This window comes from Notolepis coatsorum, assembly GCF_963971535.1.
Source record: "Notolepis coatsorum genome assembly, chromosome: 11".
NCBI classification, from domain to species: Eukaryota; Metazoa; Chordata; class Actinopteri; order Aulopiformes; family Paralepididae; genus Notolepis; species Notolepis coatsorum.
In genome coordinates, this window is record NC_140175.1 from 82885461 (window position 1) to 83173818 (window position 288358).

At 43.6% G+C, this 288358-nt stretch overlaps 3 protein-coding genes across 5 annotated transcripts; 2 read left to right on the forward strand and 1 right to left on the reverse strand.

Moving 5' to 3' along the window:
- Window positions 1-4902: 4902 nt before the first annotated feature.
- Window positions 4903-76603, forward strand: scai (suppressor of cancer cell invasion; the record flags this gene model as incomplete). Its single annotated transcript, XM_084324434.1, has 16 exons — window positions 4903-5013; window positions 21317-21412; window positions 36163-36249; window positions 36573-36671; window positions 42515-42611; window positions 45026-45124; window positions 46036-46188; window positions 58150-58251; window positions 63922-64026; window positions 66879-66957; window positions 67345-67444; window positions 70692-70773; window positions 70917-70989; window positions 74992-75165; window positions 75712-75812; window positions 76457-76603. The coding sequence occupies exons 1-16, from the start codon at window positions 4907-4909 to the stop codon at window positions 76601-76603; spliced, it is 1701 nt and encodes a 566-aa protein (XP_084180560.1). The 5' UTR covers window positions 4903-4906.
- Window positions 76604-88279: 11676 nt separating this feature from the next.
- lmnl3 (lamin L3) lies at window positions 88280-135330 on the reverse strand (the record flags this gene model as incomplete). Of its 3 annotated transcripts, none has more annotated exons than XM_084324761.1 (12): window positions 88280-88515; window positions 95853-95926; window positions 97514-97624; window positions 104996-105112; window positions 106548-106655; window positions 110604-110835; window positions 111457-111677; window positions 113185-113310; window positions 114992-115162; window positions 116439-116564; window positions 119127-119283; window positions 134930-135330. In XM_084324761.1, 11 exons carry the CDS (start codon window positions 135328-135330, stop codon window positions 95888-95890), a joined length of 1809 nt encoding a protein of 602 aa, XP_084180887.1. In that variant the 3' UTR covers window positions 88280-88515; window positions 95853-95887. The 3 variants fall into 3 exon arrangements, with proteins under 3 accessions (XP_084180887.1, XP_084180889.1, XP_084180888.1); XM_084324762.1 differs by having other exon boundaries at window positions 88413-88515; window positions 95857-95926; XM_084324763.1 differs by lacking the exon at window positions 95853-95926.
- Window positions 135331-172974: 37644 nt separating this feature from the next.
- odf2a (outer dense fiber of sperm tails 2a) lies at window positions 172975-253254 on the forward strand. Its single transcript, XM_084324267.1, has 21 exons — window positions 172975-173106; window positions 176588-176716; window positions 178704-178802; window positions 179504-179674; window positions 187558-187724; window positions 194880-195024; window positions 199575-199774; window positions 206994-207135; window positions 210207-210332; window positions 216533-216607; window positions 217856-217927; window positions 220469-220585; window positions 222671-222856; window positions 223183-223292; window positions 228820-228955; window positions 232146-232256; window positions 232898-233161; window positions 235927-236027; window positions 237497-237659; window positions 242132-242257; window positions 251014-253254. The coding sequence occupies exons 1-21, from the start codon at window positions 173104-173106 to the stop codon at window positions 251206-251208; spliced, it is 2838 nt and encodes a 945-aa protein (XP_084180393.1). The 5' UTR covers window positions 172975-173103; the 3' UTR covers window positions 251209-253254.
- Window positions 253255-288358: the final 35104 nt, after the last annotated feature.

Sequence of the window (288358 nt, forward strand, 5' to 3'; positions counted from 1 at the left end):
GAAAATTAAAGGGGAATGTGTTTGTTGTGGATAATTATTCTGCTCTGTGTGACAATAAATACATTAATGATGATATATTATGTAATTTAAAACCAAAACTAAGGCCTCCTTGTTGAATAAAAAAATTTTTTTTTTGACTGCCGATTTTTATTATTATTTTTTCCCGATCCCCGATACTCTGAAAAGCACGTGATCGACGCCGATTCCGATCACGTGATCGGATCGGGACATCCCTATTAGCAACCATTAGCTTCGCCCGTAGGCCGCGACACACTGTGTACTGTGCGATAGGATCTTGGTCACCGAAGTGCCAGTGTACTCAACCAAGATGGCGGCCTCGCCGCACCACCACTAGTCCGGGTGGTAAGATGGCGTCGAACGCTCTCGTCCCAGGAGCTAGCAAGCTGGGTTAGGCAGGGGGGCAGTAGCGGGCTGGAGGCGCGTGCTGGGTGATGGCGACCTCTGCTGGACGGGACGAACTCCCGTGCTAGGCTGCCGACTGCCGGTGCTGAGAAGATGTTGACTGCCGGCGCTGACAGGCTGCTGGGTTGACGCGCTTTATAATCTGGTGGCTACCTTAACTGAAGCTACTCTGTGGGTCCTAGACAGCCCTCCTGCTAGCCGAAACATGCAACAACGCACGGCGCCTCTAACCACCAGTTCTCTTCAGGCAACGCTTGCCGGGCACCTCGCTGGAGGGGATAACGTTAACATAAGCCACTTGGATATACCGCTTTCTTCTAGGATAACTCGCTGTATCACTAGGGTTATTCCGTGGGGATATTCAACACGCTACTACGCTTATATTTCTACTATAACCCGTAATATACTCAAGTTCAATATGTTCACCCGCGTGTTCCACTACGGGGCTCTTCCAACGACACGACCATTCAGGTTCACGTCCAACGTCGAAGAGGCTGGTTCTCTCCACTTCCGTTTCAGTTGACTTGCTTCTCCTCCATGCCTCTCTCGTGCGCTCCGCCTGCCACCGCCGCCCCCTGCTGGCACGCCAACTAGCCCCACAGGAAGAACTGGGTGAATTGAATATGATTCAGTTTAGTGTTTATAATCCATATTCCAGCCGGTGAGAGAAGGAGAAACTCGCGTCATTGTTCAGGAGAATATCAATGGAAACTGATTAACATGTCTTTGTGCACAAAGGGGAGATAAAAGCCAAGTCAGCACTTCTGAATAATAGTCGAATATTCAGGGTGCTACACTTAGCTAGCTAGATAGCTTCTATCCCCAGGCCATCAGGATGCTCAACGAACAATAACACTATGTAACAACCATCAAATGCACTCACAGCACACACATCCACACGCACACACTCACGTTATACATACAACTCACTGCAGCACCCACTTTAACCACTTTAGTACACCTAAGCACACGTTATATTTATCTGTAAAGAATTTGCACTACAACCCTCATACCTAATACCTCATTACACCTTACTGTAAATTATATTGTACCTAAATTGTACCTCAACCCACTTCTGCTTTGCACTGTACATAGTATATTGTATGGTAACTCAGTTACTTCTACTCTACACAGAGCATTGTATACTGAACATTTTTGTCTACGTACTTGACTTCTATTTTATACTTTTATACTGCTATACTTATTTTATTATCTATTTTTGCCTAGCACAGTCTCTGGAGCGAAACAGAAAGAAGCATTTTGTATAAAAGTATTCTGTACTTCTATTATGACAACTAATAAAAATAAAGAAACTTGAAAACTTTATTTTGGAGGAAAAAAATTCATAAACAATGACCCGGAAGTAAAGAGCCAGTTGGCGAGTGACACTGACAGCAGCAGCGCTGTCTGTCAAAGGACAACAACGACACGGCGTGAATGAATGAATGAATGAAAACTTTATTTAACAGATTGCAGAATGGGTACAATACAGTACGGCTCAATACATACAATTGTTAAGGGGATGCAGACCTGAGAAAGACGTTTGTCTTGTTTCCATCAGGGTCCCCCATTTTCAATTCATATAGACATATATGACATACATGACATACAGATAGTCAGTACTGCTACATCTATACATTTATGACATACCAGATTTGCAAATACAGTACTGTTTGTGATACCGAAGGAGTCAAGAAAAGGGAGTATATACATTTGACGTAGAAACTGTACATTGGAGGTTGGGTGGGGGGGGGGTTGGGTACATTGGGATATTGACAACCATACTGGGTAATTTACATTGGAGGTGGTTGGGGGGGGGGGGGGGGGGGGGGGGGGCATACTGTATAAACAAGTAACACTGTACATTGAGGGGGGGGGGGAGGAGACACTGTACAAACAAACACAATTGTACATTGAACTATTGACAAAACCATACTAGGTAAATGACTGTACATTGGAGGGGGTTGGAATGATTGGGTTAGGATATTTACAGGGGCCAGTGTTGAATTGCAGTCTCCCGTAGGTGTCCCTTGAGAGAGGTTTTGAAAGTGGGTAGTGATCCACATTCCTTTACAGCTTTGGGTAGGGCGTTCCACATTGATGTGGCATAATTGCGAAACGTGTTTAGTCCCTTATTTGAGCCGAATCTGGGTTTGACATGATTTGTGGAGCTCCCTCTGGTGTTGTGATCGTGGTATTCACTGACCTTTGGGAAGTATTTTGACATGTACATGGGTACCTTGGTCGTGTAGTGTATCTTGTAGACCAGGCCCATTGCAAGTTGTTGTACTCTGTCGTCTACTCTAAGCCATCCTAGGTTGTCGAAGTGGGCAGGGGTGAGGTGGGTTCTAGGAGTAAGGTCAAGCAGTAGTCTGACCAGTTTGTTTTGAGATGTTTGTAATTTTGTTTTTAGCGCCTTTGAGGTGCTTTGGTACCATGAGGTGCAAGCATAGTCGTAGTACCCCTGAATGAGTGCTCCTGCCAGAGTCTTCAGGGTGTTCTTGTTTACCAGAGAGGAGATCCGGTACAAGAATCGAGTTCGTTGGTTGACTTTTTTTATTACATTGGATGCCATTTTGTCACAGGAGAGATTAGCCTCTAGGATGGACCCCAGGTAGGTAATTTCATCTTTCCTTGTGACAATATTGTCACCCACTGTAACTGAGAAGCCGTCGGTCTTGCTGAGTTTGTTATTTGAACCGAAGAGAATGGACTCTGTTTTGCCCATGTGTAATGATAGTTTGTTATCAGCGAGCCATATGCAGATTCTGCCTAGTTCCGAGCTGAGGGTTTTTTCAACCTGTAACTTGTTCTTGTCAGAGACCAGCAGGGCTGAGTCGTCCGCAAACAGGAACAAGTTGCAGTCACAAGCTGACGACATGTCATTTGCATAAATTAGGAACAGTAGCGGTCCTAGTATGCTTCCTTGTGGAACACCACAGCTCACTGTGAGGGGGGGGGATAGGGTACCGTTTACCTCCACCATCTGTTCCCTCCCCTCAAGGTAGGATTGCATCCAGCTCACTGATAGACTATCAAAACCAATTGCTTTTAGCTTGTCAATCAGAATGGAGTGATTGACCGTGTCAAAGGCCTTTTGTAGGTCCAGCATGACCATGGATGAGAGAGGTGTCACATCCAGACCAGAGCAGCCCTGTGTGTGTGGAACTGTTCCTTTGAAATGCCAAGAAAGCTGCACAATATCGACAGAGCTAGCAGTAGCTATAGTAGCGTTTGCTAAATTTTCTAAGAAGGATCTATTTTTTTGGTGTTGTTGTTGCTAGCTAGCTCACGTAAGGTAAGATAACGAGGTAAGGTGAATGACCGATCCCGGTGTTAGCTTAATAACGTTATCCAGGGGGTTATCCTCCAATTGACACAAATGCACGTTATTTTTCCAAACGTTATAGATAATTATATTGACTGTTTTGCGCGGACGTTAGCTAGTAGTGTTAGTTTTGTGTTGGGCCACTGACACACTATAGTAATGAATTCATGCTCTGAAAGAAAGCTTATTTCTGTTGCTGCACATTCACAATAGGTACTACTACTATTATGTAGCTCACGAAACGTGCATAGCAACGCATAGACTTGATGGATTAATGATGTAAGGTTTAACAACCCAATGTGACGTGCAGTGCGAAGGCAATAATGCTAGTCGTTAACCTATGTGACGTTAATAACGTGAGCTAAAGCTAGATTATGTTATTCCAAATCATGTTATTAAGATAATCATCGCTAGCTCGCTCTGTCGCCACTGACAGCAGCATCCTTCCATCCGTCCTTTCCATCCTGCCTCTCTCCTTCCTCCCCAAAGGCAGGCAGCTATCTTGCAAACTAATTCCTTGAGACAAACAAAGAACCCACCCAAGAGGAAAAACAAGAACATTTAGCGTGCAGTGATGGACTGAGTGTAAAACGGTCTTAATGATATGACCTAGCTGTGTGCTGAATGGCCTGGTTGCACGTCCATATTTGCCAATTGGAAGGAGTGTGAAATTAAATCTGGGGCAGCCCGGGTCAACCTAAAAAAGGTGACCATGTGATGATGCTGCTGCTGCTGCTGCTGCTGCTGCTCCTCCTCCTCCTCCTCCTCCTCCTCCTCCTCCTCCTCCTAACTAGGCCACCTGTAAGGCCACACATACATTATACTATCCAGGTTTTCAATAGAGTAATCATGGTGAGGAATGGGATGCGTTTAAAATGGTTAGCACCATAGATATATCTATGGTTAGCACGACTCTGCTTGCACTGCAAGTGAAGGATCAGAGTACTAGCAGATGGACTGATAGTTCAATTCACAAGATGGGTATGGAAATCAAAGGTTATTCGATTATTATCATTATTAGATTATTACGCTTTGATCATTTGAGGTTTTGTTGTTAACATGAAATACCCTTTGTGCTCATGTGCATTGTGTTTTTACAGTCCAGCCATTTGTCCATGATTGTGTGTGTAGATCAGGTGTGAGAAGTGAAGTGTCATGACAGGCGCTGGGACAGAGGAGGACATTCCATTAGGTGAAAGGAAGACTGTCACCGATTTCTGCTACCTGCTGGACAAATCCAAACAACTCTTCAATGGTCTAAGGTCAGTTTTACTAGCTCTTAGTACTCTAGCTATGTGGACATCACTCCGTGCTACAGTGGACTGTATACACAGTCATGATTTGGTTACCTTAAAATCGGTTGTGACACTGCAACCTGCAGGCACATAATCCATTCCAATGTGTCCCCAAAACCTCACCACAGACAGTCCAAAGCCTCTTTTCCCCTAAAATAGTCAAGATTTTAGTCCTTCATGAATTGTGTGTTGAATGAATGAATGAATGAAAACTTTATTTAACAGATTGCAGAATGGGTACATACAGTACGGCTCAATACATACAATTGTTAAGGGGATGCAGACCTGAGAAAGACGTTTGTCTTGTTTCCATCAGGGTCCCCCATTTTCAATTCATATAGACATTTATGACATACACAACATACATCACCAGCGCTCCACTTTCCTGGAAGATGCTTTGGAATGTCCGTGGTGAGTTTGTCTACAAGCTGTCCCATTGCGAATCTGCGAGATACGTGAACACAAGATCCTGGAGGAGCTACAGGATGCTGACTGCAGTTCACTGAATGGCCACTGGTGTTTGATTGATTGGACATTTTAATAAGGGGAGACACTGCAGGTGAATAGGGTAAAAAAATTAACTAATAGACATCACAATGAAACTTCCCCAGTTGATTACTTATATTAAGACGAGACTTTTTTGTATTACAAGTTTTCTGAAATTGTATGTTTAAATATGCAAATGAGGCATGATCTACTTAAATATGCACTAATTTGCATATAATTCCAGGACAGAAATCTGAACATTGGATAAAGCCATTTTCAAAATTATAGTTTCATTTTGTTGACATATTAGAGCCAAAGGTTATTACAGAGGGGATTTTGGATATCTCTTTTTATCACTCCATAAATCAGAAAATACTCCATTCAGTCAATTTTTATGGTAAAATTCCATATTTCGCCATGTTTTTAGGAATAAAATGTGATATAAATCAGGGTATGAATGCGATATCAACAAACCCTTCTGTAAATACCTTCAGAACATAGATATGAATAGAACTGGAAGGTTTGGTGTATGTGTGTGCTACTGAAGTGGAGATTTCTGGCTCAGAGTATGAGGAAAAACTCTTAAAACTAATTTTTGGGAAAACGCCTTCAAAGTTCTGTATTGTAAAATGCCATACTTTTTTTTTTTTAAACAGATATTTACAAACACAATACCTAATCAAACCATTAGTAATAGACAACCTAAACACATGTCTGATAACTGAATAATAATAATAATGATGTTATTGAACTGAACAGAACTACACACAGGCTACAAACAGTGTAGTACAGTGTAGTACCCCCTAATAGGCAAAAAATATTTGAATAGATATCACTATGAAACTTTCCCAATTTGTTATGTACATATAAACTAAGAAAAAATATATTGCAAGTTTTCTGAAATGTATGTTTATATATGCAAATGAGGCACTTCCCCATTAAATATGTGCACATTTATGGATGCAATAAGGCAAAATGATGTAAAATAAACAACTAAATGTGTGTTATTGACGTTTTATTGTCACTAGTTTCATAGAAGACATGTTTAGGAAGCAAAATATAACAAAATCTCAAAATCAACAAAAAAAGTATATTTGACTATTCACCTGCAGTGTCTCGCCATAACATATTGCAGAATGGGTACAATACAGTACGGCTCAATACACACAATTGTTAAGGGGATGCAGACCAGAGAAATACTTTTGTCTTGTTTACATCAGGGTCCCCCATTTCATGAATGAGAAGGCATTCCTGATCATTCCTCACAGCACCTATGAAATGTATTCTCTCAAAATATTACTTAACTTCGAGTAACATTTTACCCCTTCTCCAGTAAGCTAGCATTACAATGGTTGGGATTTTACGGATTCCTCAATGTCTCTAGTTTCATACGACATAGCTATTTTTGTGTTAAAATTGAGCCCGCTGTGTGGTGTTTAAAGGAATGCTACACCCAAAATCAATTACTCACCCCATGTTGCCTGGAATTCCTGACACAAATCTTTTTTACTTGAATGGTGAAGAGAGATTCCAGAAAATCTAGCCATCCAGGGCTAACATGTTACACTGGTGGGGTGGCACATAATTTGATTGCACCAAAAATGTGTCCCCGTCTATCATGAATGAGATCTCTCTTTTTCAGTGTCCCAAATAACCAAGATTAATTGACGTATCTTTCCTCTATGTTGGGTTAACTTCTTTTGGAGCAATATCCGTGACTTAAATTTGGCAAACAGCATTTCCTCCTTTGGAATGTTGTATGTCGTATTGAACTTAATAATTATCTCTGCCTCCTCTTGTGATCCGTTAGCCACCTCTTTCGCACATGCACTGGACTCCTGGCCTTAACCCTTTCACTGCCGCACTACCAAACGGTTAACCCTTTCACTGCGACAATACACAGAAAGTTAACCCTTTCACTGCCACACAACAGTTGTGTGATAGTAAAGGGTTAACCTTATGTCGCATGGCAGTGAAAGGGTTAACCGTACATTAGGGCTGCTCGATTATGACATCTTTTATAATAATAATTAATAATAATCACGATTATTTTGATTGATATTGAAACAACAGTTATTTAACACTTTCCGTGCCGGAGCTCCGGTGCCCCAGAACCCCGTTGCGTGCCAGCGTCCACTTCAATGATAGAGCTCTCATATTTGCGAACGCATAAACTACATCTTAAATTATTAGGTGAAAAGATGCGACGGCTGCCTCCTCGTGTACCGGAGGCTTATAGCTTATCCGCAACAGTAAGTTACTTCCGGGGTAGGCCTGATTGGCCCCGACAGGCACGTGACGCGCAACTTTCTCTGCCGCGCGGCACGCTCCGCGGAGCCGAGCGGCAGAGCTTGCGGAATTACGTAACCGTCCAAATACGCCATGACTTTCATTCGGCGCTTTAGCTCACCTGGCAGAGCAGCGGTCCTGCGATCCTGCGGTCCGTTGTTGGTGAGTTCGAATCCCCTCAAATCTTTTTTTTTTTAACGTGATTTTTTTTTTAACGTGTATTCTTTCGCCGGTTAAGGTTAGGCATGGTTAAGGTTAAGGTTAAGGTTAGGCATTGTTTCGGAGTTGGTTAAGGTTAGAACGGTTAAGTTTAGGCGCTGTTAAGGAGCTGGTTAAGGTTAGAGTTTGTCTTAGAGAATGGCAATATTCTTTCTATGGTTAAGGTTAGGCATGGTTAAGGTTAAGGTTAGGCATTGTTTCGGAGTTGGTTAAGGTTAGAACGGTTAAGTTTAGGCGCTGTTAAGGAGCTGGTTAAGGTTAGAGTTTGTGTTAGAGAATGGCAATAGACAGCCTATTTCCGCGCGACAGCTCTCAGCAGCCTCGTTGCGCGTCCTGAGTTTGCCGCGTCACGTGCCTGTCGGGGCCAATCAGGCCTACCCCGGAAGTCACTTACTGTTGCGGAACAGTTACACGCGTACCGGAGGGGATACGTGATGCAAGGCTTCGTCCACATTGCAGCCGACCAGTGGGAGGCATGGTCTAACAACGTTCCAGACAGGGGAGGGTAGAATTGGATAATACGAAATTGGGATGGGAGAAAAATAGAAAATGGGGAGAAAAAGTAGATAAAAAAAAAAAAAAAATTCCTATCACCTCCACCCTGTGTGTGTGTGTGTGTGTGTGTGTGAGGTTGCGCCGACCAAAGTACGGAGAACCGATTTTTCAGACCCTGCTGCTCTTTGTGCATAAGTACACATAATAGCGTTTATTTGAAAACGATTCATAAATCAAGTAGGGCTGACTTTCGATTTTTTTTTGGAATTCGAAGCTTCGGGGCAGAGATTCGATTTTAATTCGAAACTTCGAGAAAAAAAATTATTATTATAAATTTAAACATTTTTTTTTTGTTGTGGGACTTGTACAGCACTTTGTTCAACTTTGTCAGTGCTGTAAAGTTTAAACCTTTTTAAATCTTAGACAAACTAAATACTTTGCTTCCATGAAATATTGTAAGCCGTCATTTGAGGCTTTATAAAAGCAGCACAATGAACACAAATTTGTCAGTGCCGAGTCCGACCTCATCTTAAATAACAAACAGCATTGCTTTTTGTAATTAACAAAGAGAGGCAGAGTTGATTTTACAAAAAAAAAAAAAAAAAAATCATATATATATTGTTTTTACATAATCGAATATTTTTTTCATATTCGAAGCCCATGCCCATCGAACGAAGCTTCGAAGTATTTAAGACAGCCCTAAAATCAAGTGACAAATGGCACGACTGGAAGCAACTCATTGACGACCACACATGGATACAGCGTTGGCCCAGAAGGGCATCAGCAGAGGGTGCTGTTGGCCCTGAAAGAGTTAATAATTATATTTTTTGTTTTTGTTTGTTGTTAACGAAGATCAATGATACGCGTAATTTCAATGTAAGATGATGCAAGCTTGTAGCCTTAGCCCTAACCTTTTCGGCCAACTTTATGTAAATTAATTGTGTATGTTATTTTTTGCATAAACTATATCTTAAATTATGGCTATGTATCTAATACGCCCGTCGCTTATCAATGACTTGTTTGCAGTCAACATTGTCGAAACGGATTGTTTTTTAATCAGTTAATTTCCGTTTTATACCATTTTGAAAAACGCTAGTTTTTTAAAACTTTCAGGAAAAAAAATATTCTGTAGGAATCGTGCTTTACTGGAATACACAAAACATGTTGTCATTTTTCGGCCTATTTATGAATCGTTTTCAAATAAACGCTAGATTATCGATGGTATATGTGTACTTATGCATGCTATAGAAGCGGGCTGAAAAATCGATTTATCTTATTTCCTGATCAGCACCAGTGTTGTGATGCTCATATCAACACTGGTTGCACGCACGCTAATGACGCCACGTGCACGCGCGCTCCCGCGCATGCGCATAAATGTTCCCTCGCATAAGGACAGACTAAAAACAGTGCCTAATTGCCTCTACGAATGGAACACCTGACGACCGGCGCTATTGATATGCAAAGTAGCCAGGTGGGTACTGCGAGTTGGCGCATCAGTCGAGTGCAGCGCATTCCCTGTGTGCACGCGCGTGCACATCCGTGCGTGTGCGTGCACGCGCTTCTGCTCACAAAACTTTGGTTGCACGGAGTGCAACCTGGTCCCATGAGCAACGCATCACTGATCAGCACACACACACTCACAGCCACACACACACACATATGGGACACGCTGATATATAGGTGAAAAGAGCTCTGATTATCCCAAGACTGGTAAAATAGATTCCTTACCTCAGATCAGATGTTCTCCAAAAATATTATTCCAATTCCTGATCGCCATTCCAAATATCGATCGCGTTTATTGATCCAATGCTGGGTGGTCGAAAGACATATTCCACGCTGTTCTGATGGTGGGCAATGACTGGGATCGGCTCGGATTACATGCCTGACAAGTAAAATGTGGAATCCGGACTCTTTTTTTTCCCATCTATTTCATTCAGTCCAATCCAATGGGGTGCAATACCATCCGGAGAGACGATAGGGTCGGTATTTTCCATGTTCGAGCTCAGACAGATCCCCACTGGTAACGTGAGGCTAGATTGATGAAAAATTAATGGAAATCGATTAAAAAAAATAACGATTAAAAATGAGATTTCTCGTCGGTTGGCACTCAAAGTGTTAATAGGGGTGTCTGAGGGATGAACTGCAGTGCTTTGTGAACTCTAGGATTATTGTCCGTTTTGGTACCTCTAATATAAAAGGCGAATATCAGCTGTTTGTATTTGTTACTTGAGTTTCTCGCATAGCTAGACCTCTCTCAACATCCATGCTAATTGGTGCTTGTGCAGCACAGGAGATATTAAAACTTTAGTATAACGTTAACACGTGCAACATGTCGAAAACAGTGCATGGAGGGTTGAAATAAATGCTTTGTCATTCATATTGGTGGTGCTTCCTTGCTGCATAAAATACTCTTGCTGCAGGTATTACGTTTTGCTGTATTCCATCTTTTGAAACTCAACCAAACGTTCAAGCATTTGCTGTTCCCCATATTCCATGAAAAGTAAACATTTAAACAAGAGTCTCTGCTCAGCTGAGGCAAACACATTTTAGGGAATTTTCACATTAGCCCTTTCACTGCCACACGACAGAAGGTTAACCGGTCGCCGTCGGTTGTGTGATAGTAAAGGGTTAACCTTCTGTCGTGTGGCAGTGAAAGGGTTAACCGGCTGTTGTGTGGCAGTGAAAGGGTTAACCTTCGGTGTATTGTCGCAGTGAAAGGCTTAGGAACGGTTGCCTCTGTTCCGTTCCAGAGAATGATAGTCCCCCCTCCCCACTGGCCAGCTTTCACACTACCAATCTTGTTTGGTTCCCGAGGACACTTGAGGGAGCAACACTCCGATACAGCAGGTGGCGGTATGCAGCTAGTTGGTTTGCGATCCGCCAATGAACACGAGTACACTTGCGTCATCTAGTATGCGACAAGTCGTTAGAGAAATAGTCAAAGCCTGTACAATGGAGTCGTCCTTCGGCCCTGTGCCTACTCATAAATCTCTTGAGTTTTTGTGGGTTTTTGTGGGTATTGTTCAGTTGTGCTTGTATGTTTTCGTCTGCCCAATTTTCAATCAAGCATTTAATTTCTTCAGAAGAGCCTTTCACGGTCATTGTCGCTGATGTTTTGAACTGGACGGATGGACAGTCGAATAGTTATGACGTTGTTACAGCAAGCCTCTTCTGTGTTTTGGTACGGAACGCAGCGTTCACACTACACGACTTTTGGGGCAATCGTGCTCGGAAACGGCCCCGGGTCCCTAGTGTGAAAGCACGCTCAGGGCGTTTTCACATTAGGAACTGTTGCCTCCGTTCCCTTTCCGAGAACGATAGTCCCCCCCTCCCCACTCCCCTGCTGGCCAGCTTTCACACTACCAATTAGGGGGGGGGGGAAAATCGATACGTAGTAGTATCGCGATACTTTGCGTAGCGATAGATACTGTATCGATACAGGGACGCCAAGTATCGATATTTAATTATTAATTAAATTTTTTTTTTTTTCTTTTTTTTTTTTTTAAACAAACATATAAACAAACATGACAACACACGATAAGATATACAAGCATTAATTACAGTGCATATCCAATGAAATGACCATTTAGTCAAATGTCTTATACAGGATATACCCCTAATACCTGTTATCTAAAAACCTACACACATATGCTCTAGCTCGTACCCCCCCCCCCCCTCCCGGACCCCCCATTGGATAATCCAACCATTATAACTTGTTCCTAACCAGACACTACCATTATATGCTAGCTTTTATTCTCTCCACCACTTCTAACCACATAGTCATTTTGGATTCATTGAGACCCAAAATTCTTGCTGTAGATATTTCTTGATAAATCACATCGAGATATGTAAGAGTCCAGGGCCCTCATTCATCAACGTGGCGTAGGAAATGTTCTATTTCCACATGTAAGCACATAATTTAGAATCAGTGCACGCACAGAAATATTGGGATTCATCAACCGTGCGTACACAGGTCCTATGCTCCTCCGTGTTGATGAATACCTCTTTGTTCTACCGTCAATGCTCGTGCATGATTATCCATATATGGTCATGAAAGTGATGAAACACCCCCCATGGGATGTGAAATAATGGACTGACCCGAGCGGAACTCTGAGAAACTTCACGGAGATTGTTCACTGCTGTCGAACCAAGAAGACACAACGCGTGTTATGGGATAAATAAAAGGCGGACTTGTAAACGGTGATGTCAGATATCAACGGCTCCCTAAGACCATTGCTGCAATTCTGCCTGGACAGCTCAAAATACTAATAAAGACCGTTCGTTGACCACTGTTTGGCGTTGGTTGTGTGTCATTATAACCGTGCTGTAATATGAATGCCTTTATTAGTTGTGTTCGATTGGCTATATGATTTTTAGAGGCATCTATTTTGTTGTCGGTATTACCGACAACAAAATAGATGCCTCTAAAAATCATATACTATTAGGTAGCCTATATGGATTACATATAATAGCAGCCATAGCCTACATTATGCAACAGTAACTTGCGCATACCAGTGTATGCGACGGACCAGTGTATACCTTATATCATATCATATTCATATAATAGTTTACTCTATCAGCATACCAGCATGTAATATGTTCTTTGTTAGAACTATTTTGCACATAGATTGCAGAAATACGGGAACGTTTTGATTTACATTAAAAGGCTTTGACATTGTAAAACTAAATACGTGGAATTCTGTAAGCATAATACAAGTCATATCACCCACACGATATGCTCTGTGTCCAGAGCATGTATGCTTTTCATTCATTTAAGACACATTATTGCAAGGGTTTTGTAATACACATACACCCTGGTGTCATTGCAATGCGTTTTTTTATTCTTTCTTATACAGTAAAAAGGGGGAAGAACACTATCGTGGCTGTTCATATGACTTGTATTCTGCTTACAGCTTCGAAATTCCACTTGTTTCGTTTAACGTAAAGCCTTTTAAATATAATCAAAACAAAGCAAAATAATAACGAGTTGAGCTACGCGGAGCGCAGTCAGTAAGTACACCCCGTATATTCCGATAACTATATAAACCATGCTGCATTCATTCTGAGAGAAAGATCTATTATTCCAAATGCTATTTATAGGGTTTTGACCATAATTACACTACTGTTGCTATTTTACAATGAACTATAATGAATGACGGTTCATACAGAACATGCCAGTGTTGAAACTAATGCACAGAAGCTCATTTCCTTGTTGTAATAATATATTCTACCACTGGGCGTCAGCTAAGTGTGCTCCGAGCTGTGCGTACACATAAGCACGAAGTCAAGTTCAAGTTGAAATTGATGAATCCCACTCTTTGCTTAGAAATGGTCGTACGCACAGGTTAAGCACATATCTGTGCGTAAGACACGTTGATGAATGAGGGCCCAGACCTTCCGGCACATTTTTTCCGGTTGAAACCATCGTGATGCTATCAGCTTTTTAGCCACTGTGATACCGGATAAAACCAATCTCTTTAGCTGTGGAGGTACTGCATGTTCAAAGACATCATTCAGCAGTAATACAGAGGGGTGTACAGGTATATCCAGATCCAAGAGATTTGATAATTGCTGGGTCACTTCTTTCCAAAATATCTTAACTGGTGGGCAGTCCCAGTACATGTGCATAAATGTCCCATCGTCCCCATTTGTACATAGGGAGCATTTGGAGTCTTGTTTAAGACTCATTTTGTTCAGTCTTATAGGAGTTAAGTATGTCCTGTGAATGTAGTTAAGATTGATTTGTTGATGGTCCGGGTTCCTTGATGCAAGTCGTACATTTACCCAGGCCTCTTGCCAGTCAAAGTCTGTCTCCAGGTCTGGTATATCCCTCCTCCAGACATTGTATTGTATTTGGAAGTTGCATTGTTCATTTCAATACCTGTAATAGTACAGTAGTCCACACACACACATGTGCATTCAGTTAAGTTGGAATATGACTGTAATACAAACAGTTCAGTTTGTCAGGTACATGCAACACAGTGTTTACATCTGTCTGCTTGAGAAAATACCATGTTCTGCAATAAAAATGATTGAAGTGAGATGAACAGACTGAACTTTATTTTATTAGATAAAACATGTTGACAAAGTTTTACTTTGCAGTTGAAAAAAGGTAATAAATTAAATTTGATCAAAATAAATATATAAATAAATTCGCAATACTCAATATATTTAGTATCGCGATACTATCGTATCGTGACGCAAGTATCGCGATAGTATCGTATCGTGAGGTCTCTGGCGATTCCCACCCCTACTACCAATCTCGTTTAGTTCCCGAGCACACTTGAGGGAGCAACACCCCGATGTTGGTAAAGCTGGCACTGCCACAGAAGCGCTATAGCTGGCGCTTCAACCCTTCTTTGCTCTCGGAGAAAGCATTTCGGGATCAAATGAGAGAGAATAGAAATACTTTATTCATCCCGAGAGAAATTTGGCACTACAAATCGCTCACAGTAACCAGTAAACATTTAGGTAGACAAACAATGAGATCTCGACTCATTGAGTTTATGGAAACGAATGATACCGGTGATGTCTCTGATGCTACATTGTGGGAGACTGTTAAGGTGGTATTGAGAGTGCACATTATATCTTATGAAGCCTCTGAAAAGAGGGAAAGACGTAAGAGCTTGGCTGAAATTGAAATACAGCTTCCCTCGTTGGAGCAGGTTTACAGACTTTCACAATCCCAAACGGACCTAAATAATAGAAGTATGAATACAACTCTATTCTGGGCAAGCAGGTTAGCAGCACCCTCCTCCTTAAACTTAGTTGCAAATGAAACGCTCGCACTGTCGAGCCCTTCATCATATGATGACGACTGAATAGTTGTACCTTTCTTCTCGACAAAAGGCTGCCTTTCTGTCATATTCTACAAGTTACCAAAGACGTTTAAAAATAACTGGAGAAACGTGCCACAGCTCCCTCCTCCTTCTCGACACAAACTGAATCTAATGTTTGGGCTTGGGGGGGGGGAGGGGCGGAGCGCACAGCTGTGAAGGAAGGGTGCACTAGATTTACAGTTCAACACAGAACAAAATTAGAGCAAGGTGTGTTGCTCTCATTTGACAGAATAATAGTGTAAATAATTGTCTGTCGATTATTTTTTTTCCATGATCGTGGGAAGCCAAAATTGAAATTGAAAAATAAATGAGTCGAGCAGCCCTACCGCACACTAATTGCAAACATTCAAATTATTCTGTGCAGAGTTTACCCTCCCAGCACCCAAGTCCTAAGTCAGCATAATAACCAACTGCGCCCATGTCCGAACACAAGCAGATCATTGTTCGCAGTATTCACACAGCAAGCAAGTGGCCATATTGATTAATATACTGTAGACCAGGGGTGGCCAACCAGTCAGAGATTAAGAGCCACAAAAAATACTGTGGTACCACAAAGAGCCACACCATATACCAGCGTTTCTCAACCCTTTTTTTCAGTCATGGCACCCTTCATGTGTTTATAGGTCTCACCCTCTGAAATTGCTAATGTCTTTTTTATTTGGGCCTCACAGGGTTAAAAGTACCCATGTGAGACTCAAGGTTGCAAAATTACAAAATCACTTTTAGCCATTTAAAAAAAAAAGTGTAAATGTTTATTTAAAAAATGTTATGCACATGTATAGTCAATTGGTCCTGTTGTTCAGCCTCACAATGCTATTTGATAGTAAATGTGTTTATATGTCTGACCCTCTGGCCTCTGAAGTTGCTACTGTCTTTTTAATTTGGGCCTCACAGGGTTAACCTCTTATGCCCGAGATATACAGTAAAAGTGTATATTTTCAGCATTACGTTTGTTTACCAATGATTGTAACTGTTATTAGTGAAATATAAGATTATAGAAATCTCAGGGCATTGAGTCGGAAACCGGCGCATAGTGACAGGAGGAAGTGGAGCAGCCAAAAGTGAGTATAGTCTTTTGAAGGAAGAGACTCAGGGCTTTTGAATTTCGAAAAACTACCCTACCCAGCTCACGCCAGCCCCATCAATAATCTGACTTCTGGATATACTTTATTTCTCTTATTTTTTGGGATTATCTTCCATAAACCTGAACGTTATTGCCATAAAACAGAACGCAGTTCGTTTCTCTACCTTTCTGTGAACGTCTAGCAAAAAACAGTGTTGCAATATGATGAAAAATTGTGGAGAAATTTACATTACCGTAATTCCTCTAATAGTAACCCCGGCTTGTATTTGTTTCAACTGTAGCTGATACCAGGCTTGTATTAGGAGGAGGCATGTATAAGAGAGAGGCCTATATTTCTAATTTTCAAACGGATCATAATGAATAAATCAACATTTTGTGTCAGTTTGAACCCAGTAAAATGTACTGGGTTCATTTATTGAAACCAAGTACTGTATGAAATACGGTAGTAAACAGTGCAATTACAGGTGGTCAAAAAAAGTAAAATAAAGTAAAATAGTGCAATCACAATACTGGTATAATAATAATAATAATAATAATAATAATAATTGTTACAAAGGATCAGATTAAACCGAATATATATATTTATTGATTGATATATATTGCATAGTATTTGTATATCGTTTTGATATCCCTTGTATATTCCTTGTACATATACACGGAATATCCCTTTAGCCTAGTACAGACCATAATATTTCATTCTCCTATTGGACAGCGGTCCACAGGCGCCAGGGCCATGCCTCCAGAGTCAGGTTCAAAGCCACCGTCAAGACATGTCTGTACATGCCCGGCCTTGCCCAGGAATACGAGACAGAAATGAGGTTGGCACTAGATTGTTCGCCGTGCATATAAATATGGCGCAGGTGAATACAGAAGCACTTAGGAACTAAAGTTGAAGCCTCACCCACGATACTCCGTGCGGTGAAGTATGGCCTGTTTGGCCCCAAAGAGAGCATTGAGACCGCGTGCAAATTAATAACTGAAGTGTCAGAGTTTGGCGCTATACCGTCGAGTGCGACATATTTCTATTAAGTCAGTAATAGTCTATTTGTGTATAGTGTATCGTGCGGCTAAAGTTCTACAGTGACCAGCATCACCAACGCTTCCTCGTACCAGCTAGAGTGCTTATCCAGGCTGGGCTGCTTTCATGGCGCTTTCACCCGAGGAGACCTAGACGAGGACCGTGTGGACATGTACACTGGATTAATCTACCCGACGACTGCATAGCCATTTACGGCTGGATTATATTTGTTTTGGTCCTGTGATTTATGGAGCGGAGAATCGCCGACGCCTACACGTGTGTGGGATTTACCCTGTGAGGAGCCACGTCGAGTCTGCGCCTCAGAGAGCCTGAGGCAGGCTAGCTTTCTTCACTGTGGAGCTACAGTCTACGGAGAACGGCTGTATTCGTCTGTGGATCAAGATACTATTGCACCGTCTCCTGTACTTGGAGTCTCCTTAGTCATCGTTGACCAGACTCTCTACTACCGACAGATCCTCTACCCCTGCTGGCTTACATCCGGGGGGACCCTTCAGTATCTCCCGCTATATATCACCAGTGCACCATAGATATAATTCCCTAAGATTCAGGTCGTATAATTACCTCCTGCGTAACCAGAGAATGGACATTCATTATTGATTTGCCTACGCACATTCCTTTGCCTTACAAGTGCATCCAAAGTATAATAGAGAAGTATATTATGTACCTTTTGCTGCAATAAATACTTAATTATAACTTTGTGTGGAACCGATTTATTGTGGGAAGTGTTCATCATATTTATATATCATGTACTGTATGGCCAGTAATTAAAGTACATAAAGCGGTAGTGGTTTAATGATACCATACTTATCAATACAGTCAGGGAATTGTACCCCTCAGTTACAATAATAATAATAATAATAATAATAATAATAATAACTTCGTTTTATACAATTCTGAGGTAGGCTTACTCTCTCTGTAAACATTAACACCATACCATTATATGGTATTTACTGCACAGCCAGGCCAGCATATACATGAAACCCGGCTTGTATTAGGAGGCCGGCTTATAATTGCTTAGCTCAACAGCGCACCCGGTCATTAATAGAGACCCGGTTTTTAATTGAATACCGGTTACTATTAGAGGAATTACGTAAAAAAGATGGCAGAATTTAGTACTGTATCTACAAAACCTTCTGTTTAATCATCTTCCCTTTATTCATTTGCTTAGATTTTTCAGGTCTGGTAAATTTTAGCATGCTGTTATTCACAGTCAAAGATAATATATATATTTTTTAATGTAATTGATATTCTCCTTTGGTTCATTACAATTTACTCAAGCCTAGTAACAGACACACTATTTCTGACACTGGGAATACATTCCCTGAGATCCATAGATGTCCCTAGATTCAGATACCAAGAACATGCAAATGGACCATTTAAAAAATATATCTGTAAATGTTTATTCTACGTCCTTATGGAATGAGTGACAAAAAAAAACTTTATATATATTTTTTTTTTATGGATGGAAGAGCCACACATTGACAGGCAAGGAGCCACATGCGGCTTGCGAGCCGCGGTTTGGCCACCCCTGCTGTAGACTAACCATGTTCCTTACTCAACGATGTAGCGTACAGCAGTGGTGGTTCTAGACCCTTTTTAGGGGGGCTGAAGCCTCCCTAAATCTAATATTAGCCCCCCTAAGATTAAAAAAAATATATATATATATTTTGTAATTACATTTTTAAATGTTTTATTGTTTTTATTATTATTATTACAGACATGGATTGCCGGTAGTAGCCTGTTGACCTCATTGGTTAACTATAAAAAATATATATATAATGTCAAAGACGTTGGTAACGTCATGTCAAGTCCCAGTCCAACATTCAACACAAGATGTGGAAGCAGATGTAGCTAGCTACCTACTGTAACTAGTTTAGTAATAGTGAATTTGCCAGTGCTGATGGGCAACAAGACAAGTATGTTGAAACGTTAGCTAGCACTATATAAAATCACTGACTATTCTGACAGAGAACGTTGTCAAATTGGTCATTAGTTCCATGGTGTTGGTGTAATAATAGTGTCAAAGAACATTAGCTTATGTTAGCTAGTAGCTGATGCTATTCGCTAGTTAGCTATCAAGCTAATGTCAGTTCAGCTAATGTTAGCTAGCTAGCCCAGCTAATCTGCTTGCTACAAAGGCTTATTGCTGCCACGCAAAATGAAAAAATATGTTGTGGCCTCAAAATAATATTTTGTTCCCTCATGATTTGAACAAACCTTCACTCACTGGAAATGTCTTTTTCCCATAGATATAGGAAAATGTCAGTCTCTCTCTCTCTCTCTCGAACGCAGTGAGCGCTCCGTAATATGATCATGATCATTATGATCGACTGGAATAAAAAAAAATTATAATACCGGTAATAGGTTTACTACTTACATACTGTAGTTGTCTCCTTAATACTGTAGTTGTTCATTAATGTTACCTAAATGTCATAAGTGAATTGTATAGGAACAACTCACCAAAATGTACTATTGCTCTAGTGGCTGAGCCCCCCTAAAGGTCTGATGCTAGAACCGCCCCTGGCGTACAGATACAGTAGCCTTTTCCCGCTGATAGTTAAATTAAAATGTATGGGTTTGTGGATACAATTTATATCTGTGTTGTCTGCATTCTCTTCAATTTCATTCCCAAGACACACAAGGTGTTTGATTTGAGTGAGTTTGTGAGGAGTGCCTATAAAAGGTCAGTGTGGAGGCGCGCGCTGAAAGTGAGACTACAGCAAAATCATACATTTATATTAAATGGGTGCTTCTTCTCAGTGTTTTAGCCTGTATTAAATTATTAAGTGGTCATAATTTGTTAAATAGGTCAGAACTCTCCCTCCCTCCCTCCCTCCCTCCCTCCCTCCCTCCCTCCCTCCCTCCCTCCATCTGAGATTATGAAAGAGGCTCAGCTTTATATAAGGCAGGGATGAGTTTTCATCTGATTTCAAATAAACAAACTCTTTATTTCAGAATATTTAGATTTAATTATAGACTTAAAAAAGGCGTGGTGACAAGCGGAGAACGGAGCAATTTAACAACCACAGCACTGGGCTGTTTCTCCCTTCCTTCCCTCTCCTTTACTACAGGTGTCCCTAAAACAAAAACAACGGATGTTGAAACACGTCAGCATCATTACAATAGGCTGAAAATGTCAACTGCCGGAAACACACACCAACTGTCTTCCGTGCAACCTTCCCTCACAGCTGATCTGAGAAAAAAAAAATACAATCCTTGTTCTCTACTTTAGTTAGCCTAGTAGCCATAGTACGACCAATATTCTGAGAGGGGCAGCCCTGATGAGCAATGGATTAGAATTTAGACTGATCAGCAAATTTTTTGACAGAACCGGTTGAGGTTTGCCCACAATCCATGATGAGCGGGTGTGTGCACAAAAACTTTTCATTAAAATTGTATATTGATGAGTTTGCACCTGAGTATGAGCGTGCATGTGGGAATGAGCGTGCACATGTATGAGAGCCTTTGTTCCATGGATTGATGTGTGCAAGTGACAAAGGGAGAACCGTATAGTGTGTGTTTGTGCAAACATGTCTAGATTCATAAGTCAATAAATGCCTCTTTCTCCAAATCATGGTTCAGTGACGGTCATTATACAAAATCCACTTTTGTTATGTTGAGGTAACAAGATAATTATCCCATGACCCAGAGGAAACCAATTGGTTATGTCGAGATCACGGGATAATTAACCCTTGATCATGACAAAGCCACTTTTGTTACGTCGAGATCACAGCGCCTGGGGACCAACTCTAGTTGTAATGCCAGTACCTTGGTCAAGGGCCACGGCAGGACGTTTTTGACCTTTTCCTTCTTCTGCAGAGACCTTCCTCAGTATGGACACAAGCAGTGGCAGTCCTACTTTGGACGGACCTTCGATGTCTACACCAAGTTGTGGAAATTTCAGCAGCAACACAGGTGAGCTGATTCCTGAACCAGTGTTCACTCCAGTAATAGTCACACCTCTACACACTACATTAGAGACACACTGGAGAGACGTCTGGCTGAACCTATTATCATTCCCAGGGTTCGCACAAGGTCCTTGAAGTGCTTAAAGTGCTTGATTTTTTTACAAAAAAAATCGAGGCCTGGAATTCCCTGAAAACGGATTTTTTTTAACAAGGTGCTTAAAAAGTAATTGGAATTGACCAATAAGGGCTTTGTATATAAACAAATACCAATGATTATTGCGCCTCTCTGCAAGAGAAGATCAACCAACCTTATCTTACAGGAGACAATGGTGAGTGTCATACCTGATGGATTTGGGTGTTTTTCATTGATCAGGACAGTTTACGTATATCATAGGGCAATAACACCTTTTAATTAAGTGGGGTTTAGCCTCTGACTAAATCGGTATTTAGACAGACATTTTCACTCCATTCTCTATAGAAGCTCTGTGCCTGTGACTAGAGTCAAAACAACATTCCTTAGTAGATAAACTACGTTCTGAGCAAGGCCGAACGTACATAGGGACAGCCGTTGCTAGGGGACGAGATAGCCGTTGCTAGGGGACGAGATAGCCGTTGCTAGGAGAGCGAGACAGAGTTAGATTCAAGAGAAACATCAGAGAGAGAGAGCGCGAGAGTAGGAGAGAGCCGTTGCCTAGGTAATGAAAGCGACATAAGGAATCTATTAAGTAGACGGTGGTAGAAAGCTGAGCCAGTTCAGTTTTTGATAGTGAGACTGACAAGCAGAGAGCTCCAGCCTCTTCTGAGGCTAGAGAGGGGGGGGGGGCTAGAACGGACCACGAGGAGATATGCCGCTAGCAGGAAGCTACGAGAGATAGCCCTTAGACAGAGATAGATGGCTAGCGTGCTAACAGACGGGCCGCAGAATCACAGAGCGGGTATCGAGAGAGATAGAATCTATAAAATGTCTTATACCTCTAAAGACTTTCTATTCGTTCATGCTGTACGAGAACCTTGGTTTATGCAAATAAACATCCTCCTTTCTGATAATGAGACGACAACTCCAGTACATTTTTGTCCAGATGCATTAACGGGGAGAGTCAGTACTTCAGCCAGTAAGGGCGTGGGAGGATAGAATTCCACACAACGATTGCCTCATCTATAATAAATAAACACAACGCAGAGACTTCGCGGAACGGCAGATGGGGCCTGATAACAATCAACGAGAAGGTTGTAAACACTGATTTCTATCATACCTGTCACCAGTAATGAATCTGAGGGCAGAATCTTAGGGCAGAGTCAGATGGACGGTGTCAAGTGGTTTAACTCATTCACAGCCAATCACGTAATATTACGTGTTTGCTCGCTAACCATTGGGCGCCAAACACGTACTATTATGTTTTTAGATCCTTTGATCTTTTTCCTCTGATCCCCGTTCTAAATCATCATCCGGGTCATTCTAGCTGTCCCTGGGTCGTTTGTATAAATTGGAATTGCAATGCCGATCGAATATCACCAGGTGGCAGTATCGTCTGTGTCTGAACTGGAATTGCATTGGCGTGGATACACGGCTACTTTTTTTTTTTTTGGTAGGGGCTCCTCCTCCTGCTTGAACAGAGATGCACATTGATCGCCTCGAAATTCCGTTGCCTAAGCGTATTTTATCATCGAAATGTGTATAGACATATACACTGATAATCGTGATGGCGATGCGATCACTTGGAATTATTCTTTTTGGAATACCTTCTGGCTAAGCTAAGGTATGTCTATTTTACCGAACCTGAAATGTGTTTTTCTAACGATCACAGTTCTGTGTTTCACCGGACGTAAAACATGCTTGGCAAACACGATCACAGTTTTGAGTTAAAATGACCCCCCCCCCCCCCCCCCCCCCCCCCCCCCCCCTTGATGATTTTGTGAATGTACATGTTATATACCTTTGATTTGGGGGTTCAGGGAATCAACCAGAACGATTTGGGCTTATTGCAAATTTTTTTTCTCTTATCTCGCGATCTATGAAAAAAGACTGGATTATCTTAAATGCGCGATGTTTAGTGTGTAATAAACTACAAACTACAGTGTGTAGAAACAAAATTTCTTTTCCATGTTGCACTACAAGTAGCGTATGTCAAATGAGCCACACCATTGTCTCCACAGCTATAATACAGAACACACACAGCCCTGCAAACATAGTGAAACACCGCGGAAACGACTATTTTAAGCTGGCCATCTAGCGGTAGAGATGAGCGGTAAGCGTGGCCGTGAAAGAGTTAAGAGTGGAAGCATGTCTATAAATTACATCACCATAGTCCAACACCATAGTCCAAAACCGATAAGAAAACTGCTCCAACAATCAAACCTTAAGAGGTTAATACAATACACTAGGGGTGTCACGGTGCGGCACGTGCAGCCATACGAAGAATACCTCTCATACCACTAGGTGAAACTAGGGTTGAACATTTTCCAAATCTATGCTCAATATCTATACTTTACTTTACACTGGCTTACATTGATCTTTAACGTTGAATATTAAGCTTGTATTGCCAAATTTAGATGATGAATAAAACGTTGAAGCTTGTAAAGGCACGATGACAGGCGGACAGAACAAATTAACAACGCGCACTGACACTCTGCACTGGGCTGTTTCTGTTCTGTTCTGTTCTCCCCTCCTCCCCTCCCGTTTACTACAGGTGTCCCTAAAACAAAACCATGAATGAATTATATGTTTGTAACACAGCAGGGTCATTACAATTTTACAGTTTTCTTAAGTTTTCTTGTTCACCCAATAATGTTAACCAATGGAAAGACACACGCCAACTTTCTCCTGCGGACTTTCTCTCACAGCTGATCGGAAAAAAAATAAGCACTAGATACATTTCCGATCTGATCATCTGAGCTCCTCTCCAGTTGAGCTGCTACAGTGTTTAAGTCGAAAATATTTATAAATCCTCTGCCATTGTTGTGTAACATGTCATCTGTTCTCTAGTCTTCAGTCTCAGCTTCACGTGAAGTTAAATCCTCTCTACAAGTGAAACTGAAACTTAACAAGCATATTGTTGTTAAGGGGGCAGTAGGCAATACATTTACTCAGTGGATGCCTGAACACAGAATGACACCAGTATCACTGACTACCACGGCAAGCCTATATAAAATTATTCTATTTAATAATAATAATTATAAATATTATTTTCCTGTTGTACCGAACCGTGACCCCAATACCGAGGTACGTACCGAACCGTGGCTTCTGTGTATCATTACACCCCTACAATACACAATAGTGTCGTCAGCATAAAGATGGGCTCAACAACCATTCAAAGAAGAGACAATATAATTTATATGAATAGTGAAGAAGACGGGACCCAAAATGTAACCTTGTGGCACACCTTTTGTTATTTACAAATCTTCAGACTGGGCATTTCCCGACTTCACACACTCTCTAACAAATAGTCCTGAAACCAAATCACATGCCTTTTTATCCAAACCATACTAGATCATCTTTCTATCCAAACCAACACTAGATCAACTTTGTAAGAGTAAGGGATGATAAACTGTATCGAATGCTTTAGATGGATCTACAAAAAGGGCAGCGTTTCTTCCTGTCTAATGCAGATATTCTATCATTTGTAACTAATGTAATAGCTGAAATGGTGCTGTGATTAGCTCTAAAGTCAGATTGGTGCAGACTAACTACTGAGTGACTTGAAAGAAAAGGTTTAAGTTAATTGTTTATCAGCGACTCCAGCACTTTTGCTAAGCAGGTTCATTTGGAGATTTGGCGGTAATTAACAAAAAAACAATCCGAGGTATCCTCCAATTGAACTCCTGTTATATTACATATGGCAATCACTTCTCGCTCTGCCATATTGAGATATCATCTCCATGCACATATTGTGCATGTGAAAAAGTTGACACATGCACATCACTTGCATGTGACCACGCCTGCTCCCGTGTTTCCCTACAAAACACAGGAAGTGGTCACGCTCACGCCCTTCCTTATCTTTTTCCATGCGTGAGCTTGTTCATATGCACTTTCAACCAGTGGAACGTTATTATGAAGCGAAGGGAGAAATTGAAGAATGTTGGACTTTCGCCGGAGTTTCTCCAGCCCCCGGATCCTCTTCGGCGCGTCCAGACGGAACGGCGGCCCTATACTGAACTTTCCTCGATTCCTGGACCGATGGACTTCGCACGGCGTGCGGCGGTCGAGCCACACCGCGCACGGGTAGGGCCGTCATCTGCAATTCATAGTACTAGCGTTTTTTTTGTCAGGCCCAGGAGGTTGCGTGTGTTCCCCCAGCCCCGCCCTCGCCAGGCCGGGTATTACGTTAGTACCTCCCCCGTCCGGACTTCCAATCCTAGCAGCGGTAGTGAGTCAGGCACGCGTAATTTGGGTGGTAGTAATATCACTACAGGGCTACGGTGTGTAGGAGCTCACCCTAGACAGCGTGAGGACCACACACCATGCATGTCCAGCCGCAGAGCAGGCCATCCCCAGCAAGTTAATTTCTGTGCAAAAACGGGACAATGCTCAGCGGGGGAACTACCTCATTCACCACGAGTGTTGACTGTCGTTTCCCCGTGTCAGACCACCCCTTTCTGTCGGGGTCCTCCCTTGGGTGCAATTGCCTCGGTGGTAGAGTCAGGGTGCGAAATCCCGACTCCGCAAGATACCTTGCTCGTGCGGTTGGCGAAACCAGCGTTTGCAATGCACAGCGGGAGGGACCGGGCCACCTATCTACGATTCTTAGTGGGCGGCGAGGGCGCTTTGGAATTTTTACCACGTATGGCTACAGAAGGTGCCATATGTCGGTGTGGATGGAGAGAACGCTGAGAGCGGGGCTTGTGTTAGTTTGCACACCCCCGCCCTCCGTTTTTGGGTTTGATACAGACTCTATTGTCAGAGTCCGCGGCAGAGACCGGTCTGGCCGACGAGATCCGTTCTCTGTTGGCGAAGCAGGCCATCGGCGTGGTCCCATGGGAGGACGCAATGAGTGGCGTTTACTCCCGATATTTTCTGGTGCCCAAGAAATCGGGGCGTGTCAGACCCATACTGGACCTGTCCGCGTTCAATCGGTTGATTGTGGCGATGGTTCAGAATGTTGACCGTCAAACACCTGTTATGCGCTGTCAGAGTGGGAGACTGGTTCACCTCCATAGACATGAAGGATGCGTATTTTCACATCCCGATCTTCCCTCCTCACAGGAAATACCTACGCTTCCTGTGTCAGGGAATAGCGTAGGAGTACCAGAGGCTGCCGTTAGGCTACTCTCTGGCTCCTCGCACCTTCACCAAGTGTGTGGAGACCGCGCTGGGACCTCTGCGTCGTCGGGGGATACGAATTTTATTCGACCTAGACTACATTCTGGTCCTCAGCCGGTCAGAGGAGATCGCCAGGTCTCATATCAGGCAGGTGGTGGAACACCTCACCAGCCGGGGTTTTGCTGTGGACTGGGAGAAGAGTACTCCTCTTCCCAGTCAACAGGTGGAGTACTTGGGCTTAATTCTAAGCTCAAGGTCTATGAGGGCAACCCTCTCAGAGTGGCGGCGAGACGATATTCTCGGCGCGCTCGGGAGGTTCCGTCCTGGCAGGATGGTTACGGCGCTGTCCGTGATGCTCCTGCTCAATGAACAATAACAGACCATCAAATACACCCACAACACACACATCCACACGCACACACTCACTTTAAATAAACACACTGTAGCACCCAACACACACTTTATATTTATTGGCATCAATCCCATGCACCTCATTGCACCTCACCACCACAAGGTGGCACCACAAGCTAAGCTATACCTCACCATTCTACACTGTACTGTATAGTAGCTGACTGTATAGACTGTACAGAAGTATAGACTGTACATATACTGTATATATGTATATTGAGATTTTTTGTTTGGTTTACACTTGTTTACGTACTTGACTTTCTATTTTATACTTATATTATACTATTTTACACTATCTTGTTATTTTATCTAGCACACTCTCAGGAGCAAAACAGAAAGAAGCATTTCATGCAAAAGTATTCTGTATTTCTGTATGACAACTAATAAAGAAACTTGAACTTGAAACTTGAACTTGATGGCATCTGCTCAAACTGTGGTCCCTCTTGGCCTCCTCTTCATGAGGAGGATACAGAGGTGGTTTTTCAGTATGAAAATAGACCCTGTGAGAGGCAAGTGGAAGCGACTGAAGGACCCCACGTCAGTACTGGGGGACCTTGACCACTGGGGGGGGCCTGGGACCCTCACCAGCGGGGTCTCCATGGGCAGCAGGCTATCGCACGTCACGGTCTTCACCGACGCCTCCCTCACGGGATGGGGGCGGACGTGTCGGACAGACTCAGTAGGGGGCAGCTGGCCTGCACTACATATCAATGTGTTGGAATTGAAAGCAGTGCTTCTAGTCGTCAAACAGCTCGGCCATCATGTGGTGCGCGAGCATGTTCTTATCAGGACGGACAGCACGGCGTCGGCGTCGTATATCAACAGACAGGGAGGAGTACGCTCCCCCCGTCTACACCGGGCGGCGGTCGAACTCTGGCTATGCGCGTCTCTCAATCTGCGCAGCCTGAGGGCTCTCCACATCCCCGGCAGGGAGAATGTGGGTGCAGACGTGATGTCACAGGGCGGTCTCAGACGAGTACGGACTACGTCCAGACATAGTCAGACAAGTCTGGAACCGATTCGGGGAGGCCGCGGTGGACCTGTTGGCAAGCAGTCAGTCCTACCAGTGCCCTCTGTGGTTCTCGGTCAGTCGGAATGACAACCCCTCTCTGGGAGTGGATGCCTTCTCGATGTACCCGTGGCCGCCCGGGATTCTGTATGCGTTCCCCCCCATACACCTGATAGCTCAGCTGTTGGAGCGGGTACGTCAGGAGCACAGGACTTTGATCCTGGTCGCGCTGGACCGGGGCACAGCTGTGTGGTTCCCGGCCCTGATTCAGCTCTTGGTGGCCCCGCCTTGGCCTGTTCCGTGGTCACCGCGGGTCACCGCGAGCCCTCTCTCAGGCTCTGCGGCACACTGTTTCTGCCTCCTGTTCTGGGGCAGCCTCTAATGGCTTGGCTGCTGAAAGGGTGAATCTGGAGGGGATGCGTCTTAACTCTACTGTGGTTAACACCATCCAGAATGCGCGAGCTCCATCCACTACCGTAGATTACAGTTTTACAGTTTTCTTAAGTTTTCTTGTTCACCCAATAATGTTAACCAATGGAAAGACACACGCCAACTTTCTCCTGCGGACTTTCTCTCACAGCTGATCGGAAAAAAAATAAGCACTAGATACATTTCCGATCTGATCATCTGAGCTCCTCTCCAGTTGAGCTGCTACAGTGTTTAAGTCGAAAATATTTATAAATCCTCTGCCATTGTTGTGTAACATGTCATCTGTTCTCTAGTCTTCAGTCTCAGCTTCACGTGAAGTTAAATCCTCTCTACAAGTGAAACTGAAACTTAACAAGCATATTGTTGTTAAGGGGGCAGTAGGCAATACATTTACTCAGTGGATGCCTGAACACAGAATGACACCAGTATCACTGACTACCACGGCAAGCCTATATAAAATTATTCTATTTAATAATAATAATTATAAATATTATTTTCCTGTTGTACCGAACCGTGACCCCAATACCGAGGTACGTACCGAACCGTGGCTTCTGTGTATCATTACACCCCTACAATACACAATAGTGTCGTCAGCATAAAGATGGGCTCAACAACCATTCAAAGAAGAGACAATATAATTTATATGAATAGTGAAGAAGACGGGACCCAAAATGTAACCTTGTGGCACACCTTTTGTTATTTACAAATCTTCAGACTGGGCATTTCCCGACTTCACACACTCTCTAACAAATAGTCCTGAAACCAAATCACATGCCTTTTTATCCAAACCATACTAGATCATCTTTCTATCCAAACCAACACTAGATCAACTTTGTAAGAGTAAGGGATGATAAACTGTATCGAATGCTTTAGATGGATCTACAAAAAGGGCAGCGTTTCTTCCTGTCTAATGCAGATATTCTATCATTTGTAACTAATGTAATAGCTGAAATGGTGCTGTGATTAGCTCTAAAGTCAGATTGGTGCAGACTAACTACTGAGTGACTTGAAAGAAAAGGTTTAAGTTAATTGTTTATCAGCGACTCCAGCACTTTTGCTAAGCAGGTTCATTTGGAGATTTGGCGGTAATTAACAAAAAAACAATCCGAGGTATCCTCCAATTGAACTCCTGTTATATTACATATGGCAATCACTTCTCGCTCTGCCATATTGAGATATCATCTCCATGCACATATTGTGCATGTGAAAAAGTTGACACATGCACATCACTTGCATGTGACCACGCCTGCTCCCGTGTTTCCCTACAAAACACAGGAAGTGGTCACGCTCACGCCCTTCCTTATCTTTTTCCATGCGTGAGCTTGTTCATATGCACTTTCAACCAGTGGAACGTTATTATGAAGCGAAGGGAGAAATTGAAGAATGTTGGACTTTCGCCGGAGTTTCTCCAGCCCCCGGATCCTCTTCGGCGCGTCCAGACGGAACGGCGGCCCTATACTGAACTTTCCTCGATTCCTGGACCGATGGACTTCGCACGGCGTGCGGCGGTCGAGCCACACCGCGCACGGGTAGGGCCGTCATCTGCAATTCATAGTACTAGCGTTTTTTTTGTCAGGCCCAGGAGGTTGCGTGTGTTCCCCCAGCCCCGCCCTCGCCAGGCCGGGTATTACGTTAGTACCTCCCCCGTCCGGACTTCCAATCCTAGCAGCGGTAGTGAGTCAGGCACGCGTAATTTGGGTGGTAGTAATATCACTACAGGGCTACGGTGTGTAGGAGCTCACCCTAGACAGCGTGAGGACCACACACCATGCATGTCCAGCCGCAGAGCAGGCCATCCCCAGCAAGTTAATTTCTGTGCAAAAACGGGACAATGCTCAGCGGGGGAACTACCTCATTCACCACGAGTGTTGACTGTCGTTTCCCCGTGTCAGACCACCCCTTTCTGTCGGGGTCCTCCCTTGGGTGCAATTGCCTCGGTGGTAGAGTCAGGGTGCGAAATCCCGACTCCGCAAGATACCTTGCTCGTGCGGTTGGCGAAACCAGCGTTTGCAATGCACAGCGGGAGCGACCGGGCCACCTATCTACGATTCTTAGTGGGCGGCGAGGGCGCTTTGGAATTTTTACCACGTATGGCTACAGAAGGTGCCATATGTCGGTGTGGATGGAGAGAACGCTGAGAGCGGGGCTTGTGTTAGTTTGCACACCCCCGCCCTCCGTTTTTGGGTTTGATACAGACTCTATTGTCAGAGTCCGCGGCAGAGACCGGTCTGGCCGACGAGATCCGTTCTCTGTTGGCGAAGCAGGCCATCGGCGTGGTCCCATGGGAGGACGCAATGAGTGGCGTTTACTCCCGATATTTTCTGGTGCCCAAGAAATCGGGGCGTGTCAGACCCATACTGGACCTGTCCGCGTTCAATCGGTTGATTGTGGCGATGGTTCAGAATGTTGACCGTCAAACACCTGTTATGCGCTGTCAGAGTGGGAGACTGGTTCACCTCCATAGACATGAAGGATGCGTATTTTCACATCCCGATCTTCCCTCCTCACAGGAAATACCTACGCTTCCTGTGTCAGGGAATAGCGTAGGAGTACCAGAGGCTGCCGTTAGGCTACTCTCTGGCTCCTCGCACCTTCACCAAGTGTGTGGAGACCGCGCTGGGACCTCTGCGTCGTCGGGGGATACGAATTTTATTCGACCTAGACTACATTCTGGTCCTCAGCCGGTCAGAGGAGATCGCCAGGTCTCATATCAGGCAGGTGGTGGAACACCTCACCAGCCGGGGTTTTGCTGTGGACTGGGAGAAGAGTACTCCTCTTCCCAGTCAACAGGTGGAGTACTTGGGCTTAATTCTAAGCTCAAGGTCTATGAGGGCAACCCTCTCAGAGTGGCGGCGAGACGATATTCTCGGCGCGCTCGGGAGGTTCCGTCCTGGCAGGATGGTTACGGCGCTGTCCGTGATGCTCCTGCTCAATGAACAATAACAGACCATCAAATACACCCACAACACACACATCCACACGCACACACTCACTTTAAATAAACACACTGTAGCACCCAACACACACTTTATATTTATTGGCATCAATCCCATGCACCTCATTGCACCTCACCACCACAAGGTGGCACCACAAGCTAAGCTATACCTCACCATTCTACACTGTACTGTATAGTAGCTGACTGTATAGACTGTACAGAAGTATAGACTGTACATATACTGTATATATGTATATTGAGATTTTTTGTTTGGTTTACACTTGTTTACGTACTTGACTTTCTATTTTATACTTATATTATACTATTTTACACTATCTTGTTATTTTATCTAGCACACTCTCAGGAGCAAAACAGAAAGAAGCATTTCATGCAAAAGTATTCTGTATTTCTGTATGACAACTAATAAAGAAACTTGAACTTGAAACTTGAACTTGATGGCATCTGCTCAAACTGTGGTCCCTCTTGGCCTCCTCTTCATGAGGAGGATACAGAGGTGGTTTTTCAGTATGAAAATAGACCCTGTGAGAGGCAAGTGGAAGCGACTGAAGGACCCCACGTCAGTACTGGGGGACCTTGACCACTGGGGGGGGCCTGGGACCCTCACCAGCGGGGTCTCCATGGGCAGCAGGCTATCGCACGTCACGGTCTTCACCGACGCCTCCCTCACGGGATGGGGGCGGACGTGTCGGACAGACTCAGTAGGGGGCAGCTGGCCTGCACTACATATCAATGTGTTGGAATTGAAAGCAGTGCTTCTAGTCGTCAAACAGCTCGGCCATCATGTGGTGCGCGAGCATGTTCTGATCAGGACGGACAGCACGGCGTCGGCGTCGTATATCAACAGACAGGGAGGAGTACGCTCCCCCCGTCTACACCGGGCGGCGGTCGAACTCTGGCTATGCGCGTCTCTCAATCTGCGCAGCCTGAGGGCTCTCCACATCCCCGGCAGGGAGAATGTGGGTGCAGACGTGATGTCACAGGGCGGTCTCAGACGAGTACGGACTACGTCCAGACATAGTCAGACAAGTCTGGAACCGATTCGGGGAGGCCGCGGTGGACCTGTTGGCAAGCAGTCAGTCCTACCAGTGCCCTCTGTGGTTCTCGGTCAGTCGGAATGACAACCCCTCTCTGGGAGTGGATGCCTTCTCGATGTACCCGTGGCCGCCCGGGATTCTGTATGCGTTCCCCCCCATACACCTGATAGCTCAGCTGTTGGAGCGGGTACGTCAGGAGCACAGGACTTTGATCCTGGTCGCGCTGGACCGGGGCACAGCTGTGTGGTTCCCGGCCCTGATTCAGCTCTTGGTGGCCCCGCCTTGGCCTGTTCCGTGGTCACCGCGGGTCACCGCGAGCCCTCTCTCAGGCTCTGCGGCACACTGTTTCTGCCTCCTGTTCTGGGGCAGCCTCTAATGGCTTGGCTGCTGAAAGGGTGAATCTGGAGGGGATGCGTCTTAACTCTACTGTGGTTAACACCATCCAGAATGCGCGAGCTCCATCCACTACCGTAGATTACGTTTCGAGAGTGGTGTGAGGTTGGGGGCCTGGACCCGGTGTCGTGCCCCCTGAACTCTGTTCTGTCCTTCCTCCAGTCTATCCTGGATAGGCTGTCGGCCTCGACAGTGAAGGTATATGCCACAGCTATATCGTCTTGTCATGTGGGCTTTAAGGGCAGAACGCTGTTCAGCCACCCTCTCGTGAGACGTTTCCTGCTTGGTGCACGGCGTCTCAAGCCTGTGGAACATGGTCTGTCTCCGAGCTGGGACCTCCAACTGGTCCTGGAAAGGCTGTTGGGGGCCCCGTTCGAGCCTCTTGAGCAGGCGCCATTCGATCGACTGTCTTTAAAGACCGCGTTCCTTCTGGCCATCACCTCCGCTAAACGCGTGGGTGAGCTGTGTGCTCTCTCGCTGCGGTCCGAGTGCCTGTCTATTCAGGCTGATAACAGTGCGACTCTGAAGCCTAATCCGGCTTTTGTGCCAAAGAATATCCGGAGCTCTTATCGCTCCAGGGATATTGTGCTCCAGGCGTTTCACCCCCCTCCTCACGCTAGTGAGTTGGAGGCGAGCCTTCACCTGTTGTGTCCTGTCCGTGCGCTGATGGTTTACCTTAGCCGCAGGCAGGATATCAGGGCTACCGATCAACTGTTTGTTTGTTACGGTGGCTCCCACGCGGGTGAGGCGCTGTCCAAGCAACGCCTGTCACATTGGTTATGCGAGGGCATTGCCCTCTGCTACACTTTGGCCGGACAGGTTCCCCCCGCAGGCGTCAGGGCACACTCCACTCGTGGAGTGGCGGCCTCCGCTGCCCTGCTTGGGGGGGCCTCGGTGGAGGACATCTGCGCTGCGGCCTCCTGGTCCTACCCGGGTCCTTTTGTTAGGTTTTACCTCATGGACATGACTGGGGGCTCTGTCTCCCAGGCAGTCCTGAGGGCCGGGACCTCTCCTGCACCCCGCCATCAGGTGGGCTAGCGGGTGGGTGTGGACCGCGAAGTGCTCTTTCACACGCGGTCCCGCTTGCACTGTGCGTTCTAGGGTGACTGGTCCCTTTTTCGCACATTGGTTGTAGTTGACTGCCTCCCCCCCTCGTTAGGACGGGCGGGTGGACGGGACTCCCCTCTAGGGCTGCAACGATTAGTCGACATAATCGACGATGTCGATTATAAAAAATCGTCGACGAGAAATTGTTGCGTCGATTAGTCACTAAAAAAAAAAAAAAAAAAAAACTTTATTTATTTAATTTTTTAATTTTTAATTTTAATTTTTTTGTGCACTACCTATCTTTGTGAGAGTGGCTTCTCAGGGTTCCAGACAACATCATAACATGATGATCCCATAGCACATTTTGGACATTGAAAACATTGTTCCCCTGCAGGAGATGATGATCAGACTAGACACACAATACATTACACACGCACTCCTCTCACTCACACACAGCGATCAGAGTAAGATACACACATACACACTCCTCTCACTCACACACAGCGATCAGAGTAAGACACACACACATACACACTCCTCTCACTCACACACAGCGATCAGAGTAAGACACACACACATTCACACTCCTCTCTCTCACACACAGCGATCAGAGTAAGACACACACACATTCACACTCCTCTCACTCACACACAGCGATCAGAGTAAGACACACACACATACACAAATTACACAGTACACACCTCTCACTCACACAGCGATCAGAGTAAGACACACACACAAATTACACAGTACACACACTCCTCTCACTCACACAGCGATCAGAGTAAGACACACACACATACACACACACACGGACTCCTCTCACACACAGCAAACAAAAGTTATTTAAAGTACACTTCCACTTTAATTTGTATTATTTAATTTATTTATCTTGTTATGAGTGATTGCTGTATTGTTCTTCAAATACATTTTCATTTAAAGTGGCTTAAAGATCCAAATTCAAATGTTTCATGAGTCATTATTTTAATTTGCTATGGGATCATAATAATGGATTGGATTTATATAGCGCTCTTCTCTGACTGACTGTTGCTCTGACTCAGAGCGCTTCACAGAGTCCATTATTCGTTCATACACAGTCATACCGGTGGTGGTAAGCTACAATTGCAGCCAGAGCTGCCCTGAGGCAGACTCACGGAAGCGTGGCGAATAATCAACGCCTACGGCCCCTCCGACCACCACCAACATTCATTCACATGCATACACATTCATCATGTTATGATGTTGTTGTTTGGTCCTGACAAGAGTCTCAAAGTCTGGGGTGATGGTAGACAAGCAACTCTGAGGTCATGCTCAATGTCCAATCTGTTCCTCTGCTCTGTCTTCAGCTGGACCAGAGCTGAGAAGCCACTTTCACAAAGATAGGTAATTAAAAAAAAAAAAAATCATTTTTTTTTGTTTTTTTGTTGTTTACATTGGTTTTCGATTAGTCGACTAATCGAAAAAATAATCGGCAGATTAGTCGACTACCAAATTAGTCATTAGTTGCAGCCCTACTCCCCTCCTCCCTGGTCAGGGGCTTATGGGCCCTCAGGGGGTGCATTTGACGTGGCCATGCGTCCGCTCTGCCCTTTTGATCTCAATATGGCAGAGCGAGACACGGTTGCCAGATGTAATATAACGAAGGTTATCCTATAACCCTAGTTATATGAATACTGGCAGAGCGTCTCGCTCTTCAGCGCCCTGGGGACCATTGGATGTTTTTTACGCATGAAATTAAGACTTGGAAGGGCGTGAGCGTGACCACTCCCTGTGTTTTGTAGGGAAACACGGGAGCAGGCGTGGTCACGTGCAAGCGACATGCATGTGTCAACTTTTTCACATGCACAATATGTGCATGGAGATGATATCTCAATATGAGTATTCATATAACTAGGGTTATATGATAACCTTCGGTATCAATGCTTCAAGCACATCATTAGGAGAGAAGGGATAAAAGGTGAACTGAGAAGCAAGGTTTATGGCACACGCAATTATCATCCTTAACAAGTGGTGCAAAATGCTTGTTAAAGCTAGGCAAATTTCATTATTATCATAAATCATCAAAATGAATGTGTGGGCAGTGAATTAGTGGTTTTGTTTGAGTTTACTGCCTTCCAAAATGGAAAAGGCAAATAACAGGCATTTAATAGGCTATGATGGAAATACAAATTTTGTTTAGACCATGTCTGGATTTCACTGTCCTTCTTTGTTGTTTTGTGGACAGACAGGTCCTGGACAATCGATATGGCTTGAAGAGATGGCAGATTGGAGAAGTTGCCTCCAAAATTGGACAGCTTTACTACCACTACTAGTAAGAGAGCTGTCAACCTGACATTATTCATCTACTACCTCATTTTAAGTGCTGTGGATGTCTAGAAACATAGAGATAAATTATGTTTTATCTTAATGTCTATAAAAGGTTGAAAGGTTGTTATATCAGTTTGATCTTAGTCACCGATACAATTTGAGAGAGAGAGAGACTCCACAGCCTCATAGTTGAATAATCAGATCATTAAAGTGGTACTTTCTTTATTATTGCGTGTCGGGAAACTGAACGTGTCTGTAGGAGAGGACAGCCCTGCTACAGAGATGCTAATCCTCCTCTTCCTTCTGGTTTGTGATTTTGTTTGGCAGCCTTCGTACCTCAGAAACAAGTTACCTGAATGAGGCCTTTTCCTTCTACTCAGCCATCCGCCAGCGATCCTACTACTTCCAGGTCAACAAAGAGGATAGGTACGTAGAGGATAGTACGTTCCCAAAATATGGTCGGTAATGATTTTCTTTTCTTGGGACCACGGCCGTTTTCATAGATTCAAAAGATTAAGCATTTAAATACACCATGAAAAATATGATCATGAATTGAGATGGATCAATTAATTTGTCTGTGAAAACCCCCTCTATACCCCCTCCATACTTTGTGGTGCAACACCTTCAAAATGTAGTGTCCAGGGACCAAGCTGACCACAGTCTCACAAAATAAGTCAGCATGGTTGTTTTCGAAGGTATCTACATTTACATTTACATTTAGTCATTTAGCTGACGCTTTTATCCAAAGCGACTTACAAGTTCTGTACGACAAGCCATCAGGAAGAGCACAACTCTATCAGCTGAGTAACAATGTTCATCAAAGTGTTGAGTGCTACAGTGTAGGTTAGTTTATTAGGACAAGTGCATGACAGTATGGTTAGTTAGGGTTAGATTTTTTTTTTTTTTTTTTTTTTTTTTAATTCAGATAATGGTTGAAGAAGTGAGTCTTTAGTCGACGGCGAAAGATTGGACGTGTTTCGGCTGTCCTAACTGGGGTGGGTAGTTCATTCCACCATTGTGGGGCAAGGACTGAGAATAGGCGACTTCTCTTTGATGACCCTCCCGGAGCTTGGATAGGAGTAGGTCTGAGGCGGCCAGAAGATGCAGAGCGTAGGGGTCTTGAGGGTGTGTAGTTAGAGACCATTGACCGGAGGTAGGCGGGAGCAGTTCCCTTTGCCGCACGGTATGCTAGGTCAAGGGCCTTGAAGCGGATTCGTGCAGCAATGGGGAGCCAGTGCAGGTCCCTAAGAAGTGGGGTGACATGGGCCGACTTCGGTAGGTTTGAGATCAGGCGGGCCGCTGCGTTCTGAATGAGTTGAAGAGGCTTAGTGGCAGTGGCCGGGAGGCCGGCGAGCAGTGCGTTGCAGTAGTCGAGGCGGGAGATGACTGTTGATTGGACGAGGAGTTGGGTGGCTTCTTTTGTCAGGAAGGGGCGTATCCTTCTGACGTTGCTCAGGAGGAATCGGCAGGTTCTGGTTGTCGCTGCGATGTGAGCAGAGAAGTTCAACTGGTCATCGAGGACAACACCAAGGTTCTTGGCGGTCGGGGATGCGGTCACAGCTGCATTCTCGACTGTGATGGAAAGGTCGGTCAGGGGGGAGGATTTGGCCGGCAGGTGGAGCAATTCTGTTTTGCTTAGGTTCAGTTTGAGGTGGTTGGTCGTCATCCAGGCGGAGATGTCGGACAGACAGGCCGAGATCCGCTCAGAGACGTGGATATCTGAGGGAGGGAAGGAGAGGAAGAGTTGAGTATCGTCGGCATAACAGTGGTAGGAGAAGCCATGAGACGTGATAATGTTACCCAGTGATTTAGTGTAGAGGGAGAAGAGAAGGGGTCCTAAAACCGAGCCCTGGGGGACACCCGTCCGCAGGGGGCGGGTGGCCGACAGGGTCCCTCTCCATGACACTTGGTAGGAGCGGTCATTGAGGTATGATGACAACCATGTCAGCGCAGAGCCAGCCACTCCCATTCCTGCGAGGGCCGCGAGGAGGATCTGGTGGTTGACTGTGTCGAAGGCTGCAGATAGATCTAGGAGAATCAGGACAGAGGAGAGGCCTTTCGCTTTTGCTAAGTGAAGTGCCTCTGTGACCGCAATGAGGGCTGTCTCTGTGGAGTGACCAGTCCTGAAGCCTGACTGATTAGGGTCTAGGAGGTCATTCTGTAAGAGATAAGCAGTAAGTTGGTTGGATACAGCACGTTCAAGTGTTTTAGAAAGGAAGGAGAGAAGAGAGACAGGACGGTAGTTGCCTATGACGGTAGGGTTCAGGGATGTTTTTTTTATGAGGGGCGTGACTCTGGCTTGTTTTAGGGAGGTGGGGACCACCCCCGAGTTGAGTGAGGAGTTGATGGTTGCAGTTAGGAATGGGAGGATGTCTGGTGCTATGGACTGGAGGAGTGGGGAAGGTAGCCGGTCCAGCTGGCATGTAGTCGGACGGTTCGACGTTACCAGTGTCAGGGTCTCGGCTTCTGTAATGGGAGAGAAAGATGACAGAGTGAAGGATGAGGTTCTCGATTCAGCATTTGGAATGGGTGGGGGTTGGGAGAAGGAGCTGCGGATGTTCTCCACTTTTTCCTCAAAGAAGATCGCAAAGTCTTCGGCAGAGAAAGATGAGGGAGGGGGGGGGTGGGGGGGGAGTGAGGAGGGAGGACATGGTAGCATGCAGTTTGCGAAGATTCTTGGCAGAGGCCTCGATCCTATGGTGAAAGAAAGAAGCTTTGGCATTAGTAATGGTTTTGGAGAATGTTAACAAGAGGTTGTGATATGTGTCGATGTCAGCAGTGAGGCGTGACTTTCTATACTTCCTTTCAGCTGCTCTCAGGACCTGTCTTTGTTCTCTCACTGGATCTGTCAGCCATGGACTGGGTGGGGAACGGCGGGCAGGTTTCTCAACGAGGGGACAGAGCTTGTCGAAGGAGGTTGCAAGGGCTGAGAGGAGGGTGGAGGTTGCCATCTCTGTGGAGAGAGCAGAGAAGGTGTCACTCAAAGGTAGAGTGGATAGTATGTCAGAGGAGAGGGTGGAGGGGGATAGGGAGGGCAGGTTGCGTCTGAGTGAGACGGTTTGAGTTGGGGTGAAGACCTTTCGGTTAAGCATGAGAGTTAGTGAGAAGGATATGAAGGAATGGTCAGATACATGTAGGGGAGTTACCGTGGTGTTAATGATGCTGGAGTTACGGGAAAATATGAGATCCAAGGAGTTGCCTGCTTTGTGGGTGGGAGGCATGGCAGTGGGAGTCAGGTCAAATGATTGTAGGAGGGAGACTACTATGACTGACTGAGATGAGTCAGGCAGGTTGAAGTCGCCCAATAGAAGGAGAGGGGTACCATCTTCCGGTAAGGAGCTTAGAAGCATGTCCAGCTCATCTGTGAAGTGATCGAGCGGACCTGGAGGGCGGTAGAGTGTAACAATGGTGAGATTGAAAGGATTAGAGACAGATACTGCATGATATTCAAAAGAGGAGAGTGACAGTGCTGGGAGGGGTGTTACGTTTGTAGTCCATGAAGGAGATGTCATGAGGCCAGTGCCTCCACCCCGCCTGGAAGGTCGAGGTGTGTGAGTGAAGTTATAGTTTGTAGATAATGCTGCAGGTGTTGATGAGTTATTGGGGGTTATCCAGGTCTCAGTTAGAGCCAGGAGCTGCAGATTTTGACTATGGGCGTAGGCAGTAATGAAGTCAGCTTTCTTGACTGCTGATTGACAATTCCATAGGCCTCCCTGTACTGTGACAGGTGTATTAGTGGCTGTAGGAGGGTAGGATAGATTAGCCGGGTTGCTAGCAAACTGCCGTGGGTGGGTTGAGTCTGTTCTGGGGGAGCAGATTGTGGATATGAGACACATTGTGGTGTCAAGAGTGGCAGGGAGGAAGTAGAGAAATAGCAGAGTGGGAGGGAAAGGGAGATTTTTCAGAGTGGAGTGTAAGATAGGATTATGATGTACTTAGCACTGGGTGGAAAACTCCTCTTTGTCCCTCTTCGTTTCTCGACGCTTCGCTGACGCTAAGCCAGCAGGCCTTTAAATCCCTATCACTAATTAGTGCTTTCTAACACCTGGCCCTTAATGGGTCACTTAAGGAAACAAAATGGCCGCTTTAAACACGCCCCTTAATCAAGTCAGCTGGTCAAGTCAGCAATCAAATCTATTGTCTATCCAATATAAAACAAAATTTATGGTGGAATATGGATGTTCTTTTTGATGCATCATTTAGTCAAAGGAAGATCCAGTAGCAAGCACCAATGTCGGAGACAACATTAAAGAAATGTTCTTCCAGATTTCATGAAAAGTTATGCTGCATCCTGCACCTTTTTAAAATGTCCATGCGACCACACGAGCTAAAGGACCATACCAGTGTCATTCTGACTTCTCCATTACCTTGAGTTTACTCCATCTTCCCTGTCTTGAGTATTGTGTACATACAGGTGTATAAACATGTTTTGGTAGATCTCAGTCTACCTTTCACACTGCCATTGATGTTGAAAAGGGGTGTAAATATACTCTCACTGAAGTTACTGTATTACTTAAAGGGGAACTATTTTACTATTTCTTTCACTATTTGGGCACTTTTACACAATTCCTGTGAGTCTATGGAACACCTCTGTAATATATATATATTTTTTTATTCATTGTTTTGTATTTCTAATCAAGTCCTCAAAAACAGCATTTTTCTACCTCAAGATTTCGAGCTGTTTTGAGCCTGGTCTCCTAAACCACTGCGCCGGGCCTGCTGAGCGTCGTGTTCGCCTGAACATTAACATGCAGCAGTGACTATATGACATCACATATAGGCACATTTTCAAACGACTCAGTTCAGTGAGGGTGAATATTGTGAGAGGAGAATTGGAAGAATGCACCAATATGAGAATTTTGAGACATAGATCATATTAATATAAGTTCACATAGCTAGGAAACAATGCTAAACACTCAAAAAGGCCATTTATAAGATAGTTCCCCTTTAACTACAAGCCATTCAAATTTATTGTCAGTCGTTTTCAGAAAGGTGAGTGTTTTCCATCCCTTTTCAACATCAATAGCAGTGTGAATGGTGTTTAACACTTTGATCGTTTTCTGCAGCTTTCTCCAGAACTTGATTTATAGCCCTAAATGCATTATATTGATGATCAAATACAGTTTGGTAGGAATCTGTGCGAGATAAAAAAATTCAACTGCACGTACTTCTAGAAGTTACTACGTATGATCTGATGTTGACCGGATGGGCGGGGGGTCGTTTATAATTCCGTGGGCAACGTTATATCATTAATCTAGTGTGGGTGATATGATCATTAGAGCAGTTAGTATAGAAGACATTAAAAAATAACGCTGAAACTCACCGTAGCTTCCTCTCGCCGTTGGGAGATGAGCGTGGAACAGAATTTTTTCTATTATGGGATGTAGAAATACCCGATCCATTTCCAGGTTGTATAATAGTATATACGTCCAAATCATGTTGTTTATCAAGTTATTGGCAACGGATCGATATCCATTGTGTCGAGCTCGAGTCCCGGGACCTATAGCGAGTGATCGGACCAAATTGAAATGAGCACTAGCTTCCACTTCCCTGTTTCTTCCCTGGGCGATCCGCCGATCGGCCACCAGATGGCGCTCTTGAACCGTTAGAGAGTTGACAGGGGCTCACCAGTACATATAATGTCTCCGGGGGAGAAATATGATTTCGATCACAGATTTTTTAAATGTTGATATCAAAGACGCTGTCCATTGGCAGAATAAGCATGGCGGGGAATGACGTGTTCCAGCATCTTCGGCGATTAAAGTGTTAATAAGGTATTCTACTGCTGTTAAACATCAATAGAAGTGTGAATGGTGTTTAATAAGGTATTCTACTGCTTTTAAACATCAATAGAAGTGTGAATGGTGTTTAATAAGGTATTCTACTGCTTTTAAACATCAATAGCAGTGTGAATTGTGTTTAATAAGGTATTTCACTGCGTTTCAATATCAATAGCAGTGTGAATGGTGTTTAATAAGGTAAAACATGCACCATATACAGTACACCTATGAACATAAAATTTGTTAAAGGAAAACTCCAACATTTTGGGAAATTAGCTTATTTAACATCTTCCCTGGAGTTAGACAAGAAGATACATACCTTTTTTGTCTCTGTGCATGCATTAGGCTTAGGGAACAGCCGCTCCGTTAGCGTAGCTTAGCTTCATCACTGGAAGTGATCACATGTTCCTTTTAGGACGTTTGAATTATAACATGGATTTGCTTTATTTCATAAGTTCATATGTTCATTGTCCTCTTCCTTTCCGTTAGGCCAGAATTGGTGGTGAAGAAGCTGCGGTATTATGCTCGCTACATAGTCGTCTGTTTACTGCTGAACAAGATGGACCTAGTCAAAGTTTTGGTTAAGGTATGGAACTCAACTAGAGCTTCACATACTCATACTCATTTGATGACTTTGTGGGGCCATCAAATGTTTGAGTTCTTAACACCCAAATGAGTTGTGTGACGTGTTATCCAAATCGGAAACCAGTAGTATGCGAGATTAGCTGCGGACGGACAGATAGACAGACAGTAGAGCTGTCCCCGAAGCCTGTTTTTGGGCTTCGAACTTCGTCAGGGTTTTTCGAACGGATGTTCGAACCTTCGTTTTTAATTAGAAGAAGAAAAAAAGAAAAAGAAAATATATTTATAATTCTTTATATATATAAAAATTAATTAATATCCTCAAACTAAATCCTCAATTTGAATAAAGTGATTAATCTGATTAAATTAGTCTTAAATTAAATCTACTTTCTTTAATGAATATTTCTTTAATATATATTATTTTAATCAGTTTCGTCAACATAAATAATCCAATAAGGGCACGGTTGGTACGAAAGTGATGGTGATGTCTTGATGGAGCGCCGTGTGCCAAGCGGATGCAGATAGGCTACATCATTTATGATAAATGTTTTATTTAAATTTGTATGACTAGTCATAGTATAATACTATAATATTAGTGTAGCCTAATCTTTATCTGCAACTGTGAAGAAAAAACCCATTGGTTTAAACAGAATGAATAGACACATAAACAAATATATATATATAAAAAAAATTATGAAAAATGAAAAATTCAAATGTTGATTTAGAATTTGAACGCCAACGTAACGAACGAAGGTCTGAACGTTAGAACGTTTGGGCTCAGCCCTGACAGACAGACAGACGGACACGATTACATCATCTCACCCAGATCGTTTTGTATTATGTTACTAGTAAACTCCAACCCACACATCAGCCCAAAACAAAAATTATATCACTAGTTTGACTCTTTGGAAGAGAGTAGCCCATGTTCACATATTGATTTAATTGAAATATTGACTTTCCTATGCCATGGAAATTACATATTGGAATTCTTATTATGGGTGGTGTAATGACTGCTACTGGAAGTTTGTGATACACCCACATAGAGTTGGGTGATGTGCTCCATATCCAGATCGTCTGATCAGTCACCCTGTGAGGTTACCAATAAGCCAATGATATCGCCCATATTTTTTCTCCTTTGTCTCTCTCTCTCCATCTCCCAGTCTTTCATGTGGACTGGGTTGACACACGCAAGTCTAGGCTATTTGCACGAAAACTAAACATGCTTTCTCCTATGAATTGACTAATAAATCTATTCGTCAAATTTTTAATTTTTTTTTAATTATTATAGCACAACAAATATTTGTTTGCGTGATCTGACTGGATTGTCAACACTGCAGTGAGAGAGAGATAGTGTGGGAGAGAGACAAATCTAATCAAAAGGGTTAATAGTAGGGATGTTCGATATTGGCTTTTTTACCGATATACCGATATTGTCCAACTCTTAATTTCCGATACCGATATCAACCGATACCGATATCAACCGATACCGATATATGCAAGGTTCCCCACCCCCCAAAAACGGAATAATTTCAGGTAATTAACATTACATATCTCTTGTCGTGGAATGAACACAACATTATGTGTACTTTTGACAATACATTTTATCAGAATTTGTTCTTACTTGCTTGCCTGGGTAAATAAAGGTTAAATAAATGTAAAAAAATAAATTAAATAAAACGATTTGAAAACCGATACCGATCATTTCCGATATCACATTTGAATGCCAATATCGGCCGATAATAATAGGTCTATGCTTGTATGGTATTATAAATGCCTTAGTGTTTTATCTTATTGCAAATTACGAGTCAACATATTACTTTACTTATTTTATGTTCAGATTGTTAAACTATTGCAAATATGAATGCAATGTTGTCATTGGCATTTTCGCACTCATTTCTGGCAAAAGAACATCACTATAGATAAGATGACAGACATCCTTTTATTCATAATGGTGATATAACTCCTGGAGCGAGTTTGTGTCCATATGATTTGTTTGTTCAGTTTGGATGAACTCTTGCAGCTCCAGTTTCCTGTGCTCAGCATTCAAGCAGCGAGGAAGAGGAGAAACGCAGAGATACAGCTGTAGGCTACAGCGAGAGCAAAGCACCGGAGTGGCTAATGTGTGAACATCTGTAACGAGATCTACACAAAGCACAAATATTATTCCTTTGTGATGTAGTCTGTGCTGTCTTTTCTCCTGGCTCTGAGCGCCATAAAGACCTCTTATCAAATGTTTCAACCCCAGGCTTTCAACGGGCTGAGGTGCTTTGTGAAATACTGAATCTGAATTTCATTTCCAGGACCGACTTCAGATGCTAGTTTTGAGTTGAGTTTTGTAAATTCAGGCCCTGGTTGAGAATAGATGAGGCTTTGTTCTGTTGGATCTGTGTGTTTCATCTTTGTCTCCTCACCCCACAGGAGCTATCTGAGGAAATTGAGGAGTACACACAGAGATTCAACACAGAGGACCAACTAGAATGGAACTTAGTTTTACAGGAAGTGGCAGCTTTTGTTGAGGTAAGATTTCCGTTCTATTGCTTTACGTTTTCTTTGGCCATATATTTAATATTTCAGTCATCAACATCCCAGTGGTCCAAACACTTAAGGATTTATTAAAATTGATAAAGGCCCTGGCTGTCAACCAAAGGGTCTGCATTGTTGGATAACTTCAGTAACTTGTAGACCAGACAAATTTGAAATAAAAGTATAAAGTACTATCGGTCGACTGATATAATGAAATATATGTTTTAGCATCTGATCAAATAATAATTTAATAAAAAAAACGAGACAAAATTGCTGAATTTAAGTTCACTAATGTTAGCTATATTATCTAGCTAGCTTAGCTGGTTAATGACAGCTAGGTTTGTACTTGCTACCGTTAGCCTAAATAAACATGGAGTTAGCTTAAATTTAGCCAGACAAAATATTGCTATATTGCATTATTTTTCCGGGGTCCACTAGCATGAAGTCATTGGTATAAACATCTTTCTTGTGATCTCTAGTTTCATATGATACAATAATTTTAAGTCTAACATTACAATTGAGCCCACTAGAGCTCGTGGAAGAGGTCAGTGTGCCGATATTTGCCGGTACAGATTAGTTATAAAAAAGAATATCAGCCTGATATATATCTGTCGACCACTATAAAGTAGTAGAGCTTTTCATAACAATACTTGTATAGAGATCAGGGATATACATATAATATACTATACATCCAACCTGTCTCCATTCTTGAGTGAAATATGAAATACCTATTGTACTGGGAGCAGCAAATCGGAAGGTGGATTGGCCCAAAGGTTAACATTTTGCGCTACATTTGCACTCTGTTTAGATGCCAACTTCTTTCCGTTGTGCCGTACTTGTGCTGTACGATGACAACACATTTTAATCTAATTCAATGTCTGTCTTGTGTATTTGCGTGTGAGCAGGCGGACCCGGTGATGGTCGTGAGCGACACCAGTGGTGTGGTGGTCACCAGCAGTCGGCTGCAGGAGGGGGGGGTGCCCCCGCTGGAACAAGGCATGGTGGTTGGCCAGCTCACCCTGGCAGATGCACTAATCATCGGCAACTGTATCAACCAGGTTTAAACTCACTGATTCTAATTCCACCATCCATACGGCTGATCCAACACTTCGCCAGCCGAGCGTTGATCAGTCTTATGAGCTGGAGGGGAAAAAGCCTGCGCAACGTGCGGCTCTCCAGAACCAAGACTACCCCCAACCCCCCCCCCACCCCACCCACCCCCATACGGACGTCTTCTTCACCCTTTAGCCCAGTTCCATTCCCATTTGACCTCTGACCTGGGAGAGGGAGCATGGAGATTTTGGTCTAGGATTACAGTCCAGAGAGGGATTTGTAGAGCCGCCCCCCTCTTTGACAAGTAATCGGTGGGTTTAGTCTTAGTCGACTTTGTTTGTCGATTAGTCATTTTGTTATGCCCCCCCACACACTACACTGGAAGCTGTGGAGCATGAGAGCGTAAGGAGGATTATATGGATAGTACGCTAACGTTACTGCAAAAAAGTTTGTTGCGTTGGAATACAGCTAGCTTAGCGTCATCTATAAGATTAAAAACAGTGGTTCATGTTTGTGCATTTCCAAATTCTGCCAACAACATGTCGCCCACTTTGCGTAGCGCTCATAGACTATTGATATGAATAGTTCCATGAGCGGAGAAACCTGCTGCAGACAGAGTAGAGGTAATGTAATTATTACACATGGTAACTGACTGTTTTGACTGATGATACGCATTAAGCATCAGGTATATTGCTGTACATTGTTATGTCCGCGGAGCAAGACAAAATAAAATCTGTAGCGTGTGTGAGACTGTGCAATATCTCCTTATTGCTACTGCCATGCGCTTTAAGATGCATTTTAAAAATGGATTTCCCTAAACAATTACTCTAGCATTACTCAAGTAATTCATGCGAGTACTCTATCTGGGAAAACATTACTCGTGCCCATCCCTAATAAGCACTCGATTTCAAGAGGTCCTCCTGCATGATTTGTTGACTAATTTGACTAATCGATTAGTTGTCAAAGTCCTATGACGTACTTATTGATGGAATAATTTCTTTTAGTGGCTCTAATAATTTGTCATCCAGTTCACATTTTTGGTCGGTCATGGTGTACTAATAGACCTGTGATATGAAGTTAGCACTGCCCTTACAAAGCCACAGGCTCACAGTTGGCACAGGCTGAATGAAGCCAGCAGATAGTCAAATAGTAGCTCATTAGGTTTATGACAATTGATAATTGAAGTTTTGTTACCATCAAGGTAATTCTGATAGGTGCGTTGCATGACTCCATTTACTAACTGAGGCCAACACAGTACATTCTCCATGCTCCATTCTCTATAATTTTTGGCCAGTGCATCACTCTCCTCTCACAAGCTTATCTGCATGGTTTGCCTATGAATGGACTGCTAGACAGTAAGATAAATATTGCATCGAAGGGGGTATTCCACCGAAATTTACTTTTAGGTCGTAAGTTCTTCAAAATCGTCCCTAAAATGTGCAAAGACTTTCTGTCTCATTTGTATGTGTTTTGAGATATGAGAGCTCAGTGAGGAACATGACATCATGGCGCAACAGTAAGAAGCATTTTGTACAAAAGTATTCTGTACTTCTGTATGACAACTATTAAAGAAACTTGAAACTTGGAATTGCATTGACTGACCGGCTGTCTAGGGCTGGTCTGAATACCACTCCACAGGCTTCCAATACACCTTGGTGTTTCCTTAACTCATTGACCGCCACGCTGTTTTCTCATCTCTACTCAATGGCGCCAGCGTTATTGACTATTTTAGCGATGTTTGCGGACCCATCGTGTGTTCTGTATTATAGCTATGGAGACAATAGTACGGCTCATTTGACAGGCATTGTTTATAGTCTAACATTGACGAACCAGTTCATTTCTACATACCGTAATTCCTCTAATATTAACCCCGGCTTGTATTTGTTTCAACTGTAGCGGGTACCAGGCTTGTATTAGGAGGAGGCCTGTATAAGAGGGAGGCCTATATTTCAAATTTTCAAACGGATCATAATGAATAAATCAACATTTTGTGTCAGTTTGAACCCAGTAAAATGTACTGGGTTCATTTATTGAAACCAAGTACTGTATGAAATAGTAAACAGTGCAATTACAGGTGGTCACTGGTCATTTCAACGTTTTCAAAGTGAAATCAAGTAACTAGCTCAGTATGCAGCTCAGTATATTAGTAACCCGGCTTGTATTAGGAGGCCGGCTTATAATTGCTTAGCTCAAGAGCGCACCCGGCCATTAATAGAGACCCGGCTTGTATTTGAGACCCGGTTACTATTAGAGGAATTACGGTACTTTAGTTTGTGAGCTATTACATGCTAAACATCGCTACTTTCCATAATAATACAGTATTTTTTCCTAGATCGCGAGATATGACTCATTAAATGTATTATGCCCAAATCGTTCCGGTTGCTCGCCTGAAACTCCAAATACTTCCAAATCAAAGGTATATACAGTAGCATATACATGTCTTCACAAAATCATCAAGGGGGGGGTAACTCGAAACTGCGATTGTTACCAAAAGCATGTTTTAGGTCCGGTAAGATACAACACTGTGATCGGTACAGAAGCATGTTTTAGGTTAAAAAAATACCAGCAGGTTACCCTTACCTCAGTCAGAAGGTACTCTAAAATTAATAAATCCCAGTCGTCCCATGGTGATCGCCATTACTCGTGTATATTGGGCATGGCTACCATACGGGAAAGAATAGTTCTGAGGCACCAAATCTCCGGCCGATTGCTATGTCCTGATCCACAGTCTGAGGCGGAAGCAGCCGGAGGTAACTCGGTACTGGAAGACAACTGATATCTCCAGTTCAAAAGGTAGGCGATACTGCCATCTGGCGGGAGTCGATCGTCATTGCAATTCCAATGTAGGCAGCTGTGCCAGGGAGACCCAGGGAGCTCCGAGTGAGTGTTTAGAATGGGGATCAAAGGAAGACGTTTTTGGCTCTCAAGCGTTGGCGACGAAACACAAGTACCGGTATACTCGTTTTTGGCGCACAAAGAGTTAAGGCTCTACAGGCTTCCAATACACCTTGGTGTTTCCGAGAGGGTATGCAAATACTCACTCTCAAAACACCATTAAAAACAATAATGACGTTTCATAATTAACTTAAATTGTTAAGCATGTTCGTTATTGTAGTTGGAAATAATCTATGGTTATCTCTTCTCCTGAAGATTAGAGCATGTCTGTCATGAACAGGGACTGGAGATAAGTGCATTTTTATCTACAATTACTCCTGCTCCAGATTAAATTCTCAGGACCAATGTCGCTGTAGGGATGTAGGGAAGAATAGCTGCAGGCTGTATATTATGCTCTCATAGTGATTTTAATCACGTTTCCATCTGAAATGTCTTTGTCAGGTGCATACCAAACATGTGAGGGGGTGGTGTTATATATATGGGGCAGGTCCATCAATCAGAACAGCAATCATGAAATCATACAATTATATACATTCAGGAGATTGGACACCTTCCAATCAGGACTACCAATCAGGGCTCATAAACCATATAGTGTTCCTTTATAACACACATTCATAAAAGTACATATTTAGTTCATTATACAGAATGAGCACCATGTTCCATGTATATGTGTAGAGCATTAGTTGATGGGTAGGCAAATTACATGGTATATCACAATCGGGGCTTTCCCCAGTATGTGTGCAAGATGGCGCTGAGTTTCAAATAAGGGGTGGCAAATACATTTACAATAAAGAAAGCCATTTGCTGTAATTTCCTGCAACTTAAAAAACATAATTTCAAAAAAATAGCAAAGTTCCAAATAAGTTATTTATTTAAGCACAGTGTATAATGTTGCACACTAGTTTAACACACACGCACGCACGCACACACAACACACACACAGTGGAACAGAGGACGGAACAATCGCATATTAAACAATGTTGCATCTGTTTCTAAGCTAGCCCCAAGGTTTAACTGCAAGTAAAACAATAATAAATGTAAACACATGGTGGCGTTGCGCCCTTCTACCATTGTTTAGGGAACGCCCTGAGAATGCACAGTTCTCTCTCATGATCAGGAACGTTGGTTAGGTTTTCTTCTCTAAATAAACGTTCCCTGTCCATTAGGGTTGGGCACCATGACTATTCACATTTGAACCGATACCGGTTCCAAAGGTTCCCAATCCCAATGGTACCTTTTCCGGTACTTACCGGTAACTCTCTCTGTAATAACCCAAACATTGTATTTCAGTTGTAAAAAAATAAATATATGTCCAAACTTCTCAATTACAACATTGTTATTTATTTAGAACATTTAGTTATTTATTTTCGTAACACACCACACAAAATAAATTGCATGATCGTGTATTGTGTTTTTAAATGTTTAAATATCAACATTATCTGGCCATCCTCAGTAAATATGATCAAACTACAAAAAAGTACTAGGTATATATATTTGTGGAAAAGGCTCCCTCTTGTCTAGTAATATTACACTCTTATACTAAACATGTAAAGGTACCGAAATTTGGTACTGATTGATCCAGCGTGAATCGGTACTCTGTAGTACCGATGTAATTTGGTCGGTACCACAAAGTACAGGAGTTCGGTACCCAATGAATTGAATTTACGATTAATTGAAAATGGGGGACCCTGATGTAAACAAGGCGAAAGTCTTTCTCTTGTCTGCATACCCTTAACAATTGTGTGTATTGAGCCGTACTGTATTGTACCCATTCTGCAATCTGTTAATACAGTTTTCAATCAATCAATCAAACCAACCCTACTGTCCATGTCTTGTTTGGGTGAAGGGGGCTCGCCTATAGTTTGTGTTCTCAACAATCTTTTATTTTTTATTTATTTTTTAACCTTCTCTTTCTCCTATTTTTCTCTGATTTTCTCCCCGTCCCAATTAGTCGTTGTGCCAATTCCCCCCCTCCCTTACCTGGTTGTTGTACGCATGTTCTCCCACGAGTCGGTACAAGGGTGTCCTGATGTCGAACGCATGCTTCCTCCGAGACGTGCGCCGTCAAGCCAGTGACGCTTTTTTCATTTGGCAGCGAGGACTCTCATTGGTGAAGTGTAACGCGTGGGAGGGCACGCTATCTCCACCAAGTCCTGCCCCCACTTCCAAGCGCAGATACCTGACCTGTAGGCGTCGCTGTCCACAACGCCAGATTCCCACCGCCAGCTTTCCCACCCCCTAATACTGCCAATTGTATTAGTATGAACGGCCAGCCAAGCTGGTAGCAACGCCGAGAGCTGGGCTCGAACCCAGCGTCTCCTGCATTGGTGATGAGCGCAATCTCCGCTACGCCACCTGACCGCCCCGTGTTCTCAACAATCTTTAAAAAATAATTTAATGTATTATTTATCAGCTAAGTTCGTTGAGAACCAGTTCTTTACAATAACGACCTGGGTAATCAAATCCGACTCTTGACTCAATTGGTTCAGCTCCACGCATGCAGGAACGTATTTTGGCAGCATTTGGAAGATGGCAGCTGAACGACTACCATTGCACCCTAATGGATCAGAATAGTTATATATCATACTGGTCATCGCGTCTCGCTCCTGCCATTATGAGATAACTCTTATCTCCTAGCACCTACTGTGCTCATGAACAAACAATTTGCACCCATGCACCTGACCAGGCCACGCCCCAGCGTCCTCCTATAAGACGCCGGACATGGTCACACTCTACCTTCCTCTTTTTTTGTTTCCAACATGGACGCTGCAGTGCACTCCATGAACTAGTTGTTATGAAATGCAGAGAGAAATTACACAATGTTGGGTTTTCGCCGGAGATTCACCAGCCCCTGGAATCTGCTCGGCACATCCTAACCGCGCATCGGGCCTGTCCTAGGGTTTCCTCGTCTCGTGACAGTGGATCGAGGGACGTCGCACGGTGGCTAGCTGTCGGGCTAGGTCGCGCACAGTTAGGGCCTGCACTGCCAGGCATTAATGCTAGCATTTGTGATACTGCTCGTTGTCCCGTGAGATTGTGTATTGGTGTGAGGGGCAGGATATTTGGGAAAACATGGTCGTCATGACTCTGTTTTAGGTGTTTTCCCAGCTATCCTAGTGCGCGCGGCTAATGCTACAATGCTGGGTCTCCGTTCTTGTTCCCCGCCGAGGGCTGTCTTTACTAAAAGGTCTTCCCTCCTCTTAACCATTCATGCTGACGGTCAATCGGTGTCTAATGTTGGGAGTTTTGACGGGGGCTTGTTTACCTTTTTCATGGGCCTAGGGCTGGTGTGCTTTTTGTGAATCTATGAATTATGTGCAGGACTGGTGTTTTTCTCTGGTCTGCATCCCCTTAACATTTGTGTGTATGGGCTAGCCCATTCTGCAGTGTGTTAGTGGAGTTTTCGTTCATTTATTTATTTACCCCTTCATGGGTGCACACCACAGTGGAGGTTGCTGCATTCCTACTAGTGAGGCAGTGCTTCACTAGTAGTAGTCTTTTGTCTGCGGCCACCACTGGTGCTCCGTGCTTGTGAAGCAGGTGGCATCAGTCCTTTGCTTCTGACATGGTGGAACGGTGTCCCGCCCGGCCGACGCCATGAGGCGAGTCGGCCTGGCAGGTGGCTGGTGGGCTGTTAAAGCCTTACCGCCGTGGTATAGAATTAGCAGCGACTAGCAACATTGTTCGAATTGCTGTTTTTTCTGTCAAAAATCGTGGTGGGGCCTTAGGGCCAGCCGACGTCGAAACAGCGTGCAAGGTTTTGAGGTTATTAGCTTTGGGTGAGCTGTGTGCTCTCTCGGTGCGGCCTGAGTGCCTGTCTATTCGGCCGATAGCGGTGCGACTCTGAGGCCTAATCCAGTCTTTGTGCCAAAGAATATCCGGAGCTCTTTCGCTCCAGGGATATTGTGGTTCAGGCGTTCGTCCGCCTCCTCACGCTGGAGGCGGGCCTTCACCTGTCGTGTCCTGTCCGTGCACTGGGGGTTTACCTCAGGACTCGGGCTCTCAGGGCTTCCGTTGAACTGTTTGTTTGTGGTCCTTGCGCGGGTGAGACGCTGTCCAAGCAGCACCTGTCGCATTGGTTGTGTTTAAGTTTCAAGTTCAAGTTTCTTTAATAGTTGTCATACAGAAGTACAGAATACTTTTATACAAAATGCTTCTTTCTGTTACGCTCCAGAGACTGTGCTAGACAAAAGATAAGTATGAAATAAAATAAGTATAGCAAGTAAAAGTAAAAAATAGAAGTCACGTACGTAGACACAAGTGTTCAGTATGTACATATGTACAATGTTCAATGCAGGATAGCAGTAACTGAGTTACCATACAATATACTATGCAATATACTAATATACAATATACTATATAGTGCAGAGCAGAAATGGGATGAGGTACAATTTACAATTTACAGTAAGGTGTCCTGAGGTATGGGTTGTAGTGCACATTTTTTGCCAATAAATATAAAGTGTGTCTAGGTGTTCTAAAGTGTGTAGAGTGGGTGCTGCAGTGGGTTGATTGTTTAAAGTGAGTGTGTGTGCTGTGAGTGCATTTGATGGTTGTTGCATAGTGTTATTGTTCGTTGAGCAACCTGATGGCCTGGGGATAGAAGCTTCTTCTGAGTCTTTCTGTGCTTGCCATGAGACTCCGGTATCGCTTGCCTGACCGCAGCAGTTCAAAGAGGCAGTTGTTTGGGTGGCTGGAGTCCTTGATAATTCTCTTAGCCTTACCCCTGCACCGCTTGTTGTAAATGTTCTGGAGAGTGGGAAGCCCCCCTCCAATTGTGCGCTCGGCTGAACGGGCCACTCTCTGTAGTCTGCTACGGTCTTGTGCGGTGCTATTCCCAAACCAGGAGGTGATATTGCCAGTCAGGATGCTCTCTATTGTACATGAGTAGAAGTTCTTAACACTTTGGGTGCCGGGAGCCGTCTTTAGACGTCTTTGCTGGCCATGCTAAAGTTGCCGGGGGACGCTGTACGTCGTCTTTATATCAATATTTCAAAAATCTGCGATCGGATTCATAATGTCCCTCCGCTGGCCTGGGATCCACCAGCAGGACCCACTGAGCTCTCTGGCGGTTCAGGAGCGCCATCTGGTGGCCGATCGGCGCAAGCGCTTAACAGGAAGCGCACTAGAGGTTTTGCTAGACGTCCGTATTGCTTCCGGCCACTCGGTACATGTCCCGTGACTCTAGCTCGTCACTCTACATAGCGATCGATTGCCAATAACTCGATAAACAACATGATTTGGACGTATATACCATTATACAAGCTGGAGATGGACCGGGTAATAATATATCCCATAATGATAAAATTTCTACTCGACGATGATCGCCCAACGGCGCGCGGAGACTGGGGTGAGTTTCAGCGTGTAACGTTACCGTCTTCGATAATAACTGATATTATCAACATTTGACCCACATTAGATGATTGGTATAACGCTGCCCACGGAATTATAAACGCCCCCTCGCCCATCCGGTCAACATCAGATGACGTGTAGTAACTTCTAGAAGTACGTCTAGTTGGAATTTTTTATATCGCGCTGATTGCCATCAAACTGTATTTCATCATCAATATAATGCATTTGGGGCTATATATCACGTTCTGGAGAAAGCTGCAGAAAGAGATGAAAACATACTTATACATTAGACCATACTTTACTATGAATATGTGAATGAAAAAGTTTAACGTTGCTACACAATGAACAATACATATAGGACTTTGAATGGGCCCTAATAATGGCAATGTAGCAATAGAATTTAAAAAGTTATAGCCCTGCAAAGAAGGGGACTTTCTCCATAGACAAATAGCGCTGGCAATCTATGGTATATCATTAATTTAACCTTAGGCAACCAAAGTGTTAAGGATCTTCTGACTGACTTGGAACTTCCTTAGGCGCCTGAGGAAGTAGAGGCGTTGCCGTGCCTTCTTCACAACACTGTCGATGTGTGTGGTCCATGTCAAGTCCTCGGATATGTGGGCTCCGAGGTACTTAAAACTGTTCACTCTCTCAACCGGTGCTCCGTCGATGCTGAGGGGGCTGTAGTCCCTGACCCCCGACCTCCTGAAGTCCACAATCATCTCCTTTGTGCGGGGGCGTTGCCTTTTGCTGCACGTTGGCTGGACAGGTCCCCCCTCGGCCCTCGGGCTGCTGCCCTGTTAGGGGGGGCCTTGGTGAAGGACATCTGTGCTGCGGCCTCCTGGTCCTCCCCGGGTCCCTTCGTTAAGTTTTCCCTCGTGGTCATGACTGGGGGTTCTGTCTCCCAGGCGGTTCTGAGGTCTGGGACCTCTCCTGCGTCCCGCCTTTGGTGGGCTAGCAGGGGTGTGTAGGTGTGTGCCACGGGGTGATGTGTCACACGTGGTCTCGCCTGTGCTGTGCGTTTTTTAGGGGTCTCTGGTTCCCCCTTTTTCGCACTTTGGTGGAGTTGACTGCCTCCCCCCCTTCGTTAGGACGGGCGGGTGGACGGGACTCCCCTCCTCCCTGGTAGTGGGGCTTACGGGCCCTCAGGGGGTACACTTGTCGGGTCACGCGTCTGCTCTGCCCCATATCTCATAATGGCAGGAGCGAGACGCGATGACCAGTATGATATATAACGAAAGGTTATCCTATAACCTAGTTATATGAATACCGGCAGAGCATCTCGCTCTCAGCGCCCTGAGGTCCCTTGGTTGGGTTTTCAATGTTGGAAACTTTTTTTTAGAGTGTGACCATGTCCGGCGTCTTATAGGAGGACGCTGGGGCGTGGCCTGGTCAGGTGCATGGGTGCAAATTGTTTGTTCATGAGCACAGTAGGTGCTAGGAGATAAGAGTTATCTCATAATGGCAGGAGCGAGACGCTCTGCCAGTATTCATATAACTAGGTTATAGGATAACCTTTCGTTCAGGCTTGTGACCGTCCATAAAAGTTACTTTCAACCATTCCAGGTAATGAAATTCAGTGATGTCATGGGATTGCATTTTCCTTACCTTGAGGTTATAACTCAAAATTCATAAAATAACAGAACAAAATGTTAACATTTCTGAAAATCTCTACTTTTGTAGAATTAAAACCTACAAGTACATTTCTATGGAATATCCCTTTAAAACAAATTAGCCTTTGAGATTTAGGTGATCCATTTGTAACTAGCTCTGCTTCGTACCCGACTAGGATTCCTATAGCTGTAATGACTGGTTGCCTATATAATTGTTAGAAAGATGTTTATAAAATTGTTTTCATGATTACATTACTTAATTAAAGTAAGATTATATCAATCTGACAGTATGTACAATGCAGTGTGCCTACTGTAGGCCTACTCACAAGACAAGACAAGACAATACAATTAACAATTTGTCCAGTGAACTGAATTCCAGTTGGGTGCTCCAGTTGTCAAGAGTTATGCTATTTCTGAAATACTGTTGTATATAATTTATTGTCATACATGAATAATAAATAAAGACAATGGACCTCATGCAAGAACCATGCATATGCATAGATATGATCTTAAATTGTGCATACAAACAATTTAAGCAAAACTTTTTCCCTTTTACTGTTTCTCCCATCCCCCAATTCGTTAAGCCAATTCCCCTCTGGTTGCTGCGCTGCCTTACTGTTGGTCTGGGGAGGGTGTAGACTACCACAGCTAGGAGTTTCGCCGGGAGAGCGTACCGTGCACAGAGGTAAACGCTATCTCCCCCAGATCCCCTCCCTGCTGAACAGGTGCCTCGACCGACCAGTAGGAGTCGCTATTGCAACGGCTTTTTGGCATTCACCAATTTGTTCATTTGTACGACCAGAATTTAGAGCTGCAATAATTATTTTCTGACCATTAGAAGGCAGCAAGGGGAAATTAAACGAAACTCAAGAGTGCATTCGGCTGAATAGCGAGATGTAGCACATCCTACCTGGTCAGCAACACTGTTGTAAACCTTGGCCCAGAGACACTATACCAGAGGTATTCTAATATACTATTGTACTGTATATTAACACTCTTTAGACAGCCAGAGAGAAACTATACCAGAGGTAGTCTAATATACTATTGTATATTAACACTCTTTAGACAGCCAGAGAGAAACTATACCAGAGGTAGTATAATATACTATTGTATATTAACACTCTGTAGACAGCCCCAGAGACACTATACCAGAGGTAGTCTAATATACTATTGTATATTAACACTCTGTAGACAGCCCCAGAGACACTATACCAGAGGTAGTCTAATATACTATTGTATATTAACACTCTGTAGACAGCCCGAGAGACACTATACCAGAGGTAGTCTAATATACTATTGTATATTAACACTCTTTAGAGTTTAGACCGACTGACTAATAGACTAGGTTAGATATATTTGTGCAAGGATTTTTCTCTGTGTACATCCTTGCAATTCAACTTGCAACAATGAATGTACTTGAGGCTACGAGTTGACAGTACTACAGCTACCACACATATTCAAAAAAAGTTTTTGACTTTTGATTTGGGCTGTGATTAATCTTGAGCCGAACGGTTTTAATGTACCCCAGCTGGCCAATCAGAAAAGAGTATTCACCCAGGTATAAAAACAAGTAATGTTTAGTTAACAATTTAGTACATTTTTGTGGTTCAAAAACATCCACAGCAACTGTGGCAATTTATGTATCACCTACTCGCACAGATTAGCCAGATTAGCCAATGTTAATTTCCGATAGCAACCGATCAAACTGGTCCCATGCATTTATTCACATTTGAAATGTATTATATCACTTAATATAATATATTATATTAACTGATATATAACTCCTTTCAATGATCAGAGGGACATACTGGGAGTTGAGTTTGCTCAGAGAGGGTGCACTAAAATCGTAACAAATCAAATGAAACATTTAAAGCTGAAGAAATTACACTCCTGACATTTCCCCCCCCTGACTGAATTACATTTAAGAGAATGTTCATGCATGAGGCCCATTGTCAAAAAGTTGAATAAAACAATAATAATAAATAGTAATGCTAGCGTGAATTCTGGTGCTAATAAGTTCATTATCATTCATTGTGTCACAATAATAACATTGTAACACCCAACACCTAAAGGTTTCTTATTGTAATGGTCTTTTATTTCTTTGTGTAGGTGAAGTTCAGTGAGCTAACCATCGATATGTTTCGCATGCTCCAAGCATTGGAGCGGGAACCAGTCAACTTGGCCACGCAAACGTCTAAACCGGGAACACTGGTGAGGAGAATGCTCTCTAGACTGCTGTAACACTGTAGTTTAATTAGGCCTCTATGTTGCATGACACATTCATGAAAAACAATTAAACATAAAAATATAGATAACATTTTAATGTATATATTTAAAAAGTTAAATAATACATCCACAGAACCTTTAGAAAAGTGCAGAATAAAAGCGTTTCCCCCCAAAAGAATATTGATTAATGAATGTATATTTTTTTTAAAAAAATCATTTTTTTTATTAAATGTGTGGTTCCAAAATGGATGTTGTTGTTTACATGTTGCAGGCATGAATGTTATCTATACCACCTTTAACTCTTTCAGCGCTGCGGGCGTAGCCCATCTTTGTTCCTACTGCGCCACCACTCTAAGAGATGGGGATGAGTGGCGGTGTTTGCAGGGCTATATCTATATTCTATATTATAGCTATGGATACAATACTATGGCTCATTTGACATCAACTGTCCATCGTTCAATCTGTGAAAAAGAATAATTTTTTTCATGTATACGTAGGGCTGGGCGATATGACCAAAAACGTTATCGCGATAAAATAAAAAAATTATTTTCATATAATTCGATATCGATAATTATCGTCGATATAATGTCTGTCAAGTTTAATTAACTTCTTATGCTGCTGCGAATGTCTCAAGTCGAGTTGATGTCGTCATCAGTCCGCGCACGTTAGCAGTTAGCCGACAAGCGGAGTATCTCATGACAATAAATATGACACTAAAATACTCTCTTCCGCCACAATATATTGAAACGAACTGTATACCCCACACTACTATAAACGTGGCCTCAGAATTCAAAACACACACATACTCGGCACGTAAATATATAAAACAGTGCCGTGCAAGCTAGTTATCCTAGCCAGCCTGTTGTATCTAAGCGATGTATTCCATGACAATGTGCTAAATATGACACTGAGTCCAGATGTCCCGAATCATGCAATAGAACCGGCAGACCATTTCTTCGTTCTACGAAAAGACCGGACGGCATTAGAGTCACTAAAGAAGAAAGGAGGCGGCATCGCCTTCATGATAAACAAGGAGTGGTGCGATTTAGGCAACACAAAGGAAATGTCTAACCACTGTTCCCCAGACCTGGAGTTTATCACGATAAAATGTCGACCCTTCTTCCTCCCAAGAGAGTTAACGTCCATCATCCTCATCGGAGTGTACATTCCACCACACGCGAACACTGAGGTCGCACTTTCAAAACTTCACGACGAGGTAAACAAACTCCAGGCAGCTAACGTTGACGCGGCCATTTTGGTCTTGGGGGATTTCAACAGCGCGCGTCTTAAAAAGGTGCTGCCGAATTTCTATCAGCATGTGACCTGTCCCACCAGAGGCGAGAACATATTAGACCATGTATACTCGCAATTTAAGAATGGGTACAAGTCACAGGCTCTTAGTCCATTCGGTAAAAGCGATCACGTTGCAATTTTTCTTTTGCCTAAGTACAAACAGTGTCTCAAGCGAACGCCGGTGGTCTCGCGAGAGGTTAAACGTTGGACCGTGACGTCAGTAGAGTCACTCCAAGCAGTGCTGGGAAGCACAGAATGGAGTGTACTCCGTGATAACACAGCCAATATTAACGAATACACCGAAACGGTGATTGACTATGTCTGTACTCAGGTAGAAGTAATAATCCCCACCACCAAAATTAATATCTACCCAAACCAAAAGCCCTGGGTAGACAAATCCGTCCGTGAGGCTCTGAAAGTGCGCACATCAGCATACAACACCGGGCTGGTGACAGGCAACATGGAAGAACACAAGATGGCAAGATACAACGTCAGGAGAGCAGTAATAGAGGCAAAACGGCGTTACAGGGATAAAGTTGAACTTCAGTTTGAACAGGCTGACTCTAGAGGCATGTGGCAGGGCCTCAGAACAATGACAGACTACAAAGGAACCCCCCTCAAACTGAACAGTGACATCTCCTTAGCAAATGATCTCAACTCCTTCTATGCGAGGTTTGAGGCTGTGAATAACAACACCAGCCTACAAACCACGGCAATGGGGGGGGGGGGGTCTGCTGATGGAGACTCAGTGTTCAGGGTAACAGAGCATGAGGTGAGACGGATCTTTAAAAAAGTGGATATCAGGAAGGCAGCAGGACCGGACGGCATCCCCGGCCGCGTCCTAAAAGTCTGTGCCGACCAACTGGCCCCGGTATTCACTGACATCTTCAACCTGTCCTTGGAACAGGCCGTCATCCCCACCTGTCTGAAGAAGTCCACCATCATCCCTGTACCCAAAAAATCTACGCCCGCTTGCCTCAACGACTACCGCCCTGTAGCCCTCACCTCCATAGCCATGAAGTGCTTTGAGAAGCTAGTGAAGGGCTACATCTGTTCCTCCCTCCCCATCAACCTGGACCCTCTGCAATTTGCATATCGCCCCAACAGGTCCACGGAGGACGCCATAGCCCATGTGCTGCACACAGCAGCATCACATCTGGACAAGAGGAAGGGGAACTATGTGAGAATGCTGTTCATCGACTACAGCTCAGCATTCAATACCATAGTCCCCTCCAAACTCATAGCCAAGCTCAGGGACCTGGGCTTGAACTATGACCTGTGCCAGTGGGTCCTGGACTTCCTGACGGGCAGACCCCAGGTGGTAAGAGCCGGCAACTGCACCTCCTCATCCATCACGCTCAACATAGGGGCCCCCCAGGGCTGTGTTCTGAGCCCCCTCCTCTACTCCCTGTACACACATGACTGCGTAGCACAGCGGAACAACAACACCATCATCAAATTTGCTGATGACACAGTAGTGGTGGGCCTGATCTCTGCCAACGACGAAAGGGCCTACCTGGAAGAGGTAGAGAACCTGTCACAGTGGTGTCAGGAGAACTGCCTCTCCCTGAACGTCAGCAAAACAAAAGAGATGATTGTGGACTTCAGGAGGTCGGGGGTCAAGGACTACAGCCCCCTCAGCATCGACGGGGCACCAGTTGAGAGAGTGAACAGTTTCAAGTACCTCGGAGCCCACATATCCGAGGACTTGACATGGACCACACACATTGACAGTGTTGTGAAGAAGGCACGACAACGCCTCTACTTCCTCAGGCGCCTAAGGAAGTTCCAAGTCAGTCAGAAGATCCTTAGGAACTTCTACTCATGTACAATAGAGAGCATCCTGACCGGCAACATCACCTCCTGGTTTGGGAATAGCACTGCACAAGACCGTAGCAGACTACAAAGAGTGACACGTTCAGCCGAACGCACAATTAGAGGGGGGCTTCCCACCCTCCAGAACATTTACAACAAGCGGTGCAAGGGGAAGGCTAAGAGAATTATTAAGGACTCGAGCCACCCGAACAACTGCCTCTTTGAACTGCTGCCGTCAGGCAAGCGATACCGGAGTCTTATGGCGAGCACAGAAAGACTCAGAAGGAGCTTCTATCCCCAGGCCATCAGGCTGCTAAACGAACAATAATCGCTAAACGAACAATAATCACTATGCAACAACCATCAAATGCACACAGCACACACACCCACACGCACACACACACTCACTCAAACAAACAACACACTGCAGCACCCACTCTCCACACTTTAGATCACACAAACACACTTACACTTTATATTTATTGATAAAGGATTTGCACTACAACTCGTACACCTACTGTGAATTGTACCTAAACTGCACCTTGTCCATTTATGCCTTGCACTATATAGTATTGTATATTAGTACACTGCACAGTATTGTATATTGTATGGTAACTACGTCTACGAACATTGTACATATGTCTAAACTGAACACTGTGACCTCTTTTTTTTTCTTCTAATTTTTACTATGTTTTTATTTCATACTTATCTTGTCATGCACAGTCTCTGGAGCGCAACAGTAAGAAGCATTTTGTACAAAAGTATTCTGTACTTCTGTATGACAACTATTAAAGAAACTTGAAACTTGAAACTAAAATACTCTCTTCCGCCACAATATATTGAAACGACGTCCACTGTATACCCCCACTACTATAAACGTGGCCTCAGAATTCACGCCACACACATACTCGGCACGTAAATATATAAAACATCGCCGTGCAAGCTAATTAGCCTAGCAAGCCTTGTTGTTGAGTGAGTCCTACCTCCTTCCGGGTCTACTTCGCTCTCGGCCATCTCCTTCACTGATTGGTTGTTAGCTGTTGTGCGTAAGCACGTCATCACGTAACGTTGGTTGTTGTTAGTGAGTGTGCTGAGCCGAGGCTGAACGGAGCCAAGCTTGGAAAATCGATATATCGAAACTTTGCGACCACGTTTCATGTTTATTTCGAGGAAATAATTTATCGCGATAGTTATCGTTATCGTTTTATCGCCCAGCCCTATGTATACGTTCGCGTGTTATACCGTGGTGAATATAAGTGTAGTTTCAGAGTGATCCTGGCTAATTCCAGAAAACGCCGCTATGGAGCAATACGTGAATTTTACTAAAAGCGTTGGCTTTGCTCGCCTGGACACGCTACTATTTCCAAATCAAATGTATATAATAGGTATTATGTTTCATCATGAATGCATGAAAGGGGAGGGGGTTGTTTTTTGATGCTTTGATCGTCACCAACGGCATACGTTCTGGAGTATGTTACACATGGTCGTTGCGATCGATTTGAAATCATGGTTGGATCAAAGCAGGATTGATGTCATATAGTCCTTACCTTCACTAGGAGGTACCCCAAAAAGAATATTCCAATTGTCTGATCGCGATTTCCAGTATTGGTGTCCATCGTGTCGCCAACATAATCCACCACAACACATGCATCGGGGGCATTTGACGTGTTTCAATGTCATCGAGTGAACCGCTTGACCAAAGAAAACTGCGCCCAGAGTGAATTAAATGTAACACCGGGTGTGAAAAAAAAAGGTTTGGAAGGGTGGGCGATACTGCCACCTACCAGGATACGGCCGGTATTGCACTCTAGCGATCTCAGAGTTGGTAACCCTGAGGTCCGTGTAAGAGAAATCAATAAAGATATTGAATAAAAGAAATACAGATGAAAGCCCGACTATACTCTGGTCTGGCGCTGAACGGTTGGCGAGTTAACCCGTCTTTCCTCGGGTCTGGCGCTGATTGAGTTAACAACTTACCAACTTAAAAAGAACACACCAACATTATGGGAAATGTGTTTACTGTCTTCTCCAGAGTCTGACAAGAAGATTGATATCAATTTCCTCTTTGTGCTTTCAGTAGAAAGCTGTAGAAAGCTGTTGAAAATGTACTTGTAATTTTAAAGGTGCTATAGATAACATTCAGCCACTAGATGTCGCCACTAGATGTCGCATCTAGTGGCTCACCAGCATGTCATTAAATGATCCAATTGATCCAATTAGGTGCATTCCATGTGGGGTAGGAAGTAGGGGATACATGCACACAACATGTAAACAACAATATTTTGGACCAGCAAAATAAATAAATGTATTCATAATCTTTGGGGGGAAAAGCAATACTTTTATTCCACACCTTTCTAAAGTCTCTGTGGATCAATTATTAAAAATAATAATAAAAGATTACACTACATAAAATGTTTATCTATAAGAGCTACCGGTCATACGTTGTTGTTGTAATTTTGATAAGCATGGTTCAATTAACCTGTGTAGCCATAGTAAAAGGATGGAAGGGTTTTGAGAATGATCTTTTTAAAGTGTGTTTTGTTCCAGGAACCCATGAGTGAGAAGCCGGCAAAAAGAGAAAATCCACACAAGTATTTATTATACAAACCCACGTTCAGCCAGCTCTTCACCTTCCTGTCCGCCTCTTTTAAGGTCCGTATTCACCTGCAGTATAGCCATACTCTTACATTGATTGATTGATTTTTATTTATTCATTTAAACAAGAACATACGTTTAAAGCAAGCTTCTCATACACATTCTTAAGAAAGGTCATCAAGGATAAACACAATAAGGTGAATAGTATATTATTACAATACAGCACCTATAACTTCAACAACAATCGAAACGACAACACACCAGGCTCAGGATTAATAGTGTAACATTAAAAACCGTGTATCCAGTGTCAATACCTAAAACAAATCATCACCAACAACACCTCAACAACAACAGCAACAACATGACCAGTAGAAAACATAAAATATAAAAAATGACAATCTATAAGGCCTGGCACTAAGGGGTGGGCGGTATAACGGGTGTACCGGTAGAAATCTGTGCCAAGGGATTATTCTCAAAGAAGAATAATTAGTTTGATAGAAAGGTGCTTCCGAGCGCATGTAAAGTAGGCAACATGGTTTAAAACTTGTGAAATGTGGACGCTTTCTATTACCATTCTCCGAGTAGTGTTGGTGACAACTGTAAGCCCCAAGCTAGTTTGTGCTGTATGGTGAAATGAGTTTGGTCAATAATAAGTCCCATCATTGTGGGCATATAGTGTTTACTTGGCTCCAATGTCATGTCAGAAGATGCACCAATAATATCGGTGTGCTGCACATGGTGTTTGTAACTGAGGGGTACAATTCCCTGACTGTATTGATAAGTATGGTATCATTAAACCACTACCGCTTTATGTACTTTAATTACTGGCCATACAGTACATGATATATAAATATGATGAACACTTCCCACAATGAATCGGTTCCACACAAAGGTGTAATCAAGTATTTATTGCAGCAAAAGGTACATAATATACTTCTCTGTATTTTACTTTGGATGCGCTTATAAGGCAAAGGAATGTGCGTAGGCAAATCAATAATGAATGTCCATTCTCTGGTTACGCAGGAGGTAATTATACAACCTGAATCTTAGGGAATTATATCTATGGTACACTAGTAATATATAGCGGGAGATACTGGAAGGGTCCCCCCGGTTGTAAGCCAGCAGGGGTAGAGGATCTGTCGGTAGTAGAGAGTCTGGTCAACGATGACTAAGGAGACTCCAAGTACAGGAGACGGTGCAATAGCCTCTTGATCCACAGACGAATACAGCTGTTCTCCGTAGACTGTAGCTCCACAGTGAAGAAAGCTAGCCGGCCTCAGGCTCTCTGAGGCGCAGACTCGACTGGTCTCCTCACAGGGTAAATCCCACACGTGTAGGCGTCGGCGATTCTCCGCTCCATAAATCACAGGACCAAAACAAATATAATCCAGCCGCAAAGGGCTATGTAGTCGTCGGGTAGATTAATCCAGTGTACATGTCCACACGGTTCTCGTCTAGGTCTCCTCGGGTGAAAGCGCCATGAAAGCAGCCCAGCCTGGATAAGCACTCTAGCTGGTACGAGGAAGCGTTGGTGATGCTGGTCACTGTAGAACTTTAGCCGCACGATACACTATACACAAATAGACTATTACTGACTTAATAGAAATATGTCGCACTCGACGGTATAGCGCCAAACTCTGACAATTCAGTTATTAATTCGCACGCGGTCTCAATGCTCTATTTTGGGGCCAAACAGGCCATACTTCACCGCACGGAGTATCGTGGGTGAGGCTTCAACTTATTGGGTAACTCTACTTCTGTATTCACCTGCGCCATATTTATATGCACGGCGAACAATCTAGTGCCAACCTCATTTCTGTCTCGTATCCCTGGGCAAGGCCGGGCATGTACAGACATGTCTTGACGGTGGCTTTGAACCTGACTCTGGAGGCACGGCCCCGGCGCCTGTGGACCGCTGTCCAATAGGAGAATGAAATACCATGGTCTGCACTAGGCTAAAGGGATATTCCGTGTATATGTACAAGGAATATACAAGGGATATCAAACGATATACAAATACTATGCAATATATATCAATCAATAAATATATATATTCGGTTTAATCTGATCCTTTGTAACAGTGTTTGTTTTGGAAGCAAGTGTGTCTGCGTCATCATTTTCACAATCTCCATCTCCACCTGGACTCTTATGGACCATCCTGTGTTCAGTTTTTTTTTAAACTTTGACCAGTCAGCTGGTTCTTTTAGCGTTTATCGCTTTTTTCTGGTCAAGCATGACCGACAGAAACAGGTTGAATGGGGTATAGATCGGGGGAAAGACACTCTGAGAAAATACGGCGAGTCCGGGAGTCGAACTCGTGTACCCCAGATCCGTGACGCGCACGGTTGTCCCCGACGCCGAAATAGCGTCCGAGGTACGCGGTGAGCTACTGGAGCTCCCCCTCCTGTGTTCAGTTTTACAAGTGTTGCTACTAATGACAAGTAAATTACAATCATCATGCATGCATGCTGTATTTTTATAGTTAACTCAGCAGCGTTAACTCATGGATGATCGCTGTGTAGTCGATGTTGTAGGATGTCGTAGTTGGATGCCGTGAGAGAGATAATTAGAATGTGAAATGGGCAGACCACTTGGAACCATGTTAAGTAAAAGAGAAACGCAACCGTGATATACCGTCCAAAATTCGAAATATAACGTGATCGATTTTAAGCTATACCGCTCACCCCTACCCGGCACACAAACTTTTAAAAGTCACTTCTAATAATAAAAAAATTTAATCTGACAGGACTTAAATCTATTTGCATTTCTTATTATTTTCAACTCTCCGGCCAAATTGTTCCATAGAACAGCCACAGAATATAGGAATGTCATTTTCCCATACAACAACCTAATGGGTACATAGTTATGTTATGGCTTCATCAACGTATTTCCGTGGCTCTGATTTCCAGGAATTGCCAGCAAATAGTGTTCTGCTTGTCTACCTGTCGGCCACTGGAGTCTTTCCCAACGGCCGCTTGGAATTTGAAGGTACTGTACAAAGAGACGTGATGTGGAAAGACAACTCGAACTGTGACATTCAGGACATTCCGCCAGAAGTCGCTCAGAGCTTTGAATGAATTTAATTGGGAAAATCCTTTCAAACAAGATGCCATTATTTGTTGTGTAAATACAGTGGACGTACCTTTTTGGGATTTTTATTATTATGCTTTTACGTTTTGGCTCAATGCTCTTTTTCACTTTGGATGTGAAAAGATACAATGTCTTTGAGTTTTTGTTAATGTGCATTGACATCTAGAAGTCTCTTTATATTTATACGTACGCTCACGTTGTTTTCAAAAATAAGTTTGGAACCATGTGAATGCCGTAACTTCCGAGCTGAACTGACGTGCTGGTTTCTCTGGATGTTTCTTCTAGGTCCATATGATTGTGGAGGAGTTCTCACGAACACAAATCGAGATGTGGTCAACGGAGAGTCTGTGCAGAAAAGGAGTCAGGCTCAGAAAGAGATGCACTGGTGAGCATCTAGAATCTAGGCCTTTGTGGCTCATTCGTGACACGCTTAAGTTTTCATCAGCAAGGTTTATATATCTCCAGATACTGTGTGGTCCACACTGACACCTAAAGGTATCCAGTGGAGGTTTTGACCACTAGTTGATCAAATTGCCGCTATATTATGTACATGGTTCCCACTTGTCTTGGAAAACTGGGAAATTCGGAGACTACATTTCCAGTCATTGAAACATTGGCGGAGGGGTCTCATGCCCATGGGGTGGGCCACCGGGTACGGTGCGCTCATGTTCTGACCATCTTGGTGGCGCCCTCTGTGATGTTTTAGATCGACACGCGTACCTACCCCCCTCTTAGGACTGGGGATGGTGGCGTGATTAGGACACGGGACTGGTTCTGGTCGCGCCGGACCAGGTCAGTTAACCCGTTGTCCGCCGGGGCGCAGATCTGCTGTTCTGGTACCCTGAAGGACTTTGTGCTTTTTCCGGGGGGAAAATGCCGGGTTGGCCCGGGCATCACAGGGTTTGATGTTATGGAGGTGTGTTCGTGGTTACGTCACTACGAGTTATCCTTTGCAGTTGCTTGGTCCATATTCTGTTGTACCTTGCGCTGTGCTAAGGAGCCTGGTCCTTCTCCATAATTATTCGCCCCTCCCTTCCCCTGCTTGGCGGGGCTGGGAGGGGGCTGTCGAGGTGGTTCTATTGTACCCCTCTGGCATCCCTGTGTACGTCCTGGTCCGGATTCGTTCTCGTCGACCTGTTGGCCTGGGTTAACCCCTTCTTGAAAACTGAAACGCTTGTACTGCCTGTATAGCCGGTGTATACGCGCAGTTGTGTTTCAGAGTTTTTTCTTGGGGGGGTTAAGGGAACAACCGCCTCCTGTTAAACTAAACATAGGGGGGTGGTGTTGGTAGCGGAGTCGACTCTCGGGTTTAGGCCGGGCTTGACCCCGTCTGCCTGCGAGTGTGCCCCCGCACTTTTCATGACGTCTGCCAATCGTGTCAACCTTCTCTGCCTCTGCCTCTCTAGGGGGTCGGCCAGTCGGGTTTTGTGGAGGCTGCGACATGGTGCACAGCATACCGAACGCCCCTTCCGCCGGGGTGCTGTTCACAGTAGACCCCTTGGCGCCGGTCTAGTCCGCAGTGCTCCGGGCACAGGTCGAGTTACGCTCTTGACCTGTTGCCAGGATTGAGGGATCAACCTCTTTCGGGGTTGTCTCCCCGGTGCGCCGAATGGCCCCACAGTGTTGTGGGGGTGTAGCCTCTGTAGAGTGCTTCAGGGCGGCGTGCTGTAAGGGGAAGGGCCTGCTCTTGGATTGGGCCCTGTCCGATAAGCTGGCGATGTGGGGGGTGGTGTCACTAGTGACCGTCTGGTGGGGTCTCGATGCTACGGCATCGTTGGGGGTGGTCCTGACCCTCAGGCTGTTCCTGGGGCTGGGTCCTCCGCGCTCCGCTGCTATGGCCTTGCCACGGGGTTGGGTTCTTGACCTTTGACCCTGTGATGTTAGGGGCTGTAACGGTTATTTTTTCTTCCCGTTCGTTCCCTAGTGGCATGTGGGATGCGCGCCTGAGTAGTCGCGGGTCCTTCTGTGTGAAGGTAAGTCCCACGGTCTGCTCACCTTGTGCGTTGAGTTGCTAAACCCTCTTCGCACAGTCTGATCCGATTCCCTCCCGTCCCCCTCTAGGGGGGTCCGGGGGCTCGGGTCCTCCTCGGTTCTGATGTTTGTGGGGGGCCTCAGCGGGTACATTTGTCGAGCTTCCGCTCTGCTCAGCTCCTGTGTTCCAATAGAGCAGAGCGTAAGCTATACGATAATATAACATACGGTTATCCTATAACCATAGTTATGAGTATAGCGAGCGCTCTGCTCTGACTCACTGAGGACCCCGTGGTCTTCGCCTTCGGTGGTGAAAGACTTGGGAAGGAGCTATTAGTATGGCCACGTCCCCGCTTATGTAGGGTGTGGCCAGGCGGATGGGTGTGTACATGTGAAGAAATGTATTCAGTATTAGATTGATAAGGGATAGGGTTCCAATAGAGCAGAGCGCTCGCTATACTCATATAACTATGGTTATAGGATAACCGTATGTTCATGCAGGCTGTTGTCCCGTGAACAAGGCCTTCTAAATATACATTTCTCTCTCTGATAAGGCAGGGGATTTTGGATTTTGAAGCTGCAGTTAAAATGGCTAAATGGCCAAAACTAGTTTACCATTGCAAATTAGGTCACCAGCGTCAGTGCATTCTATGCAACAACCGGACATTTAGGGTTAGCAATTTGGCATTATTAATGAATAAATATTAAATAATTAATATAATTGAAACATTAACAAAACATAAAATCCTTTGGTGAAACGCATTTCCCCATTGATTAACCCCACATGCAGCATCAAGGTCAAAATCACTGGTAAATGGGAAAGGAAAATACTGTTCATTTTCACCATAGGCAGTTAAAAACCGGGGCTCATCAACATGACTAGAATGCGTGAGAGGTCTATACTATAGAACAACAATATCTACTCTGTTTAGCTGTTTACAAGAACACTATTGGATACCTTTTAAAGGGGAACTATTTTACTATTTCTTTCACTATTTGGGCACTTTTACACAATTCCTGTGAGTCTATGGAACACCTCTGTAATATATATATATTTTTTTTATTCATTGTTTTGTATTTCTAATCAAGTCCTCAAAAACAGCATTTTTCTACCTCAAGATCTCGAGCTGTTTTGAGCCTGGGCTCCTAAACCACTGCGCAGCAGCGTCGTCGCCTGAACATTATCATGCAGCAGTGTCTTTCTGACATCACATATCGCGCACATTTTCAAATGACTCCGTTCAGTGAGGGTGAATATTGTGAGAGGAGAATTGGAAGAATGCGCCAATATGAGAATTTTGAGACATAGATCATATTAATATAAGTTCACATAGCTAGGAAACAATGCTAAACACTCAAAAAGGCCATTTATAAGATAGTTCCCCTTTAAGTAATTCTTTGATTACATAATCAGATTACAAAATTAAAGTAGGCTACTTGTCATCCCAGGTATGTAAAAAAAAGTTTAAAAAATTATAAAATGTAAAAAAAAGTTTTTTTAATCTAATTATGGTTACTTGTTGAGGTGTTACGTTTTCTGATTTAATTTCAGATTTCTTATGAAGTATTAATGTGAAAATGTTTTTATTAAATTAAGTTGTATTATTAAATGCATGACACCATATCGGTTCAGCCTACTGATGGTTTGTTCTGCTCTTCAGCCTTCATCCTGGGGACCTGTTCCCCTTCACCAGGAAGCCTCTTTTTGTTATTGTGGACTCTTCAAACAGCGCTGCCTATAAGGTACATAAAGGGAGTCATTTATTTACAATTTATTATATATACAGTGTGTATATATATATATATTTCTTGTATCTGTTTTATGTTATATGTATGTATACTCACAATGTGTCGTTCCTTTCTCTGTCCATTGTTTTTCCTGAAAGAATTTCACCAATCTGTTTGGCCAGCCCCTGGTGTGTCTACTATCCCCCACAGTGTACCCCAAGAGCGTTCAAGGTTAAATGTTTTACTTCATCTAATCTCTCTCTCTCTTTCTCTCTCTCTCTCTCTCTCTCTCTCTCTCTCTCTCTCTCTCTCTCTCTCTCTCTCTCTCTCTCTCACTCTCACTCTCACTCTCACTCTCACTCTCACTCTCACTCTCACTCTCACTCTCACTCTCACTCTCACTCTCACTCTCACTCTCTCTCTCTCTCTCTCACTCTCTCTCTCTCTCTCTCTCTCACTCTATAATGAAGCCCAAGCTATCAGCACATTTCCCTTGTTTAATATCATGGTTTATTTTTTAATTAATTCAATGCCTTGATGCAAAAATTATTATTCTGAAATTGCTACTCATTACCAAGGGGAATATATATATTTTTGTATTCATCAATCTGTAATTATATTCAAGAATTAAATTGGTTCACAAATCTACAAAGATCCTGTTAGGAGAGTCCTGTAAAGTGTGTCTAGTCCAGGTGCTCTGACTGAGTAAAGTGTGTCTAGTAGAGATGCTCTGATTGAGTAATGTGTGTCTAGTAGAGATGCTCTGGTTGAGTAAAGTGTGTCTAGTAGAGATGCTCTGGTTGAGTAAAGTCTGTCTAGTAGAGATGCTCTGGTTGAGTAAAGTGTGTCTAGTAGGGATGCTCTGATTGAGTAAAGTGTGTCTAGTAGAGATGCTCTGGTTGAGTAAAGTGTGTCTAGTAGAGATGCTCTGATTGAGTAAAGTGTGTCTAGTAGAGATGCTCTGATTGAGTAAAGTGTGTCTAGTAGAGATGCTCTGGTTGAGTAAAGTGTGTCTAGTAGGGATGCTCTGATTGAGTGTCTAGTAGAGATGCTCTGATTGATGAAAGTGTGTCTAGTAGAGATGCTCTGATTGAGTGTGTAGTAGGGATGCTCTGATTGATGAAAGTGTGTCTAGTAGGGATGCTCTGATTGAGTGTGTCTAGTAGGGATGCACTGATTGGGTGTGTCTAGTAGGGATGCTCTGATTGATGAAAGTGTGTCTAGTAGGGATGCACTGATTGGGTGTGTCTAGTAGGGATGCACTGATTGGGTGTGTCTAGTAGGGATGCTCTGATTGAGCGTGTCTAGTAGGGATGCTCTGATTGAGTGTGTCTAGTAGGGATGCTCTGATTGATGAAAGTGTGTCTAGTAGGGATGCTCTGATTGATGAAAGTGTGTCTAGTAGGGATGCTCTGATTGATGAAAGTGTGTCTAGTAGGGATGCTCTGATTGATGAAAGTGTGTCTAGTAGGGATGCTCTGATTGATCGCCACCAGAGCAACACATATAGAAAGTATGACAATATGGAGTGTTGATGCATACAAACGAGACAACTTGCACTCATCAATTCAAGAACATTTTTTATAGATTTGAATAGAGATTTTTCAATGGCCGATGCCAATACCAATATTTTGAAAGCAGGGCTTATAATGATTTTCTTTTGCTTTTGATCAAATACAGCTATTTAATAATAACAAATGTGACATTCAATTGCTCAGCTTAAGTTAATTAATGTTAGCGATATTAACCATAGCGTAGATTTAAAAAGGTTTAAACTTTACAGCACTGACAAAGTTGAACAAAGTGCTGTACAAGTCCCACAACATAAAAAAAATTAAAATTATAGTTGATTCCATTTTTATTGCTCAATTCCGCGATTCCGTGATCGCGGATTCCATATGGCTCTACGCTAGATCATCACTATTATCCTTTGTCATGCACGCATGCAATGTGATTTAGACCGGCGCGCATTGGTGGATGACCGATGGATTCTTTCCCTGGTGAAGAAAACCCCTTCACAACACTTGGCCAGATCAAGAACACTCTCCAGGAGGTTGGCATATCTGTGTCAAGGTCAAGGTCAACGATCATGAGAAGACTTCACCAGAGTGAATACGGAGGGTTCACCACAAGATGTAAACCATTGGAGAGCCGCATAAACAGGAAGACCATATTAGAGTGTCTGCATTTAGCTATGATGCCCCTAGCTCATGGAATGAACTCCAACAGTCCTTAAAGCTTGATATTATCCCCTCTGTTGCAGAGTTTAAAACCTTGATCTCCAACCTTTGTTAATCAAGTTGTATATGTTTTAATTGATTGTTATCCTTACTTGTCTTATTGTTATGATTTTATATTCTGTGATTTTATATGCCTTTTTTTGCTTAACTCCGCATGTACACTCGATGTGACTGTAAATGAGGGAAACCTCAGTTGCCTTTCGAGTTTAAATAAAGGTTTATGAAATTAAATTAAATGAAATTATGTGACTACTGACAAAAGCAGCAGGATGAATTCTATATTGTTTCGGGCAATATTATCTGCTCATATTCAGCCAAATGCTTCAGAACTCATTGGACGGCACTTCACAGTACAGACAATGACCCGAAGCATACTGCGAAAGCAACCAACTTTTTTAAGGCAAAGAAGTGGATTGTTATGCAATGGCCAAGTCAAGCACCTGACCTGAATCCAATTGAGCATGCATTTCACTTGCTGAAGACAAAACTGAAGGGAAAATACCCCAAGAACAAGCAGGAACTGAAGACAGTTGCAGTAGAGGCCTGGCAGAGCATCACCAGGGACGAAACTCTGTCTGGTGATTTCTATGGGGTCCAGACTTCAGGCTGTTATCGACTGCAAAGGATTTGCAGCCATGTATTGAAAGTGACCATTTTATAGGGTGGTCAGGTGGCGTAGCGGAGATTGCGTTCGTCACCAACCCCGGAGACGCTGGATTCGCCTGTTCGAGTCCAGCTCACAGCTCCGGCGTTGTCACCAGCTTGGCTGGCCGTTCACACTAATACAATTGGCAGTATTAGAGGGTGGGAGAAGCTGGCGGGGTGGGTCCGGGTCGTTGTAAACAGCGACTCCTACAGTTCGGTCGGGGCGCCTGCTAAGCGCGTATAGGATCTAAGGGCGGTAGTGTGATCCTTCCACACGTTACACGCTCTCAGTGAGAGTCCGCGCTGCCAGGTGAAAAGAAGCGGTTGATTGGCTAGACGTGTGTCGGAGGAAGCACGTGATAGCCTCCACTCTCCCAGACCAACTGTGGGGGGTAAGTGCGCAGCGACCAGGAAGGGGATTGGGAATTGGCATAACGACTAACATTGGGATGGGAGAAAATCGGAGGAAAAAGGAGGGGGAAAAAGATCAAAAGAAAAAAAGTGACAATTTTATTTATGGATTGTTAGTTTGTCCAGTTACTTTTGGTCCCTTAAAAACATGGGACCTTCACATGTAGAAACTGTTATAATTCCTACACTGTTCATCTGATTTGGATGTGAATACCCTCAAATTAAAGCTGAAAGTCTGCACTTAAAGCACATGTTGATTGTTTCATTTCAAGTCCATTGTGTACAGAGCCAAAATTGTGCAAATTGTGTCAATGTCCAAATATTTATGGACCTGACTGTATATTTATATTTGCTGTAAATCAAATCAAATCTAATGTATTTGTAAGGCCCGACAACACACGTTAATGTCCCCATGGGCCGTACACGTCTTCTTTAAACAAGTCAAGAAGAAACATCACAATAATTCAAGAACAAAACAAGGACATCATAAGGTCCAACACTTTTTAAAATAAATGCAAAATAAATAAATGCAACACTCTCAGACATACCCCATGCGAAGGTATACTGTATATGTATCCACATCTGTCTGAACATACCTGTATATATCAGTATCTATCCCTTACCTTACCTACTCTTACTAGTTATACACTGGCAGTGTGGCTGCTACCATAGTATTCTTATATCTGTATCACTGTACATACTAATACTAGAACAGTCTGCACACATCTGATTAGCATCATTACTCAGTAGTACTTTTTTAATATACACTCCAGTTTAATCACTTGTACATTGTATATTGTTATTGCACTTTACCGTTACCTTGCACTCTGGTTAGATGCAGACTTATTTTCATTGTATTGTACTTGTGCTGCTGTACAATGAATACATTTGAATCTAATCTAATGTGATGCTTGTGGTTTTTCCGTTTTCTTTTCAGATCAATCTCAGCGCGGCAGTCTGTTCACACTCTTCCTCTATTGCCCGCTCCATGCTTTTTTCTCAGTGTGTGGCTTGAACAGTGTGCGACAAGGACTGTGGGACAGAGCGCAGGAGTTCCTTCAGAAAGTGAACCACGACATTGGCCAGATGATAACGCGGTCACGGACCATAGGTAGCACACAGCCGACCCGCAGCACCTTGTCTGGCTTGATCCCTTGTTACTTGATGCAATTACACGCCAACATTATGGGAAATCCTCTTTACCATCCTCTCCGAAGTCAGACAAGTAGATAAATACCAATTTCCTCTCTGTGTGCGTTCAGTAGAAAGCTATCCGGCTGTGACCTAGCCTAGCTTAGCACAAATTAATGGAAGCGGATACGGACCAGCTAGCCTAGCTGTTAGCCAAAAAACACCCCTCCTGGAGTTTTAAGCTAGGCTAGTGTTCCATATCCGCTTCTATTCATTCGTGCTAAGCTAGGCTAGCTTGCAGCCAGATAGCTTTCTACTGAACGCACAGAGAGGAAATTGGTATCCATCTTCTAGTCTGACTCTGGAGAAAGACGGTAAGCGATAATGTCGGCGTGTTCCTTTTAACTTTAAATAACTTACCGGTATGTTTGAACCCTGAAGCAGCGATCAGTATTGCTCATTGACTTGTGTTGTTTTATAGGATGTGTAGTAGAAGCGATGGACTGAATACTGCTTGTCTTCACAGACCAAGCCTTTCTTCAATTCTTTGGTGATGAGTTCCTTCGTCTGCTGCTGATTCGCTTCGTCTTTTGCTCTGCTGCGTTGAGACTGCATAAGCTGTTCCGGGTGAGTTACCAGCCTTGGAACTATATTCCACAACTCAGGTTTCCTTTGCCATCGACGTGCACAACAAATACTGTATTAAGCAGATCGGACCCAGTATTATGCTAGATTAACTGCAGACGGATGCAACAGAACAAACGCATGCACATCCAAACCAGGCTGCCACCTGGTGGGAGATAATCAACATGTCGAGGCATGTTCTCATCTATTAGAACAAAAACATTAAACACTGATATATATGTGGCAGTTTTAGCACAAATATTTATTGGTGAAAGTCTTTATCGATATCTGTCTAGCCCTAGTTCTCTCCACCAGGTGGAAGCGTGGAGGAGATAATGTAGTCGGTGTGTCTGTTTGTCTGCAGCAATTCTAGCAAACTACAGAGCCGTTTTGGATGAGACATCGCACACAGGTTGACAGCAGGCCAAGGACCTGGATTCTTAAATATTTTTCAAATTGATTAACGAAAAGTATTTTATTTGAATTAACTTCCATCATTGTCCATTGAAAATACAGTAGATTCAGTATGAAGTTACACCTTTTGAACACGAGGGCGATACTACACAGTTGTACTGTACTTGTGCTGTATGATGACAATACATTTGAATTGAATCTGAATCTTGTTGTACTCGTGTGGTGTTTTGCAGGAGTCCAGGAGCTTCCCGGAGTCTTACCCTGAGCTCCCTGTACAAGACACGGTGGAGAGCAGCCTCCTACAGAAGCAGATCTTGGAGCTGGCCACCATGCTGGACGTGCAGAGCCTTTTCTGGAGTGACTCACTGGAGACTTACTGAACCCCCACCTCCATCACCACCCCCACCTCCCGCAGATGTACATGTAGAGCCAGATAAACACACACACATGCCAGAGCCCCAACCATTTTTACAGGTAATGAAATGACTAAATCAGCACAGTTTCATGTCCTGTATTTTAATTAGCACTTGTAGATGCAAACATAGTGCCACACAGAACATGTTCATATAGATCAAAACCAAGAGAGCTTAGATATGGCATAGCCTAAATCTTCCATTTGACACGGTCTCAAACTACCCGGAGTCATACCATGTTCACAAAGGAAGTGACAGGCTCTGAGAACACAGTCAAGACTATGAAAACACGACGTTGAAACATTTTACACCTCAGATAATCGGGAAGTTTAAACGAGACGGAAATGATGTGGCAGCCTTTCGTTGTCTTTCTTGAATACTTTTATCTGGATGCGAGGGGTGTTTTCTAGTAGCGTAGAACCGTCGCTGGGGGATTTGAGTTAATGTTTGTGTACAGATTGCTTTGATGAATGACCATTTAGCTCTACTCTGTGCAGGAGTGGCATAATGTCCCTCGCAAACACAGATTTTCTGCAGTGAAAGCAAAAGGAGATTGAAGCATGCAAGTATTATGTTTGTCAGTGTTTAATCACCATCACATGGTACGGCATCCGGATAATGGTTACTGCAGTTGTCATGCAGTGTTTCCCATGCATAGATCTATTTGTGGCAGCCTCCTACCACCACAAACAACCTAACTAACCCCAACCCTTCCAGCCTCCTACCACCACAAACAACCTAACTAACCCTCCCAGCCTCCTACCACCACAAACAACCTAACGAACCCTCCCAGCCTCCTACCACCACAAACAACCTAACTAACCCTCCCAGCCTCCTACCACCACAAACAACCTAACTAACCCTCCCAGCCTCCTACCACCACAAACAACCTAACTAACCCTCCCAGCCTCCTACCACCACAAACAACCTAAGAAACCTAACCCTCTCCTCACAGGCTCTTACCACCACAAATAATAAGATAAGTTATTCCATTGCGTACTTTGGATGCAATAAGGCAAACGTTGTTCTCTTAATCAGTATTCACAAATCACCTTTTTAAGGACATAAGGGACAACTTAACTTTTTAAGGGGAAGGTTTTTTTGGGGGTCAACCTGCTTCACGGCAACTCAAAGAAACGGACAGGGATGAAATGGTGCGTACTTGAGTCTATCACTTCAGAAGGAGATGGAACTCAGCTCGTACAAACTCAAAAGGTTTCTTCTGCCTTTTTCAATTCTGTCTGGTTGGGTCACACATTGTCACATGTTGGTGTTTACCTTATTGGTGCCTGCTGGGTCATTGCAAAAAACAACCTACACTGTACATACTGTACCACATTGTGGCTTTTGTTCATTTGGATTATATTGAATTTCAATGAAACAGTAGAACTTTTGCACACCTGAGTCCCAAGGTGACGGGTGTGTAGAAGACTTGAGGGTCGATAATCAAGAGTCAAAGAGCTCCCACACGGTGTCTTGTTCACTTGCAATTCTTAAATTTTGTATTAGGAACAACCTTTTAGTACAAAGACCTTCATCAGGTTACAATCAGTTTATAACCTGATGATGGTCCTTCTACCTAAACGGCATTTCTAGTGTTTGACCACTAGTTGATGAAATCGGCGCTATAGAGCACAGTATGAAAAATGGATCCCCGAAAATGGTGCATTGCATGTTTTTCCAGCATGTGCATGAGGACGCGCGAGCATTCCACCAGCACAGGGATGACGTAGAACACAAGAAAAGTGCACAGGAGGCGTGTAAGCGTGCCTTTGTGCTTCAATTTGATTGGTCTCTATTAGGGCTGACCCTGACTAGTCGAATAGTCGACTAATCGATCTAAAGGAGCCATAGTCGACTGCCAACCTCTTAGTCGAATGCAAAAAATATATATATAATTATAATAATACTTTATTACATTTTTTTTATAATTCTTTCCAAAAGCAAAGAGGCCTAGAAGCGTGGCTAATGCTAATGGCGCGCATACCAGCGAGGCTAACTGCCTAAGAAAACGGGCACAGAGGCACTGAAAGAGGATTTCACCAGTCTAATGAACACACTAGACAAATATCAAGATGCATCAGTGGACCAATTGCATGCTTTCGCAGAGGATAGGAAGCCTTCAGTCTACTCTTTCAGACATTAAGCACCCCCACAGCCCAAATGGAATGATAGAAAATATATATATATATTTATAATAATTTAAAAAAAAAATTACCAGTCGACTATCGGCACATTTTGGCCAATCAAAGTCGACTATACAAATCCTTAGTCAGGAACAGGCCTAGTCTCTACGATCTCCCTCAAGATCGAAACAAGCCTGTCGATCAAAGGAGGTCAGACTCATTACGACTTTGCCGAAACCGAAGGTAAAACTTAACACAGATGGGATGTAAACTTGCAAGAGCAAAGAAAACTGAAACTGGACTTTGCAAAGATTAAATGAGGTAGGACATGTATTCAGCTTGTAGACTATAGAGCAATAGAAAACGTATTTGGGTGGAAATGTGAATACAAACAAAATTAAGCTATTTACAAGAAAAATCAGTAACTTGGATACTTTAAGTACAAGTGAACGTGTGGGAGCTGTTTCTTTGATTATATTTCAAATTATATGAATTTAAATTGAATTGATGTTATCTGAGACCTGCTACGACACCATCAGCGATGTTGTGGCACGGTTGGGGAAAACATCCTTTGGAAAGGAGGCCATCAGCATGTTTTTGGAACGTAAGATATATCTGAGAGTGGCCTTGATGGGATCCATTCAGTTAACTGTGATAAAGAACAACACATCACATCAAGTAATTTATCGGCCTACTAAGTAGCAGATTAATATATCAGATTAGGAGTTACTTTTGTCTTTGCAAGGCTGAACTGAAGTATAACCAGAGTGTCTAAAGAGAAGTGGGTTCATTCTGCCGCCATCTTGATTATAGGGTCATCCGTATCTACAAATTTGTTACACATATTGTTTTTCTTTGATATTTTAAGTCACTGGTAAATTACTGGCAACACAGAAAAGGACAATTTCTTAATAGAAAATGTTTTTTTCACTTTAGACCAGCTTCTACTCATGGGTCATCCTGTGGTTGTCAGTCTTTAGTTACCATGGCAACCACTCACTGTGCGATTCCCTTTTGGTAGAGATTGTGATTAATTTATTTAATTAAAAATACATAATTATTTAAGATGTTTTGACATCTTTAAAACTCACATTTGACCTCAAAATGCAGTCAATTATCTGTATAACTCAGTATAAAATCAGATCTCATTTCATTATTTTGGAATAGTTTATTTTGTAGCAAGTAGTGTCATTTGTTGTCACCATCTGTAGTGTTGTGGATTTCTCCACAAACCTACTGCAGTGCTCCATCTCCTTATAATATTACATAGACTTAAGCCTTGCAAGCATATTCCTTTGGCAATTTGACTGGACAGTTTTACTGGAGGTGTATCGTTTTATTGTACAGCCAACCCGAATTGAGGGCTCTATTTTTGTTAATCTATACGCAAGTGCATGTGTGAGTTCAGTGCGCTGGCGCACACATATTTGTGGTAATTTGGTGACCAGAGATGCAAGCAAATCCCTGGCGCCACACACTTGCAAAAAGGGTTGAAGTAGGAGATCATACATTACTAGACTGTGTGGTTGGGGCTGGCTTGAATTATGGCCAATGAAATCAGCTCTTCTCATCCCCCTTTTCAAACGGTACACCAAGTTCAGCATATTGACTATTTAAAACAGTGCACCAAGGTGCAGTATATTGACTGTTTTAAACTGCGTACCAAGGTGCAGCATATTGACAATTTAAAACGGTGCACCAAGGTGCAGCTTATTGCGTTTAAAACAATGAACCAATGTGCAGCATGTTGACAGTTTAAAACAGTGCACCAAGGTGCAGCATATTGAGTTTAAAACAGTGCACCAAGGTGCAGCATATTGAGTTTAAAACAGTGCACCAAGGTGCAGCATATTGAGTTTAAAACAGGGCACCAAGGTGCAGCATATTGAGTTTAAAACAGGGCACCAAGGTGCAGCATATTGAGTTTAAAACAGTGCACCAAGGTGCAGCATTGAGTTTAAAACAGGGCACCAAGGTGCAGCATATTGCGTTTAAAACGGCACCAAGGTGCAGCATATTGAGTTTAGAACAGTGCACCAAGGTGCAGCATATTGAGTTTAGAACAGTGCACCAAGGTGCAGCATATTGCGTTTAAAACAGGGCACCAAGGTGCAGCATATTGCGTTTAAAACAGGGCACCAAGGTGCAGCATATTGCGTTTAAAACAGCACCAAGGTGCAGCATGTTGACAGTTTAGAACAGTGCACCAAGGTGCAGCATATTGACAGTTTAGAACAGGGCACCAAGGTGCAGCATGTTGACAGTTTAAAACAGTGCCCAAGGTGCAGCATATTGACAGTTTAGAACAGTGCACCAAGGTGCAGCATATTGACAGTTTAGAACAGTGCACCAAGGTGCAGCATATTGACAGTTTAGAACAGTGCACCAAGGTGCAGCATATTGACAGTTTAGAACAGTGCACCAAGGTGCGTTATTTCTAAACCTAGACGCATTTCTGGCAAGACGCTCTCTGATTGGCCGACGCCTGTTTCTACACTGGTTAAGTTTAGGCACTCTTTCGAAGTTGGTTAAGGTTAGAGTTTGTCTTAGAGCGTGACGGCAAGTTCTTTCGACGGTTAAGCTTAGGCACTCTTTCGAAGTTGGTTAAGGTTCGAGTTGGTCTTAGAGCATGGCGATAGAACGCCAGGTAGTTTGCAGGCTGTTTGACGTGGAAATGGGCAAAGACACAGCTCGTCACGCGATTGGGCAAACGCGTCAGTGGCCAATCAGAGAGCGTCTGCCAGAAATGCGGCTAGGTTTAGAAATAACGCCACCAAGGTGCAGCATATTGACAGTTTCGTAATGGCTGAGAAAAGGTCACACAGGGGCTCCGTCAGAACTTCAATCAAGGACAAACTCTGGACATTCAGCTGCAATATATACTCTGCCACTCGCCCATATCATCATTATAGGCCAGTTCTACCCATTCATAATCATTCCAATATCAATAAATGGAAGGGGGGGGGGAAGTCATACCGCACTTAATATGGCCTGTACACTTATCAAAATTCATAATTTTTATTCATTAACATATTTAAGACAAATCCAATTAATATCTGCATAGATTGTAACCCAAGAAAAGTTGAGAAGCATTCCAATATGAGGGGAGGCAGCATACACTTCGATAGGTTGGCCTTAAACATGTCAACTGTCACTCGCACCCCACATCTGGAAGCACACGCGTTTTCGCAATATTATTTAAAGGACCAGTGTGTAGGATTTACTGCCATTTAGCAGTGAGGTTGCAGATTGCATCCCCTCTGACGTTTGTATTATTATCTCATCAGTCATTCGTTGGTTAGTGAATTCTGTCTGTTGTTTTGACCATTTGCTTTTGTAACGTTGTCTTCTCAGCTAGAAACAAATTAAGGGCTCATTCTAAGCTAACGAAAACACAACGATTAGTTTCAGGTGATTATTCACTAATGAGAACACAATTATTAATATATTATATTTCTACCAATAGATTCCCCTAAATCCTACACACTGATCCTTTAAATTTGCAACTGACAAATCAGCCTGCAACAAAATAGAGCCCTGAGAATTCACTCCAAGACTACAGGAAAGAAAATGTTTTAGTTTTAGTCTGAATTGCCATCTCGCACATAAAAAGTTTACATTTGATGACCATCCTGAATGAATGAAATTCTGGACTAGTTTGATTCCAGTCCAACTTTAATGACGACCTTGGTGTGATCTTGTAACCGTTCCAGACGTATACTACCTTCGCTCTCTTAGCATTTCTTATGTCATAATCCCCTCCTTTTAAATTACTTTATCTTTGGCATGCTGTTGCCTTTTCAGTTTCTTTGCATGTCTGTCAGAACTGTCAACCCGTGGTATTTTACTAAGTTCGTTCCAGCTTTGATCCACTTTGGAGACGAGCATTGTAATTGGGCTTGTGATGATGCTGATGATGAGACCAGTTGGCGGTGCAAAACCGCCCGCAACCAACCAGTTTAAATTATGCAGCGATGACGCAATTAGTTTGATAGATTTTTGAATTCAAAAGACAAGTAAGAAGAATCAGTATTTTTTAGTGTTTCTATTTATGTATAATTAAACAAATGTTACTGTATGTGTACAGATTCTGTTAAAAAAAATGTTTTGGCAACAGGTGTGTTCGTTGTTTAGTATGTGTCTATACTGTGTGATGAAACAGGAAGTTGTGCTAACTGATCATGTAAATGAGCGAACTGATCGTGTTAATGAGCTATCTGATCATGTAAATGAGCTAACTGATCCTGTTAATGAGCTAACTGATCATGTTAATGAGCTAACTGATCGTGTTAATGAGCTAACTGATCATCGTAATGAGCTAACTGATCATGGTAATAGGGCCACTCCCTTGTTCTTTGGACTTTTCTTTTTCTTGCCATTGTTCCGACCATAACATTCCAACATTCCAAGGACTTGAAGAGAAGCAGAGGAGAACCACCACTGTTTTCTCCATTGTGCGTAAAAAAAAAAAAAAGAGTGGGCTAATTATGCATAGATTTGACTATTTCCATTGTTGTCATTGTAATATCCACTTCCATTTATTTTGTGTTGGTAACAATGTTGATTAAGATATAGTAGCCTTGCACTTTACTCTATGGAGTTATGATCTTAATATTATTATGATCTTTGTTTGTTGTGCTGTGGGTTAAAAAAAAAAAAAAAGATGCAAAAGTCAACCCATCTTACGGTTCTTGCCAACCCTCACACGAGATCTTTTTTTTTGTGATTCTGTTTTTATTTAATTTTTTTGCAAAGAGTTGTGGAGTCAGTGGTTCTATATACCTGACTCCTAGAGATGCCATGCTTTTTTTCTTAACTGTCTTTTCTTTACGACCTGTAGGCTTCCCTCTACTGCAAAGAAAGAAAAAAGTTTTGACAATTGTTCATTTTTATGCCTCAGCCATCCTTGAGATTTGTTGTCTGTGGTGCTCTTATGGTTGTCATTAGGGATGCTTCAGAAACCTGGTGTAAATGACATGCATACCCCTTGAACCAGAGCTCCGTAAACAGCTACATGTCGGCCTTCATGTAATAATTTTTTTGTGACATAGCAGTGGGATGTGTTTTTTTTTTCAGTGGAGATTGCACAGTAACATTTCTCTTGGTATTTGACATTTTATACTGAAAAACATGCCCCAGGTTAGCCATGAGAATGTGTTGAGTTAACTTCTATATAAGTTGGCTGCTGATCAGTACATGATCACCTGGTCGGTGTGGATGTTGAGCCAGTTCTGGTGGCTGATCATTCATACCTAGTTCTACTAGTCTAGAGAGAGCAAACCTTATGCAAGATGGACACTGTGATCACCCACAATATCCAAACAAAACATTCCTATCCAAGTAGCCGTTGACTCGATAGTAATTATTATTGAGTGATATCTTTGCTGTTGTGTGCAATGCAATCTGGGTTGGTTCGCATGTTGCCTTTGGCTACATTGGCTTAGGAAACCCTGCTGATTTGCAATAAAAAAAAAAAATCTGCTTTTGTATGGAAAAACAAACATCGCTGACATGGCGGCTATATTCTGTAGCCATTTGGAAACACGTGAAGGATTTAATGTTTTCTTTTTGTCCAGCCTTGTGTTGATATTTATTTAAAAGAATGTTCCCCAAGTGTCAGTGTCTGCCTTGCATATTGGTAAACCACCAAATCCATGTTATTTAATTATCTATGTAATTATTCACACAGAAAAGCACAAATGGCTGCCGCTGCATGTGACGGAGCCAGAGTCATAGAAACATCTTGGGATTATATCACTGAAACTGCCAATCGATCAAACCACTTTTCTTCCCTGCCCGGACATCTTTTGGGGGTCTGTTTGAATACATTTTTCATACTTGCACAAGTTACCCTGAAAGATTGGTCGTCCCCCCACGTGTTACTTGCTTGTTTGTGTGATTTTCATAGTGTCATACTGTCAGCTGTATTTTCAATATTTCAGTCAAAGATGTGCACTCGCTGATGGTGACCTGCTACCCTCTATACAGCAGCATGTTTGTTTAGAATAGAAAGTGCCAAAGACTGGTTGACTAACTTTTCCATCTCAACGACGATTGAGATCAATAATTGTATTTTTTTTTGTCCTGTGTATTGCCAGATAAAAGGAAATAAAGGCACCTATTTGGCATTATGACTGAACTACAGTGATGCATCTTCAGTGTTGGAATGGGGCGTGTTTATTTGCATTATGCATAGTATTGTAGGAGTCAGAGACTTATTTATTTAGATTTTTTTTACCTACAAGAAAGCTCGTCAAAACTGCTAAAACATGTAGTGGAGAATACCCAAGAAGGACTTATGGTGTCGTATGGATGGTGTTCAAGTCCGGCCTCTTGAGGTTTCAAAGAAAATAGAAATCCTCACCCTACCATCACTAGAAGTGAAAACAGAGGTGCAATTTCAGTGAGCATTTCCCATCCACATTTACAATGAAAGTCGATGGAAATTGGAAAGGAAAAGCTCACTGAAATTGCACCTCTATATTTTCACAACAGCAAGGTGATTTATTTATGTATTTTGTCCAATTAATATTTATAGAGGGGAAATAGTGGATCTAGAGCTGAATTTCCATTTCCAAGACCTCCGACAGTGTTTTAAGATTGAACTCCAGTAAGTGGACAGGTCAGGACACTACCAAAATGTGTGTGCTGGAGATGGAGATACCGGAGAAAGTCTGCATCCGTCACATGTGGATCTACATTTGGGAACATTTTAGAAAGTTTAGCTTTTGAAAAATGCAGAACGATAAACTGAATAAGGCTGTCGGGCACAAATTGAGGCCTCTTCCCAATGCTCTGCCATCAAAGCCACCCCTAAATCCCCCTTGCATGCCAATCATAATCTCTAGTGAAGAGATCATAGGAAAAAGATATCGCACCCCTTCTTGATGGCTCAAAGGAAAACAAAGATTCCATGAGTGACTCATCTGGCAAGTTAGGAAAGGAGGGGAGTATTTGCTTTAATAGAACTATGAATAATATAACTTCATTTTAAGTAGGATTTTGGTAGTCACATTTATTTAGCAGCTGTTCAAATGTTGGAAATATTGCATCTATAAAGGGCTTTCATATTTATTCTACCAGTCTTTTTCCATAATATATCAAAAGAATCATCTATAATAGAGGGGGAGAAGAGGTGGCTGAGATAAACAATTCTTCCTGATTTTAGACCATATTTTCAAAGACTTACAATAGGATTGTTCTTAACAATGCCACACTAGGGGCATTGGAGAAAACAAGAGCATTCAGAGATGATATCGCATGACATGAGACGTGTTCCATTTGGATCCAACTTGGATTGTCTGCTCTTATCGTTTGGGGAGAGAGTGAGAAAATTCTGCTGCGTTTGAGTTACATTGACTTTGAACTAGTGAGGGACCGCAAACAGAATGAAGAAACTCTGTTAAAGCTCAATTTAAATCAGAACAAGACAATTAAACTGTTAAGCCTATGTCCGATGACCCTGTCATGTTATTAGAGTCTCTATTAGTTGTCCTTCATTCATGATTCTAGGGACATTTTTAACAAGGGGATACCTAGATCTGGGAAATAACCAACCCATTGAGCTTACGATTCTAATGATTTTACGAACTTCAACGCTGTATATTCATCACCTGAATTTGGCGATAATAATTTCATATTCTGAATATCCAATGTCAAGTTAGACCGCGCTCTCAAGATTCGACACTGGGTGCTGAAATCCCATTAAGTATTATGTAAAAAAGAAGCAGTGAAGCTAGACCAGCACTCTCAGGTTCAAGAATTTAATGGCAGCCTGAAACAAACATGTTTCGGAATTACATATTCCTTCTTCAGTGTTATAGCTTGCAAGCTATAACACTGAAGAAGGAATATGTAATTCCGAAGTGTTATAGCTTGCAAGCTATAACACTGAAGAAGGAATATGTAATTCCGAAACATGTTTGTTTCAGGCTGCCATTAAATTCTTGAACCTGAGAGTGCTGGTCTAGCTTCACTGCTTCTTTTTTACATAATACTTAATGGGATTTCAGCACCCAGTGTCAGTGTTGCAAGCTATAACACTGAAGAAGGAATATGTAATTCCGAAGTGTTATAGCTTGCAAGCTATAACACTGAAGAAGGAATATGTAATTCCGAAACATGTTTGTTTCAGGCTGCCATTAAATTCTTGAACCCGAGAGTGCTGGTCTAGCTTCACTGCTTCTTTTTTTACATATTCTGAATATCCACAATAAGAATTTGAAGGAGAATAACAAGTGGAGAGAGAGAGAACGATATCTGACAGTGACCAGGCAGTGGGTGTGGCATGGGAAACATTTGACATGGACAAGGAAAGAATGACCGCTCATTCTCTCATTATAAAAATAGACTGGGCGGCTAGCTTTAAGAGCATCTAAACCATCCTCACCAGTAGAGCACCTGGGATCAATCAGGAGAGAAAGGATGGAAATCAAATGGTGAATTCATAGGATACACACATTTAACAATCATTTACAGGAGACCCTGTGTACTGGTTTTCAAATAGCTGGCCGGCAACAGCAAGGCGTTTGTTAAATGCATTTAAACACATCCATCATATTCAATATGTAGGCAGGGAATCGGTAGCTTTATTTTTGGTGGAGTTAACACTTTCCAAGATTTTGCTAGAGTTTGTGGTCAAGTCTAGGTAGTAGCTAAATTTATCTTTTCTCACAGCAGAAGTACATTTATTAGGGATTTGTCTGAATAATAGAATGTGCAGGGTCACCTGCGAGTCTGGCCCGAGACCAGGCAGCATTTCTATCGTTTAACAGAGTTGATGGGTCCTGTGAGAACCATGGTGCTCCATTCTGTCCTCGAGTCTAAGCCTCTTTAGGGGTGCATGTTTGTCAAAAGAAAAAGTACTGTAAATGATCCTATGAAAAATTCTAGCGCATCATATATGTGACGTACAATGGATGTTGCTATTCATTATGTCATTAGAATGTTTATAATTTCTCCTCAAGGTTGTATGAGATCTTGTTTTTGCTACCTTTGTTCTCCTTCTACATCCAGTGTGAATACTCCACTAGCTACAATTCTGTCAATAATATTAATAATAGGGCGGCCGGGTAGTGCAGCGGACTAAGCGTCTGTCTACCACCACAGAGACAGTGGGATAGAATCCAGCTGTGGTGCTTCTGGGGATTGGGAATTGGCATAACGACTAACATTGGGATGCGAGAAAAACGGAAAAAAGGAGGAAAAAGATTTAAAAAAATAATAATAATAGTCTGGAAATGTAAGGTACATTAGAGTGGATTTTGAGTCAAGCTCCCGTCTGTACAAGCCGACTGAAATCTCCTTTTTTTCTTTTGCACTGTGGAATATATTTAAATTGTTTTCAGTCAGCTTGTACAGACAGGAGCAAAAAAACTAGCCGACTACAATCAAGTTCAATCAATACTCAAACAATAAATATCATATATAATACAATATCATGACAGGGAAAAGGAACGTACATTTAATTTTTATTAAGTCAAGTAAACTGCAAGAAAAAAAGGTAATCTCACCCCAAAGTACAGAATAACACCCCTCCACCAATCACACCCCATCCCAGCCTTCATCCTCAACACACTCCAACTACCTGCCACCTAGAAAAGGTGCGTCCAAGTTAGCAGGCCTCGTTATAAAAAAACTGAACTTTCTCAAAATGCCAGAGAGCATCCAGGATGTCTCCAGGTATAAACGGAGCTCATGAGTTGAGGAAGGATGGGGTCACATCAGGGCGCAGCTGGCCTCCTTGGCTAGATCCTGGAGAAAAGAAACACATACAATACAAAAGCTCTTTAGTATAACACGTGCTGTCCTTCAGAAGCAAGGGGAGTGGCAAGCAAGCACTGGCCATACAGAAGGCTAGCCATGTTAGTCATTGTGAGGTTGCATGGGGATGGGGGGGCATTATTGATGTGTGACAAACAATAAATAGCAAGTAGTGGATGCCACCTGACCTCCAACACAGCTCCAGCGCTGGATGAAATATAGAAATAGTCACTGAATAGTCACTATACCCACTGAACCTTACAGAGGGAAGGGATATGTGGTGAATAATAACCAAAGCTTGGGCCATCTTGGCCATCCCTCAACCGAATGCAGTTTAGGAATACAGGAATGGTCCACTCACTGAACCACCCAGAGCCAGAGGGTCAGAGTATGCATTGTATGGGAAATTAATAGCAGTGTAATGAGAGGTAAAACCTGCCACGCTCGATCATAAAACCTTATTGCATTCTCTCTACATCATCAAAAACACCCATATTTGGCAGTGCCCTCCACTGGGTACAAATGTTGGCAGTGCTCTCCACTGGGTACAAATGTTGGCAGTGCCCTCCACTGGGTACAAATGTTGGCAGTGCTCTCCACTGGGTACAAATGTTGGCAGTGACCTCTACTGGGTACAAATGTTGGAAGTGCCTTCAATCGTTAAAGAGTCACACAGGCCGATTTACATTCTATTTTGAAGAGAAATGCTGCCATGTACTGCATCATTTAGTGATGCAAAGTATGCCGTCTGCATTTCTTCTTAGTCATACAGATGCACAGAACCTCATTTACCATTGTGTTTACTCGCATAAAAGCATTGGTCAGGGGAGGAAAAGGGCTATGGCAGCTAGTCTTATCAATGCAGATAAGTTCCATAAACCTCCCATGACATCAGGTGGGTCTTGTGAGGAGTTCACGGTGCATTCTAGTCACAGTACCCTCCAGTCTTGGTAACACCTAGCGTCTCAATAGTTGAGCATGCACCCCATATTCAAGCATTTCGAGCAGCTCAAATATGGCAACAAATAAAATGATGTAAGGCTTAAAAGACTAGGTTAGAACGGTAACGACTAGAAGGTATTCACATTACAGCCAGCTGCGTTGCATTGTGGGACTCCCCACCTGAGGTCACTGCAGGTTCATGGAACTCATTGCTTCAAGCGAGGGTACAGGCATGCAGCCCACACATGGGCATGACCTCACCAGTACCATTACATTCAAATTGACAGACAACATCTCAGAATGGCCATACACACTTGAATCTGTACATGTTTGTAAATGTTACCCCCCTGAAGAAACAAGTTTAAATCTAATTATTTATTTACATCTTTCTTCCCTTGTAATAAACTGTTTTAGGTGGCTATAGCAACACACCACACGCACCCTGCCTGCCTACCCCACACCCAAGTAAAGAACATGTATGAACTGGGCCGTACATTAAGCAGTGATCCTGGTTCCAAATAGCACAGCTAATTGATTAATCAAAGCTGACATTGCTTGTCCTTACCAATAGGCAATACCTCTGAACAGCATGGTAATCGGAATACTTTTTTCAAACAGGAAGGAGTATATAATTTCCCCTCACAACTGACAAATCCATACAAACACTAGGTAAACCCATTTTACATACTATGAGATTGGAGCCTACCCTCCTTTCATAAGACCACTGACGGATGATGGAGTCCACCTCGAAATTCCAGCAAAACTCTTTCCTGGTAAGAGGTCTTCAAAATATGGAATTAACATAATGGTAAATGGACTGCATATAGCATTTTTATCCAAAGCGCTTTACAACTTGTGCCTCACATTTTACCCATTCACTCACACACCGAGGTGCCAACCTTCTCATCAGGAGCAGTTAGGGCAGGGGTCAGCAACCTTTACTATCAAAAGAGCAATTTCCCCCCCCTCCCACAAAATAAAATTCCTCTGGAGCCGCAAAACCAATTTACCCTTAAAATGAAGATAACAGTGTATAACATTTTATATAGTTATCCCCAAGCATACCCCACATTTAGCATAAAACACCTGACAATTGCATACCCAAAGTAATTTGCGATTTATTATACTTTATACTTATAGCACACAGTTTGTTGCATTAATGGAATTATAAAGCAACAAAAAGAAAATGTTTGACTTTTTATTGCTGTTTTTACCTGTTATAACAAAGGAACACCTCAAACTCTTATGATAAGGAGAAACAACCCTGAACTATTCAGGTATATTTGAGTCCGTCCCTTATTTGTGGAACATTTATAAAATAAAAAGTAGTCTACTTTGAAAAAAGACTACCATGTGTAGACCTACTTTGAAATAAAAGACAGAAGAGGAGAAAAAAACACTGGCATCTGTAGACCTACTTTGAAATAAAACCCTGAACTATGCAGGTCTATTTGAGTCCTTCCCTTATTTGTGGAAAATCTATAAAATAAAAAGTAAATTTGGGCGGCTATGTGGCGAGTGGGCAAGGCGCTCGCAACGAATGCTGGAGACTAGGCTCGAACAGGATGCCTCCTGTTCGAGCCCCGCTCTCCACATTGCTTTCAGTTTAGCTGGTCGTCCACAGTAATACACATTGGGCGTATTACGGGGAGGGAAACTGAAGGGTGGGGATCGGGCGTTGTGGACAGCGACTCCTACAGGTCGCTTGGTGCGCCTGCGCAGTAGAATCAAGAAGCGACGGGGGCGGGGCCCCTCCAAAGCCCAGATCCCCGACGCTGAAAGATCGAGCCGCGCAGGTGAAAAGATGCAACGGCTGTTACCTCGAGTAACGGAGGGGACTCGTGCTATGTATGACTTAGTCCACATTGCAGCCGGCTTGTGGGAGGCAAGAAACAACATTCGAAGACAGGGGAGGGTTGAATTGGACGATATGAAAATTGGGATGGGAGAAAAATAGAAAATGGGAGAAAAAGTGGATAAAAAAAATAAAAAGTTAATTTTTTAGTTCGCAAATTTCTCACCACATATCAGGCATACAGGTAAGCCTGCATCATTAGTGGTGAAAGCAAATTAATCTGTCCACGCTGAATTAAACCCTCTATTTTCCTCAGACTTTCCTTTTTTTGGATTTATCCATGGTTAGCTTACTGGGGGGTCGGAAACTCAAGATTAGCCACTTGCAGACGGCAGGGAGAGGCGCAGGGTGTGACGTACTGTATATTTTAGTTGATGCAATATTTTAGTTGATGAAATATTTTTTCATTTCAGTGTCACAGTATGACCTCGATCTCCAAAATAAGAGATTAAAAAAAAAGGCTGCAGGTTGCCGACCCCTGAGTTAGGGGGTTCAGTCTCACTCAAGGACACTTCCGGGAGGAGCTGGAATCCAACCGGGAACCTTCTGATTACAGACGACCGCTCTACTGACTATCACTGACTACCACGGCAAGCCTATAGAAAATTATTCTATTTAATAATAATAATTATAATAATATTTAATAAAAAAATGTCCTGTTGTACCGAACCGTGACCCCAATACCGAGGTACATACTGAACCGTGGCTTCTGTGTACCGTTACACCCCTAATGAGGTGAAAATCCGCCTAAAATATATACCTAGGTAAATGGAATATTGATCCACTTCTACAAGGACCATTTGCATATTCTTGGTATCTAGGGACATCTATGGACCTCAGGGAATGTATTCACAGTGTCAGAAATATTGTGTCTATTACTAGGCTTGCTTAAATCGTGATGAAACAAGGAGAATATGAATTATGATTTTTCTTTGCATCTTTGACAGTGAATAACACCATGCTAATAATGACCAAACATAAAAAAACTGCCACTGATCTCGTTCAGTACCTTCTTGAGATGATGTGTACAAAATATCTAAGGAAATTAATAAAGGGAAGATGATTAAACAGAAGGTTCTGTAGATACAGTACTGAATTCTCCCATCCGGACCAATGCAATTTGAAATATTATTATAGAATATAGAATAGGGGGCTTATAAATTACCTTATTATAGCCAATTCGCACATTTATATATATATACATATATTATCTTTCAAATGCCCGAGTTCAATTTGGATTTAGTATCACCAGGCGTGCATAAGAACAGATAATGATATCTACTGTACTTTTTTATTTTTACCACAGTGCAACCATTTTGAAACTAATTTCAGATCTAATTGTTGCTACATGCTAACAATAGGGAGGAGAAACTAACTGCGTTTCAATATTTGTCAAAAACGTTACCTTTTGTGGCTTATTATCCAGAATAATAACAGTTATTGATATAATTCATACAGAACTCTGAACTTTGAACCCCCATAGAATCTTCCAGGAAGTGTAGTTCGGAAAAATTCCAACGCTGATCGACAGCTATGCATGTCCTCTACAAAATGGCCACAAAAGGACTACAATTCCCATGGTTCAAAATTTCCAAAATAGTCGCCCTCTCGGAATAGACTTGGCCAAATCGAAAAATGTAATCTACCTAATGACACTTTTAACCTATTGCTAAACTAACGTATTGATGATATACATTCTACATGCTGTTGTGACATGTTAGTGATGTTAATACTTGAATACGTTTGAAATTTAAATCGCTAATTTTATACAACAGTCAAAGAAATATTGATTAATGACCAGATGGCATTTCGGGACCGGTACCAGTCCCGTCGGGTGGAACAGGTTATTAAAAATATTTATAATAATATTTAATAAAAAAAAAATCCTGTTGTACCGAACCGTGACCCCAATACCGAGGTACATACTGAACCGTGGCTTCTGTGTACCGTTACACCCCTAATGAGGACACTACATAGCATCACTTCCTGTACACTGGATCCATTTCCCCAGACACTGATGTTTATAAGCTGCGATGGGGAGCAGCAAGATGGACGATAGGGAGCAGCAAGATAGACGATGGGGAGCAGCAAGATGGACGATGGGGAGCAAGATGGACGATGGGGAGCAAGATGGACGATGGGGAGCAGCAAGATGGACGATGGGGAGCAGCAAGATGGACGATGGGGAGCAGCAAGATCGACGTTTATTTAAATGAAAATATTCTAGAGCAGCGGTTCTCAAACTACGGTGCCGGTTGGTCACGATGAAATGGGCTCTGCACATAACCAGCTGCTATACCACACTGAAGTGAGGTGGCTATCTCGAGGCAGAGTATTAAATCGCCTTTTTTAACTCTGATAAAAAGCGCAGATTTTCCTTGCAGACAAAAACAACCCATTGGCAGAGAAATGTGCTGATAATGAGCTGGATTACTCCGTTAGTGCCACTCCAGGTTAATCAGCAGAGATTTTGGGGCAATTCCTCTTTCTTGTGACGAGCTACTGAAAGTCAAGTTCACTGGACAGGCCCTCGCAAAGTTCTGGATATCAGTCCGGAACAAGTACCCAGTGTTGTGTAATGCTGCGCTGAGAAAGCTTGTCCCCTTCTCATCAACATACCTCTGTGAGGCCGGATTTTGAGAGTAGAAGCGGATCTCCGCCAAAGCGCACGTGAACGCATTTTCTTTTCATGTTCTGGCAACATATTTTGGCTAAATATGCCTCGTTTTATAAATGTGTATACAGAAACAATTCCGTTGCTTTTGTTGATAATGAATTAATTTCATTGATAACATAGTGCTGTAATTACATTTTCCAATAAATATGCATGAACAACGTGTGCTTTTATTTTGATATTCCTTATTTCCACATTGAAATTACGCGATACATTAACACATTCGGGGCCATTGGAATTAGACGGGGCCCACTCTATACGGCCAGCATATCAAAACAAATATTGTGCGTGAGGCTGTTTGTAGAGCTAAATCTATACTTTATATTATTGCCATCTGTCCATTCTCATTGTCAATTGACACTATAAACCGCACCTTCAATATGCCTTAATTAAATAATTTTCTCATCAATACGTTCCCATTTTATAGCGTCTTGAATATGAACGTTATAGCAGAATGTTCTGGGGTATTTCCTGGAACGCGAGATATAGGGTGCTAAGCTAATAACGTTAAATCGAATGGCGTTGCGGCTATAGACAAGCTAGAGCTAAAACTCAAAATGCATATCGTCGGTATCATGGTCCACCATGAATGCATGAAAGGGGGGGGGGGCGGGGGACGTCGTTTCTGATTATTGATTACCAATAACGGCATTCGCCTCAGTAGCCACATTCTCTGATCGGCTGGTTGGGTACGATAACAAGGCCTGATCAGCATGTAATTTACGTGAAAAAGCTCTTACCTGTGGCCGGTTGGACTGCAAAAAGGATTTCCCAGTTATCGATCGCCATCTGGTAGATCCATATGTCCATTGGCTGATGCTATATTCCTTTACTGCACACTGAATTCAGTGTCCCAAAAACTATTCTAGGCGATCGGCTACACACATAGCTTTAGGCTAACAGAAAAGTACATTCAAGATAAAAAAAATAAAAAAAACACCGGTCTGTAACAGGGAACACTGCATTATCGAGACAGCGCCCCTACGAGGATCTTGCCGGTAATGCACTTTTCCGAATTCCAAGAGTAGGTTAAATCTGCAGTGCCGCTCGGTGACATTGAGTAAGATATTCAAATGGAATAAAAGCCAAAACAACCTAGCCACGTATATATACGTGGTTGGCCGTTAAGCGTTGGATCCGAAACATATATATACACGTGGTTGGCCCCGAATGTGTTAAGTGTGGGGTCGCCAAAAAGAAATCCTAAATAAAATGGGGTCGTGGTATAAAAAAGTTTGAGAACCCCTGTTCTAGAGTGTGTTTTAGATGCACTGGGAGCTATTAGGCAAGTACATTTTAGGCTGTGATCAGATTGGACGGCTTTTTCTTGTGCTCAAAGTGCACAAGGCGCAATGAGCAATACCACTGATTACCGTGGCTACTTCAGCTCAGTTACATTAGGTTATATACATTACTACCATTAGCATACCTAAGTAGGTGACATTGATGTTGCGGCACTCTGCGGCTAAAGTTTAAACCTTTTCAACAGAACGCCCGAAAAAGTGTTTCTTCAAAGACGTGAGGTGCTTCGTTTGGAGGAGACGCACGGCGCGACAAAAATCACAGAAAACTAAAAGGAAAAAAGCTGTCCAATGTGATCCCAGTCTAAATTCTAAATTCCTGTAGAGTAAATGGATGGAACCATCTTTGAGATTGAGAACAATTGTTGTTAGATACTAGAGTTGGGAGGAAAAGATTGAAACATTGTAGAATAAACCACAAAAACGGCATCAATCCAGTCTGAATCCTAGTTCTTTTCCAGAGCTACAGCTTTAAGGTTGTTAAAGCAGCAAGCAGAAGCAGAGCAGGGGGGGGGGGGGGGGGCTGCTGGAGGAGGGGCTACAGGCACGGCCTCACCTACACAACAGGTGTTTGGTCGTCTCTCTCTGAACTCAACACACACTGCAACATTTCTTTTTTCTTCTCTTTGGCTTCACAGCACACAGAGGCCATGAGGAGAGACGGGACAGAGGACATGAAGAGAGAGAGGGGACACAGAGGACATGAAGGGAGAGAGGGGACACAGAGGACATGAGAGAGGGGACACAGAGGACATGAAGGGAGAGGGGACACAGAGGACATGAGGAGAGAGGGGACAGAGTACATGAAGAGAGAGGGGACAAAGAGGACATGAAGGGAGAGAGGGGATACAGAGGACATGAAGGGAGAGAGGGGATACAGAGGACATGAAGGGAGAGGGGGGACACAGAGGACATGAAGAGAGAGAGGGGACACAGAGGACATGAAGAGAGGGGACACAGGACATGAAGAGAGAGGGGACAGAGGACATGAAGAGAGAGAGGGGACACAGAGGACATGAAGAGAGGGGACACAGGACATGAAGATAGAGGGGACAGAGGACATGAAGAGAGAGGGGACACAGGACATGAAGAGAGAGAGGGGACACAGAGGACATGAAGAGAGAGAGGGGACACAGAGGACATGAAGAGAGAGGGGACAGAGAGGACATGAAGAGAGCGGGGGGACACAGAGGACATGAAGAGAGAGGGGACACAGAGGACATGAAGAGAGGGGGGACACAGAGGACATGAAGAGAGAGGGGACACAGAGGACATGAAGAGAGGGGGGACACAGAGGACATGAAGAGAGAGAGGGGACACAGAGGACATGAAGAGAGAGGGGACACAGAGGACATGAAGAGAGAGGGGACAGAGGACATGAAGAGAGAGGGGGGACACAGATGACATGAGGAGAGAGAGGGGACACAGAGGACATGAGGAGAGAGAGGGGACACAGAGGACATGAGGAGAGGGGGGACACAGAGGACATGAAGAGAGGGGGGACACAGAGGACATGAAGAGAGAGGGGACACAGAGGACATGAAGAGAGAGGGGACAGAGGACATGAAGAGAGAGGGGGGACACAAGAGGACATGAGGAGAGAGAGGGGACACAGAGGACATGAAGAGAGAGGGGACAGAGGACATGAAGAGAGAGGGGACACAGGACATGAAGAGAGAGAGGGGACAGAGAGGACATGAAGAGAGGGGGGACACAGAGGACATGAAGAGAGAGGGGACACAGGACATGAAGAGAGAGGGGACACAGGACATGAAGAGAGAGGGGACACAGAGGACATGAAGAGAGAGGGGACACAGAGGACATGAAGAGAGAGGGGACACAGGACATGAAGAGAGAGGGGACACACAGGACATGAAGAGAGAGGGGGGACACAGAGGACATGAAGAGAGAGAGGGGACACAGAGGACATGAAGAGAGAGAGGGGACACAGAGGACATGAAGAGAGAGAGGGGACACAGAGGACATGAAGAGAGAGGGGACACAGAGGACATGAAGAGAGAGGGGACACAGAGGACATGAAGAGAGTGGGGGAAGAAAACTTGTCAATCGTGCGATAGTGGGATTGGTGTTTACGGTATAGTGGGATTGGTGTTTACCTTTACCTGATGAGGTGTGTATGTGTGTGTATGTGTGTGTGTGTGTGTATGTGTGTGTGTAGGTGTAGGTGTGTGTGTGTAGGTGTGCGTTTGTGTTTACCTGTCTGCCAAGGCTGGCGATGTCACCCGACACCACATAGTCCTCATCAAACTCATCAGATTCCTCCTGACCTCTGGCCAGGACACACACCACCCTGCGCTCTGCTGCCTCCTGAACATCACATCAACATCACAGCAATAAGGGCATCACACAGATTAGACATGACGACTTCAACTCCGCCAACGTCTTAATGATCTCTTCCACTCAACTCTTCTTAAGGCGAGACACCCCAGGTGAATAGGTAATTATACTTTTTTTGTTGATTTTGAGATAGTTATATTTTGCTTCCTAAACATGTCTTCTATGAAACTAGTGACAAAAAAAACATCAGTAACACACATTTAGTTGTTTATTTTACTTCATTTTGCCTTATTGCATCCATAAATGTTCACATATTTAACACTTTAACTGCCGGGAAACGCTTTACAGCGTCATTCCCGGCCATGCTCAAGTTGCCGAAGGACGCTTTACAGCGTCTTTAATATCAATATTTCAAAAATCTGTGATCGGATTCATATTTCCCCTCCGCTGGCCTGAGATCCACCAGGAGGACCCACTGAGCTCTCTGGCGGTTCAGGAGCGCCATCTGGTGGCCGATCGGCGCAATCGCCAAACAGGAAGTGCTGTGGAGGTTGTGCTGGTCGGCCATATTACTTCCGGGCACTCTGTTTGGCTGCCGGCACTCTGGCTCGTCACAATATATAGCGATCCATTGCCAATAACTCGATAAACAACATGATTTGGACGTATATAGTATTATACAAGCTGGAAATGGTTCATCAGGATAAACATCCCATAATCGAAAACGGTCTACACCACGCTGATCGTCCAACGGCGCGAGGAAGATCCGGTAAGATTCAGCGTTATTCTTGAACGTGTTCCATATAAACTGTTATGATGAACATATGACCCACACTAGATGAATGATATAACGCTGCCCACGGAATTATAAACGATCCCCCGCCCATCCGGTCATCATCAGATCATACGTAGATCATTCTAGCAGTACGTCCAATTGAAATTTTTTATATCGCCCCGATTGCCATCAAACTGTATTTCATCATCAATATAATGCATTTGGGGCTATAGATCACGTTTTGGAGAAAGCTGCAGAAAGAGATGAAAACATACTTATACATTAGACCATACTTTACTATGAATATGTGAATGAAAAAGTTTAACGTTGCTACACAATGAACAATACATATAGGACTTTGAATGGGCCCTAATAATGGCAATGTAGCAATAGAATTTAAAAAGTTATAGCCATGCAAAGAAGGGGTACTTATCCATAGACAAATAGAGCTGGCAACCCATGGTATATCATGAATTTAACCTCCGGCACCCATAGTGTTAATGGGGAAGTGCCTCATTTGCATATATAAACATACATTTCAGAAAACTTGCAATATATTTTTTCTTAGTTTATATGTACATAACAAACTGGGAAAGTTTCATAGTGATATCTATTCAAATATGTTTTGCCTATTAGGGGGTACTACACTGTATGTACTACACTGTTTGTAGCCTGTGTGTAGTTCTGTTCAGTTCAATAACATCATTATTATTATTATTATTATTCAGTTATCAGGCATGTGCTTAGGTTGTCTATTACTAATGGTTTGATTAGCTATTGTGTTTGTAAATATCTGTTTCAAAAAAAAAAGTATGGCAATTTACAATACAGAACTTTGAAGGCGTTTTCCAAAAAATTTGTTTTAAGAGTTTTTCCTCATACTCTGAGCCAGAAATCTTCACTTCAGTAGCACTCACATACACCAAACCTTTCAGTTCTATTCATATCTATGTTCTGAAGGTATTTACAGAAGGGTTTGTTGATATCGCATTCATACCCTGATTTATATCACATTTCATTCCTAAAAACATGGCGAAATATGGAATTTTACCATAAAAATGTACTGGAGTATTTTCTGATTTATGGAGTGATAAAAAGAGATATCCAAAATCCCCTCTGTAATAACCTTTGGCTCTAATATGTCAACAAAATGAAACTATAATTTTGAAAATGGCTTTATCCAATGTTCAGATTTCTGTCCTGGAATTATATGCAAACTAGTGCATATTTAAGTAGATAATGCCTCATTTGCATATTTAAACATACAATTTCAGAAAACTTGTAATACAAAACAGTCTTGTCTTAATATAAGTAATCAACTGGGGAAGTTTCATTGTGATATCTATTAGTTAATTATTTTACCCTATTCACCTGTAGTGTCTCCCCTTAAGAGGCATGACTTTGACTATACAGATTATTTGTACAGAAGGTTTCACCAGAGCGCCTTTTTCACATTCTTCCCCTGGAGAGGGAGAGCTTCTCTGTACTTCCCTGAAATCTGAGTTGTATATGTGATGTCACTAATAGGTAGAATCTATCATGTTCCAATATGTGGTCATTTGACAACTTTAGCTTCAACATAAAGAGAAAGCAGGTATTGTATGGAGTATGTATTGACCAAAGTTGGGTCCGTTAACACCCAACAAGTTATATATTCCTTGTTACTCATTACTCTCTGGGAGCAATAATTAGTTACATTACATCCCCCAAAATAGTTTGCTTTCTTACAGTAAAAATTTGGTACAACATAAGATACTTCACCTGTGCACCTCTGTGTAAATGATCAGGGTAGCAACACCTCTGTGTTAATGATCAGGGTAGCAACACCTCTGTTAATGATCAGGGTAGCAGCACCTCTTAACACTTTGAGCGCCACTCACGGCTTTATTCGGGTTTACGCCCCGACCGCTGAATGCCACGTCACAGCTATTCTCTGGTGTTTTTATTTTAATTTTTTATTAGCGATCTGAAATCATATTGCATCACGCGAGCCTACCGTTGGAGATCCAGGGACTGCCGGCGATCAGATGTGAAAAAAGCGCCCCCCCCCTATCATCTCCCAGATGGTAAATCACCCTTTTGGAATGGACTCAATGAAAGTGAATGGGAGAACGGATTTCTGACTCCACATTTTACTTCTCACTGATGCAGCCGGGGTTACCAGAGTTCATTCTGGAGCCTCTGAGCCGCGGGGAATCATGTGTTCTACTGTATACACGTTGGATCAATATACACTTATCGATTTTTTCGAATGGTGATCAGGAATTGGAATATACCATTTGGATACCATCTGATGTCAGGTAAGGAATCTATGTTATCAGTGTTAGGATAATCAGACTAGTTTTCACGGAGATATAAGCGTTTCCACTATATGTTATATAGCTGTTTTGACTGTAAAAGCCATGAGGAAATAATAGCAGCGATTATCAGCGCACGGCACGAGCGTGCATGCGCACACATACTATCGATCATCTAGCGTTTATTTGAAAACGATTCATAAATAGACCGACAAATGACAACGTTCTGGAATATTTCAGTAAAAGGCGATTATCATAGAATGGGTTGTTTCCCCCCGGAAAACGGGTGATTTTCAAAATGCTATCAAACGGAAATGAAGCGATAAAAATACAATCTGCCTTGCCAATGTTGACTGGAAAATGATTCTTTGATAAGCGATGGGCAGATTAGACACATAATTTAAAACATAGATTAGGCGATATTAACGTTAACATTGGGAGTGGACCGTGGCATCAAGGCAAGGGGGTAAAAAGGAAAACCCGGCGTGGCATACAAAGTGTTAATGATCAGCTCTGTGTTAATGATCAGGGTAGCAGCACCTCTGTTAACACTTTCAGTGCCACCAGGGGGCGCACGACTTAGTGCTTGAATGCCACCATCGGAGCCAATGTTAACGTTAATACCACCTAATCTATGTTTTAAATATCGCCTAATCTATGTTTTAAATTATGGCTATGTGTCTAATCTGCCCGTCGCTTATCAAAGAATCATTTTCCAGTCAGTGTTGTCAAGGCAGATTGTTTTTTTATCGCTTAATTTCCGTTTGAGAGCATTTTGAAAAGCACCCGTTTTCAGGTGAAAAACAGCCCATTCTGTGATAATCGCCTTTTACTGGGATATTCCAGAACGTTGATATTTGTCGGCCTATTTATGAATAGTTTTCAAAGCACGTTCGAGGCGCGCGCTAGCCGTTTTCATTTCCTCATGGATTTTACAGTGAAACCGATAGAGCACATATCAGAAAAAAGCTTATATCTCCTCGAAAACGAGTCTGATTATCCTAACACTAGGGTGCCCACCTGTCCCGATATTGGGATGTTTGTCCCGCTACAACAAAACAATGTCCCGCAATTCAAAGATTAAAAAATAAAAAATAAAAATAAATATTATTTTTTATCTTTCAAAGATTATTTTTTTTTTTTTTAAATGTTGTTAATTTAATGCCTCGTTCCAATATCCTCCTATATTTAAAATAAAAAAATCGGGCGACGTCACAAACCAATGCATTGCGGCGCAGCCGAGCAATAGTATCCAGCTGCAGGACCACAGCACCGACACACTCAGGACCGCGACACTTTGCGGACCCACACTCTCCAGACCCTCGCTCCCATTGGCTGATTTGGGTCACGTGACCGTCCCACCCAATGGCTGAATTGGAGTGGGACGATCACGTGACCCAAATCAGCCAATGGGAGCGAGGGTCTGGAGAGTGTGGGTCCGCAAAGTGTCGCGGTCCTGAGAGTGTCGGTGCTGTGGTCCTGCAGCTGGATGCATCTCCAGCCGAGGCTGCCGAGCAGCTCACTCGAGTCTCGCGAGTCGCGCTGCCTGTCACCTGTCCGAGCAAGGCCGGGGCAGCTGTATATGTGTGACGTCCGTCACTCGAGTAGTCAGAAGAAAGACCGCCAATATTACTGATACAAGTTGTTTAGCTAGCTAAGAAAAACAAGGAAATGGAGGCAAAAAAAAAGAGACTTTGCTCATATAACAGAGACTGGGACAAGAAGTATATGTGGCTGAGATCCGTTTCAGATGATCCCCAAACTGGAGGAGAGGGGGACGTCACGTATATATGGTTGTTCAGAGGAGCGCCTCTTCAGCAAGTCTGGCCCGACTATTATTGAGAACTGAATCAGAGGGTCGGTTTGTTATAATAACAGAATACACGGGGAGTATCGCCGGGACACTGTCCAGAGGGAAGGGGGCAATAGAATCCGGAGGCTAATATCCCCAAAACCGGAGGCGAGTTTAATAAGATTAATAACAAAATTAGCTATATATAGCCTACCGTCTGCGTCGAATATGATATAAAGGCATTTAAATAATAAATACATTTCTTTAATTTTAATTAGCAATATAAAACAAATTTAATACTTTTTTTTTCTTTTCTTCCAACCCCCCCCCACGTGTCCCGCATTGTCCCGCAAAAGCAGTGCTGCCATCCTGCAACTGAACCATTTTGACTTAGTCACCCTACCTAACACTGATAACATAGATTCCTTACCCGACATCAGATGGTATCCAAATGGTATATTCCAATTGCTGATCACCATTCGAAAAAATCGATAAGTGTATAGATCTAACGTGTATACAGTAGAACTCATGATCAGCGGGGCTCAGAGGATCCAGAATGAACTCTGGTAACCCCGGCTGCATCAGTGGACTGGAAAATGTGGACTGGAATATTTTTTTCCCCCATCCATTTTCATTGAGTCCATTCCATTTACCATTTACCATCTGGGAGACGATAGGGGGCGCTTTTTTCACATCTGATCGCCGGCGGCCCTTGGGTAGGCTAGGGTAGGCTCGCGTGATGCAATATGATTTCAGATCGCTATAAATAAAAAATCCGAGAAATCTCGTGAGTGGCTTTCAACGTAACTATCGTAAACCCGAGATTAGCCGTGAGTGGCAGTCAAAGTGTTAATGATCAGCTCTGTGTTAATGATCAGGGTAGCAACACCTCTGTTAATGATCAGGGTAGCAACACCTCTGTGTTAATGATCAGGGTAGCAACACCTCTGTGTTAATGATCAGGGTAGCAACACCTCTGTGTTAATGATCAGGGTAGCAACACCTGTGTTAATGATCAGGGTAGCAACACCTCTGTTAATGATCAGGGTAGCAGCACCTCTTAATGATCAGCTCTGTGTTAATGATCAGGGTAGCAGCACCTCTGTTAATGATCAGCTCTGTGTTAATGATCAGGGTAGCAACACCTCTGTGTTAATGATCAGGGTAGCAACACCTCTGTGTTAATGATCAGGGTAGCAACACCTCTTAATGATCAGCTCTGTGTTAATGATCAGGGTAGCAGCACCTCTGTTAATGATCAGCTCTGTGTTAATGATCAGGGTAGCAGAACCTCTGTTAATGATCAGCTCTGTGTTAATGATCAGGGTAGCAACACCTCTGTATTAATGATCAGGGTAGCAACCCGTACAGGATTATTCACAATTTCTTTTAAAACATGTTATTTTCTGGGGCGGCTACGTGGCGTAGTGGGCAAGGCACTCACCACGAATGACGGAGACGCTGGGCTTGCCTGTTCGAGCCCAGCGCTCCACATTGCTTTCAGTTTAGCTGGTCGTTCATACTAATACACATTGGCCGTATTAGGGGGTGGGAAACTGATGGGTGGGGATCGGGGGGCGTTGTGGACAGCGACTCCTACAGGTCGGTTGGTGCGCCTGCGCAGTAGAATCAGGAAGTGTCGGGGGCAGCGTGAGCCTCCCACGCGTTACTCCTCGCCACTGAGAGATCGAGCTGCGCAGGTGAAAAGATGCGACTGCTGTTACCTCAAGTACCGGAGGGGACTTGTGCTATGTATGACTTAAGGCGCTCCCATAGTCCAGCAGACTGTACACAGAGCGGACTCCGCGGATGTCCGCGCGGACGTCCGCGCAGACTTTGAGCTTTGATCTATGCGGACAGCAGACCCACAGGTGGGAAGCTCCTATTTTCTGACGCGCGGACATCCGCGCCGCTGACTTGGTGTCACACAAAACGCTGCTGGGCGTTTTGGTTGACATCGAACTGCATTTAATGTGACGCCGCACGAGCGATTGGTGGCGCGAGGAGAGAGATGAGCCCGTGAAGCTCTCTCTCTCTCTCTCTCTCGCTCTCTCTCTCTCTCGCTCTCTCGCTGATAATGTTCCCGAGTGATCTGCCAGTACAGCAGAACAGACAGAATTGTGGGAAATGTAGTAAAACTGGTGCGAGAAATGTAGGAAATAGACCGCGGACGTCCGCTGAGATCTGCTCGACTATGAAGGCTCAAAGAGCCGCGCGGACATCCGCGGAGTCTGCTCTGTGTACAGTCTGCTGGACTATGGGAGCACCTTTAGTCCACATTGCAGCCGGCTTGTGGGAGGCAAGAAACAGCGTTCGTGACAGGGGAGGGTTGAATTGGATGATACGAAATTGGGATGGGAGAAAAAAATATAGAAAATGGGAGAAAAAGTGGATCAAAAAGTGGATCAAAAAAAAAAAACATGTTATTTTCTCTAGTGCCATCATGCTGACAGACAAATAAAAACCGGAACAAAAAAAACAAAGAAAACCTGACTAAACAGATGATAAAATAAAGACTAGCAGTTAGTGTTGGTTACCTCCTCACTGGGGTTGAGCAGGGCCACCTTGACATCCCTGACCGAGCCCCAGCTCCTGTGGTTCTGCAGGACCAGGTCCCCCATATAGGGTTCTACCTCTGCGTCAGCAGCCCAGATCTGACACACACACACACTCTTCAGTTTACATAAAATACTTTTGAAGGAACTCTAAAATGCTTTGAATTGCATGCAAGAAATTAAAGTGTGAATTATATTTTACAGAACATACACTTACACCTTGCATATCTAAAAACAATTACGAGCATTTTTAAATGTGAATTACACTTGCATGTTTAATATCTAAAAACGACACTACACATGGAAGCCAATGAGTGTACCTTTCCAACGATACCCCACGTGGGGGGGGCGGGGGAGTGCGAATAAGGGATCTAGGTGAAAGTTGATGAGTGAAAACCATAAATGAATCACACTTCAGAATGAACGGCCGTGGATGAGGAAATGGATTTGAGAGCTTTTTTTGTGTCACTGGTTAGCACTAAAAGTGATTTTCCTTTTTTGCATTAGTAACTTCAGAATGTTATCTTTCAAAAGAGACTAGGCTCATGTATGTGCTATAAGTTCATGTATAAAGCTTAGCTTTGCAAAGAAAGTATGCAGTCCAAGTTCAAGTAAAAGAAATGGCCACTTTTCTGGCTGCCTGTTAATAGGGGTGGGACGATACATCGATCCAGATCGTCGATCTATTATCAATAATCAAATAGGATCGATGCAACGTAAAAACAACGGTTCATATTGCGATACTCTTATTTTGAAAATCCGGCAAGTCGTATCCGCCCAGTAGTGTGAAACGCTGTGTAGCTATGTACAGCAGAGCAGGGCGTCTATTTTGCGACCCGATATAAGTCTGTGCAGTTTTTTCCCGCAACGGGTCAAATGCATCTAACATGCTTTGCATCGTCGCCATTCCTTTATGCCCACGTCGCGCTAAAGACCCAAATTAATGTTACGTTAGCTGCTTACGCTAACTAAGCTAAGCAGCTAACCCTGAGAGAGAACAGGAGAGAGGAGGGGGACTGGGGAAGGGGGGGCATTCTGTGTGTGGGGACTGGGGACTGGGTTAGGGGCATTCTCTGTGTGTGTGCGTTTGAAAAGACCAGATGAAGTCAGGGGTATTATATTGATAGTATTTACTGAGGATGGACAGATAATGTTGATATTTAAACATAAAAAATACAATACATAAATGTTTCATGATCATCATGCAACAAAACAATTGTAGGAACAGTTTGGGAGAGGGAGGGGTTTTAGGTTGTGTGTTGAGAGTTCCAAACGTTTTTACTTAGTCTATTTGTATTAAAAACAATAGATTGTTTTTCATTTAAATGTTGCCTTTTTTGAGTTGATCTAAATGTGACTGTTAAATGGGCACATAATATCGTCTCATATCGATTGCAGGCACCTGAATCGAATCGTATCGTGGCAGACTGTGATATCGGCAAATATCGTATCGTTGTCCAAAGAATCGATATCGTATCGTGATGAAACTGGTGATTCCCACCCCTACCTGTTAAGAGGTTAATACTCTACTCACAGTGAGGTTCTTCTCCCCAGGCAGCACGTATGATGCAGGGATGTGGAAGGAGACGTCTGCTGAACCCGTCTCAGTCCTTCTCACCACCCAGCCCCCTAGAGGCTGCTCCTGGAACAACAAGAACATGCTTGGCATCAGACATAAAGAAGGCACCCAGGGTCAGACTGAGAAGCTGGATGACTCAGCCAGGTACCAATCCTAAACGTTCTGCATCAGCCAATACACAATACCGATCCTAAACTATCTGTATCAACCAATACAGAGTGCCGATCCTAAACATTTTGTATCAAGTAGGGATGTTCCATATTGGCTTTTTTACCGATATACCGATATTGTCCAACTCTTAATTTCCGATACCGATATATGCTGGGTTAATTGTTATTTCTTATTATAAATATATTTTTTTACCATTTAATTTTTTTTACCGATACCCGATCCAACTATTTTTGTGAATATCGGCCGATACCGATCGCTGGCCGATCGATCTGGGCATCCCTAGTCATTATCCATTGGAGAGCTCTTGCATGCTAATAGGGAGGTGTAGTCTGACGTCACTGGTTGTTCCACCCGTATAGGGATTTATCATTGGGAAAATGGATTATCGGCTATTGTAACAAAAGCTTTCAATTTTTCCACAAAATGAGTTCCCTTCTATCACTAACATTATTGTTTAAGCATTTTGGTTGAAATAAAATGTGGCGATCTTTTTTTATGATTAATTGCGAATATTTTCATGTTGAGCTATAGATTGTGGATGAATAAGCACAGAACGGTACACCATGCAAATGTTAATGCTTTATTCGTTTTAAACGAGACGATTTAGAAATGGGCAATGGGGAAATACATTGCGTTGGACAGAGGGTGGAACACGAAAAACGCAATGACATAACCACTACACCTCCCTATATGCGTCATTCAACACAAGAGCTCCAACATGCTTATATGCGTCATTATATGGCTGCGCGGTTTTGGGAAATAATGCAATTGCGATTTATATTATTATTATTATTTTTTAATCCTCTCTTTCTCAGATTTTTCTGTTTTCTCCCCGTCCCAATTTAGTCGTTGTGCCAATTCCCCCCTCCCCTACCTGGTTGTTGTGCGCATGTTCTCCTACTGGTCAGTACAAGGGAACCCTGAAGTCATCCGCACGCTTCCTCCGACACGTGCGGCGACAGCCAGTGACTATTTTTTTCACCTGGCAGCGAGGGCTCTCAATGGTGAAGCGTAACGCGTGGGAGGTCACGCTGCCTTCACCATTTCCTGCCTTTCGCTGAGCAGGCGCCCAGACCTGACCTGTAGGTAATCTGTCCACAACGCCAGATTACCACCCACGACTTCCCTTCCCCTAACTCAGCCAAACGAGTTAGTATGACGATCGGCCCAAGCCGCAAGCAATGCTGACTCCGGGAGTCGAGACTGCAGCCTCTTGCATTGGTGATGAGCGCAATCTCCGCTACGCCACCTGACCGCCCTTGGCATTCGAATTCTAAATCAACATTTGAATTTTTTATAAATTCTTATTATTTTTTTTTATTAATTCCGTTTAAACCAATGGGGTTTTTCTTCACAGTTGCAGATAAAGATTAGGCTACACTAATATTATAGTATTAAAATAAACTTATGAGTTATATTCATTAAAGAAAGTTGATTTAATTGATTTAGTCGGGCTGGGGCTTCTCCCTGGGCTGGGTCTGGGGCTGGAAAGTTGATACAAATTATTTTTTATTTATTTTTGTAAAGACTCATTTAATCAGATTAATCACTTTATTCAAATTGAGGATTTTGTTTGAGGATATAAAAAAAATATTTAAATAAAAAAAATAATTATTAAAAAAGAACGAATGTTCGAACGTTCGTTCGAAAAACCCTGACGAAGTTCGAATCCCAAAAACAGGCTTCGGGGACAGCCTTAAAACACAGAAAATGAGAATTCTTTTAGAATACTTCAGCATGTTTATTATCATCAACTATCCAGTTCATTTTTATAGTGCAACGTTTTGCTACTTAAACATTAATTGAACCAGTAGAGAGAGACAGACGCGTGTCCCCCCCGAGCCCCGCTCCCCCCCACCCTTTCCTTACTCAGCTCAGCTGTTTTCTCGGTCTTGAGCAGGGTTAGCTAGGAAGCTTTCTCAAGCTTCACACCTTGGGCATGGAATGGGCTACAGGACCATATCCACTTAGACACCCTGGTCTCTCTTGGTGAATTTAAATCTCTATTACATAACTTCCTACAAGAAGAATGCTGCTGCTTTCTGTAGTCGGGTCCCAACTGCAAAATTACTGTATTATACTGTCACACTTTTACTATATGTGTAGACTATTCTACTTTGTGTTTACATGCATGTGATGTATTGTATACATGCACTTTTATTATGTTCTTGTGTGATGTATCGCACATGTTATTGCTGTGTGATGTTATTGCTGTCATCTTGGCCAGGTCTCCCTTGCAAAGGAGATCTTGTATCTCAATGGGACTTCCTGGTTAAATAAATAAAAAATTAAATCACGATTTCTATTTAAAATCGATTAATCGTTCAGCCCTATGAGTCATTCACCATTAGTGCTCCATCATGCTTATACACAGGGCTTGACATTAACTTTTTGGCTCACTAGCCACTGTGGCTAGTGGTTTTCCAAAGTCACTAGCCACTCAGCATTTTCACCAGCCAAAAATCCCCACACTCGCCCAAAAAGTAATAAATATAGGTAATTGGACAATGTAACTGCAAGCATTTGTTTGGACATACGATTTTGGCATCTGCTTTGTCAACTGACTGGATCCCAGCAAAGCACACTTCCACCTTCCCTGCTCTTGCACATCTCACATACACCAGCTCCTCCTCCATCACAGCACTGTCTGTAGAGCCATCACTCATGACTGAGAGGAACTTTGTGCTGGCAATAGTTTGTTTAAGTTTATTCCTTTCAGCCTCAGCAATGTAGAACATGAATTCCTTGGCTCAGTTTATGTTTCGGTATGTATTGCCAACATGCAAGCCTTTCTGCTAATCTACCCTGAAGAAAAAAACAGTATGACTTAGCTATGTATTTTTCATATAACGTTAACACTGAGTGCGTTTGATGCACACTATACACCGATCATAACCCAACAATGGTAATAATGTGATTATTAAAATAGTCATGTGAAAATGGGCTCCAGACTAACATTTTTCACCACCGTGATGTATAGAGAGCGAGAGCGAGAGAGCGAGCGAGCGCGCGAGAGAGAGAGAGAACGAGCACGAGAGAGAGATCTGGGGCAGCCGTCCATGGTGCTGAATATTTGCAACGGGACTGTGTTAGTCTGGAGCCCGTATGCTTCTTAATGTTAAAAGAATGTGGCTAGCTAGCTAACAAACACCGTAATATTAGTTTAATAATACATGTTAGTTTGTCTAATACTTACTCGCACATCCACAAATAGACGGTGAATGGTCTGCCTTTCTTCCCGATTGCGTGAACGTTGCGGAACAGCAGCTTCAACTTGTCCAACTGAACCGATTTCATTGAGACCAGGGTTCTACTTTGTTCGTGGTCTCGGTCTCGGTCTCATTATCTTTTCTATTTTTTGTTTGTTGATGGTTTGGTTCACCCGGTCTTTTCACACCCACAATATGCCGCCACATTGTAACGTTTAAGTTAGCTAACTGTCTGTACTAACCAATTGAGCTATTAATGTTAACAGCGTTCGTTCAGCTGTCACACACACCACACGGAAGCAACACGACGCGCGCGATAGGGCGAAGTGGATGGGCCAATGAATGAGCACACTGTGCGCACCCAGTCCTCGTGGGAGTTGTAGTATTATATAGTATCACCTGGATTGACTTAATTATTGCAGATGCCTTTTGTAGACTACAATGTTTTTTTTTCCCATAGAAAAAAATGCCACCCGCCACGTTGGCGGGAAGAATGAAGAAGTTACACGCCAATGCCGAATTCTACCCGCATTGGGCGGGTGTTAATGTCAAGCCCTGCTTATACATGTCATTCTCCATTAGAGCTCTAACATGCTTCTATGCATCTCCATTAGATGTCATGTCTCTTTACCACTTCAGAGTTGTTCTTCAGAACGATGTAGTGTCCCTCCAGGTCCACTTCGGCCACAGTGACGGGACCATGAGCTGTGGCATGCTGGGACACCTTATAGGCCGGGGAGTTCCCAGAAGCCCCCTCGTGTTTTCTCTTCTTCCCCCTTGGCCTGTGAGCACTGTGTGCACGGGTCCGTGACACTGCTGCATGCTGGGAGGGGCTGGGTGTCGGTGCCGGTGACAGGTGCAGTCTGGGGGGGGGGGGGGGGGGGAAACATAACTGGTTCACAATGCACTTAACATGCATTTACAACTGGAAAAAAAACTGCCCGGAATCCATTAATTTCCCCAGACAAGTTGGTTGAATTACAACGGGTGCAATCGTTCCATCAGTGTGGGAAACGTGGCCTCATTTATAAAACTGTACAGACAGAATCCACACTAAATGTTCAGGAAACCTTTGTACACCTACAAATATTCAGATTCATAAAACCTACTGCCTAGGAATAATTTTAGCAGATTATTCATGGAGGCAGAAAACAGTCTTTGATTCACAAGTATGTGAGCGTTAAGAGAATGAGAGAAAAAGTGTTCATGTGTGTGAATGAATGAATGAAAACATTATTTAACAGATTGCAGAATGGGTACAATACAGTACGGCTCAATACACACAATTGTTAAGGGGATGCAGACCAGAGAAAGACGTTTGTCTTGTTTACATCAGGGTCCCCCATTTTCTATTCATAGCGAGTGTGAATATGGTATGCAAGCCTGCTCCTCCAACCTTTAGGCCACCACTGCACCCCTATACCTGGACTGTCTTATTTTCGTTGTGCTGTACAATGACAATACATTTAAATCTAAAGCGATACCTCTCCTCCTCTCCCTCCAGCATCTTCCTGTAGGCGTCGATCTCCATGTCCAGGGCCAGCTTGACATCCAGCAGGTTCTCGTAGTCCTCCAGCTGACCGAGCATCTTGCTGCGCATGCCGAGCATCTCCTGCTCCCTCTGGCTCAGCCTCAGCTGCCACGCCTCACGCTCCCTGTCCAGCATCCGCTCCAGGTCGCGCACGCGGCTCTCCAGTCCCCCGTTCTGACACGCGGGGAGAGCAGAGAGGAGGTGGACAGAGAGTAAAGGAAGAGGTGGTGGAGAGGAGGGAGAGGGAGGGAGGAATAGGTCAGTGTTTCCTCGCACACATTAGACTTTACTTGGGGTAGACCACCCAGGTACATCAGTCGCATTTATATCAGTTCACTTTTTAAAACTTTATGTATTCTTTACTTGCCTTGTGGATACTGATAGCTTGTTCCAATTAAATATGGCTCTATATTTGTATGTCTGCAATGTGCTCATTTTATGACTGTCTTTTTTTCTGTTGTGAAGCACTTTGAGAGCTGCAGTTTCTGTATGAAAGGTGCTATACAAATAAAGTTGTATTATTATTATTATTATTATTATTATAGCGCACTGTGGATTTTAAACTATTAGTCCTGGGCCGTAAGGCAAGAATGACTTATAACCCACAAGTCAACACGACTGGTATGATCCTTTAAGTTTCAGACTCGTCATTCCTGCAAAGACAGCAGCAGTCCCTGTCCTCTCTGTCCTCACCCCCGTCTCCCAACGCCCCTCACCCCAACACCAGCCCATTACTGATCGCCAGCACCAAGAAGTAACCTGCCAACCTGTGGGAAGCACGGAATACTTTCCTTTGATTCGCACATATAAAAACACAATACAAATACAATATAATGTTTATAAAGTGGATGTGCAGGTGAGGTAAGATATCAGTCTTATGTTAAAACCTCACAACTAAAAAATAAAAATAAAAACAACATTTTAAATCACAAGAAAAGGCCCCTTTAATAATAAAACAAAGGTGGAAAAGGTTAAAGGGGAACTATCTTATAAATGGCCTTTTTGAGTGTTTAGCATTGTTTCCTAGCTATGTGAACTTATATTAATATGATCTATGTCTCTAATTCTCATATTGGCGCATTCTTCCAATTCTCCTCTCACAATATTCACCCTCACTGAACTGAGTCGTCTGAAAATGTGCTGATTTGTGGAAAAACACACTTACAATAATCAAATAAAAAGCAGCATTTCACTTCATTACTGCTATTCACATTTTAAATGTTTATGCTCGCTTATGCCTGTATTTTTACTGTTGTATGTCCGTTCTATTTTATAATTTTTAGACTATTTTTAAACTTAATCATTTTAAACTATTTTATTAATTGTATTACTGAATAGAGAGCCTATTAGGATGCTAGATCCTAATGTGAAACACTGTGATTTACCATACCTTGCTATGCTCGCTCATGCCTGTATTTTTTTGTACTGTTGTGAAGCACTTTGAACTGCAACCTCTGTATGAAAAGTGCTATACAAATAAAGTTATTATTATTACCTTTGTACTTTATCATTACCTTTGTTTAAAGAAACTAATAACTCCAATTTTGCTGGGTTTTTAAAAAGAAAATCCTTTGTAAATGTGTAAAACCTTTTAAACCTACCCTAACCATAACATTACACACACATGCTCCAATATCTTCAAAGCCCAGCCCAGCCAAGCAGTAGTAGTATTACCACCTACCTCTTTTTGGAACTGGGTGAGCTGAGTGCTCATGGTGTCTATGCGGATCCTGGTCCCTGCCAGCTCCTCTCCCCTCAGCAAGGCCAGGTCATTGTTCTTCACCGCAGTCTGCTGGGCATTATCCAACTGATGGCATAGAGAGAAGATGGAAGTTAAAAGAAAAAACACAGAACAAGCTCAGTGGTTAATTGTGGAAGACTATGCACGATTGGTCTGGACAGTTCCCCGACAAACACACAGAACAAGCTCAGTCGTTAACTGTGGAAGACTTCTGGACAGCTCCCAGTGTGTATGAAATATGTGAATGTAAGTAGAATGGTATGTACTGTAGGTGCGGAGACTCCATCCATATCAATTCTATTAAAAAATAAGGTAAAGACCCTCAAGAACCTGGTTATCAGCCTTTTAGACATGGATATGTACAAGCTGTTATCCAAGATGCTTGCCACATGTTTGGAAAAGGTTCTCCCATCGATTATATCGCCAGAACAGACTGGTTTTGTCAAGGACCACTTTCTGTTTTGAATTTTTGTTGACTATATACTAAAGTATATTATACAAGTTGCTTTTTGAAAAACCTGGCTTTTGAGGGGATTACCGTACTTTTCGCACTATAAGCCGCACCTGAATATAAGCCGCAGCAGCTAAATTGAATGATGTGTACATACGGTATATAAGCCGCACTGGACTATAAGCCGCAGGTGTTTTAATGTTGAATTACCATATGTAATTAGCATTGAGACACAATACTGTCGGACAAATAACAAGAATTAACTCATTTACAAGTTGTATTAAGTTTAGCAAATAAGGGAACAGATAAATAACATTTCAATGATGGTCGAAAAAGCAATATTTAGATTTTTACATTTTCGGGTTTAGTCACATCGAGTCACATATAAGCCGCACCGTTATATAAGCCGCAGGGTAGAAAAATGGGGGGAAAAGCCGCGGCTTATAGTCCGAAAAGTACGGTAAATCACTGCGCCCAGGCAGCAGTGGTTCGGCAAAAAAGAATTCAGAGTATATCGGCTTAGAAAACAAAAATGTCAACAAAAAGAAATTCATTTCTCCATGTGGTAAATACACAGGTCACAACATGTTTACAGGAAAGTTTTTAAGTTGAATTTGGAGTGTATTTCATGACTGTTGGGAACTAGGCTACACTGGCACACCTACTTCCAGTGAATAACGCTAAGCTAGGCTAACGGTGCAGCTGTTCCCTAAGCCTAATACATGCACAGAGAAGAAACGGGTATGTATCTGCTTGTCTAACTCCAGGGTAGATGGCAAATAAGCTTAATTTCCCAAAAAGTTGGCGTGTTCCTTTAACAATGAATATGAAATAAGACTGCTATGAATGCTCTGTGATGTATAGATATGGAATAGGTTACATTTAGAAATGGTCTTGTTTACATTTAGAAATAGTCTTGTTTTTGTAAATGTCAACGGTCACCGTTGAGACCGCACTATGTCTCTCTCCACACCCGTTTTGTTAGTCTTCAACTGTCAAACTGACGCAAATGTTTATCTTTGCGTTGTATCTCAACGTTACACTATTACACAATTAAGCATGGAGGCGTGGTTAACCATCCTAGACCAATGAAAATAGTAGTCTATACCAAGTTCATTGACACCTCTCATAAGTCTATGACAAACTGTTCATGAGAAAGGGAGCTGGGCTCATACAATGAATAATGATGGGAATTAATTCATAAATGTTTTGATGCATAAGTATATCAATGACGATAGGTTCACTATGGCATTTCCATGTTATAAACAGGAGCCAGAGAGCGGATTCCCCGAGTACCTTGGCACTGAAGGTCTTCTCCAGCTGTTCTTTGTACTGTGTGATCTGGGTCTGGTGTTCCTGGCGAAGCTGCTGCATGGCCTCAGACAGTTTACTGTCAAAATCCCTCTGTCTCCCCGAGTCCACCTCCACCAGACGACTCTCATGTCGGCTCCGCATCGCATCGATCTCCTAACACACACCAATTACACATTTATATCCGTATACAATTACAAAATCGACAGGGGCTTTGGACATGGACATTGCAAATGCAGTCATATTTTAAAGTGGTATTTGCTAACATTTTATTTGAATTCTGAGAAATTCACAGAAATCCTAAAAGATGGTCACTGATGAGTAGGGTAATGTGAGAGCGCCGTAGCCCAATACAATGCAATCGCTTTCTGAATGTGGGGTGGCTAAATGGTAACTAGGTAGCATGTCCCACTCAGACCTAGTACGCCAGTAGTAGCCCACACCCGTTAGGCTATAGTCCCTAAACATGTAGCACATGAGGCTAGTCCCATGTAGCCTATAGAGCTAGTCCATAACCATGTAGCCCATGGCTAGTTCCATGTAGCCTACAGAGCTAGTCCCTAACCATGTAGCCTAGTTGCTAAGGGAGCATATCTATGTTCCCCGGGTCCTATGTTCCCCGGTCCTATGTTCCCCGATTGATTGAACATTTTAGACTACCAGCCCTGATTCCAAACTCTAACCTTAACCAACTTCAAAAGAGGGCCTAAGCTTAACCAGTTTGAAAAAAGGCGGACATTAATAATTAATCAAATAAAAATTTATAAAATTTTCAATCAATTAATCAATCAACCAGGGAACATAGGACCCGGGGAAACATAGGGATGATCCCATTGCCAACCATAGATCCTATGGCTAGTCACATGTAGCCTATAGACCTAGTCCATAACCATGTAGCCCATGGCTAGTTCCATGTAGCCTACAGAGCTAGTCCCTAACCATGTAGCCTAGTTGCTAACCATAGATCCTATATGGCTAGTCACATGTACTGTAGCCTATAGAGCTAGTTCCTAACCATGTAGCCCATGGCTAGTTCTAACTTCCATGTAGCCTATAGAGCTAGTCCATAACCATGTAGCCCATGGCTAGTTCCATGTAGCCTATATGGCTAGTCCATAACCATGTAGCCCATGGCTAGTTCCATGTAGCCTATATGGCTAGTCCCTAACCATGTAGCCTAGTTGCTAACCATAGATCCTATATGGCTAGTCACATGTAGCCTATAGAGCTAGTTCCTAACCATGTAGCTTATAGAGCTAGTTCCTAACCATGTAGCCTATACGAGTTTGATCAAATGTATTGACATGCCGATTAATCGAGAAAAAAAGGTCACTGGTGTGTAAAGACATTAAGTTTAACTTTAAGGTTAAGGGATAAATGTAAACAATCGAGGGCTCTGACATAATAGTACAAGACTGTGTGTGTGTGTCACCTGTTTACTGATGTTCCTCTGGAAGTCCAGTTGCTCTTTAAGTGTCTGCATCTGGTTCTCAATGTCCACCCTCCTCAGCGTCTCCCCGTTCATCTGGCTCCTAGTGTCTGCTAGGAGAGCCTCTACCTGAATCACACATATTTATAGATTTTTTTTAATTAAATTGTCCCGTTTACCTAAGAACATATTATTAATCAGGAGTTAAAAAGATGCTATAGATGACAATTCAGAATAATTTTTTTACTCCAAAAATGTGCAAACATAATCATAAGAAACGCCTCATAGAAATTATACATTCATTTTGAAAATCAGTTCTTCTCAAGACATCATACAAACTCTGAAAACATGTCCCCACAGCTCTCATTTACCCTCTGCATTGAAACTCGATCTTGTGTGAGAAGAGTGAAGCTTTGATTATTCTATGAGTATTACTAATGAAGCTTTGATTATTCTATGATCATTACTACTGAAGCTTTGATTATTCTATGATCATTACTACTGAAGCTTTGATTATTCTATGATCATTACTACTGAAGCTTTGATTATTCTATGATCATTACTACTGAAGCTTTGATTATTCTATGATCATTACTACTGAAGCTTTGATTATTCTATGATCATTACTACTGAAGCTTTAAGCCCAAAAGGTGGAAATCGGGACAGCCCTACTGTAGCCTAACTGGTAGGCCTAGTTCTAACATTATTTTCATCTCAAAATTGAAAAATGGAACCATATCTTATATTTCAATTAGACTGCCTCATTGATCACCATGATCTTAAAAAGGTGCTATAACTTTTAGTAACATGCATTTTGGACCGCCAGCATTTTTTAAATGATAGATTAATGAATCAATAATTTTGATGAATGATCACTCTACATAAATATGTAATCTATAGCACGTTTAACTTGGCCTTACTTTCTGAAACCTACTGATTAGCCGGTGGATCATCAAACATTAACGTCACTGTTTTATGAAGGCCGTACCACACTCGGTTTTAAGTGTGAAGCCAGTGATATATGAATGCAAGGAATCCAAACATGTCATACTAGCTTACAGGGAAAGGGGCTAAATATCACTCCAGAGTCTACAGTAACTTTCTTTACCCAGACACCTCCAACATGTGCGTGTGAAATGGTACTTAGTCAACCAAGGACTAATAATTTTAAATCGACAGTGCGTTATAGAGCCATATTCAACTGGAACAAGCTACCAGTATCCACAAGGCAAGTAAAGAATAAATAATTGAAATATATATATTACAAAATGAGATTATGTAAATTTGATTGAGTGTAGTATGATATAGTACATTATTTTTATTTTATTGTATTTTTTATAATTTTATTTCTCGTTTTAAAATTGTATTGCTAATTTCATTCTGTATTTTCTGTTGTATTATTTTCGGTCATTCATTTGACAGCTAATGAGGATCCTATTTTTTTAGCCAATGAAATTCTGGAGCCGACGGTATTTTACATGAGGGATGATTACTACGATAAAAGGGAGAGACGAAGAAGAAAGAAGAATTACTTGCTCGTGCGTCGTAATTTAATGTATTGGACCGGACAGCCATTTTGGATAAGCATACCGAATTATTACCGATAAACGAAAGAAAACATGTGTAAAACACACATTTTCCGTGGGATTGTTATCAACTTTGGACCTGTACTAGATAAGACTTCAGGCTATAGACCCATCGTGTTTTCCAGCTCAAACCTCTCAGCTGGAACTCTTTTGCAGGCATCAGTTTGCAAATGAATTCAGACCTAAGTAAACTAAACTTTTTGTGTTCAAACTTCAAACCTCTGTAACTATTACATTAGCACGTGATTATACAGAAAATACAGAATGTTTCCTTTCAAAGGAGACCAGACTCATGCATGTGCTATACAGTAAGTGGTTCAAGAATAAACCTCAAATAACTTTGGGTATGCAATCGACAGGCGTTTTATGCAAAACTAGCCCTATGCTTGCCCGATGGATACAGCATTAAATACAAAACAGTGCACAAAGTTGCCCTGCTTGAATAAACGTTGCCGTTTTATCTTACCCTCCATGTTCAAAAAGAAACACTAACATTATGGGAAATGCACTTACCATCTTCTCCAGAGTCAGACAAGAAGATGGATACCAATACCTCTGTGCATTCAGTAGAAAGCTATCCCGGCTGAAAGCTAGCCTAGCTTAGCACAAATTAATGGAAGTGGATACAGATCACTAGCCTAACTTAAAGCTCCGGGAGAAATGTTTTTGGCCAACAGCTAGGCTAGCTGGTCCGTATCCGCTTCCAAGCACATTTCCCATAATGTTGGCGTGTTCCTTTAAACAAGGTGCAGTTACCTCTCACGGCTAAAGGGTGGCAATCTTCCATAGCACAGAGTCCTCCATTAAAATGGCTTTAAGCAGTCTTTTTGACACATGGGTTCAAAGTCATTCTTGCCTTGATACAAAAATCAAGGCACCCTTCTTTTTTCATAAACAAAAAGGTTTAAGTTATTTCCTGCCAATTCATCACTGCCATTGGTTTCCAGTGTATCTGGAAATGTGTCTTAAATGCCACATAAACTGTGAAGAAAGCCGACACAGTCGACTAAAATGCCATGTTAACATGTTGTACATCACTTGTTTTCTGGAAGGTTTTGCAAATGACTGGTATGGTCCTTTAGTCTCATGCAACTCTAGTCCTTACGTGTGCCAGCTGGGCCTGTAGGTCCATCACGTCAGAGTCCAGTCTGCGCCTGCCTGCCAACAGGTTGGTGCACTCTGCATCTTTGGAGTTGAGGGCTGCCTCCAAGGTCCTCCACTGGGCCAAGGCATTGACCAGGTCAGCCTCCTTCTTCTGGCTCCTGGCGAGGGGCAGAGAGTCATCCCATATTCAGTGGAGGAAGAAGGGCACAAATCCTTTACTTAAAAGGGGACATTATTATAGTCCTTTTCAACAAGTTAATATAAGTCTTTGAGGTCCCCTAAATACGTCTTTCTGAAGAAAACCACTAGTTAAACATTCTAGCAGCCTCTATACCCCTCTGTTCCAGTCCCGTTCTCAACAGGTTGTTTCTGTGCCTGTAACAAGCAACTTGTTTTTATCATACAAATACGATAATTTCAGACTAGACGTTGCAGATCAAATATGGGGAGGCTCACACCATGTCGCACGCCATCACCATCTTCCCATCCCTTTGTCCTGCCCCGCTCTCCATCTCTCATCAGTTCTGCATATGCATCAGAAGGACCTCCTACACCCAAATCAGTCAGGCTTCAAGACTGGTCACTCCACAGAGACGGCCCTCATAGCAGTCACAGAGGCTCTTTACTTAGCAAGAGCGAATGGCCTCCTCTATCCTGATTCTCGTGGACCCGTCAGCAGCCTTCCACACAGTCAACCATCAGATCCTCCTCACATCCCTTGCAGGAATGAGAGTTGTAGGCTCTGTGCTGGCATGGCTGTCATTCTACCTCAAGGACCGCTCCTACCAAGTATCATGGAGAAGCACCCTATCTGCCCCCTGTCTGGCCCTACGGACTGGTGTCCCCCAGGGCTCAGCCCTTGGACCCCTCCTCTTCTCTCTCTACACCAAATCTCTGGGTAACATGATCACGTCTCATGCATTCTCATATAATTGCATATCAGCATGACACTCAACTCTTGCTCTCCTTTCCTCCTTCAGATACCCAAGTCTTCGAGCTCCTGGGGGGTCATCAAAGCGAAACAGGCTATTCTCAGTACTCACTCCACAATGGTGGAATGAACTTCTTACCAGTCAGGCCAGCTGAAACCCGCCCAATTTTCCGCTGTTGACTAAAAACACACTTCAATCAACATCTGAAAAAAGACAAGCCTTCATACCGTCTTCTACAATTATGCACTTTGCTACTACTTACATTGAGACTAGTACATTATATTACTACCTACTAGGGCTGTCCCCGAAGCCTGTTTTTGGGCTTTGAACTTCGTCAGGGTTTTTCGAACGGATGTTCGAACCTTCGTTTTTAATAATTCAAAACAATACATATCCTCAAACTAAATCCTCAATTTGAATAAAGTCATTAATCTGATTAAATTAGTATTTTCTTTTATTAAATACATTTTCTTTAAAGGGGAACCATCTTATAAATGGCCTTTTCTAGTGTTTAGCATTATTTTCTAGCTATGTGGACTTATATTAATAGGATCTATGTCTCTAATTCTCAATTTGGCGCATTCTTCCAATTCTCATCTCACAATATTGTCCCTCACTCAAGTGAGTCATCTGAAATTTAGCGTATCCGTGACGTCAGGTTTACTAGTCACCTAGTAAAAGTGAGATAATTGACAATATCAAAACATGCTAGGGCTGTACCGAATAGTTTTGTTGTGGAATATTTAAAATGAGCCATGACAGTAAGCTGTAGAAATTGAGATTGAGTCAGTTGAACTCGTTATAAAAATATAGAAACAGTTTATTATCCTCCTCATCTTTTTTCTGCTCCAGATTGATAAATCCTCTTCATTTTGCTTGTTTATTATACGTAGGTATTGCTGGCTGAAAGTTTCATTTACACGTGAAGATTTCTTTTACCAAACGCAAGTACCAAGTGCGGTCACTTTTGTTGAGTACAGCCATTATGTCAGCCCTTGGGGGGGCTCCCTACTGGCGGGGGCTCCAGGCTGCTGCCTGTCATCTTCACAGCGGGTAATGTAGCCTTTTTGTATGAAGGGAAAAAACTGGAGATTTACGGGAAAATATTTAAACAGGAGGACGGCGGGAAAGAAGGGTGAAATACGGGAGAATCCCGGGAAAAACGGGAGGGTTGACAGGTATGTCCTAGAGGCAAATGTTTCCTGTGACAAAATGGCAACCAATGTAATCAAAAGTAGGGATGCACCGAATGGGAAATTCTTGGCCGAAAACCGAATGCCGAATGGCCGAAAATGATTAATATAAATATATATATAATGTACCTCATGTGATCCCATTATGCTTCCATATCGTTCCAATGTGTAGTGTTCCCTGTGTGTTTATATATTTATTCCCTATGTGTTGTAGACTCGTGTCCTTAATGAATTTTCATTGGAGTGATTGTTCATTTATCTTCCTCTGTTGTGGCTATTCTCACTCCTCCCTTATATCCCCCATTATCCTCTGTGTATGTATTGGGTAGTCTTTCATGTTTATTCTATTTTGTACTTATCCTCCCTCGGATCACCGTGGCCCTTCACTTCTCCCCCTCAATGCCCCTTTTCCTGTGTTTCTTTGTCCGTCTTCATTGTTAATCTGCCTCGAATCGCTTCAGGTCCCTTCCCTTCCCTCTCCCGTCCTCCTCTCCTCCTCTCTCAACTCTGGTCCATCTGCACGCTCTCTCCATCCTCTGTATCAGCGTCGGTCTCTCTCCCCCTCCTCCCGGCGCCATTCATCCTCTCCGGGCCATGTCCCTCGTCGCCTCTTGTGCGCTGTTGTATAGTTTGGTGCCTTCGTACCAGTGTACCTTCAGCGAGGTCATAGGTGATTGGAACCCGATTTCTCTCCTTTAGAATTATTTTTATTTCTGCATAGCTGGCCACCTCTGTTGAATAGTCGTGATCAAAAGTCACTTTCCTTCCTTCTACTTCTATCTTCGCCTGCCAGGCTGTTCCGAGAATGCTTTCTTTCATTTCGAATCTCAAGACGTTTACAATAACTGCTCTGAGGTTTATCTGGTTGTGGTTTCGGGGCCAGTGCCCTGTGGGCCCTTTGAATCTCCATCTTGTCGAGTTCTGGCTTTTCCAACTCTTTCCGGATTCGATTTTCCACATACCTGGTCATCGAGTCTCCCTCTATCCCTTCTTTCAGTCCCCATATGCGTATATTGTTCCTCCTTGATCTTCCCTCCATGTCAGTTATCTTTTCTTGCATTCTCTTGTTGTTCGATAGTGGCTATCAGGATCTCCTGTACTCCATTCTTCTACCTCGGCTGTTCTTTCTTCTATCGCTTCTATGTCTTTTTCTTGCTTCTGTATCTTTTCGTTAACCGTCTCGAGTCTCGTATTCACTTCTTCTGAGCTCATCCTGTCCTTGGTTCAATTCTTCCCTGAGCTTCTCGATATTCCGTTGTATGTCACGCATTGCTTCTAGCCCAATCTGTGCGTTAGCCTGGTTCGCCTCTATATTGGCTTGCATGCTAGCTTGGATACTAGCCTGTAGCTGCTCTGCCCAGCTGGGTATCCCTGCGCTGTCGGCTAGCATCTTGCTAGCTTGATCACCTTGTGTTGGTTTCTTTTTATCAGTGTATTTTCTTCATCTGGGACCACTTTTCTCTCACTCATCCTCATGTTCATTGTTTCTTCCTTGTTTAGTCCTTGAATATTTTTTGGTATTTATTGACCGGGAGCTCTTTCCTGTGGTTTCCTACCTGTTCATCGCAAACCGGAAGTCCCTCTATAGTAGTTTTTAATAAAGCTTCGAGAGAATAAAAACAATCTGTCAGTTTCATTTCTTTGTACTATGAATGCATTTTGTACTTTCACTTTTGATACTTGTACTTGCATTTTTGATAAGATGTAGCCAATGTTCCCTCTAATTTTTTTTCGGTCTGAGCAAACACTCAAACCTCCTGAGCAGACATCAGCAACTACTGAGCAACATACATCACCTGCCGATTAACCGGTTAGTTGATAAGCGGCGGTTTGTAAAAAATCTGAGAATCTTAATTTCCCTCAATGTCTAACATAAGAATATATAAATTTAGCTGATACAGAGAAATAATACAAAAAGGCATATTATATTCCTTAATCAAATATTTATTTGACCATTGATTGACGATACAGAGCAAAGTCCTTACTTTGGCCGTGGCGGTGAGTCGTGTCACTAACTTTTGTCTTTTTAGGAGGCTCACTCGTCATTATTTTATTAAGTTAATTATAATGCGACTTCAAGGGTGACCATATTGTGATTTTTTTTTAAAGAGGACACTGCCTTCAGCCTCAAGATACTTAATGATACTCAAAGTTTACTCAAAGATGCCTTATCATTATAATATATTTAAAGTATGCCTCCTCTGTATGGATATAAAATTAGTTTATATTATTTTATATAACAAAATAATATCGCTCTATAACCAAAGTTACTCAACATGCTGCATTATGCCTAAAGTAATCTGACAAATCTCAAGAAAATAACAATCAACCTGTGACAAAATATATATTTTCAAGTCTTACTGGACAAAATAAATAAGAAAAATAAATAATACCTCTTCTGTATTAGAAAATCCAGCTTAAAAAATATATCTTTGTATCTTTTCAATGTAATGTAAATTATAAAACAGTAACCTCAAGATACTAATTTAAAAGTGCACTATGCAGTTTCAGATTTGTTGCAATTAGTGTACTAAACTCATTTATTACACACCATCCTTAGAATGATTGTATCATAACAAGCATCTTATCAAACCAAAACATCATTTTGAGGCATCAAAATAGTTTAATTATTTTCTTTCTCTCTCTGTATAGCTGCCTGCATACTTCAATCAATTGTCAACTTTGCCATCAAACTCTCGCCTCGCACTGCTTTGTTTGTAATATTTTTCTGTGTCCATGTGAGCTTTGAGATCGCCACCACTTTTATTAGACACAGAAACATATGGTCAAGCTTTGCACGTGACGCGTTGCACTCTCTTCCAATTAGTCTCGACCGGGACGATAAATTGGGAATTTTCTCTGCAGTTAATCTGTAATGTACATATTCGCGTTGACATTGTGAGGAGCCAGCGATGCTGGTCGGATCTGTCCGCTTCCTGCTCTGTTGCGTGTGTCTGTGTGAGCGTGCAGTAGCGACGCCCACAAAGCACTGAAAGCAAGGCTTCTCTTGGTAACGTCATTCGGTGCAACGCGCCAGTCAATTTAACATGCATATTTTACACAAACGTTTCTGTGCGCGACAGATTTCAGATGTGCGCGGGAGCGTTTTGCCATGTGCGCGCACCACCTTCTTGAGATCAAGTGGACAGAGAATCTAAGCAAATTAATAAAGGGAAGATGATTAAACAGAAGGTTTTGTAGATAGTCATAAATTATAATCCATTTGAACTATACATTAGACATTGATCTTGACCTTATTATGGCCAAATCATACATCTATCAGGAAAAGGCTCCTCTTTCCAATGGCAGTGTTAAATCTGGATTTAGTCATTTCCTCACTGTTTTACGATAAGAGATAGAATTAGCATTTTTTCCCTGATAAATTCCTATTTTCGGTAAATCTTAAAAACATCGGTAAACAAACATAGTGCTGAAAATATACACTTTGATAGGGTTATGGTCTTTACTCTTGGCTACATTTGAAAAAGAAAACATTAATTAATACAATCTGTATTGATCGATTTATGATTAAAAACAGCAGGGTCCCCCACTCCCCCAATTGGCGGACCCTACAGCTTAACAGGTCAAGTATAGTCCAACATAGGTACATTTAAAGTGAGCTACTTTAAGACTGACAAGTCACCCATAAGAAAATAACGTGAACATTGACTTTCATCACAGTATACTCTGTACCATGCATGTATCCAACAATCCATCCATTCATACAACACACACACTGCCTCTATCAATGCAAATAAAAAAACGATAAAATTATTGTAAAAGGTCTGTATAATATAAGTATTCACAAGTCTGTATCACTTGAACTTTAAAAGCCTAACATTACATTATTATTGCCCTGGGTCAAGCTAATCACACCTGGGAGTGGCTGCTCACCTGTTGCACATTGAGGTAATCAATGGACAAGGGTTAAATCTGCCACACAGACACACTTTCCATCTGCTCTGGCTTGCGCACCTCTTCTTCAATAAACTGATCTGCAGTTAGTTTGTACAAATAAAGACATTCTTCTTCTTCTACCATCTCTGCCTGTGTCAGAGAGCCCTGTAGAAAGACACTTTGGTTGGGTGAAACACCATTTTTCAGTGGGTGCACAATAAATGGCAACATACAAATGTAATATAATGTAAATAAATAGTCAAATAATTAAATCAATATAACTCAATGTGATAAAAGAATGCCAGCTAGTTGTTAAGTGTGTATGTTGCATAGCACCATTGCAGTGCACGCAGCCAGGAGGGCCTATTTTATTTTGAACATCATTATTTACTAATAAAAACTATTTGAATTGAAGATACTTGTTAAGTTTTATAAAAACAATAGCTCACTTCAGGCTGTAACATATGGTTATTATATCACAACTAAGGGGGTGTCTTAGCTGTGATATAATAACCATAGTACCATGACCTGTTGTGAGCTATTATAGAATGGGTAGCTCGAATCAAGCAATCCGATTGGTTCATAGCTGTGGTATAATGAGTGTATACCCACAGCTACGATTCTAATTCCCTTTCACAAGGACTTCACGTCTTGAGCCAAATAATGAAATCAATATAGCCTGTGATGAAAAAAAGAATGCAAGCTAGTTAGTGTGTATGTTGGATAGCAACCACCTCACAGTGCAGGCAGCCAGGAGGGCCTAGTTTAAATTAAGTAAGTGCGTCTTACTTTCATATTGCCATAGCCTATTTGATCATCTGCTTTGTGTCGGACCGAACTACGCCTCTTAGCTGAGATATAATATAACCATATACCACGGACTGCCATGAGCTAATGCTTCATTTTAAAATGTATTAACATAGTGCTGTGGTGATTGAGGATTGTGTTAGTAAATGTAGTTCTGTGGTGATTTGTGTTCGTATGTATTAACATGCTCCTGTGGTGATTGTGCTAGTATTAGGGGTGTAACGGTACACAAAAACCACGGTACGGGTACGGTACGTACCTCGGTTTTGAAGTCAAGGTTCGGTACGGGTTTTCGGTACAGTGGGGGAAAGTTTGGCTTTCCATGTTCCACTCAGGGGTGATGTAGTCTGCAGTAACTAATTGTATTTGTAGGGCTGTCAACGAATATTCTATATTGAAATTAAAATTAATAATCTACTTGTATAAAAAAGAAATTAAATTACATTAGTTTGTGAAAAAAACAGCCCCTGGTGATGTTTTGAGATGATCTGATACCATTTTTTCCTTCCCGATCCGATACCTAAGCTTTGGGTATCGGCCGATACCGATCCGATACCAGTGCATACATTTAAAAGGAGATATGCATTATAAATGGCTTTTTTCTGTGTTTAGCATGGTTTTATAGTAATACGGGTTAGTATCAATGGGTCTGTGTCTCTAATTACCATATTGACTCATCAGTCTAGTCTCGAGTTCACGAGATCCTTCCTCACTCAACTAAGCTGTTCTGATTTGACGGTTTTGCCGACGTTAATATAGCACTGATTTGCAGTAACACCCCCTCTATGGTTGTAGTGCAGTGTAACCCGACACTTCCTCAAACGGGTTTTCACAGGCAGAGAACGAGCGCGCAAGCGAGAGAGAGAGACGGCGGGAGGGACTGCAGAAGTGTGTGTAAATGTGTGTGCGCCATCTCTCTCCCTCGTCGGGGACACGCACACACAAACTTGACTGCGTGTGTGTCGGGGACGTAGGCATAGTGTAACCCAACACTTCCTCAAACGGGGTTTGACAGGCAGAGAACGAGCGAGGAGAGGGAGGGAGAGAGAGATAGAGAGGGAGAGAGAGACGGCGGGAGGGACTGCAGAAGTGTGTAAATGTGTGTGCGCCATCTCTCTCCCTAGTCGGGGACACACACACAAACACAACTGCGTGTGTGTCGGGACCAGTGATGCCACAGATTACTTGTAAAAGTAATCCGATTACTGATTACTCCTTTAAAAAGTAATCTAAGTTACTTTACTGATTACTTGATTATCAGAGTAACTTAGTTACTTTGAAAGTAACTAGGTTACGAAGTCGTCGTCGTTCCCAACAGTTTTTTTTTAAACGCTTTATTGAAAGTGCATAAATTGTTTTTAACTTGTTTCTCTGCACATAACGTAAATTGTTAAACTAGTGCTTCAGCTTCTGTACCATCAAGTATGGTAAAGCAACAGTCTATGATGCTCACAGCATTAGAGCAGCCAGCCAGTGGTTTTACAAAACCAGTGTATCACATCTAACAAATGCAGGCTGAACTATTCAATTATATCAACTGTAACTATTAAATTGTTTTTATAAATGTCTCTCTATAAACATACAATCAGTCTCTCTTTAACATGTAAATTAACTGTAAATCTGGCAAATAAGAGCTTTTGCTCTGCCACCATCAACCCTCCTGTACCTAGTCGAAGCGTCGGCTAGTGTTGTGATTCCAGATGCTTTCAATGCAATTGGATGTGCTGTTTTTAGCGGTAGACAGTATTTTGTTTCCTCCGCCGTGAAGTAGTGACTGAGGCTACGTTTAGACAAGCGTTTTGGGGTGGAATTCTGAACAGAAACCGCAAAAGTCATCTTGCGGTTTCACTTTTAATTTTGCCAAGCGTTTTGGGGTGGAATTCTCCAACGACGGAGCCCTGCTGTCACACGATTGGCGCATATGTCACATGACGTGCTGTGAAGACCCGCCCTACTCTGCCTCTGATTCGCAGACTGTGGATGGGGAATGTGATTGGACAAAAGCAGAGTCACTCACAGACAGAGGGACCAGTCACGCCGCGGGACACATTCTTGTATTTAACCCTTTCACTGGCACACCACGTCACTCCCAAAAGAAAAACAGCTCAAAATTTATTTTTGACTGTCGAAAACGAAATAAAATACTGCATTCCGCCTGCATTATGAATTTATGATGAGATAGTAACGAAATAGTAATGCACAGCCACTTGGACAAGTAACTGCAATCAGATTACTGGCTTTTAAAGATTAACGCGTTAGATTACTATTTTCGGGGAAAAGTAATCAGATTACAATAACGCGTTACTTAGTAACGCGTTACTGGCATCACTGGTCGGGACGCATCTCTCCTCTCTCCCTCGTCGGAACATTACACACAAACTTGACTGAGTGTGTGTCGGGGACACATCTCTCCTCTCTCTCCCCCTCTCCCTCTCCCTCTCTCGTTCTCTCTCTCGCATGTATCACGCTGTGTGGGTGAGTGTCACTGAAAGCGCTTATGGGCGGAACCCATCCAATAACAGGCTGAAATCCTGAGGCTGGAAAATGATGCTTTTGAGTACTCCATTAGAAATATAAAACAATGATTTATTTTTTTAAATAAACCTTACAGATGTGTTCAATAGACTCACAGGAATTGTGTAAAGTTGCCCAAATAGTGCAAGGAATAGCAATGCATGTCCCATGTGGGCGGCTACGTGGCGTAGTGGGCAAGGCGCTCGCCACGAATGACGGAGACGCTGGGCTTGCCTGTTCGAGCCCAGCGCTCCACATTGCTTTCAGTTTAGTTGCTTTCAGTTTAGCTGGTCGTTCATACTAATACACATTGGCCGTATTAGGGGGTGGGAAACTGATGGGTGGGGATCGGGCGTTGTGGACAGCGACTCCTACAGGTCGGTTGGTGCGCCTGCGCAGTAGAATCAGGAAGTGTCGGGGGCAGCGTGAGCCTCCCACGCGTTACTCCTCGCCACTGAGAGATCGAGCTGCGCAGGTGAAAAGATGCGACTGCTGTTACCCCAATTACCGGAGGGGACTTGTGCTATGTATGACTTAGTCCACATTGTAGACGGCTTGTGGGAGGCAAGAAACAGCGTTCGTGACAGGGGAGGGTTGAATTGGATGATACGAAATTGGGATGGGAGAAAAATATAGAAAATGGGAGAAAAAGTGGATAAAAAAAAAGCAATGCATGTCCCATAAAAAAAAATATATATATATATATATAGATATTATATAACATTTTAAATGTTTCTCTTTTTTTTACAGCTACAGATACCGTTTTATATATACTGTTTTTTAGTAATAACTAGAAAGTAATGTATTTATTCAACAACAGGTGATTGTATAGATTAGTATCATTAATAATTGACAACTATGCTCAATGAGTTCACCCACGGAACGGTTGTTGGGACAGTGGTTCCGCACGGACATTATACGTTGTTGCACTTCTCCCGTTCAGTTAGCTAGTAGCAGAGGCTCTGGCTAGTAGTAGCGTGTATGTTGTGATTTTCGATGCAAAATAAATATTCAACATTCTCTTTTGAGACTCCGCATCAGACTCTTATCCTTTGGCACTAAAAGCTAAACATAGTCACCGGTATGGCTGTCCGCAACATGTCATTAATTGCGAGCCTGTGTGCGAGAGTTCGATCAGTGATGACACTTAGGTTAGCCACGTTAACGTGAGATAGATGGAAAGACTAACGTTACTGGTGAAAAAGTGATTTACCTTGGAATACTCCTTTGCCAACTTGCTGTACTTTGCTTGCAGGTCTGCAGCCATTATTGCTGGATTATGAATAGTCACAACTTTAGGTAACGTTAAGCTAAAACAGCGAACACATCAGAGCTCCCCCACCGCTCTGTCGGGTGGATGGCATTTAAGAAAGTATCTGCTGTTAAAATGACAAACAGCATTGACACACTTTAATTCACGTCGTTGTTGATAAATTACGCCATGGTATCGGAGCATAGAATTCAAGTGTACTCGCCGATACCAGCATTTTAGGCTGTACCGGAGGCATTTCCGATACTGGTATCTGAACAACTCTATAGTTAACATACCGTTGTATTCGTTCGGTACACAGTAGGGGTGTAACGATGCATCGATGCTAATGTGACGATTCAACGGCATCTATTTGAAAATGTTATAATCGAAGAAAAAAAAAATATATATATATATATATATTTTTTTTTTTTTTTTTTTTGTGAATCAGTTCCCCCATTTGTGTATTCAACATTTTTGGGGGAATTAACTGATAGAAAATGTCAGAATCAAAGTCAAATGAAGAGATTTCATGATGCATTGAATCGTTGCCTGAAGAATCGTAATCGAATCGAATCGTTGTGAGGTCGAATTGTTACACCCCTAGTACACAGCCGTTTGGTACGGTACACACTGAAACGGTTCGGTACATATACGTTTACACCCCTAGTTAGTATGTATCAACAGTGCTGTGGTGATTGTGTTAGTATGTTAACACAGTGCTGTGGTGATTGTATTAGTATGTATTAACACAGTGCTGTGGTGATTGTATTAGTATGTATTAACACTGTGCTGTGGTGATTGTATTAGTATGTTAACACAGTGCTGTGGTGATTGTATTAGTATGTATTAACAGTGCTGTGGTGATTGTATTAGTATGTATTAACACAGTGCTGTGGTGATTGTATTAGTATGTATTAACACTGTGCTGTGGTGATTGCGTTAGTATGTATTAACAGTGCTGTGGTGATTATGTTAGTATGTATTAACAGTGCTGTGGTGATTATGTTAATACTAACACTAGGGGTGTAACGATGCATCGATTAATCAAAATGCATCGATTCTAATGTGACGATTCAACTGCATCGATTTGAAAAAGTTAAAATCGATTATAATTTAAATCAGTCGTGCCCAACCAGTCGATCGCGATCGACCGGTAGATCGCGCGCTGGTTTCAAGTAGACCGCAAGATTATTTTGGAAAATCATTTAATTTGATTTGGAGGGGAGGACAACACACGTTCGAGCAGTCCTGTGTATAACAGGCAGTCGGCAGCCTGAGCCAATCGATACAGTCTACATTCCGTACAGCGAGCTTCACCCATAGGGATGCAAATTGATGCCTTTGTTTTCATGGAGTGGCATGAGTGGGTCGGGCCCATCACCTGGCAGGTACAGTATAAACATGGCTCCGAGACCAGCCTTGAGTCACTCGAAACTGCAAGATGAATGGAACACCACCAGCTAAAAAGTGGTTCATTCAGAGGACGCTACTTTTCAACAACGCAAGCAAGACTTCACTGCCGCCAGAGCCAGGACCCTCCGACGAGCTGCCGCCGCCAGGAGCAGCTCCAACGCCGCCTCCGACGAGCTGCCGGCGCCAGGGAGCAGCTCCAACGCCGCCTCCGACGAGCTGCCGGATAGCACCAGCGTCAGCGCCGCAAGCAGAACCGGAGCAGCCAAAAGACCAAAAACATATAATTTCCATGAAGAGTGGGAAGAGGCTTACTTTTGTTTATTTCAACGCAAAGTCTGATTTGCAAACAAACCGTGGCTGTGCCGAAAAAGGGTAATTTGGAGCGGCATTATACAACGATGCACAAGAAACACTGCACGCAACTTTCCTCACATGCAAGCAGAACTTCAACGTCAGGGTGAGGACACCGCACAGTTTGATTGCACACATTATGAGGAGCGCAAAGCATCTGGTCAGAGTTTGATAAGCGCTTCACAGACTTTAATACTTGAACCTGTTGCAAGCTACATGTGTTTTCCATTTGGAACTGTAGATGTGGATGACATCACATCCAAAGTGGCCACACTGTTTAATCTGGACAGCCATGCTGTGGAGAACGAGATCCTCACACTTCAAACTGACATTGAGATTAAAGCCAGCGCAACACAAGGGATGAAGGCAGAGTTCTGGGAGCTACTGCTGCCTGAGAAGTACCCCAACCTCAGGAGATGTGCCATGATGAACTTAACAGCATTTTTTGGATCAACCTACCTGTGTGAGTCTGGTTTCTCTCACATGAAGAGATCATCAAGTCCAAGTACAGAACCACATTGACAGATGACCATCTTGTGGACTGCCTGAGGCTTGCAACCAGCTCCTACAACCCAGACTTTGAAAAACTAGCTACCTCTTCCCAGTGCCAGCGTTCTCACTAAGAGACATTTAATAAAAAAATAAAAAAAACAAGATAAGGAGAACTATCAGTGACTGTTGACAAGACCTTTTTGTGGAATTGTTTTTTGATTGTATTCCATTTTGCAATGTGACAGCTCTGTTTACACATCATTACTATTCCCTTTTAATTGTACATCTATTTTTGTTTTGATTGTATTGTTCCACTTTTGCTTTGGCAATGTAAACACATGTTTTCTCATGCCCATTGAACTGAGTGTGTGTGTGTTGTCAGTGTGTATGCACAGTGTGAAATAAACGCGAGAAGTTACAGTTACAGTCTTGTCATTCTTGTAATTCCTACACTACACTGTTACAATGATATATAAAATAGCATATTATATTATATACCCATTCAATATGCACATGACAGAAAATATTATATGCCATATAATATTTTCTGTCATGTGCATATTGAATGGGTAATACTTTTTACTACTAATACTAGCCTTATGCACCGTATGACACTGTGAATATATTTTTCAGTTAGTTAGAATCTAACTAAAAAATATATTCACAGTGTCATAAGGTGCATAAGGCTAGTATTAGTAGTAATAGTATTACCCATTCAATATGCACATGACAGAAAATATTATATGGCATATATTTTCTGTCATATGTTGAATGAATATTACTCAATACTATTACTACTAATACTAGCCTTATGCACCTTATGACACTGAATATATTTTTCAGTTAGTTAGATAGTCAATTATATTGACCTATTTGTTTACACTGCTTGTGTTGTTTTTACTACCTGTACCCCCTTCCCCCATGCTGCTATTATGCCTGAATTTCCCCAAGGGGATCAATAAAGGAATATCTTATCTTAGCCGAGAGTAGGACAAATTTGGGCTGGTAGCTCTCGGCTAGGTGGCAAATTAAAAAGTAGATCTTGGTTCAAAAAAGGTTGGGCACCCCTGATCTAAATTAATCGAAATAAAAAAATACATTTTATAATATTCTTTTATGTTTTTTTTGTGTGTGTATTGTTTTTATTGACCTATAGTCCATTCATGCTGAGTGAATCAGTTCCCCCAGCCACATTTGTGTATTCAACATTTGTTGGGGAATTAACTGATGAAAATTAATCGAATCGTGGTCAAATGAAGAGATTTCATGATGCATTGAATCGTCGCCTGAATAATCGTATTCTAAATTAATTGTTGTGAGGTTGCATCGTTACACCCCTAATTAACACAGTGCTGTGGTGATTGTATTAACACAGTGCTGTGGTGATTATGTTAGTATGTACTAACATGGTGCTGTGGTGATTATGTTAGCATGTACTAACATGGTGCTGTGGTGATTATGTTAGTATGTACTAACAGTGCTGTGGTGATTATGTTAGTATGTACTAACAGTGCTGTGGTGATTATGTTAGTATGTACTAACAGTGCTGTGGTGATTATGTTAGTATGTATTAACATGGTGCCGTCTGTGCAGCTGTGGTGATTATGCTATGTATTAACACAGTGCTGTGGTGATTATGTTAGTATGTATTAACACAGTGCTGTGGTGATTATGTTAGTATGTATTAACAGTGCTGTGGTGATTATGTTAGTATGTATTAACAGTGCTGTGGTGATTATGTTAGTATGTATTAACAGTGCTGTGGTGATTATGTTAGTATGTATTAACAGTGCTGTGGTGATTATGTTAGTATGTATTAACAGTGCTGTGGTGATTATGTTAGTATTAACACAGTGCTGTGGTGATTATGTTAGTATGTATTAACAGTGCTGTGGTGATTATGTTAGTATGTATTAACAGTGCTGTGGTGATTATGTTAGTATGTATTAACAGTGCTGTGGTGATTATGTTAGTGTATTAACACAGTGCTGTGGTGATTATGTTAGTGTATTTAACAGTGCTGTGGTGATTATGTTAGTGTATTTAACAGTGCTGTGGTGATTATGTTAGTATGTATTAACAGTGCTGTGGTGATTATGTTAGTATGTATATTAACAGTGCTGTGGTGATTATGTTAGTATGTATATTAACAGTGCTGTGGTGATTATGTTAGTATGTATTAACAGTACTGTGGTGATTATGTTAGTATGTATTAACAGTGCTGTGGTGATTATGTTAGTATGTATTAACAGTGCTGTGGTGATTATGTTAGTATGTACACAGTGCTGTGGTGATTATGTTAGTATGTATTAACAGTGCTGTGGTGATTATGTTAGTATGTATTAACAGTGCTGTGGTGATTATGTTAGTATGTATTAACAGTGCTGTGGTGATTATGTTAGTATGAATTAACAGTGCTGTGGTGATTATGTTAGTATGTATTAACAGTGCTGTGGTGATTATGTTAGTATGTATTAACAGTGCTGTGGTGATTATGTTAGTATGTACACAGTGCTGTGGTGATTTTGAGGGGGACATGGGCATGTTTTCTGGTTCAAAACTGCTGACACCACAGTGGCATGGAGCTCATTTTGTAAAAGGTCACAAAGTCATGAATGGAGAGGTTGGGGTTTTGTCTGACAGATTTAAGCCTAACCCTTGATTCTCAGTAGCTATGGAATTGATTGAAAACTTTATTAACAGATTGCAGAATGGGTACAGTACAGTTCAATACATACAATTGTTAAGGGGATGCAGACGCAGACCAGAGAAAGACTTTAGTCTTGTTTACATCAGGGTCCCCCATTTTCAATTAATCATAATTGAATAACAACAACAAAGAAATTGAGCGTTTAAGACATGTTTAGGGTCTATTAACAGGTGAATTGTGCCAATAGGTGGCCTTACTGGCCTATTACTTCACCACAGGCAAACCCCAAAAAAGACATCTAACCTAGTTTGTAGTTTCCTGTGGTCCTCGGAGATGCGCCCATAGTCGATCTGCAAGCGGGCCCGTTCAATCCCCAGTTCGTCCAGTGTTTTCCGGGTGTCGCACAGCTCCACCTCGTACAGCCGCCGGACGTTGCCCATCTCCATGCTCTTAGACTCCTCGCTCTCCTCGAGGAGATGCAGCATGGATGACTTGTCATTTTCCAGCCTGCGGACGCGCTCGATGTAGTTGGCGAGGCGGTCGTTGAGGTGTTGAAGGTCTTCCTTCTCCTGGATGCGGGACAAGCGCGTCGGGCTCGTCCCGGCAGGGGTAGCAGCCCCGGCGGCTGTGGTGGGGCTGCGCCTGGCTGTGGAGCGGGTCGAGCGGCCGGCGGTCGCGGCTGGGGTGGAGGTAGCAGAAGCCATGGCGATTTACTGGGCTAGTAGGGCTACACCTGCTCGTTGCAGGTAATACTAGTCAAGTCAAAACAACGTGTTATTACAAAACTTGGCCCGGGTCAGTTGCATCAAAATCACGGTGCGCAAATAACGGTAGCCGGTAGGTAAATAATCAGCAGGCAATACCAAGTTAATGATTATCATATTTTTCAAACTGGATCATATCGACTCAATGTGCCACGATTCTAAAATAAACAACAACAAATAAATTGAGCGTTTTCAAATACGGCCATGCAAAGAAAAAGCAGCTGAAATAAATCCGTGTTGATGGCGAGGTGTGTTCGCGTCAGCTGCGCACTCAGAGTCAGCTGTGTGGTTGTTGTCAGCTGGGATGACTCGCCAGAAATTCCTGCCGATGTCACTGTAGCGCTACATTTCTGTGCGCCCTGTTCACCGCAGAAGAACCAGTACACGATGATGTTAATTCAGTCAGGGAAAAACGCTTATTGTTGAATGTTAAGGGCCACGTCACCAAATAAATGCAGATTTAATTTGCACATAATCTCACACACATCCAAACACTCTTGATTGATTGATTGATTGATTGATTGATTGATTGATTGATTGAAAAGTTTATTAACAGATTGCAGAATGTGTACAATACAGTACAGCTCAATACATACAATTGTTAAGGGGATGCAGACCAGATAAACACATTCGTCTTGTTTACATCAGGGTCCCCCATTTTCAATTCATCATAACATATATGACATACATGACATACAGATAGACAGTACTGCTACATCTATACATTTATGACATATCAGATTTGCAAATACAATACTGTTTGTGATACAAAAAGTGTCCAGAAAAAGAGTGTATATACATTAGACGTAGAAACTGTACATTGGAGGAGGTTGGGTGGGTGGGGTGGGGTTGGGTGGGTGGGTGGGTGCTGTACTTTGGAGGGGGGGGGGGGGGGGGTTGGGTAGGGGGGTTGGGGGACACTGTACACTGTACATTGGAATACTGACAAATCCATACTTGGTCATTTACTGTACAACTGGGTTAGGACATTTGAAGGGGCCAGTTTTGAAATGCAGTCTCCCGTAGGTGTTCTTTCAGAGTGTTTTTGAAAGTGGGTAGTGATTCACATTCCTTTACAGCTTTGGGTAGGGCGTTCCACATTGATGTGGCATAATTGCGAAACGTGTTTAGTCCCTTGTTTGAGCCGAATCTGGGTTTAACATGATTTGTGGAGCTCCCTCTGGTGTTGTGATCGTGGTATTCACTGACCTTTGGGAAGTATTTTGACATGTACATAGGTACCTTGGTCGCGTATTGTATCTTGTAGACCAGGCCCATTGCAAGTTGCTGTACTCTGTCGTCTACTCTAAGCCATCCTAGTTGTCAAAGTGGGCAGGGGTGAGGTGGGTTCTAGGAGTCAGGTCAAGCAGTAGTCTGACTAGCTTGTTTTGAGATGTTTGTCATTTGTTTTTTAGTGCCTTTGAGGTGCTTTGGTACCATGAGGTGCAAGCATAGTCGTAGTACCCTTGAAGGAGTGCTCCTGCCAGAGTCTTCAGGGTTTTCTTGTTTACCATGGGAGGAGATCCGGTACAAGAATCGAGTTCGTTGGTTGACTTTTTTTATTACATTGGATGCCATTTTGTCACAGAAAAGATTAGCCTCTAAACAGTTTGTCACGCATTAATTTAGTTTGACAGTTATTGAGAGTTAATTAATGAGTTTGCATAATGGCCACCCACCAGTGATGTCATCGGGGACATTGCATTTTTTTTTATTATAGCTAAATGAAATGATAAGGTAGCAGATTAGCAGTCCCTATAAAACAAGGTATTTTTTTTTATCTACATCTACATTTCATGCAGCTGTAATTATATAATATATTCATATACACATATGAATATAGGCATACAACCCATGCTATTCTTCATACTGGATGGATACACACACCTGTTTATTTAAAAACCATGTATAAACTATGAAACAGAGAGCCACCATAATAATACTTACAACATAGAGTCATATACATCACATTGGCATTCTATCTTTATATTTATTGATTGATTGATTCAAAACTTTAATTAACACATTGCAGAATGGGTACAGTACAGTACAACACACAATTGTTAAGGGGATGCAGACCAGAGAAACTTTAACAAACTCCCTAGAGCACTCGTGTAGCTGCTTCTCCGTGAGCTAACACCATGCTGCCACTATTGTTCTGTTGTCTGTCAGTTGTTGTTGTTCAGTTCAGTTGTTGCTCTGTATGTCCTGCCTTTGTGTTCCTTTGTGTTTTATTTTTATTTATTTAATTTTATCCCCCATCCCCTTTCCCCTAGGGGGATTTTTACCCCCAAATAGGCCGTTATTGAAAATAAGAACTTGTTCTTAACTAACCTGCATGCCTATTCAAATAAAGGTTTGACGATGATGAGAAATACTTTTGTCTTGTTTACATCAGGGTCCCCCATTTTTAATTCATAATGACATTTATGACATACACAACATACAGATATCCTACAGATATAAAAATCTAATCTAATCATCTAATCTAATCATGACATTTATGACATACATGACATACAGATATACAGTATACAGTTTATACAGCCTAAACAAGTCCAGCCCAACAAGCCACAGTAGTCGTTCAAGTAGCCCAATACACTATTGTGAAAAGTAGGCCTACAGGAGCCCTTGGTAGGTGATTCTACCCTTCGACGGTATGGTAGGTGAGGTGAATATAGGAAATAGGGTTTGTAGGAGTCCAAAATTCTGAATTTACCCTTTAACTTCACTGTAGCTAAGGGGCTACACAACCCTGACTGTATTTAAATGTTTAGATTAGACCACTACTAGAATATTAATTAGCCAGACAGTATAGTTACACAAAATGGCGGACACTCCATTAACTGCGAGGGGACAGTGAAACCAAGTTAAACAATCACTTTAATATTAATAGAAAAAACATACATAGAATATAAACACAGATCTCCGGTGACTACTATAATATCAATGCCACAATGTCCGAGGTAACGATAGTCCTATACTACGGGTACCCGACCGTTGGAGCTCTGAATGGAGTGAGACGGAGCGAACTGCACAGGGAAAAGCAAGATGGTGGATGGAGACGGTAATTCTCTGGAGATCCTACTCCAGAGAGCTGCAGACACACTTGGGATAATCCGGTCGTCACTGGGGAGGAAAGGGTCTCGTACGGACCGGTCCTTGTATTCCTAGCGCCCGATGGCAGGATTAATAGCTATTAGTCCAAAAGCCCGTTGGCATGGGTGATAGCCAGTTAGCCCTTTTTGTACTTAGGCTAACCCGCGGGAAGTCTTCAATAAGTAGTTAGATCCAGAACGTCGCTGGGTTCAACTATAAGTCTCTCAACATTACTTCCCTAACACAAGTCACTATACTGTGCCAATAGTGGCTCGACAATATTATGGTTGTATCTAATTAGCCGTTCGGCTCTCTATAACGATACGTTGCCTTGCTGTCTGTTTACCACTGCTACCGAACGTTTATATAACACAAACTCTGCCCAGACATGTCCCGAGAGGTACGCGCATGCGCTCACGCTGTCTACGGCGTTAAGAGTAGAACATATACAAATAAGCGAATGATGAATACTGGTAGGTAAACAGATGACGTGAAAATATATATCTTATATATATAAACAATATATAAGTTATACAAAATAATAAACGCAGACTATGTTTTAATCTGGACCTTCAGAACATTCACTGAACTTCACTTCACTTAATTTTTTAAACAACCACAACAACAAAACAACAGTTAAGCCTTTCACACCGGCCGGGCTCCGTGCCAGAGTCGGTTCCCGAACATAATCTCTAACCGGCCGGCGCGCTCACACCGGGAATAATTGGTTCGGAACATGAAAAATCGGTGCTCAGTGTTTTCTTAGAGGGCCGAACTAAAGCGTCCGTCATGTTCCGAACCAATTATTCCTGGTTTGAACGCGCCGGCCGGTTCAAGATTACTGTACGTTCGGGAACCGGCTCCGGCACGGAGCCCGGCCCGTGTGAAAGGCCTAAGTGTGAGTTCATCCCGACTCCCGGGTCAAAGTGAGATGAGTCAAGATATCATTCAGCGGGTAAAAGTGAGGTTACAGCAGGTCAGACCCAGACAGGAAGCCCATGTCCACAACCAACTCTAGGAGGACATGGTCTTGGTGTGAGCCTGGAGCTCTCTATGGAGGACCTGGTCCTGGTGAGCCTGGAGCTCTCTATGGAGGACATGGTCCTGGTCCTGGTGAGAGTCTGGAGCTCTCTATGGAGGACATGGTCCTGGTAAGTCTGGAGCTCTCTATGGAGGACATGGTCCTGGTCCTGGTGAGAGTCTGGAGCTCTCTATGGAGGACATGGTCCTGGTGAGTCTGGAGCTCTCTATGGAGGACATGGTCCTGGTGAGTCTGGAGCTCTCTATGGAGGACATGGTCCTGGTGAGTCTGGAGCTCTCTATGGAGGACATGGTCCTGGTCCTGGTGAGAGTCTGGAGCTCTCTATGGAGGACATGGTCCTGGTGAGAGTCTGGAGCTCTCTATGGATGACATGGTCCTGGTGAGTCCTGAGCTCTCTATGGAGGACATGGTCCTGGTCCTGGTGAGAGTCTGGAGCTCTCTATGGAGGACATGGTCCTGGTGAGTCTGGAGCTCTCTATGGAGGACATGGTCCTGGTCCTGGTGAGAGTCTGGAGCTCTCTATGGAGGACATGGTCCTGGTGAGTCTGGAGCTCTCTATGGAGGACATGGTCCTGGTCCTGGTGAGAGTCTGGAGCTCTCTATGGAGGACATGGTCCTGGTGAGTCTGGAGCTCTCTATGGAGGACATGGTCCTGGTCCTGGTGAGAGTCTGGAGCTCTCTATGGAGGACATGGTCCTGGTAGCCTGGAGCTCTCTATGGAGGACATGGTCCTGGTAGCCTGGAGCTCTCTATGGAGGACTATAGCCGGATAGCTTTCTACCGAATGCACAGAGAGGAAATTGATATCCATCATCTTGTCTGACTCTGGAGAAGACCGTAAGTGCATTTCCCATAATGTTGGCGTGTTCCTTTAAAGGTTTGTTCACATTTGTAGATTCAAGATTCAAGAGATTTATTCGTCACATACACATACACAAGACATGTAGTGAAATGAAGGTGGCCATGCCCGCCTTGATTGTGCAAAAAATACAAATAATAATAGAATAAAATAGAATAGATAATAAAATAGACATGATCGATTGATTGATTTTTATTTGTCTCGAACATAGAAACATAAAACAAGTTTAAAAAACAAAAAGGTAAATAGTCAAAGACTATTTCCATACAATAAGTGTTCGAGAAGGAACAGGGGGAAGTAAAACAACTTATCAAGCCCTGCCCCTTCCTTACAATATTTGACATTATAATTTAATAAAAATAATATAACAAATAATAAAAAATAAAATAAAAGTACAGTTTTTTATATATCCAAATATCCAAATGAGAAAAAAATAATAGGCAGTCACATTACTGCTCAAGCTCCTATCTCTTATATGTGTCCATAAGTGCTTGTTTATAGCTACCTTTAAATGTATTGATATTTTTGCTTAATTTTATACTCGCATCCAGACCATTCCAGAATGATACCCCACAAACTGCAATGCACATACTTTTAAGAGTTGTAGGGACCTGGGGGTATGTATTTCCAGTGTCAGAAATATTGTGTATGTTACTAGTAATTATTCAATTGTAATGAATAAATTAATTATGATTAATTATGATTTATGATTTTGATGATGATGATCAAAAATGTATACGGGTAGGAGAAAATGCTCACTGAGCTCATTCACCACCTTATTGAGATCATGTGTACAAAAAAATCTAAGCAAATGAACCGCGGGAAGATGATTAAACAGAAGGATTTGTAGATACAGTAATTAATGATAATCGACTTTAATTATAAATTCATATTTGACCTTGAACTTGACCTTGACCTTATTATGGCCAAATCATACATCTATGGATAGGGAAATGCTCCTCTTTCCAATGGCAGGGTTGAATCTGGATTTAGTCATTTCTTGCGGTTTTTACGATAATTAGCATTTTCTGATAAATTTGTATTTCCGATAAATCGTATAAAACATCGGTAAAAATGAAAATATACACTTTGACTACTGTTCTTGATAGGGTTATGGTCTTTACTCTTGGCTACAAAAAAAATATTTAAAAGCATTGACCTCTTAACATCCAAGGGCCCACATGTGGACGATTCTTTGCCGACCTCTAGTGGCTCGGGTGTGCATTTATTTTAATACAATATATAGATAGAATTAAAGCCCTATTTGTTGCCTGTCGATTGCCCTTTCAGGTGACAAAATCCATTCAGCGGTTCTCGAGTTACATGCCGATATGTGAGGCGTGCCCCAAAGTACACAAAAGTACACATTACCACCCCCGACTCCCGGTGCTCTAGCTTCGTCAATCATTTGGTGATCTCGAAAATCTTTGCACAGGGTTGTAGCCAATGAGTGTGGCTTTCCAACAACTCTGAGTTGGTACTGTACAAGGCCTGCCAAGGCCTATTTTGACCAGCTGTGGAGAATTGGCCCTTGGTAACAGCATTCACATTATAAGAGTCCTTGACCTCTTGAGTGAGGTCAAGTATGATTGAGCATTGAGAGCACACAAATCAGTCAGTCATTGCTGATGCTCTGTGACTGTTTCAGAGCATAATGACATTGCTGATGCTCTGTGACTGTTTCAGAGAGCATAATGACATTGCTGATGCTCTGTGACTGTTTCAGAGCATAATGACATCGTTGATGCCCTGTGACTGTTTCAGAGAGCATAATGACATTGTTGATGCTGTGACTGTTTCAGAGAGCAGAATGACATTATTGATGCTTTGTGACTGTTTCAGAGAGCAGAATTACATTATTGATGCTCTGTGACTGTTTCAGAGAGCAGAATTACATTATTGATGCTCTGTGACTGTTTCAGAGAGCAGAATTACATTATTGATGCTCTGTGATTGTCTCAGAGAGCAGAATTACATTATTGATGCTCTGTGATTGTCTCAGAGAGCAGAATTACATTATTGATGTTCTGTGATTGTCCCAGAGAGCAGAATGACATTATTGATGTGACTGTCTCAGAGAGCAGAATGACATTATTGATGTTCTGTGACTGTCCCAGAGAGCAGCATGACATTATTGATGCTCTGTGATTGTCCCCGAGAGCAGCATGACAGTATTGATGCTCTGTGATTGTCCCCGAGAGCAGAATGACATTATTGATGCTTTGTGATTGTCCCCGAGAGCAGCATGACATTATTGATGCTCTGTGATTGTCCCAGAGAGCAGAATTACATTATTGATGCTCTGTGATTGTCCCAGAGAGCAGAATTACATTATTGATGCTCTGTGATTGTCCCCGAGAGCAGAATGACATTATTGATGTTCTGTGATCTCAGAGAGCAGCATGACATTATTGATGCTCTGTGACTGTCTCAGAGAGCAGAATGACATTATTGATGTTCTGTGATTGTCCCAGAGAGCAGCATGACATTATTGATGTTCTGTGATTGTCCCAGAGAGCAGCATGACATTATTGATGCTCTGTGATTGTCCCAGAGAGCAGCATGACATTATTGATGCTCTGTGACTGTCTCAGAGAGCAGGACACTGAAATCTAAATGTTTGTTTGATCTTCAGTCAATTGCATTGTGTCAATGACATTCTAAACGTCTTTGGCTCTGTCCATCCTGAGGCAGGTAAAGACTCTGGTATAGGGAGACAGATGATGGAGGCAGGGGAGAGGAGAGCTCTGTTAGATTCTGACAGGCTTTACTCTCCAATCTCCAGTGTGGACATGGTGTGGGTGTCGTCGCCTGTCTTCACCTCCTGCCATGGTTCAAATCCCGCCTTTTTAGCCATGTACGCTGCTTTATGTTATGAGGAGGACACATTAGCTGAAAGCCACAAAATGAATACACAACATTTGTAACTGGAACTGGAATTTAACAAAAACAATGGGTCTCATTCCCGAAAATTTTCCAAAGATATATTCTGGAAGACTTATCTTGGAACCACTGAGACATAATCTATGACAAGTACACTCTGAGTCCTGAACGTGCTGGAGATATGTCTTAAGTGGCTGAAACGGTCGCAGAAATGATATGATCTGATATCTGCTTGGAGAATGGCATTCTGTCGTAAACTCCAAAGCGCATTCCCGTTCAGCTCATTTGCATACAAAATACCGCCTCCATAGTTCCTTATAAGGCAACTGGTGACGCAGCTGTGTGAAATGGAATGGCGGAAGTGCTTTGCGAGCCGCGTGATTACGAAACCTAGCGTCAGTCAGTGCCAATCAGAGAGCATCTCCGAGAAATGCGGCTAGGTTTCGTAATCACGCTTGCGCCCATCAAAACTAGATTAGATTAATGTATTGGCATCATATACAGCTCGCGGTACACACCTGCCGCAGCGCACGCGCACACACAGACACACGCGCGCGCGCGCAGTACTGTATATGAATGAATGAATGACATATAATATATAGCCTACGGCGGGCGTAATGAATGAACGCAGTATGGCTTATTATTCCATAAGCCTATAGGCTACTGTTCATTCGTAGGCGCACACAAGACTTGTTATGGAATATTAATGCAGTGATTGCAGTCTATTTCCACCGATTAGCTTTAGTTCTTATTTACTGTCATTTCAGTGTTGGTGTATATGCTATATAGTGTATTTCAATATAAGTTTAATTGATTAATGATATATTCGAAGGAATGCAGGATTATAGCTATATTATCAACCCCCTCCAATGTACAGTAAATGACCAAGTATGGTTTTGTCAATATTCCAATGTACAGTTTTGCTTGTACAGTGTAAGTCTATCCCCCACCCATCCCTACCCAACCTCCTCCAACAGTTTCTACGTCAAATGTACTCTCTTTTCTGGACTCTTTTTGTATCAGAAACAGTACTGTATTTGCAAATCTGGTATGTCATAAATGTATAGATGTAGCAGTACTGTCTATCTGTGTCATGTGTGTCATATATGTTATGATGAATTGAAAATGGGGGACCCTGATGATCAGCGGTAGAGAGGGAGTTGTGGGAATACTCTATCCATGGGAGGTGTTCACTCCATGCTGAGGGGTTCCGGACCGTGACGTATCGGAGCACGGCCCCAAGGTCCTGGTTGGCCCATTGGTCTGGGGGGTGGTATCCGGAAGAGAGGCCGACCGAGGCCCAGAGGGCTTGGCAGAACTCCTTCCAAACCTGGGAGATAAACTGGGGGCCTCTGTCAGAAACAATGTCCACCGGTATCCTGTGGAGACGGAAGACATTGTGCACCAGGAGGCGTGTTGCTTAATGACAAGCAAGCAGTGCAAAAATGCGGAAGCATTCGTCACCGCACGCCACTACGGTAAAGCGCCTTTCTTTTCAGGCCCGCTTAGACAAATGCTATGGCATTTCCGCGTACATTGCAACGAATCACTTGAAACCTCGGCTGGCTGTCTATTGCCATTCTCTAAGTCAAACTCTAACCTTAACCAGCTCCTTAACAGCGCCTAAACTTAACCCTTCTAACCTTAAGCAACTCCGAAACAATGCCTAACCTTAACCAACTCCGAAACAATGCCTAAACTTAACCGGCGAAATGAATGCACGTTAAAAAATATTGCCATTCTCTAAGTCAAACTCTAACCTTAACCAGCTCCTTAACAGCGCCTAAACTTAACCCTTCTAACCTTAAGCAACTCCGAAACAATGCCTAACCTTAACCAACTCCGAAACAATGCCTAAACTTAACCGGCGAAATGAAACGGCGAAAGAATGCGAATGCACGTTAAAAAAAAAAAAAAAAAAAATTGAAGGGAATCGAACTCGCCAGCAACGAGCCGTAGGATCCACAGCCATGCAGTCTTGCCAATTGAGCTATTTCTGGATACTGAATAAGGGGCGGTTACTGGCATATAATGAGCTCCGCTCGTGTCGAACCAAGGCGGGATCTCATGCGCGGGCACCTCGCGAGCACGCCGGCGCACGCACGCACCTGAGCGAGCACGCCGCCGCCGGTGCACGCACCTGGGCGCTGGGCGAAGGAAAATGAAAGGCGCATTACCGCACGCCACTACGGTACCTGCGGTGACGAATGCTTCCGCATTCTTGCACTGCTTGCTTGTCATTAAGCAACAGGCCACCAGGAGTTCCGCAGTCTCGGGGCAAATAGTCTACACCCATGGGTGAAAGACTATTCTTCCTGGGGTGCTAACACACAACCTACAACATTACAGTACATTACATTACAGTAACAAAAAAACAACAAAAAGGTAAGAAACACCTTAGCCTAAGCACATTCTCAACATCTTCAAAATCTCACAAAAAGAAAACACACAAAGGCTCCAACCACAAATACAATACTAACTAAACTAACTAACTAAACGAACAATACTAACTAAATAAATCAGTAACTCAACTGTATTTCACCATTCATAACAGGATCCTTCAACTTTTTCTTAAAAGTAAATTTGTTGCCGATCATCATTATCTTCACAGGTATACAATTCCAGTATGCAGCAGCTCTATACATTACGGTTCTCTTAAGTGCATTTGTTCTTGGTAGAGGTGAATGAATGAATGAATGAAAACTTTATTTAACAGATTGCAGAATGGGTACAATACAGTACGGCTCAATACACACAATTGTTAAGGGGATGCAGACCAGAGAAAGACGTTTGTCTTGTTTACATCAGGGTCCCCCATTTTCAATTCATAGTGACATTTATGACATACACAACATACATGACATCATGACATTTATGGCATACATGACATACAGGTATATAGTACCGTTACATTTGTGACATATACGATATGCAAATATACAGTACTGTTACCCATAGATCCTAACAGAGATTGTATACATATGATGGGGAGGAGACTGTACATTTGGAGGGGGTGGGTGGGTGGGAGAAAAAAATATACATACGGTGGAGAGAAAATATATACATACAGTGGGGAGGAGACTGTCTATTTGGGGGGGGGGGGGGGGGGTTTGGACCTTTACGGTGGCCAGTTTTGAATTGTAGCCTCCCGTAGGTGCTCTTTGAGAGCGGTTTTGAATGTGGGTAGGGATTCACATCTTTTTATGGCTGTGGGTAGGGCGTTCCACATTGTTGTTGCATAATTGCGAAATTTGTTTAGTCCCTTGTTTGTGCCGAATCTGGGTTGCACATGATTTGTGGAACTCCCTCTGGTGTTGTGGGCGTGGCATTCACTGACCTTTGGGAAGTATTTTGACATAAGGAAAAAAGGCGAAGGCCGGACCAGCACTCTCAGATTTAAAAAAAAAAATTTAATGGCAGCCTATGATACAGACATGTTTCGGAACAGGTGTTCCATCTTCAGTGTTAATAGGCTAACCGTGATAGCTTGTAAAAATGGGAGCTATATACCATGTGGGCAGGAAGTGACATCATAGAGGTGAGCTTGGGAATGCTAGTCAACTTTGACCTCCAGAGTAAGGACTTAATACTGTAGAATGTTGAAAACAAATATAAACCAGAAACTTAGATAAGCCAGTAGCAAACACAAAATTCTATAAGCAAAGAACAACAACAGAAGGAAACTTTTCACCATTCAATAATAATAATAATAATAATAATAATAATAATGATAATAAAATCTTGATAATAAAAGTAAAAGTTAAAAAGTCACTTATAGGAAACAGGATAACAAATTTCTCATTCATTCCCTTTGGTACAGTGCCATTAATCAAATGAATATAGTAACCTGTTTCCCCCTCTAGAGAGCATTGTAGACTAACGAGTCCCATAAACAATAAGATTGCATTAGGAGTAAAACGGTACAAACATTCACCCTTAAGAAAGGACATTGTGGTGCTAATCACTCAAATATGCAGCTGCAATGTTACCAATGTTTGTAATAGTGTATATCTCCGGGACCGATGAACTTTTCTTGCACGGAGACATCTCTTTCCTAGGTCGGTCTCTGGGCTGCCCAGTAGGCCTGCAGGAGTGCAGGAGGCACCATGTGTGTAGGTAGTCTTGTAGTCTCTTCGTCTCTAGCATCTCTTATGCCGCTCGATGTCTTGCCTTGGCGATAAGCAGGCCCCTCAGGATGATGGCGTCCTGCCAGTAGTTAGTAAGGGTCACGCCATGGAGTAGGATAAGAGTCTCCCTCTGCTTCAGGCGAGGATGAGTCTCTTGACTCCATCGTTGTAGCTACGAAAGCTGCTGTATGTCCACTAGGGACAGGGTGAACTTTAAACTCTGGAGCTGCAGGTCTCTAAGCTACCAAAGTAGCTATATATCAAAGTCAAGGTAGACCGCGCTTCTCAGTATCTGACACTGGGTGCTGAAATCCCAAGGATTATGAGGAAAAAAGGCGAAGGCCGGACCAGCACTCTCAGATTTCAAAAAAAAATTAATGGCAGCCTATGATACAGACATGTTTCGGAACAGGTGTTCCATCTTCAGTGTTAACAGGCTAACCGTGATAGCTTGTAAAAATGGGAGCTATATACCATGTGGGCAGGAAGTGACATCATAGAGGTGAGCTTGGGAATGCTAGTCAACTTTGACCTCCAGAGTAAGGACTTAATAATGTAGAATGTTGAAAACAAATATAAACCAGAAACTTAGATAAGCCAGTAGCAAACACAAAATTCTATAAGCAAAGAACAACAACAGAAGGAAACTTTTCACCATTCAATAATAATAATAATAATAATAATAATAATAATAATAATAATAATAATAATAATGATAATAAAATCTTGATAATAAAAGTAAAAGTTAAAAAGTCACTATAGGAAACAGGATAACAATTTTGTTTCATTCATTCCCTTTGGTACTTTACTCCATAAAACGTTGGTGTTTTATGGAGAGGTTTATTATGTGTGTGATGACTGGGGTGATGGCGGCTGCTGAGTCTCTGAGGAATTTGGAGGGGATATTGTCATGGCCAGTAGCCTTGTTAGGTTGGAGGGCGCTCAGTTTTTTGAGTACCTCATCTGTTGTACCATTTCCAGTTTGAAGTCGTCTTTTTGCGGACCCCTAGGTTTTTGTAGTATGCTACTATGTGTTCTACCCCATAATGCCCTGAGTGGGAGGGTAGTTTATTAACCAGTGTTGTGGCTATGTTTGTAAAGAATATCTTTAGGTATTTGGCCACATCCAGTTTGTCAGTTCTGTCTTTATGTTTATGTTTGTAAATCTTGTTTTTAGTTTTTTGCTGCAGCCTAGTTGGTTGTTGAGTAATTTCCAAAATGTGCAGGGTTTGTTTTTGTTTTCCTCAGTTTAGTCATTGATGCATTTTTTTGCGGTTTTGATCATGGTGTTTATGTAATTTCTTAGTCTGTTTCTTTGAATTTTTTGTTCAACCACGTGGGCTTGGAGTTCACTGTTTGAGCTTTTGGTAAGCTTTGTCTGACTTTTATGAAGTTCCGAGCATTTTTTGTCTCTGGTTTTCATAGCGGTCAGTATTTCAGTGTGCATCCATGGCTCAGCGAGATTTTTAACCCTGGTGGTTCTTAGGGGTGCCATGTTGTTAAAGGGGAACTATCTTATAAATGGCCTTTTTGAGTGTTTAGCATTGTTTCCTAGCTATGTGAACTTATATTAATATGATCTATGTCTCAAAATTCTCATATTGGCGCATTCTTCCAATTCTCCTCTCACAATATTCACCCTCACTGAACTGAGTCATTTGAAAATGTGCCCTATATGTGATGTCATAAAGACACTGCTGCATGTTAATGTTCAGGCGAACCAGAACGCGCAGTGGTTTAGGAGCCCAGGCTCAAAACAGCTCGAGATCTTGAGGTAGAAAAATGCTGTTTTTGAGGACTTGATTAGAAATACAAAACAATGAATAAAAAAAATATATATATTACAGAGGTGTTCCATAGACTCACAGGAATTGTGTAAAAGTGCCCAAATAGTGAAAGAAATAGTAAAATAGTTCCCCTTTAAGTATTGTTGTGTGAATTTGGTTTTGAGTCCAAGCCATGTTTCTTCTACCAGTGTACCAATGAGCTCATCTGACCAGTCCATGCTCTCCAGTTCTTGGTTAAAGGCCTCTCTAGAGTAGGTTTTGAGGTCCCTAGATGTGACTGTTTTGTGACAGCCAGCCTTTTGTTTTAGCTTTTTGCGGGTACAGAAAATCATATAATGATCACTTAACCCACATGCTATCACCCCTTTGTTGGAGATCATGGACTTGTCAGAGGTCAGAATGAGGTCAATGGTAGTTTGTGTTGAATCACATACCCTTGTGGGTTGGGTGATTAGCTGGCTGAGACCGTGCAGATCACAAAACCTACTTGAAGACGGGTGCTACTTTACGTGTTCCAGTCCAGGTAAGAGTAAAGTTAAGACCCACAGCGTGTCTGGTGACATAGCCATGTTTAGTATTAGTGGGTTGTAGTTTTGACCACAAAGACTTAGGTTTACCAATTTTATAAATATTAAACAAAAATGTTACGAGGCTGCATGCCAGCCTCTGATCCACTCTAAGCCAAGACAGGGCGGAATGCATTCACCCAACACTGCTCCTCACAGAGCAGCGGAGGGCGAGACGTGCCGCTCTGTTCTGAGCGAGCTGAAGTTTCTCCAGATCCTGCTTTGAAGTGCTCGACCAAATTGTTGGGCAGTAGTCCAAGTGGGATAGGAGTACTAAAGCTTGTAACATTAGTTTAACTGTCTTCTCACTCAATAGATGAGCACACCTTCTGATCATTGAAATACTCCTACTCATTTTAGCCACTATGTTATTAATGTGCCTTGACCAAGCAAGCTTTTAATCAATAATCACACCCAACAACTTGGCCTCTCTATTCTCTAACCTTCTCAATAGCAGCACCATTCAACACAATATTTAGTTCCTGATCCGTTCTTAATTTATTTCTAGAGGCCAGCATGATAGTCTTTGTTTTTGAAACATTTAACTTTAACTTGTTTTCAGTAACCCAATTAGAAACCAGCATTAAAGGTGACATGCATTATAAATGTCATTTTTTAGTCTCTAGCATTGTATTATAGTAATAGGAGTTAGTATCAATGTGTTTTTGTGTCTAAATACCATATTGGCGGATTGCTCTGATTCAGCTCAGATCATTTCCTGCTCCAGTAAATTAGGCCATCCTGATTTGAAGGCCTGAGTGACGTTACTCAGGCTCTGGGTAGCGGACAGTGATGTGATTGGCTCTGTGGTTGTAGCTAATGCCCGCCCACAATCTACCTAGACTAGACAGCGAGTGGAAACCACTTCCTCATACATAGAGTGAAACCCGACACCTCTGCATACACTCTGGAGGGAGAGAGAGGGAGAGACAGAGAGAGCGAGAGAGGGAGACAGAGAGAGAGAGGGAGAGAGAGAGACCACTGTGCAAACACACACGCAGGTCCCCCCCCCCCCCCCCCATTCGGGAGCACAAGCTGCCGCACGGTGAAAGAAAGAAAAAAAGAAGAAAGGGAGAGAGGGAGGGAGAGAGAGAGGGGGCCTTATCAATAACGGCCTGTCTTGCAAACACTCCGCGCGCAGGCCCCCCCCCCCCCCCATTCGGGAGCACAAGCTGCCGCGCGGTGAAAGAAAGAAAAAAAGAAGAAAGGGAGAGAGGGAGGGAGGGAGAGAGGGGGCCTTATCAATAACGGCCTGTTTTTTTTCTCTCTCTCTCTCTATCATTCTCTCTCTCTCTCTATCATTATGTGTCTCTCTCTCTCTCTCTGTCTACCAGTCGCAGACTGTGTGGGCTGACTGTCACTCAAAGTGCTTATGGGCAGAGCCAGGCCATAACAGCTTGAAATCCTGAGGCTGAAAAATTATGGTTTTGAGTACTTGATTAGAAATATAAAACAATGCATGTGTCTTCAATAGACTCACAGGAATTGTGTAAAGTTGCACAAATAGTGCTAGGAATAGCAACGCATGTCCCCTTTAACTCTTCTTGGAGCAACGTATTAACCAAGTTATCTTTCTCTGCAGAGACATACATTGTCGTGTCATCCGCATAAACAATGGTGACGTGAAATTCGCACTGCTCATCTTTGACAAAGAATTTATTTTCTAAGAGTCTCTGGAGCACCTGTCGAACATGGAGGACATAAAAAAATCGAAATATCGTCTAAATAAATGAAAACAGAGCGGTTGAGGAGATCGCGGAGTACGTCGTTGATGAGGGCTTGGAAAACGGCAGGAGCGTTGGTCAGGCTGAATGGCATCACGCGGTACTCGCTATGACCGAGCGGGGTGTTGAAGGCCGTTTTCCATTCGGCCCTCTCTGGGATGCGGAGCAGATGGTACGCATTCCTCAGGTCCAGCTTAGTGAAGATGGTGGCTCCCTGGAGTGGTTCAAAAGCAGAGTTGATCAAAGGCAGAAGGTATTTGTTTTTCACAGTGATATTGTTCTGACCATGATATTCAATGCAGGGACAGAAAGAATGATCCTTCTTGGATACAAAAAAGAACCCAGCACCGACAGGGGAGAATGAGGGGGTGATTATACCTGTGGCCAAGGACTCTTGAATATATTTCTCCATAGACTCCCTTTCCGGGCGGGACAGATTGAACAGACGGCTGATGGGAAGGGGGGCTCCAGGGAGTAAATCGATAGCACAGTCATAAATACGATGGGGGGCAGAGAGAGGGCGTGGTGCTTACTAAAAACAGTTTCCAAGTCATGATATACGGATGGTATCTTGGACAGGTCAAGGGGTTCATGAGTCACATGGGATGTGGCAGACTCTACAGGGGAACGGGCAGACTGCAGACAGGTAGCGTGACAATGCGAACTCCAGCTGGTGACGGAACAGGTTGACCAGTTAATCAGTGGCTTATGGAGCTTTAACTAGAGTTGACCGAGTACTGTCGGAGACGTGTTGTTAATTAGCTCGTCTAAAGTGTCTGACGTATCTCTAGCAGCTAGCTCGTCTTTGAGGACGTCACTGAGTCAGAACCATATCCACTTAGAGAGATATGGAGTCAGAACAATATCCACTTAAATACCCTGGTCTCTCTTGGCGAATTTAAATCTCTGTTAAGTGTACATAACTTCTAACAAGAAGAATGTTGCTGCTTTCTGTAGTCGGGTCCCCACTGCAAAATTATTGTATTACCCTAAGTCATACACTTTTACTATCATGTAGGCCATTCTGTTTTTGTGTTTTATGTGATGTATTGTATTGTACAGTCGCGGACTGGGACCATAATTTCTACCGGGAATTTGACTCAGGCAGGCCAGGCCAGGACCCCTACTTTCCAAATAATGGATTGTCCAAATGTCGGGTTATAATACGAAAGTGTCCTTTATAGAAGTTTACCGGTGCAATTACATTACATTTCTCTACTTCACTGGCGCTCTCTGTGATCTAGTACTCACCCTCGCACTGCTGCCGTCAGTTCAAGTTCAAGTTTCAAGTTTCTTTAATAGTTGTCATACAGAAGTACAGAATACTTTTATACAAAATGCTTCTTACTGTTACGTTCCAGAGACTGTGCTAGACAAGATAAGTATGAAATAAAATAAAGTAGCATGTAAAAAGAAGTAAAAATAGAGGTCCAGTGTTCAGTATAGACATATGTACAATGTTCGATGCAGACTAGAAGTAACTGAGTTACCATACAATAATATACTATGCAATATACTAATCAACATAATGACGCGCTCCTTACATCTCGCGGCTTCAATATCAGCATCCAAATCATCCATCAGACTTATAGCTGTTCTATTTCACAGTCAGGTTCCAACAAACTGTCTTCTTTAACTCCAAGCAGTACATCCAATAAAGTGATCAAGTGATATCCGGAGTTTCCACGTCAATTTCAATGTCCATCTGATTCAAAACTCGCGTAATAATAACACGCCCCGCTTTCGTCTCATTCTTTCAATTTTAGTCCGACGTTCGTCTTCACCCATTCTAGAGATATCCAAAACGTTCATATCTCCCGGGTTTCGGCAGTTGATCACATCATGATTTAAATTAATAGGCTTGTTTGAGATTGGCGACTGGCGAGGCCTGCGCAGGCGCACTGCATCGCGCTGGGTTGTGAATAACAAGTTAACTCATTCATTCCTGCCTGAACTTATATATGCGCAAATAGAAACATTATATACCGACCTGGCCTGCTTCGGAGTTCAGTGGCCTGACTGCGGGCAACAAAATAATATAATATACAAATAAATAAAATAAAAAAACATTGCCAGTCTGACAGGGCCAGGCCATGCCAGTCTGCCAGGCCACCAAATACTCCAGTCCACCAGTCCGCTGGTGGTATTGTATGCACTTTTACTGTGTTCTTGTGTGATGTATTGCTGTTATCTTGGCCAGGTCTCCCTTGCAAAAGATATCTCATATCTCAATGGGACTTCCTTGTTAAATTAAGGTTAAATAAAAAATAAATAAAGATAATATAGAAGACACAAATTATCAGTATTTTGGCTGCACAATTTTCTTTCTGCCTATTTTTATGCACTTCCTGTCAAATTCATGTTTCAGTTCTATGCTAATTTTATCTCACTATAATCACTGATCATCATCGGCTCTTCAAGCAGTTATTTCCTACAATCAACCTATAGGGAGGTGTAGTGGTTACGTCATTGCCGTTTTCGTGTTCCACCCTCTGTCCAACGCAATGTATTTCCCCATTGCCCATTTCTAAATCGCCTAGTTTAAAACAAATAAAGCATTAACATTGGCATGGTGTACCTTTCTGTGCTTATTCTTATTTTGTGCAAAAATGGAAAGCTTTTCAATTTCCATGCGGCAGAATTGTTACAATAGACGATAATCCATTTTCCCAATGATAAATCCCTATACGGGTGGAACAACCAGTGACGTCAGACTACACTTCCCTATTACCAAAGCATCACTTCATGATACATTACCCTCGTAATATAAGGAACATCGGCCCAATTCTGCACATGTGGTGCATGCGTTATGAAGCTAAACATAACTCTTTAAGAGACAATTAAAAAGCTTTAAAAACATTACAAAGACATTAGCCAAAAAGAACAAAAGTTGTATGGCAATGTATCAGGAGTCCTTTACCAAGGAAAGATTAACCTTAGGTCCAGGAAAGATGGTGGCACTTGTTGAGCTCAAAGAAGGTCCAGAGATTGCTTCCTTATTTGGAGATGTAACCAGTGTTTTTTCTGCCAAGTGGATAAAACATCATGGTACAGAGTACCGCTGTGACTTGATTATCTGTACTGAGGTAGCATTTGAGATGCCTGTGTTTTTGTAAGATCAAGACTATTGCTGTGAAAGATGACAGGGTATTGCTCTGTGGAAAAATGGAAACCATGTGTTTTGATGACCATTACCATGACTTTAAGGTCAGACTGCATCCAGACGGAGTTGTAAAGGTGTTGGATATAAATCAGCTGTTACTTCGAACCATTTGATATTCAAATGAAGTATGGAACGACAGATTGCTCAAAGTACATTGTTCCATATTGCTGCTGAGGTCAATGTTGTTGTTTGGTTTATGTTTTATAATTTTTTCGTTTTTTAGATTCATACATCCCCATGTGGGTTATCATTGGAAAGCCACACTCATTGGCTACAAAAATCCACAATCATTTTCGAGATCGGATCTAGATTGACGCAACTACTGCGCCAAGAGTCAGGAGTGGTATTTTGCGCAATACCGTGTACTTTGCACAAGCCTCAAATACCGGCATGTAACTCGAGAACCGCTGAACGGATTTTGTCGGATTTTGTCGCTATCGACAGGCAACAAATAAGCCTTCAATTCGATATATATATATTGTATTACAAAATATGCACACCCGAGCCACTAGGGGTCGCCAAAGTGCCAGTGGGCAAATTGTCCTAAAAACGTCCAATAGATAGATAGATAGATAAATAGATACTTTACTAATCCCAAAAAGAGGATATGGAGAGGGCTACAGCATTCTTGGTTTTGTGTTTCAGTAGGTGCTCTTTGGATTAAATCCGGGGTAGGATCCGTTATAGTTATAAAAAAAGTTGAAGTCCAAGGCAGCTCTACACATTTTTAAAAGCCTTTATTTAATGGCTCACATTATTTAGATAATTTTAAAGAAACCAACATGTTTCAGCCTACATAGTATAGGGCCTTCATCAGGGTATAGATAACTAAGACCAAACAAAACTTTGACTAATAAAGAGAATCCAGAACTCTGGGAGAGTCTAATTACAATGAGAGACAGCTGGTGCTAAATGAATGGAGGCACAGCATATACATAACATGACATAGTTAGAAAGGGTCAGCAAAGGCGGTCAGGTGGCGTAGCGGAGATTGCGTTCGTCACCAACCCCGGAGACGCTGGATTCGCCTGTTCGAATCCAGCTCACAGCTCCGGGGTTGTCACCAGCTTGGCTGGCTGTTCACACTAATACAATTGGCAGTATTAGAGGGTGGGAGAAGCTGGCGGGGTGGGTCTGGGTCGTTGTAAACAGCGACTCCTACAGTTCGGTCGGGGCGCCTGCTAAGCGCGGATATGATCTAAGGGCGGTAGTGTGATCCTTCCATTACAGACTGTTTGAAAAAGCTGTTTTGCTATGATAATTGGTAATGAAATATCAAAATAATGTTCAATAAGATTTGTGTTTAATAAGTTGTTTTATTCAGAAGTTAACACAAATAAATAATATTACCAGTACAGTACAGTATCTAGCACACTCTAGTACTCTCAGGAGCAAAACAGAAAGAATCATTTCAAACTTGAACTATGTGACATGGCTTGAATCAACTGCTCCAGTGGAGTTGCTCAGTGGCCAATGGTGTCAACTGTGGTTGTACTGGGCAGCTCCCAGGTGTGAATGGAACTGTGTGAATGTGAAGCAGGGCGTTCCTGAAAAAGAGCATCTGTGCTCAGCGAACCTACCCTGGGTAAATAAAGGTAAAAAAAAAAAATGTAAAAAAAATTTTTTTTGGATTAATGTGTTAATTATATTATCGCGCGATACTAGTATAGCGTTAACGCAGCATGTTAACACCGTTAACGGCCCAGCTCTAATATATACACACTCAAAGTATTGAATCAACATAAGGAAATGAGTCAAATCAAACATAGAATAGAAAAGAATAACTAGACAATTCCGCGGGGGAAATTGTGAAAGTGTGGGTGATGCCTGTGCACCGCCGGCCAACAGGAGAGTTTCTGTATTGTCTCTATGACAAACGGTTCAAAAGATACAAAAGAGGTGGTTGCTAGGGTGTTATAGCTGGTTGCTAGGGTGTTTCTAGGTGGTTGCTAGGGTGTTATAGCTGGTTGCTAGGGTGTTTCTAGGTGGTTGCTAGGGGGTTTCTAGGTGGTTGCTAGGTTGTTATAGGTGGTTGCTAGGGTGTTTCTAGCTGGTTGCTTTGGTGTTTCTAGGTGGTTGCTAGGGTGTTATAGGTGGTTGCTAGGGTGTTATAGCTGGTTGCTAGGGTGTTTCTAAGTGGTTGCTAGGGTGTTTTAGGTGGTTGCTAGGTTGTTATAGGTTGTTGCTAGGGTGTTTCTAGGTGGTTGCTAGGGTGTTACTAGGTGGTTGCTAGGGTGTTATAGGTGGTTGCGAGGGTGTTATATGTGGTTGCTAGGGTGTTTCTAGGGTGTTTTTAGGTGGTTGCTATGGTATTTCTAGGTGGTTGCTAGGGTGTTCTATGTGGTTGCTAGGGTGCTTCTAGGTGGTTGCTAGGGTGTTATAGGTGGTTGCTAAGGTGTTTCTAGGTGGTTGCTAGGGTGTTATGTGGTTGCTAGGGTGTTTCTAGGCGGTTGCTAGGGTGTTATAGGTGGTTGCTAGGGTGTTATAGCTGGTTGCTAGGGTGTTTCTAGGTAGTTGCTAGGGTGTTATAGGTGGTTGCGGGTGTTATAGGTGGTTGCTAGGGTGTTATAGCTGGTTGCTAGGGTGTTTCTAGGTGGTTGCTAGGGTGTTATATGTGGTTGCTAGGGTGTTTCTAGGCGGTTGCTAGGGTGTTATAGGTGGTTGCTAGGGTGTTATAGCTGGTTGCTAGGGTGTTTCTAGGTAGTTACTAGGGTGTTATAGGTGGTTGCTAGGGTGTTTCTAGGTGGTTGCTAGGGTATTTCTAGGTGGTTGCTAGGGTGTTCTAGGTGGTTGCTAGGGTATTTCTAGGTGGTTGCTAGGGTGTTATAGGTAGTTGCTAGGGTATTATAGGTGGTTGCTAGGGTGTTATAGGTGGTTGCTAGGGTGTTATAGCTGGTTGCTAGGGTGTTTCTAGGTGGTTGCTAGGGTGTTATAGGTGGTTGCTAGGGTGTTTCTAGGCGGTTGCTAGGGTGTTATAGGTGGTTGCTAGGGTGTTATAGCTGGTTGCTAGGGTGTTTCTAGGTGGTTGCTAGGGTGTTATAGCTGGTTGCTAGGGTGTTTCTATGTGGTTGCTAGGGTGTTATAGGTGGTTGCTAGGGTGTCTAATGTAAGTGGTATAGTTAAAGGGTTAACCCACTGTATAGAGGTCATGGCTAACATCCACCAATGAATTTAGAAGTCAGTACTGAGTTGATTGACACCTCCCTTAACACTTTGAGTGCCAACGACGAGATTTCTCGTTAGTTCATGCCAACCGTTCAGTGCCAACGACGAGAGATTTTTTATTAGCGATTTCCATTCATATTTCATCAATCTAGCCTCACTTTATCACTGGAACTCTCCCTGAGCTCCATTGGGAAAATACCGCCCTCTATCGTCTCTCCGGATGGTACTGCACATCTTTGGATTGGATTGAATGAAACGCATGGGGGGGGGGAAATCCTGCTTCCACATTTTACTTCTCAGGCATGTAACTCGAGCCGATCGGATTCATTGTGGACCATCAGAACAGCGTGGAATCAGTGTTTCGACCACCCAGCATTGGATCAATAAACGCGATCGATATTTGGAATGGTGATCAGGAATTGGAATAATCTTTTTGGACAACATCTGATCTGAGGTAAGGAATCTATTTTACCAGTCTTGGGATAATCAGAGCTTTTTTCACAGAAATATGAACGTGGGCCCTATGTGTGTGTGTGCGTGTGTGTGTGTGTGCTGATCAGGAAATGGATAATCGATTTTTCAGCCCGCTTCTATAGCGTGCATAAGTACACATATACTATCGATAATCTATCGTTTATTTGAAAACGATTCATAAATAGGCCGAAAAATGACAACATATTTTGTGTATTCCAGTGTATTCCACTAAAGGGCGATTATCACAGAATCTTTATATTTTCCTGAAACTTTCAAAAAACGAGTTTTTCAAAATGGTATAAAACGGAAATGAACCGATTAAAAAAACAATCCGTTTCGACAATGTTGACTGCAAACAAGTCATTGATAAGCAACAGCCATATTATACACATAGCCATAATTTAAGATATAGTTTATGCGTTCGCAAATATGAGAGCTCTATCATTGAAGTAGGCGTTGGCACGCAACGGGGTTCCGGGGCACCGCTTGGCTGGCACTGAAACTGTTAAGTGTCATGCACATGCACATGCAGGTGTCAATCAACTCAGTACACCTGCAAGCCTTAATTGATTCAAATCCTGTGGTTAACATAGACCAATGAAAGAGGATATCCCTACTGAGTACAATGGCACAACCCGCAAGTCTCTACGACTAAAACGGTTCAAAAGATACATAAAAGGGGAGGAGCCGAACCATGGGGGCGTGGTCAACATAGACAGATGAAAGAGGATATCCCTACTGAGTACAATGGCACAACCCGCAAGTCTCTACGACAAATGGTTCAAAAGATACACAAAGGGGGCACAGCCTAAGGATCAAGGGTTAATCCCCTGAAGGGGGAGGAGCCGAACCATGGGGGCGTGGTCAACATAGACCAATGAAAGAGGATATCCCTACTGAGTACAATGGCACAACCCGCAAGTCTCTACAACAAGCAGTTCAAAAGATACAAAAAGGGGGCGCGGCCTAAGGATCAAGATTAATCCCCTGAAGGGGGAGGAGCCGAACCATGGGGGCGTGGTCAACATAGACCAATGAAATACGATATCCCTACTGATTATGATGTCATAATAGAACATTCTAGAACATTTGTGTATCTATTCAACAATTCTCTCAGAAGATCTCATTGTGCATCTTGAAACAGGCCTGATCAGTCCTGTTCAGACAGATAGACTAAACAACACATCCACAAAAGGAAAATGAAAGGAAAGGTGAGTGTCCAAAACGGCTAGCTAGCTGTTCTACTTGAATACTGAATGTTAATATTGAATCAGACACTTGAATACTGAATGTTAATATTGAATCAGACAATATTGAATACTGAATGAAAAAAATACTAATTTAATCAAAATTAAAAGATTATTATAAATATATATATATATTTTTTTTTTATTAAAAACGAAGATTCAAACGACTTTATTCAAATTGAGGATTTAGTTTGAGGATATAAAAAAATAATTATTATAATTTTTTTATAAATAATTTTTTATTAAAAACGAAGGTTCGAACTTCCGTTCGAAAAACCCTGACGAAGTTTGAATCCCAAAAACAGGCTTCAGGGACAGCCTTACCATACATATTATTTATATTATTCAAATGGAACTCAAACATGTTCCGTTGTCATGTCACAGTATGATGTCATAATAGAACATTCTAGAACATTTGTGATGTCACAGTATGATGTCATAATAGAACATTCTAGAACATTTGTGTATCTATTCAACAATTCTCTCAGAAGATCTCATCTTGAAACAGGACTGATTAGACTAAACAACACATAGACTGAAGCCTGCATTTCTCAAACAAGATGCCTTGTTCTAGCTGTGGAAAGGTGAGTGTCCACAACGGCTAGCTAGCTGTTCTACTTGAATACTGAATGTTAACCTGTTCCACACATGGAATATTTTCACCTAAAATATATACCTAGGTAAATGGAATATTGCTCCACTTATACAAGGTCCATTTGCATATTCTTGGTATCTAGGTACATCTATGGATCTATGTATTCACAGTGTCAGAAATATTGTGTCTATTACTAGGCGTGCTTAAATTGTGATGAAACAAAGGAGAATATGAATTATGATTTTTCTTTGCATCTCTGACAGTGAATAACACCATGATAATAATGACCAAACATAAAAAACTGCCACTTATCTCATTCAGTACCCTCTTGAGATCATGTGTAAAAATAATCAAAGGGAATTAATAAAGGGAAGATGATTAAACCGAAGGTTCTGTAGATACAGTACTGAATTCAATGCAATTTGAAATATTATTATAGAATATAGAATATGATGCTTATAAATTACCTTATTATAGCCAATTCGCACATTTATATATATATATACATATATTATCTTTCAAATGCCCGAGTTAAATTTGGATTTAGTATCACCAGGCATGCATAAGAACAGATAATGAAATCTACTGTAATCTACTGTACTTTTTAATTTCCCCCACAGTGCAACCGTTTTGAAACAAATTTCAGATCTAATTGTTCCTACATGTTAACAATAGGGAAGAGAAACTAACTGCGTTTAAAAATGTGTCAAAAACTTTACCTTTTGTGGCTTATTATCCCGAATAATAACAGTTATTGAAATAATTCATACAGAGCTCTGAACCTTGAACCCCATATAATCTTCCAGGAAGTGTAGTTCGGAAAAGTTCCAACACTGACTATGCACCCCCTCTACAAAATGTGCTCACGAAACAAACAAATGCACTCACATGCACGTGACCAGGCCACGCCCCTGCGTCCTCCTATATGACGCCGGTCACACTCCACCTTCCTCAGAATGATTTCCATACGGAAAAACCATCCGAGGGACCTCAGGGCGCTAAGAGCGAGACGCTCAGCCAGTATTCTTATAACTAGGTTATAGGATAACCTTTAGTTATATTATCATACTGGCAATCGCGTCTCGCTCTCGCTATTATGAGATATGTGGCAGAGCAGATGCGTGGCCCGACAAGTGTACCCCCTGAGGGCTCGCAAACCCCAGCCAGGGAGGAGGGGAGTCCCGTCCACCCGCCCGCCCCAACGAAGGAGGGGAGGCAGCCAACCCCACCAAAGTGCGAAAAAGGGGGAACCAGGCACCCCCGAAAACGCACAGCACAGGCGGGACCACGTGTGACACAGCACCCCGTGGCACACACCCACACACCCCTGCCAACCCACCAAATGGCGGGACGCAGGAGAGATCCCAGACCCCAGAACCGCCTGGGAGACAGAACCCCCAGTCATGTCCACGAGGCAAAACCCAATGAAGGGACCCGGGGAGGACCAGAAGGCCGCAGCACAGATGTCCTCCACCGAGGCCCCCCCCAACAGGGCAGCAGCCCGAGGGGGGACCTGTCCAGCCAATGTGTAGCCAAGGGCAACGCCCTCGCACAACCAATGTGACAGGTGCTGCTTGGACAGCGCCTCACCCGCGCGAGGGCCACCGTAACAAACAAACAGTTGAACGGAAGCCCTGAGAGCCCGAGACCAACTGAGGTAAAAACCCCAGTGCACGGACACGACACAACAGGTGAAGGCCCGCCTCCAACTCACTAGCATGAGGAGGCGGACGAACGCCTGAACCACAATATCCCTCGAGCGAAAAGAGCTCCGGATATTCTTTGGCACGAAGACTGGATTAGGCCTCAGAGTCGCACCGCTATCGGCCGAATAGACAAGCACTCAGGCCGCACCGAGAGAGCACACAGCTCACCCACGCGCTTAGCGGAGGTGATGGCCAAAAGGAACGCAGTCTTAAAGGACAGCCGATCCAATGGCGCCTGCTCAAGAGGCTTAAACGGGGCCTCCGACAACCGGCCCAGGACCAGTTGGAGGACCCACTCGGAGACAGAGAACGTTCCACAGGCTTGAGACGCTGAGCGCCAAGCAGGAATGTTACACGAGAGGGTGGCTGAACAATGTTCTGCCCCCACACTCGACCATACGCCACTCCCCAGCGTAAGCCGCGGTAGTGGACGGAGCGCGCATGTTCCTGATAGCGTTAACCACAGAAGAGTCAAGACGCATCCCCACCAGATTCACACGTTCAGCAGCCAAGCCTAGAGGCTGCCCCAGAACAGGAGGCAGAACAGAGTTCCGCGTGCCTGAGAGAGGGCCTGCGGTGACCACGGAAGAGGCCACGGCGGGGCCACCAAGATCTGAATCAGGGCCGGGGACCACACAGCCGAGCCCCGGCCCGGCGCGACCATGATCAAGTCCCGTGCTCCCGACGTACCCGCCCCAACAGCTGAGCTATCAGGTGTATGGGGGGGAATGCGTACAGAATCCCGGGCGGCCACGGAATCGGTCCCAGACCTGTCCGACTATGTCTGGACGTAGTCCCCACTCGTCAGGGTGAGGACCGCCCCGCAACATCACATCTGCACCCACATTCTCCCTGCCGGGGATGTGGAGAGCCCTCAGGCTGCGCAGATGGAGAACGCCCATAGCCAGAGCCCGACCGCCGCCCGCCCCCTGTCAATATACAACGCTGACGTCGTGTTGTCCGTCCTGACCAAAACATGCTTGCCCCCACCACAAGGTGGCCGAGCCGTTTGAGGACCAGAAGGACTGCCTTCAATTCCAACACATTGAATGTAGTGCAGACCGGGCAGCATGGTCTTGCCAGCTGCCCCCTACTGCGTTGGTCCGACACACCCCCCCCCATCCCATGAGGGAGGCGTCGGTGAAGACCGTGACGTGTGACAGCCTTCTGCCCACGGGGACCCCCAGCACTGACATGGGAACCTTCAGCCGCTTCCACTTGTCTCACACCGGGTCCATTTCCATACTGGAAAAAAAAACACCTCTGTATCCTCCTCATGAAGAAGAGGCCAAGAGGGACCACAGAGTGAGCAGATGCTATCATACTGAGCAGGCGCATCACGGACAGCGCCGTAACCATCCTAGGACGGAACCTCCCGAGCGCGCCGAGAACCACCCACTCGCCGCCGCTCTGAGAGGGATGCCCATATAGACCTTGAGCTTAGAAATAAGCCCAAGTACTCCACCCGTTGACTGGGAAGAGGAGCACTCCACTTCCAGTCTACAGCAAAACCCAGGCTGGTGAGGAATTCCACCACCTGCCTGGTATGAGACCTGGCGAACTTCCCTGACCGGCCGAGGACCAGAACGTCGTCCAGGGTAAAATAAAATTCGTAACCCCTGACGACGCAGAGGCCCCAGCGCGGTCTCCACACACTTGGTGAAGATGCCGAACGGCAGCCTCTGGTACCCGTACGCTAAGCCCTGCAAAGGAAGCGTAGGTATGCCCTAGAATGGAAGATCGGGATGCGAATATGCATCCTACAGGTCTATGGAGGTGAACCAGTCCCCCACCTGACAGTGCCTAACCGGGAGGAAAACGCCACTCACCGCGTCCTCTCATGGGACCACGACGACGGCCTGCTTCGCCAACAGAGATTGAATTGACAAAAAAGGGTCCGTACAAAACCCAAAAACGGAGGGTGGGGTTGTGCAAACTGCAACACAAGCCCCCGCCTCAACGTTCTCCCCATCCACTTCGACATATGGTACTGCTGTAGCCATGTGTGATGATAATCCCAAGGCGCACCCGCCGCCAACTGGCGCTGGTCCACCAGGAACTGTAGATAGGAGGCCCAGTCCCACCCGCTGTGCGTCGTCAACCCTGGACTCGCCAACCGCGTGAGCAGGGCGTCTCGCGGAGCCGGGATATCGCACCCTGACACTACCAACGAGGCTATCGCACCCAAGGGGGGACCCCGACAGAAAGGGCCGGTCTGATACGGGGAGAGCGGCCATCACACTTGGTGACATAAGCTCCCCTACTGAACATCTTCCCGGCATGGACTGCTGAGGATAGCCTGCTCTGCAGCTGGACATGCAAGGTGTGTGGTCCCCACACTGCCCGATAGGGTGGGTTCCTACACACCGTAGCCCTGTAGTGATATTACTACCACCCAAACCATGCGTGCCTGACTGACCACCGCCGGTCTTCCGGTCGGGGGAGGCACTAACATGATACCCGGCCTGGCGAGGGCGGGGCTGGGGGAACTCACACTGCGACCTCCTGGACCTCGAGTTCCCCCGCTGACAACCTTTTCCGTCGACAGACAACACCAGGCTCACCAAACACAGACGCAGAACGTGTGGTGTGGGAGCCGCTTGACAGCACAGCATTCTCACAGGCAGACCCAGGCCTAGCTAGCAACTGGGTGTCAGCCCCTGTCCCCATGAGAAGCGAAACGTGGGGCCGCTAGCGCTTCACTGAAGGCACGCGGCCCGCAGCCAAAGGGAACAAATCAGAGCCCGTATCCCGCTGGTGTTGGGGGGGGGAGTGACCGGAGCACAGCTAGACGGCAACGTTTTTTTAGGGTGTGCTCATCTAATGTAGCCGATCCCTCGGCCGCCAAGGCTGTCGGCCTTGTGATCACCTGTTGTCTTTGTGCCCAGGGTACCTCAGGCGGGGGAAACATGGCCGCTGGTCGGGGGCCTCGCCGCAGCCGCTGGCGAGGCCGCGTCCTTACCTCTGGCTGCGTGGTGTGAGGCGGTGTGGGGCCAAGGTTAAATACCGCCCGCGCTCCTGCGGAATGACCAAAAAATCACTCTGCGGAAAGGGGAGCCCTGAGGAGGGGAAGCCTTCTCTCCTCCTCAAGGGGAGACTGCTCCAACCAAAGATGTCTGTGAACAAGCGTTGACAGCATCCTAGCCCTCCCTGCGGTTATAGCTTGCGGCTAGGTCAAAAGCTGAATAACCTCAAAACCTTGTGCAATGTTTTGATGTCGGCTGGCCCTAAGGCCCCACCACCCGACACCATTTTTGACAGAAAAAACAGCAAATTGAACAATGTTGCCAGTCGCTGCTAATTCTATACCGCGGCGGTATAGGCTTACCAGCCCACCAGCCACCTGCCGGGCCGACTAGCCTCATGGCGTCGGCCGGGCGGGACACCGTTCCACCATGTCAGAGGCAAAGGACTGATGCCACCTGCTTCACTAAGCACGGAACACCAGTGGTGGCTGCAGACCAAAGTCTACTACTAGTGAAGCACTGCCTCACTAGTAGGCATGCAGCAACCTCCACTGTGGTGTGCACCCATGAAGGGATAATGAATAAATGAACGAAAACTCTATTAACATATTGCAGAATGGGCTAGCCCATACACACAATTGTTAAGGGGATGCAGACCAGAGAAAAAACGCCATTTTCAATTCATAGATTCACAAAAAGCACACCTGCCCTGAGCCTCAGCCCATCCACCCATGTAAATGGTAAACAAGCCCTTGTTAAAACCCCCAACATTAGACACCGATTGACCATCAGCATGAATGGTTAAGAGGAGGGAAGACCTTTTAGTAAAACAGCCCTCAGCGTGGAACAAAGGAACGGAGTCCCAGCATTGTAGCATTAGCATTAGCTGCGCCCTCTAGGATAGTTGGAAAAACACCCAAAAAAGAGTCATGACAACCATGTTTTCCCAAATATCCTGCCCCTCGCACCAATACATCACTCGGTTGTCTAACGGGACAACGAGCAGTCATTATAGTATCAATGCCTGATAGCGCAGGCCTTACCTGTGCACGACTTAGCTCGACTGCTAACCGTCGCGCGACGTCCCTCGGTCCGCTGTCACGAGACGAGGACACCCAGGACAGGCCTGTTGCGCTGTTTAGGATGTGCCGAGAAGATTCCAGGGGCTGGTGAACTTCTGGCGAATACCCAACAATGTGTAAATTCTCCCTGCGATTCATAACAGCTAGTTCACGGAGTGCACTGCTACTTCCGTGTTGGAAACAAAAAGAGGAAGGTGGAGTGTGACCATGTCCGGCGTCATATAGGAGGACGCAGGGGCGTGGCCTGGTCACGTGCATGTGAGTGCATTTGTTTGTGTCTTGTTTGTGTCGTGAGCACATTATGTGCTAGGAGATAAGCAGTGGCGGACTCAGGCTGTTTGAAGGGCAGGGGCGAAAAGAAAAAAGGGCACCTACTGCACAACATGGGACCCCATCAGTGAGCAAAAAGATATGATGCGTCATGTATGGTGAAATAGTCTTCATCCTTGATTAAGATTAACATTAGAATAACATAGACAATCCAGATTAATAGTATAACCACACCATGATAAAAAAAAACACAGGGAACAATACACCTTTCAAATGTTTATTTCACCTCATTGTCATGGTGTTTGAAAAGTAGATTTATCATGGTGTTTGAAAAGTAAATGATCATGGTGTTTCAAAAGTGGATTTATCATAGTGTTTGAAACTTAGATTTATCATGGTGTTTGAAAAGTAGATTATCATGGTGTTTGAAGGGCTAAACCATTGCTGCAGTGGTACATTTATCAATGCTAAAGATATCAGTGAGGAATATAAATATTTGGGAACCAGCATTTTAATATAGTCTGGGTTGAAAAATAGTGAATCAATTCTTTAAAAGCTATTTACAACATATATTTTACAGGATATAAAACAGTTTAACAGTTAGTTAATTTGAGTGCCGTTGAGCTTCTTCCTTTCTCTCTCCTAACTCTCCTTCTCCCCTCCTGCCCTCTCCTTCTGTCCTCCTATACTCCCCTTCTCTCCTCCTGTACTCCCCATCTCTCCTCCTGCAACTCCCCTTCTCTCCTCTTGTCCTCTCCTTCTCTCCTCATGTCCTCTCCTCTCCTTCTCTCATCCTGTCCTCTCATTCTCTCTTCTACTGTATCTCTCCCTCCCCCCTCTCTATCTTCCCCATTCTCTCCATTAAAGTTAATATATTGTACCTGGATACTGGCTGGATCAGTGGGATATTTTAATGGCAACAGGAGAGCATTCAAGTTATTTGTTGTTGTGTCGTTTGAATCATTTCTCTCCCTATCATAATTTTCATCCTCGCATCCTGCTTCTCCATAGCATCATCTGCATTCTCTTTCCTCAACTTCTTCATCATTTCTCTCCATAGAATCATCTGCATTTCTCTTTCCTCCACTTCTTCATAATTTCTCTCCATAGAATCATCTGCTTTTTCTCTTTCCTCCACTTCTTTACCATCTCTCTTCCTGATATCATTATTTCCCTCTTGACTATCTCCATCTTCATTGTCTGTACTGTCTTTATCTAAGGTGGAGCAAATAATATTTGTTTTATAATAGTAATATAATTGTACTGTATATAATATTTGTACTGTAGCCTACAATGTTATAATTGTATTATAAAATAATATGTCATATAGCACTACCACCACTTGCCTTGATTGGAATAAAAAGGGTCTATGGTTGGTCAATTTAAATCTTTAAGACACAATTGTCTGTCCAAAATAAGCATTATTGACCATGTGATGTTAGCACCAGATTCTCAGTTATAATCCAAGCTTGTACATGTATCTAGTAGTGAGGACCAGTGATGCCACAGATTACTTGTAAAAGTAATCCGATTACTGATTACTGATTACTCCTTTAAAAAGTAATCCAAGTTACTTTACTGATTACTTGATTATCAGAGTAACTTAGTTACTTTGAAAGTAACTAGGTTACGAAGTCGTCGTCGTTCCCCCAACAGTTTTTTTAAAACGCTTTATTGAAAGTGCATAAATTGTTTTTAACTTGTTTCTCTGCACATAACGTAAATTGTTAAACTAGTGCTTCAGCTTCTGTACCATCAAGTATGGTAAAGCAACAGTCTATGATGCTCACAGCATTAGAGCAGCCAGCCAGTGGTTTTACAAAACCAGTGTATCCATTCACATCTAACAAATGCAGGCTGAACTATTCAATTATATCAACTGTAACTATTAAATTGTTTTTATAAATGTCTCTCTATAAACATACAATCAGTCTCTCTTTAACATGTAAATTAACTGTAAATCTGGCAAATAAGAGCTTTTGCTCTGCCACCATCAAATATACATTAATCAATAGGGAATGAAACAATCTCTCTCTTTTGCTGTTTGGCTGGCCTCCGAGTCCTCCTGTAAATGGGGGACCCTGATGTAAACAAGACGAAAGTCTTTCTCTGGTCTGCATCCCCTTAACAATTGTATGTATTGAGCTGTACTGTACTGTACCCATTCTTTAATAATATAATAAGCTGCGCGCCTCGGTAATAATAATAAGCCGCGTTTTTTCTTCCTGTAAGCGTTTTGGGGTGGAATTCTCTGACGAATGCAACGGAGCCCTGCTGTCACACGATTGGCGCATATGTCACATGACGTGCTGTGAAGACCCGCCCTACTCTGCCTCTGATTCGCAGACTGTGGATGGGGAATGTGATTGGGCCAAAGCAGAGTCACTCACAGACAGAGAGTCCAGTCACGCCGCCGGCCGGGACACATTCTTGTGTAACCCTTTCACTGCCACACCACGTCACTCCCAAATAAGAAAAACAGCTCAAAAATGTATTTTTGACTGTCGAAAACGAAATAAAATACTGCATTCCGCCTGCATTATGAATTTATGATGAGATAGTAACGAAATAGTAATGCACAGCCACTTGGACAAGTAACTGCAATTAGATTACTGGCTTTTAAAGATTAACGCGTTAGATTACCATTTTCGCGGAAAAGTAATCAGATTACAATAACGCGTTACTTAGTAACGCGTTAGTGGCATCACTGGTGAGGACTTACAAATACATAACTGTATCCTTATCTCCTCCATTACTATTGTTGCTTTTAGACCCAATTTTTCAAAGAGCATTTTTCAGCTGCTTTTTAATATTCTTCCGATTTCTTTCTCTCCTTGGCATTCTGTAATCATAAAATATTGGCCAATGCTAAACCCACTTCTTATGGGGGACCACATGTGGGCCCTCTTGAGGACGATTTGCCCATCTGCACTTTGGCGACCTCTAGTGGCTCAGTTGTTCATATTTTTTAATACAATATATTTGTATTAAAGCCCCATTAGTTGCCTGTCGATAGCCCTTTCAGGTGACAAAATCCGTTCAGCGGTTCTCGAGTTACATGCCGATATGTGAGGCTTGCGCGAAGTACACAGTATTGCGCAAATACTACTCCCGAATCTTGGGGCTCTAGTTCCGTCAATCATTTGGCTTTCCAATGATACCCGACCTAGGGATGTACGAATCAGGGATCTAGGTGAAAAGTGAAAAGCGAAAACAGGAAGAGAAAAACCGCAGAATTAGTTGAAGTCTATGAGAAAACTGAGCTTTTCTTTTGTACACAGTTTACCAAAATCACTCCTAATCACTCATTTCTGAACGGATATTTATGATCTACATAAGACTTCAGGCTATGGATCTCGGGTGTTTTTTAAGCCTCCAGCCATTCTGGGGGAAACTACTTCTGGACTACTACAGAAAAACGTGAGTAAGCACTAAAGGTGAGTTGTCCTTATTTTATCAGAAACTCCAGAATGTCATCTTTCAAAAGAGACCAGTCTCATGCATGTGGTATAAAGTATAGTATTTTGGTTTGCAAAAAAAGTATGCAGTCCTCAAAAACTAAAACTAAAATGGCCAATTTTGGGGTTTACTACCACATTAGCTTTAAAAAGCAATTCACACTGAACTTTAAAATGCTATGGGTATATTTTGTGCAAATAATCCTAAAATTATTTGTACACTTTATTTCTAAATTGAGAACACAGGTTAGCATAGAATCAGCTAAGCAGGGTACCTGTTTAGTTAGCTAGCTACAGTAGTAATACAGCTAGCCTAGGCTAAAACATACTGCCATCAATAAAAGCACTTGCAGTGTACATACATTAGTATTTAGTAATGCATAATTGGTAAAACAAACTCAATCTCAGCTTGCTGTATTACCTACCTCACACACAGCAGTAGGATGCAGGGTTACAGCTCAGACTGCATTAAGCCCTCTGGCATCTGAACATTCAAGAGGGGATGTGTCTAAAACTGAACATTTAAATCGATGGAATATTGTAATGACGGGGGCACTCTGAGCAGCCCTGTGACGGGGCTGCTCAGAGTTGTAGCTAACACTTTTGTGTGACATTATTTAACCGTCTGGGTCAAGTTTAGACCATTGGAAGGGCACCAATGGGCACATCCTCTCGCTTTTGCCACTCAAAGGGGCACTTTAGCGTGATGTTTTGAACTGTGGGGGCACATGGTCAAGTTTAGACCATTGGAAGGGCACCAATGGGCATGTCCTCTAGTTTTCGCCACTCAAAAGGGCACTTTAGCGCAATGTTTTCAACTGTGGGTGGGGGCACATGGTCACGTTTAACCATTAGAGGGGCACCAATAGGGCACATCCTCTAATTATTTCCACTCAAAAGGGCACTTTTGCATGACATTATTTAACCGTGGGGCACAAAAGCACTCAACCGTGGGGCACTTTTGCGTGATGTTTTTCAACTGTGGGGGCACATGGTCAAGTTTAGACAATTAGAAGAACACCAATAGGGCACACCCTCTAATTTTTCGCCACTCAAAAGGGCACTTTAGCACGTGTTTTTTTACCGTGTGGGCACCAGGGGGGCAATCCCCCTGCCCCCCCCCCCCCCTGAGTCCGCCAGTGGAGATAAGAGTTATCTCATAATGGCGAGAGCGAGACGCGATTGCCTGTATGATAATATAACCTACTTAGCCTATAGAAACGACAACATGTCTATGGAGTCATTTAAACCTGTGAATGAGGTGGCCTGTATAGTCTATCAATGAGCAATGCAAAAAAATAAAAAATAATAATAATAATAAACAATGCAAAAATTACAAAATCCCCCAAAATTCGATGAAATAAACATACAGCCTCATTATAGGAATATTACATTATTACATTTTACATTTACATTATTACATTTGTTGACAATAGTGTCCGGTTTCATTGACACTGTGCAGTGTTAATGGGTGTTATTTTCAGAGCTGTTTTTTTCTTTTCTTTTTTTTTTACTGCAAGTGAGTAAATTATCAACACAGTAGTGTGTAATATCAACACTTCATCAGTGTTAACTTTTAATAACTCAATGCAGTGTTAATGAGCATTGGAATGCAACTCAATCAGAGTTAATTTGTTATCACAGAAGAGTAAATTATCAACACTACTGAGAATAATATTTACACTCTCCAGAGTTATTTAACCTATAGTGTTAAGTTTAAATAACACTAACACAGTGTAAGCGAGTGTTACGTTTTTACTCTATTTAGAGTTAATTTAACTCAACATTTTTAACACGAGCAAGAGTCAATTTAACACTAATTGTAGTTGGGAACAAATAAACTCTGGAATAGTGTTACATTTTACTCTTTAAGTGTTAATTTGACACTGCAAATGTTACTGTGTACCTCTTATGCACTGTGCCACCTAGACTCATTACATCAACACTGATTATCCAGTGGAACGCCCTACCCAAAGCTGTAAAGGAATGTGAATCACTACCCACTTTCAAAAACACTCTCAAAAAACACCTAAGGGAGACTGCAACTCGAAACTGGCCCCTGTAAATGTCCGAACACAACCCCCTCCAATGTACAGTAAATTACCAAGTATGGTCTTGTCAATAATCTAATGTACAGTGTTGTTTGTACAGTTGTACAGTGTCCCCCACCCACCCCTCCTACCCAACCCCCCCCCCACTCCCACCCAACCCCCCCCCCACTCCTACCCAACCCCCCCCCCCCCCCCCCCCACCCACCTCCAATGTACAGCCCCCCCCCCACCCCCACCTACCCAATCCAATGTACAGTTTCTACGCCTAATGTATATACTCCTTTCTTTCTGGACTCTTTTTGTATCACAAACAGTACTGTAATTGCAAATCTGGTATGTCATAAATGTATAGATGTAGCAGTACTGTCTATCTGTATGTCATGTATGTCATATATGTTACGATGAATTGAAAATGGGGGACCCTGATGTAAACAAGACGAAAGTCTTTCTCTGGTCTGCATCCCCTTAACAATTGTATGTATTGAGCTGTACTGTACTGTACCCATTCTGCAATCTGTTAATAAAGTTTTCATTCATTCATTCATTCATTATTGTATTGTAAATTAGGGGTATTTTATTTTATTGATTTATTGTACTGATGAGAACTATTTTATTGCACTGCACTATTGCATAATTTTACTCTGTCTATTCTATTTTACTAACTATCGTATTGCACTGTGCTATTGCACTATTTTACTCTGTCTATTCTATTTTACTCTATTTAAAAATGGCCATAGAATCAAACCATAAACAAAGAGGCCTATTATTAAGATGTTAGATCCTAATATGAAAAACGATGTGATTTAATGCACTATGCCTTACCTTGACCTTGTCTATTTTTATATCTATTTTATGCTCGTTTTATACTTATTTTATGTCTGCACTTTATGCATTGATCTGCCAATTGTGTGCTCATTTTGACAACATGACTTTACATAAAGCTCATAGGGACAACATGACACAATAACAACATTGCCTTACATACAATGCGGGACAGCATCACAAACAACACAGTATACTATGCAGTATGTTCTCACATGTACAGTATGCATGACCATGTTTGAACAGGTATTTTCCTACACCCCTCCCTGCACTGTGTAGGGAAGTCTAACATAATTTGCTTTAGCTACCAAATAAACGGGGAGGGACGTTAGAGTCGTTGCTACCCAGGTTGCTACCAACAACATGGAAGGGAACGTTACAAGGTCAGCTATGCTCCAATCGCAGCACGGCGACGTTGTCAAATGGTTTGAAATGAACCAATCATAAACAGAGACAGAGACACCGGAATAACAGCCTTTGAGGACGCTTTGCTTTAATGTTAGCTGCTCGCCTGGGGAAAGTTGTTCAAGTGTCCAGCTGTCTTTTAGTTTCCATGCAAATGCACTTACCTTTGATTGCGAATGAAACATATTTTGCAGACTTGTCGGCTATCGTTCTGTTTCTTATATGGTAAGGATAAACAACTTGTGAATGTTGAATTCCAGGTTCTCTTCTACGGTGACGTTAACCAAACCAAGCTAACAAGCATTATTAGCTAAGCTAACAGTTAAATGTATCCTGTAGAAAATGTATCCTGTATATAAGGTCACCGTAGCCATAACATTAAATGTTGCTATGATGACAATACTCTCCTTTGCGTGATAACGTTAATGTTAGGAAAACGTTAAAACGCTGAGTTTGTCAGAAGCTATTTATCTCGAAGTCTGTTGTTGCTACGCAACAGTGGCGCGGGGGAAAGGTTCACTCCCGGTACATTGTTTACGCTTCATTTAGTGCAGAAAACTGATCTGAAAGCGGCAAATTAGACATAATCAATGTTAATTTTCTTTTGACCAGTTGAGGCATCACGGAGGAAAAAGTGGTTGGTGGCTATCAAGACTCAGGGCACACAGTATACGCAGATGGGAGAGTCGGCACTATGAATTGAAAATGGGGGACCCTGATGTAAACAAGACAAACGTCTTTCTCTGGTCTGCATCGCCCTAACAATTGTATGTATTGAGCCGTACTGTATTGTACCCATTCTGCAATCTGTTAAATAAAGTTTTCATTCATTCATTCATTCATTCATTCATTCATTCATTCATTCGATCAAAGCAGACACTGGTTCCCCAAGTCTGCTATACCCATTTCATAACAGGTGAGAATAAGGAACAAATATTTATATCGTAAATTAATTATTGGCTGTGCACAGCAGATAAATGACAGTCTCCTCCCCACCGCATGTATATATTCCCTCCCCGCTGTATGTATATTTCTCTCCCACCCACCCACCCCCTCCTGATGTACAGTCCCCTCCCCATCATATGTATATACTCTGTCAGGATCTAGGGGTAACAGTACTGTATATTTGAATACCGTTTATGTCACAAATGTATCAGTACTAAATACCTATATGTCCCTATGCCATAAATGTCATGTATGTGGTGTATGTCATAAATGTCTATATGAATTGAAAATGGGGGACCCTGATGGAAACAAGACAAACGTCTTTCTCAGGTCTGCATCCCCTTAACAATTGTATGTATTGAGCCGTACTGTATTGTACCCATTCTGCAATCTGTTAAATAAAGTTTTCATTCATTCATTCATTCAGCTGCTACTTCGCAATATAGTCAATTCTCAGTGTATGTGTACTGGCAGTGGCGGACTCAGGCTGTTTGAAGGGCAGGGGCGAAAATAAAAAAAAGGGCACCTACTACACAACATGGGACCCCATCATTGAGCAAAAAGCTATGATGTGTCATGTATGGTGAAATAGTATTTATCCTTGATTAAGATTAACATTAGAATAACATAGACAATCCAGATTATAACCACACCTCTATGATAAAAACACACAGGGAACAATACACCTTTCAAATGTTTATTTCACCTCATTGTCATGGTGTTTGGAAAGTAGATTCATCATGGTGTTTGAAAAGTAAATGATCATGGTGTCTGAAAAGTAAATGATCATAGTGTTTGAAACTTAGATTTATCATGGTGTTTGAAAAGTAGATTATCATGGTTTGAAGGCCCTAAACCATTGCTGCAGTGGTACATTTCTCAATGCTAAAGATATCAGTGAAGAATATAAATATTTGGGAAAAAGCATTTTAATATGGTCTGGGTTGAAAAATAGTAAACCCATTCTTTAAAAGCTATTTACAACATATATTTTACAGGATATAAAACAGTTTAACAGTTAAAGTTAATTCGAGTGCCGTTGAGCTTCTTCCTTTCTCTCTCCTAACTCTCCTTCTCTCGCCTTCTCTCCTCATGGCCTCTCATCCTGCCTTCTCCTTATGTCCTCCTATACTCCCCTTCTCTCCTCCTGTACTCCCCTTCTCTCCTCCTGTACTCTCCACCTGTACTCCCCTTCTCTCCTCCTGTCCTCTCCTTCTCTCCTCTCCTTCTCTCCTCATGTCCTTCTCTCATCCTGTCCTCTCTGTCTCTGTCTCTCTCTCCCTCCCCCCGCTCTATCTTCCCCATTCTCTCCATTAAACAAATATATTGTACCTGGATACTGTCTGGATCAGTGGGATATTTTAATGGAAACAGGAGAGCATTTAAGTTATTTGTTGTTGTGTCGACTCGTTTGAATCATTTCTCTCCCTATCATAATTTTCATCCTCGCCTTCTTTAGCATAATGACCATCTTCATCATCATTTCTCTCCATAGCATCATCTGCATTCTCTCTTTCCTCAACTTCTTCATCATTTCTCTCAATAGAATCATCTGCATTTTCTCTTTCCTCCAATTCTTCATAATTTCTCTCCATAGAATCATCTGCATTTTCTCTTTCCTCCACTTCTTCACCATCTCTCTTCCTGGTGGTATCATCATTTCCCTCTTGAATATCTCCATCTTCATTGTCTGTACTGTCTTTATCTAAGGTGGACCCCCTGAGTCCGGCAGTGTGTACTGGAGGCTTCAAGTAGCCTACATGCCTTTTTCCTGTTTATTTGTTACTACTATTTAAAAACGGAGCTCACTTTTGCTCCTACACACCTGTTGGTTGTCCCCTAAACTAAGATGGCGGTGGTCTTGTGACGTCAGAGTGTCTTTGAGAATGCATAAAACAAATGGGGAAAACCCTAATATCTGCACTTTGCGAGGCACTAATACTTGGTCGGTATTCTTAACACATAATATAGTAACAGTCCAAAAACAGTGTATTGTATTGGGTATCCTTAAAAATTAGCAGTCTGCAAGAAAACAACACGAAAACAACACTTTCTAGAACATGTGAATGTTCAGATAGGTTTTGTTCTGCCATCGTTATGTTAATGTTACTAGATAGGATTTAGAATGGGTTAGATTAAAATGTATTGTCATCGTACAGCACAAGTACAGTACCACGAAAATAACTTGGCAATGACATCTAACCAGAGTGCACATGTAGCAGTAAGTTGCATTAATAATATACAATGTGCAGGTGATTAAACTGGAGTGTATATATAAACGAGTACTACTGTGTGATAATGATAATCAGATGTAAGTGAGTGTTATAGTATTGTGTACATTGATACAGGTATAAAGACACTATGGCAGTAGGTCATACTGGCCAGTGGTATAACTAGTAAGAGTATAAGGGATATACAGATAAAGACATATAGTATGTACAAAAGATTATATGCAGGTATATTCAGACATATGTGAATATAATATATATATAATATATATATACGGTAAATATATACAGTGTTATAGTATGTGCTATCCATACAGTGGTATATGAACAGATTATAGTTTGAGGTAGGTAGTTGTAGACAGTGAAGGCAGTAGGCAGGTATATATTGAGTTTCAATTGGTTTAAATTGCAGTTTTTCTAGAAGTTGGCCTAGCTAACCTTCCGCAGTATGATGTGGATGTACAATGCTTTTCTGAATGCCCTGAGCAGAGTGGTTCCATTAATGGCTTTACCAAAACTGCTTTAACCCCCAGAGAAAAGCAATGACATTTACCAGAACCCACTCAAGTTCACCACCACTTCACGTGCACGTGAATGACACCACACCTGTGCACGTGCATCGGAAGAAGAGCCCAAAGATAAGCCCCATCAAGACCCCTCAGGTTAGAGGTTTTGGGTATTTATTTGTCATAAAACCTGTGTGTGTATATAATATATATGTAATATATGTGTTTTTGTTTTTTGTAGATAAACTAGCAAAACGATATAGAAATCCTGTTGATGAAGATCTACTAGAGAAGATCTGACAAGATATAGAAATGCTAAAGTTCTGAATTCTATAACTGTCTTAATACTGTAGTTGAGGAGATAACAGTGGAGTAAGTGTAACCTATGATCAGATCAGTCATTATACATTCTTATCAGTTGCGTTAATTACCGCTCCATGAAATTATGTACATGAATAAAGAGCAATACTAGGGAGGTGTAGTTTGACGTCACTGGTTGTTCCACCCGTATAGGGATTTATCATTGGGAAAATGGATGATCGGCAATTGTAACAATTCTGCTGCATGGAAATTGAAAAGCTTTACATTTATGTACAAAATGAGTTCCCTTCTATCACTAACATTATTGTTTAAGCATTTTTGGTTGAAATAAAATTTGTCGATTTTCTTTTATGATTAATTGCGAATATTTTCATGTTGAGCTATAGATTGTGGATGAATAAGCACAGAAAGGTACACCATGCAAATGTTAATGCTTTATTTGTTTTAAACGAGACGATTTAGAAATGGGCAATGGGGAAATACATTGCGTTGGACAGAGGGTGGAACACGAAAAACGGCAATGACGTAACCACTACACCTCCCATATTGGGACCACTGAGCTGAGCTGTAATTAGCACAACACCAGGATTAAATGTCCCCGATTACATCACTGGTGGTCATATTAAAACTAATTTACTCAATAACTGGCAAACTCAATTAATGTGTGCAAAACGGTTAAGAGGTTTTGGATGTGTGTGAGATTATGTGCAAAACAAATCGGCATTGTGTTTTTTTTAGGAAGTGCCCATTTAACACTTTGATCGCCATGGTTAAATTCATAATTTACCATCCCTCGCCATCTCTATTTGTCTATGGAGAAGTTCCCCTTCTTTGCAGGGCTATAACTTTTTAAATTGTATTGCTAAATTGACATTATTATGGCCCATTCAATGTCCTATATCTATTGTTCAGGGTGTAGCAACGTTATACTTTTTCATTCACATACTCATACTAAAATACGGTCTAAAGTATAAGTATGTTTTTATCGTTTTCTGCAGCTTTCTCCAGAATGTGATTTATAGCTCCAAATACATTATATTGATGATGAAATACAGTTTGATAGCAATCGGCGCAAGATAAAAAATTTCAACTGGACGTGGTTCTAGAAGTTACTACGTATCATCTGATGTTGACCGGATGGGCGGGGGGTCGTTTATAATTCCGTGGGCAACGTTATATCATTCATCTAGTGTGGGTGATATGATCATCAGAGCAGTTAGTAAAGAACACGTTGGAAAATAACGCTGGATCTTACCGTATCTTCCTCGCGCCGTTGGGCGATGAGCGTGGAGCAGAGATATTCCTATTATGGGATGTATAAATACTCGATCCATCTCCAGGTTGTATAATAGTATATACGTCCAAATCATGTTGTTTGTCGAGTTATTTGCACCGATCGGTGTTCACTGTGTCAAGATGGAGTCCTGCTAATGATAGCGAGTGCCCGGACGAAATATGGGTTAGCACCACTTCATCCACATGACTTCCTGTTGGGCGATCTGCCGATCGGCCACCAGATGGCGCTCTTGAACCGTTAGATAGTTGAGTGGAGCTCAGCAGTATATCTCAGGTCCCTGGAGGAGAAATATGATTTCGATCACAGATTTTTGAAATATTGATATCAAAGACGTGTTACGGCGTCTTCGGCAGAATGAGCATGGCGGGCAATGACGAGTTTCGGCGTTTCCGGCGATTAAAGTGTTAATATTTGAGTTTCTAGATTAGCTATAGAAATCAAATGTCTTCTTCCAAAAGCTGTCTACATACTTGACAAACAGTTTTTTAATGTCATCCTTCTACTCCACAATGTCTTATTTTAAAGGGTAAGAGCAGGTATGATGCGGGGAACCTACATGCTACAGCGAAGGTGAAAACACGGGTGCCATGGATTCCGCCAGGGAAGGGATGTAAGGGATGGGAGGTAAGACGTCTTAACCCTTTCACTGCCACACGACAAAGGGTTAACCCTTTCACAACCACACTACAGAAGGTTAACCCTTTCACTACCACACTAAAGACAGAAAGGTTAACCTTCTGTACTGTGGTAATGAAAGGTTAAAGAAAACGTCCACCTTAAGTCCATCCTCCCAAGATTAGTTACGTGATCCAAAGGTAAACAAATGGATAGGCCCATCACCCACCAAAAAACAAGAAATTTTTGTTGATATTTGTAAACTAAACACTGGAGCAAAACATATCTATATTCTGATTCACAGGGTCAAGAACGTCTCAAATAGCCTATGATTGGATTGATTGATTGATTCTTTTATTTTTGTGTCATGCACACAAAGTGCCCAACCCTCACCACCACCCTGTTGCAGTGTTCCATTATTCCATTACACATTTACATTTCATTACCTAAATATAGATAACAGCTCCGTCTTAAACAAAGTATTCTGCCTTCTCTCCCAAGCTTGGCAAATATAATCTGCTACAAAAAAAAGTTCCCTTCCTGAAGCACAACTCAAGTTTTTCATATTCATCAACATAAATGGAGGACATTTAGCTAAAAGTACTTCCCTTACGTATAACGCTGTCAGCACAGAAAGCCTAGTTGTACTGCACCAAGTTCAGATAGTCATAGCATGAGTAGCTAGCACTGAACGCCACTTTTTTGCACAGGGGCCGACTCATCGCCTGGAAATCACACCATTCCCCGATCTTGAGCCGGGGTCTGCACTGACGCTGGCCGAACTGTCGTTCGAGGAAGAGGAGGTGCTACATGGACGAATCGGCCACTATGAGAGGACGATTGACAGCTTGATGACCAAGGTCAGCTCGTTGAAGAGTGAGGTCAGTAGGGGCGGGGGATGGGGGGAATCGATACAGCAATATATTGCAATATATTGCCTACCGATATTATATTGATACCAAGTATTGATATTTATAATGATAATAAACAAAATAGAAAATAATATATGTTGATATTAATATAATAATATTATGACATTGTAACTCTAGTATCGTTGTAACTGAGGGGTTACAATACCCTGACTGTATTAAAGATTGTGATAGATTAAACCACTGCTAGGTATGTACTTTAATTACTGGCCAGACAGTACATCGAATATAGATGGTGAACACTCATAATAACACGGCATTGACAAAGAAATAGTATTTGAGGGTATTTTATTATTATGCAACATTAGGTTACAGAATGAGAATTAGGGTCGCGCTTGTATGGCGAAGAATATGCATAAAGTCAGTCAGTAGCATAAGGCATTGGGAATAGCAAGATTCCTACGATGGGTACTAGGTTGACGCCACCTGGCGTATAATAGCAATTATAGAAGGCAACGCTGGTACCGCCTGGAGACACTGGGTTCCTCCCAGGGTTGTAAGGCCTGGAGGATAGAGGAATGTTCGGATACTCAGTCTGATTCAATGAAGAATAAAGGGACCCCATGTACAGGAGTCAGTCCTTGTAAATCCAACGATCAGCAGCAAAAGCAATAACTGTAATCCAAATGCTCGATAGCAAACGATGATAGCTAGCCAGCCTCTGTCCATGAGGCCAGCCCGAGTGTAATCCTCACGAGGTTGAATCCCAAACGATAGTGGAAATCAACGAGGCTCTTCTCCGGGTAACACGTTCCAAATCAATATAATCCAACCAGTAATGGTTCTGCAAACGCCGCCGCTGGTTCTCCTGTGCACATGTCCAACGGTTCTCCGACTAGGCCTCCTCGGGTGCTGGCGACGTATTTAGGCCACACACCCTGGCTAAGGTTCACTAGCTAAATACGAACGAACCGGTAGGTAATGCCACACACGAACGAACTGTGGTTGCACGATATACAATAAATGAACGACTATTTACTTCACATTAAACTAGGTCGAACTTGACGTTACTGCATTAAACTCTGACTCTTTACTATTCTATTCGCACGTGGCTCTCAACGCTCTGTTAGACGCACGGTTGCTCACTTCACTGTACGTTGACTCGGGATGAACTTGATGAACTACTGCTGGGCGCACCTGCGCCGTATTTATACTTAAGTGATTATCTAGTCCCAAACCTCAGTTCTTGTCTGGAATCAATACGCTGTCTCCGGGCATGTTACGACATGCCTGGGCTTGTCTTTGAACCTGACTTTGGGGGAGACTGCCTGGCGCCACCGTCGGGGGGCATTATCCAATAAGGAGAGCGAATATTACTATGGTTCGAACGCAGGTAAAGGGATATACCGTGTATATATAAATAATATACAATGTATATAAAACAATAAATGTAGATTCTCAGCTTTAATCTGGCCCTTCACAACAATCGTGATAATATTGTATCGTGGGGCCTCCCACCCCTAGAGGTCAGTGCCTCTGCTCTTTAGTGTGGTTTGTGGGACAGCCTGCCTGAGAATCTCCGGCTGCATTCTGGCTCATAGGGGATCGAGAGGTCAGATAATTAGCTGGGCGCCAGAGACCCAGACAAGCCTTAAATGCAATCAGTACACTTTTAAATTTATTCTATATTTAACAGGAAACCAGTGTGAAGAGGTTACAATTGAGGAAATATGTTATCTCCGTCTGGCACAGGTCAACAACCTAGCTACTGCATGTTTGACTTTAGCTAACTACAAGTGCTGCATGTAAAATGTTCCACATTCAGTTGGGATTCATGGCTTGTTATTAACTCCTGGGTGCTCCCGGTTGCTGCGTGAATTTGAATAGCTTGTAGTCCAGTAGCGAAAATAAACTACAGTGATTTTCACAATGATATGACCTACTGTATGCCTAATCACTTTCAAGTTTCATGGACCATATTTTCAACAACTCATTGACCGCCATGCTGTTTTCCCATCTCTACTCAATGGTGCCAACGTTATGACAATAGTATGGCTCATTTGACAGGCATTGTTCATAGTCCAACATTGACTAACCAGTTAATTTCTACATACTGTAGTTTATGCGCTATTGCACATAAACATAGCCCCTTTCCAAAATAATCCAGTCTTTTTTCATAGATTGCGAGATATGCGATATGCATTATGCCCAAATCGTTCGGGTTGCTCGCCTGAAACTACAAATACTTCCAAATCAAAGGTATATACCATACACACAAAATCATTTTTTTTTTTTTTTTTTTTTTTTTTTTTTTTTTTTTTTTTAAATCTACCAGCCACCTTGGCTGGTAAGCCAAAAATAAAATTGTGTTCCCTGCATTATTAAAGCACTGTTTCCCTTGTTTAGTTCCTTGTTCAAGTCATAAGCTTGTTCAGTTGTCACAATGTACTGTAAATAAAAACGTGCACTGAAAAGTTACAGTATGTAGATTTATTTATTTGTATGACAAAGTCAGAGTCAACCCTTATTGCAAAGTATCAGTTTTATTTAATGAATTGAAAACAGCATTGATATGACGTAAAAGCAAACTGGCAATAGAAAAGATGTTAAATGATATAGTTCCCTTAAAACGCTAACGCTATTAAAAATATATATATACAGTGGAGGTTAAAATAAGAATATGACTTGGCCTGAAAAAAGTTCAGTCAGGAGATTTTTTTTGCTTTAATCCCTGTGAATACGTTCGCGCCTTATCCCGTGGTGAATATAAGTATAGTTTCGGAGTGATCCGGGCTAATTCCTGGGAGGCTGAGTTATAGGGCACAACGTGAATTCTACTAAAAGCATTGGCATTTCATCCCTGGACACGCTACTATTTCCAAATCAAATGTATATAATAGGTATTATGTTTCATCATGAATGCATGAAAGGGGGGGGGGGGTCGTTTTTGATGCTTTGATTGCCAGTAATGGCATTCATTGTGAACACTACACACGCTGATCAGCTGGATCGGTATGACGTCAGATAGTCCTTACCTTTTATCGGGGCTATTCCAAAAATAATATTCCAATTGTTTGATGTCCATCTGGTCCATCTGATGTCCATCTGGTCCACGACATAATCCGGCACAACACATGCATCGAGTGTCCCGGACAATTTTCAATGTGATTGAGTGAACCTCTAGGCTTCCCTGTACTAACATTCTGCGCCCGGAGGGATTTAAATGTAACACACGGTCTGGAACAGGGTTTACTGCACTCTCGATACTGCCACCTAGGAGGATCTGGCCGGTACTGCACCCTCTGGGTCTCAGTATGCCTTTTAACTCCATCAGCGCTAGGGGTCGGGGCGCTAGAACGCCATCGCTTTAATCAATGGGAAGACTGCGAAATTTGCGAGTGCTTAAAATATATCTTATATTATAGCTATGGGTGTAATACACCCGTCGATTGTCAGTGAGTTGCTTCTAGTCAACATGCACAAAACAGGGCGACTGGGTGGCGTAGCGGAGATTGCGCTCGTCACCAATGCAAGAGGCTGCGGTCTCGACTCCAGGAGTCAGCATTACATTTACATTTAGTCATTTAGCTGACGCTTTTATCCAAAGCGACTTACAAGTTCTGTACGACAAGTCATCAGGAAGGGCACAACTCTTATCAGCTGAGTAACAATGTTCATTAAAGTGTTGAGTGCTACAGTGTAGGTTAGTTTATTAGGACAAGTGCATGACAGTAAGGTTAGTTAGGGTTAGATTATATATATATATATTTTTTTTTTATTCAGATAATGGTTGAAGAAGTGCGTCTTTAGTCGACGGCGAAAGATTGGACGGGTTTCGGCTGTCCTAACTGGGGTGGGTAGTTCATTCCACCATTGTGGGGCAAGGACTGAGAATAGGCGACTTCTCTTTGATGACCCTCCCGGAGCTTGGATAGGAGTAGGTCTGAGGCGGCCAGAAGATGCAGAGCGTAGGGGTCTTGAGGGTGTGTAGTTAGAGACCATTGACCGGAGGTAGGCGGGAGCGGTTCCCTTTTCCGCACGGTATGCCAGGTCGAGGTCCTTGAAGCGGATTCGTGCAGCAATGGGGAGCCAGTGCAGGTCCCTAAGAAGTGGGGTGACATGGGCCGACTTCGGTAGGTTTGAGATAAGGCGGGCCGCTGCGTTCTGAATGAGTTGAAGAGGCTTAGTGGCAATGGCCGGGAGGCCAGCGAGCAGTGCGTTGCAGTAGTCGAGGCGGGAAATGACTGTTGATTGGACGAGGAGTTGGGTGGCTTCTTTTGTCAGGAAGGGGCGGATCCTTCTGACGTTGCTCAGGAGGAATCTGCAGGTTCTGGTTGTCGCTGCGATGTGAGCAGAGAAGTTCAACTGGTCGTCGAGGACAACACCAAGGTTCTTGGCGGTCGGGGATGCGGTCACAGCTTGTGATGGAAAGGTCGGTCAGGGGGGAGGATTTGGCCGGCAGGTGGAGCAATTCTGTTTTGCTTAGGTTCAGTTTGAGGTGGTTGGTCGTCATCCAGGCGGAGATGTCGGACAGACAGGCAGAGATCCGCTCAGACATGTGGATATCTGAGGGAGGGTAGGAGAGGAAGAGTTGAGTATCGTCGGCATAACAATGATAGGAGAAGCCATGAGACGTGATAATGTTACCCAGTGATTTAGTGTAGAGGGAGAAGAGAAGGGGTCCTAGAACCGAGCCCTGGGGCACACCCGTCCGCAGTGGGTGGGTGGCCGACAGTGGCCGACAGTGTCCCTCTCCATGACACTTGGTAGGAGCGGTCATTGAGGTATGATGTCAGCCATGTCAGCGCAGAGCCAGCCACTCCCATTCCTGCGAGGGCCGCGAGGAGGATCTGATGGTTGACTGTGTCGAAGGCTGCAGATAGATCTAGGAGAATCAGGACAGAGGAGGGTCAAGGTGTGTGAGTGAAGTTATAGTTTGTAGATAATGCTGCAGGTGTTGATGAGTTATTGGGGGTTATCCAGGTCTCAGTTAGAGCCAGGAGCTGCAGATTTAGACTATGGGCGTAGGCAGTAATGAAGTCAGCTTTCTTGACTGCTGATTGACAATTCCATAAGCCTCCCTGTACTGTGACAGGTGTATTAGTGGCTGTAGGAGGGTAGGAGAGATTAGCCGGGTTGCTAGCAAACTGCCGTGGGTGGGTTGAATCTGTTCTGGAGGAGCAGATTGTGGATATAAGTATGAGACACATTGTGGTGTCAAGAGTGGCAGGGAGGAAGGGAGGTAGTAGAGAAATAGCAGAGTGGGAGGGAAAGGGATGTTTTTCAGAGTGGAGTGAAGGATAGGACTAGGGTGTACTTAGCACTAGGTGGATCGGTGGATCCCTCGGCAGAGAACTCCAGGAAAACTCCTCTTTGTCCCTCTTCGTTTCTTGATGCTTCGCTGACGCTAAGCCAGCAAGCCTTTAAATCTCTCACTAATCAGTGCTGCCTTAACACCTGGCCCTTAATGGGGGCACTTAACTAAACAAAATGGCCGTTTTAAACATGCCCCTTTAATCAAGTCAGCTGGTTCCTCACTTTTATGATTTCACTAATAAAGCATTGCCTGCGGCTTGGGCCAGTCGTCATACTATCAATTGGCAGAGGTAGCGGGTGGAAAGTTGATGGGTGGGGATTGGACGTTGTGGACAGCGACTCCTACAGGTTGGTTGGCTGACGTCTGTACAGCAGAGTCAGGAAGTATCGGGGGCAGCGTGAGCCTCCCACGCGTTACTCCTCGCCACTGAGAGACCGCGCTGTCTGGTGAAAAGATGAGACAGGCTGCCTCCTCGTGTACCAGAGGGGACACGTGATGCAAGGCTTCTATCCTCACTACAGCCGACTAGTGGGAGGCATAGTCTAGCAATGTTCAAGATAGGGGAGGGGAGAATTGAAGGGAAAAATAATTGGCGATACGAAATTGGGATGGGAGAAAAATTGAAAAAAAATAAGGAGAAAAGGTGGACAAAAAAAAACATGCGCAAAACAGATTGTTTTTTCATCCGTACATTTCCGTTTGATACCGTTTTGAATGAGTATAGTTTGTGATTCTTATTAATCCCAGGAAAAGACGCGATAATAGCGTTTTTGTGTAATTCATCATCATCAATCAATCATGTTCGCCTGATTATCGAATCTTCCTGAAATCAACGCTAGATTATCATTATTATCCTTCCTCGTGCATACATGAAATGGCCCTCGTAGCGGGGCGCTCCCCCCCCCCCCCCCCCCACCGCAGCCAATGGTAAAAAGCCACACACATTCCACACAGACAGCTTCGATCGCGGTAGAAAGAAATATCAGATCAACGCAAGATTGGATATATAGAGTCCTTACCTGGTCTCTGATGTAATGCAAAAAAAATAATCCAATTATCTGATCGCCATTCCAAATACTGCTCGTGGAGGTCCGTCCCACGTTGTGCGACATTGCATATGAAGGGGGGGGGGGGGGGGGGGGGGGGCGGGGGGGGGGCAGCATCGCAGATGTATCGTTTGTAAACACTAGTCCTGCCGGAGTACTTAAACCCCGCCCGCACGGCTCAGATCGGGCCAGAAAAGAAACTACACCACCATTTCTAATGGAGTGCAATACCAGCTGGAAGGCATAGGCGGCGGTATTTGCCCTTTTGCGAGCTCAGACCCATTCCCAATGATAACATCAGGCTGGATGGATGAAAAATGAATGGATATAGCTAATAAAAGAAATAACGATTAAAACCCGAGTTTTCTCGTGATTGGCGCTGAACGGTTGGCGAGTTAACCCGACTTTTCTCGTGACTGGCGCAGAATGAGTTAACGGCAACATACAGGTCTGTGACATTGAATAGAATATTAAAATCGAAAAAAAGGAAAAACCATCCAAAAAGGTATATATACATTATTTGGCCCTTAACTCAATGGACGCCATACCCGAATAAAGTCGGGTTAACTCGCCAATGCTTGAGCGCCAAACCCGAGAAAAGTCGGGTTTTCATCGTTATTTCTTTTATTCGATATTTCCATTCATTATCCATCCAGCGAGCCTGGTGTTATCATAGGGAATGAGTCTGAGATCTCAAAAGTGCAATACTGGCCGCATCCTACCAGGCGGCGGTATCGAGCACCCTTTGAAACATTGTGTCTTGGGCTAATTTGTCCATGTCGGGCAAGGGGAGCGGTTGTCCCGATCGGCTTGAGGAGCGTCAAATGCTCCAGATGGATGATGTGTGGCGGATTATGTTGGCACCAATACTGGGACTCACAATCAGATAATTGGAATATTCTTTTCGGGGTACATCCTAGTCAAGGTAAGGGCTATATGATATCAATCTTGCGTTGATCAAAGCATGCCTTCATTGCGATCCGAGCGTATGTGTGTAACGCTAGTCCATAACGTATTCCGTTGGTGACGATCAAAGCATCAAAAAACGGTTGGCGCGCAAACACGTATTTATACGTTGTTGGCCCCGAATGAGTTCATGTATTTTTGTTGTTGCTGTTTTCTGACCTGGGGCAACAGGGCCTTTGCTGCAACTGCCCCCTCCTTCTGGAATGCCATCCCCATTAAAAATGCCTTCACTCTTGCTTTTGACCCATAGTTGTTTGTTTTGCTTTTTATCCCTATTCTGTAAAGCATATTTGAGCACTGTGAAAAGCACTATATAGATCCAATATATTATTATTATTATTATTATTATTATTATTATTATTATTATTATTATTATTATTATTATTATTATTATTATTATTATTATTATTATTATTATTATTATTATTATTATTATTATTATTATTATTATTATTATTATTATTATTATTATTCTCTTGTTTAAACACTGTGCAGTTACCCTTCATGGCCACAGGGTGCCAGTGTTCTACAGTGCAGCTTTAGATACAACTTGTGTGCGTGTGTAGGTGGATCTGCGTAAGAACGAGCAACACCTGAGCGCCTCCCAGAGGGTCATAGCGGAGCAGGAGCAGAAGCTGGCCGAGGCAGTGAAGGAGCTGGTGGTGACGGAGCAGGAGAACGTGCGTCTCCGTCACTCCATGGAGAAGATGCGGGAGTTCAGCGACTACAGCAGGCAAGGGAGAGAGAGAGAGAGTAATAAGGCATATGCCATCATGTTTATTAAAGTATTCAGCTCTGCCTTTTGAACCCCAAGTCAAAATATATATATATATTTTAGTATACTTTTTATGTATTCAGAAAGTATACTAAAGTTGTCTACTGAATTGAAACCACTTAAGTTGTATTGGGTGTGTAAAAAGCTTATTAAAATTATACATGTTATGTATGTTACTTTTGCTTAACAAAATAGTACACTTTTAATATGTTTACTAAAGTACAACTTAGGTTTGGTAAACATCTTTGTGAATATGAATGGCTATCATTTGGCACGGTAGAGGACGGAATGCATTCATATCCTACCCATGTTGCCTGTTGCGCTTCTCCATTACACAACAGACGTGTGAATGGAGTCGCGAAGGTAGGAGGAGTCCTATCTTATCCTATAACCCTAGTTATGAGTTCTGGCAAGCGTTCTGCTCGCTATTGGACAGCTCGTTCATACTTAACGTATACATTGAAAGAATTTTCCACATGCACCTTATCTACCCGGCCACGCCCACTTCCGGTCACGTATATAACCGTGACAAGGGGCCGTACTCATCCTCCCGAGTCGTGAACTTCATTCGAAAGAGATTCAGGAGTCCTCAGTGCGTGAAGCAGAACGCTTGCCAGAACTCATATAACTAGGGTTATAGTCAAGTCAAGAGTTTTTTATTTGTCACAGCATACAAGTATACAATGAAATGCGGGGAGTCTTGACGGCAACGATGTGCATAATACATTTGTAATATATAATAGAATCCAATAGAACGACATTGTGCAATAAAACAAGTAAACAAAGTAGGGCATATCGGTATATGTACATGAGTTATTTACAGAGCATGGTGGTAGGACATGCTAGGTCCTGTGGTAGTGCAATACACTGTTAGCTACGGATGAGGCACTGGGTCTTTATGTACACTGCTATACATGATATATGATACAATCTCAAGTTATACTATACTATTCTTAAAGTGACCTTTCCTTTTGTAAAGTGACCATAAGTGTGAGCGTGTGCAGCATGAGTGTGTGTTTGCTCATGGTAAAGTGGCTGCTAATAATAATAATGGATTGGATTTATATAGCGCTCTTCATGACACCCCAGTGACCCCAGAGCACGTACAGAGTCCATTATTCGTTCATACACAGTCATACCGGTGGTGGTAAGCTACAATTGCAGCCAGAGCTGCCCTGAGGCAGACTCACGGAAGCGTGGCGAATAATCATCGCCTACGGCCCCTCCGACCACCACCAACATTCATTCACATGCATACACATTCATACGAGGCAAGTAGGTTAAGTGTCTTGCCCAAGGACACAACGGCAGTGGGATGGACATGGGCTTGAGCGGGATTCGAACCACCAACCCTTCGATCATTGGACGACCCACTCTACCCCTGAGCCACGCCGTGAGCGTGTACAGTGTGTGTGTCGTGTGTGTGCTCATGTGTGCTTGTGTGTGGAGAGTTCATTGTTCAATGCTCTGATGGCCTGGGGGAAGAAGCTGAGCCGAAGTCTCTCTGTCCTAATAGGATAACCATCGTTATATATTTAGTTCTGGCTTTGCGTTCTGCTCACTATTGGACAAAAGGAGCGGATAAATGTACCTGCTGAGGTCCCCGTTACAACCATCAGAACAATGGGGAGGGTCCGGGCCTCACACCCGTCCTAGTGAGGGGCGGAGGGATAGAACAGACTGTGCGAAAAAAAGGGTGCACCACCCAAAAAGATGGAGAAGGCGAGTAGACTGTGGGAAAAAGACCCTACCTCATACGCGAAGCATATGTTCGCTTCCACATCTCGTGGGGTCGGGGTTTCGAACCCAGATTCTGCCAGCGAGGCGCCTCGTGGGGTCTGGGTTTTGAACCCTGACTCCGCCAGCTAGGCCTTAGCGGCGGGATGCGGAGGAGGTCCCAGCCCCATGGACCGCCAGAGGAACAGGGCTAGGACCCGACCAAACGGACCTGGTGAGGACAACGAGGCTGTGGCATAGAGACCGCCCCAGACGTTTGCTTGTGACACCACCTCCCCGGGAGGGCTACCAAGTTCCATGTTCTAACGAATCGTTGACTGGTAGGTGGGGGTTCAGGACGAGTCCTGAGTCTCTGACACAGCCGACCCTCCCAAACTGGCGCACTAGGCGTGTGGGGGGGGGGCGTCTGGTACGTCGTGCGATCACTGGCATACCGGGGAGACAACCACTCCTCAAAAGAGGGTTGCTCCTTTAACCCAGGCTGACCCGTGCCTGGAGGATGAACTATACAGGGGCGCTTAGAGGGGCTGACTGCTAAAAAAAACAATACCTCGATGGCCCACCCGCTGAGCGGGGGGGGGGGGGGGGGGGAAGGGCCCCCGTGACATCAGGTCCGCCCCAGTATTTCCTCCAGGGCCCTCGGGCTGACAGATACATTGTACGAGCGGAGCTTGACTGTTACCCGGCGGAACACCGGGCTGGACTGAACGAGTCCTGGGTCCCCAACGCTGCCGCCCCGGGGGGTACACGTTTTGATAAAAAACTACATGGGGCGCCACCGAGACTGACTGCAAAAACAGCTCCACGGTGGCCCACCCAACTACTGGGTGTGAAACCCCCCTGTGACACTCGATCTGCCCCGTCATTTCACCCTGGAAATGTAGGGAGCCTTCAAGCTGACAGAAACCTTGCACGAGCAGAGCTCGCCTGCTGCTTGGCAGAGAGGAACTCCCTCCTGGCTGACCACATAAACGCCTTTATGCTGCTCGGACTGACCAGGGCGCGCAGGTCCCTAAGATAACTAGTTCAAACCAGATAGTTTGAGACGCCCGGGACCAGGCGCTGATATCGGGATAGGGAACAGACTTTTACATTATGCCCATTCAATGGGCTGTAACTGTCCCGGTTAGAAAAAGAAAGGTCTCTGATTGGCCGGGGCTGTCGTAGCCGCGGCCCGATAACCGCGCTAGGTTCGTAAAACCTGAGAACGGTTTTGGGTGAATTTCAATAAGACAAGCCCCAACCCATTGTCTCTCCCCCCATTCTGGTAAAAGGAGGGAGACCGGTCCCCCGCAAGGGCCCTTGACACAGGATTTATACACAGAACCTGGGAAAAAACACCCGTCATTACCTCCGCTCTCTTCGAGAGGGGGAAGACGCTAGTTTATTCCTCAGAGACCTCTTTTGACAGTGTGAGTTGGGATCTGAACTACGCAGGCCCCAATTCACGGGCATACCCCTCGTGTCAATTAAAAACTGGAACCCTGTGTCGTCGTTATGGCAGGGACCCACCCCCACTCTGCGACGAGCAGGGTATGTTAATATCTGCTCTGACGCTGGGGACGTCAGTCCAACCTGACAGAGCGGAAGCCCACGTACGTACGTCATTACGCTGGTGCATACAGGGGATCCCCTAGTGATGAGAGCGCCTGTTTCAGGCTATTGCCCCATTACCCGCACCTCAGAATTTCACAAATTTGATATAACACACCCAAAGAAAAAAGTCTTTATATCCCCTTGGGGTGCGGCGCGCCTTCTTGCCTGGGAGGTGCTGCCGGATGCGCTGGTGCCCTGGGAGGCGCTGCCGGATGTGCTGGTGCCCTGGGAGGTGCTGCCGGACGCGCTGGTTGCGGACTTGCGGCGCCGTGAGTTCGGCCGCTCCCTGGTCTCCGGCTTTGAAAAATGACGACCAAGGAGCAACCCTAGCTCTTCCATGTCCCTGCAGGCCACCGCCACCTCCTTGATGGAGGACCAGAAGAGGCTGTCATCAGAGATGGGGGCCAGGATGAGGGGCAGCTTTCTTCGGTCCTCCACCAATGACTGCTCCAGCCACAAGTGCCGCTGGGTCCGGGTGGCCAGCGCCCTCAGCTTCCCCGAAGCTATGGCTTGTAGCTGGGTGAGGTGCAGGATCGCCCCCAAGGCCGGGGGCGAGGATCTCGCACTGGTCGGGACCCAGCCCTACTACCCGCACGCCACCAACCCTGACTGGAACGCAGAGAGCTGCGCAATGTTGGTCGCGGCAGCCAGGTTCAGCGTTGAGGCGATGTAGGCCACATCGCCAGCTGCCGGGCCGACTTACCCCTCAGCATCGGCTTCTTCTTTGGCACCCACATCATATCTAGGCAAAGGACGGCTACCAGCGGTTTGTCAAGCTGCGGCATGCCGCTCTTTAAGCCCCGGACCAGACCCTCCACCTGCGTAAACGGCAGGTAGGCGGGCATCAGGCCTGTGATACGGGGCACCACCTGTCCCCGGGTCAAGTAGACGTCCATAGCGGGAAAACCTGGGCACAGCATGTCCGGTCTGCCCCTCTGGGCTCTCCCGAAAGAAGTGGCCTACCATGGCATCGGACGCAGGCGTCGGCAGAGGTACTGGCAACGGAATCCACCATTAGCCTGGGGAAGAGCATGAAGCTGTACCTGCTGCCTCTCTTCTTCCGAACTCACTTCTCATGGGGTTGGGGTACTGAACCCCGACTCTGCCAGCGAGGCATCTCGTCGTTGGGTCGGGGTACTGAACTCTGACTCTGCCAGTCTTCCATATAGTCCTCCATCTCCATCGGCGGTAGGAGAGCGCAAGGGTCCTCCTCTGGCACCAGCCCTTCCGCAGAACCGAAGGCATCCGGTCCTGCGTACTGTTCCTCCACATCTGACCACCCGCCACACTCGCTCACCGCTGAACGTCGGGAGCAAGCTGAAGCGGAGAGTTTGCGCCGCAAATCATCCGCCATCAGAGAGACCGCGCCCGGGCTGGTCGGGGGTCTGCCCAGACTGATGGGGACGCCGGGGCCGGAGGTCCTCCTCACGAGTGAGGGGCGCTCCATGGCCTCCGGGCGGCTTGCACTCGGCACTGCACGCCGCAGGGGCTCACCCTCCCGCCATGATCGCGTGTTCAGGGAGCCCCCGCGGCGAACGGTGGAGGTCGAGAGGAGGAAGCGCTGGTGGAGTCCCATAAAGGGCTTCTTTAATCCCGATGGTGATGCCATCCCAAGAAGAAAAAAACGGATAGCAAAACAAACAAATTTCCAGACTGAGCAACACTTTCGAGCGCACACTGCCGGAGAAATAACTTAAAACGACCTTAGAATTGTTCGAGATAGGTTATTCATGTTCATGGAGTCATGTGCGTGTGAATTTGCTAAGATGTTTTTGGTGTGTCCGCTGACACTAGAAGTGCTCTGGAGGCCCAGGTAGCTGCATATTTGTACACTGCAAAAAATGTTATCTTATCAAGTGAAGATATCTTGTATTTGGTACAATAAGTCCAATATTGAGTAGAATTATCTTGAATTATCTTATTCCACTAGCAGATAATTTTGCTTATTTTTTCTTGAATTGTCAATTTAATCTTGTTTTAAGAAAATGTTAATCTTCTTTTATTAAACATAATCAGGAAAAAAAAATCTAAATTATCTGCCAGTGGGATAAGATAATTCAAGATAATTCTACTCAATATTGGACTTATTGTACCAAATAAAAGATATTTTCACTTGATAAGATAAAAAAAATTTGCAGTGTAAATGTCAAGATTACCTCAATCAGCGTCAATCACGAGTGAACTCGTTTTTTGGAATTTATCTTCTTTTTTTCGATTTTAATATTCTATACACTCACGAACCTCTGTGTTATCATTGAAACTCATTCTGAGACCTTGAGAGTGCAATGCTGGCCGAATCCTGCTAGGTGGCAGTATCGCCTACCCTTTGAAACCTTATTTCACACTGTTAAATTTTATATGGTCCGGGCGGGGAATTTGGACCCGGGCGAGTGAAACGCTTCATTCAAGAAACTTGGAACGCGTCCAGCACACTTGATGCATATTTTGTGCCATTTCATGTCAGGGACCTGATGGACATCAATACTGGAAATTGCGATCAGACAATTGGAATATTCATTTTGGAATACCTCCTAGCAAAGGTAAGGACTATATGACATCAATCCTACTTTGATCCTACAATGATTTCACATCGATCACAACGATCAACGTATGTAGTACAGTAGTATTCAAAACGTATGCCATTGCTGACGATCAGAGCATCACAAAACGACCCCCCCCCCTTTGATGCCTTCATGATGAAACATAATACCTATTATATACCTTTTGATTTGGAAATAATATCGTGTCCAGGCGAGCAACGCCAACGACTTTCGCAAAATGCACATAGCGCTCCATAACTCAGCTCCCAGGAATTAGCTCGGATCACTCTGAAACTATACAATATTCACCACGGGATAACACGCGAACGTATACATGAAAAAATTAAAACATTTTTGTACATGTTGGATGAGAGATAGTGACTGTCAAATGAGCCATATTGTCTCCATAGCTATAATATAGGATATAGATATAGCTCTGCAAACATCGTGACGCACAGTGAAAATGCCTATCTTTTAAAGCGTGGCCCATTGATGATCAATAAGGAAGATTGACGACGAGTATCACTCTAAGCCCCACAGCTAGTGGGCGTTTGTGCTGTGTGGTGAAATAAGTTTGGACAATTATAAAGCCCATCGTTGTGGCATACAGACAGTGTTTACTTGGCTGCACATGGCGTTTGTTTTGGAAGCGAGTGTGTCTGGGTCATCATTTTCACAATCTCTGTACTGTACTGTGGACATGAGTTTCAGGCAGTTTTACAAGTGTTGCTACTAATAACGAGTAAATTATAGTCATCATGCAGGCGTGCTGTATTTCTGTAGTAGTTAGCTAACATGCATTAGCAAGCATTGTGTACAGATGTCGTCCGGTAACATTAGATAGATTTGTATTGTGTTGAGAGAGAGCGATAATTCAAATATAAAATGGGCAGATGTTGCGCACAGCAGACCACGTTAAGTGAAAGAGAGGAAGAAAACATCTGGTTACTGACATTGGATAGTCGGCTATCAAAATAACTTATGCACATCCCTAATAGAAAAACGAATCTTGTTTCTCTCATACAAACAGAGATGTCTGAGATTCTGAGAGATTCCTACAGTATTTCTGTGGGAATATTATAGAAATGTCTAGTGGAAGCTGATTGGTTTTATGAAACTGCAGTAGTTATAGAGACAAAATAATATGATAATATCAACATTTTCCTATCCAGCCCAAATCACCATTTTCAACTGGGGTGCCTCGCCTTAATGTTGGTATGTGGCACTATTGTTCCCACAGGTTGGAATGGGATAATAGTATGTCACAAGACAAAGATGCACTGCTCAGGAAGCTGATGGAAGCAGAGATGGACGGAAAAGCAGCTGCCAAGCAAATGTCGGCCCTGCGCAACTCTGTCTCCAAGGCGAGGAGTGCAGGTGGCAGTGTGAGTTCCCTAATCCCCTCTCACAAAGCACACAAACCTATATATACAGCATATCCCTCTCACAAAGCACACACATCTATATATACAGCATATCCCTCTCACAAAGCACACAAACCTATATACAGCATATCCCTCTCACAAAGCACACAAACCTATACAGCACACAAACATACAGCATATACCTCTCACAAAGCACACAAACCTATACAGCACACAAACCTATATACAGCATATCCCTCTCACAAAGCACACAAACCTATATACAGCATATCCCTCTCACAAAGCACACAAACCTATATACAGCATGTCCCTCTCACAAAGCACACAAACCTATACAGCACACAAACCTATATACTGTACGTATATCCCTCTCACAAAGCACACAAACCTATATATACAGCATATCCCTCTCACAAAGCACACAAACCTATACAGCACACAAACCTATATACGTATATCCCTCTCACAAAGCACACAAACCTATATATACAGCATATCCCTCACAAAGCACACACACACACCTACATATATATATATATATATATATTTCTCTCTCACAAAGCACACAAACCTATATATATGTTTATCCCTCTCACAAAGCACACAAACCTATATACGTTTATCCCTCTCACACAGCACACAAACCTATATAGTATACAGTATATCCCTCTCACAAAGCACACGCACACCTACGTCACTACCATACCTGATTTTAAAGTTGAAATTACGGGCATTTTAAAGAATGAGATGGGAGAATGTTGATACTTCACTGCATAATGTGGTGTTATATTTTATATTTATGCAAGAGGCTGCGGTCTCGACTCCCGGAGTCAGCATTGCCTGCGGCTTGGGCCAGTCGTCATACTATCTCAATTGGAAGAGGTAGCGGGTGGAAAGTCGATGGGTGGGGATTGGACGTTGTGGACAGCGACTCCTACAGGTTGGTTGGGTGATGCCTGTACGTGTGTAGCCTTTTTCCAACGTGTCTGCGTTTCCGGGTTCCCGTTTTGCGCTCTGATTGGCCGCTGACCTACGCTAGTACGCCCCCCTCGCTATGAGCGTAGCAGAAGGACGAGGACGGACGCTGAAATCGAACAGCTGTTAGCGCGATAGCCGCCGTTCTCAAAACCTAACAATGCCCGATCTAAACTGGTTCTCTCCTCTTTGTATACCTTTGTCCTCACAAGTATTCTGCCAGGGAACTTATGGACACGACAATAGTAATAAGTAATAACATTCTGCAATGTTAAATAACGTTTATCCATTCAACTAGCGGTACTAGGTAGCTAGCCTAGCCGCAATGCTATGGTCGATCCCATTCACGTTAGCATGTAAGCTAACAACAGCGTTAGTGCAGCTAAAGGGGCTATCGTATCAACATCAGCGTCCGTCCTGCTCAAACACCTTATAACTACTACTATTGTCGTGTCCAAAGTATTCTGACAGGGAATTTATGGACACGACAATAGTAGTAGTTATAAGGTGTTTGAGCAGGACGGACGCTGATGGGTCATCTGCCTGGCTGGTCGTTTTTTAAATCTACCACCCACCTTGTTTTCCCACTCCTCATTGAGCGACACCACAAGTTCACTTAGTAGCTACAAGCTCGTAATTGAATTAAAATGAAGAGAACTATAGATCGTTTTTTGTAAAGAAAAATTTTGCGGTGCTTGTACCCGTCTTATTCAGGTTTACAATCATTTACATAACATCTTAAGAATTTACTAATGTGTATGGGAACTGACAAAAAAGGTAACAGTAAAGGTAATGCTTAAAATGTATTATTGCAGCCACAAAAGGCGTGAAAAATATTGGGTGCACTTAAATTATGTGCTGGTGCACCTAAATGAAAAAGTTAGGTGCACTGGTGCAACCAATGTAAAAAGTTAGTCTCGAGCCCTGGTAATGCAAAAAAAATCCAATTATCTGATCGCCATTCCAAATACTGCTTGTGGAGGTCCGTCCCACGTTGTGCGGCATTGCATATGAGGGGGGGGGGGGGGGCAGCATCGCAGATGTATCGTTTGTAAACGCTAGTCCTGCCGGAGTACTTAAACCCCGCCCGCACGGCTCAGATCGGGCCAGAAACTACACCATTTATAATGGAGCGTAGGCGGCGGTATTTGCCCTTTTGTGAGCTCAGACCCATTCCCAATGATAACATCAGGCTGGATGGATGAAAAATGAATGGATATAGCTAATAAAAGAAATAACGATTAAAACCCGAGTTTTCTCGTGATTGGCGCTGAGCGGTTGGTGAGTTAACCCGACTTTTCTCGTGACTGGCGCAGAATGAGTTAACGGCAACATACAGGTCCGTGACATTGAATAGAATATTAAAATTGAAAAAAAAGGAAAAACGATCCAAAAAGGTATATATACATTATTTGGCCCTTAACTCAATGGACGCCATACCCGAATAAAGTCGGGTTAACTCGGCAACGCTTGAGCGCCAAACCAGAGAAAAGTCGGGTTTTCATCGTTAATATCTTTTATTCGATATTTCCATTCATTATCCATCCAGCGAGCCTGGTGTTATCATAGGGAATGAGTCTGAGATCTCAAAAGTGCAATACTGGCCGCATCCTACCAGGCGGCGGTATCGAGCACCCTTTGAAACATTGTGTCTTGGGCTGATTTTTCCATGTCGGGCAAGGGGAGCGGTTGTCCCGATCGGCTTGAGGAGCGTCAAATGCTCCAGATGGATGATGTGTGGCGGATTATGTTGGCGACACGATCGACACCAATACTGGGACTCGCAATCAGATAATTGGAATATTCTTTTCGGGGTACATCCTAGTCAAGGTAAGGGCTATATGATATCAATCTTGCGTTGATCAAAGCATGCCTTCATTGCGATCCGAGCGTATGTGTGTAACGCTAGTCCATAACGTATTCTGTTGGTGACGATCAAAGCATCAAAAAGCGGTTGGCACGCAAACACGTATTAATACGTTGTTGGCCCCGAATGAGTTAACCTGTTCCACTCGACAGGGTCGGTACCGACCCCTTTTGACCTTATTAAATTATTATTATATTTTTATGAAGATAGAAAAAAATTTGTGATTTTAAAATCAACCGTTTTCAAGTATTATTATCACTACTATGTCACAAATACATGTAGAATGTAAAACGTTAGGTTGGCAATAGTTTAGCAATAGGTTAAAAGTGTATTTATATCATTTTAAGTTTTTTATGTGCAAACGTTTTTTTTGACACGGAACCGGATATGGAAATGTTGAACCATGGGAATTGGAATCTTTTTGCGGCCATTTTGCAGAGGACATCGCGATCTATCTGCCAGCGTTGGAATTTCTCCAATCTACACTTCCTGTGGTCCACTATGGTGGTTCAAAGTTCGGCGTTCTGAATGAATCATATCAATAATTGTTATGATTCGCGATAATAAGCTACAAAAGGTAACGTTTTTGACAAATATTGAAACGCAGTCAGTTTCTCCACACTATTGTTAACATATAGGAAGAATTAGATCTGAAATTAGTTTCAATATGGTTACACTGTGGGGGAAATAAAATATTACAGTCGATTACAGTAAATATCAGTATCTGTTATTATGCAAGCCTGGTGATACTATATCCAAATTGAACTCGGCCATTTGAAAGATACTATATGTATATATATATATAAATGTGCGAATTGGCTATAATAAGGTAATGTATAAGCATATATTCTATATTCTATATTCTATAATAATATTTCAAATTGCATTGGTCCGGATGGGAGAATTCAGTACTGTATATACAGAACCTTCAATTTGATCATCTTCCCTTTATTAATTTCCTTAGATCTTTTGTACACATGATCTCAAGAGGGTACTGAATGAGCTCAGTGGCAGTTCTTTAAGTTTGGTCATTATTATCATGGTTTTATTCACTGTCAAAGATGAAAAGAAAAATCATAATTCATATTTTCCTTTGTTTCATCACAATTTAAGCAAGCCTAGTAATAGACACAATATTTCTGACACTGAGAATACATTCATTGAGGTCCATAGATGTTCCTAGATACCAATAATATGCAAATAGCCCTTGTAGAAGTGGAGCAATATTCCATTTACCTAGGTATACATTTTATGCAGATTTTCACCTGGGGTGGAACAGGTGTATTTTTGTTGTTGCTGTTTTCTCTGACCTGGGGCAACAGGGCCTTTGCTGCAACTGCCCCCTCCCTCTGGAATGCCAGCCACAGCCACAATGCCAACACCCTACCATCCTTAAAAAATGCCTTCACTCTTGCTTTTGACCCATAGTTGTTTGTTTTGCTTTTTATCCCTATTCTGTAAAGCATATTTGAGCACTGTGAAAAGCACTATATAGATCCAATGTATTATTATTATTATTATTATTATTATTATTATTATTATTATTATTATTATTATTATTATTATTATTATTATTATTATTATTATTATTATTATTATTATTATTATTATTATTCTCTTGTTTAAACACTGTGCAGTTACCCCTTATGGCCACAGGGTGCCAGTGTTCTACAGTGCAGCTTTAGATACAACTTGTGTGCGTGTGTAGGTGGATCTGCGTAAGAAAGAGCAACAGCTGAGCGCCTCCCAGAGGGTCATAGCGGAACACCTGAGCGCCTCCCAGAAGGTCATAGCGGAGCAGGAGCAGGAGCTGGCCGAGGCAGCGAAGGAGCTGGTGGTGACGGAGCAGGAGAACACGCGTCTCCGTCACTCCATGGAGAAGATGCGGGAGGACAGCGACTACAGCAGGCAAGGGAGAGAGAGAGAGAGTAATAAGGCATATGCCATCATGATTATTAAATTATTCAGCTCGGCCTTTTGAACCCCAAGTCAAAATATATATATATTTTAGTATACTTTTTATGTATTCAGAAAGTATACTAAAGTTGTGTACTGAATTGAAACCACTTAAGTTGTATTGGGTGTGTAAAAAGCTTATTAAAATTATACATGTTATGTATGTTACTTTTGCTTAACAAAATAGTACACTTTTAATATGTTTACTAAAGTACAACTTAGGTTTGGTAAACATCTCGGTTTTCTTTTTAAGTGTACTTAAGATTACATATGAATGGCTATCATTTGGCACGGTAGAGGACGGAATGCATTCATATCCTACCCATGTTGCCTGTTGCACTTCTCCATTACACAACAGACGTGTGAATGGAGTCGGGAAGGTAGGAGGAGTCCTATCCTATCCTATAACCCTAGTTATGAGTTCTGGCAAGCGTTCTGCTCGCTATTGGACAGCTCGTTCATACTCTAACTCTAACGTATACATTGAACGAATTTTCCACATGCACCTTATCTACCCGGCCACGCCCACTTCCGGTCACGTATATAACCGTGACGAGGGGTCGTACTCATCCTCCCGAGTCTTGAACTTCATTCGAAAGACAGTCAGGGGTCCTCAGTGCGTGAAGCAGAACGCTTGCCAGAACTCATATAACTAGGGTTATAGGATAACCATCGTTATATTTCGTTCTGGCTTTGCGTTCTGCTCGGTATTGGACAAAAGGAGCGGATAAATGTACCTGCTGAGGCCCCCTTTACAACCATCAGAACAATGGCGAGGGTCCGGGCCCTCACACCCGTCCTAGTGAGGGGCGGAGGGATAGAACAGACTGTGCGGAAAAAAAAGGGTGCAGCACCCAAAAATATGCAGAAGGCGAGTAGACTGTGGGAAAAAGACCCTACCTCATACGCGAAGCATATGTTCGCTTCCACATCTCGTGGGGTCGGGGTTTCGAACCCTGACTGCCAGCGAGGCGCATCGTGGGGTCTGGGTTTTAAACCCTGACTCCGCCAGCGAGGCCTTAGCGGCGGGATGCGGAGGAGGTCCCAGCCCCATGCACCGCCAGAGGAACAGGGCTAGGACCAGACCAAACGGACCTGGTGAGGACAACGAGGCTGTGGCATAGAGACCGCCTCAGATGTTTGCTTGTGACACCACCTCCCCGGGAGGGCTACCAAGTTCCATGTTCTTTTTTTTTTTTTTTTTTTTTTCCCCCTCCATTTTCCTCCGATTTTCTCCCATCCCAATGTTAGTCGTATGCCAATTCCCAGTCCCTTCCTGGTCGCTGCGCACTTACCCCCCACAGTCAGATCATCTGGGAGAGTGGAGGCTACCACGTGCTTCCTCCGACACACGTCCAGCCAATCACCGCTTCTTTTCACCTGGCAGCGCGGATTCTCATTGAGAGGGCGTAGCGTGTGGGAGGACCACACTATCCCCCTCACGTCCAATCCGCGCTTAGCAGGCGCCCCGACCGAACTGTAGGAGTCGCTGTTTACAACGACCCGGACCCACCCCGCCAGCTTCTCCCACCCTCTGATACAGCCAATTGTATCAGTGCAGACGGCCAGCCAAGCTGGTGACAACCCCGGAGCTGTGAGCTGGATTCGAACAGGCAAATCCAGCTCAGCTCCGGGGCTGGTGACGAACGCAATCTCCGCTCGGCCACCTAACCGCCCCCCAAGTTCCATGTTCTAACGAATCATTGACTGGTAGGTGGGGGTTCAGGACGAGTCCTGAGTCTCTGACACAGCCGACCCTCCCAAACCGGCGCACTATTAAACCGGTATTTCCTCCAGGGCCCTCGGGCTGACAGATGCATTGTACGGGAAGAGAGCATGAAGCTGTACCTGCTGCCTCTCTTCCTCCAAACTCCCTTCACGTGGGGTTGGGGTACTGAACCCCGACTCTGCCAGCGAGGCATCTAGTCGTTGGGTCGGGGTACTGAACTCTGACTCTGCCAGTCCTCCATGTAGTCCTCCATCTCCATCGGCAGCGGCGGCAAGAGAGCGCAAGGGTCCTCCTCTGGCACCAGCCCTTCCGCAGAACCGAAGGCATCCGGTCCTGCGTACTGTTCCTCCACATCTGACCACCCGCCACACTCGCTCACCGCTGAACGTCGGGAGCAAGCGGAAGCAGAGAGTTTGCGCCGCAAATCGTCTGCCATCAGAGAGACCGCGCCCGGGCTGGTCGGGGGTCTGCCCAGACTGATGGGGACGCCGGGGCCGGAGGTCCTCCTCACGAGTGAGGGGCGCTCCATGGCCTCCGGGCGGCTTGCACTCGGCCCTGCACGCCGCAGGGGCTCACCCTCCCGCCATGATCGCGTGTTCAGGGAGCCCCCGCGCCGACGGTGGAGGTCGAGAGGAGGAAGTGCTGGTGGAGTCCCATAAAGGGCTTCTTTAATCCCGATGGTGATGCCATCCCAAGAAGAAAAAAACGGATAGCAAAACAAACAAATTTCCAGACTGAGCAACACTTTCGAATGAAAGAAACGAGGAGGATGAGTACGGTCACGGTTATATACGTGACCGGAAGTGGGCGTGGCCACATGCTTATTGCATGTGGAAAATGTATACGTTAGACACTAGAGTATGAACGAGCAATAGCAATAGCGAGCAGAACGCAAAGCCAGAACGAAATATAACGGACGTTCATTGCTCTGAGACTCTGGTGATCAGCTTGCTTGCACCAGTTTATGTAAGAACTTGGAAATGCCTGAGTGAACCTCATATTGTAGTTGATATACCTATGCATTAAAAACAAATTAGTTTGTGTTTCCCCTGAAAAAAAAAATTAACAGCGGTGTTGTGCGCACGCTGCCGAAATCCATATTTGTGCATGATGCGCACGTGCCGCCGGAATCCATATTAGCGCACACTGCCGGAGAAATAATTTAAAACTACCTTAGAATTGTTCGAGATAGGTTATTCACATGGAGTCATGTGCGTGTGCATTTGCTAAGATGTTTTTGGTGTGTCCGCTGACACTAGTGCTCTGGAGGCCCAGGTAGCTGCATATTTGTAGACTGCAAATTTTTTTTATCTTATCAAGTGAAAATATCTTGTATTTGGTACAATAAGTCCAATATTGAGTAGAATTATCTTGAATTATCTTATTCCACTGGCAGATAATTTTGCTTATTCTTTCTTGATTTGTCAATTTAATCTTGTTTTAAGAAAATGTTAATCTTGTTTTATTAAAAAAACATAATCAGGAAAAGAATTGCTAAATTATCTGCCAGTGGGATAAGATAATTCAAGATAATTCTACTCAATATTGGACTTATTGTACCAAATACAAGATATTTTCACTTCATAAGATTATTTTTTTTGCAGTGTAGTTGTAACCAGGGTAAATGTCAAGATGAACTCAATCAGCGTCAATCACGAGTTAACTCGTTTTTAGAATTTTTTCTATTTTCTTCTATTTTAATATTCTATACACTCACAAACCTCTGTGTTATCATTGAAACTCATTCTGAGTGCAATGCTGGCCGAATTCTGCTAGGTGGCAGTATCGTGTTACATTTGATATGGTCCGGGCGGAGAATTTGAAGTGAAACGCTTCATTCGAGAAACTTGGAACACGTCCAGCACACTTGATGCATATTTTGTGCCATTTCATGTCAGGGACCTGATGGACATCAATACTGGAAATTGCGATCAGACAATTGGAATATTCATTTTGGAATACCTCCTTGTTTACATCAGGGTCCCCCATTTTCAATTCATCAGGACATATATGACATACAACATGACATACAGATAGACAGTACTGCTACATCTATACATGTATGACATACCAGATTTGCAAATACAGTACTGTTTGTGATACAAAGAGTCCAGAAAAGGGAGTATTTACATTTGACGTAAAAACTGTACATTGGAGGAGGTTGGGTGGGGTTGGGTAGGAGGGGTTGGGGGGGGAAACACTGTACAACTGTACAAGCAAAACTGTACATTGGAATATTGACAACCATACTAGGTAATTTACTGTACATTGGAGGGGGTTGGGGGGGGGGGGCACTGTACAAACAAACAAAACTGTACATTGGAATATTGACAACCATACTAGGTAATTTACTGTACATTGGAGGGGGTTGGGTTAGGACATTTACAGGGGCCAGTTTCGAATTGCAGTCTCCCGTAGGTGTTCTTTGAGAGTGGTTTTGAAAGTGGGTAGTGATTCACATTCCTTTACAGCTTTAGGTAGGGCGTTCCACATTGATGTGGCATAATTGCGAAACGTGTTTAGTCCCTTGTTTGAGCCGAATCTGAGTTAAACATGATTTGTGGAGCTCCCTCTGGTGTTGTGATCGTGGTATTCACTGACCTTTGGGAAGTATTTTGACATGTACATGGGTACCTTGGTCGTGTAGTGTATCTTGTAGACCAGGCCCATTTCAAGTTGCTGTACTCTGTCGTCTACTCTAAGCCATCCTAGGTTGTCAAAGTGGGCAGGGGTGAGATGGGTTCTAGGAGTAAGGTCAAGCAGTAGTCTGACCAGTTTGTTTTGAGATGTTTGTAATTTTGTTTTTAGCGCCTTTGAGGTGCTTTGGTACCATGAGGTGCAAGCATAGTTGTAGTACCCTTGAATGAGTGCTCCTGTCAGAGTCTTCAGGGTATTCTTGTTTACCAGAGAGGAGATCCGGTACAAGAATCGAGTTCGTTGGTTGACTTTTTTTATTACATTGGATGCCATTTTGTCACAGGAAAGATTAGCCTCTAGGATGGAACCCAGGTAGGTAATTTCATCTTTCCTTGTGACAATATTGTCACCCACTGTAACTGAGAAGCCATCGGTCTTGCTGAGTTTGTTATTTGAACCGAAGAGAATGGACTCTGTTTTGCCCATGTGTAATGATAATTTGTTATCAGCGAGCCATATGCAGATTTTGCCTAGTTCCGAGCTGAGGGTTTTTTCAACCTGTAACTTGTTCTTGTCAGAGACCAGCAGGGCTGAGTCATCCGCAAACAGGAACAAGTTGCAGTCACAAGCTGACGACATGTAATTTGCATAAATTAGGAACAGTAGCGGCCCTAGTATGCTTCCTTGTGGAACACCACAGCTCACTGTGAGGGGGGGGGGGATAGGGTACCGTTTACCTCCACCATCTGTTCCCTCCCCTCAAGGTAGGATTGCATCCAGCTCACTGATAGACTATCAAAACCAATTGCTTTTAGCTTGTCAATCAGAATGGAGTTATTGACAGTGTCGAAGGCCTTTTGTAGGTCCAGCATGACCATGCCGCAGTATTTGCCCGCGTCCACCTCTTGTTTGATGTGGTCGTTCAAATAGAGAAGGCATGTGTCAGTGGAGTGGGATGTTCTGAAGCCAGATTGGAATTCATAGATTAGATTTTTTTCCGCTAGGTACTTTTCGACCTGTTCGTAGACTATTTTTTCCATGACTTTCGAGATGGAGGTAAGAATAGAAACAGGGCGGTAGTTGCCTGGGTCTAATTTGCTGACCTTTTTGTGCAGAGGGGTCACTCGCAATTTTGAAGTCCTTGGGGACGTGTCCCTGTTTTATGGAGAGGTTTATTATGTGTGTGATGACTGGGGTGATGGCGGCTGCTGAGTCTCTCAGGAATTTGGAGGGGATGTTGTCATGGCCAGTGGCCTTGTTAGGTTGGAGGGCGATCCGTTTTTTGAGTACCTCATGCCATTTCCAGCTTGAAGTCGTCCTTGCGGACCCCTAGGTTTTTGTAGTAAGCTACTATGTGTTCTACCACATAATGCCCTGAGTCGGAGGGTAGTTTGTTTACCAGTGTTGTGGCTATGTTTGTGAAGAAAATGTTTAAGTAATTGGCTACATCCAGCTTGTCTGTGATGAGCATGTTGTCCGTGTTTATGTTTATGTTTGAGAATCTGGTTTTAAGTTTTTTACTGCAGCCTAGTTGATTATTGAGTAATTTCCAAAGTTCACGTGGTTTGTTTTTGTTTTCCTCAGTTTTGTCATTGATGAAATTCTTTTTAGCAGTTTTGATCATGGAGTTTACGTCGTTTCTTAGTCTGTTTCTTTCCAGTTTGAGTTCAGTCACGTGGGCTTGGAGTTCACTGCTCGTGCTTTTGGTAAGCTTTGACTGACTTTTACGAAATTCGGTTTTGAAACCAAGCCATGTTTCTTCAACCAGTGTACCATTGAGTTCATCTGACCAGTCCAGACTCTCCAGTTCAAGGTTAAAGGCCTCACTAGAGTAGGTTTTGAGGTCTCTAGATGTGACTGTTTTGTGGTAGCCAGCCTTTTATTTTAGCTTTTTGCGGGTACAGAATATCATATAATGATCACTTAACCCGCATGCTATAACCCCTTTATTGGAGATCTTGGACTTGTCGGAGGTCAGAATGAGGTCAATGGTAGTCTGAGTTGACTCACATACACGTGTGGGTTGGGTGATTAGCTGGCTGAGGCCGTGCAGATCACAAAACCTACTGAATGACTTGAAGACGGTCAGCTAGTGGGCGTTTGTGCTGTGTGGTGAAATAAGTTTGGACAATTATAAAGCCCATCGTTGTGGCATACAGACAGTGTTTACTTGGCTGCACATGCCGTTTGTTTTGGAAGCGAGAGTGTCTGGGTCATCATTTTCACAATCTCTGTACTGTACTGTGGACATGAGTTTCAGGCAGTTTTACAAGTGTTCCTACTAATAACGAGTACATTATAGTCATCATGCAGGCATGCTGTATTTCTGTAGTTAGCTAACATGCATTAGCAAGCATTGTGTACAGATGTCGTCTGGTAACATTAGATAGATTTGTATTGTCGTGTTGAGAGAGAGAGAGAGAGAGATAATTCAAATATAAAATGGGCAGATGTTGCACACAGCAGACCATGTTAAGTGAAAGAGAGGAAGAAAACATCTGGTTACTGACATTGGATAGCCGGCTATCAAAATAACTGTTATGCACATCCCTAATAGAAAAACGAATCTTGTTTCTCTCATACAAACAGATGTCTGAGATTCTGAGAGATTCCTACAGTATTTCTGTGGGAATATTATAGAAATGTCTAGTGGAAGCTGATTGATTTATATGTTTTATGAAACTGCAGTAGTTATAGAGACAAAATAATATGATAATATCAAAATTTTCCTATCCAGCCCAAATCACCATTTTCAACTGGGGTGCCTCGCCTTAATGTTGGTATGTGGCACTATTGTTCCCACAGGTTGGAATGGGATAGTATGTCACAAGACAAAGATGCACTGCTCAGGAAGCTGATGGAAGCAGAGATGGACGGAAAAGTAGTTGCCAAGCAAATGTTGGCCCTGCGCGACTGTGTCTCCAAGACGAGGAGTGCAGATGGCAGTGTGAGTTCCCTAATCCCCTCTCACAAAGCACACAAACCTATATATACAGCATATCCCTCTCACAAAGCACACACATCTATATATACAACATATCCCTCTCACAAAGCACACAAACCTATATATATATATATCCCTCTCAAAAAGCACACAAACTTATAATATACAGCATATCCCTCTCACAAAGCACACAAACCTATACAGCACACAAACCTATATACAGCATATCCCTCTCACAAAGCACACAAACCTATATACAGCATGTCCCTCTCACAAAGCACACAAACCTATATATATGTATATCCCTCTCACAAAGCACACAAACCTATATATACGTTTATCCCTCTCACACAGCACATGCACACCTACGTCACTACCATACCTGATTTTAAAGTTCAAATTACGGGCATTTTAAAGAATGAGATGGGAGAATGTTGATACTTCACTGCATAATGTGGTGCAGGGCTGACCCCTATTGGTCGATTAGTCGACTAATCGGTCGAAAGGAGCCGTAGTCGACTGGCCAACATCTTAGTTGAATATAAAAAAATATATATATTTATAAAAAAATGTATCATTCTTTCCAAAAGAAAAGAGGCATAGAAGCGTGGCTAACGCTAATGGCACGCATACCAGAGGCTAACTGCCTACGAAAACAGGCACAGAGGCACTGAAAGAGGATTTCACCCATCTAATGAACACACTAGACTAGTCAAATATCAAGATGTATCCATCAGTGGACCAATTGCATGCTTTTGCAGAGGACAAGAAGCCTTCAGTCGACTCATTCAGACATTAGGCACCCCCCACAGCCAATTTTTTTATCTTTTTAATTACAAATATTATACGTTTTTTTTTTTTTTAACAAATAGTCGACTAACGGCACATTTTGGCCAATCATAATCGACCATCCAAATCCTTAGTCGGGGACAGCCCTTGTGGTGTTATATTTTATATTTATTAACTTGACCTTCTCTCCCCAGCAACCTCTTGCAAAGCCTCACCTTCCCTCCTCTTTCTACCTTTTTTACCCTACCCTCTAATCTCCCCCAATCCCATTCAATCTTGTTTGCTGCAGCTCAAATGTATCCTCTTGCCCCACTTTGCCTTTTATGTCTCTGTCTGTGTTTGTGTATTGTATGTTTGTTTTTTGTTTTGCTGCTGTCTTGCTCGAAAAAGAGATCATTGATCTCAAGTGACTACCTGGTAAAATAAAGGTTAAATAAAAAATAAATATATTTCCCTCTCACAAAGCACACAAATTATACAGTATATCCCCCTCACAAAGCACACAAACCTACAGCATAGCCCTCTCACAAAGCACACAAACCTGTATACAGTATATCCCTCTCACAATCCATACAAATCTACAGTATATATCACTCACAGTGCATACAAACCTGTATATATATCCCTCTCACAAAGCACACAAATCTCTATATATATCCCTCTCACAAAGCATACAAACCTATACAGTATATATCCCTCTCACAATGCATACAAACCTATTTAGAATGTATTATAACTAGGGATGTTCGATGTTGGCTTTTTTGCCGAAATCCGATATACCGATATATGCAGGGTCCCCCCCCCCCCCCTTTTTTGACAATAAATAAAGTATGAATTTCTTCTTACTTGCTGGTAAATAAAGGTTAAATACATTTAAAAATATATATATATTATTATTTTTTTTTTTAACCGATACCGATAATTTCCGATATTACATTTGAATGCCAATATCGGCAGATAACATCTCTAATTATAATATGTTTACCAGAGGTTAATATTTCAAACTATCATCAACAAGTTTGATAGCTTACATCATAGGTGTCAAACGCATGGCCCGCGGGCCAAATGTGGCCCGCCACGTCATTTGATGTGGCCCCCCAAGAGCTCTGGATTTTTTTTTTTTTTTTTAAACATTAATCTTGGGTTAAAAAATAGCGGCGTTAAAATAATTCTGGGTTAATGCGTTAATAAAGCTTTGACAGCCTTAGTTATTACACATACATGTGTGTTGAACATCTGAGGTATTGATGAAGTAACAAAGGAAAAAAGCCAAAAGCACTTACTCCTCAGACATTCTTTGACAATTTTACAGCCCAAAATACAAAAAAGATCCAGGCGGAATAGGTAACAAAGGGTTGAAGAAATATTGTCTGAACTGTCAGATGCAAGCTGGCTGTGTGACATAACCGAGCATCTCGCTCAATTGAATAAGAAGCTGTAGGGACGCAAACAAGTCCCACCCAAAACTTGACCAATATAGTTGTGAACTGAGACAACCCTTATTTTGTTATTTTTGAGTACAGTTACAGTTGTGTGTTCATGCAGACACATAATAGCAATTTCATTACGAATTGAAAATGGGGGACCCTGATGTAAACAAGTCGAAAGTCTTTCTCTGGTCTGCATCCCCTTAACAATTGTGTGTATTGAGCTGTACTGTACTGTACCCATTCTGCAATCTGTTAATTAAAGTTAATTAAACTATCTTCCATTAGTTGGATGTATGGCCTCTGCAAGGTTGTGTGCAGCCATTTGTTTTTGTAACATCTGCTACATCTGTCCCACGCGTTCTTTGCAGCTCACAGTTGTTAGTTCTGCCCCTCTTGACTGTGACAAAAAGGTTTTGAACAAACTTAATGTCATAGCTTGTATTTGATGATATTCTTCTTTGTTATTTACTTGAATGGTTTGATCATTGATTGATGGAGTAATATGGGGTTCTGATAAACTAAAATTATTTGTTAAAATAACATAAGCTAACATATATTTTTACATCTATGCAAATGCATATGCAATATGTATAACTTGAATAAGTAATAAATACAGAAACAACATGTTTAACAATATGTAAATGAGTAGCTACATTTATTTTACATTACATTAACATTTATATGGTCTTTGGCCCTTTGAGGGCAACCATAATGCTGATGTGGCCCTCTGTGAAAATGAGTTTGACACCCCTGGCTTACATCATCCAACATCAAGGCAACTGTCATAGTATCTTGTAACGACTTAATTAAAAGTTCTGCTTTTGTTGTTGTCTACTTTTCTTCTGGGTGGAGAAGAGGCTGTCTGGCTTCGAGTCATCCATCTCAGCACGACACAAAGAGCTGCTGCTGCAGAAACTGGAGACCTTTGAGGCGACCAACCGCACTCTTCGCCACCTGCTCCGAGAGCAGCACAGCCGCGAGGTACCGACCCACACCTAGACATCTAACCACACACCCTAACCACACCTAGACATCTAACCACACACCCTAACCACACCTAGACATCTAACCACACACCCTAACCACACCTAGACATCTAACCACACACCCTAACCACACCTAGACATCTAACCACACACCTTAACCACACCTAGACATCTAACTATACACCCTAACCACACCTAGACATCTAACCACACACCCTAACCACACCTAGACATCTAACTATACACCCTAACCACAGCTAGCCTTGGCAGCAGCCGCTTTATCATGAAAGCAAGCAAGCTCTTAATCTAGCTCCCGCGACCTTAACCTAAAGCTCTCCACATCTTGTTTATGGTGCTCCGCACGGGCCTTGATATCTACATCTCCTTCACCCAGAGATTTACCAGCAGCCACACCAAAACACTCTGCTTTATCCAGCTCCTCAATCAACCGATTTAGCAAATTCTCTTTCTTTTGGCCTGCATCGAGCTCTATCGAATAATGACCAGCTACTTGCATTAACTCATCTTTGGTACATTTCATCACCTTCTCTCTCGTTGGTTCCTCAACAAAGTCATCCATGTCTAACGCCATTTTTACTATACTCACGGTAATTGTGACAACAAGAGAGATATGCTTTAGATACAATATAATTAACAGCTGTGCTCCACTCAAACGATGTAGCACAAACTCAATTGTTCCAATATCCCAAAACAAACATTTACCAGCCGTCCTTACGACATGCTGTTCAAATTCCAACTCCCTGTATCCACACATTTTAATGTTAGCACTGGAACTAAATCACACGGCATAACATACTGGTGCGCACACGCGGACGCACTGGTCATACACTCAATATTGCCAGACCTCGGCACTGTAGACTACGCTACTTAATATTAGTAAAGACCTGAGTTGAACTCAATATCAACACTATGGACTACAAATGCATACAGATCATATACCATAATATCGCCAAACCCGGCACAGCAGACAATGCTACTTGATACTAGTTATAGATCTCTGCTGAGTTGAACCACACAACAAGATATACCTTGTGGAGTCATTTACTTTTAGACATTTATTCCAAAACTCTCCAGAAACACAAACAATGTGAGGCTAAACCTCTTGTGTTAACTCAAACAACACGCAACAACAACATTCAAACAGGTGCTCATTATAATTTGATAAGACTATCAAATAGCTTCAAATTCTAAACTGCAGTCTATTAAAGACTGTTAGACCACCACATGTCTACCATAACAACAAAAAACTTAGTTCAGTTCCTAACCAACTAACTATATATTTATCTGGCCCCCTAAACCTACCTATACTGAAAGCTATACTCACTGTAGCCCTAACCCTCTTCAACCGTACCTGCGACCAGCCAAAGATCATATTGACCATACACCCATCAGGCATATGGTACTAATCATTTCAATGACTGCCCCATGGTTAAGCGGTCCACAGGATTCTAACAAAAGCCAGAAATGATAATTACCTACCTGTGGTGTCATCTAAACTAACTATTTTAAAGCATACAAGACAGTCAAATCAAATTACAAATAAGAGCATACTCACCTGCTTGAATCCCGGAGCCCCCATGTTACAACCAAGCATATCTGACTTGCCCTAAGGCCTCAACAGTCACAGGAATATGGCTTGTTTCCCGGTAGGCCTTGGTTGTAAAATGGTGGACAACAAGAAGAGTCGGACACGTCTTTAGCAAAAATAACAATATTTATTTCCTATTTAAATAACAAAAGGTGGAGAGCTGGGTGCACCAGCCTCCTTGGTTCAGGATATAATCAACAGTTTACAAGCAGCATAAAGAGCAAAAAGCAAGAATGGTGAGAGCACAGGTGAGAGACACCGCCGTGACGAGCTCCTGGTCTGCTCATATAGGGCTGGGGTTCCCAAACTTTTCAGGCCGCGACCCCCACTATTATAGGAGGTAAAAAATATATATTAAAAAAAAAAGTATAATATATATATATTTTTTTTATAAATGGAAATGTATGGTTGAAACATGCAAACGTTCAAACGCACACACACTAATAAGCATTGGAGGCTTTTAACCAGGGCCGGACTGGGGAAATCATTCAGGCCAGGAAATATAGTGCAAAATATAGCCCCAGTCAGGCCACTTTTTAAGCAGGGGGTCTGGGGGTCCCCCACCAGAAAATATTTTTGTTACAAAGACTTCATTTCCTGAGGCGGCTACGTGGCGTAGTGGGCAAGGCACTCGCCACGAGAGATCGAGCTGCGCAGGTGAAAAGATGCGACTGCTGTTACCTCAAGTACCGGAGGGGACTTGTGCTATGTATGACTTAGTCCACATTGCAGCCGGCTTGTGGGAGGCAAGAAACAGCGTCCGTGACAGGGGAGGGTTGAATTGGATGATACGAAATTGGGATGGGAGGAAAATATAGAAAATGGGAGAAAAAGTGGATAAAAAAAGAAAAATACTTCATTTCCTGCATTCTGGTGCAAGCATTTTTTTATTTGTACCCTTTAAATGCCAGTGTTTGTGATTTTAACAAAATTATTGTTAAAAAACAGGCTAGCATATGTAAGCAACAACACTGATTTTTATGGATTTTCTGTTTTTTTGTAATCTCAGATTGAAAAAAATATAATCTTTTATTCAACTTCAGCCCTGATCATAACACCACATATTCATTTTATAATTCGAACCCTTTAAACGCCAGTGTGTGTGATGGCATATATTTGCAATATATCAAATGCTGGGGGGGATTATTACAGGCTAGCATGTGTCAATGATTAGCAACAACGGTTTTTTGTAAGGGTCCCGCCTCCACCAATCACATGCAGCTCCCTTTGTGTGTGTGAGACCAAGAGACAGAGAGAGAGAGATAGTTCTCCAACTTGTGTGAGTTGCAGTGATCTCCTGGTTGTTCCCCGTTATCTAACTATTGCGCTGGTGCAACTAGAAACACTGGCCTGGCCTGCTTCTAAGTTCAGTGGCCTGACTGCATAAAAAAAAAAGAGAAAAGTATCATCTGGCGACCCCCCCGCGGCGGCTCGCGAACCCCACTTTGGGAACACACACACTAACCACACCTAGACATATAACCACACACCATAACCACACCAAGACCTCTGTGTCAACTAGTAGCACTCTTAGACATCTAACCACACACACTATATGTCAACTAGTAGCACCCTGAAACATCTAACCACACATCCTCTGTCAACTAGTTGATGTCAATTAGTAAATTTTTGCAAACACACCCTTACATATCCATAATGAGAGTAGGACACATTTAAACATTAATTATTAATTGTATTTTAAGTGAGGGCAACAAGGTGTTCTCCCAGCCAGCTCATAGTGAGGTTCTGATCCCAGAAAACCTCTACACCTTAGACACTTTAGATAGGTGTGGAGTTAAGCACAGTGTTTAAGTCCTGAACTCTGAATTGGGCCCTTAATGAGCAGGATACCTTTTGCTGTGTTAGATTAGCTAGATGTTCTAACAGCGTACTAACATGTCTTCCTTCTCTCATGCTGTCCTTGGAGGGAGAGCAGGTTTGTATACTCATCTTTTGCTAGCACCTTTTTCATGCAAAACCTGCTCACTTTGTCCTCCTCACACATGGCTCCTGGCTTCCTCACATAATTATGGATTCCTCCAGAGGAGGACAATTATCAATAATAATAGCAGCGTTTACATCAGGAGTATAATTTATGTATAATGTTGTATTCAAGATTATACCATCACCTTTTTCAAATTCCCTGGGGTCCCAATGTCCCAATCAAGTTATTATATATATATATATATATATATATATATATATATATATATATATATATATATATATATATATTAGGGATGTCCCGATCACGTTTTTTTGCTCCCGATCCGATCCCGATCATGTGATTTTGAGTATCTACCGATACCGATCTTTCCAGATCCGATCAAAAAATTAAAATTAAAAAAAGTATATATATATATTTTCTTTTTACTTTTTTTTTTGCTTTTTCTTTTTTTATTCAACAAACATGACCATGTTCACGTCTTAAACTCATACTGATGCCTTTGTTTTGGTTTTAAATTGCATATCATCATTCATTTATTTATTGTCACACAGAGCAGAAGAATTTTGCCAAAACAAACCAATAGTATCCAGCTGCAGAACGGCAGACCAGCCACACTCTCAGACCCAAATGCATTACCTTTGATTTAATTATACATCAAATGATTTATGTCAAGGATTGCAATGCCTCGCTTGAATGAAGTTAACTTTTAACCTGGATAACGTCAACATTCAGGGTGAATGTAATGTGAGAAATTGGGATTAAAAAGGGTTAGGGTTAGGGTTTAATTTCACGTGATCGGATCGGGACATCCCCAATATATATATATATATATAAAGTTGGTAAGTTAACACATGTCCTCACAGAATGATAAGATTAAGGAAAATCTGCAATTTTCTCAAATGTAATAATTTGTCAGTATACCATATAGGGGAAATCTAATGACAATAATCATGACATTGAGATCATCTGTATTATTGATTAAGATGATTTTGAGATTCTGGTTTGAGTTTTGGTGTGCCTTGAGATTCTGGTTTGAGTTTTGGTGTGCCTTGAGATTCTGGTTTTGTTAGGGTTGGGTAGGTGTGTAGGACCCAGGTGCAGGACAGAACGAGTAGAGAGCAGGCAGGAGACAGCGGGTTGTGATTCCAAAGGACTTTACTAGGAAACACTACAAACTGAAAACACACAAACTGAAACTCAGCAAAGCTGACAAAAGCTAACAGACGAATAACACTAACCACGACAGGAACAGGATACACAGGATACAGGACAATGAACCGACAGCGCACACCAGACATATATACACACACTAATTGACACATGAGGGTTGAGTGGAAACGAGACACACCTGGGAGGGAATACAGACTGGCAGACAACAGTGACACTAAAACAAGACTGAGGCCCCGTTTAGACGAGCGTTTTGTGAACAGAAACCGCAAAAGTCATCTTGCGGTTTCACTTTTAATTTTACGTTTAGACGAGCGTTTTGGGGAATTCTCCGTGCAGACGACGCTGTAACAAACGGAGCCCCGCTGTCACACGATTGGCGCATATGTCACATGACGTGCTGTGAAGACCCGCCCTACTCTGCCTCTGATTCGCAGACTGTGGATGGGGAATTTGATTGGACAAAAGCAGAGTCACTCACAGACAGTGGGTCCACTCACGCCGCGGGACAGATTCTTGTGTATTTAACCCTTTCACTGCCACACGACAGCCGGTTGTGTGATAGTAAAGGGTTAACCTTCTGTCGTGTGGCAGTGAAAGGGTTAAAAGTACTGCCAATGTAGCCTTCAGGTGATCTCCGTTGATATAGTCAGACATACTTGCTTTGTTTACGTCTCGGCTACTGGCGCATACCTGCTACATGTGACGTAAGTAGTACGCGCGACCAGAGCCGTGACAACCCTTTCGTCATCGTTTTAACAGATTTATACGATTTGACAGTTTAGACGAAAGCGCAAAGCTTTTGCGTTTCTAGGAATTCCACCCTGGAAGGTAGTCTCACTTTTTTGCGGTTTCACCCCGTAAAAACGCTGTTTCCGTATAAACGAAAGGCACATCCGTAAAAATATTTTTGCGGATTCACCTGCTAGCGTTTCCGTCTAAACGGGGCCTTAATAACAAATACACACTGGAGACATAACACTAAACCAGACAAGGGAATACAACAGGCAATAGGCACACAGGAAGGGACAACATGATGGGGAGTACACTAAGGAATAATAATCATTTGACAAGACACAAGTGAATGGCAAGTAGTGAGGGTAGATCTGGGAATTGTCCTTCAGGTGGGGGGGGGGGGGGGTACAGGACCGCAAATGGGTGGAGGATGAGAGGAGAGCTGTCCAAGAGAGAGTGAGGGAAGGTGAGGTGCACGGATAAGGGGAGCAGGGACCGGAGGGTTATGACAGGTTTGAGTTTTGGTGTGCCTTGAGATTCTGGTTTGAGTTCTGGTGTGCCTTGAGATTCTGGTTTGAGTTTTGGTGTGCCTTGATATTCTGGTTTGAGTTTCAGAATTTTGGCACTAGCACCCACCATTAGAAACATTGGTCCTCCAAGTTTATCAAAGTGGAGCAACTAAATTGTATGTGTGTTGTTGTTGGTGGCTCGTGTTGACTGACTAACTAACTTACAGATGGAATCGATAGACTTGGCAGAACAGAAGGACTCTCTGTTGAAGAGGTTGACCGACACAGAAGCAGAAAATGCGGTGAGAATCTTGGCAACCTGTCGACCTCCCTGCCCACTTACAATAATGTGCTAAGATCCCTCACACACATATATATCAGGTTCGAAGATCCTCTGCCCACATATATCATGTTCGAAGATCCCCTGCCCACATATATCATGAAAAACATCTCATCCACAATACATAATAAAATTACTTTCAAAACAAATATTAAGAGATATCTTCCAAACATGTCAAGTATGTAACTTATCTGTGTTTTATCTTTTTTTTTGTTTGACTGGAATGTTAGATTTTATAATGTGAATTTGTATATTTGTATACATTTTTTAATTATGTTTTGTTTTTATTTTTTATTCGTATTTTTTTATGTACATTTGTATTGTATTTGTTTTGTCCAGGACCCCAGGAAGACTAGAGGCTATTTCATGTGTCTCTAATGGGGATCCTTTAATAAACATAAACATATATCATGTTCTAAGATCCCCTGCTCACATATATCATGTTCTAAGATCCCCCGCCCACATATATTATGTTCTAAGATCCCCCGCTCACATACAGGTATATCATGTTCTAAGATCCCTCACCCACATATATTATGTTTGAAGATCCCCTGCCCACATATATCATGTTCTAAGATCCCTCACCCACATATATCATGTTCTAAGATCCCCCGCTCACATATATCATGTTCTAAGATCCCCTGCCCACATATTTTATGTTCTAAGATCCCCCACCCACATATATCATGTTCTAAGATCACTCACCCATATCATGTTCTAAGATCCCCCACCCACATATATCATGTTCTAAGATCCCCCACCCACATATATCATGTTCTAAGATCCCCCACCCACATATATCATGTTTTAAGATCCCCCGGCCACTTACAATAATGTTCTAAAATCCCCCACCCACTTACAATAATGTTATAAGATCCCCCACCCACATATAATATGTTCTAAGATCCCCCACCCACATATAGTATGTTCTAAGATCCCCCACCCACATATAGTATGTTCTATGACTCCCCACTCACATAATATGTTCTAAGATCCCCTGCCCACATATAGTATGTTCTAAGATCCCCCACCCACATATAGTATGTTCTAAGATCCCCCACTCGCATATAGTATGTTCTAAGATCCTCCGCTCAAGTATTTAAACTTGCGAGGCGAACACAGGACTACACAAGGAAAGAAAGAAAAAAAAGCTGCTTCAGTCAATTAGGAAGTCTTCTGATGTCTGTAAATGTTTTCTTTCCTCACGTAGCATCTAGTGGTCAAACTACAGGAGAGAGAGAGAGAAGTTGATCAATTTTCAACATTTCTGGATACAGAGAAGGTACCGTGTGCATGAGTTTCTCTGTTTGTCTTTTTAGACATGACTTTGTAACTAAAGGTCAATTCTAGGGATGTCCGATATTATCGGCCTACCGATATTATCGGCCGATATCGGCATTAAAATGTGATATCGGAAAATATCTGTATCGGTTTTCAAAAAAAAAATATATATTTTTTTTTTACATTTCTATAACCTTTATTTACCCAGGCAAGCAAGTAAGAACACATTCTGATTTTATTTATTGTCAAAAGTATGCATAATGTTGTGTTAATTCCACAACAAGAGATATGTAATGTTAATTACCTGAAATTATTCAATTTTTTGGGGGGGAAACCCTGCATATATCGGTATCGGTTGATATCGGTATCGGTAAAAAAGCCAATATCGAGCATCCCTAGTCAATTCACAGGCAGGGCCTTGAAACAATCTGTCATTTAATTTTGTATTAAAGAATATAAACATATTGAAGTGACTTCCGGTTCTGCCCTGTGATTGCGTAGAAGTGGCTCCCATATGTTTTCACTTGTACATTACTGCACATTAAAATGCCCTGATGGCCCCCAAGCTGCTCAGGAACTGCACTGAGCAGCTGACCACGCTATCTCCTCAGCGCTTACATCCCCTCCAAACCCATCTCCAAACTGGGTGACCTCATGGAAACCAAGGACCTCAACATTAACCCCTCTGTCGCGTGATTACACAAACAAGCCGCATTTCTCGGAGACGCTCTCTGATTGGCACTGACTGACGCTCTCTGATTGGCCACTGATGCGTTTGGCCAATCCGTGACAAGCTGTGTCTTTGCCCATTTCCTCGTCAAACAGCCTGCAAACTACCTGGCGTTCTATCGCCATGCTCTAAGACAAACTCTAACCTTAACCAACTTCGAAAGAGTGCCTAAGCTTAACCGTCGAAAGAACTTGCCGTCACGCTCTAAGACAAACTCTAACCTTAACCTACTTCGAAGAGTGCCTAAGCTTAACCAGTGTAGAAACAGGCGTCGGCCAATCAGAGAGTGTCTCCGAGAAATGCGGCTTGTTTGTGTAATCACGCCCCTCTGTCTGCAACTGGATACTCTACTTCCTAAATAATAGACCCCAGTTTATTAGGATAGACAATCTCACCTCCTCCACCCTCACCCTGAACACCAGTGTCCCGCAAGGCTGTGTGCTGAGCCCCCTTCTCTTCACTCACGACTTCACTCCTATACATGGCACCAACACCATTATCAAGTTTGCAGACAACACAACAGTGGTGGGCCTTATCAAAAACAACAATGAGTCGGCCTACCGGGAGGAGGTCCAGCACCTGGCAGCATGGTGTGCCGACAACAACCTGGCCCTCAACACCAAGAAAACCTAGCGCATCGCCGGTACATCACTCCCTGCAATTGAGTATTCATCACAAATGGTGTCTGAGGAAGGCACGCAGCATTGTCAAGGACACTTCTCATCCCAATCATAGACTACAGGAACCTCTGCTCTAAGTCAAGCAGACTCTGGAACAGCTTCTTCCCCTCAGCTGCCATCTCCCTGAACTCTCTCCCACGATGACATACTAGGTCAGGACTCAAGTTCGTGCTAACTATCTCTTAGGCGAGTTTTCCACCCAAATCTACCTGCATCTCCCAAGCATTATCTCCCTTTAGGTGGCCTGCCTCATGCCTGCCTAAAAACCTACCTCTACATATCTCTCCCTCACGGACAAATTGAATGGCTGCACTCTCTACCGATTACATTCTGAATTCTGAAAAACAACGCATCTGGTCAATGTGGCTGGTCCAATGTAGCTGTGTTGTCACTTTTAAATAAACGTTTTCATTCATTCACCTGTACTCTTCTGCTTTCAATTCCTGCTGCTAAGCTTTGTGTACCGACCTTGAGAAAGACTTATACACATAAGTCATGATCTGGTATATATATTTGATCTTGAGTTATTTCAAAATGATGATGTTTAATACAGATTGATATGGGAACACATATGTTGATAAAATCATCTCATAACCATCTCTGGCAGAAACTCAAAACAGAAAAAATATATTTGAGCAAATGTTAAGGAAATGTCTACTTTTGCAGAATTATAGGGAGGTGTAATGGTTACGTCATGGCTGTTTCTGGCCGGTCCACCTCGCAAAATTGCAACGTATTTCCCCATTGCCCATTTCTAAATAGTCTTGTTAAATCTCAAATAAAGCATGGACAATTGCATGGTGTACCTTTCTGTGCGTATTCATCCACAATCTATAGCTCAACATGAAAATATTCGCAATTAATCATATAAAAATGCTTAAACAATAATGTTAGTGATAGAAGGGAACTCATTTTGTGCAAAAATGGAAAGCTTTCCAGTGTTCATGAGGCAGAATTGTTACAATTGCAGATAATCCATTTTCCCAATGATAAATCCCTATACGGGTGGACCTCTCGGGCGGTCCAAAGTGACGTCAGACTACACCTCCCTATAACCTTTAAGTTGATATTTGTGGAGTTCTCCTTTAATAGTTTTTCATGAAGTTTTCCCAGTAACGCTCTCTTGATACAGGGCAATGCTAAGAGTGCCGGGGAATTGTCAAAAGCTCTGGAATCAACACGGGCCCATTTGCAAGGACAGCTTCGTAGTAAGGAAGCTGATAACAACCGCCTTGTGGTACAGATCAAGGTTTGTTAATTTGTTTGTTCATCTGTTTGTTGTTGGCTGCATTGTATAATAATAATTATGCGCTAATCAAAGGAATTACCTTGACATTTGAGTGGAGTGTTGGTACGTGTTCTGGACAGTGGTTGTGAAGAGTACTTAGCCTGTGTTTGAAGTCATTCATTGGAGCTAAGCATCAGACAAAACATAAACGTTCCCCTCCAAATGCATTTTAACCCTTTCACTGCCACACTACCAAATGGTTAACCCTTTCACTGCGACAATACCGAATGTTAACCCTTTCACTGCCACACGACAGAAGGTTAACCCTTTACTATCAGACTACCGTCTTTAACCGTCTGTAGTGTGATAGTAAAGAGTTAACCTTCTGTAGTGTGGTAGTGAAAGGGTTAACCATTTGGTAGTGTGGCAGTGAAAGGGTTAAAATACATTTGGAGGGGAATGTTTATGTTTTGTCTGATGCTTAGCTCTAATGAATGACTTTAAACACAGGCTAAGTACTCTTCACTAACACTTGCACAATGTTCTATATTGAGTAACAGTTTGTATAAATGTTTTTATTTTCCACCAAGTCATTCCATAAACGACTGAAAATGCAAATTGGCAACAAATGCCTGTTGATATTTACCAGGAATTCCTAGTCAGCTGCAATATATTTTTTCAAGACATGTCAATACCTACTTGGCTTTCTGTGTATGCTGAAGATAAAGGTGTCAAGTTACCACATGTTGATGGTGAAGGAATCTATGTTTTTCAATGTGTATATAATGTATTGGTGGGTGACAGCATCTACTCAGACGGATCTATAGATCTTAAAAGTAGCCGGCAGCCGGTGTGTGTCTCCACGGTATCAAGCAGGGTGTGTGAATGCTAAGGTCGTCAGCACTATGGAGAATAGTTTGACATCGATAGAACCATGCTAAAGGTGAAGATCAGTTGCCATGGCAGCACATCACGTAGTAACAAGAAAAGGGGGCGGGTCCCTGTTGCTAGGGAGAAGACGTTATGATGTGAGTTTCTTCCGGGATAAGTTAGACTGAGATACGACGCCCAGACGCGTTGATCAGAGACTTTCATCCCTCCCCACCCTCGCTGGGTGAGGGAGGGGAAATAGTGACACATCATCACTAGCTTCGGCTAACAGGAAATGGTTGTTGGCTTCGACGAGAGAGAGAACCATTGGATTAAAGAGAATTAAGACTGAACAAGGACAATACAGAACGGTGTTTCCATCTGGTACAGAGGCTATGTTTATGAAAATAAACATGAGGATCTAAGGAAAGAGATCACGTTGCAGTGTCGTTTCTTATGACTAACGGATGTACTAACAGGGGTTGATACAGTGGGTGACAGCCAATGTGAAGTATTGAAACAAACACAACGCAGAACAGGGAAAGTCACGAAGGAGATGACGAGATGAGATTGGCTGATTACAGAAGAATCCAACAATGGGTTCAAACTATTAGTGACGTCACGAATCACACATGCAACTCAGATTTCAGGGAAGTACAGAGCTCTCCCTCACCAGGACATGAGTGAAAAAGTTCTGCACAAATAATCTATATAGTTAAAAGTGGAATTAACAGCTCATGCTAGCAAGCCTTATCAAATACCGAGCATAAGGTTTGATATGAGCTAAATCTCCTCATAATGGTATATCATCAACCTTTATTTATTCTCAATTACAATTGAGGTCATCCTCATTTTCAATGTCGTTGAGACTTTACAGATATTTCAATGCACACATTTCTACAATATAACAATAATAAATATGAATAACTATCTATATAGTACTCTTCACACATGGACCGCAGTCCAGAGTGCACCACAGCAATTAGTATAAAATGAACATAGGCATAACATAGAACATAGCATTTTGCTTGTAGAAACTGCACCTCATACACTGGACAGAGCATTGTCCGTTCATCTCTGTAGTGAAAGCTTTACCTGCGCATGACTGGTAGCCACGGCAGTTCAGTTGGTTTAGTGTTCTTCTGTGCTAACCGAATCACAGGTCACACAGAGTGGCCTGATATCAAAGTAATAGTCACAGCTTGACTATCTCCACTTCAATTCCACTGGTCTTAGAACCTGGAGCGAGCAGCCAACCAGCAGCGGGGGGAGATGGAGCAGCTCGCGGAGCAGCTGGGAGGTCTGAGGCAGCAGGCCGGCACAGACCGGGAGGCTCTGAAGAGGGCCACGCGAGCCCAGAAGCTCCGGGCTGAGCGCAGTGAGGACGTCGCAGGCCAGCTGACCGCCCAGCTCCTGGACATGGTTGGTGGAATAGAACCCTGACTGGCTGCACAACTTCTTGTATCATGGGGTTCCTTTTATAGAGAGCTTTTCTCAACCTTAAGTGGTTCCGCTGATATGAAAACGGGGTCCCTCTGGAAATACCTTGTACCTTATACCTTGTAACTCAACTCACTCATCATTCATGGTCCAAATTGACAATAATTTGGTCGTAATTGCCCAGTGTGTAATACCGGGTGATAGAAAAATAGGGTCTAGAGATTGAAAGTAATCGCAAATTGTGGACAGAAGATGTTACATGTTTTGGAGCTTTTGAGTTCAGTTTCTGTGTTTTATTTCTATACCAGGAGAAGCAGGTGACAGATGTTCTGTCAGCCGCTGAGAGCTGGCGCATCCGCCACGCTGAGGAAGTGAAGGACAAGAGTCAGCTGGAGATTGAGGTGTCAGTCCTAAACAGGTAGGGGCAGCTGTTGCCATAGCTTCCATTACTAGGAGCAGGAGTCCTTTGCTGCGTCTGAAATCCCTCAGTACCTACACAATGAGACAGAAGCTACTAAACCTACTAGCCTCAGTACCTACACAATCAGACAGAAGCTACTAACCCTACTAGCCTCAGTAGAATTTGGTCAGAATTTATTGAAAGGATAGCCCCTTGAGATGCAGCATCTCATTTTAGAGGGGGTCCTATGCACAAACGTAAAACATTACATACAGTACAAGTACACAATACACAAATGTACAGATACAGTTACTGTAGCTTGCTCATCCTCTCCCACCCACACCCCCATTCACCAACTCATTTTAAACAAAGAAGTCAAGTATACAATACAATGACCTATCTCAAAGTCAGAAATAGACGTATGTACAAGCAGTGTTAAAAGCATGAACAGGTAGTTTCGAGATGTGAATACAGTGAAGTCTTGAAGCGGCCAAGAGAGGTAACAGATCTGCGAGAAAGAGGAAGGTTGTTCCAGTCAGATGGAGCTTTGTAATGGAATGACCTTCGTCCAGCTTCAGAAAATATTCTTCTGGGAACAGTAAAATAGGGATGTTGTGAATGTCTAAGCGGGTATGGTGATGTATATGGTTCCAGAGACTGTTTAAAGTAAGAAGGACAGTTAAAGTGAACACATTTAAAAAGGAATAGGTACCAGTGAAGTTGCCTTCTTGCCTTAGGCTGCAGCCAATCAAGCAAACTATACAGAGAGCAGTGGTGTGTTCTGTATGGACACCTCAGCACAAATCTACATAGGGAGTTATATAATACATTGAGAGGTTTGAGATTAGTGTCTGTGGTGTTCAGATATACAATATCAGCATAATCTACAATGGGAAGTAGTACTTGGGAGATTATTCTTTTCCTCACTTCAAATGAGAAACAATTGATTGAGGGATAAAGTGAGCACAAGCTGCCATATGTTTTTTTAATGGTAAGTTCAATGTGAAGTTTGAATGAGAGTTCTGGATCGATCGTGATACCGAGGTATTTAAATGAATCCACTTTTTCAAGATAGGAGCCGTCTTCAAAATTGATTTGTAGGTCAATGGAATTTGCACCACTACGTGAGTGGCCAAGCAGCATGCTACAAGACTTCCTCTTATTCAGTAATAGTTTGTTGTTTTTAAGCCATTTTTGGACCAGATTGAAGTCTGACTGTAGAAAATGTTGAATTTGATTAATGTTTTTATCAGAGACATAAATAACGGTATCAGCAGCATAGAGCTGGACTTGACAGTGGGAACAAATATCTGGCAGATCATTAATAAATATAGAGAAGAGAAGTGGCCCCAATATGGAACCCTGAGGAACACCTTTCTCAACAGTTAGAAACTCTGACTGAGAGCCTTGAAGTACAACACACTGGCGCCTGTTGTGAAGATAGGCACTAAACCATAGTAGGGCATTTCGGTGTAAACCAATAGAGTACAGTTTGTCAAGGAGGAGGTAGTGATCAACCATATCGAACACTTTGGAAAGATCAATGAATATTGCACCAGTAAGATGGCCTTTGTCAAAGGACAAAAGCACATCACTGGTGAATTTTAATGTAGCTGTGGTTGTAGAGTAATGAGGTCTGAATCCTGATTGGAAGGGGATCAAATGTTGCCAAGGTTAATGTATTTAGATAATTGTTTAAAAATAAGTTTTTCAAAGATTTTCGCAATAGTGCATATAATGGAAATAGGTCTATAATTATTTAAATATGATTGATCTCCAGCTTTAAAAATGGGGGTAACTCTTGCACATTTCCATATCGATGGGAATGAGGAGGTAGACAAAGATAAGTTGAACAAGTCTGCAAGGGGATACATTAATATGTGAGCAGCAAGTTTGATAAATTTGGCTTCAAGACCATCAGGACCAGCACCACAACTCTCTTTCAGTTCACATATTGCATAGTAAACATCAGTAGGCAGAATTTTCTTAAAATAAAACGAACCATTATGAGCACTTAAGTTAGGGGAACCAGCTGTAAAATAGAAGTCTGTGCATTGGGAACTACAGATAGAGGAGAAGTGTTTATTGAATGCTTGGGATATGAGTAGAGGATCAGAAATAATGTCATTATTGATTTGTATCTGCTTTATAGTTTTTTTGTCCGTTTTGTTGAGAAAAGTGTTCAGTTTATTCCAAAACTGTTTTGGAATAAAACTATTTTTGTAGTAATTGGATTTTGCATTCCTTGTTTGAGTTTTTGATGAAAGTACCTACACAATCAGACAGAAGCTACTAACCCTACTAGCCTCAGTACCTACACAACCAGACAGAAGCTACTAAACCTACTAGCCTCAGTACCTACACAATGAGACAGAAGCTACTAAACCTACTACCCTCAGTACCTACACAATCAGACAGATGCTACAAACCCTACTACCCACACTATGCTTTTATAACCTAAAAGTAGGGAAGTTGTGTATTTGTCCCACCCCTAGTTTCAAGTTTCTTTAATAATAGTTGTCATACAGAAGTACAGAATACTTTTATACAAAATGCTTCTTACTGTTACGCTCCAGAGACTGTGCTAGACAAGATAAGTATGAAATAAAATAGTATAGCATGTAAAATAGAAGTAAAAATAGAGGTCACAGTGTTCAGTATAGACATATGTACAATGTTCGATGCAGAATAGAAGTAACTGAGTTACCATACAATATACTATGCAATGTACTAATATACAATACTATATAGTGCAGAGCAGAAATGGGATGAGGTACAATTTAGGTACAATTTACAGTAAGGTGTACGAGTTGTAGTGCAAATCCTTTACCAATAAATATAAAGTGTAAACTTTATAACTTGGTTTGACATTACATCATTTGTGATGAACAGACAAAAGTAAGTCACCATGAGGGTTTCAATTGGCCATTTCTATGATTGTTTTGGTTGTATAGTACGTCAGTGAAATCACACCTTTTATCGTAATTTCTAGGAGTAAAGTGTAAATCCATAACCATGCTAAGCATACTCAATAAAACCTGGAAGATATCCGGCCAATTTAGAATTACAGAAGGGGTACCCAGAAAATCCCTACTAAACCATCATAAAGTTAAGAATACTGAACCTCCGTACAAACAATATTTGTGAACATGAGCTAGTCTCCCTAAGTCAGAAACCAGAGAAGTAGACCCTAAGCTTTTTGGCTCCTTCACTCAAACATGACTGAAAAATGAAATAATAATTATAATTAATATATATATATATATATATTTTTTTTGAAGCTTCGAATTAAAATCGAAGCTCGGCCCCAAAGCTTATATTGCCAAAAAAAGGTTTGAAGGTCAGCCCTAGTGCTATCTAGCGACCCGGCCCACGTCTGCCCCCGCTTTGAGCTGAGTCACTGTAATCAAAGATGCAGTTTTGCTCAATGTATTTGCTACAAGCATAAGGGACACATACTTGTTTGTGATAAATTATTTGTTAATTCTAAGTGTCTCTCATAAGGTGGAGTGTCTGATGAACTGTGTTTTCTCTCACTACAGTGTAACACAGTTCAGAATTTATACTTGAGATTTAGCACTCAAGTTTGGGGATTTGGGAGTGAATTGTTCATGTAAATTCTTGGACCATCGTAGAACATGGGAATAACTAATATGAATTCTGAAAACGGGCATAGTTCCCCTTGAAGCCTAGACATTCCGGGCCAATCAATGGCTATTATTATCATATATATATATATTAACACTTTCAGCGCCAATCACGTAAACAATCGGGTTATCTCGCCAGCGGTTGAGCGCCAAAACCTGATAAAAGTTGTGTTTTCGATCGTTTTCATCGTTTTTTCTTTTATTCTATTTTAATATTCTATACAGTCTCACGGACCTCGTGTATCATTTGGACTCATTCTGAGACCTCAAGAGTGCAATGCCGGCCGAATTCTGCTAGGTGGCAGTATCGCCTACCCTTTGAAAACTTATTTCACACTGTGTGTTACATTTTATATGGTCCGGGCGCAGAAATGGTACCCGGGCAAGTGAAAGGCTTCATTCGAGCCACTTGGAACTAAGGCTGAGCCCAAACGTTCGAACGTTCTGACCTTTGTTCATTACGTTGGCGTGCAAATTCTAAATCAACATTCGAATTTCTTATTTTTTATAAATCTTTTTTTTCTTATTTTTTTTGTCTATTCATTCTGTTTAAACCAATGGGGTTTTTCTTCACAGTTGCAGATAAAGATTAGGCTACACTAATATTATAGTATTCAAACAGAGTTATATTCATTAACCAATTCAGGGCCAACCACGAGATTAGTCGGTTAACTCGCCATGCGTTGCGTGCCAAGACCAGAGAAAACTCGGGTTTTAATCGTTATTTCTTTTATTAGCGATATCCATAAATTTTTCATCCATCCAGCCTGACGTTATCATTGGGAATGGGTCTGAGCTCGAAAAGGGCAAATACCGCCGCCTATCGTCTCCCGGATGGTATTGCACATCATTGGATTGGATGGGACTGCATCAGAAAAAAACTCTGGTCCTGGGTTTCCCTTCTCGGGCAAGCAGTATCGTGTTATCACATTCACTGGCGAGGCTGGGAGAAGGGTCGATTATGTGTTTTGGACTATAACGTTGGATCAATAAACGCGATCAATATTTGGAATGCCGATCAGGAATTGGATTAATCTTTTTGCAGAACATCTGGTGTGAGGTAAGGACTCTATTTTACCAGTATTGGGTTAATCAGATGTTTTTTTCTCCGCCATCGGAGCGCGCGTGTGTGTGCGTAACGTTAGCGCTGACCTAGTCATGGATAATCGATTTTTCAGCCCGCTTCTCTAGCGTGCATAAGGACACATATACTATCGATAATCTAGCGTTTATTTGAAAACTATTGATAAATCAGCCAAAAAATTACAACATGTTTTGTGTATTCCACTAAAGAGCTATTATCGCGGATTTCTCTGGAATTACTAGAAATCTCCAAAACTATACTCGTATTCAAAACGGTATAAAACGGAAATGTACTGATAACATAGATTCCTTACCTGAGATCAGATGGTATCCAAATGGTTTATTCCAATTTCCGATCGCCATTCGAAAAAATCGCTAATTTGATTGATCCATCGTGTATATAATTGAATTGATATTCTCATTTGGTTCATTACAATTTACTCAAGCCTAGTAACAGACACAGTATTTCTGACACTGGGAATACATTCCCTGAGATTCATAGATCAGAATAGAATCAGATACCAAGAACATGCAATTGGACCATTTAAAAAAAAAATTGTAAATGTTTATTCTACGTTATTATGGAATGAATAAAAAATAAAAAAATAAAATGATTTTATAAAAAGATTTAAAAAATTTTTTTTAATTAATTTTCAGTTAATTTTCATAACACGATAATTTGCTGTGTAATTAATTAATCTAATTCATGCGATAAACTGACAGCCCTAATATATATATATATATATTATTATTACAAACCAAGGATAAAACCCCAATGATAGAAATGAAGACCTACAGTATGTTGTGTGCTGCAGCCGCGTGGAGGACCTGAGCGAGCAGCTCCAGAGGACGGAGGTCAAAGGGCGAGCGGAGAGAGAGGACCTGCTGGAACAGCTCCACGGGCTCACCACAGAGGGCAAGACCGCCAAACTGGACAACCACAGCCTCAAGGTAGCGTTGACTAGCCATCCCTGTCTCCTTCGTTGGATCAAAACATGTGCAGGAGAGTTCAGTGATACACAGGTCTAGTGTTATAAGGCCTCCACAATTGCGATTTATTTCTGTAAATCTGACCTTGATTTTGAAATGAGCAGTTTTTTTTTCCTTTTTTTCTCCAGTTTTGTGGGATAGATCAAAACGCGGAAAATGAAAAATCCTAACCACATCAAAGATATGGTTTCATAGTTTCCCCCCTTCTTAACATGGTATGATAAATGTGGGAAAATTGTAAATGTATACTTTTATCAAAAAAGTATATATGTAATATATAGGGTACATTTTGTGGTATGATCTTATTAGATCTGCAAAAAGCATTCGACACAGTGAACCACAATATACTTATATTTAAACTGAAGGCTATGGGTTTTAAAAGTGCTACTACGTTAAGGTGGGTAGAATCATACTTGGGGGGTAGGAAGCAAGTGGTAGAAGTGGTAGAAGAGTGGGTCCACTCTTATTTCTTGTTTATGTAAATCACATGAAGTCAGCCTGTGACTGCAGACCGCACAAAATAAATTAGTTAGACTCATTTTACAGTTACATCCCAGGACTCACCTACAACAGTCTAATTTCGACAGCTTCAAGTGGCTCAGAGTAGATGAGAGAGTAACTCAAATCAAACTCAGCATGGTCCACAGAATAGTCAATAATGTTGTTCCAAACGACCTCAGAAATTATTTCACCAAGGTCAGTGACTTACATGGTCACGGCACTAGAGGGAGCCCTACAGATCTAGTCCCAGTCAAATGTAAACGTAGCATTGGGCAAAACTCATTCCTGTACTCGGCGGCAGTAGAGTGGAATAGGCTACCAGCAGACATTAAATTAATAAGTCCCTATTCCTCTTTTTAAAGGCAAAGGAAAGAGCTGGATCAGGAGAAGCAGAACATGGGTTTAATTATATTTTTATTTATCTTAGTTGTTTTTATGTATTTATGGATAAGGTTTTTAATAGTTTTTTAGGGGTTTATTTTTTATTTGTATTAATTGTTTTTTTATTGTATCTGATTATTTTTTACTGTATTTAATCTCCCTATGTTTTCCTCCCCCCTGCGTGGTGGGCACACCCTCGCTTTACCCACAGGCTCTAACAAGTGCATGTTGTATCATGCACTCATACTCTCATACACCTACACACATCCAGGCATACACTCACCAGTACATTTTACTCACATAAATATGAAAGACCGCAATGGAAATAAGCTGTAAGCTTTACATTATTACATTTTGATAATGGTGAGCCTTATATGTATACTTGTATATATGTTTCATTATCAATAAAGATCTCTATCTATCTATCTATCTTAGGGATGCACCGATCCGATATTGGTATCGGTATCGGCCGCCGATATAGTAAAATAGCTGGATCGGGTATCGGTAAAAATATATATATATCGGATTTAAAAAATATATATGTAACGGATGGTATCGTGAAGCGCATCGAAGTTTGAGGTGACGTTGTCACAACCGTTACAATGGTGCCGATTGACCCTGATGCCTTGGGTGGAGTGGAGTGAGTTTGAGAGGGTGAGTGTAATGGATGGTATCGTGAAGCGCAGTCAAGAAGGGCTGGGGTGAGTAGCGGTGCTATGGGTTAAACTCACTCTCACATCCTCAAAAGACGCATAGACCCAGTACTTAGAAGTGAGTTCACCTCTTGGTATAGCGGTCTGTGTTGCTGCCCGCGGTGTGGGAGACCGGGGTTCGACTCCCACTCGGGGCATCGAAGTTTGAGGTGACGTTGTCACAACCGTTACATATATATCTTTTTTTCTAAATAAAATAATAAATAACAATTCAGTAAGTTTATATCTATGTGTTAATTTGTTACATTTAGTTTCACTAAGTTAGGAAAGTAATGTTTTAAGTTGCCTTGCACAAAATAATGATCCCAGTCTTTTCCACACAGTGACAGTGAGGCATACAGTTTATTAATTGAATGAATGAAGTTTATTTTCTGTCTTTGTTTACAACAAATCAAAAACACACTTGTGATCCTTTACAATTCTTAAAAATAAAATATATTTTAATATAAAATACATATGGTTGGGGGGGGGGGGGGGGGGGGGAATTGAACAATGGGTATCGGATCGCTATCGGTATTGGCCGATACCCAAACCCAGGTATCGGTATCGGGACTGAAAAAGTCGGATCGGTACATCCCTACTATCTATAATATCTACACATTTCTTGGTAAACCTAGGGCGGCTATGTGGCCTAGTGGGCAAGGCGTTCGCCACGAATGCAGAGACGCTGGGATCGCCTGTTCGATCCCAGCGCTCCACATTGCTTTCAGTTTAGCTGGTCGTCCGTACTAATACACATTGGCCGTATTAGTGGGTGGGAAACTGATGGGTGGGGATCGGGCGTTGTGGACAGCGACTCCTACAGGTCGGTTGGTGCGCCTGCGCAGTAGAATCAGGAAGTGTCGGGGGCAGCGTGAGCCTCCCACGCGTTACTCCTCGCCACTGAGAGATCGAGCTGCGCAGGTGAAAAGATGCGACTGCTGTTACCTCAAGTACCGGAGGGGACTTGTGCTATGTATGACTTAGTCCACATTGCAGCCGGCTTGTGGGAGGCAAGAAACAGCGTTCGTGACAGGGGAGGGTTGAATTGGATGATACGAAATTGGGATGGGAGAAAATATAGAAAATGGGAGAAAATATAGAAAATGGGAGAAAAAGTGGATAAAAAAAAAAAATCTTGGTAAACCTATACATTCTAAACAAATTATTTTCTCCTGTGGATTGGGGGTGAGGTGTACATGTGAGATAGGTGTTTGAGTTAATTGGAGAGAATTGGCGAGGTATTTTCACCCAACCTCATAACCAGTTAGATGCACATAAACAAATTAGGTGGGATAGATTTTCCTCTATGCCTGATGATTTAAAGATGGTAAATCAGAGTGCTGTGTACTACGTTCATAGTTAGAGACCGTAGAAGTCAAGTACTGTACCTTTTTGATGATTGCATCAAACGCAACATTCTAGGTGATTTGTATTGACTTTACAACTGCAAAATACATGAACTGTCCAAAGAAAAGACAAAAGGGGTCTTATTCTTCTTCTGAAGGGTCATTTTTTGAGTATGAACGCCAGTATGACCAACCATCAGACCAAGCTTCCTGTCCTCTTCCTCTCAGGCCTCTCTGTCTGCCGTGGAGGACCAGTTGAGTCTCTCCCAGCATGAACTGCAGCATGTTAACACCTCTGTCCAGCAATATGAAAGCCTGGTGGACAGCTTTAAGATCCAGGTATGAGGAGATCACACTCTACCACTGTGTCTGTCTGTCAATATGAAAGCCTGGTGGAGAGCTATAGGATCCAGGTATGAGGAGATCACACTCAGTCACACAGGAAGACATGCCTTGTGGGAACATGATGCTCTAATCAATAATCACACTATACATTTATCATTTTTAGATTATATATTATTAGATTTAGACTTGGATTATTAGATTATATATTACATATATTATTTAGCATTCTAGCATTTCGTTTTTTTAGATTATATATTTGATTTAGATGATTCGATTATATATTGTAACTATATTTATTGTAGGGCAAAATAACTGAGAGGGCATACATACCCTCATCTCGCACCTTGTTGCCCATATGCGCATGTCCAGAGTTATATTGTTTACACTGCCTTTTTATTCTATTAAAATGTTTACTTCTCCACGGTACTATAATTCTGTGACCTGTACCTGTATGTCTTCTACTACATGTACCTCCCCTCCCCCCTCCCCCATGCTGCCATGATACAGAATTTCCCCAAGGGGGATCAATAAAGGAATATCTTATCTTATCTTATCTTATAATCACTGGAAAAAGCCTCACTATACAAAGAGTTAACCTGAGCGCCGTCTCTTCCCCTGCCGCGGTGTCCGTGCAGGTGGGGAAGACGCGTGCGGAGGCGGACGAGTACTGCGCTCGGTTGGACCAGGCGGAGCGGGAGGCGCGGGTGGTGCGCAAGGAGCTGGAGCAGGAGGTGGAGCACGTGCAGAGGGAGCTGGTGGGGCGACTGACGGAGCTAGAGCCACTCCCCGAGGCCCTGCGGTGCTGCAAGCTCCAGCTGCACAAGGCGATGGAGCAAGAGCACGTCCAGGAGAGACGCAGCATGGAGCTCAGCCAGGCCCTCGCAGACCTCCGCATGAAGGTCCGTACAAGGCTTCACACGGAAAGGAAACTATAAAAGGAAGGAAGGGTCATCACGTCAGAATACCAGCATTGTATGCTCTACTTGATAATAATAACTTTATTTGTATAGCACCTTTCATACAGGGGATTGCAGTTCACAGTGCTTTACATCAGTAAGAAATAAGACATAAAATCAGTGTAAAACAAGCAGCAAGAGCAAAGCATAAAGTGGGATATATATTAATCAAATCATAATATGATTTGATTCATATATATCCCACTTTATGCTTTGCTCTTGCTGCTTGCTTGATAAAGGAATCTGTTACAAAACATGATAAAGGTCAGAGTATGCACCCAGCGGATAGCTGGGCATAGAGTAAGTCAAATAATAGCAAGGGTAAAATGAGCAGACATATAAAAATCAGTTTTTCACATTAGGATCTAACATCCCAACAGGCCACCTTGTAAGACATACTGTAGAACACCAAATCACAGTGTTGATGCCAGAGGAAATATACATCAACCAATAATATCAAACGTTAGCTAGTTAACAATGCAACAAATTGCAGATGATTCTGACATCCGAGGTAATAACCTGTTTAAATGACGGGTCATAAACGAGGAGGAGGCTGATCCCATTCGACTCCATGTCGGCTGAACTGAAAGTTTCCACACATGGCACCAATGTGCGTTCACGTGCTACACAGTGACGTGATGACCCTTCCTTCATTTAGTATAGTGTCCATGGTTGGGTCATGGTAATTTCCATTGGTACACCTAAAATGGCTGCCTTATTGTAGCACCTGTGTCACTAACAGTAACAGCTGTTCGCCACGGACCAGTTCTAGGTTCGAATGAGGAGAGGAGTAATATACACAGTTAAAGGAGTAGTAGACCAAAGACAAGGTTATAACAGTGACCGGTAGTTTATTCACAACAAGCATGCTAGCTAGACAATTACAATACATACAGTGAGGTAAAGTGAAGTATCCCTTTTAGGTTCTTTCATTAACCACTCCTTCTTTCAGGGGTTAGTTCGGTATCAGGTTCTAGGTTGATTGGATCAACGCATTTGGTTTTGTTCAGACGTCTCTGAGGCTAAAAGCTAGGTTTAAAGTTTGACATTAGATGTATCCCTTTTTCGTGAGTAACTCATTTTCTTTCTTCTGCAATTGCAGATCAGTAAACTATAATAGTTTATCGTTCAGTAAACTATATCAGTTTATCATTTCAATAGGTAAGTGTTTAAACATATTAATTTAAACCTTTAAGTGTGCAGGGAATGCAAGTACCTTATTAGGTGAAAATGACCCTTTAAACTATTCCTTTGCCGGTGTAATACGAACAAAGTACCAATAGAAATATCAGTGGTTCAAGTATCTTACTGGGTGCATTTACCCTTTAACTCTCCCTTCTTATAGGAGAAATATCAGTACCCATATATACAATGTGCATCAATCAAATACAAAATACAATATCAAAATACAAAAGGTGAAACGGGGTCAAAACCCTTGGAAGTCCTTGTGTTCTCGTTCGATCAGTTCGTGTCATAGAAAAGGATATGATGGTCCTTGGAAGTTCTTGTGACTCAAGTTCAATTAGTTTGTTAATTCCTGATCCACTTCCTCACTGGGAATGAGGAAGGTAATTTCACAATCCTACCAGGCTGTTGAGGCAACAGGGGTAATCAGATCAGGCCGGGCATAGCCTTGATCTAGATCTGAGGTTCAGTGGGTTGGCTCGCCATCTTGTGTGGGTCCGGCACACAAATAATGGTCCTACTGTAGGTCGTACATTAAAACAGCGTTCCACCTTCGTAAATAGGTGGTCGGACCTACCTGTTGTATAAATTAGAATAATACGTAATTTGTTTGCGTTGCCAAGCTGGTTGATAGCCTACTGCCCTACTCCATTTGAAATTTCATACCAACGATACATCTTTAGGAACTATTTTTCTACGCCAAGTTCACTGAAATCAATATAAAATACCCTAGAATTGTCTGTATTCATCCTATATTTTTCCAGACGGTGCAACTTGCTGTATAAAAGCAATAATACACGAGAACCAGTGGAATATCAGGAATATTGCCACTCTATGATGCCTACGCCACTCGAGCTTCGCTCTCGTGGCTGCGGGTGCATCACAGCCGTGGCAATATTCCTGATATTCCACTGGTTCTCGTGTATTATTGCTTAAATGTATCTTCTAGCAATGCTAGAGATTTGAACCTTGTTTGGGTGTAAGAGCTCACAGCTCAAACGTCTTGCCTTACAGGGGAGTGGATAACCTGAGCATAAAGGTCACAAGTCCGATAACATATCTATCTATCTATCTATCTATCTATCTATCTATCTATCTATCTATCTATCTATCTATCTATCTATCTATCTATCTATCTATCTATCTATCTATCTATCTATCTATCTATCTATCTATCTATCTATCTATCTATCTATCTATCTATCTATCTATCTATCTATCTATCTATCTATATATCTATATCTATCTATAACTTTAGATCAGACAACATATCTATATCTATAACTTTAGATCAGATAACATATCTATCTATAACTTTAGATCAGATAACATAACTATCTATCTATATCTAATATTAATCTATAACTTTAGATCAGATAACATAACTATATATCTATATGAATCTATAACTTTAGATCAGATAACATATCTAATGATTGTAAAGTTACAGTTGAAGTAAAGTGAGATGGTCCTTCATTTTGTGTGTGTGTGTGTGTGCATGTATGTGTGCGTGTGTGTGCTAGGTGGAGACTCAGGGCAGCCATGTGGAGCTGCTGAGGCAGAAGAACAAGGTGCTTCTGGAGTCGAACAAGCAGCTACAGCAATGGGTGGAGAGTCTAGAGAGGTTAGTATTGATACTACAGAGTCTAGAGAGGTCAGTATTGATACTACAGAGTATAGAGAGGTTAGTATTGATACTACAGAGTGTAGAGAGGTTAGTATAATATATTGTACTGTGTATCTCTCTCCCCCAGGGCTCGGTCCTTGGACCCCTTCTCTTCTCCCTCTACACTAAATCTCTGGGTAACATTATCACCTCTCATGCCTTCTCGTATCATTGCTATACCGATGATACTCAACTCCTTCCCCACGTCTCTGAGTGGATCTCGGCCTGTCTGTCTGACATCTCTGCCTGGATGACGTCCAACCACCTCAAACTGAACCTAAGCAAAACAGGCCTCACCTGCCGGCCAAATCCTCCCCCCTGACCAACCTTTCCATCACAGTCCAGAATTCAACTGTGACCGCGTCCCCGACCACCAAGAACCTTGGTGTTGTCCTTGACGACCAGTTGAACTTCTCCGCTCACATCGCAGCGACAACCAGAACCTGCAGATTCCTCCTGAGCAACATCAGAAGGATCCGCCCCTTCCTGACAAAAGAAGCCACCCAACTCCTAGCTCTAGTTAGCTACAAACCTACCGAAGTCAGCCCATGTCACCCCACTTCTCAGGGACCTGCACTGGCTCCCCATGGCCGCACAAATCCGCTTCAAGGCCCTCGACCTGGCATACCATGCGGCGAAGGGAACGGCTCCCGCCTACCTCCGGTCAATGATCTCTAACTACACACCCTCAAGACCCCTGCGCTCTGCATCTTCTGGCCGCCTCAGACCTACTCCTATCCGAGCTCCGGGAGGGTCATCAAAGAGAAGTCGCCTATTCTCGGTCCTTGCCCCACAATGGTGGAACGAACTTCCCACCACAGTTAGGACAGCCGAAACCTGTCCAATCTTTCGCCATCGACTAAAGACGCACTTCTTCAATCATTATCTTAAATTAAATGAAAAAAAAATAAATAAAAAATATCTAACCCTACTATAACTAACCTTACTGTCATGCACTTGTTCTAATAAACTAATCTACACTATAGCACTCAACACTTTGATGAACATTGTTACTCAGCTGATAGAGTTGTACCCTTCCTGCTGTCTTGTTGTACAAAACTTGTAAGTCGCTTTGGATAAAAGCGTCAGCTAAATGACAAAATGTAAAATGTAATGTAAATGTATTGATACTACCGACTCAGAGTTTAGAGAGGTTAGTATTGATACTACATAGTCTAGAGAGGTTAGTATTGATACTACAGATATGTCAGCAGCCGCATCAAGACATTCGTATGACCTCTGGTGAGATTCTTACTGACCAGCAGGAAATTAATACGATATTTGACTATACTCCCCACTACAATGGGGGACAGGGCAGGGTAGCCTGTTCACCTGATTCTCACCAAGCTTGCTGTGTGGAATCTAGTCTGGATTCCTATTTTTGGTCCTTCCTTTTGGTATTGATCCTCTTGTCCGTCTCCTAACAGGAAGCTTGAGGAGGCGGGCTGTCAGAACAGTGACCTGCTGGCCATCATCGCCAAACGAGAAGAAACCATCGACGGCAACCAGCTCCGTCTGGACGACAAGACCAGGGAATGTAGCCTGCTGAGCTGCCAGCTGGAGGAGGCCCTGGACGACGCCCGCCAACAGGTCTGTCCACCGCCCCAGAGGTTTAGAAAGGCTTCCACGCACACAGCGTAGAGTTAATACCAAAATCGTATTTATTTTGATTTATTTTATCTTGCACGTATCCAAAAACTGAACAGTTTTGCACACATTCATTTATTTGGACAGTTATTGAGAGTAAATTAGTTTGAATATGGCCACCAGTGATGTCATCGAGGACATTGAATCATTGTGTTGTGTTTCAGCTCCATGAAATTATGTAGAGGAAAAAATAGGGGGGACTGCTACCTTATCATTTCATTGACCTGTAATTAGAACAGCACAAGGATCGTGTCCCAGATAACATCACTGGTGGTGGCCATATTCAAACTAATTTACTCTCAATAACTGTCAAAACTAAATGAAAGTGCCCCTTTCTCAATACCAGTTGTGGGGAGGGGTTTCCTCAAAATAGAGGTGTCTCTCGACATGCAATTTAAAGGTGCTATGGATAAAAAAAAAATTTAAATGTTGTCCTCATTTAATTTGATGAAGTTGTTTGTCATCCATTTGCTTATTGCTAAGAGACAGGTGGAAATACAGTTAATAGCTCTGTGATCATTTGGTTCAGCAGAGATGTACAATTGTGTGTCATCTGCGTAACTATAAAAACATACATTGTGTTTTCTAATGATGTCCTTAATGTACTTACGAACATGTTCACGAATGAGGACCAATGATGGTCAGATATAGGTAATTCGATTACTGATACTTTATCAATGTTCAGCCTTGTTGTTATCACTAAGTCTAGGGTGTTACCATGTTGGTGAGTGGGTTAATTTATATGTATTAGCTGAAAGCTGTCCAGTAGGCTGATAAGCTCAATAGCCTTGGGGTCGTTCTTCTTATTTATGTGTGTACTTATTTATGTATTTTGGTGGCCGGTACAATGTAATGATGAGCAAAGACAGTTCAGCAGTATATTCAAATGATATAAATTCACCCATGTCAATGTCATTACATACAAACGATGTAGATAAAATAGCGGCAACCCCTTCCCCTTTCCTGTTTTGCCTGACCGATTGATAATACTTATAATTTGGAGCGCAGGCTTCTATCAGTGTTGTCGCACCAGTAATGTAATTTAGCCAGGTCTCGACTAGGAACATGCATTGCAAATTCTTTTCAGTTATTAGATCATTGATTAAGAAAGATTAGTTGCTCAACGATCTAACATTTAGGAGGGCCATTGTCAGTGATTTTGTGATGATGGGTGAGGCCGGCCTTGGCTGAGCGATGGTTAGATCTTTTTTTTATATACACCGTGGGAAGGGGGAAACGTAATTTCATTTATCTGTATGTCTTGCACATTATGAGAAGCGACAATAAAGCTGACTTTGACTTTGAGGTTATTAAGCATTACAGAGCATGTCGACTGTCGAGTATTTCTCCTTGAGTCTGATAGTAGTGAGAACAGGAACAGCATGGTTTTTTATTGGAACAAATTGATAGCAGTAGTTTGGGGGCGTGGCAGACATTTCGGGGGTTGCAGTTGCGGGCTGTCGAGGAAAGATGGTGGAATAGTTATTTTTTGGTGTTTTGGAGATGCCTGGCTATAAATCAGACCAGCATTTACCAGTTTGTAAATTTTTGGTGTGAAAAGCAGGTGAGGGGGAGATGAGGCATAGGAGGGGGGGGCGGGAGCAGGGATGGGGAGGATGACCTTTGTGATGACCTGGCAAGAGGGGGGGGGGGAGGAGGAGAGTGACACAAGGGAAGAAAAATGGGGGGGGGGGGGGCTGCGGGGGAGGGGCGCCCTGCACTTTAGGGTTGGTGGTGTGGGGGCTGATAGTTCTGCTGTCATCCTGTGGATTTCCTCGGCGATCTGATCCAGTCAATCCGATCCCTCTGCGATCATCCTGCTGTGGATGTTCTCTGACCCAGTTGATAGCAATCCCCGATCTATCGTCTTGACGTCATCAGTTAGGTTGTGTTATTGTACTGTCTGTAGAGCTTGTCGCCTTGGCAATGACTGCCTCAATTAATTAGATACATTTTTTTAATCGCCTGACGGCACAGTGGCGGCGCCAGAGAATTGGCATTGGGGGAGCTCTGGGGGGGCTGGATTGTTTATAGCAGGTGCTAATGAATTATAATGGGCACAGCAACCTGACATTAAAATGGGCACAGCGACCCGACAATGGGCACAGCGACCCGACATTCCAGTGTGTGTGTCTGTGTGTGCTGTAACAGCGGGTGTATTATACATCGAATGTATTATTATTATTAAAACACAACACTCACCATAATGCAGGCAGCCCTGCCCTGGGCTTATTATTGTTTTAGCTTCGGTCCTCCAAAATCCATGCTCATGTTTCAAACATTGGCTTTTGGAGGACCGAAACAATAATAAGCAACCGGTGACTCTCGCGTGTTGACATGGCAACCCGTAGCCCCTTTCGTGACTGTGATGCACCGAGTGAATCCACAGTCACTTGCTCCTCAATAGGAAACCAACCTAGATTTACCCTGAAGGACTGGTTCTAACCGAACCGTTCGTTATACAAATATCACAGAGACATGTCAAAGGTACTCACAGCTGCACAAGGGTTTCGGACAGAGATACGGGATGGTTTGAAAGCTCGCCGTTGCTAATCCCAACGCCGGAAATAATGCCGTTTTGAGCAGATTATAAAATATATTTAAAATGTTTATTAGCAACGCCGAGCTTTCAAACCATCCCGTATCTCTGTTCGAAACCCTCGTGCAGCTGTGAGTACCCTTGACATGTCTCTGTGATATTTGTATAACGAACGGTTCGGTTAGAACCAGTCCTTCAGGGTAAATCTAGGTTGGTTTCCTATTGAGGAGCAAGTGACTGTGGATTCACTTGGTGCATCACAGTCACGAAAGGGGCTACGGGTTGCCATGTCAACACGCGAGAGTCACCGGTTGCTTATTATTGTTTCGGTCCTCCAAAAGCCAATGTCAAAGTTAAGTATGACTCCTGTTTATTAAAAGAAGCTTTATAGGTCGTAGGCTCCTCTTCTGGCTCATGGTATTTCCCCGCTGCAAAGAAGTTATCCAAAGACGTTTGTTTTGTTTTTGCAAACGCATGATGGCATCCCAAACGCGGAAGTGAAAGAGAAATTCCATTGGTTCTCCCAGTCCACGTGACCATTTCTAGCATTTCAATTGGCTATAGTGACAGCCATAGATATGATGAATAGATATATACAGCTTCACAAAGACACAAATGTCCAATATAACGGAATTCGTAATGTATTTTATATATAAATAAAATAAAAAACATAACTGGGAGGGGGGGCTTAGAGGGGGCTAAGCCTTTTTCAGAGGGGGCTTAAGCCCCTGCTAGCCCCTCCCTCCCGTCGCCATAATAAATAATTAATGTAGCAATAATGTGAGAATGACACGGAGTGCGAGTAAAAATCTGCTTGCAGAGCAGATGCAGGAAGTACAGCATAAAAGCATTGCTTTTCCTCCCAAAAATGTACTTAAATCATTTAAAAGATTTTGGCGGGTCCAAAATGGATATTGTTGTTCACATGTTGCAGGCATGTATCCCCTCCCTATACTTTCCATTACCCCACATGGAATGCACCTGATTGGATAAATGACATGCTGGTGCTCTACTGCGACATCTAGTGGCTGCATGTTATCTATAGCACCTTTAAGTTCATTTTTGGTTGCATGATACCCCTAACCCTAACCCTGAGAAAAGGTAGAATAAATCCCATCGCCTCTCGTGATCATTTTCCATATTATCAGGTTTCTGAGTCCTTTCTCAGCACAATCCATGCTGTTCCTCATTCTAGCTCCAGCTAGTTAGCTACAAACCAATACAAAGTCAATGGGGTCGAGCTCCTGTCTGTACAAGCTGAGGCCCACTGAAATCTACTCCACAGAGCACACAAAATAGATTTCAGTTATCTTATTTATATATATATTGTAGTTATAGTCTATATATTATAAAAACATATCTTAGGTTCAACTTTAGTTAGAAAAGAGAGGGGGCGCCAGGGTGGCTCATCACGTAACGCACTGTAGTGCAACACGGCCGTCCCGGGTTCGACTCCCGGACCCGGTGACCTTTGCCGAATGTCTTCCCCCATATCTCTCTCCCATCCTTCCTCTCTGCCGGACTTGTCCAATAAAACAAATAAAAATCTACCAAAAACATAATTTGAAAAAAAAAGAAAAGAGAAGATGTACGAGCGAGCTGCCATCTTGTACATCTACGTTTTATCAAGATATCTTCACGTGTGCATATGAGGTCTTACTAACTATGGCAATTGTGGCTGCAATTGTAAATGGCTCGTCTCAATAGGGAGGGTTCTTGTCACAGCTGAAATGCAGAAAAGACCCATATGTTCTCAATGTTGGGACAACCCCTCATGCTATAAAAACACAGGAAAAGGCCATTTTCACAATAGGTCCCCTTTAAAACGTGAAGTGATGATATGATAGATGAAGTGCAGTGTGTTTGTTGCCTCTAGGTGTCTGACACCAGGGACAGGGCTGTGAGCAGGGATCGCTCCACACAGTCGAAGCTCATGGACCTGGAGACTCAGCTGAGCAAGTCAACCTCAGACATCAAGACACTGCAGCGCAGCAAAGAGGAGGTGAGGCCTCGTCTAAGAGTCTTACACATAACACCTGTTGGTATACGTGGAATTTAAAGATCCCCTCCAGATGTATGTTAAACCCTTAAAAGCTATTTGTATTAATAGGGGGTTTCTACCAAATTGTTCAATAAACTACTGAAAATGTCTTGGCAGCTTCTCAGCACCTTGACCCTCATTATGGATGCAAGTATCTATGAATATTCAAATTGACAGCAAGCATCCATTGATATTTACCAGGAATTCCATGTAGGCAGCTTATATTCTTCCAGGACAGACAGAGTACTGTGTATGCTGAAGCTAAAGGTGGCAAGTTACCACATGTTGGAACATGAGAGGTTCAACCTATTGGTGACATCACACATGCAACTCATATTTCAGGGAAGTACAGAGAAGCTCCCCATCTCCATGGAAGACTGTGAAAACTATTAACTATAACAAAAAAAATTGAGTGGAGAGGATCTTTAAATGTTTGCTTCAGGAGGAGAGCTTTGAATATTCAAATGACTTACAGCTCTTTAATTCCCAGTAAAGTCTGTTGGATGTGGATGAGCGTGAGAATCACTCTAGACTCCTAACTAGTATTCAGATGCCTACCATAGCACCGCCGGGAGGTGTAGCGGTTACGTCATTGCTGTTTCTCCACGGTCCACCCTCTTGAAAACGCAATGTATTTCCCCATTTCCCATTTCTAAATTGTCTTGTTTAAAACAAATAAAGCATGAACATTTGCATGGTGTACCTTTCTGTGCATATTCATCTACAATCTATAGCTCAACATGAAAATATTCGCAATTAATCGTAAAGGTAGCAAAATAACAACGTTTATGTTTTCGTTCACTGAGAAACTACACTGCCATTTGGCGCTGCTGACTGACGTCACCACAGAGCAGACGCCTGGCTGTAGTAAACTGGTAGCGAGCCGGTAAGCTGACCCTCCGCATACGAAAACGTTAGGTTATGACTATAACCAAGTTCTGTTAGTATAGCGACGCTCGGCATCGCTCTCTGCACTATCTCGCATATGTGCACGCACACTGAATAAAGACCACAAATGTACCTTTAATCCCAATATTCGTCTGACCACACCCCTATCAGCTTACCCATATAAGCAGGGGTGGGGCCACCCACTCGCCTCCTTCCCAAGCTTTCGCCACAAGGCGAGGTCAAAGGCTGCAGCGGCGTCGGATGCCGAGCGTCGCTATACTAACAGAACTTGGTTATAGTCATAACCTAACGTTCTGTTCCGTATACGCTCTCGCTCGGCATCGCTCTCTGCACAAGGGAGGCCGAGCGAGAGCCAACGGCCGACAAATACACCCCGCTGACAGCCCCCCACAACCATCAGAACAGGGAGGGCTGAGCCCCCCGACCCACCCTAATTGAGGGCACCCCCCCTATTAGGGGCTTCACGGGAGGGCGACGGACCCGACCGTGCGAAGAGGCACTCAAGCAACTCAACGCACAGGGTGAGCAGACCGTGGCTTGACCCCACGACTACACACACGCACAACCCGCATGCCACCCGGGAGCGAACGGAGGAACAACCTCGTTACTGCCCCCAGAATCACGGGGTCAAGGGCAAACCCAACCCTGTGGCAAGGCCGTAGCAGCGGAGCGCGAAGGAAGACCCAGACCCACCAAAAGGGCTGGACTCCCTGGAATGGGGGCCCGGAGAAGTCCATGATGCCAGCATCAAGACCCCACCAGGTGGGCACGTAGTGCCCCGCCCCCCACATCGCCAGCGTATTCGGACAAAGGCCCCTCAGCCGAGCGGGCCCCGTCCCCCCAATAGTACACCGCCTGGCACACTGACCCTGCAACAGGCAGTCAGCATGGCCGTAAGCACACAAAAAAGGTTAACCAACGGAAGCAGGCAGCGCACCGGGGAAAAACCAGGCAACAGGCTATTAACCCTAGCCTGGAGACTGCGGACGAGACAGGCGCCAGAGGGGACAGTTGAACACAGCCGCCCCGGCGGAAGGAGCGTAAGCTGGCGGTGTTGCATGACCAAGCCTCCATATAAAAACCCCCACCCAGAGGGGTCGAGGCAGAGAAGGCTGACACGATTGGCAGACGTCATGAACGTGCAGGGGCACCCTCAAACGGTGAACCCGGGAGTTGACACTGCTCCAACACACCAGGGAATCAACCACCTCGGTGTTACCCAATGCGGTGGTTGTTCCTATAACCCCTCAAGAAAAAACTCCAAAACACACCTGCGGGTATACACCGGCTATACCGCAGTACAAGTGTTTCAGTTTTCAAAAAAGGGTTAACCCAGGCCTACGGGTCGACGAAACATTACTTCGGACCGGGCCTGGCGGTACGGGAAGCACAGGGTCACCAGAGGAGGTCAAAAACCACCCCCACAGGCCCCTCTTCGCCATGCGTGAGAGAGGAGCGAAAAAGAATGGAGAACCAGCCCCTAAGCACACCGTACTTGGTATTCCCAGGCGGTCTCCCAACCAAGTACTAACCAGGACCAACCTGTGTAGCGGCCGAGATCCGACGAGATCGAGCGTGTACAGGATGGCATGGCCGTAAGCCATTACGACAGTGCTGAGTAAAAACGTACCCAACCAGGGTCTCCATAGCGCTTAACCCTGTGACACCCGGACCGACCTGGCATTTTTCCCCCTGAAAAAAGCCCAAGTCCCTCAGGGTACCAGAACAGCAGATCTGCATCCCCGGTGGACAACGGGTTCAACTGATCCGGACCAGCGTGACCAGAACCAGTCCCGTGCCCTAACCACGCCGACATGCCTACTCCAGGAGAAAGGGCAGATATGCGTGTCGATCTTAACATGAAAAGAAGGCGCCACCCAGACGTTCGGGCGAACCGCGCCTGGTGGCCCACCCCAAGGGCGTGAGACCCCTCTACATATGTTCAGATCCATTCCGTCATCATCCCCCAGACATGAACGAGAATCCGTCGAAAACCAACCCAGGTCGTGGGATTTGGTCGTCGGAAGAGGAAAAACCCCCATCTCAGTTGCTTTATAAAAACGCCGTTTTAACCACAAGCAACCAAGGCGCGCCAGTCAGTCGCCTGTTTACAGCAAGCTAGCACTATACGTGCGTCGGGACACACCCCCATCAATGAACAGGCTATTTAGACCTGTCATTGAATCCCCAAGGCGCCCAGGGGAACGACAAGAGGGGTGTGACACTCCCTAACTCCAACACTTTTTGAATAGAAAAGAAGGAAGCATCAACAGTATGTATCCCAGTCTACACAGCCGGGGGTAAAATTTTTTCACATTTTTACATCCCACCACCCTCCCATAGGAAGGAGACGGGGATCCCCAGAGAGACTTCCCACGCGAGCTGTACAGATTGAAAAGAATATATTGCACCTTGAGCCATGTAAAAAATTGGTTTTAGGGCTCTCCGGGGAAGAGGCACTGAACCCATACACACTCAATAATCGAATTGAATCGAATACATATACAATAGAATAGGACCCTTCTAGAGGGTCCACTCACTTTGACAATCTGAGGAGGAAGGCTCTGTACTCTGATGGAGGCTCCCTCACATGGAAGAAGGAGTCCGAACTCACAGAAGGCCCGAATAGGCGCTTGGTGAGGAGGAGCCCTGACCACCCCCCTGAAACAGATCCATCACATGGACCTGAACAGCACACGGAAGTCCTACCAACAGAGACGCGCACGGTGACGTACTCTATGGCGGGGGAATTTCTGCGGTGCACACGCCCAATATACCAGGCCGTGGGACCAGGAAACTCCCTCCCCACCCCCCCCCCCCGTAACGTGCCGAACCGCCACGTGACGGGAACCTTGAAGGACAGGGGGTGTACCCCTGACCGACAGAAACGAGGAGGAGAGGAAAGGTTACCAGTTCACCCCTTTACGACCCCACACCCATGATACGATGTAATGACAAAAAGAGAATATGACACAGTCATAGTCAGCTCTATGAAGCGTTTGACAGCTCCACACAGCGCATGAGCTAACCTGCTATCTGATTTTTACTAAGGAAAAAACACAGAATAGAGAGGGCTCTAAGAGCCCCGGTCCAACATACACATGTGCTTCTGTGGCCAGTCCAACCCAGTTGTAGGTCACATGACACACACAACCCATCATCACCTACAAAAAATGGCAAAAACACTCTACAGAGGAACGCCGTTTTTCATAATGAGAGAATACATAATTCTCGATTAGTATCGGCCACAGGCCTTGCTAAGCACACACGAGAGCGACCAAACAATCTTTTCTTCTAGGAAAATAAAGTTTCTCCAGCAGTTTTAGCACAACCTCAGCAATCAAGCTAAGGGTTACATCGCATCCCTACCACACAAAAAACACAATTTAGTGCACAACATGTCTGATAGGAGGATGAAAAAGTCCCCAGGGAACCGGGGGGAAACACAATCCTCTTATTTTACCCTTAATACGCCCAGTTAAAACAGGAAAACCTGTTAATATGTGAACACACTGTTCATTGTCATCACAGGCTGAGAAAAGAACATTCTTTTACTCACTTGTCACTAAGCATAGCTTCATATGTTAGTTACCTTAGTTGTGAGTACACGGTACATATAAACACCATGATGTTTCTCACACAACAACCAGATCATTGTCACATCTGTAACAACAACCCAATTTGCACGGAGAAGCTAACTGCCAGTGACAAAAACAGTTCACACATAACTCGCGTCATATCCTAAATGCATTGCAGCAACACACGTTTTGGGAAAACATCGTTATTCACAAAACATTTAGAAAAGTAAAACCAGAAGACGTGTTATAAGGTCTGGTCAAACCTTGTCCTACCCGGAACGTAGATCAGCGAAGTGCAGCAGACTCAAGACCCCGTAGACAACACAGCCGATCCTGTGTTGCTCGAACTGGGCAGCGGCGTCGCTCCAACCAGTCGCTACAGTCCTCTTTGTTGACGCAATCCCCGTCCAGGCTCAGGGCAGGGTCGACGAACATCCCCTGTCAAGGATGACGTCGTAGTCAAGAGTGTAAAACATGTTATAATCAAAGCACGTTCAACAGAGTAGCATTAAGCTAACGGCCGCTCCAACCGTTCGGGCGCTACTGCCCCTGCTCGCGAGACGCCGAGCTAACGGCGCACGCGACCAGAAGCGAGCCCGCGGCGGCGCGCGAGGAGCTAAAGCTACCCCGCGCCAGGCCTTGGCCTATAGCAGCAAGCTAACGTTACCTAGTGATCACGACATGCTAGCGCCGCAGCTAACAGCTGACTGGCTAACAGTAGGCCCAACCTAAGTAGGCCATGCAGCGATCCCAGCAGGCTAACGCAGCAGCTAACAGCTGACTGGCTAACCGTAAGCTAAGCAGCTATCACCTGAACATGTATACAATGACATAACACTCACCCAGACAGGCCGCCGTTCTGAACCTCTCCTCACTTTTTAAGAGAAAAGAGAAACAAGATGTCAACACTGCTTTACAACGGTGATTTTACCAACACCCGACGGAATCAGCACAATACCAAACTGGCCTGTGTAGCTGACTTGAACATGGATCGGCCGCTATCGCACATCCATGCACATATCTCCTCGTGAAGGAATACTCTCATTTGGATATGAAAGAAGGGGCTTAAACACGGGACAGAGAGATATCCACTCGTCCAGAACACACAGGGATCACCAGTGTTAATGGTCGCGGCCCACTAGTTAAAACTACAATGGTCTTCAGACCAAGGCCTTCTGTCGCCTAGGTGGCTGAACAAAGGACCCTAGCCTGGGGCCGGTTTCCATAAACATTGTCAAGTAGCCCCCATAGCACTAACAGACAAGTGAAGCCCGCCAGCAACAGTACTCACCCAACCTGAAACCCACCGCTTCTCACAACAGCGGCGCGTCCGACAGTTCAGCAAGGAACTGCAGTTGAGAAGCATGCAGCGGCGTGCTCCCAATACGAAAACCGGTGGAGGGTTTTTAGAATGATCATCATCAGGGCGGTTAGGTGGCCGAGCGGAGATTGCGTTCGTCACCAGCCCCGGAGCTGAGCTGGATTTGCCTGTTCGAATCCAGCTCACAGCTCCGGGGTTGTCACCAGCTTGGCTGGCCGTCTGCACTGATACAATTGGCTGTATCAGAGGGTGGGAGAAGCTGGCGGGGTGGGTCCGGGTCGTTGTAAACAGCGACTCCTACAGTTCGGTCGGGGCGCCTGCTAAGCGCGGATTGGACGTGAGGGGGATAGTGTGGTCCTCCCACACGCTACGCCCTCTCAATGAGAATCCGCGCTGCCAGGTGAAAAGAAGCGGTGATTGGCTGGACGTGTGTCGGAGGAAGCACGTGGTAGCCTCCACTCTCCCAGATGATCTGACTGTGGGGGGTAAGTGCGCAGCGACCAGGAAGGGACTGGGAATTGGCATACGACTAACATTGGGATGGGAGAAAAATCGGAGGAAAATGGAGGGGGAAAAAGACCAATAAAAAAAAATAAAAATAATGATCATCATCTTCCAGACACTCCAGTACGAAGACAATATCGCCGTATTTTCTCGAAAATAGTGAGAGAGAAAATAAAGATATGATGTCAACGTATCCTTGTTTCCCAAAGCTGCTCCTAATCCTTTCTTCCATCATGGTGTCAAGTGTGGGGATCTACCGAGGCACTTCTTCCTTGTGGTGAAAGCGAGAAGGAGGCGAGTGGGTGGCCCCACCCCTGCTTATATGGGTAAGCTGATAGGGGTGTGGTCAGACGAATATTGGGATTAAAGGTACATTTGTGGTCTTTATTCAGTGCGCGTGCACATATGCGAGATAGTGCAGAGAGCGATGCCGAGCGAGAGCGTATACGGAACAGAACTCCTCTACATGCCCTGATTTAAAATGGTTCTCTCCTCTTTGTATACTTTTGTCCTCACCAACAAAGTATTCTGCCAGGGAACTTATGGACACGACAGTAGACATTGCCAACGTCTAGTACATTTAGCTAGGTGACGTTAACGTTAGTTATTACATGGCGTTTTAACATTCGCCGAAATGCTTGATTGTGATTGGTCAATAGCCCCCGACAGCGGTGAATTATTTTTCAATAACCACCGGTGATTATTGTTTTTCGCAGCTGGAGCAATCAAGCCCACTGACACACACTGTTTCAGTGCAATCAGACACACCTGCCCGGCGATATCACTTTATTTGGGCTGACAGAGCCACAGAACAACTGCTTCTGCATTTGATCTCGTCTTGTCGATGGTGTAAAATGAATTAGGTATATTGTTAGTAAGTTAGCCATGTAATAAGCGGGATAATGTATAGCCTATACTCGGTCATTGTCGCAAAATAATTGACCTTCACTACGTTTAAAACACCTCTGCGAGGCGCCTCGGTGTTCTAAACTCTGTGTCGGTCAATTATTTTGTGACAATGACCTCGTAGCTATACATTATCCCTTACTTAGTTAGCTTGGTATCAGCGGGCCATGGCGTGTATTAGGCGACAACACTGAACGACAGGCGTTCTACTGCCTGTACTGGTAAGTGTAGTTATTTTTTAACGACAAATTAAAAACCTTATAACTACCAAAAATCTTTTCAACCAAAAATGCTTAAACAATGTTAGTGGTAGAAGGAAACTCATTTTGTGCAAAAATGGAAAGCTTGCCAATGTTCATGAGGCAGACGTGTTACAATAGCCGATAATCCATTTTCCCAATGATAAATTCCTAAATGGGTGGACCGACCGTGCGGTCCAAAGTGACGTCAGACTACACCTCCCTATAGGACAACTCATCAGTTGTCATTCACAGCATTCGTGTAATTTCCGTGTGTGTGTCTTTGTTGTAAATTAACACCTTAGGTTGGCTGTACTTTTGATTACAGCTTAGAAGAAGCCTTTTTTTATTATCTTTTCCCCCCTTTCTTTTACCGTTTTTCTCCCCTCCCAATGTTAGTCGTTATACCAATTCCCAATCCCCTTCCTGGTCGTTGCGCACTCTACCCCCTACCGTCAGTCTGGGAGGGTGGAGCCTATCACATGCTTCCTCCGACACGTGTACCCAGCCCACCGCTTCTTTTTACCTGGCAGCACGGACTCTCACTGGGAGAGTGTAACGTGTGGAAGGTCACACTACCTCCCTCCAGATCCTTCCCTCGTTGTGCAGGCGCCCCGACCGAACTGTAGGAGTCACTGTTTACAACGACCCGGACCCACCCACCGGCTTCCCTCCCGCTGACTCTGCCAATCGAGCCAGTATGATGGCCGGCCAAGCCGGAGGCAACGCTGACAGCCGGATTCGATACCAGTATCTCTTGCGTTGGTGACGAACGCTTAGTCCGCTGTGCCACCCAGCCGCAGAAGAAGCCTTTCTAACCAAAGTGTTGAAATACCAACAGCTACAGAAGACCATCTCACAGCTAGGCTACAGATGTAAACTCCTAGTTTTTATCTTTGGCAGCCTAGGGCATGTGCACAAGTTGGTTGTGAGGGGCCTACAAATAGCCGGTCTCCCCAAAAGGAAGGCCAAACTGTTAGCAAGCAAGGTACTGCTCAGTATCAGCTATTATAGGAAGCCGCTCAATTTGGAGGAGGCGTTGTTTCCTTTACCCATGATTTGTGTCCTATGTGTCTGACAAGTAGTTCAGCCATACTGTATGTAACAGCGTTCTGCCGTCCATGCACTTTGTAACTGGCTGTTCTTTCATATTTTCTGACTGCACTGGCAGTGTTTATGTCCTTTGTATGAGGCTTCCTTGTATTTCTGTTCATGTGGACATAAATAAACATTTCAAATGTGTGTATGTGTGATGATCAGGTGGAGAGGCGGTACCAGAGTCGCTTGCAGGACGTCAAGGACCGTCTGGAGCAGTCTGACAGCACCAACCGAAGCCTGCAGAACTACGTCCAGTTCCTCAAAGCATCCTACTCCTCCGTGTTCGGAGACACGACAGTAGCTCTCTACGTGTCCCCTCACCCATCTGACAACATCCCACCACCAACACCCATCTGACAACATCCCACCACCAACACCACCCATCTGACCACATCCCACCACCACCACCCATCTGACAACATCCCACCACCACCCATCTGACAACATCCCACCACCACCACCCATCTGAAACACATCCCACCACCACCCATCTGACAACATCCCACCACCACCCATCTGACAACGTCCCACCACCAACACCCATCTGACAACATCCCACCACCACCACCCATCTGACAACGTCCCACCATCACCCATCTGACAACATCCCACCAACACCCATTTGACAACTAAGGCTGTAGTCAACCAAAGAAAACCTTGGTCGACCAAAACCTAAAGTTATTTACGATTGGCCGATTGGTCGAGGGTTAGGTTGTAAAAAAAAAAAGAATGTATACATTTTTTTTTAATAAAGAAGAAAAAAGTTATTTCTGGATTAAGAAAACGGCCACAGTGCACTGGATTTACTCTACTTGGTGTCCTAAATGAATTATATGAACTATAATTAGATATAAAAAGCTATTTGCAGTGTATTGGATAATTATTTTTAACAATTATTTTATACAGAAAGAAATTATTCCTTCAGACTTCAAACCCTGGCCAAACAGTCCCTCATTTTGTCCCGCATGCCACAACAGAAGAAGCTATACTGTACGTTACGTTACATAGCCTATAGTCTAACCAGCGCGAGCGCATTATACATAGCACCTGGCACAAGCTGTTTATTGCCGATTTGCCGCGCAAGCTGTTTTGTAGAGAGGTTGTTCTCCCTCATGACCGGTGCATGGACGGACCAGAGAAATAGATGCAGCGTGGAGCTTGTGAAGAGTGAAATCCAAGTCAAATCTAATTTCTCTCTCACATGTGAAGCTTTTTATAAATATGCTCTTGGTCAGAAGGCTCTACTGGAAGCTGCACGGTCCAGTCATACAGTAAATATAGATTCCTCAAGCACTAAGGCACTATGGTGCTCTCCATGGTGCTGAAACTTTCTGGGCACATTTCTAGTATGTTCGAGGCGCAATGCGAAGGCGCATAGTGTTACAGCCATTTTCTTATCCTAGCCTAGTCTAGCAACGTTCAAGACAGGGGAGGGAAGAATTGGAATCACGAAATTGGGATGGGAGAAAAATTGAAAAATAGGAGAAAAAGTGGATTAAAAAAAGAAGAGCATCTCGACCAACAATCGACCAGCGGACTACAGCCCTACTGACAACATGCCACCTTTAATTTATAACCTGATATCTCCCCATATCTTCTTAAAATAGACAGTAGGTTGAGCCTGCACTTATGAGGATCTGTTACATACAAGAGTAGGTCATCTGCATACAAAGATGATTTTTGTTTTATATTTTCTACATCTATGAATTCCCTCATACCCCTCCAGGGAGCACAAAGCAAGCCAGAGGTTCGATAGCAAGAACAAATAAAAGTGTGGAAAGGGGGCTAGCCTGCCTTGTCCAACGTTGTAGAGGGATCTGAGGGAGTTTGTCATCACTGAAGCGAGAAGGGACTGATACAACAACTTGAGCAAAGCTATAAAAGCACACATACCATTTATTACTTAATTATTTACTTCCATATCTGGCTAAACCACACCCATGAGTAAAGCCAAATCATTCATCAAAGCTAAATCATCCCATTGTGACATTACAAAGGGACATTCATTCTGAACAGCTTGTTTTTAGGCTTGTTAATCTGAATAATTCAAACCCTGGCCAAACGGCAAGGAGTACATTATGTCATTTTCCTCAGCGCCTAAATAACATTTGAGACTGGCAAATCCATACAAAGACTAGGCTAAACCCATTTTCCATACTATGTGGTGTTAAAGTACGCTATAGCCAAGCCAACCAGACTACTTCATGTATTTCGTTGTTTTATACACATATGGTCATCTTGATCTGAAGAATGTCTTGACTGGTGCTACGGTTGATGCTTTTCATATACTGTGTGTCAAACCAAATGATTTGTGGTGTACTGCTTGTTGTATCAGTATTTGATTTAGAATTGGATACATTTGATTAGAATTTTTTTTGTCACATTTTGTCTTTGATTATGAAATAGAGCATATTTATTTTTAAGAAAGTATTTTATATCCAAAGGGAATAGATTTGATGAAGTTGCAATAAATGATAAAAAGAAACCGTTGGCCCTCTTCCTTCTCCTCAGTGTAATAATGCATAGGAGGCAAACCTGGTAACAGAATGATGGGAACCGAACACAATGGGTCTCATTCTCCAACGGACTTAAGACAAAAATGTTGCTCTTTAGGTCATTTAAGACATCTTAGATTTTGCGATTCCCCAACCGTCCCTAAGCTTGGATTCGGATTTATTTGGGAGGAATCATAGTGATTCCTTCATGTCAACTCTACAGGCCTCCTTGGAATTAATTAATCATCATTTGAATAAATATGACAATATTTGTACGATACAAATTACGCATTTGATGTCGGAAAAATTTACAATATGGATTATAATAATAATATCTGATCACAGGGCAGCTGGATTAACCATATCTGAACCAGCTATTTTGGACAAATGTTTAATTACTTAATTACTCAGATATTCTTTTTTTTTATCTACTTTTTTTCTCCCCATTTAAAATTGTTCCCTCATCCCAATTTCGTATTGTCCAATTCTACCCTCCCCTGTCTCGAACGTTGTTAGACCATGCCTCCCACTGGTCGGCTGCAATGTGGACCAAGCCTTGCATCACGTGTCCCCTCCGGTACACAAGGAGGCAGCTGTCGCATCTTTTCACCTGTACAGCGCAATCTCTCAGCAGCGAGGAGTGACGCGTGGGAGGCTCACGCTGCCCCCGTTGCTTCCTGATTCTGCTGTACAGGCGCACCAACCGACATGTAGGAGTCGCTGTCCACAACGTCCGATCCCCACCCACCGGCTTTCCCACCCCCTAATACTGCCAATTGTATTAGTATGAACGACCAGGCAAGCCGGAAGCAACGCAGAGAGCTGGGCTCGAACCCAGCATCTCCTGCGTTAGTGGCGAGCGCCTTGCCCACTGCGCCACTTAGCCGCCCAATTACTGAGATATTCAAACACAATTATGCAATTATTGTGAAATGATTGAAAATAATAATTATGTAATGACTTCTGTGGTATTTGTATTTCTTATTTGTTAAATATCTTTTGTTGATTAATTATACATTTGAAAGAATGCAGGTTATAGCCAACATGCAATATATCCCATTGATTGGTACAATGGGACAGCCATTTGTCATTTTATATAGCTATAACCTGAATTCTTTCAAATGTATAATTAATCAATAAAACAGATATTTAACTAAGAAATACAAATTGCCACAGAAGGCATTAAATAATTATTATTTTCAATAATTGTGTTTGAATATCTGAGTAAGGGCTATATGATATCAATCCTGCGTTGATCCAACCATGTCTTCACCCCGATCGCAACATGTCTGTAACGTTACTCCACAATGTATGCCGTTGGTGACGATCAAAGCATGAAAAAACGTACATAATATGATATTGATTTTATTTGGGAATAATAGCATGTATAGACAAGAAACGGCAATGTTTATAGTAGAATTGACGTATAAGGCCAGGCCTGGACGCGTGTATGCCTTCTACGACGGAACTGCCATTCCGCGTTCGAGTTTTGTGCTCTGATTGGCCAGGTCATGTGACATGTGCGCCAATCGTGGGACAGCAAGTTCTGCGCCTATTTCCGGGTCTAACAGCCTGCAAACTACCTGCCGTTCTATCGCCATGCTCTAAGACAAACTAACCTTAACCAACTTCGAAAGAGTGCCTAAGCTTAACTGTCGGAATCAGGGCAGGTGTTCTATCGCCATGCTCTAAGACAAACTCTAACCATAACCAACTTCGAACGAGCGCCTAAGCTTAACCAGTGTAGAAACTTGCGGTCCCACGATTGGGCGTACATGTCACATGACCAGAAATGACCTGGCCAATCAGAGACGCGGAAACGCAGTTCTGTTGTAGACAGCATTCAGGCGGCCTGGACTGGCCATCTGGCATACCGGGCATTTTTGGGCCATTATAATTTGATAAAAAAATTAAAAGTGATTTATAAAAAGAAATTGGACAGCGGCCCATTGGTACTGACTGACGCTGGGCTGTCCCAATCACATCTCTTACTAAGCACCCCCGCCACTAGGCTGGGACAGCGTCCGATCAAGCTGGCCCAATCACATCTCTTACTAAGCCCCCACCTTCTCTTTCACCTGTTTCTCGTGTAAACAGATGCCGCTCAGAGCGAAAAAGAGTTGATAAACAGAAGAAGCGTAAGGGGGTGCAGAGCAATTGCATGAAATCTAGAGGCGGATGCTGCCAAATGTACTAAAATAACAAATGTTGCTGCAGCTTCAACGTTGTCATCCACAGTAGTGCAGCAACAGCCTCAGGTGGCCCACTGCCAGGCTGAGAAGCAGACAGGCAGTGGAGCAGGCATGTGAGCTTGACAGGGCCAAGGGACAGTGAGCAGGAGTGTGTGTGCCATGCCATGATGATTCATTCAATTAATGTCGATAATAATATGAATGATAACATACTCGTAATAACGATATCATAAAGTGATACCGTCAACTACTGCTGGTGGTCTCTCAGTCAGTCAATGTCAAATAGTGCAGCATAAGTATTGGCATTGTTTTTGTAGCTAATGCAGTTAACTAGCTAACGTTATTTTGTCAGCATCATTTTTGTTTTTATCTCCTGTAGCACTGTGAGATTCTCGCGAATATAAAGTGTGGTACAATTGGAATATTATTATTATTATTAAAAAAATCATTAGGATAAGCCAGGGTTCCCTTGATAAAGATGCGCAAAAAGGCTGTATAATATACAACGCCTGTAGCTCAACTGCAAACACTGCTTTTTTTATTTGATTAGATTTGTATTTGGAAATGAAAAACACATCATAAAAACAAATTATCTTGACCAGTTTGTATTCCTGAGGATATCACCTAAAAGCATTAATTAAAACACTTATTTCCAAGATGGTCCTCAATGGAAGACATAAAAACACAGCAAATGACATGTCGTCAGCTTGTGACTGCAACTTGTTCTTGTTCGCGCACGACTTACCCCTGCTGGTCTCTGACAAGAACAAGTTACAGGTTGAAAAAACCCTCAGCTCGGAACTCGGCAGAATCTGCACCTGGCTCGCTGATAACAAACTATCATTACATCTGGGTAAAACAGAGTCCATTCTCTTCGGATCAAATAACAAACTCAGCAAGACCGACGGCTTCTCAGTTACAGTGGGTGACAATATTGTCACAAGGAAAGATGAAATTACATACCTACTGTAAGGTCCATCCTAGAGTAAAATCTTTCCTGTGACAAAATGACATCCAAGGTAATAAAAAAAAGTCAACCGAACTTCCGGTTTAGCATCAGCATGTAACGGTCGCATTGGTTACAGCTCCTCACCCGTTTTTTTTTTATTTTTGCTTCAAAAACCACTTTTTACAACACTAATGTGTTTAAACCTTGACGTATATATTAACTGAGATCTTCAACTAACTATATCGACTGAAAGAATCAAGATGATGAAGGGGGGAAAAGAAACGTGCAACCAAACTAACTCCAGAGGATCCGCCGGTGGATGCGAGCTCCGTGCGGGAATTGGCAGGAGAGATTGAGAGAAAAACAGCTGATATTGCCACTTTTTCCATCGTCCCAGCCACCTCATCCGATATAGAGTCTCTTGCTGAGCTAATAAAGATCTTAACCGATAAGGTTGATATGATCGGCGCTAAGGTTGAGAAGGTTGATGCTAAGGTTGACGCTATCAAAGAATCTATCGAATCCGAAATAGAAGATTTGAAAGCAGCAGCTGCAGTACAGCATCTCTCCCTCCAACTCCTTCACCATCTTCAGAGCGGACCGTACAGAAGCCTCCGGGAAGAGCATCGGCGGGGGGCTATGCCTTATGACCAACAACGGCTGGACTAGCCCCGGGGAGGTGAAGATACTCTCCCGTTCATGCTCTCCCGACATGGAACACCTCACGATCCAATGTCGCCCGTTCCATCTTCCGCGCGAATTCACTGCAGTGATCATGACTGCAGTGTACATCCACCCCCAGGCGAACGTCGGCAGGGCGCTAGGGGAACTACACGAACATCTGAACGCACACCAGATCAAGCATCCGGACGCAGCCATGATCGTAGCCGGGGACTTAAATCAGGCGAATCTGAAGAAAGTCATGCCGTCTTTCTTCCAGCACATCGTCTGCTCCACAAGGGGAGGAAATACACTCAACCACTGTTACACCCCGTTCAGAGCCGGATACAAGGCTGTACCGGCTCCACCATTAGCGGGAGCAACAAACACGTCGGATCATGCCGCCATCTTGCTGGTCCCTGCATATAAACAGAGATCACGTGACGCCGTCGTGTCACGTGAGGTAAAAAAATGGGACGACCAATCAGAGGCCACGCTTCAGGACGCACTAGACATCGCCAACTGGGGAATGTTCAGGAGGAGTAACAGTGACGTCAACGATTACACAGACGCTGTGGTGTCATTCATAACAACACTGGCTGATAGTATCGTCCCCACAAAGAAGGCGAGGGTGTTCCCAAACCAGAAACCATGGGTGGACAGTACCATCAGAGCAGCCCTGAACTCTCGCACCACTGCTTATAACCGGGGCAGAGAGTCAGGAAACATGGAAGAGTACAAGACAACAGTCTACACTCTGCGCAAGGCTGTCAAACTTGCTAAGAGGACGTATGCCGACAAGATGGAGGCACAAATGGCACAGAATGACACAAGAGGCTTATGGCAGGGACTGAGGGCTATAACTGACTACAAAGTCAGCGCCCCCTCAATGGGGAGCGACGACGCCTCCCTTGCGGACCAGCTCAACACCTTCTACGCGCGGTTTGGTGCAAACAGTGGCACTGCTAGCCCAACGGCTAGTGACGTCACTGGTGCGCCGGCTGTTGTGGAGGGGGGGGGGGCATCCGCGGGGGGGCGGGGACGCTCTCTCCTTGACGGTACACAGTGTGAGAAGAGCATTTATGCAGGTGAACACCAGGAAGGCTGCTGGCCCAGATGGTATAACAGGACGCATACTTAAGTCCTGTGCCAACCAGCTTGCCCCGGTGTTCACTGCCATATTTAATCAATCCCTGGCGGAGTCAGTGGTCCCTGCCTGCTTCAAGATGTCTACCATCATCCCTGTACCGAAGAAACCCTCCCCAACATGTCCAAATGACTACAGACCGGTGGCACTCACCTCTGTGGTCATGAAATGTTTTGAGAGGCTGGTCAAGGACCACATTTGTGCCTCCCTCCCCAGTGATATGGACCCTATGCAATTTGCATACAGGACAAACAGGTCCACTGACGACGCGGTCTCCCAGGTACTGCACAGCACCCTCTCCCACCTTGACCGTCAGAAGGGGGGCTATGTGAGACTGTTGTTCATTGACTACAGCTCAGCGTTCAACACCATAGTCCCCACCAGACTGGTGGACAAGCTGATCAAGCTGGGTCTGAGCTCCGCCCTGAGCGCCTGGGTACTGGACTTTCTGAGTGAAAGACCCCAGGCGGTCAGGGTGGGGGGTCAGACCTCCAACACCATCACCCTGAGCATCGGGTCCCCCCAGGGCTGTGTTCTAAGCCCCCTGCTGTACTCACTCTACACGCACGACTGTGTGGCCAAGTTCAGCTCCAACTCCATAGTGAAGTTCGCAGACGACACGGTGGTGGTGGGGCTGATCTCGGACAACGACGAGAAGGCCTACCGGGAGGAGGTTGAGGTACTGGAACGCTGGTGCCAGGACAACAGCCTGCTCCTGAACATTGGTAAAACCAAGGAGCTGATCGTGGATTATAGGAGAGGACAGCAGGAGACACACACACCACTGATGATTAACGGGGCTACCGTGGACAGGGTGAGCAGCTTTAAGTACCTGGGGGTCCACATCTCAGAGGATCTGACATGGTCAACACACATAGACACAGTAGTAAAGAAGGCGAAACAGCGCCTCTACCACCTGAGACAGTTAAGGAAGTTCAGAGTATCGGGGAAGATACTCCAGTCCTTCTACTCAGGAGCTGTAGAGAGCATCTTGACCGGAAACATCACTGCCTGGTATGGAAACAGCACGGCACAAGACAAGAAGGCCCTACAGAGAGTGGTGCGCTCAGCCGAGCGTACCACGGGTATTGCACTACCTCCCCTGCAGGTTCTATACAACAAGAGGTGCAAATCCAGAGCCTGCAGGATAATGAAAGACCCTCACCACCCCAATAACAGCCTGTTCCAGCTGCTGAGGTCAGGCAGACGCCTGCGAACCCCAGCTACTAGGACAGAGCGGCTTAGGCTCAGCTTCTTCCCCCAGGCCATCAGAGCCCTGAACAATGAACATTGAGTGCCACAGAACACTGAACTATCCACACACAAGCACACATGAACACACACACGACACGCACGCTGTGCACGCTCACACACTAGCAGCCACTTAACACTTTAACATGAGCGGGCACACACTTATGGCCAAAAGGAAAGGCCACTTTAAATTAGAATAACAGGAACAGTGTATTGCACTACCAAAGCTACCTAGCATGTCCTATATGCTCTGTAAATAACTACAGATACTGAGATGTCACACCATGTTACCGGTTACCTGTTTATTGCACAATGTTGTTTTTTTATTGGATTCTATTATATGTTGTACTTGTATGCCGTGACAATTAAAACTCTTGACTTGACTTGAAACCGAACGCACTACTGTAGTTGAAGCCACCTTGGTTGAACACACAATGAGATTCATTAGGAGCGATGAGGCTTTACATGACGGCATCGGGGAACTAACGGAGAAGATAGATGAGGTCAACGGGAAACTAACGGATACGATAGTTGACAACAACGAGAAGCTAACAGCTAAGATATTCTAAATGGAACGTCCTTCCCGTAGATTTAATATCCGTATAGTAGGTGTAACTGAGGGGTTACAAAACCCTGACTGTATTAAAGATTGTGATAGATTAAACCACTGCTAGGTATGTACTTTAATTACTGGCCAGACAGTACATCGAATATATGGTGGACACTCATAATAACACGGCATTGACAAAGAAATAGTATTTGAGGGTATTTATTATGCAACAATAGGTTACAGAATGAGAATTAGGGTCGTGCTTGTATGGCGAAGAATAGGCATAAAGTCAGTCAGTAGCATAAGTCACTGGGAATATAATGATTCCTACGATGGGTACTAGGCTGACGCCACCTGGCGTATAATAGCAATTATAGAGGGCAACGCTGGTACCGCCTGGAGACAATGGGTTCCTCCCAGAGTTGTAAGGTCTGGAGGATAGAGGAATGTTCGGATACTCAGTCTGATCAAATGAAGAAGAAGGGGATTCACGTACAGAAGCCAGTCCTTGTAATCCAAAGCTCAGCATCAAAAGCAATAACTGTAATCCAATTGCACGATAGCAACGATGATAGCCAGCTAGCCTCGGTCCATGAGGCCAGCCCGAATGTAGATCCTCACGGGTTAAATCCAAACGACAGTGGAGATTAACGATGCTCTTCTCCGGGTAATACGTTCCACAACCAATATAATCCAACCAATACTGGTTCTGCAATCGCCGCCGTCGGTTCTTCTGTGCACATGTCCAGTAGGTTCTCCGACTAGGCCTCCTCGTGTGCTGGTACCAATGTATTTAGTCCACGCGCACTGGCTAAGGTCCACTAGCTAAAACGAACAAACCGCTGGGTAATGCTACACATGGACGAACTGTGGTTGGCACGATACACAATAAATTAACGACTATTTACTTCACATTAAACTAAGTCGAACTTGTCGTTACTGCATTAATCTGACACTTTACTATTCAATTCGCACGTGGTTCTCAACGCTCTGTTAGACGCACTGCTGCTCACTTCACTACACGTTGACTCGGGATGAACTTGATGAACAGCTACTGTTCGCACCTGCCGCAGCATATATACTTAAGTGGTTATCTAGTCCCAAACCTCAGTTCTTGTCTCGAATCAATACGCTGTCTCCGGGCATGTTGCGTCTTTGAACCTGACTTTGGGGGCTTGCGGTCTGGCGCCTAAGGGCGTTATCCAATAAGGAGAGCGAATATTACTATGATTCGAACGCAGGCTTAAAGGGATATACCGTGTATATATAAATAATATACAATGTATATAAAACAATAAATGTAGATTCTCAGCTTTAATCTGGCCCTTCACAACAGCCGCCTCCTAATTAGTCCGCACCTAATTAGTTAAGGGAGACAGATTAATAGTCCAGTCAACTGCTCAGTATCTGTTGTGAGGAGTAGGGCAATCTACAAAGTCAGTGGGTCATGATCGTCATCAGGGGAGTCAGGGATCTCCGGCAACTCTATCAGCCTCGCCACGGGTCGGGTGTAAGTCCGCCCTTGGACAATAACTTCTGCCGCTCTGACCTTCCCGTCGGCACCAGTGATCACTTTGCTTACGCGGCCGGCCGGCCACATAGCTCGGGGTAGTGACTGGTCTATGATCATAACGACTGTGTCCACTTTTAAGTTGTCCCTGTCCTTTACCCACTTCTGACGGGTTTGGAGGGACGGTAGGTAGTGGAGGAGGAAACTGTTCCAAAACTGGTCAGCCAATACTTGACTGTATCTCCACATTCTTCGGCCGTTCGCTTCTTCAGGTCTGTACACCGCCTGTGGAAGGGCAGGGTCCAGCCGCCCCATCAAGAGAGTGTTTGGGGTGACTGGGTCGACGTCTGCTACATCACTTGAGACGTACCCGAGGGGCTTTGAGTTCAATACGCCCTCGATCTCCGTGAGGACTGTCGTGAGGACTTCTTCCGCCACGGTCTGGGCCCCAAGCACGGCGTACAGAGCTGTCTTTATAGAACGGACTTCTCTTTCCCAGGTTCCCTTGAAGTGAGGGGCATTCGGGGGGTTGAACTGGAACTCGATCTGAGAGGGAGCGAGGCGGGTCTTAAGTTCTGGGCCCATGGCCTGGAAGCTCTCTCTCAGTTCTCTTTCTCCGCCTTTGAAGTTTGTCCCTTGATCAGACAACAATGCAGACGGTTTCCCTTTTCTTGCTATAAATCTCCGGAGGGACATGAGGAATGAATCCGTACTCATGGTCTGAAGGAGTTCTATATGCACTGCTCGGGTGGTCATGCACTTGTATACAATGCCCCACCTCTTCTCTGTCCCTCTTCCTTTCTTGACGTAGAGCGGGCCGAAGCAGTCCACGCCTGTGGAGTGGAAGGCCTTCTCGCCGAGTCGGAGGCGGCAGGGAGGCAGGTCGGCCATCATAGGTATACTGGGCTGTGCTCGCCACTTGCGACAGTCTAGACAGGTCCGCTGGAAGCGACGTACTGCTTCTCTTCCTTGCAGTATCCAGTAACGGCGTCGGATCTCAGCGAAGACTCTCTCTGCCCCAGCGTGGTGCACATCCTCGTCGTACTTCTTTATGATAAGCTCGTGACCTTGTGTCGACTGTTGAGGACGATAGGATACTTGACGTCATCCGTTAAGTCCGGGGCCCGTCTCAGACGACCACCCACCCTGATGAGGCCATGGGTGTCGAGCTCGGGGGCCAAGTGGAGCAGTCGGCTGTCTGAAGGGATTGGCTTTGTTCCCTGCAGGCAGTCTAGCTCATCTGGAAATTAGTCTCTTTGGGCTCGCTGTAGCAGAAGGAGTTCTGCCTCTGCGTAGTTCGATGCGTCAATGTCTGTAGTGGGAGGAACCTCAGGGTGGTGCCACAAGAATGTTTTTATCTGCGCACTCTCAAAGGTTAGGCAGTCGTCTATGTTAGGGTCAGTGGGGGCTGGGACGTGCGTCAGCCCACAGAACATAGATTTCTTGATCTCTGCCTCCTCTTGACTAGCCTCCCGTGGTTTGGGGGTAGGCCACTCCTCCTCCCTCCAGGATCGATTGTTGCTTGCGGGGGGCTATTCTTGAGCGAGCCAGGACGAAAGCTGTGTGTACTTCTCCTCCCTCCTCTCGGGCTCGCAAGTAAGCCACCGAACCGTAGGCTACTTCCGAGGCGTCACTGAAGACGTGCAGGTCCATCTGGCACGTCTCCAGCCGCACTGTGGGTGGGAAGTAGCTCCGGCGAATGTTCACATTTTGGAGCGAGCTGAGTTCTCTCTCCCACTCTCTCCAGGTGGAAGCTAGGTGGTCGGGTATGGGGTCGTCCCAGCCCTGTTCCTTGTCCCACAGTTCTCGCACGAGCATCTTCGCCCGAGTGGTGTAAGGTAGGATACACCCCAGCGGGTCGTATTGGCTTGCGAGTGTTCTGTATACGCTCCGTCTAGTGGTCGGTAGAGGGGTCGACCTTCCCTGCTCCTGGGTCAGGGGTGTGTGCTTGTAATGGAGCGAGTCTGTTTTGAAGCGCCAGACGAGGCCCAATGTAATTTCCTGTGCTTCACCTGGGGTGGTCGCCATCCAGGTCTCGCTGCTTGCTGCCTTTGTCTCTGGGGAGAGGCTGCGAAGTACTTGAGGGTCACTGCTGGCCCACTGCCTAAGGTCGAAGCCGCCTTTGATCAGGGAGGCGCGGAGCTTAAGCAGGAGGGCTTCGGCTTCTTCTGGCGTCGAGACGCTTTGTAGACAGTTGTCCACGTAGAAACTCCTCTCTACGCTTTGTCTGACCTCCTCGTCAGCTTCAGGGTCTTCTGTCACGTGTTTTTGTAGTGCGAACGTAGCACAGCATGGGCTGCATGTGGTGCCGAAGGGGAGGACCTCCCATTGATAGATGGAGGGTTGCTCATCGTTGATCCTCTCTCTCCATAGGAACCGCAGCAGGGACTTGTCCTCCTCCATCAGTCGCACCTGCAGGAACATCCCTTTGATGTCGCCGCTGATGGCCACCTTGTCTTGGCGGAAACGTAGTAGTACGCCGAGGAGGGAGGGGCCGAGTGTCGGGCCGGGCAAGAGCAATTTATTCAGGTTCTGTAGTCCGATCTGGTAGCTGCAGTTGAATACAATGCGGTTCTTGCCATTGTGGTGGACCTTGTGGTGGGGCACGTACCAGGATTCAGTCGTCTGGTCTGCCTCTTGATTGTCAATTTTCTTGATATGTCCCGCTGTGATCAGTTTGTCGATCTCAGCGCGGTACACAGTGGCTTGAGTGGGGTCCTTTGCTAGACGCCGCTCGGTGTTCAGTAGATAGCGTTCTGTCGCTTCTTTTGAGGCGTGGAGGGTGGGCATCCCCTCTCGCCTCAAGAGTGGAGTTGCGTATCTCATCACTCCGTCGACCTCGACCCTCTTTGTCTTCTGCTCGAGGAGAGCTATGGCATACGTGTCTTCCTTTGAACGAACTAGTTTCTTTTCGTTCTTAAAGGGCATCGAGTCTAATGTCCATAGTCTCTCGACGTGCTGCAAGAGGGTGGTGTCGTCTTCGCTTATCCTCGTGTAGAGGCAGCGGGTGGCTGTTGGTCGGTTGGAAGACCCGGAGAGGGGGCCTTGTAGTGTCCAACCCAGGCGGGTCTTGACCGCTGCTGGACAGCCTCTGGGCCCGATGTGGACCTGGTCCGTTGGGACGATGAGGTGTGCGTGGTCGGATCCTATGAGCAGGGTCGGGGTGGCGCCGTCGATGGGCGGTATAGGTAGTTGACGTAGGTGCACGTATTTCTCCGTCAGCTGTGTGATGGGGTAGGTATACCGTGACAGACCTATGTCGTGGCTTGTGAAGGCGTTAGTGATGCTATACCGCTTCTCGGGCTGCTCGACCGCTGCTATTGTGAATGAGACGTTTTCACCCTTTATAGTCTTTAGGTCTCACCTAATGGTACGGATTGTCATTGTTTCTTCGGTACCCCGCAAGCCCAACTGGGCTGCGGCGGAAGCGAGGAGGAGAGTCTTTTCCGACCCATCATCTAGGACGGCGTAAGTGTCCATGACCTTGTCCTCGTAGCTTAGGAGCACTCGGACCACCTTCAAGAGCACTCGGGAGCTCCCGCTCTTCGCAGGGTCTATATACATGACATTTACTCTCGAGCTGCTTTGTGGTACGGGTCTCCTCTTGTTGCTGTCGTGCAGGACCTCCAGGTGGGCGCCGTCGCACTTGCTGCATCTTTTCTTTAGGCGGCACTCAGCTGCCATATGGCTGCGCGCGCAGCGGAAGCAGCGGCGGTTCGCTTTGATCCACTGACTCACCTCGTCAACGGTCAGCTTCTTGAAGGTGTCACATTGAGACAGCCAATGTTCATTTTCACAGTACTGGCAGGCAATCTTCCACTTTCCCTTCACGTGGGGGGTGTTGTGGTTCTTGTGCTGCGGCACTGACTCGGCCTGGTGCATAACTGTCACTGACCGGCGGTTGTCATTGAACCTCCGCGGTCCATCTCTAGGGCTAGAGCCACTCCACACGAATGTGTCCAATCGTAGACTGCTGACCTCCCTGGCTAGGAAATCAGCCAGGTCTAGGAGGGATGGTTCTGGGCCGTTGGGGTTACGGTGGTCTTTCTGCCGCCGAAAACGCTCTTGACGGGCTGGAGGGAGCTTCTCCAGTATCCGCTCCACGTTAGAATTTCCATACAGTTCATATCTCCCCTTCTCCTTTTGGGACCCCAGCATCCCCACGAGGGATTGTACCTTGATAGAGAGGTCATCCAGTGCTCTATTGTCTTTGGCTGGGGGGAGGCGGTCGATATCTCGTATTTCTTGGATCACGTAATCCCATATGCGTCCATAGCGCGCGTCGAGGGCCACCAGAGCATCTGAGTATGGGGTGCTTGAGTTCGAATATGCCAGCGCTATGTTATGCGCTCTGGGCACCTTGAGATGCTTGAGGAGGATGGCATATTTATATGACTCGTCGTGGACATCGGACATTATAGTCTCTAAACACATGCGTAATTCTGTGTACTGTGCTCTGTCCTCGCGCGTAAAGTCTGGGAACATCGGTGTTCCAAGGTAAGATGCCATGGATGGCTGGGACACCGATGAGCGTAGGGGGAGAGGCCTCCTGGGCGAGTCTCCCCGTACGGGTAGTCGTGGGTTAGTACTGGGTGGGTACCAGAGGCCGGGCCCCCAGGTGCTGCTCCTCGGTGCTGACTGTACATCAAACTCACCCTTGAGTTGGGTCGGGGGTTTGTAGCGCAGTGACTCGGGGCTGAGGTCGGGGCTGTACTGGGCCTCCTGGTCCAAAGTAGGTTCGTGCTGGTGGGCTTGATGTCCCTCCTCTTCCTCCGCTAGGTCTTGGAGTCTTCTAGTTAGTCTCTCGGCGACGTAGGCCGGTTCTTCCCGTTGGCTGGGTCCCGTATAGACCGGTCGGGGAGGGGGCTCGGCGACGTAGGCAGGTTCTTCCTGTTGGCCGGGTCCCGTGTAGATTTGTCGGGTAGGGGAAGGTGCCCTAGACCCGTGTCGTGATGATCTCCGGGAGCTCCGTGTGGAGGGGGGGGGGTCGCCCTGGCGATCAATTGTTCTATCATCTGCGCCTGCAGCCGGTCGCGCTCCGCTTCGCGCTGTGCATTGGCGTGTTCTCGCTGGATGTTCTCTTCCGTCTGGAGGCGCCTCTCCTCCTGTCTGATGCGTTCGTGCTCACTCTGTTGTTGCGCTTGGAGGCGCTCTCGTTCCACTGCAGAGTGTTCGCGCTCACTAAGGGCTTGTGCTTGGAGTTGCGCGTGGAGGCGCTCTCGTTCCGCTGCAGAGTGTTCGCGCTCACTAAGCGTCTGTGCTTGAAGACGGTCGCGCTCACCCTGGATACGGTCTCTTTCGGTTGAAGCTGTCAGCGTGGCGATTAAGGCTTGCGCCAGTCTCTGGTCAGCCTCGCTGGGGGATGACACTGATGGAGGTGATCGGGCGCTGACAGGGCTTGGTGGAGACCTGTGCTCTTGGCGCGCTCCGAGGTCTATCTCTTGAGCGCGGTACTCTTCTCTTGGTTGCGCGCCGAGGTCTGTCTCGGGTGCGCGCTCTTGGGTTGGTTGTGCTCCGGGGTCTATCCCGGTGGCGCTTTCTTTATCCTGGGGCGCTCCGGGGTCTATCCCGGTGGCGCTGTCTTGAGGTATAGTCACGTCATGTCCCGCTTGGTCCCCCCCGTGAGCTAAGTCAGTTTCGTTTGAACCCACTGGGGTCTCTACTGGAAGGGCCGACAAGTCGATAGGATTGGGCATGCTTAAACTATCCGTTTTATCCGTATTTAACGTCCTTTTAGATAAACTAGGAGGTAAAACGAAAGCGAAGTCCTCCAGGTATGGAGGTGGCTGACGTTTGCGCCGCAGGCGCTCTAATTTGGGGGAGCCGTCTGTAGAGTGTCCATCGCTGGCCATATCAATATTAATATGATATTAAAGATTACTGATACCCTCCGGCTCGAAGGACCAATTGTAACTGAGGGGTTACAAAACCCTGACTGTATTAAAGATTGTGATAGATTAAACCACTGCTAGGTATGTACTTTAATTACTGGCCAGACCGTACATCGAATATATGGTGGACACTCATAATAACACGGCATTGACAAAGAAATAGTATTTGAGGGTATTTATTATTATGCAACAATAGGTTACAGAATGAGAATTAGGGTTGCGCTTGTATGGCGAAGAATAGGCATAAAGTCAGTCAGTAGCATAAGTCACTGGGAATATAATGATTCCTACGATGGGTACTAGGCTGACGCCACCTGGCGTATAATAGCAATTATAGAGAGGGCAACGCTGGTACCGCGTGGAGACAATGGGTTCCTCCCAGAGTTGTAAGGTCTGGAGGATAGAGGAATGTTCGGATACTCAGTCTGATCAAATGAAGAAGAAGGGGATTCACGTACAGAAGCCAGTCCTTGTAATCCAAAGCTCAGCATCAAAAGCAATAACTGTAATCCAATTGCACGATAGCAACGATGATAGCCAGCTAGCCTCGGTCCATGAGGCCAGCCCGAATGTAGATCCTCACGGGTTAAATCCAAACGACAGTGGAGATTAACGATGCTCTTCTCCGGGTAATACGTTCCACAACCAATATAATCCAACCAATACTGGTTCTGCAATCGCCGCCGTCGGTTCTTCTGTGCACATGTCCAGTAGGTTCTCCGACTAGGCCTCCTCGTGTGCTGGTACCAATGTATTTAGTCCACGCGCACTGGCTATGGTTCACTAGCTAAAACGAACGAACCGCTGGGTAATGCTACACACGGACGAACTGTGGTTGGCACGATACACAATAAATTAACGACTATTTACTTCACATTAAACTAAGTCGAACTTGACGTTACTGCATTAATCTGACACTTTACTATTCAATTCGCACGTGGTTCTCAACGCTCTGTTAGACGCACTGCTGCTCACTTCACTACACGTTGACTCGGGATGAACTTGATGAACAGCTACTGTTCGCACCTGCCGCAGCATATATACTTAAGTGGTTATCTAGTCCCAAACCTCAGTTCTCGTCTCGAATCAATACGCTGTCTCCGGGCTCGTCTTTGAACCTGACTTTGGGGGCTTGCGGTCTGGCGCCTAAGGCCGTTATCCAATAAGGAGAGCGAATATTACTATGATTCGAACGCAGGCTTAAAGGGATATACCGTGTATATATAAATAATATACAATGTATATAAAACAATAAATGTAGATTCTCAGCTTTAATCTGGCCCTTCACAACAGTAGGACTGGATGAATCAGTTGACTGCACAAACGACTCGTTCGCGACAGTGTTAGCTCAAATTCTAGGACCAGATATCCTCTCTACAACACCTATAGTGGATCAGCGCTACAGAATTGGCATCCGAGACAACACCAACAATAAAGCGAGAGTGATTATTGCTAGCCTACCTCAAACTGGAATAAGAGATACGATTATCCGGGCGGCACGAAAGAAGAGGGGAAATCTGCAATACAACGAGAAGCCAGTGTATTTCTACGAGGATTTCTCCCGCGAGGTAGTATCCCTACGAGCCCGTTACAAGACAGTGATGTCTCGTCTTTTTGAGAAGAGGTTCCCACCTACACTACGCTACCCTGCAAGTCTTTCCATCATGGATAAAAATGGAATAAGGGTAAAGCTTTCCTCGCCTGAAGACGCCGAGGAGTACATGAGGGACCCACTACGCGGAGGAGGCTAAGTCTTATTCTTCTTTTTTATTTTTTGATTACTTCGTTATAACTTGGACACCAAAAGCTGCATCAAACAAGCTTTGATGACATTGATGTAGAGATAGGTTAATATGTGACGCTAGATTCTATATGATTGTAAAGGTTCGCTGTTTGGGCCCGCTAGATTTATGGGTTTTATGCAAGTCATGCTATGTTGTTGACATTTTGGAATACTCTGGACTTTTTCAACGCTCGGTGTCATATCGGAATATTCTGGAATAATAATATCACCCTATGGCATGCAGAAAGCCCTGGAACATAAAGAACAATTTGTGACCATACACAAGAATCATATCTGGAAGAACAACAACTTTTACAACGGAATACTGCCCACCCCTGTTTGGGGGACGAACTGCATACACGTATTTAAAACCTTCATTTTCATCTAGGTGTTTAAATTTGGCAAAGTCAGATTAAGATTTAAACAAATGTTCTCTATTTTTTGAGGTTTCTATAATTTAGTTCTATACATCTTTCTTATTCTTCGGTGTGTTTTAACTTATACATGTTAGTATAAGGTTTAAGTGAATATACTATGATATTTGAGGCATATCTTTTATTTTTATTTTTATTTTATTATTTTAACAGGAGAGTGGCTAAGCCACGGGTGACATTCTATTAAGGTAGAATTGAGAGTTTTAGATCCTATGGCAATTTGCATAGGAAAGTTAAGGATAAATGGCTCATTCTGGGCTGACCGGTCGTGTAAGGGATGGAGGGGGGGGGGAATAGGAGATTATATGTATATATGTATGTTTTCAGGCTCGGCTCTCAACAGGACCTCAATAATTGGATATATATCTATTGTGAATTTGTACTCCATACGAATTATACACAAGAATACAACAACATGTTTAGATTATGGCTAGTTTGAATATAATGATTTGGAATACTGGGGGACTAAACAAACAACAAACGCAAAAGCGTGCTTACACTGATGAAAAACAAACGGGTTGATGTGGCTTTTTTAAGCGAAACGCACTTATTAGTGGATGACAATGTAATGCTAGCGGACAAAATATATCATAACATTAGCTACTCATCTTTTGGAACGAGATCCCGTGGGGTTGCTATAGTCGCCAAAACGGAAGTTGAATATTGAATTGCTGGACGTATGGTCTGATGTGGATGGTCGAGTAACCATAGCTAAAATAAAATACAGTAACAGGAAAATCGCGTTGGTAGCGGCATATGCCCCAAATCTTTACGACGCCAATTTCTACGCTACACTCACTAGAGCAATGTTGAACCTTCCCGAGTATTCATTTATAATTGCCGCGGATTTTAATGCTATTTGGGATCCCGTGTTGGATAAATCTAATCCCACCATTTCTAATGATCAGAAACATGCATCTAATGCACTAAAGGATTGGGCCAAGAATACAGGTGTAAATGACCTATGGCGATTACTCAACCCAACGGCCCGAGAGTACTCTTTTCGCTCTGCAAGACACAAGACATTTTCCAGAATAGATTATGTTTTTGCATCCCTAAGACTATTTGATAATTATGACGTGGAAATGGTGCCCAATAATCACAGCTATTTACTCCTGAAAGGTCCATTTGGTAGACTGTCATCCCGAGCCCCAAGATGGCGATTTAACTCGACACTGCTGAAAAACAATGAATACATTATACAATTCAAAGTTGAACTTATTAAATTCCTGTGGAGTAATGCGGATTCGGTACAGGACCCCAGAACGTTATAGATGACGGTAAAGGGTTTTATCAAGGATTACACAACAGGCTTTGCCTCCAACCTACGCAAGAATCGTTGTTCAAAATTGGTAGAGCTGGAAACACTTTACTCGTCGTTATTCTCCTCTTTACAATACAGCTACTCGGTTCAATTGGAGTCTCAAATTAATGTGTTAAAAAAAGAGATTAGCCCCATTTTAAGACAATAGTCTGAATTTCAAATACGTAGCACAAGACAACATTATTACTTTCATGGTTCTAAACCAAGTCACCTACTAGCTATGAAGATACGATCCAACGCAAAATTTGCAGATATCCCTACTATTAAGGACCAACAAGGACTTGTTACAGACCCCAAAAAAATTAACGAGACTTTCAAAGACTTTTACTCCAACTTGTACAAATCAGAAATGGTTTTCGATCAAAATAAACTGGATACATTTCTTAATCAAATTAACCTACCTAAACTCTCAATGGAAGACGCTAAACAATTACATACACCTATTACATTAGAGCAGGGGTGGCCAACCCGCGGCTCGCGAGCCGCATGCGGCTCTTTGCCCGTCAATGTGCGGCTCTTCCACCCAAAAAAAAAAAAAAAATCTTTATGACACTCATTCCATAAGGACATAGAATAAACATTTACAATTTTTTTTTAAATGGTCCATTTGCATGTTCTTGGTATCTGAATCTAGGGACATATATGGATCAGTGTCAGAAATAGTGTGTCTGTTACTAGGCTTGAGTAAATTGTAATGAACCAAAGGAGAATATCAATTCTATTTAAAAAAGAATTATTATCTTTGACTGTGAATAACACCATGCTAAAATTGACCAGACCTGAAAAATCTAAGCAAATTAATAAAGGGAAGATGATTAAACAGAAGGTTTTGTAGATACAGTACTGAATTCTGCCATCTTTTTTATAATGTAAATTTCTCCACCATTTTCATCGTATTGCAACACCGTTTTTTGCAAGACGTTCACAGAAAGGTAGAGAAACAAACTGCGTTCTGTTTTATGGCAATAACATTCAGGTTTGTGGGAGATAATCCCAAAAAAATAAGAGAAATAGAAAAGTAAATCCAGAAGTCAGATTATTGACAGGGGCTGGTGTGAGCTGGGTAGGATAGTTTTTCGAAATTCGAAAGCCCTGATAGTCTCTTCCTTCAAAAGACTACACTCACTTTTGGCTGTGCCACTTCCTCCTGTCAATATGCGCCGGTTTCCGCATATTAACTGCCACAGAGTTTGATCATCTTATACCATTCTCTGCCAGCACGGTAAGTCTATGGAGATGTTCACCTTCTTTGCAGGGCTATAACTTTTAAAATTGTATTGCTAAATTGACATTACTATGGCCCATTCAACATCGATTATCTATCGTTCAGGATGTAGGAACGTTTTACTTTTTCATTCACACATTCATACGAAAATACCGTCTAGAATATAAATATGTTTTTATCGTTTTCTGCAGTAATTCCTAGAACGTGAGATATAGGCATAAATGCATATATATTATCAAATGCCGTTTGTTGCCGATCCACGCTATATTAAAAATGTCAACTGTACATGGTCCTAAAGGTTATGACTGATCATGCGCGGTGAACGGAGGGGGGGGGGGGTCGTTTATAATTCCGTGATCGTCGTTGAATGCTTTATGTGGTATGGGCGATATATAGATCAGAGCAGTTTGCATGGATAATAATAAACACTCACGCTGAAAGTCACGGCAGCCTCCTCTTACCGTTGGGCGATGAGACTGGAGCAAAAATATCCCAGTTATTTGATGGGGATCGAGTCGATCCATTTCCGGTTTGTATAATAATAATAACAGCCCAAATCATGTGGATTATTGAGTTATGGCAGCGATCCATATCCACGGCGTGTGTACACAGTCCCGCAACGATATGTGAGTGGCCGGACGTATTTAGGAGACGCACCGATATCCAACCGGCCATTTCCGGTTTGGCAACTCGCCGATCATCCACCAGGTGGCAGTATTGAAGCGTTGCAGAGTTGTGCCGAGTTCCACTGCCTCAGACGAGGTTCCGTGAGGGAAATATGAATAACATGGCGAAAATATGAAATATGATCTCAATAACGTCGTACGCCGTGGATTGGCAGAATTTGCATGAACTTGAAACACGTCATACAACGTGAATGGCGCAAGATGTGTTAAGAGGTTAACCCTGTGAGGCCCAAATTAAAAAGACATTAGCAACTTCAGAGGCCAGAGGCTGGGACATATAAACACATTTACTATCCAATAGCATTGTGAGGCTGAACAACAGGACCAATTGACTATACATGTGCTTAACATTTTTTAAATAAACATTCTTTTTTGAAATGGCTAAAAGTGATTTTGTAATTTTGCAACCGTGGGTCTCACCGGGTACTTTTAACCCTGTGAGGCCCAAATAAAAAAGACATTAGCAACTTCAGAGGCCAGAGGGTGAGACCTATAAACACATGAAGGGTGCCGTGACTGAAAAAAAAGGTTGAGAAACGCTGGTATATGGTGTGGCTCTTTGTGGTACCACAGTAATTTTTGTGGCTCTTAGTCTCTGACTGGTTGGCCACCCCTGCATTAGAGGAACTTAGGGAGGCTATATCTGAAATGCAAATTGGTAAGGCTCCTGGTTGGGATGGTATACCACCAGAACTGTACCTCTCATGTTGGGATGTAATTGGACCCCTATTACTCGATATGATTTTATACTCAATCAAAGAGGGGAACTTCCCCAGGGACGTCAATATGGCACTCATAACTGTCCTCCTTAAAAAGGACAAAGAACCCACCGAATGTGGTAGTTATAGACCCTTAAGTCTCCTCGGAACCGATCTCAAGCTGTATATCAGACTTCAAAAGCATATGACATCTTTAGTTATATTTCGTATGGCTATCCGTCCCGCTCAAGCCTATTGAGATACCCCTTATCTCCTTGTACCTAGTGTACACCACCATGAACAATTTATGCACCCACACCTGACCGGGTCCCGCCTCTATGGAGGCGTAGCCTATAAGATCATGGTACTGGTCACCAAACACCCTTCCTCTATTTTCGTTCCATCATACTGGATGCAATGCACCTTATGTAACTAGTAGTATGAAAAAGATTGGAGGAATTGCGTAATGTTGAAAGCTTACCGGAGGTTTGCGTGCCCCTGGCATCTTCGAGGCATGTTTCAGCGACACGACGGGCCTATGTTGATGTTCCTCATCTGTCGGCAGCCAGATCAAGGTGCAGCGTACAATGTTGGCTATCGAGCCGGGTTGTACAACGGTGAGCCCTGTGTCATTAGGCACGGGTATTAGTGTTAGTAATGCTGGGTTGTTGTTACACAACCATGTTGTGTGTTGGCGCCAGGGGGGGATGGTTTGGTGAACGTTCACTGCGGTGAACGGGTTCCAAACGGTCCTGCAAGCGTGCTGTTAAACAACTAATGCTAGCTACATGCTAATACTAATGCTACATGCTGAACTCTACTGCTACGCTGTTCTAATGTCTCCGCCGTGACATGTTGTCACTTCTCCCTCCTCTTGCCCGGTTCATCAATGAAGGTCAGTCGGTAGATGATGTGGGGGTTTTGCTGAGTCCTATTTACCTTTTTACGGGTAAATGGGTTGACAACAAGGTAGGCCGTGGCTAGGTAGCCTAGCCAGGTACGTTACCTTTGTGTTCCGGCGGGGTCTGTTGAACGGTGTCCCCATCTGGGAGCCGATGCGTGAGCTCGGCGGTGTAGCAGTAGAGCTATACTACTGCAGGATGGGACTTAACAGCCGGTTAGGGCTCAGCTGGCTAGTTCCTATCCACATTGGTGTCGGGTAGTGGGGCTATGGGTCCAGCCGACATTGTAAACATGTTGCGTGTTGTGCACAGGCGGTTGTTGATCTGGGTTCCACATCGCCTCACGCTAGGCTGTAGTAGTGTAGTGGGACTGTTTTGTTCTGTCACTCTGCTATGAGAAGGTCTGTCTATGCTACAGCTTTCTCTCCTTTCAACCATTCATGCTGAAGGTCAATCGGTGTCTATTGGGGGAGTATGCGGGGGGGGGGCTTTGTTTACCTTTTTTGGTAAATGGGCTAAGCTAGGGCTGGTGTGCTGTTGTGAATATTTTGAATGAAGGCGGGACTAGTTCGTTCTGGTCCGCCTCCCCTTAACGTTGTGTATATGGGTTTGCTCATTCTACAGTTTTGTGGTTTAGTTCTTTTATTCATTTAACCCTTTCATGGTGCACACCACAGTGGAGGTTGCTGTTTGCAACCACCAATGGTGCTCCGTGTTAACATCAGTCCTTTGCTTTTGACATATTGAAACAGTGCCCCGCCCGGCCGACGCCATGGGTGGGTCGGCCTGGCGAGTGGCTGGTGGGCTGCTAAAGCCTGTACCGCCACGGTATGGAATTGGCAGCGATTAGAACTGGGTTCGAATTGCTGTTTTTTCTATTAAAAAAATGGTGTCTGGTGGCGGGGCCTTGAGGGCCAGCCGACGTCGACACATCGCGCGAGGTTGTTGACGTTATTAGCTTTGACCCAGCCGCAAGCTATAACCGCTCAGGGTTCCCCTCTCCGCAGGGGATTTTGGTCTTCTGCTAGAGCACGGGCGGTATTGTCCTAGGCCCCACACCGCCTCACACCGCGCAGCCAGAAGAAGAGAGAGCACGGCCTCGTCAGCGGCGATGACGAGGCCCTCGACAGGCGGCCATGTTTTCCCCCGCCGGAGGTATCCTGGGCGTTGAATCGATAGGTGTCCACAAGGCCGACAGCCTTGGCGGCCGAGGGATCGGCCATGTTGGATGGGTTCGGCTTGAACAACAAGCCGTCACCGTCCTGCCGCGAGCAGCCCGCTCTCCGATCACTCCCTCCCCCAACACCAGCGGAAAAAGTGGGCTCTGATTGTTTCCTTTGGCTGCGGGCCGCGTGCCTTCGTTGAAGCGCGGGCGGCCCCACTTTTCGCTTCTCATGGGGACAGGGGCTGACACCCAGTTGATGGCTGAGCCTGGGTCTGTCCGTGAGAATGTTGTGCTGTCAAGTGGCTCCCACACCATAAGTTGTGTTGGTTGAGCCTGGTGTTACGTCTGTCAATTATAAGTGTTGTCAGCAGGGGGGCTCGAAACCTTTTGAGGCACACAGTGCGGGCTTCCCCGGCCTCGCCTTTGCCAGGCCAGGTATCATGTTGGTGCCTCCCACTCCTGAAAGATTGGCAGTGGTCTCGCAGGCACGCGTGATTTGGGTGGTAGTAATATCACTGCAGGGCTACGGTGTGTAGGAACCCATGGGGTCCTTACACCTTGCATGTCCGGCTGCAGAACAACTCCTCAGCATGTTCTGGAGGGGTGTTCAGTGGGGGGGCTTTTTTCACCTAGAAAGCCCCCCGTATCAAACCGGCCCTTTCTGTCGGGGTCCCCCCTTGGGTGCGATTGCCTCATGGGTGGTGTCAGGGTCAGATGTCCCGACACGGAACGCTCTGCTCGCACAGTTCCAGGGTTGGCTACGCACAGCGGGGGGACCGGGCCAACTATCTACAGTTCCTGGCGGACCTGTGCCACAAGGCGGCGGGTGTGTTGGGAGTGTCGTCACATATGACTACGGCAGTACCATATGTCGAGGTGGATGGAGAGAACGCTGAGGCGGGGACTTGTGTTTACACAACCCCACCCGTTTTCGGGTTTGGTACAGACCCTATTGTCAGGGTCTCCAGCAGTGACAGCTCTGGTCAACGAGATCCAATCTCTGTGGACGAAGCAAGCCATCGTCGTGGCGTTCTCCTCCCGGTGTTCTCTGGTGCCTGAGAAATCGGGAGGGGGGGTGTCAGACCCAGGCTGGACCTGTCCCATGGGAAGGTTCAGCATTTTTTGGATCGTCTCCTACCTGTTGAACACTGTCAGGTGGGGGTCTGGTTCTCCTCCATAGACCTGTAGGATGCGTATGCGCATCTCCGATCTTCCATCCTAGGGCTTACCTACGCTTCCTTTGCAGGGTTAGCGTATGAGTACCAGAGGCTGCCGTTCGGTTTTCTCTGGCTCCCCGCATCTTCACCAAGTGCGTGGAGGCCGCACTGGGGCCTCTACGTCATCAGGGGTTACGGAGTGTATTCTGCCCTGACGACGTTCTGGTCCTTCGCGGTCAAGGTGGATCGTCAGGTCTCGTACCAGGCAAGTCCCTACCAGCCTGGGGTTGCTGTAGACTGGAAGTAGAGTACTCCTCTTCCCAGTCAACGGTTGGAGGGCTATGGGCATCCCTCTCAGAGCGTGTTGTCAACACGCTCGGGAGGTTCCGTCCTAGGACGGTTACGGCGCTGTCTCACGTCACGTTTTTCACCGACGCCTCCCTCGCTGGTGACGCGTCGGGCCAACGCAGTAGGGGGCAGCTGGCAAACCATGCTGCCCGGTCTGCGCTACGTTCAATGTGTTGGTGTTGAAAGCGGTCCTTCTGGTCCTCAAACAGTGTTGATCAGGACGGACGATACGACGTCAGTGTCATGTATCGACAGACAGGGGGGAGTACTCTCCCCCCGTCTGCACCAGGCAGCGGGCGGCTGGCTATGGGCGTCCTCCATCTGCGTGGCCTGAGGGCTCCCCACATCCCCAGCAGGGAGAATGTGGGTACAGGTGTACTGTCGCGGGGCGGTCCTCATCCTGACGGGTGGGGATTATGTCCGGACACAGCCAGGCAGGTCTGGGACCGATGCCGTGCCGCCTGGGATTCTTCCCCATACATCTGTTAGGTCAGTTGTTGGGACGGGTACGTTGAGGGGCGCAGGTTCTTGATCCTGATGGTGTTACCATCCGGAATGCGCATGCTCCCTCCACTGTCGCGCTTACGCGGGCAGATGACGTATGTTCCAAGTGTGGTGTAAGGCTGGGGGGCCAGGACCCAGTCTCCTACCCCCTGGATGCTGTCCTTAGTTACCTCCAGTCTCTCCTTGATAGACTGTCGGCTTCGATGGTGAGGGTATATGCAGCAGCTATATCCTCCTATCATGAGGGATTTGAGGGGATGTCTTGTTCAGCCACCCTCTTGTGAAGCGTTTCCTGCTTGGCGCTCGACGCGTTAAGCCGGTGCAACGCTCCTTGGCTCCGACTTGGGATCTTCAATTGGTCCTCGGTCGGTTGTCCTTGGCCCCGTTTGAGCCGCTCGAGCAGGCGCCGTTGGAACAGCTGTCATTCAAGACCGCGTTCTTGCTGGCCGTCACCTCCGCTGACGCGTGGGTGTGCTTTGTGCTCTCTCGGTACGTCCAGAGTGCCTGTCTTTCGTCCGATTGCGGTGCCACTCTGTGGCCTAATCCTGCCTTCGTGCCTGTAAATATCCGGAGTTCTTCCGCTCCAGGGATATTGTGGTTCAGGCGTTTCATCCGCCTCCTCACGGTAGTGAGTTAGATGCGGGCCTTCACCTGTCATGTCCGGTCCGTGCTTTGGGAATTGCCTCAGCCGTACTCAGGACCTCGGGGTCACCGTTCAGCTTGTTGTCTGTCACGGTGGTTCTCATGCCGGTGAGGCACTATCGAACAACGCCTGTCCCATTGGTTGTGCAGGGGCATTGCCCACTGCTACACGTTGGCTGGGCAGGATCCCCCTGGGGGCGTCAGGGCGCACTCCACTCGTTGGGTGGCTGCCTCTGTCGCTCTCCTGGGTGGGGCTTCGGTGGAGGATCATGGTCCTCCCCGGGCCCCTTTGCAAGGTTTTACCTCATGGACACGACCGGGGGTTCTGTCTCCCAGGCGGTTCTGGGGTCTGTGGCCTTTCCTGCTTCCCGTCCGTTGGTAGGGTAGCAGGAGTGTGTGGGTATGGGCCACAGTGTGTTAGGTCACACGTGGTTCCGCCTGTGCTGTGTGTTCAAGGGGTTCTAGTTCCCTCTAGTTCGCACTCAGGTGGAGTTGACTGCGCCCCCCCCCTTCGTTAGGAAGGATGGGGTGACAGGGCTCCCCGCACCCCTTGATGTGGGCTTACGGGTCCTCAGGGGGTACATCTGTCGGGTCTCGCGTCCGCTCTAACCCATATCTCAATAGGCTTGAGCGGGATGCGATAGCCATACGAAATATAACGATAGGTTATGTAGATAACCTAGTTATACGAGTATTGGCTGAGCGTCCCGTCTCTAAGCGGCCCTGAGTTCCCTTTTTGAGGGATCTTTTACTGGAACGGGATTTTGGCGAGGAAGGGTGTTTGGTGACCAGTACCATGGTCTTATAGGCTACGCCTCCATAGAGGCGGGACCCGGTCAGGTGTGGGTGCATAAATTGTTCGTGGTGGTGTACACTAGGTACAAGGAGATAAGGGGTATCTCAATAGGCTTGAGCGGGATGCTCAGCCAATACTCATATAACTAGGTTATCTACATAACCTATCGTCAGGGCCGCCTGGGAGAAATGCGAGGCCCTGTGCGAGATTTAACGCGAGCCCCCCCCCCCCCCCCCCCCCCAAAGGTAATAAAAAAAAAATATATTTTTTTTTTTTTTTTTTTTTTTTTTTATATACAGTCAACATATTCTTAAATAATAGCGCTGCCCGAGGCGGGGCATGATACAGTCAACATATAGCAAAAGAGAGAGCGAGAGAGAGCTCCCGTTCTACAGTCAATATACAGTGTACAGAGAGAGAGAGAGAGACACACATTGGAAAGAAATTGAAATGCTATTTGGCCCTAAACAGAGAGTACACAGTGGCAGAATACCTGAGCACTGTGACTGAAGATCCTTGAGCACAGCCTAGCCATCGAGAAAGGCCGCCATAGGCAGACTGTGTGTGTTAGAAAGAGAGAGAGAGAGAGAGAGAACATGTGTGTTTGTCATGTGTGTGTGTGTTAGAGAGAGACTAGAGCATGTATGAGAGATTCAAAAGGACAAAGATCAACACTTAAATCCAAGAGAGAGAGAGAGAGAGAGAGAGAGAGAGAGAGAGAGAGAGAGAGAGAGAGAGAGAGAGACACATTGGAAAGAAATTGAAATGCTATTTGGCCCTAAACAGAGAGTACACAGTGGCAGAATACCTGAGCACTGTGACTGAAGATCCTTGAGCACAGCCTAGCCATCGAGAAAGGCCGCCATAGGCAGACTGTGTGTGTTAGAAAGAGAGAGAGAGAGAGAGAACATGTGTGTTTGTCATGTGTGTGTGTGTTAGAGAGAGACTAGAGCATGTATGAGAGATTCAAAAGGACAAAGATCAACACTTAAATCCAACAAGAAGAGGGTCTATACCAGAGAAACCAAAGCAGCAAGGAGCCAATGGCCGACATCAGCTAAATAGGCTAGCCAGGTACTGTGACACCAGGCCACACACAGCTTTGGCCAACGGCCCAACGCTACCCAAGCTACACAAACGACCATTCACACACAGCACATGTCGTATCTCCAAATGTTGTGAAGTAGCATATGTTTTGCCTGGAAAAAAACATCGTTATTAACAAAACATTCGGGAGGGGAAGGAAGGAAGAGTGGGGTAATGTCATGACATTTTCATTAATCTTACCTGCACGAGGAACGCAGGGCGAAAGGCCGCAACACCGGTCTCCACGTTGACGAAAGGCCTCTTGCTGTCGGGACAAATAAGCTATGGCCAGAGCCTTGTCATGGTGCAGGCCCAACTACATCTTCTGTCAAAGATGATGTCGTAGTCAGAGTGCCAGGGCCTGCTATTCTCAAGGCTAACTGATAGCATCAAACGAACGTTCCCAGCTGACGCTAAACAGCTAACTGGCTAACAGTTAGCTCAATCAGGCACCTGGCTGTATGTAGCCGCATAGCTTGCTTCTGCGTTAGCTAACAGCTAACAAGCTATGCGGCTACATACAGCCAGGTGCTCTCACCAGGCACACACCGTTAGCTACTAGTAGTACTATATTAGCTAGTCGACCAGTTTGGCTCCAGAGAGAGAGAAAGAGAGATAGGTCAGGTCCACGGCGGGAATATAATCATAGGTTGACTCACCATAACGCAGTATCAACGCGGCGCCAATGGTAAAGTTGGAAGGAGACTTTCTTGGCCCACGGTGTAATTTCTTCTTCTTCTTCTTCGAGTACTTTCCGGCAGACTGGACACCTTTCGGCGTATTGCTGCCTAACAGATTTATCTGCTCACAAGTTCTCTTCTCCTTCTTTTGAAAAGACATCCACTCGCCTCGCCTCGCTCCTCTGAATAGGTTAGCTAACGCTAGTTAGCCTTTAGCTAAGCTAGCTACTAGCCGACATCATCATGGCTATACCATGACAAGGCTCCGGCCATTTGTCCCGCTAGCGAGAGGCCTTTCGTCAACGTTCCTTGGTGACCGACCGACTGATAATGACCGACCTCTTTCTTCGTCTTGGCTGGCATAACTAAGCATAATAGTCAAAAGCTGCACGCGCGAAATAGTCAAACGCAGCTGACTCACGCCGGCGTACTACACATGATGTAAGTAAAACCACTCCCTTCGTTGAAACCAATAGTATGTCTGCTGCAGAACCCCAGAGGCTGAGCTCCAATAGTGAGTATGTCTGCAGGACTGCAGACCCAGGAACAAGTCAGACACATTCTACAAACGTGTCTAATGTGAAATATATAAGCATATAAGCAAAACTAGATTTTAGGTCTGTGATGAAAAAGGGCCTCGTGGGAAGGGGGGCCTCGCAAAAAAAAAAAAAAATTGATCAGACTGGCTTCATAAAAGGCTGCCTGATCACAGATAATATAAGACGGCTACTACATGTATTAGACGCCAGCAAGGATGCCATTCCACCTACAGCTGTATTATCCTTGGATGCGATGAAAGCTTTTGATAGGTTGGAATGGTCTTATTTATGGGCAGTACTCAGAAGGATGGGGTTAGGAAACGGATTCATTAATATGATAAAAGTATTATACAAAGACCCATCGGCCATGATTATAACAGGTAAATTCACCTCCTCACTCTTTCCTGTGTCGCGCTCATCCAGACAGGGTTGCCCTCTTAGTCCCGGACTATTTGCTCTATCCTTAGAGCCTTTAGCACAGTATATAAGACAATCCCAATCCATAGAGCCAATCTCAATTAAGGGCACACAGCATCATATTAGTTTATATGCGGACGACGTAATATTGTTCATGCAAAACCCTACCACCTCACTGCCACACCTTCTCAAGCTGATTGATGATTTTGGCAATCTATCGGGATTTAGGATAAACTGGCCAAAATCGGCCTTCCTCCCACTTAATGTCTCTGCGAAGACTACAATCCTTCCATGAAGTATACCAATGGTAGAACACTTTAGATGTCTTGGAGTTGAAATATTCCCTACTATATGCCAAACGGTGAAGTATAATTATACAAGACTCCAAGATAGGATCACAAATGACTTTGACAGGTGGTCAAAACTTAAAACTCAGTACAGGCCCGAGTATCAATAGTTAAGATGGATGTTTTACCTAGAATCAACTTCTTTAGTTCAATGTTACCATTACCTCCCCCTGCTGATTACTGGAGAAAATTACACTCCACCGCATATACATTTATTTGGAACAACAAACCTCCACGAATAAAAAGATCCACCACACAGAGAAACAAAGCCGACGGAGGTTTAGCATTTCCAGACTTCTACCACTATTTTAAAGCGTTCTCTTTAAGACCACTGATCACCTGGTTTGATTCTCAAGCATCTGTATCCTGGAGAACATTAGAAGAAAACATAGTGGCACCACATAGACTGCAGGATATAGTATACACCAAATTATCAATTAAGCAATGCGACTTGAAATTTGGTCCTCTTATTACACATGTAATTCGGATATGGCGTGACACACAGAAAACATTTACTAACCAACATAAATGGCATAGCCATACTCCGCTATTCAATAACAATGCACTCCTTATTGCACAACAACCTATCAGATATCCCAAATGGGATAAGCAAGGCATACATACATTGGGAGATATCTTCAACGAACGGGGTTTCTGTAGCTATCATGTTTCAAGTTTCTTTAATAGTTGTCATACAGAAGTACAGAATACTTTTGTACAAAATGCTTCTTACTGTTGCGCTCCAGAGACTGTGCATGACAAGATAAGTATGAAATAAAAACATAGTAAAAATTAGAAGAAAAAAAAAAAAAGAAAAAAAAAAAAAAAATTTATAACTAATTTAACCTCACTAGCTCCACTTATTATTTCTATATACAGTTATTAGCAACTTTGAAGGCTCATGGAGTCCCATTAAAGATACCACTTGAGCACCACAGATATCACAAATTCTTCTATGAAAGGGAGACATCGAGAGGCTTCGTATCAGACTTTTATCATCACTTACTTACGTCTTCGTATGGAATCCTCCCCCTAGACTCAGTCTGGAGGAGGGATATACCAAACTTGGAAGTAGATTTTGATTGGCAAGAAGTCTGGGCAAACGTTCGACTAGCGTCATGCAACCCGGATCATCAACAGATTAATCTTAATTATATTCATAGGACTTACCTGACTCCTATAAGATTGAACCGAATGGGGCTTAAACAAGACTCTCTATGCTCCTTGTGTTCAAGGGGCGATATCGGTACATTTATACATATGTACTGGGAATGCCCCCCTGTTAAGATATTCTGGGAAGAAGTAACCACGCAATTATCAGAATTTTTATTTCTGACCATACCTGTACTGCCTTCCGTATTGTTGTTGAATGATGTTTCTCAATTAGCAGCCACTATACAGCTAAAGAGACTAATTTTGTCCGGTCTTACGGCTGCTAAAAAACTGATCACGCTGGATTCAACCGGATAAAATGTGCCTGAAGGTATGGGTTCTTACTTATCTCGATGTGATTCTAGAGATATCTACAGCAAGAATTTTAGGTGTCAATGAAGCCAGCATTGCAATCTGGTTAGAAGTGGTGGAGAGAATAAAGGTTAGCATATGTATTGTAATCCATGGTTAGAAACGAAATAATGGATGGATTATCCAAGGGGGGTCCTGAGGGGGGGGGGGAAGAAGAGCGAGTAAGAGCATAATTTTGTATTGTATTGTATTGCAAGTGTTATGTATATATCTCGTAAACTACATCTATATTGATTCAAATATTGGAATGTATAATCTTGTGATTTATTGTGGATATTTACTGTTAACTCTTTCAGTGCCACTCACGAGATTTCTCGTGTTTTTTTATAGGTGGTTGCTAGCCACTCACGAGATTTCTCGGATTTTTATTTTTTTTTTGCGATCTGAAAAATGATTGCATCACCCGAGCCCCCCGAGTATAGCCGAGGGGCGCCGACGATCACTGTGGAAAAAAGCGCCCCCTGTCGTCTCCCAGATGACATAAGTGATTTTGGAATGGACTCAATGAAAATGAATGGGGAAAAAAATCCGGTTCTCCACATTTTCCAGTTCACTGATCCAGCCGGGGTTACCACAGTTCATTCTGGAGCCTCAGATCCCCGCGGATCATAGAGATCTACTGTGTCGCGTTGGATCCATACACTTATCGATTTTTTCGAATGGTGATCAGGAATTGGAATATACCAGTTGGATACCATCTGATGTCAGGTAAGGACTCTGTGTTATCAGTGGTAGGATAATCGGAGTAAGTTTGATGAAGTTATAAGCTGTTTTGTGAAATGTCTTCTTTCGGTTTCATTGTAAAAGTCCGAGAGGAAATCAACGGGGCGATTATCAGTGCGCGGCCGTAATGTGCGTGCGTGCACGTATAATATTGATCATCTAGCGTTTATTTGAAAACGATTCATAAAAAGGCCGACGAATATCAACGTTGTGGAATATTCCACTAAAAGACGATTTTCATAGAATGCTCCAGAATGAGCTGTTTTTTATATCAAAACGGGGGCTTTTCTAACTGCTCTGAAACGGAAACGACGCGATAAAAAAAGAATCTGCCTTCACAGCACTGACTGGAAAATAGTATTTGATAATGCGATGGGCAGATTAGACACATAGCCATAATTTAAAACATAGATTAGGCGATATTAACGTTAACATTGGCGCCGATGGTGGCATTCAAGCGGTAAAACGGAAAACCAGGCATGGCATTGAAAGAGTTAATACTTGTGTGTCTAGTTTTATGTCATGTCAAAAAAATTATAAAAAAAAATTCACAAAAAAAAAAAAAGTCAACCAACAAACTAGATTCTTGTACCGGATCTCCTCTCTGGTAAACAAGAATACCCTGAAGACTGGCAGCAGCACTCATTCAAGGGTACTACGACTATGTTTGCACCTCATGGTACCAAAGCACCTCAAAGGCGCTAAAACAAGATTACAAACATCACAAAACAAACTGGTCAGACTTCTACTTGACCTTACTCCTAGAACCCACCTCACCCCTGCCCACTTTGACTACCTAGGATGGCTTAGAGTAGACGACAGAGTACAGCAACTTGAAATGGGCCTGGTCTACAAGATACACTATACGACTAAGGTACCCATGTACATGTCAAAATACTTCCCAAAGGTCAGTGAATACCACGACCACAACACCAGAGGAAGCTCAACAAATCATGTTAAACCCAGATTCGGCTCAAACAAGGGACTAAACACGTTTCGCAATTATGCCACATCAATGTGGAACGCCCTACCCAAAGCTGTAAAGGAATGTGAATCCCTACCCACATTCAAAACCATTCTAAAAGAGCACCTACGGGAGGCTGCAATTCGAAACTGGCCACCGTAAATGTCCAAACCCCCCCACCCCCTCCTAATAGACAGTCTCCTCCCCTCCGTATGTATATATTCTCTCCCCACCGTATGTATATTTCTCTCCCACCCACCCACCCCCTCCTAATGTACAGTCTGCTCCCCACCGTATGTATATATTCTCTCCCCACCGTATGTATATTTCTCTCCCACCCACCCACCCCCTCCTAATGTACAGTCTCCTCCCCATCATATGTATATATTCTCTGTCAGGATCTATGGGTAACAGTACTGTATATTTGCATATCATATATGTCACAAATGTAACAGTACTATATACCTGTATGTCCCTATGCCATAAATGTCATGATGTCATGTATGTTGTGTATGTCATAAATGTCACTATGAATTGAAAATGGGGGACCCTGATGTAAACAAGACAAGCGTCTTCCTCTGGTCTGCATCGTAAACCAATTGTGTAAAAGCCAGAAGAAAAATACTGAGGAGCTGAATATTTACAATTCCACATGAAAAACACAAAAAGTCCTCTCACCTAAAGTTCAGCTGTCTTACTCCAAAGAAGACTATGTAGGTGAGCTCTGATCCCAATTCTGGACATTTCTATACCAAAATATGAGAGAAAGCGCCTTTTGGTAGCGAAATATAATGAATGTGACAACCTACCTGTGTCCGTGTGACAACCATCCCTGTTTTCCCCTATGTGTGTGTGTGTGTGTGTGCACACGCGCTTGTGCATACATGTGGGTGCAGATTTGTGTGCATATGTTTGTGTGTGTGTGTGTTTGTGTGTGTAGCCGGTTCAACACTGAACCTGCCACTACTTCGACCATGCCTTGAGTGGGAGTCGAACCCCGGGCGTCCGCACTGGGGCCAGCATCGCAAACCGCTGCGCCAAGAAAGGAATTCCCTACTAAGCGCTCAGTTTGGATGCCTCTGGGGAGTGAGTTTTACTTCTATGTGCCGTAGTCACACTATCGCGGCACATATCCGTTACATTCACCCCTCCTAAACTCACACCACCCAAGGCATCCGGGTCACGGCACCACTGTAGCCGGTTCAACACTGAACCTGCCACTACTTCGACCATGCCTTGAGTGGGAGTCAAACCCCGGGCGTCCGCACCGGGGCCAGCATCGCAAACCGCTGCGCCAAGAAAATAATTCCCTACTAAGCGCTCAGTTTGGATGCCTCTGGGGAGTGAGTTTTACTTCTATGTGCCGTAGTCACACTATCGCGGCACATATCCGTTACATGTGCACACATGTATATGTGTGTGTGCATAATTGTGACAATTGTTTTGACTTCTACAAACTTGTTTTGTGAATTTGCTTTTGTTTAACGAGGTTCATTTTGTCTAGATTTTCTCAATGTCCTCGATATAGAGACAATACCATTGACACAATCCATAAGGTTGTCGGTTCAAATCTCTCAACCAACAGTTTGTTTGTGCTATTTCCCCTCAGAGATGGTACAGTTCCCATGATATCTCGCCTCCAAAAATCATTGACGTTGCCTCATTTACAAGATAACAGTAGACACAATTCAAATAAACAGGATAAAACACAAGACATTTTTTTCTTTAAGAATAATCACTTAAAACAATTATGGAGTGGTTTGTGATCACAGTTCCTATCATTATTTAGGGTGTGTTGAAGACTGTTCCGTGTGTTTGAGGCACAAAAACTAAAAGCCAACTTTCCAAATTCAAAACAGACTTGTCGGGGACCGGAAGCATAAGTCGGGCATTTGAGTGAGTTAGATGGAGTCCAAAGATCCAATCCAATATGGTTGTGATGTAAAATGGTATTTTTTTTTTAACAAGGGAGTTATAAATATACAAATACAAATACAAAAAGCCTGGTTAAGAGCGAATGATAATGGATGGATTATCCAAGGGGGGGCCCGGGGGGGGGGGGGGGGAGTGAGAGCATGTGTGTAGGGTATTAGATAGCAGGTATTAGGTGTATATCTTGTATAAGACATTTATTTTAAAATGGTGATTTAACTGGATGTGCACTGTTAATTAATGCTTGTATATCTAATTTTATGTTGTCATGTTTGTTTATTTGTTTGTTTAAAAAATAATAAAAAAATAAAATACAAAAAAAATATATACAAATACAAATCAAGTCAAGAGTTTTAATTGTCACGGCATACAGGTATACAATGAAATGCGGGTGGTCTTGCCCGCAACGATGTGCAATACAGTGGTACATATAATAGAATCAAAAGAAGAAACAACATTGTGCAGTAACAGGTAGCAGGTAACATGGAGTGACATCTCGGTATCTGTACATAGTTATTTACAGCGCATGTGTGACATGCTAGTTAGCTTTGGTAGTGCAATACACTGTTCCTGTTATTCTAATTTAAAGTGTCCTTTCCTTTGGCCATAAGTGTGCGTGTGTGCGACATGAGTGTGTGCCCGCTCATGTTAAAGTGTTAAGTGGCTGCTCGTGTGTGAGCGTGCACAGTGTGCGTGTCGTGTGTGTGTTCATGTGTGCTTGTGTGTGGACAGTTCAATGTTCTGAGCACTCAATGTACATTGTTCATGGCTCTGATGGCCTGGGGGAAGAAGCTGAGCCTAAGCCGCTCTGTCCTAGTAGCTGGGATTTGCAGGCGTCTGCCTGACCTCAGCAGCTGAAACAGGCTGTTATTGGGGTGGTGAGGGTCTTTCATTATCCTGCAGGCTCTGGATTTGCACCTCTTGTTGTATAGAACCTGCAGGGGGGGTAGTGCAATACCCGTGGTACGCTCGGCTGAGCGCACCAC

Excerpts from the sequence above, each read along its gene's own strand:
- odf2a (XM_084324267.1), top strand. Across the intron at positions 223,293-228,819 it reads GAGGTGTCAGTCCTAAACAG|CCGCGTGGAGGACCTGAGCG; the intron begins GTAGGGGCAGCT and ends TGTGTGCTGCAG. Across the intron at positions 233,162-235,926 it reads TCGCAGACCTCCGCATGAAG|GTGGAGACTCAGGGCAGCCA; the intron begins GTCCGTACAAGG and ends TGTGTGTGCTAG.